The sequence below is a fragment of the Doryrhamphus excisus genome, linkage group LG6 (genome assembly GCF_037039965.1).
Source record: "Doryrhamphus excisus strain RoL-2023G ecotype Guam linkage group LG6, RoL_Dexc_Guam_v1.1, whole genome shotgun sequence".
Taxonomy (NCBI): domain Eukaryota; kingdom Metazoa; phylum Chordata; class Actinopteri; order Syngnathiformes; family Syngnathidae; genus Doryrhamphus; species Doryrhamphus excisus.
The window spans coordinates 10,839,116-11,127,473 of NC_136362.1; the positions used below are offsets into that span (position 1 = coordinate 10,839,116).

At 39.4% G+C, this 288,358-nt stretch overlaps 11 protein-coding genes and 2 long non-coding RNA genes across 21 annotated transcripts; 8 read left to right on the forward strand and 5 right to left on the reverse strand.

Moving 5' to 3' along the window:
* Window positions 1-3,502: 3,502 nt before the first annotated feature.
* gpr158b (G protein-coupled receptor 158b) lies at window positions 3,503-65,873 on the forward strand. Its single transcript, XM_058066781.2, has 13 exons — window positions 3,503-4,576; window positions 10,701-10,806; window positions 32,202-32,304; window positions 37,055-37,266; window positions 38,979-39,047; window positions 48,041-48,150; window positions 51,372-51,610; window positions 54,833-54,971; window positions 56,741-56,846; window positions 59,908-60,054; window positions 61,371-61,614; window positions 62,703-63,259; window positions 64,418-65,873. The coding sequence occupies exons 1-13, from the start codon at window positions 3,738-3,740 to the stop codon at window positions 65,366-65,368; spliced, it is 3,822 nt and encodes a 1,273-aa protein (XP_057922764.2). The 5' UTR covers window positions 3,503-3,737; the 3' UTR covers window positions 65,369-65,873.
* On the reverse strand, window positions 56,668-61,591 carry LOC144898618 (uncharacterized). The gene is made up of 3 exons (XR_013627521.1): window positions 61,443-61,591; window positions 59,995-60,040; window positions 56,668-56,860 (listed from the first exon to the last, which is right to left on the reverse strand). It is a non-coding gene; the product is annotated as an uncharacterized LOC144898618 (long non-coding RNA).
* A 3,907-nt stretch (window positions 65,874-69,780) lies between the features above and the next one.
* On the forward strand, window positions 69,781-78,917 carry LOC131125342 (annexin A13-like). 2 transcript variants are annotated; one of them, XM_058066797.2, is made up of 11 exons: window positions 69,781-69,927; window positions 71,966-72,041; window positions 73,070-73,164; window positions 73,239-73,409; window positions 74,612-74,645; window positions 74,795-74,874; window positions 75,205-75,273; window positions 76,327-76,428; window positions 76,518-76,593; window positions 76,721-76,833; window positions 78,016-78,917. In XM_058066797.2, the coding sequence occupies exons 1-11, from the start codon at window positions 69,913-69,915 to the stop codon at window positions 78,133-78,135; spliced, it is 951 nt and encodes a 316-aa protein (XP_057922780.2). In that variant the 5' UTR covers window positions 69,781-69,912; the 3' UTR covers window positions 78,136-78,917. The 2 variants fall into 2 exon arrangements, with proteins under 2 accessions (XP_057922780.2, XP_057922781.2); XM_058066798.2 differs by having other exon boundaries at window positions 73,242-73,409.
* Window positions 78,918-82,831: 3,914 nt separating this feature from the next.
* On the reverse strand, window positions 82,832-98,883 carry LOC131125340 (uncharacterized). Of its 2 annotated transcripts, XM_078791405.1 has the most exons (8): window positions 98,725-98,883; window positions 96,049-96,925; window positions 89,426-89,928; window positions 87,665-87,870; window positions 86,480-86,650; window positions 86,254-86,406; window positions 85,777-85,843; window positions 82,832-85,013 (listed from the first exon to the last, which is right to left on the reverse strand). In XM_078791405.1, exons 3-8 carry the CDS (start codon window positions 89,907-89,909, stop codon window positions 83,464-83,466), a joined length of 2,631 nt encoding a protein of 876 aa, XP_078647531.1. In that variant the 5' UTR covers window positions 89,910-89,928; window positions 96,049-96,925; window positions 98,725-98,883; the 3' UTR covers window positions 82,832-83,463. The 2 variants fall into 2 exon arrangements, with proteins under 2 accessions (XP_078647531.1, XP_057922767.2); XM_058066784.2 differs by lacking the exons at window positions 96,049-96,925; window positions 98,725-98,883 and having other exon boundaries at window positions 89,426-90,395.
* Window positions 98,884-99,504: 621 nt separating this feature from the next.
* On the forward strand, window positions 99,505-103,331 carry LOC131125204 (E3 SUMO-protein ligase ZBED1). Its single transcript, XM_058066505.2, has 2 exons — window positions 99,505-101,011; window positions 102,799-103,331. Exons 1-2 carry the CDS (start codon window positions 99,596-99,598, stop codon window positions 103,225-103,227), a joined length of 1,845 nt encoding a protein of 614 aa, XP_057922488.2. The 5' UTR covers window positions 99,505-99,595; the 3' UTR covers window positions 103,228-103,331.
* A 7,248-nt stretch (window positions 103,332-110,579) lies between these two features.
* Window positions 110,580-136,721, reverse strand: LOC131125205 (abl interactor 1-like). 3 transcript variants are annotated; one of them, XM_058066506.2, is made up of 11 exons: window positions 136,447-136,701; window positions 127,595-127,762; window positions 121,611-121,787; window positions 119,027-119,041; window positions 118,754-118,872; window positions 117,012-117,152; window positions 116,847-116,947; window positions 116,563-116,778; window positions 114,925-115,005; window positions 112,316-112,501; window positions 110,580-112,242 (listed from the first exon to the last, which is right to left on the reverse strand). In XM_058066506.2, the coding sequence occupies exons 1-11, from the start codon at window positions 136,561-136,563 to the stop codon at window positions 112,067-112,069; spliced, it is 1,497 nt and encodes a 498-aa protein (XP_057922489.2). In that variant the 5' UTR covers window positions 136,564-136,701; the 3' UTR covers window positions 110,580-112,066. The 3 variants fall into 3 exon arrangements, with proteins under 3 accessions (XP_057922489.2, XP_057922491.2, XP_078647533.1); XM_058066508.2 differs by lacking the exon at window positions 114,925-115,005 and having other exon boundaries at window positions 136,447-136,699; XM_078791407.1 differs by lacking the exons at window positions 110,580-112,242; window positions 112,316-112,501 and having other exon boundaries at window positions 113,591-115,005; window positions 136,447-136,721.
* Window positions 136,183-147,419, forward strand: LOC131125206 (acyl-CoA-binding domain-containing protein 5-like). Of its 4 annotated transcripts, none has more exons than XM_078791409.1 (11): window positions 136,183-136,426; window positions 137,949-138,057; window positions 138,327-138,450; window positions 140,477-140,549; window positions 140,661-140,796; window positions 140,875-140,908; window positions 140,983-141,161; window positions 143,971-144,177; window positions 144,948-145,036; window positions 146,633-146,792; window positions 146,887-147,414. In XM_078791409.1, exons 2-11 carry the CDS (start codon window positions 137,976-137,978, stop codon window positions 147,108-147,110), a joined length of 1,308 nt encoding a protein of 435 aa, XP_078647535.1. In that variant the 5' UTR covers window positions 136,183-136,426; window positions 137,949-137,975; the 3' UTR covers window positions 147,111-147,414. The 4 variants fall into 4 exon arrangements, with proteins under 4 accessions (XP_078647535.1, XP_078647537.1, XP_078647534.1 ...); XM_078791411.1 differs by lacking the exon at window positions 136,183-136,426 and adding an exon at window positions 137,704-137,824 and having other exon boundaries at window positions 140,983-141,143; window positions 146,887-147,419; XM_078791408.1 differs by lacking the exon at window positions 136,183-136,426 and adding an exon at window positions 137,704-137,824 and having other exon boundaries at window positions 146,887-147,413.
* Window positions 147,420-149,621: 2,202 nt separating this feature from the next.
* On the forward strand, window positions 149,622-158,841 carry LOC131125412 (ATP-dependent zinc metalloprotease YME1L1). The gene is made up of 18 exons (XM_058066952.2): window positions 149,622-149,775; window positions 150,256-150,387; window positions 150,464-150,647; window positions 150,877-150,966; window positions 151,918-152,027; window positions 152,152-152,302; window positions 152,390-152,473; window positions 153,406-153,579; window positions 153,652-153,804; window positions 153,883-154,015; window positions 154,086-154,148; window positions 154,268-154,380; window positions 155,724-155,879; window positions 155,959-156,110; window positions 156,849-156,975; window positions 157,070-157,143; window positions 157,212-157,298; window positions 157,371-158,841. Exons 1-18 carry the CDS (start codon window positions 149,743-149,745, stop codon window positions 157,512-157,514), a joined length of 2,160 nt encoding a protein of 719 aa, XP_057922935.2. The 5' UTR covers window positions 149,622-149,742; the 3' UTR covers window positions 157,515-158,841.
* Window positions 158,842-159,869: 1,028 nt separating this feature from the next.
* LOC131125424 (ras-related protein Rab-18-like) lies at window positions 159,870-165,123 on the forward strand. The gene is made up of 7 exons (XM_058066986.2): window positions 159,870-160,066; window positions 160,403-160,458; window positions 160,552-160,613; window positions 161,301-161,373; window positions 162,239-162,357; window positions 162,474-162,540; window positions 164,090-165,123. Exons 1-7 carry the CDS (start codon window positions 159,999-160,001, stop codon window positions 164,263-164,265), a joined length of 621 nt encoding a protein of 206 aa, XP_057922969.1. The 5' UTR covers window positions 159,870-159,998; the 3' UTR covers window positions 164,266-165,123.
* Window positions 165,124-171,371: 6,248 nt separating this feature from the next.
* Window positions 171,372-181,279, reverse strand: LOC131125707 (homeobox protein Mohawk-like). The gene is made up of 6 exons (XM_058067507.2): window positions 181,084-181,279; window positions 180,867-181,026; window positions 180,647-180,800; window positions 178,083-178,319; window positions 171,910-171,943; window positions 171,372-171,837 (listed from the first exon to the last, which is right to left on the reverse strand). Exons 1-6 carry the CDS (start codon window positions 181,242-181,244, stop codon window positions 171,504-171,506), a joined length of 1,080 nt encoding a protein of 359 aa, XP_057923490.2. The 5' UTR covers window positions 181,245-181,279; the 3' UTR covers window positions 171,372-171,503.
* Window positions 181,280-188,814: 7,535 nt separating this feature from the next.
* LOC131125705 (MAGUK p55 subfamily member 7-like) lies at window positions 188,815-224,885 on the reverse strand. Of its 2 annotated transcripts, XM_058067504.2 has the most exons (17): window positions 224,791-224,885; window positions 224,163-224,274; window positions 222,433-222,510; window positions 219,305-219,385; window positions 215,809-215,943; window positions 212,613-212,694; window positions 212,460-212,545; window positions 208,966-209,040; window positions 207,458-207,654; window positions 207,320-207,378; window positions 205,500-205,553; window positions 200,062-200,235; window positions 196,225-196,305; window positions 196,027-196,120; window positions 195,735-195,843; window positions 193,223-193,366; window positions 188,815-189,268 (listed from the first exon to the last, which is right to left on the reverse strand). In XM_058067504.2, the coding sequence occupies exons 1-17, from the start codon at window positions 224,820-224,822 to the stop codon at window positions 189,038-189,040; spliced, it is 1,824 nt and encodes a 607-aa protein (XP_057923487.2). In that variant the 5' UTR covers window positions 224,823-224,885; the 3' UTR covers window positions 188,815-189,037. The 2 variants fall into 2 exon arrangements, with proteins under 2 accessions (XP_057923487.2, XP_078647532.1); XM_078791406.1 differs by lacking the exon at window positions 219,305-219,385.
* On the forward strand, window positions 204,966-224,317 carry LOC144898619 (uncharacterized). The gene is made up of 4 exons (XR_013627522.1): window positions 204,966-204,994; window positions 205,076-205,190; window positions 222,378-222,522; window positions 224,170-224,317. It is a non-coding gene; the product is annotated as an uncharacterized LOC144898619 (long non-coding RNA).
* Window positions 224,886-226,669: 1,784 nt separating the features above from the next.
* LOC131125706 (WW domain-containing adapter protein with coiled-coil-like) lies at window positions 226,670-237,670 on the forward strand. Its single transcript, XM_058067505.2, has 13 exons — window positions 226,670-227,071; window positions 227,424-227,457; window positions 227,659-227,845; window positions 228,921-229,012; window positions 230,393-230,502; window positions 230,608-230,702; window positions 232,258-232,524; window positions 232,881-232,997; window positions 234,495-234,628; window positions 235,136-235,227; window positions 235,309-235,492; window positions 237,290-237,417; window positions 237,502-237,670. Exons 1-13 carry the CDS (start codon window positions 227,031-227,033, stop codon window positions 237,569-237,571), a joined length of 1,551 nt encoding a protein of 516 aa, XP_057923488.2. The 5' UTR covers window positions 226,670-227,030; the 3' UTR covers window positions 237,572-237,670.
* The last annotated feature ends 50,688 nt before the right edge of the window (window positions 237,671-288,358 follow it).

The following is a 288,358-nucleotide window of genomic DNA, read 5'->3' on the forward strand; positions in this document are numbered from 1 at the left end:
ATTGTCACTTATAACTGGATTAGTTCTTGAGAGACATTTTGCACATTTTTTGTTTGACTGCAGTTCATGGGAAGAAAATGAAACCCAGCATTTTTTCTGCTCTGGTTTCCTCTGATCAAACCCCAAACCTCTGAGCGAGCAAAGTGGTAAAGATGGCTGGTGCAGCAGTCTCGAACCCAAGTTGTAAAGCATGCAGATGAAGAAGCAAATGACTATGAAATATTCATTAGCTTAGAAGAGGCAGCGCAGCTTGTAAAAAAGGATGAAATAGAAGGGGTCAGGAGTACTCATCTAACGCAGTGTCATCTTTTTTTCCCCCCCTTCTAAGTCTTACGTCTGCACAGATGTGAGCGCTACAAGTGTAATTGCAGATGCTGCAGCGGCCATCATATCTCCAGTCATCACTTTCTACTGCCGTGGCAGTATCCCCTGAGTCACCTCGGCGACTGCAACTGCTATTTTCACTCTCAGATTGACTGCTGATCATCTCTGACAACAAACTAGATATGTCCGTACCACCATTGGTTCTTACCAGTGACAGCATGTCACAAAAGTACGAGGCAAAAAGTCATTTGCAGTCCATGACAGCCTGAAGTCAACACCAAATTGCATTGTTCTACCAGGACACTGCATCCATCTACACTATGGGTCACTTCCGTCAAGTTCCGTCATGTTGAGATCAGGCCACTGACTTGACCATGGAAGAAAATGGCAGCCAACGCTTTTCATTCGGCCTGCCAAATATCACCCAAGTAGTGTAAACCTTCAAATCTAATGAGTAACCATTGCTCGTTCATGCAGTATTTACTCCACTCTACAGGGGGCAATAGTGAGGCACTTGCGTTATAATGAAGCAGCATAAGAAGAAGATACTTCAAACAACATTGAAGTACAAAATACATATTTACCGATCATGCAGTGTTGACTTTGTAATGAGGTAAACGCTGTTTTGACAGAATGTAACCTGCGGAGGACCTCACAGCTAGGAGACCAGGGTTCAATTCCACCCTCGGCCATCTCTGTGTGGAGTTTGCATGTTCTCCTCGTGCATGCATGGGTTTTCTCCGGGTACTCCGGTTTCCTCTCACATTCCAAAAACATGCTAGGTTAATTAGCGACTCCAAATTGTCCATAGGTATGAATGTGAGTGTGAATGGTTGTTTGTCTATATGTGCCCTGTGATTGACTGGCCACCAGTCCAGGGTGTACCCCGCCTCTCGCCCGAAGACAGCTGGGATAGGCTCCAGCATCCCTGCGACCCTCATGAGGACAAGCGGTAGAAAATGAATGAATGAATGAATGGAATATTTTAATAGTAACACCATAGAAAACAACCATACCACCTTCTAAATACAATTTTAACACTATTAGAGTGCTCGAGACATGAAATAACACCCCTATAGTCACCAGAAAACCTTTTGGGGAATATACATACATTTTTGGAAGATGTGTGTCCCATTACATCTGGTGTAAAAATAGCACCGCATTTCAGAAAAAGAACATCATACCAACAGTAAAATATGGTGGTGGTAGTGTGATGGTCTGTCACTGTTTTGCTGCTTCAGGACCTGGAAGACTTGCTGTGATGAATGGAACCATTAATTCTGCTGTCTACCAAAAAAAAAAGATCCAAAACATCTTCCCATTCCATCTAATTATTGACAGGTGGGGTGGTTCTGGTTTTCCAAATTTGGACCCGTACAAGACTTTAGGAGCTTGCTGCAGTACAGATAATATATGAGTCTGTTAACACGGCCAAAAACAAAAAAATATATTAGGATTCTTAGAAATATTTTAATCCTTACACCATAGAAAACAACCATACCACCTTCTAAATACAATTTTTAACACTATTAGAGTGCTCTAGACATGAAACAACACCCCTATAGTCACCGGAAAACCTTTTGGGGAATATACTCTGTGGTCTGACGAGACAAAAGTTTAACTTTTTGGAAGGTGTGTGTGCCATTACATCTGGTATAAAAGCAGCACCGCATTTCAGAAAAAGAACATCATACCAACAGTAAAATATAGTGGTGGTAGTGTGATGGTCTGTCGCTGTTTTGCTGCTTCAGGACCTGGAAAACTTGCTGTCATAAATGGAAGCATGAATTCTGCTGTCTACCAAAAAAAAAAAAAAAATCAGGACAATGATCCAAAACACACCAAGTCCACTTCACAAACATGCAAATAAAACAAGAAATCACACTACTGTTTAGCACAGTAAACAAAAAAGCACCTCAGGGAGTGTCTTATTGGACACAGGAGGGCTTTAAGGCGAATAGCCAAAGAATTTGAATGGGAGCCAGTAGTAGTTTTTGAATTTGCTGCTATGATTCCTCCGGGCTATTAAATTTAGTCAATAGTAAACAAGCTTGAAAGCCATTTTTACCCCTAAATATAAATAATTGCAATGTTTCTAAACATTACATAAACCTGATGGTTTTATTGCTTTATCATATATAATCTACAAGATTAATGATGATATTCCCTTTGGGAAATATGAGCAATATCCTGGCACTAGGCGGCACGGCGGTCGAGTGGGTAGCGCGTAGACCTCACAGTTAGGAAACCAGGGTTCAATTCCACCAAACATGGACCCTACCAAAATAAAGATTAGATTCGACTAAAGTCTAATCTGTTTATTTTTTTTGTTTTGTTAATGTATTCTTTGGGGGGGGGGGGGTCCCCCAACAAAAGTGATGCTAAAAGTTGCCCATCGGTCATTTGTAATTAATTTTTGGGTGTCTGGAACAAATTAATTGGATTTACATTATTTTCAATGCGAGAATTTGCTTTGGTTAGAGTCCGTTTTGGTTTTAATGATTGATTGATGATGTTAACCAGGGCCGTGGGTTTTCTCCGGGTACTCCGGTTTTTCTCCCACATTCCAAAAACATGCTAGGTTAATTAGCGACTCCAAATTGTCCATAGGTATGAATGTGAGTGTGAATGGTTGTTTGTCTATATGTGCCCTGTGATTGGTCCAAATGTTCCAAAATGTTGATCATCATCTTTATGCATTAAAACCTCGGTCAACCTCGTTTTTTTTTCTTTAAAGGCTCTTTAAAATTTACAACAAAATTTGTAAATTGTTTGTATTAATTTTCCAGTTAGCATATGATATTTTAGCATACAATGTTAATACACCGCAACTCCAAATTGTCCATAGGTATGAATGTGAGTGTGAATGGTTGTTTGTCTATATGTGCCCTGTGTTTGGCTGGCGACCAGTCCAGGGTGTACCCCGCCCTCTCGCCCGCAGTCAGCTGGGATAGGCTCCAGCACCCCCTGCGACCGTCGTGAGGAAAAAGCGGTAGAAAATGAATGAATGAATGAATTCTGGCACTATTTACTTTCAGAACCGGACAGCTCCAGTCCTTTCCCACGCCCCGCCCACCTCCGGCAGACTGGCTGTGAGAAACGACCACACACTGTCGTGGGCGACACCTCCCGTGGCCTATTGGGATTTTTTTTTCTTTTTTTTTTTTTTTTAGTCGAGGGGAGGGAAATGAGAGAACTTGGGATAATTTACTTCTTCCTCCTTCCTCTTCTGGCATGGATGTGGTCGCTCCTGCTGAATGAATGGCGCATTGAGGATTAGAATCAGGATTGGTGGTGTGACTGAAAAGTGGATATTTGTGTTGGCTCTTTCTCTTGTGTGTGCTCCTGTGCTGGTTATATGCTCGCCACACATGTCCAAGCGCTTTTTTTCTCAGTGCCGCTGAAGAGGAAGGATGGCTCTACTGGTTTTGCTCCTGCAAACTGGGCTTGTTTTGGGTTCGAACTACGGATATGTGGAGTGGTCGGACATCGACCGAGACGAGAATGCAGTGTTCGGAACCCAAATCATCAACAGGGAGCCGCCCCATCACCCGACATATTACCACTCGCCGCCGGCCACGGAGCGCACCGTGGTAGCGCACAAGATCGAGGAGGACCTTCCGAAAGTGGTGACCGCTTTCCTCCACAGCGGCGACTCCTCCGCGCTGAGGCAGGTCAACTGCTCACGGAGGTACGAACTCAGCAGCCTCCGAGGCGGCCTGAACGCCGCATCCCATTACTCCCTGCACGGCATCCTGGAGACCATGACGCACGCCGCCAACTTCTTGAACATGATCCTGCAGGCCAACAGGTCCGGAGAGGAGACCTTTCACCGAGACCTGCATTGGTATCACGCGTTAGTTCGGAGCATCCTTGAGGGGGACCCCAAAATCCACAGAGCTGTGGTGACCTTCCACGGTGTAGCACCGACGCAGAACCCTCATGTCTTTCTGCAAGCAACCAGAATTGAGAAAGAAGTGGTGCTGCAGGACCTCTCCGGCTCAGCGCACCGGCTTCTCAGAAGCAGGAACCCCGAGTCCGAGTGGTTCAACGAGTTTAGGGATGGAAGGAGAGCACAAACGCACAGGAGAAGCTCTGATCCCAAGGCTGGAGTTTACCTGCTGGACAAGAACCAGATCAAGTGGTCTGCGCCTTACCTGGAGTGTGAACATGGAGCTTTTGTGCCCTATTGGCTTCTCACCTTGTCAGCTGGCTTCTATGGACTCAGGAGGGATTCTGGACCAGAGTTCAGGTGAGAGGAAGAAAAGAACATCAGAGACATCCATAAATCGTAGATATGTCATTAATACAAATAACTTCACAACTTTATTTAGTCTGCAGTACGGATTATTTATTCATTCATTCATTTTCTACCACTTATCCTCACGAGGGTCGCAGGGGTGCTGGAGCCTATCCCAGCTGTCTTCAAGTAAGAGGCGGGGTACACCCTGGACTGGTGGCCAGCCAATCACAGGGCACATATAGACAAACAACCATTCACACTCACATTCATACCTATGGACAATTTGGAGTCGCTAATTAACCTAGCATGTTTTTGGAATGTGGGAGGAAACCGGAGTACCCGGAGAAAACCCACGCATGCACGGGGAGAACATGCAAACTCCACACAGAGATGGCCGAGAGTGGAATTGAACTCGGGTCTTCTAGCTGTGAGGCCTGCAGCCCCCACTCAAATTCAGTTTGAAGTAAAAGTTTATGTTTTTGTTGACATAGTCTTGTTGTCAGTATTTCCTTGTCATCCTAGTGTCACGGGGTATGCTGGAACCTATCCCAGCTGTCTTTGAGCGAGAGGCGGGGTACACCCTGGACTGGTGGCCAGCCAATCACAGGGCACATATAGACAAACAACCATTCACACTCACATTCATACCTATGGACAATTTGGAGTCGATAATTAACCTAGCATGTTTTTGGAATGTGGGAAGAAACCGGAGTACCCGGAGAAAACCCACACATGAACATGCAAACTCCACACAGAGATGGCCAAGGGGGGAATTGAACTCGGGGGTCCTAGCTGTGAGGCCTGCAGCCCCCACTCAAATTCAGTTTGAATTAAAACTTGTTGTTTTTGTTGACATAGTCTTGTTGTCAGTATTTCCTTGTCCTCCTAGTGTCACGGGGTATGCTGGAGCCTATCCCAGCTGACTTCGGGCGAGCTGCAGGGTACACGTTGGACTTGTCGCCAGTCAATTGCAGGACACATATAGACAAGACACTCACATTCATACCTACGGACAATTTAGTTGTGTTGCTGCTGGATGTTCACAGTATCAGAGTGTAACATAGCATGTTTTTGGAATGTGGGAGGAAACCGGAGTACCCGGAAGAAAACCCACGCATGCACGGGGAGAACATGCAAACTCTACACAGAGATGGCCGAGGGTGGAATTGAACCCTGGTCTCCTAGCTGTGAGGTCTGCGCGCTAATCACTCGACCGCCGTGCCGCCCTACTCGAGTAATTACGTCTATTATTTGTCCTATGCTATGTTCTATTACCCAGTATTTCAATGAGAGTCCTATAAAGCAGTGATTCTCAACTGATAGGGTGGGGTTCTTTCGGTCAGTGAATGCACCTCGTGTTCTTTTCTGTGCTATTTGTTCTGGTGCAAATTTCAGTTAAAAAAAAAATCTGCTAAGGGTTCAAATTCACACACGACGACTCACATTGGACTTCCAAAAGCATTATTATTATACGTATGATCTAAATGCAAATGTGAAAGTAGCACTGAAATAAGAAAACAGATGGCGCATGAGGAACTTGTAGACCTTTTCTCATTTAAAATGCTCTCCTGTCACAACACAGCTGGGCATGTCTTCTTCATGCATACCATCTGAGCGGCACTGCTAGTGCCTTGCTGCTGAATGCATCTACACAGAGTGCAGTTTGCATGAGTGGGTTTGCAAATCTGCACGGTTAAACGCCCAGGGTTTTCATATGACAAGGAGAGGTGCAAGAATCAATAATACTATGTGTGTAAACAATAACGGATGTACAAGCGTAGAGCATATGGCTAATCGAGGCCAGTATGAATAGAGCTGTGACACATAGCATTTGCTGCAAACTTTTGATTACAACTGCTTAGTATAGTGCAGGGGTGTTCAAACCTTCTCCACCGAGGATGGATGAAAGGATGCAAGGGCCACTTAGATATTTTAAAAAAAGCTTTGTGATATGACCAAAATGCTACAGCTAACATGCTAACTGTTTGCCTGCTAACATTTAGAATGACAGCGCTAAATGTCTATGTATGGTACTAGCTGGCAAAATGGCTGAAATGCTAACATGCTAACATTTGCATGTTAACAATGCTAGCATGTTATTTGTTAGGTAACAGCTAGCAAACACAAAGTGTCTATATAAGTTTATGCCTCAACGTGGTTAATTTTTTTTTTAAATGCTAAAGTTAGCATGCTAACTGCTCACTGTTAACATGCTAAACCCCAAAATTACTGTAAGTTTATGTCTGAAAATAGCAAAAAAGCTAACATTCTGGCTATTAGCATACTAACTTTGAGCATAATATGACTTTGTCCTTATGTAAGTTTATACTTATGAAAATTGCTTTGATACCAACATGACAATATTAGTCAGGTAACAACTAGCAAACACAAAGTGTCTATATAAGTTTATACCTAAACGTGGTTAAAAATGTTAAAAATGCTAAAATTAGCATGCTAACTGCTCACTGTTAACATGCTAAACCTCAAAATTACTGTAAGTTTATGTCTGAAAATAGCAAAAAAGTGACCATTCTAGCTATTAGCATAGTAACTTTGTGTATAATATCACTTTGTCCTTATGTAAGTTTATACTTATGAAAATGGCTTAAATGCCAACATGCAATATTAGCATAGTAACAGAGCTGACATGTTATTTGTCAGGTAACAACTAGCAAACACAAAGTGTCTATAAAAGTTTATACCTAAACGTGGTTAAAAAATGTTAAAAATGCTAAAATTAGCATGCTAACTGCTCACTGTTAACATGCTAAACCCCAAAATTACTGTAAGTTTATGTCTGAAAATAGTAAAAAAGCTAACATTCTGGCTATTAGCATACTAACTTTGAGCATAATATGACTTTGTCCTTGTGTAAGTTTATACTTGTGAAAATGGCTTAAATGCCAACATGCAATATTAGCATAGTAACAGAGCTGACATGTTATTTGTCAGGTAACAACTAGCAAACACAAAGTGTCTATAAAAGTTTATACCTAAACGTGGTTAAAAAAATGTTAAAAATGCTAAAATTAGCATGCTAACTGCTCACTGTTAACATGCTAAACCCCAAAATTACTGTAAGTTTATGTCTGAAAATAGCAAAAAAGCTAACATTCTGGCTATTAGCATACTAACTTTGAGCATAATATGACTTTGTCCTTGTGTAAGTTTATACTTATGAAAATGGCTTAAATGCCAACATGCAATATTAGCATAGTAACAGAGCTGACATGTTATTTGTTAGGTAACAACTATCAAACACAAAGTGTCTATATAAGTTTATACCTAAACGTGCTTAAAAAAAAATTTAAATGCTAAAGTTAGCATGATAACTGCTCACTGTTAACATGCTAAACCTCAAAATTACTGTAAGTTTATATCTGAAAATAGCAAAAAAGCTAACATTCTAGCTATTAGCATACTAAGTTTGTGCATAATATCACTTTGTACTTATGTAAGTTTATACTGAAAATGGCTTAAATGTCAACATGCCAATATTAGCATAGGAACAGAGCTAACATGAGTCGTTAGTATGCTATCGCATTTTCCATAATTTTTTTTTATGTTTCTCACAATATTCCGACTTAAAAAAATAAACTGTGCTATTAAGATGATATGATTTTTCCTCATAATATTACAAGTTAATTCTCATCAATTTGTGACCTTTTTCTCATTAGAATAAAAAAAAAAATTCTCTGAATATTTTGACTTTATTCATGTTAAATTATGGAAGATTTTTTTCAATTTCTGCTGTTTGTTTTTTGTAATTTTCCAACTATTCCAACTTTTTAGTTAAATTAAATATAATATTATGACTTAATATGACATAGTATTTAGACATTATTCTTGTACTGTAACATTTCCCCCAAAATTAAAAACTTTATTTGTTGTTTTGTTTGTTTTTTGTAATATTACTGTAATATTGCAAAAAAAAAGTAAGGAATTTTAAAGTAATTAAAGTAATTTCAATATTTTTTTCCAACTTTTTTGTCTCGATAATTAAAGTAATTTCAATATTTTTTTCCAACTTTTTTGTCTCGATATTATGGCTTTATTTTGGTAAAATTACTGTTGATTTTTTTTTAATTTTTTCATTGTATTCGTGGGAAATTATATTTATGTCATGGGCAGGGGGACAATGAATCATTCTCGAGCCGCAAATGGCCCCTGTGCCGCACTTTACCATACAGTAATTTGCTCCAGCTTAGACAAATAGAATACATTAAAACATACACAAAACATACACATACATTAAAACATGGACAAAATCATACATTGATGATGCAGTGTGTCTCATAAAGATGCACTGCAGTATAATGATAAAGCATATATCTCGTATACGTTTCTTGTTCATGGAAGCTATGGACTCTTCATGTTTAACAGGCGTTCTCTGCTCATCTCAGTGCTGTGTTGATGTTTCTAAAAATAGCAAGTCTGGACGAAAAGGATTAAGCCTTTCTTCTCATTCTTGTGCAATTTGCTAATGTTTTATGTTGTTCCAACTCACGATATATGAAGATGTGCAATGTCGATGCAGTTGTCACGTCTCAGTGGTTTTAGTATTATCAAGCTTGGACTGTTCCGTGCACACACACACACACACACACACACACACACACACACACACACCCTTTTTCATTCTGTCTGGTTGTGTACTACAGAGGCTATGTGGCGGTGAAAGCCTCTTTCCATGGTTGTTTGTTCCGCTTCCCAGCAGGCAGATGGAGACGGCGGGTGTCAGACTCATCCACTGAAACACAAAAGAGAAAAGGAGGAAGAGGAAGGATTGCGGTGTGAAGTTGTACAGTATATAACTGTTAGGTTTTTATGTACAGTTGCACATCCACCTGTATTGACGATCAATCTCAATTTTACTGAGACTTATTCGGAAGACTTTTTGAGAGACGGTAAGGCCGTTGTTCAATGAACAAGACAGTTTAAAGGCTTCACTCTATCACGGTTTTTCACAATATATCAATTACGGAATTAAATCACATTGTTTTGTGGTTGAATGCAGCCATTTTATGCCTAATTTAAGTACTTTCGCACATTAAAAATGGCTCAGTGAACTAAATACAAATAGTATGTAGCATTCAGATGATGTGTTCAAAGACAATGTGATGTTATGTAGTATTGTTCACTCGTCACTAGGTGTCAGTAATGTTACACACTGCATTTGAACTTTTTTGGAAGGTGCGTGTCAAAGTCATTTTAATTTCAGAAAGAGAACATTATCCCATTTTTCCGGGTACTCCGGTTTTCTTCCCACATTCCAAAAACATGCTAGGTTAATTAGCGACTCCGAATTGTCCATAGGTATGAATGTGAGTGTGAATGGTTGTTTGTCTATATGTGCCCTGTGATTGGCTGGCCACCAGTCCAGGGTGTACCCCGCCTCTCGCACGAAAACAGCTGGGATAGGCTCCAGCAACCCCTGCAACCCTTGTGAGGATAAGCGGTAGAAAATGAATGAATGAATGACATGCTGTTCTGATGACGAGTGAGAAAAGGTTCTCTCTCATTCCGTGTGGAAGTGGTATGTTTTTGACTTTTTGTGATTAGTGTTAGAGTTCCACCCTCGGCCATCTCTGTGTGAAGTTTGCATGTTCTTGCATGTGCTTTGGTTACAGTCCGTTTTGGTTTTAATGCTTGATTGATGATGTTAACCAGGGCTGTCGAATGGTGAGTGTCCATAGGTATGAATGTGAGTGTGAATGGTTGTTTGTCTATATGTGTCCTGTGATTGGGTGGCCACCAGTCCAGGGTGGACCGCGCCTCTCACCTGAAGACAGCTGGGATAGGCTCCAGCACTCCCGCGACCCTCATGAGGATAAGCAGTAGAAAATGAATGAATGAAGATAATACCAACAGTAAAATATGGTGGTGGTAGTGTGATGGTCTGGGGCTGTTTTGCTGCTTCGGGATGTGGAAGACTAGCTATGATAAACACAGGACAATAAAACAACAAAATGAAGACTTTGTAGTGGCCTACTCAAAGTCCTGAATCCTATTGAGATGCGGTGGCATGTAGTGAACCACTACACTACAAATGACAAGAGGTATTATAATATGGAATATGTTTTTTTTTTACCTGCTTAAGTGTTTTTTACACTTTTTTTTCTCCACCTGGCAGAGGTGTTGTCCGCGTGGACGTGAACCTACAGGATGTGGATATTGACCAGTGCTCCACCAGCGGCTGGTTTGCGGGGACACATCGCTGTAACCTTACCAGCATGGAAGTAAGTTTCACATGTCACTATGAACTCATTTGTACCCCTAAATATCAACATGTTATGCAACAATAACAATTTTAAGTCACTGACCTGCTCTTTGTTGCTCGGATTGTGCTTGAACGCTTCAACTAATTGAACAAAAACCCAAACAAGTAGTAGTCCATTCAGTCATGAGTGGGGAATTCTGTGAATCAAACGGTAAGACAGAATCCTCTCCAAAATCTCCTAGCTAGCTTGACGTCAACCTGCTTCTCTGATTTTGAGTCAACATTTGCAATAAAACGTATAGGTACTCACTATTAATGAATGATAATGTAAGATGATCCATCGACAGGGTAGTGCTAGCTAGCCAAACAAACATCTGCGGTAAAAATATACCACTTCCACATGGATTGGGAGAACTTTGTTTGCATGGCTGACTCCAGACTAGAATACTACATATGACTTTTCTTTCAATGTTCTTACTAATAGGACATAGTCTACCATGAAACAACATTCATAAATTTTCTACCGCTTTTTCCCCACAAGGGTTGCAGGGGGTGCTGGAGCCTATCCCAGCTGTCTTCGGGCGAGAGGCGGGGCACACCCTGGACTGGTTGCTAGCCAAACAACATATAGGGCACATATAGACAAACAACCATTCACACTCACATTCATACCTATGGACAATTTGGAGTCGCTAATTAACCTAGCATGTTTTTGGAATGTGGGAGGAAACCGGAGTACCCGGAGAAAACCCACGCATGCACGGGGAGAACATGCAAACTCCACACAGAGATTGAAATCGGGTCTCCTAGCTGTGAGGTCTGCACGCTAACCACTCGACAGCCTTGGTTAACATCATCAATCAATCATTAAAACCAAAACGAACTCTAACCAAAGCAAGTTCTCATATTGGAAATAATGTAAATCTAATTAATTCATTTCAGACACCCAAAAATTAATTACAAATGACAGATGGGCAACTTTTAGCATCACTTTTGTTGGGGGGACCCCCCACACCCCTGAAAAAAGTACATTAACAAAACAACACAAAATACCGGAGGAAAACCGGAGTACCCGGAGAAAACCCACGCATGCACGGGGAGAACATGCAAACTCCACACAGAGATGGCCGAAGGTGGAATTGAACCCTGGTCTCCTAGCTGTGAGGCCTGCGCGCTAACCACTCGACCACCGTGCAGCCTCGCCTGTACATAAATTGATATAAAAAAGTGTTGCAATGGTACCTTAGTTAACCGAATGTGGGAGGAAACCGGAGTACCCGGAGAAAACTCACACATGCACAGGGTGGAATTGAACCCTGGTCTCCTAGCTGTGAGGTCTGCGCGCTAACCAATCATTAATTAATTTTTGAAAATCTATGATAGATCGAGGGAGCAAAAAGAAGAAAAAAATATCAGTACAGTCACACAAGTGTGAATATGTCATATTTCATTTGTATAACTGTGTTGCTGGGACGGACCACCCAGGGGCGGTCATAGCTATGCATCACGTTTGACACTTTCCCAGTTGATGGAGAGGCAGCGATCTGGCACCGTTAGACCGTCCATGTTCTGTCTGCATGTGTCAGCGTGTGTGTGGGCTACACTGAACGTGCGTGTTCGGTCTGTATGCGTCAGCTTGTGTGGGGGTCCTTCATCTCAGCTTCCACGCTCACGTCGGTGCCAATGAATTTCACGTGACGGATTGTGGGAAGTCTCTGTGACTCCACCAGGGAGGGAAAGACGGAAGGAGGGGCGCCGTGGATGGTCATGCGTGGATGGCATGTCGCTGGCCATACGATGTATAATAAATGCAGCGTAATGGATTGCATCAAGACGGGTTGAATAATTGACCATGCTCTTTGTCTGTGTGCAACCCCCCCGCCCCTCCCCATTTTCTTGGTCTGCACCGGTGGCGGTGCGGGGCTAAATGTAGGCTTTCATCTTCTGTGATACATGAGGTAAGAAACAGTAATGCCGGGCGAGAAGCAGTTTGAGTAATGAGAATAATACCGTATCCTATTTGCTCCAAGTTTTGTTGAGCATGGTGTGTTGCATAAAGACATGAAATAGTTGAAAACAAGCTTGTCTTCTGTGTAAGATAGCGCTTCTAAAATGTCTATTTGCATTCTTACACCAAGTCAGTCTGAATGAATACATTACGGTATGTGTCCTTCATCGTTTTGCTGTCTTTTTCCTGATAAAAAATGATAAAAATTCTCAAGTTAGCATGCTAACTGCTCACTGTTAACATGCTAAACCCCAAAATTACTGTAAGTTTATGTCTGAAAATAGCAATTAGCATTAGCATACTAACTTTGAGCATAATATCACTTTGTCCTTATGTAAGTTTATACTTATGAAAATGGCTTAAATGTCAACATGCTAATATTAGCATAGTAACAGAGCTAACATGTTATTTGTTAGGTAACAACTAGCAAACACAAAGTGTCTATATAAGTTTATACGTAAACGTGGTTAAAAAAAATGATAAAAATGCTAAAGTTAGTATGCTAACTGCTCACTGTTAACATGCTAAACCCCAAAATTACTGTAAGTTTTGTCTGAAAATAGCAAAAAAGCTACCATTCTGGCTATTAGCATACTAATTTTGAGCATAATATCACTTTGTCCTCGTGTAAGTTTATACTTATGAAAATGGCTTAAATGTCAACATGACAATATTAGCATAGTAACAAAGCTGACATGCTATTTGTTAGGTAACTAGCAAACGCAAAATGTCTATATAAGTTTATACCTAAACATGGTTAAAAAATGCTAAAAAGGCTAAAGTTAGCATGCTAACTGCTCACTGTTAACATGCTAAACCCCAAAATTACGGTAGGCTTATGTCTGAATATAGCAAAAAAGCTACCATTCTGGCTATTAGCATACTAATTTTGAGCATAATATCACTTTGTCCTTATGTAAGTTTATACTTATGAAAATGGCTTAAATGTCAACATGCCAATATTAGCATAGTAACAGAGCTAACATATGAGTCGTTAGCATGCTATCACTTTTTTCAAAAATTATGTTGAGAAGCAGTTTGAGTAATGAGAATAATACCGTATTCTCCAATTTTTGTTGGGCATGGTGTGTTGCATAAAGAATAAACATGAAATAGTTGAAAACAAGCTTGGCTTCCGTGTAAGACATAAAGATAGCGCTTCTAAAATGTCTATTTGCATTCTTACACCAAGTCAGTCTGAATGAATACATTACGGTATGCGTCCATCGTTTTGCTGTCTTTTTCCTGATAAAAAATGATAAAAATTCTCAAGTTAGCATGCTAACTGCTCACTGTTAACATGCTAAACCCCAAAATTACTGTAAGTTTATGTCTGAAAATAGCAAAAAAGCTACCATTCTGGCTATTAGCATACTAACTTAGAGCATAATACCCGGAGAAAACCCATGCATGCACAGGGAGAAAACGCAGAGATGGCCGAGAGTGCGCGCTAACCACTCGACCGCCGTGCAGCCAAGATTCATTCATTAATTTTCTACCGCTTATCCTCACAAGGGTCGCAGGGGGTGCTGCAGCCTATCCCAGCTGTCTTCGGGCAAGAGGCGGGGTACACCCTGGACTGGTCGCCAGCCAATCACAGGGCACATATAGACAAACAACCATTCACACTCACATTCATACCTATGGACAATTTGGAGTCGCCAATTAACCTAGCATGTTTTTGGAATGGGGAAACCGGAGTACCCGGAAGATGTCCGGAAGATGATGAGAAGAGATGACTGAACTCGGGTCCCCTCGCTATGAGATCTGTGTGCTAACCACTTGACTACCGTGCAACCGTGTAGATAGAAGAGTTTCATCTAAAATGAAAGGAAAGCTATACCAGCCATGTTGTTTGGTCTAGAGACAGTGCCACTGGAGGTAACAGAGATGAGGATGCTGAGGTTCACATTGAGAGTGACCAGGATGGATAGGATCAGGAAGGAGTACATCAGAGAGATATTACATGTTAGAGGCCTTGTAGATAAAGCCAGAGAGGTCAGACTGACATGGTTAATATATTGTTAGAAGGATGCTGCGTTTAAAGCCGCCAGCATGTGTGTGTGATGTTTTCGCTCTTACTTCATGTGACGTCGAGCTATATTTGAACCGGATGTGATCTTTTTAAAATATTCTACAATAAAAGCAGATTGGTTATTGGCTGGCTGGTTGCTTTGAGGTAGTGAGCTTTGAGGAGTGAGTAGAAAAATGCATAACAACAATCCACATTTTACCGCCTCTTGATGATTCTTCTAACACATGCCATATTTGGCACATTCACACCGTGATTCACTGGCAGCCTGAGTCATCCCTCTTGTTTATCTTTTTTCAGTACCAACGTAGGAGGTGAGATTCATGCCGCTCAGTACTTTTTTCCCAATATTATAAACAACTAAATATATTTTGTCAGATTACTATGATGCTTTCATAACGGTGTAATCCATTTTTACGTCACTGGCTGGATCATTAAATGATGTGATTGGGTTAATTAGGATGTATAACCGCATCTGGAGAGCCAGAAGAAGTTCGAGCCTTATATCATTCTAAACTTGCAAAGCCATTATAAACGAAAAGATCCACTGCAAAAGGGGTCACTTAAGGCAAAACTGTCTAAAAATAATTAATCCTCATTGTATAATCTCAGTACATGTTCATGCTTGCAGTGCTGTTTCTAATATGCGGATGAGCTCGTTATCTTGTCTTTTTTTCCAACTCTTCTTCCCTCAACTTGTTCCTACTTAATGCCACCAAAACACCAGCACCAGCAAATACAAATAGACGGTGTGGATATTGAAAGGGTGAACGAAAATACATTTCTGGGGTTCACAATAGATGAAAATATGAGCCGGAAACCTCATATTACAAATATACAACATAAGGTGGCCAGAAATATTTCAGTATTGAACAAAGCAAAAATTGCTCTCTGGTTCTACCATATCTTACTTATTGTGTGGAAATATGGGCTAATAACTATAAAAGCAATCTTCACTCGCTAAATGTACTGCAAAAAAGGTCAGTAAGGATAATTCATAATGCCGCCTACAGAGAACATACTAACTCCTTATTTCTAAAATCACAAATACTTCAACTTGCTGATATAGTTCATCTTCAAACAGCTAAAATAATGCATCAGGCTAAAAATAACCAATTAGCTAAAAATGTCATCCAATACTTCTCTACAAGAGAGGAGAAATATGATCTCAGGGAAGAAGTACATTTAAATAAAACACTTATATGCTAGGACTACGTTAAAAAGCCATAGCATTTCAGTATGTGGAATCAAACTATGGAATGGATTGAGTAAGACCCTCAAACAATGCACAACGATGAGCCAATTCAAGAAACAATACAAGCAGTTGATGTTTGCTAAATACAAGGATGAAGAGTCTTGAACCAGTCATGATGTGCTATACATATCACTATATTGACACTTACTATGGTACCCATTATCTCATTGGATGGTCATATCACCTCCTACTTTGGTACGTGACAAAACTAATTTAATTTAATTTAATTTAATTTAATTTAATTTAATTTAATTTAATTTAATTTAATTTAATTTAATTTAATTTAATTTAATTTAATTTAATTTAATTTAAAAAAAACTATATTAGGAAAGCAGGAAGTGAACAAATGTAGCAGTTACTGATTGCAAAAGTACCAGATAAAGGGGTAGGATTTAATAAGCTTTGCTTCTTCCTACTCCTTTTTGACATGTGGAACTGTGAACTGATTATGTGATGCATTCAATTGTAATCTGATGCATGTTCAAATGAAATTAAACCATTACCATTACCAAACGCTTTCTGTAGTTTTGTGGTGCTTCAGTGCTACTGTGATTCAGTGTCATTTTCTGTGAAGTGTTCACACTGTGATGATCTCATGATGGCAAAGGCAAACAAGCTTTCACTCTTAGAATGCTGCATAAACGAGGCTTCTTGCAAATGTGCCATTCATTGCTGGTTATGGAATGCAAGAGTTAAGTTGCAAGAGTTAAAGTTAAAATTGGTCCTGAACCCCGGTAGCAAGTCATAAAGGTCACATAAAGGTCACATCATCCCTCTAGTTCTTATAAAAGACAATGTTTGCCTCTGGAAAGTCTCCCAGAGAGAAGTAATAACATCTGAGTCTGTCTCAATTTGATGGGGCATCAACTTGCTCTGCAGAGTGTTCAGATCCTACGGTGTAGTCTATTTTTTGATGGCTGGCCAACATTAATAGATCTCGGATATGTTCCAATTCGGCTCCGTCCTTCGAACTTTACGTCTCATTGAACTGATAGCTGTGTGAATTGTTACGCTTGGCAACTTGAGGGCGACATAACAAGCCATAAACACACCATTCATGGTCTATGAAACTGTTTGGGCCAACAAGATCAAAACATTCACAACGATCAACACTCGGCAGCACAGCAGGGACATAACAGCGAAAGTGTGGAAGGAGAAAATTCATTCAGGTGCTGGAGCCTATCCCATCACAGGGCACATATAGACAAACAACCATTCACACTCACATTCATACCTATGGACAATTTGGAGTCGCTAATTAACCTAGCATGTTTTTGGAATGTGGGAGAAATGTCGGAGAAAACCCACGCATGCACAGGGAGAACATGCAAACTCCACACAGAGATAGCCGAGGGGGGAATTGAACTTGGGTCTCCTAGCTGTGAGGCCTGCAGCCCCCTACTCAAATTCAGTTTGAAGTAAAACTTGATGTTTTTGTTGACATAGTCTTGTTGTCAGTATTTCTTTGTCCTCCGAGTCTCACGGGGTATGCTGGAGCCTATCCCAGCTGACTTCAGGCAAGCTGCAGGGTACACACTGGACTGGTCGCCAGTCAATTGCAGGGCACATATAGACAAGATACTCACATTCATACCTATGGACAATTTAGTTGTGTTGCTGCTGGATGTTCACAGTATCAGAGTGTAACCTAGCATGTTTTTTGAAACCGGAGTACCCGGAGAAAACCCACGCATGCACGGGGAAAACTCCACACAGAGATGGCTGAGGGTGGGATTGAACTTGGGTCTTTTAGCTGTGAGGTCTGCGCGCTAACCACTCGGCCTTGGTGCTGAAGCCTATCCCAGCTGTCTTCGAGCAAGAGGCGGGGTACACCCTAGACTGGTGGCCAGCCAATCACAGGGCACATATAGACAAACAAACATTCACACTCACATTCATAACTGTGGACACTCACCATTCGACAGTCCTGTTTAACATCATCAATCAATCATTAAAACCAAAACGAACTGTAACCAAAGCACATGCAAGAACATGCAAACTTCACACAGAGATGGCCGAGGGTGGAACTCTAACTCTAATCACAAAAAAAGTCAAAAACGTACCACTTCCACAGGGAATGAGAGGAGAACCTTTTCTCACTCGTCATTCCAACAGCATGTCATTCATTCATTTATTTTCTACCGCTTATCCTCACAAGGGTCGCGGGGGTTGCTGGAGCCTATGCCAGCTGTCTTCGGGCGAGAAGCGGGGTACACCATGGACTGGTGGCCAGCCGATCACAAGGCACATATAGACAAACAACCATTCACACTCACATTCATACCTATGGACAATTTGGAGTTGTTAATTAACCTAGCATGTTTTTGGAATGTGGGAGGAAACCGGAGTACCCAAAGAAAACCGGGGAAACATGCAAACTCCACACAGAGAGGGTGGAATCAAACTCGGGTCTCCTAGCTGTGTGGCCTGCATGCTAACCACTCGTCAGTCCTGGTTAACATCATCAATCAATCATTAAAACCAAAACGGACTGTAACCAAAGCACATGCAAGAACATGCAAACTTCACAAAGAGTGGAATCGAACTCTAACACTAACCACAAAAAAAAAGTCAAAAACGTACCACTTCCACACGGAATGAGAGGAGAACCTCTTTTCACTCGTCATCACAACAGCATGTCTCATAACATTACTGATTGCAGTCACCACAATACTACATATAATACTACATATAACCTGTTTTTTTCCGGTTTCTTGGATTTTTCTCACAGTTCCAGCAAAGACTGTAGAGGAAGTGGGATTTGTCACGATGAACTAAACAGACGACCTCATGCATTATGGATGACGAGTCACAAGGGTCGTCTCTTACATGATTACTCCTGTAATTATACAAGAGTCTCAACATGATTTGTTCAGGTGATTTGTGACTGGATGCTTTACGAGAAGATGAGTATGGGATTTCAATAGCGTACGCTTTTAAAGTGTAGTACGCATCAAAGTGGGCTGAGTATGTTTGCATATGCATGTGTGTGTTTGTTTTTATCCATTCTGGGAAATGTGTCGCTGGAGATAAAAGCCTGCAAAGGCAGAGCTCCGCTAATGAGTATAAGCCACTATGACAGCCAAGAAGGGTTGCCCACTCGAAACCCCACGCTGCCTCTTTTTCCTGCTCTCTGCCTCCCGCTTCGGTTTTCATACCCGCTTGGATTTCTCTCACATCTTTTTGTCTCTAGTTATCACACCCTTCTTTCCATGTGGCCTTGTTGAACACCCCTACTCCATTTTCATAAGCCAATTAAATCCTCAGAAAGGAAGAAGATAGGCCACCGCCAGAAACCATTCCCATTCGCATCTGCCAGCATGTTATTCCCGTAAAAAAGCGCAGCTTTATTTTGTAAATTGGCATTTAAATCATCGTTTAAAGTTTGAAAGTCAGCGAGAAGTGACATATGTTCCCGCATAACATCTTCCTTCCCGGTATCGGATGACCTGCGCTGTTATCACACGCAGCTTCTTCCATTCTTTTTCTCCTAATTTGCAGCTCCATTCATCGGCAACATGATTCAAACAACAGACCTTCGGCGTTGCTGTAAAGAGCAATGCTATTAATTCTGGCAGCAGCACGGCGAGTGCGTATTTTTTTTAGTGATGCGAGTCGCTCGCATCTGAAAAATTTATCACCTGTACACACGTGGCTTCTCTCTGCGCTGCTGCAAGAAACCTGAATGGCCCCGCAGGACTTTGCTTTGGAATAGGAAAGTTGTTTTCATCGGGAATGGCTGTTTGTTTTGCTTTTTTTTTGGTTGTTGTTCCATAGTCCCTAAATAATACACAACAATGAACAGCCAGTGGTATGGGGTATCAAATGGGACAGAATTAAATGAGTCATTAATTCATTAAAATGACACTTGGTTCAATGCCACAACAACGGACCGATACACAGCCTGCATCACTGCAGACCTCTCTTCAAACCTCTCCACATAGAATCCCAGGTCAGATGTGTTGCATCTCAGCATTGCATTCATTGGAGCGCTGCAATGACGTCAGCCTCTCTCTGGGCTACTCTGGCTCCTTCTGGTGGACAGAGGCAGCATTGCAACATCATTGCTGCTTATCCACCAAATAAACTAAATGCATGATGCTTGGAATGGTACATGTATGTATATTCATTCGGTATACCGTTTAGTGTTAAGTTGCTGTGTGATGAGATGAGTGTTCTTCTTAAGATGAACACCATTTTATGACATGGACACATGTAGCTTAGTCCCTAAATAATACACAACAATGAACAGTCAGTCGTATGGGGTATCAAATGGGACAGAATTAAATGTGTCATTAATTTATTAAAATGACACTTAGTTCAATGCCAAAACATGCACGGACAACAACGGACCGATACACAGTCTGCATCACTGCAGACCTCTCTTCAAACCTCTCCACTTAGAGCAGAATCCGAAGTCAGATGTGTTGCATCTCAGCATTGCATTCATTGGAGCGCTGCAATGACGTCAGCCTCTCTCTGGGCTACTCTTGTGGACGGAGGCAGCATTGTAGCATCGTTGCTGCTTATCCACCAAATAAACGCTTTGCTCAAACAAAATGCATTATGCTTCTAATGGTATATGTTTGTATATTCATTTGGTATACCGTTTAGTGTTAAGTTGCTGTGTGATGAGATGAGTGTTCTTCTTAAGATGAACACCATTTTATGACATGGACACATGTAGCTTAGTACCTAAATAATACACAACAATGAACAGCCAGTAGTATGGGGTATCAAATTAATTCATTACTACTTAGCTTAATGTCAAAACATATATAATAACTGACTGATACAGGGTCTGCATCACTGCAGATGTCATGCCAATCCACCTGTCGATCTTGAGTAATCAAACCTCTCCACTTAGAGCAGGATCCCAGGTCAGATGTGTTGCATCTCAGCATTGCATTCATTGGAGCGCTGCAATGACGTCAGCCTCTCTCTGGGCTAATCTGGCTCCTTCTGGTGGATAGAGGCAGCATTGTAGCATTGTTGCTGCTTATCCACCAAATAAACGCTTTGCTCAAACTAAATGCATTATGCTTGGAATGGTACATGTTTTTATATTCATTCGGTATACCATTTAGTGTTAAGTTGCTGTGTGATGAGATGAATGTTCTTCTTAAAATATACTAATATATAATATAAATATAGTTCTGGATAGTTGTATCCATCCATCCATTTTCTATGCCACCTATCCCACTGGAGCCTATCCTACCTGTCTTTGGCGTACATCCAATCAGCCAATCGGAGGGCACATATAGACAAACGATGACATTAATGGAGTCGCCAATTAACCTAGCATGGTTTTGGAATGTGGGAGGAAACCGGAGAACCTGGAGAAAACCCACGCATGCACGGGGAGAACACGTGGAGAGTCGAACCCAGTTCCCACATGCTAACCACTTGCCCATTGTGTGTTCTTCTAGATAATTCCTTTGAACTTTAATCCAAAATAACCAAACAACGAACAACTTCTGCATATTTATTTAATGCAAAAATAATAAAATGCACTTTGAACAATGTGTGTCTATTGTCCTTTTTTGCCGTCTTCCAGTCTGGTTGCCATAAAGTACAGCAATGCGATTTCCCACTCCGTTTTGTATGCTTCCCGTACAGTCCCCCAGAGTATACCCGTTTATTAAGTACAGTGACTGTAAAGCTGCAGAGAAAGCTTCCAGCTGCTCACGGTTGAGCACCGTGCATGAAACGGAAGGCTTATCGACCTTGAATTGAACTGTTAATAAATGCAGCTTTCAGTGCATAATTAATGATTTCTTTGATGGCGAACCCACATAGCTGCTGGCAAGTATAGGGTGAAACCGCACGGTTAATGGTAATATACCGTATGACTTTTCCTTAAATTAGCATTTTCACATAAAGGCGCTTTTCTATGCTTTATAATATAACACCTCCCGTTGCGTGTGTCAGCGCTGTGAGTTCACCTGTTGTACCGCTGCTGGATGCTCCGTCAATCAAGAACACTTTGGTAATAAAAAAAATAAAAATAAATGCAAATAAAAATATAATAAAAATAAATAAATAATTAAAAAACTTAAACTATATTAGGAAAGCAGGAAGTGAACAAATGTAACAGTTACTGATTGTCACGGTCCGGCTTGTGAGTTTTACGGTTCGACCCCAGGATGCAGACATAACGACCCAATGCAGGTAAATAATATATATATTCATTTTCGCTATGCAGTAGAATAATGCACTCGCATCGTAAACTCAACCAAAGACAATGAACTGACAACAAAGGGAGAGCGCACCTGAACTAAATAGGTAACGCAAAATAGGAAACAGGTGCGGGAGATAATTGAAAGGAATGGAAAACGGAACAACAGAGGAAGGGAATACAAAATAAGGGCATGAACTAGGAAGGGAAAACTAGAGGCAAAAAAGGAACTAATGTAACAGTTACTGATTGTAAAAGTACCAGATGGAGGGGTAGGATTTAATAAGCTTTGTTTCTTCCTACTCCTTTTGGACATGTGGAACTGTGAACTGATTTTGTAAATGAAATAAAATAGAATAAAAAAATAAAATAAAATAAGAAAGCAGGAAGTGAACAAATGTAACAGTTACTGATTGTAAAAGTACCAGATGGAGGGGTAGGATTAGGATTTAATAAGCTTTGCTTCTTCCTACTTCTTTTGGACATGTGGAACTGTGAACTGATTTTGTAAATGAAATAAAATAAAATAAATTTGGAAAGCAGGAAGTGAACAAATGTAACAGTTACTGATTGTAAAAGTACCAGATGGAGGGGTAGGATTTAATAAGCTTTGCTTCTTCCTACTCCTTTTGGACATGTGGAACTGTGAACTGATTTTGTAAATTAAATAAAATAAAATAAATTTGGAAAGCAGGAAGTGAACAAATGTAACAGTTACTGATTGTAAAAGTACCAGATGGAGGGGTAGGATTTAATAAGCTTTGCTTCTTCCTACTCCTTTTGGACATGTGGAACTGTGAACTGATTATATGATGCATTCAATTGTAATCTGATGCATGTTCAAATGAAATGAAACCATTACCATTACCATCAATTATCCTGATGACTCATGCATTATAATATGAGGTAAGGAAGGAGAGTGCAAGTAAGGACAAGGATGTATAGACGACAAGGAGAGATAAGACGTGGCAGCAGAGAGGAGGATTCATTTTCCATAGGGAGACACCAATCACTCCCTAATCTGTTGCCTGCAGCTCAGTGGCGGATGCGACAAAATGTAGGCGAATACATCGGGATCATAATTGAGTGAGGCCCAACGCTCGAATCCACGTGGAGGTCTTGGGACCACCTACCCAATTCTCTGAATGAGAACAATTACTTTCTAAACCTCTAAAATGACAGGTTGATTGCACTTATGATGGATGTCCAAAGTCTTTGCCACCAACCAGAGGTTCCATTTGTCATACAGTCTGTTTTCGTCACAATGGCCGACTCAGTTTTGTTCTCTCAGCTCATAATAAAAAATATAACCTTGAAAAAGAGAGCTTTTACTTTCCCTTCCGATCTCTTTCATGCTATACTATGCTGGAACTACAATGGTACATTAACATTATTCATTCATTTTCTACCGCTTATCCTCACGAGGGTCACGTAGGGGTGCTGGAGCCTATCCCAGCTGTCTTCGGGCGAGAGGCGGGGTACACCCTGGACTGGTGGCCAGCCAATCACAGGGCACATATAGACAAACAACCATTCACACTCACATTCATACCTATGGACAATTTGGAGTCGCTAATTAACCTAGCATGTTTTTGGAATGTGGGAGGAAACCGGAGTACCCGGAGAAAACCCACGCATGCACGGGGAGAACATGCAAACTCCACACAGAGATGGCCGAGGGTGGGTCTGAAATCGGGTCTTCTAGCTGTGAGGTCTGCACGCTAACCACTCGACAGCCCTGGTTAACATCCTCAATCAATCATTAAAACCAAAACAAACTCTAACCAAAGCCAATTCTTGCATTGAAAATAATGTAAATCCAATTAATTTGTCCCAGACACCCAAAAATTAATTGCTCTCCTAGCTGTGAGATTTGCGCGCTAACCACTCGACAGCCCTGGTTAACATCCTCAATCAATCATTAAAACCAAAACAAACTCTAACCAAAGCCAATTCTTGCATTGAAAATAATGTAAATCCAATTAATTTGTCTCAGACACCCAAAAATTAATTGCTCTCCTAGCTGTGAGATCTGCGCGCTAACCACTCAACAGCCCTGGTTAACATCCTCAATCAATCATTAAAACCAAAACGAACTCTAACCAAAGCAAATTCTTGCATTGAAAATTATGTAAATCCAATTAATTCGTTCCAGACACCCAAAAATTAATTACAAATGACGGATGGGCAACTTTTAGCATCACTTTTGTTGGGGGTCCATCCCCTGACCCCAAAAAAAACATTAACAAAACAACACAAAATAAACACATTAGACTGGAGTCCATTTTGGTAGGGTCCATGTTTATATAGCCATATAACACAATATTCCGTGTTGCTTTGAAATATTTCATTCAAAATGACTACTGAAGGGCGTGTCTTTTGAGAAATGACTTGGATTACAAACAGCAGTTCATTTTTATATTCGGGTGTTGGGTTGTCTTGTGAAACAGCAGCAGGAAGAGTCTTTACTCGAGGGACAAACCAATTGTAATGCTTTTAGGTTTGAATGCTTTCAGTGTATTTATAGACCTCTGAGGGACAGTGAGTGCTTTCTCATTCTCATGCTTTTGCCAACTCCTATCTTGGCATCTTGTTCACAGCTTTTTATCACATTGCTGGGCTGGGTGAGGAAACCTAAACAGGTGTAACGCAAGCCAAGGAGAAGAAGGCACTTATGTGTTACATTTGAAGACAATTCCTTCTTAGGTGTCAAAATATTTAATGTGTGCATGTGTGTGATGTTGTACATCCTGATGACAGTGATATTGTAGTTTTCCTGTGGATTTGTCTCTGCCTAGGCCAGTTGAGAGACATGGTCTCGCCAACATGTCCTGAGTCTTCAAAAAAACGGGGAAAACTGATTTCGGTAAAATGTGTTTTTTGGGTGTCTGGAACGAATGAATTGGATTCTGGAACAAATAAATTGGATTTACATTATTTTCAATGGGGGAATTTTGTTTTGGTTAGAGTCCGTCTTGGTTTTAATGATTGATTGATGATGTTAACCAAGGTACCATTGCAACACTTTTTTTTACATCACTGTATGTGAGGCGGGGCTGCATGGTGGACAAGTGGTTAGCGTGCAGACGTGACAGCTAGGAGACCAGAGTTCAATTCCACCCTCGGAATTTGCATGTTCTCCCCGTGCATGCGTGGGTTTTCTCCGGGTACTCCGGTTTCCTCCCACATCCCAAGTACATGCTAGGTTAATTGGCGAAGCGGAATATTGTGTTACATGGCTATATAAACATGGATCCTACCAAAATAAAGATTAGATTAGACTCCAGTCTATGTGTTTATTTTGTGTTTTTTTGTTAATGTATTTTTTGGGGGGGTGGGGGGGTCCCCCAACAAAAGTGATGCTAAAAGTTGCCCAGTCGCCATTTGTAATTAATTTTTAGGTGTCTGGAACGAATTCATTAGATTTACATTATTTTCAATGCGAGAATTTGCTTTGGTTAGAGCCCGTTTTGGTTTTAATGATTGATTGATGATGTTAACCCAACGCTGTCGAGTGGTAAGCACGCAGGCCTCACAGCTAGGAGACCCAAGTTCAATTCCGCCCTCGGGCATCTCTGTGTGGAGTTTGCATGTTCTTGCATGTGCTTTGGTTAGAGTCCGTTTTGGTTTTAATAATTGATTGATGATGTTAACCCAACGCTGTTGAGTGGTAAGCGCGCAGGCCTCACAGCTAGGAGACCCGAGTTCAATTCCACCCTCGGGCATCTCTGTGTGGAGTTTGCATGTTCTCCCCGTGCATGCGTGGGTTTTCTCCGGGTACTCCGGTTTCCTCCCACATTCCAAAAATATGCTAGGTTAATTGGAGACTCCAAATTGTCCATAGGTATGAATGTGAGTGTGAATGGTTGTTTATCTATATGTGCCCTGTGATTGGCTGGCGACCAGTCCAGGGTGTACCCTGCCTCTCGCCCAAAGACAGCTGGGATAGGCTCCAGCACCCCCGCGACCCTCGTGAGGATAAGCGGTTAAAATGAATGAATTAATGTATGTGAAATAGACATTTTACGGGCGCATTAATGACTCATTTTTCGATATTACCAAGTATTCCTGGAACATAAGCTACTGTCTATTTTATGCAAATCTGTCACCATTTATTAAAGTGTGCTGTAAGTGACAACAAGCATCTGTTTTGGTTATTTTTTACATTTAGTCCCTGCAGGTTTCCCTTTTTAACAGACAGGTATTTCTTTGCACTAGCTGTGAATAACAACGCAGCCTGGCACTGTGAGAGCCAAGAGCTGAGGATTAAAAGCTGCTCTGCATCCAAAGTAACATGCAATTATTAAATAATGTCTCATTGTCAGCCTTTGGCCTGATTAAAGGGCTCATCAAATAGGAACCGCCTTTTATAGCTCCTTCATTGTGCCTGAAGAAAAATGAAGGGAGCTTTACTATCAGATGTATAGGTGCTTTGCTTCCAGGCTATAAAGGGATAAAGTGGCACCGCGTGGTGATAGACGACAAGCACTGACTGCTTTAAAAAGGCACTTTGGCGGTTGGGTAGTATTAATATTAGTTCTCATGCAGCATGTTATCCATCATATACTAAGTGTTTTTCACTTCTACTCCCATAAGACTTGTGCTTACTTATCCACGCAGTATTTGTTGTTTTACTCTCTACAAACATACTTCATGTTGATTTCCAGTCAGGCTCATTTTTGAAAACACTCTTTCATACAGTGTGAAACAGGGGTTGTCCTTGGGGTTGCCACATACTGAAAATGCAACTTTGATATTTTGTAGTGCAACACATGTAGATAGGCTAAGACGTTATAGTAACATTAGCCATGATATTCCTCTTTCCGAATGGAATCTTTCCGAATGACGTACCAGAAAACAGCGTATACACCACTACTATGGTACCCATTATGTCATTGTATGGTCATATCACCTCGAACTTTGGTACGTGACAAAAAATAAAAAAAATAAAAAAATAATAAAAAAAATTAAAATTAAAATATAATTATATAATAATATATTTATTTAATAAAATAATAATATAATTATAATACATAATTAATAATGAATGAAAACCATGATGAATTACACATAATGATTTCTTTTCCATTCCCATCCTGAGACAGGAAATAGCCAATTTGATTATGCGTTTCCCCTGGTATTACTCACTCGTATGCATCATAAATAAAAAGGCATACATATTCCTTTCAATATAAAATATTTATCAAAAATGAAAATACAACACATGAAATCTAAGTCATTATTTTTAGGAATATTGTGATTGTGTAATGAACAGTATGCATGCCGTATAAACCAGTATCCTTTAAGAAAGCAGGAAATTACAGGAAAGCAGGAAGTGAACAAATGTTACTTGATTGTAAAAGTACCAAATGGAGGGGTAGGATTTAATAAGCTTTGCTTCTTCCTACTCCTTTCGGACATGTGGAACTGTGAATTGATTATGTGATGCATTCAATTGTAATCTGATGCATGTTCAAATGAAACAAAAACAAACTTCCGAATGGAATCTTTCCGAATGACGTAGCAGAAAACAGTGTATACATGGAAAGGAATATTCCAATCTCCTGTCTACATGTGGAATAATCAAATGGAATAGTCAATGGGGCATGTGCAGTAAAACGTAAACAATATCACATGATTCATCGAAGATTACCACGATTGTTGGGACAGTTGAACTTGAAACCCATGCGATCCTGCGGAAATGACAACTTTCCGATTGAGCAGGTACAAGATACCTCAATTGGATTTTTTGGAATCGGAAAGGAATATTCCACCCCTGTAAATCCGATTATATATTCATTCGGATTGGCACTTTTCTTTCGGAATGAGGTGTATACAAAGGTTACATTCTTTCCATTTGAGCAAATAACCCGAATGGAATTAGAATATTTGGGTCCATATATACATGGCTACTACGTGGCTACTATTGTCACTATATACATTATACAGTATAATGACATATTAGTACTTCCCTCTAAAAGTGTTGAAACAACGACACCAAGTAAAATTCCGTGCTCTACCGGTTTAACGCCTGGAGATTGACTCCGCCAGTGTAAAACCTGCCACTTCCTACCCCTGATGAATTTCTCTGTTGTCACAGTCGCTTACCAGTTCGACCCCGCAGCAGACAGACAGTCAGTCGAAAAAAACATACAGCTCAACTAAAAGCGCAGCACGGCTGGAGCAACGAAGCAATCCAGGGCGACGAGGAGAAAAGCGGAGAAGCGACACAACTGAGGCATTTTTTGGAAAACGACTTTCAGTATTCACGGCCTGCAGGTTTTTCACACTTTTGGATTTCAGGGTATCAAACACATTTATACAAAATTACATATTAGTCAATGACAAAACAACATGCAGTTTTTAAATGAAACTCTTTGTTATTAAGGGAGAAAAAAAATCAAACCTTCATGGTCCTGTGTGAAAAAGTGATTGCAAGTTATCACAAACACTTGATTGCAGTTGTTGCTGCTAAGGGTAACCCAATGCTGGAAAAGCCTCCAATGTGGCTGAATGACAACAATTCTGCAAAGACGAGTGGGCCAAAATTCCTCTCCAGCGCTGTAAGAGACTCATTGCAAGTTATCACAGACACTTGATTGCAGTTGTTGCTGCTAAGGGTAACCCAATGCTGGAAAAGCCTCCAATGTGGCTGAATGACAACAATTCTGCAAAGACGAGTGGGCCAAAATTCCTCTCCAGCGCTGTAAGAGACTCATTGCAAGTTATCACAGACACTTGATTGCAGTTGTTGCTGCTAAGGGTAACCCAATGCTGGAAAAGCCTCCAATGTTGCTGAATGACAACAATTCTGCAAAGATGAGTGGGCCAAAATTCCTCCACAGCGCTGTAAGAGACTCATTGCAAGTTATCACAAACACTTGATTGCAGTTGTTGCTGCTAAGGGTAACCCAATGCTGGAAAAGCCTCCTGCTAAGGGCAACCCAATGCTGGAAAAGCCTCCAATGTGGCTGAATGACAACAATTCTGCAAAGACGAGTGGGCCAAAATTCCTCCGCAGCGCTTTAAGAGACTCATTGCAAGTTATCACAGACGCTTGATTGCAGTTGTTGCTGCTAAGGGTAACCCAATGCTGGAAAAGCCTCCAATGTGGCTGAATGACAACAATTCTGCAAAAATGAGTGGGCAAAAATTCCTCCACAGCGCTTTAAGAGACTCATTGCAAGTTATCACAAACACTTGATTGCAGTTGTTGCTGCTAAGGGTAACCCAATGCTGGAAAAGCCTCCAATGTTGCTGAATGACAACAATTCTGCAAAGATGAGTGGGCCAAAATTCCTCCGCAGTGCTGTAAGAGACTCATTGCAAGTTATCACATTTGATTGCAGTTGCTTCTAAGGGTGGCCCAACCAAGGGGACTCACTTTTTCACTCAGGGTCATGTCGGTTTTGATGTTTTTCTCTCTTAATAATAAAAGTTCCATTCAAAAATTGCACTTTGTGTACGGTTATGTTGTCATTGACTAATATTTTAATTTGATGATCTGAAACATTTAACATTTATTGTGATAATAAAATAAGAAATCAGGAAGAGTGTAAACACTTTTTTCACACCACTGAATGAATTTGTTCTGAAAGTCAGCAACTTTACACCAACGGTGGTAGCGTGACATAACACCATAAGAAATTTGATGACTCCGGTAAGTCAGGCGTATTTTGTGGCCAAGTATAAATTTAGCCGCCCCTATCATCCTCCCCGCAGAGAAGCGTTGCACTATTTATGAACATTCATGGCAAATTTATTACCGCTTTAATTTTAGTGGCTACCACGTGAGTCCAAAAGCGAGTGATTCAGGTCCAGATGGTACGTAAGCTTATGGAGGTAAAAACCAAACTGCAATTATGCAGAAGCTTGAATTCTGCAAGCAGCCCTTAATTCTTAATTTAGATATTAATTAGCGTCCCTGTTACTTGGCAAAGCTGCGTGATTTCCCCTGACATCAGCCGTGTTTATAACTCGGCCTGCTGCTGCCCCCCCTCCCGCTGAAGACTACCATGTGGATAATACCGAAGACACAAGAACTTCATTCTAGCGAGTTCATTAACCCGACCACAGCGGGAAAAGAAAGTGCAAAGTTCTATGCTGGAGAACAGGTTCTACTGTGCAGATTGATTAATGGTACAAATATAGAGTCCTCTCTGTTCTTGCTCCTGATGTGACTTGGACATGTGATATACATAAGAAGGGGGGGGGCAATGTGCGACCTCAAACTTGGTTTCGTTTCATGTCCATAGGACTTACTGTTCTTCTAACCCAAACCTTACCTAACCTTAACCTTAACCTTAACCTTAACCTTAACCTTAACCTTAACCTTAACCTTAACCTTAACCTTAACCTTAACCTTAACCAAACCCTAACCTAACCTTAGCCTTAGCCTTAGCTTTAGCCTTAGCCTAACCTAAACATTAACATTAACATTAACATTAACATTAACATTAACATTAACATTAACATAACCCTAACTTAACCTAACCTAACCCCAACTTAACTTAACCTAACCTAACCTAACCTTAGCCTTAGCCTTAGCCTTGGCCTTGGCCTTGGCCTTGGCCTTGGCCTTGGCCTTGGCCTTAGTTTTAGCCTTAGCCTTAGCCTTAGCCTTAGCCTTAGCCTTAGCCTAACCTTAACCTAACCCTAACCCTAACCCTAACCCTAACCTTAACCTAACCCTAACTTAACCTTAACCTTAACCTTAACCTTAACCTTAACCTTAACCGAACCGAACCGTACCCTAACCTAACCTAACCCTAACCTAACCCTAACCCTAACCCTAACCCTAACCCTAACCTAACCTAACCTAACCTAACCCTAACCTAACCTAACCTAACCCTAACCTAACCTAACCCTAACCTAACCCTAACCTAACCCTAACCTAACCTACCCCTAACCTAACCTAACCCTAACCTAACCCTAACCTAACCCTAACCTAACGTAACCCCAACTTAACTTAACCTAACCTAACCCTGACCTTAACCTAACCTAACCCTGACCTTAACCTAACCTTAACCTGACCTTAACCTTAACTTTAATCTAACCCTAACTTAACCTAACCAAAACCTAACCTAACCAAAACCTAACCTAACCCTAACTTAACCTTAACCTTAACCTTAACCTTAACCTTAACCTTAACCTAACCTGACCTAACCTAACCTAACCTAACCCTAACCTAACCTAACCTAACCTAACCCTTCCTCCTAAGCTACCCTAACCTAACCTAACCTAACCTAACCTAATCCCAACTTAACTTAACCTAACCCTAACCTAACCTAACCTAACATAACCCTTCCTCCTAAGCTACCCTAACCTAACCTAACCTAACCCTAACCTAATCCCAACTTAACTTAACCTAACCCTAACCTAACCTAACATAACCCTTCCTCCTAAGCTACCCTAACCTAACCTAACCTAACCTAACCCTTCCTCCTAACCTAACTTAACCCTGACCTAACCCAAAGCCAACCCTAACCCGAGTCCACAACTGCCTTCCATGAATCTTATCTTAAAAGTACTAAGAATGGTGTTAAACGTCCTCCCAACATGATTCTATGGGACACTTTTTGGGCTAATTTTGACTTTACTTTTGTCAATGGAATCTCAGTACTGGATCCTTCATCCTTAATGGTGGTCCAGCAGTTGGGATCTAAAGAACGAACCAATGTTGGTGTACATTTCTCTACGCCGTGGTGATGCCTTTCCTTTTCCTTGATGCACTGTTGCTTGGGAGGCTTAATGAAGTGCAAAAGGTGAACTACTCAAGCATGCTAAATTGAGCTTCCGAGGTTTGCACACAATAATGTGACATCTCACGTGTACGCTTCCTTCTGTTTGCACCCTTTTGTTGTGGTAATCACAGTTGGATTAGCATTATCCTCTAAAAGTCTATATATGTGTGTGTGTTTCTGTCTTTTCTCTTCTCTCAGTGTACACCCATCACCGGCCATGGATTTGTGTTGGACAAATACAAGTGCCAGTGCAGAAGAGGATTTTACCATCCAAGTCTGGTGGCGCTCAATGGCTTTAAAAGTAGGTTACAAATCCCTCTTTGCTGTTACGTGTTATGGTTGCAACTCCCTGTCACATCAAAAACTGGATCTTCTCATGCAAGCCTTTTAGGATTGAGGAAGAAGCAGTCCTTTAAGCCGGTTGACGGCAGTGCATTTTTCTTTGATATTCCTTTGAAAAGGGTATCCCGGGTTTGTGGAATTACAAAAACCTGCAGGATTTCCTAATGTTGTATAAGTGACAAGGTGTGCAGTGCTGGAGTCCCTCTTATACACAAATACGGGTTCATTGAAGAACTGACCAGGGCAATGCATTCATTCATTCATTCATGGTATCCCTATCCCAGCTGTCCTCAGGCGAGAGGCGGGGTACACCCTGGACTGGTCGCCATATAGACAAACAACCATTCACACTCACATTCATACCTATGGACAATTTGGAGTCGCTAATTAACCTAGCATGTTTTTGGAATGTGGGAGGAAAACCGGAGTACCCGGAGAAAACCCACGCATGCACTGGGAGAACATGCAAACTCCACACAGAGATGGCCGAGGGTGGAATTGAACCCGGGGTCTCCTAGCTGTGAGGTCTGCTCGCTAACCACATGAACTGAAAATCTGAATGAAAAGCAGGTTTGCCCTCTTCTGTTGGGTCCCTCCAGCCACATCCGCTGCCTTCTGAACCACAGATGCAGCCGACTCCCTCTTCTGAAGAGACAAAATGCCGGCACTCGTGCGTCAGAAGTGGTTGCAGAGGGTACACGCGTCACATGTCATCCGGACCCCGACGCAACCCTGCATACAAAAAAAATGATGCGCCCAAATCCTCATCTCCAAATTTTGTAAGTACAGATTGTTGGCACCAGGGTTCTACATCGCGGGGTGCAGAACTTATATCACTCTCACGAATATAGAGTTGTTCTGAATGCTAATATGCAAATATGAATTAATTTAATTAATTAACCACATCTTAATTCCTTCTAGTCCCCGGTTTGAACCATTTAACAGTTTATCATTACCGTTCCCGATTGTCGGCTTGATTCAAATTCCTGCATTGACGCCGACACCTTTGACTGAGAGCACTGCGGTGTCCTCAGGCAGGAAGCTTGGCTCTGATGAACGAAATAATCAAGCAGCTGCAGGGGTTCTCATCCCTGACTCCAGCAATACCGTGCCCCCCGGGGGGGGGGGGGGGGGGCATGATATGCTAAGCTGGAGCTTTATTGTAATGCAGCATGATGAGGCAAGAGGTCTGCAGGCTTATTCTGTGAAGAGACATTTAAAAAAATCACAGCGATTCGGGTTTGCTCACAGGAGCCGCTGACCCTGACAGCCTCTCTTGGAAAACTGCCTGCTGGTATTCTTTGTACGCACCTGAAGATCAGACAGACCGGACTCCAGGGCTGGAGAACGATTGTTCCCTAGCAACAGGCCAAAAGGACGCAAATGACAGGGGAGAACTGTGATATCGCATAAGTTCTGGAACTGCGGTTGTTGGTATCTCATGTCTCAATACACATAATTCATAATAATATCATTTAATTAATAAGGATTACACTGGGACTGGGATGGAGCAGCAAGATATGATAGATTGGTTACCAGTTTGTGGTAGCAAGTGCCAGCTTCTTCCATGGGGGCTTCAGTACCAGGATTAATTCACTCATTAAGAAGGTTGGTGACATCATGGGATTGATTCTTTGAGTCGTTTGAGTCAGCAAAGGACAATACATCACCCATTTTTTGAATCATCTGCTATTCATTTGTAAATAACAACTCTCCGCTGTTCAAGAGGTTACTGGATATTTGTTCATTCATTCATTTTTTCTGCTGGAGCCTATCCCAGTTGTCTTAGGGCAAGAGGCGGGTTACACCCTGGATTGGTCGCCAGCCAATCACAGGGCATATATAGACAAACAACCATAACACACTCACATTCATACCTAGCAGCAAAACAGTGACAGACCATCACACTACCACCACCATATTTTTACTGTCGGTATGATGTTCTTTTTCTGAAATGCGGTGCTACTTTTATACCAGTTATAATGGGACACACACATTACAAAAATGTATGTATATTCCCCAAAAGGTTTTCCGGTGACTATAGGGGTGTTATTACATGTCTCGGGCACTCTAATAGTGTTAAAAATTGTATTTAGAAGGTGGTATGGTTGTTTTCTATGGTGTTACTATTAAAATATTCCATTCATTCATTCAATCATTTGAATGAACGAGGGTCGCGGGAGGTGCTGGAGCCTATCCCAGCTGTCTTAGGGCAAGAGGCGGGTTACACCCTGGATTGGTCGCCAGCCAATCACAGGGCACATATAGACAAACAACCATAACACACTCACATTCATACCTAGCAGCAAAACAGTGACAGACCATCACACTACCACCACCATATTTTTACTGTCGGTATGATGTTCTTTTTCTGAAATGCGGTGCTACTTTTATACCAGTTATAATGGGACACACACATTACAAAAATGTATGTATATTCCCCAAAAGGTTTTCCGGTGACTATAGGGGTGTTATTACATGTCTCGGGCACTCTAATAGTGTTAAAAATTGTATTTAGAAGGTGGTATGGTTGTTTTCTATGGTGTTACTATTAAAATATTCCATTCATTCATTCAATCATTTGAATGAACGAGGGTCGCGGGAGGTGCTGGAGCCTATCCCAGCTGTCTTAGGGCAAGAGGCGGGTTACACCCTGGATTGGTCGCCAGCCAATCACAGGGCACATATAGACAAACAACCATAACACACTCACATTCATACCTAGCAGCAAAACAGTGACAGACCATCACACTACCACCACCATATTTTTACTGTTGGTATGATGTTCTTTTTCTGAAATGCGGTGCTACTTTTATACCAGATATAATGGGACACACACATTACAAAAATGTATGTATATTCCCCAAAAGGTTTTCCTGTGACTATAGGGGTGTTATTTCATGTCTCGAGCACTCTAATAGTGTTAAAAATTGTATTTAGAAGGTGGTATGGTTGTTTTCTATGGTGTTAATATTAAAATATTCCATTCATTCATTCAATCATTTTCTACCGCATGTCCTCACGAGGGTCGCGGGAGGTGCTGGAGCCTATCCCAGCTGTCTTCAGAGTGAGAGGCGGGGTACACCCTGGACTGGTGGCCAGCCAATCACAGGGCACATATAGACAAACAACCATTCACACTCACATTTGGAGTCACTAATTAACCTAGCATGTTTTTGGAATGTGGGAGGAAAGCAAAGTACCCGGAGAAAACCGACGCATACACAGGGAGAACAAGCAAACTCCATATAAAGATGGCCGAGGGTGGAATTGAACTTGGGTCTCCCAGCTGTGAGGCCTGCACGCTAACCACTGGGTCACTGTGCAGCCGAGATGTGTTCAGGGCACGTCCGACTGGTAAGAGGCTTCGGGGGAAAACCCAGTACATGTTAGAGAGACTATGCTTCTCAACTGACCTGGGAATGCCTCGGGATTCACTGGGAGGAAGACTGGACGAAGACTAATGGATATGAATGGATATCCATACAGTATGAGAACTAGCACTCACAAGGGTAATCAAGCATGGTTTTCAGAAGCAGAAGGTCATTGACTAAAGCGGAATGCGTGATGTCAGACCAGATTGACGTCTTTGAATGGACAGAACCCCAATGGACTACCCCGGAACCAACAGAACACTTGTAGAGTTAAGTTGTTTGAAAGGCAATCTGGGAGAAGACATGTTTGTGTACAACAATCCTGCAGACATGAGTAATTAAGAATGCAGTGTAACAATGCTTTGTTCTTTTTTTTTTCCCTTCATTGTTCCCTAATCTCACTAATTAAAGACTTTGTGTTGTTATCATTGCAGCCATATTTTGATTTATCGGACTGCTGAGTTCTTACCCATTGAAGCTAATTAATCTAAATTGATCTACTTAGCAGATAAAAGCGACACTCCAATCTAATTAGTCATTCATTTATTAATTTTCTACCAGTTATCCTAATGAGGGTCGCGGGGGGTGCTGGAGCCTATCCCAGCTGTCTTTGGGCGAGAGGCAGGGTACACCCTGGACTGGTGGCCAGCCAATCACAGGGCACATACGTATAGACATAAACATAAACAGATACACTTCGGTATGGGACAAAAAAATTAAAAAAATTTTTTTTTAAATGAAAACATTAAAAAATGTCAAAATGTCAAAATGTCAAAATTCAAAAATTTAAAAATTTAAAAATTTAAAAATTTAAAAATTTAAAAATTTAAAAATTTAAAAATTTAAAAATTTAAAAATTTAAAAATTTAAAAATTTAAAAATTTAAAAATTTATTCCTTAATTTTCTACCGCTTATCCTCACGAGGGTCGCGGGGGGTGGTGGAGCCTATCCCAGCTGTCTTTGGGTGAGAGGCGGGGTACACCCTGGACTGGTGGCCAGCCAATCACAGGGCACATATAGACAAACAACCATTCACACTCACATTCATACGTATGGACAATTTGAAGTTGCTAATTAACCTAGCATGTTTTTGGAAATGTGGGAGGAAAACCGGAATACCCGGAGAAAACCCACGCATGCACGGGGAGAACATGCAAACTCCACACAGAGATGGCCGAGGGTGGAATTGAACCCTGGTCTCCTAGCTGTGAGGTCTGCGCGCTAACCACACGACCGCCGTGCAGCCTCAATCTAATTAAATAAAAAAAACCTTGTATCGTTGTATGAACTCATTAATATTCCGACGTGTGATGACCCCCCCATCCTGTTCTCAGGTAAGGAGCGGGACTCTCACAGAGACGACACTTCCGATGTTTCCGTTAAGTGCCTTCCTTGCCGCGAGGGTTGTCCGGACTGCAGAGACAACACGCCCTGCCTCGCCCAGGAGGACGGCGGGCTGAGGCTGGCTGTGGCCTCCTTCCAGGGTCTGTGCATGGTGCTGGACTTGGCCAGTATGGTGGCGGTTTACCACTTCAGAAGAAATAAGGTAAGGAGATAAGGGCTGTTGCTCCATGTCACAGGATAACTGTTATAGTGTAGGTGGATGTCACCCTGCATTTGTATGTGAGAAACCTTATATAACATCCATAATTATTCCATTTATGGAAGAAAAAAACATCTCATTTGGCCTACGTTGGTCCCTCACTCACAGTGCAACAAAAAAAAACAAGTAAGACATGTGGAAGACACAAATTATGCACATCTAATAGATACGTATAAACTAACCACCATTTTGTACAAATGAAAACCTGCAAGACATCCTGGGAAGCCCATGCACACACTCCCCCAACAGGAAGTTACCCAGCATGCTCTGTGGGTTATAAATGAATATTGTAATTATGTGCAATAATATCATCCCTTTAATATCATCTGCTAATATTGCCAATCAAAATATGATATCTGTTCATATCTGTGTGGGCGCACTGCCCCAACAGGAAGTTACCCAGCATGCTCTGTGGGCTATAAATAAATATAGTATGGATGTCCAATAATATCATCCCTTTGGTATTATCTGCTAATATTGCCATTCAAAATATGATGTTGGTTCATATCTAGTATGTGGGCACGCTCCCCAAACAGGAAGTTACCTAGCATGCTCTGTGGGCTATAAATGAATATAGTAAGGATGTCTAATAATATCATCCCTTCACTATTATCTGCTAATATTGCCATTCAAAATATGATATTGGTTCATATCTAGTATGTGGGCACGCTCCCCAAACAGGAAGTTACCCAGCATGTTCTGTGGGCTACAAATGAATATAGTAAGGATGTCTAATAATATCATCCCTTCACTATTATCTGCTAATATTGCCATTCAAAATATGATATTGGTTCATATCTAGTATGTGGGCACGCTACCCAAACAGGAAGTTACCCAGCATGTTCTGTGGGCTACAAATGAATATAGTACGGATGTCTAATAATATCATCCCTTTGGTATTATCTGCAAATATTCCCATTCAAAATATGATATCCGTTCATATTTATGTGGGCGCACTCTCCTAACAGGAAGTTACCCAGCATGCTCTGTGGGTAATAAATGAATATAGTAAGGATGTCCAATAATATCATCCCTTTAATATTATCTGCTAATATTGCCATTCAAAATATGATTTCGGTTCATATCTATGTGTGCACACTCCCCCAACAGGAAGTTACCCAGCATGCTCTGTGGGTTATAAATAAATATAGTAAGGATGTCCAATAATATCATCCCTTTGGTATTATCTGCTAATATTGCCATTCAAAATATGATGTTGGTTCATATCTAGTATGTGGGCACGCTCCCCAAACAGGAAGTTACCCAGCATGTTCTGTGGGCTACAAATGAATATAGTAAGGATGTCCAATAACATCATCCCTTTGATATTATCTGCTAATATTGCCAGCATGCTCTGTGGGCTATAAATTAATATAGTAAGGATGTCCAATATCATCCCTTGGGCTTCTCAGCATGTCTTGCGGGTTACATATTTGTATAAAATTTCAGTGTTTTGTATTTACGTATATTCATGTGTAAGTCTCTAATTCAATACCCACACTGTGTGTTCCACATGAGTTAACTGTGTTATTTTTGGTTGCACCGTGAGCAAGGGAGGCATTTGGCTTACTGTAATATATGTCTTATATTGTAATATGATATTATTATGATACTACATTATTATGTAATATGATATTATCTTTCCTCATGTACAGAGCATCCGCACATCTGGATTCATTCTGCTGGAAGCAATGCTGTTTGGGGCGTTACTGCTGTACTTCCCTGTAAGTACATGATTCTCTATTTATTTATATAATAATTATTTATTTATTATATATATTTTATGTATTATATATTTTATTTCTCTTATTTTAAAGTGTCATACATTTTACATTTGACTTATGTATGGTGGCGGGGCCGTGTATGTATAGGTGGCATCAAACAGAATGACACACTTACTCACGGTGCAACAAAACAGAAACACAACACATCCACGGCAAGTTAACGCGTCACATAAATCAACAACTCAACGCTAAACATGACACAGGACCTAAAATTGTCATTTCTAAATGCCCGCAAGGCATGCTGGGTAATCCAGCTGCAACAATATGAACCGTGAATAGTAGATATCAAGATTATGTTAACTTCTCCTTGTGTACTTTGACTCCCTCAACATATTTTAATGGCGGAAAGAGTACCACAAGCTACCCAGCATGCCTTGCGGCGGCAATATATGGCTGTTGTTTTGGCAAGTTGTGAGTCATTCATTTATTTATTATTAATTAATTTATTATCATTTGCGAACAAGACACGTTTCCATATCTCACGAAAACACCTCTATGAATGTGAGTGTGAATGGTTGTTTGTCTATATGTGCCCTGTGATTGGCTGGCCACCAGTCCAGGGTGTACCCCGCCTCTCGCCCGAAGACAGCTGGGATTAGCTCCAGCCCCCCCCCACTCGTGACCCTCGTGATAAATTAAAATGATACAGGAAAAAGATAAAGAAAACAAAGCCAATCAAGAAAACACCAGCCAATCACAGGGCACATATAGACAAACAACCATTCACACTCACATTCATACCTATGGACAATTTGGAGTCGCTAATTAACCTAGCATGTTTTTGGAATGTGGGAGGAAACCAGAGTACCCGGAGAAAACCCTCACATGCACAGGGAGAACATGCAAACTCCACACAGAGATGATGGCATTGAACTTGGGTCTCCTAGCTGTGAGGTCTGCATGCTAACCACTCGACCGCCCTCATAAATAACCAAATTGATTAAAAAAAATAAGCTACTTAAACTATCAAAACGTTGCCTCAAACCATGATGCCAGGTTATATGTTAACTTTAATGAAATACTTTGGAAAGTACAGGCCGTATTTAAACACTTGGCGGGCCAGAAGTGGCCCCCGGGTTGTAGTTTACCCACCCCTGTTCTACAGCTACAGCTGTAATGACCCACATATCACACTACATATATTGAATAGTTGAAGCCTGATGGCGGCACGGCGGTCTAGTGGTTAGCGCGGAGACCTCACAGCTAGGAGACCAGGGTTCAATTCCACCCTCGGCCATCTCTGTGTGGAGTTTGCATGTTCTCCCCGTGCATGTGTGGGTTTTCTCCGGGTACTCCGGTTTCCTCCCACATTCCAAAAACATGCTAGGTTAATTAGCGACTCCAAATTGTCCATAGGTATGAATGTGAGTGTGAATGGTTGTTTGTCTATATGTGCCCTGTGATTGGCTGGCGACCCCGCCTCTCGCCCTGAAGACAGCTGGGATAGGCTCCAGCACCATACCGCGACCCTCGTGAGGATAAGCGGTAGAAAATGAATAATTGAATGAAGCCTGATGTTCATTAAAAAAATACTGTAGCAATGCAACCAGAGGAATAGACGGGAATAAAATCTATCCAGTGTTGAGCAAATAAGCATTCCGACCCCCCCCCACCCACCACCACCACCACCGTTGCGGGAGCGTTATCTTGTGAACGACACAAAGCACCTGGCATTTTAGTTCTTCTGAAGAAGTTTTTCCTTCACGTGACAGAGGATTGGAGTTTGCATTCATCCTCTCTGCTCCCCAGTTGCACCAAAAATAGCTCCTCTCGCATATCCATGTGCACACACAGGAGGGTGTCTCCCTCTCTTTTTTTTTTTTTATTATTTTTTTTTATTATTTTTTTTATTTTTACCGCACTTCCTTATTATCTTGCTACCTTTTTAAGTATGCCTCTTGTTCCCTGCAGGTTCTCTCCTCTTATTCTTCCCCTCTTCATGTCTGCCATTCCAAGTACCATACGGTCTAAGATACAGTTTACTTCCTTTCCGCCGCCACCAAACACGGTGCAGCTGCTCCGTCCTGGGCGCTGCATGCATTTTTAAACAGTCCATCTCGTTCTAGCACCGCTTGTTTTAAAAATACTGTACATCTGCTGATTAATTGATGGAGGAGGCTTGGATGAAAACCAAGGAAGGGGTCACCGTCCCCTTTTGGGTGATGTGTCTTTTTTATGGCATATATACGTAGTCCCCCTGTGACTTGGTAATTCGATGTAGCTAGCATCAGGGGGAGAGGCCCGTGCCGTGACACGTCTGCATGATAGGGAACATTTGCGGTTGTGGTTGCGTGGATGCTCGTGTTGGCGTACGTGGGTGTGAGAAACAGGCTGGCCTACTTACGCTTTTCCAATTGGTAAAGGTGATTTGTTGCTGGAGTGGGGTGTAGATAGGAAGTCTGGAAGAGTGGATGTGGTGTCTGTGGAGACAGAAAGAGATGAGAGATGTAAATATGGAGCTTTTATTGTTCTCATCTGGCTTTTATGATCCTCTTGGATCCGTATTGGTGTCTTTTTGGTCGTACGACATCGCGTGGGAACATTTGAAAAGGAGTAGGAAGAAGCAGAGCGGCCACTTTCTACATGTCTGTCACTAATAATTCATATTCAAGTCATAATTTTTACATGACACTCACATCCTGTGAGGGAAAATATAAAAAGAAATAAATGAGAATTACTGCGTAGATAAAATTACAACTTTTTACATTTTATTTTTTTGATATATTTTGACTTTATTCTTGTAAAATTACAGCTGTTTTATTTGATTTATGTAGATTTATTTAATTTTCTAACTATTTCAAATTTCTCCTTGTAAATGTTTTTCTCATAATTAGGACTTTATTTTCTCCATCGAATGAATGTATGGATATTGTATTTTAATGCATCTTTTACTCTATTATTATTTTTTTCTCTACTGTAAAGCATCTTTGAGTACTCTGAAAAGCGCTATACAAATAAAATGTAAATATTGAACTTTTATTGTTCTCATCTGGCTTTTATGCTCCTCTTGGATCCGTATTGGTGTCTTTTTGGTCGTACGACATCGCGTGGGAACATTTGAAAAGGAGTAGGAAGAAGCAGAGCGGCCACTTTCTACATGTCTGTCACTAATAATTCATATTCAAGTCATAATTTTTACATGACACTCACTTCCTGTGAGGGAAAATATAAAAAGAAGCAAATAGGGGTTGAAATAAATGTAGATTACTGTGTAGATAAAATTACAACTTTTTACATTTTTTTTTTTTGATATATTTTGACTTTATTCTTGTAAAATTACAGCTGTTTTATTTGATTTATGTAGATTTATTTAATTTTCTAACTATTTCAAATTTCTCCTTGTAAATGTTTTTCTCATAATTAGGACTTTATTTTCTCCATCGAATTAATGTATGGATATTGTATTTTAATGCATCTTTTACTCTATTATTATTTTTTTCTCTACTGTAAAGCATGTTTGAGTACTCTGAAAAGCGCTATACAAATAAAATGTAAATATTGAACTTTTATTGTTCTCATCTGGCTTTTATGCTCCTCTTGGATCCGTATTGGTGTCTTTTTGGTCGTACGACATCGCGTGGGAACATTTGAAAAGGAGTAGGAAGAAGCAGAGCGGCCACTTTCTACATGTCTGTCACTAATAATTCATATTCAAGTCATAATTTTTACATGACACTCACTTCCTGTGAGGGAAAATATAAAAAGAAATAAATGAGAATTACTGCGTAGATAAAATTACAACTTTTTACATTTTATTTTTTGGATATATTTTGACTTTATTCTTGTAAAATTACAGCTGTTTTATTTGATTTATGTAGATTTATTTAATTTTTCTAACCCTTCATTTGAAAAGGAGTAGGAAGAAGCAGAGCGGCCACTTTCTACATGTCTGTCACTAATAATTCATATTCAAGTCATAACTATTACATGACACTCACTTCCTGTGAGGGAAAATATAAAAAGAAATAAATGAGAATTACTGCGTAGATAAAATTACAACTTTTTACATTTTATTTTTTTGATATATTTTGACTTTATTCTTGTAAAATTACAGCTGTTTTATTTGATTTATGTAGATTTATTTAATTTTCTAACTATTTCAAATTTCTCCTTGTAAATGTTTTTCTCATAATTAGGACTTTATTTTCTCCATCGAACGAATGTATGGATATTGTATTTTAATGCATCTTTTACTCTATTATTATTTTTTTCTCTACTGTAAAGCATCTTTGAGTACTCTGAAAAGCGCTATACAAATAAAATGTAAATATTGAACTTTTATTGTTCTCATCTGGCTTTTATGCTCCTCTTGGACTCGTATTGGTGTCTTTTTGGTCGTACGACATCGCGTGGGAACATTTGAAAAGGAGTAGGAAGAAGCAGAGCGGCCACTTTCTACATGTCTGTCACTAATAATTCATATTCAAGTCATAATTTTTACATGACACTCACTTCCTGTGAGGGAAAATATAAAAAGAAATAAATGAGAATTACTGCGTAGATAAAATTACAACTTTTTACATTTTATTTTTTTGATATATTTTGACTTTATTCTTGTAAAATTACAGCTGTTTTATTTGATTTATGTAGATTTATTTAATTTTCTAACTATTTCAAATTTCTCCTTGTAAATGTTTTTCTCATAATTAGGACTTTATTTTCTCCATCGAATGAATGTATGAATATTGTATTTTAATGCATCTTTTACTCTATTATTATTTTTTTCTCTACTGTAAAGCATCTTTGAGTACTCTGAAAAGCGCTATACAAATAAAATGTAAATATTGAACTTTTATTGTTCTCATCTGGCTTTTATGCTCCTCTTGGATCCGTATTGGTGTCTTTTTGGTCGTACGACATCGCGTGGGAACATTTGCAAAGACTCGGCATGTCTGAAAAGGAGTAGGAAGAAGCAGAGCGGCCGCTTTCTACATGTCTGTCACTAATAATTCATATTCAAGTCATAATTTTTACATGACACTCACTTCCTGTGAGGGAAAATATAAAAAGAAGCAAATAGGGGTTGAAATAATAACACTGTGTGGATTACTGTGTAGATAAAATTACAACTTTTTAAATTTTATTATTTTTTTTATATTTTGACTTTATTCTTGTAAATTTACAGCTGTTTTTTTTTATTATGTAGATTTATTTAATTTTCCAACTATTTCAACTTTTCCTTGAAAATGTTTTTCTCATAATTAGGACTTTATTTTCTCCATCGAATGAATGTATGATTGTATGGATATTGTATTTTAATGTATCTTTTACACTTTTTTTTTCTTTACTGTAAAGCATCTTTGAGTACTCTGAAAAGCGCTATACAAATAAAATGTATTATTATTTTTTGTAATAATTTTTTGGTAATTTTTATTATTATTTCCATAATATTTTGACTTTATTCTCATGACATAACGTTTCCACAGCCTAATTTTTTTGTATTTTCTGGTAATATTACAACTTTTAAAAATTCTATTCTTGTAAAAATAACTTAGATTAGATTAGTTTTTTCAAATTATTGTAAAACGACTGCGGATTTTTCCACTTTTGCTGTTGTTTTTTGTTGTTATATTATATTTTGCTGGAGGCCTTTGTCTGCAAATAGCCTCTGTGCCACAGTTTGGACACACCTGTAATATGTGGCAAATGAAAGAGCGGCAAGTGGAGCATGTTTACAATCTGACATGACACACAGTATGTATGAAGGAGGGGATGACGGAGAAGCGAGGGAGCGCAAGAGGTGGGGAGTCCATTCTTCCTGTGATTGCCACTTACTGGAGACTTCCTGTTTGTGTCACAATCCTTTTGTGTGAATTGGATAGAAGCCAGACGGTAGAGGAAGTGTGAAAGAAAGTAAATAAAAATGTGAGCGCATCAGTCGGGGATCAAACCGGGGTTTGAATTATAACCTGAACCATAATAGGAACATCAACTTGAAAAAACAGAAAGGCCAATGACGTTCAAGTCCGCTATAACCTCTTTTCGATTATAAAAAACAAACTTTGTACTCTCCATTGACCAGAAGATTAATTTGGACAATCCTCAAATATCTTATGGCGGAAAGTGAGGTGCATTCACGGACGTCTGGTCATTACATTACGTCGTCCCTTGTTTATTGCAGTTAATTTGTTCCAGAACCGACCCTTGATAAGTGAATTTCTGTGAATTACGACATAGAAAACCTGGTTAAGATTTAAATTTTTTTTAAAGAATTATTAGAGCCCTCTAGACATGAAATAGCACCCCTATAGTCACTTTTAGACTTGTAATAACCAATATATTTGTTATTTGTACAAATTACTGTTTACGCTGTACATTGTTTTTCATATTTGATGTCATCTATTTATTGTCCACATTGTTATTATTATTATTTATTATAATATTATATCTATATTAATAACATCTTAAACATAAATAAGACATTACATAGACACATCGCTAACTATGCTAACTCTCAGCAACTCTACTACCAGACCTGGATTTCTTAACTGTTTTTGCAATTTTGAACACTTCTCAAATATCTTATGGCGGAAAGTGAGGTGCATTCACGGACCTCTGGTCATTACATTACAGTCATCCCTCGTTTATCGCAGTTAATTTGTTCCAGAACCGACCCTTGATAAGTGAATTTCTGTGAATTTCGACAACCTGGTTAAGATTTTAAAAATGTTTTTAAGAATTATTAGAGCCCTCTAGACATGAAATAGCACCCCTATAGTTACTTTTAGACCTGTTGATTCATTCATTTTCAACCGATTTTTCTCACAAGGGTCACGGGGGTTGCTGGAGCCTATCCCAGCTGTCTTCGGGCGAGAGGCGGGGTACACCCTGGACTGGTCGCCAGCCAATCCCAGGGCACATATAGACAAACAACCATTCACACTCACATTCATACCTATGGACAATTTGGAGTCGCTAATTAACCTAGCATGTTTTTGGAATGTGGGAGGAAACCGGAGTACCCGGAGAAAACCCACGCATGCACGGGGAGAACATGCAAACTCCACACAGGGTGGAATTGAACCCTGGTCTCCTAGCTGGGAGATCTACGCGCTAACCACTCGCCTTTTTAGACTTGTAATAACCAATATATTTGGCATATTAATAACATCTTAAACATAAATAAGACATTACATAGACACAACGCTAACTATGCTAACTCTCAGCAACTCTACTGGCAAAGCTAGCATTAGCCGGCAATCACTTAATAAGTAACACATCTTTGAAAAAAATTGTTGAAGAAGCCATGTTCGAACCCCAATGTAGCGAGGGATGATCGTATTTCTGTTTGTGACCCACTGAAAATGTTTCGGCGACCCACTTTTAGGTCACGAGATGCAGCTTTGGGACCCAAATGTCTCCAATACTATCTTATATTTAAAGGGGCTGTTTGCAACACAACATAAGCTGCAGCATTGAATGGCTACCTTTCTCTTTATGCCGTGTTCCTCTCCAGCAGATATCTGCAGCTGTGTGTTGCTACCTACTGAAAACATTGTAGACGATATAATAGTCTTTCTTTGTGTTGCCGTGTTTACATATTTTACCCAAAATCATCTGGGATAGGCTCCAGCTTGCAGCGCCGACCCTGAAGACAAACGGCACAGGAAAAAGAATGGATAATAAATATTCCCGATGTATTAAAGATGGCTTCCGTGTAACTCCAACCAGGCCAGTATAATAAGAATCATTGAGTGTGTTAGTAATACACTTGAAACCTTTATCTACGCTACTAAATTCCTACTTAATGGAGGGATTTTATCTGTTCCTCCATTAAAAAGCAATGAATACGACATCAAACAAGAATAATGACACTGCTTCTTCTTTTCACTTCAGTTCCAGAGAGATTTTGCTGCATAGGGATGAGCCGAGCAACGCATTAATTAGGTAGAATTCGGTGGCTTGTGTGGTTATGATTGATTAAACGGGCCTGAAGGTATTTTAGATAAAGGGCTGTTTATTAAGTCTTGACTCGTTTGTGCTTTAAATGAGTGTTGTTTTCATTATAAGTATTCATATTTAAGCCATGGAGTTGAATCCATAAGCTACGCAGGCGGTCCCATTATAATGTGTTTGTTAGGTCGGTAGGTATGGGGAAATGTAATTTTTTTTTATTTTTCTTGCAATTTAAAATTTGCCTGTTAGTGTGAACAGGAAGTGCCAGATTTATCTGTGGTGGTCCAAATATACTGTATTTGTGTCGGGACACATCAAATAAATAAACAGAGCTGCACGGTGGTTGAGTGATTAGCACGCAGACCTCACAGCTAAGAGACCCGAGTTCAATTCCACCCTCTGTGTGGAGTTTTCATGTTCTCCCGGGTTTTTTCCAAGTACTTCGGTTTCCTCCCACATTCCAAAAACACGCTAGGTTACACTCTGATACTGTGAACATCCAGCAGCAACACGACTAAATTGTCCATAGGTATGAATGTGAGTGTCTTGTCTATATGTGCCCCGCAATTGACAGGCGACTATCCATCGTGTACCCCGCAGCTCGCCCGAAGTCAGGTGGGATAGGCTCCGGCATACCCCGTGACACGAGGAGGACAAGGAAATACTGGCCCACATTCCAAAAACATGCTAGGTTAATTAGCGACTCCAAATTGTCCATAGGTATGAATGTGAGTGTGAATGGTTGTTTGTCTATATGTGCACTGTGATTGGCTGGGTGTACCCTGCCTCTCGTCCCAAGATAGATAGCTGGGATAGGCTCCAGCACCCCCGCGACCCTCATGAGGAAAAGCAGTAAAAAATGAATGAATGTGGGAAACAATGAAGTCATGTACAGTTGAGATAAATAGCATCCTTTCCTGTCAACAGGAAATAGGAGTTCAGAACATCCAGTGACAGATTCTCCCATGCCATTCAAATTATTTCTGTCTTGTTGATTTCAATTGGATGTAATATATAATATGTATCCCCCCTTGCAGGTGATGATACTGTACTTCCACCCCAGTGTGTTCCGCTGTATCCTGCTGCGATGGGTACGCCTGTTGGGTTTCGCCATCATGTACGGCACCATCATCCTTAAACTGTACAGGTAAGCCTGTTTTCCACCAAGGTGTTCCCCCAGCCAGCTGTGAGAAATAAACACTCCAGCTTGTCTTTGGTCTTAAACATATATAGTTTAAGTATTATATTTTATTTTATTACATTTTATTACATTTTATTACATTTTATTACATTTTATTACATTTTACTTTACTTTACTTTACTTAATTTCCTAATATAGTTTTAGTTTATAAGTAAGTATTATATATTTTTTATTTTATTTTATTTTATTATGTTTTATTTAATTGAATTGAATTTTACTTTACTTTACTTTAGTCAGTTCACAGTTCCACATGTCCAAAAATTACAAAAGTTACAATCAAGTAACTGTTACATTTGTTCACTTCCTGCTTTCCTAATATAGTTTAAGCATTTTACTTTACTTTACTTTCATAATCAGTTCCCAGTTCCACATGTCCAAAAGGAGTAGGAAGAAGCAAAGCTTATTAAATCCTACCCCTCCATCTGGTACTTTTACAATCAGTAACTGTTACATTTGTTCACTTCCTGCTTTCCTAATATAGTTTAAGCATTTTACTTTACTTTACTTTACTTTTATAAACAGTTCCCAGTTCCACATGTCCAAAAGGAGTAGGAAGAAGCAAAGCTTATTAAATCCTACCCCTTCATCTGATACTTTTACAATCAGTAACTGTTACATTTGTTCACTTCCTGCTTTCCTAATATAGTTTAAGCATTTTACTTTACTTTACTTTACTTTCATAATCAGTTCACAGTTCCACATGTCCAAAAGGAGTAGGAAGAAGCAAAGCTTATTAAATCCTACCCCTTCATCTGGTACTTTTACAATCAGTAACTGTTACATTTGTTCACTTCCTGCTTTCCTAATATAGTTTAAGCATTTTACTTTACTTTACTTTCATAATCAGTTCCCAGTTCCACATGTCCAAAAGGAGTAGGAAGAAGCAAAGCTTATTAAATCCTACCCCTCCATCTGGTACTTTTACAATCAGTAACTGTTACATTTGTTCACTTCCTGCATCTTGGTGGAATAAACCAGAACTAGATCCAGATTAGATCATCATAAGAGCCGTGTTTAAAATGTTGACTTCAAGCTCCCCCCAAAAGAGTAAACGTACTTAAGCGTACAAGTTTTTTTCCGTTTCACCAGTTCTCCTTGGTCTACACACACACACACTCACACACACACACACACACACACACACACACGCATCACCAAGCATCACATTTAAATTTCACATCATGTCTATCTGCTGCTGCCAGATGAAGCTGGTGCTCAGACACACACTTCCTGTGCATGCGTCTTGAAGACAGTCGAGGGAGGTCAAGGCGGTCAGAGTGTTCTCCTGGCAAATGTACCGATTTTATATTCTAGTGGGGGGGTGGGGGGTGGGGAGACTCTGACTGTCTGCATGGAGTATCTGATCATATCTCCAAGTCCATATGGCATTTCATCTCCGGTATTGGAAATATGGAATCCATTGTGACCCTTAGCCATCATTGACATTTAACTGATGCAGTCCTGTTTGTCACTGTTGTTGTCATGGGAATTCTTGTTGCTGCTGTTTTTGTCTCTCTCTCTCTCTCTACTGCCCCCCCCCACCCACACACCCACACCCTTTCTCTTCTTCTACTTGTCTGTGTTTCTTCTTGCTCCAGTCCGGCCGCTCCAAATTCACATAACAAAAACATAAAATAACGGCAAATAAAATTTCATAGTGGGCTGCACGGCAGTTGAGTGGTTAGCGCACAGGCCTCACAGCTAGGAGACCAGGGTTCAATTCTACCCTCGGCCATCTCTTTGTGGAGTTTGCATGTTCTCCCCGTGCATGCATGAGTTTCCTTCCACATTCCAAAAACAGGCTAGCACCAACAAAAATGATGCTAAAAGTTGCCCATCCGTCATTTGTAATTAATTTTTGGGTGTCTGGAACAAATTAATTGGATTTACATTATTTTCAATGCGAGAATTTGCTTTGGTTAGAGTCCGTTTTGGTTTTAATGATTGATTGATGATGTTAACCAGGGCTGTCGAGTGCTTAGCGCGCAGACTTCACAGCTAGGAGACCCGATTTCAATCCCACCCTCGGCCATCTCTGTGTGGAGTTTGCATGTTCTCCCCGTGCATGCGTGGGTTTTCTCCGGGTACTCCGGTTTCCTCCCACATTCCAAAAACATGCTAGGTTAATTAGCGACTCCAAATTGTCCATAGGTTTGAATGTGAGTGTGAATGGTTGTTTGTCTATATGTGCCTTGTGATTGGATGGTGACCAGTCCAGGGTGTACCTCGCCTCTCGCCCAAAGACAGCTGGGATAGGCTCCAGCACCCCCCTGCGATCCTCGTGAGGATAAGCAGTAGAAAATGAATGAATTAAAAAATTAAAAAATTAAAAAATTAAAAAATTAAAAAATTAAAAAATTAAAAAATTAAAAAATTAAAAAATTTAAAAATTAAAAAATTAAAAAATTAAAAAATTTAAAAATTAAAAAATTTAAAAATTTAAAAATTTAAAAATTTAAAAATACATTTATTTAACAACCCGTTACAATACACTCATATGTGACTTTATTCATCTGTATACACCAGTCATTATTTGCACTATGACCCATTTATCATTGCACTAAAATTAATATATCTGTTCCTGCATATGCTCCTTTGCAATACTATGTGTATATTTTGCATATATTGTATATATCTTGTTAAATTGTCTTTTTTACTCTACTTTTATATACTTTTTTTTTTGTTTAAACTTGACTACTGCACTGAAAGGAGAAGCTCTCCAATCTCGTTGTACATCTTGTATAATGACAATAAAGGCCATTCCATTCCATCAACAATACTATCTGCCCCAAAAAGCTGGACGGGACACACAAAAAAAAAAATCAATCAATTTTGGCTGATGTGTTTGAATTCTGTCTTTACAGATGCAACATTGTCTTGCGGAAGCAGTGAAAAGACGAAATTACACAGGAAATAAATTCCCTCTACCAGCTAAGCCCCATGAGGAAATTCCAATTAGCTAAATCCGTCTTGTTTGTAAAAAAAAAAAAAAAACACGTTCTCTTGTTAGTTAATTCCTCCTTAAAGCGGTAATCCAGTATTTGTCACTTCAACACTAAATATATGACGCTAATTCAAAAAAACATCCACCAAAAACAATAAAGGAGTCGTTCATCCCATTGTGTGAACACACGGACAAAAACATCTTCTCTTCTCTCTTCCTCCAGAGTGTTAAAGGTGTTCCTGTCCCGCACCGCCCAAAGAACGCCCTACATGACGAGCTGGCACGTCCTCAGGCTGCTGACAGTGATTCTTCTGGTGGTGCTGTGGTTCCTGGTGGCCTGGACGTCTGCGGTGTGCCAGAACCCTGAGCTAGGTCGGGCTTTAATCACGGCTGGCTTCTCATCAGAAGGACTGCAGTTTCGGATGTGTCTGTTAGACCGCTGGGACTACATGATGGCTGTTGGTGAGTCACTTCCTGTTCATGTTGCTTCGACTCGTCAGTTGGCGTTTTTATGTAACATTTCAGGGAAAGAGTGTCCAAACTATCAATTTAGATCTTAAAGAGGATCTAATTTTGTAAACTTCCCTTGCCATTTATCCACCAAAGTTCTCAATTGTAATGCATAAGTTCCCCCTGCAACGTCTTCATATAGCAGGCTACCGTTTGACACCCCTGCACAACCTCAAGCTCCATTGTTCCATTGAAGGAAGCCATCAGAGGTCCATCCATCCACCCATCACAAGGGTGGTGGTGATGCTGGAGCCTATCCCAGCTGTCTTCAGGCGAGAGGCGGGGTACACCCTGGACTGGTGGCCAGCCAATCACAGGGCACATATAGACAAACAACCATTCACACTCACATTCATACCTATGGACAATTTGGAGTCGCTAATTAACCTAGCATGTTTTTGGAATGTGGGAGGAAAGCGGAGTACCCGGAAAAAAGCTTTTTGTTTCTAACTTTTTCCATTCTTTATTAATCAGCAGTAGAACATTGGTAAGTTTCAGGAAAATATCAGTTCCCGACTAAAAAAAACTTTTTGTTTCTAACCGTTTCTGTTCTTTAGTAATCAGCAGTAGAACACTGGTAAGTTTCAGGAAAATATCAGTTCCCGACTAAAAAAAGCTTTTTGTTTCTAACTTTTTCCGTTCTTTAGTAATCAGCAGTAGAACATTGGTAAGTTTCAGGAAAATATCAGTTCCCGACTAAAAAAAGCTTTTTGTTTCTAACTTTTTCCGTTCTTTAGTAATCAGCAGTGGAACATTGGTAAGTTTCAGGAAAATATCAGTTCCCGACTAAAAAAAGCTTTTTGTTTCTAACTTTTTCCGTTCTTTATTAATCAGCAGTAGAACATTGGTAAGTTTCAGGAAAATATCAGTTCCCGACTACAAAAAGCTTTTTGTTTCTAACCGTTTCTGTTCTTTAGTAATCAGCAGTAGAACATTGGTAAGTTTCAGGAAAATATCAGTTCCCGACTAAAAAAAGCTTTTTGTTTCTAACCGTTTCTGTTCTTTAGTAATCAGCAGTAGAACACTGGTAAGTTTCAGGAAAATATCAGTTCCCGACTAAAAAAAGCTTTTTGTTTCTAACTTTTTCCGTTCTTTATTAATCAGCAGGAGAACATTGGTAAGTTTCAGGAAAATATCAGTTCCCGACTAAAAAAGCTTTTTGTTTCTAACTTTTTCCGTTCTTTATTAATCAGCAGTAGAACATTGGTAAGTTTCAGGAAAATATCAGTTCCCGACTAAAAAAGCTTTTTGTTTCTAACTTTTTCCGTTCTTTAGTAATCAGCAGTAGAACATTGATAAGTTTCAGGAAAATATCAGTTCCTGACTAAAAATTTTTTTGTGAAAAGATACATTTCACATGTTTTCTCCATTCATTCATTTTTTACTGCTTATCTTCACGAGAGTTGCGGGGGTGCTGGAGCCTATCCCAGCTGTCTTCGGGCGAGAGGCGGGGTACACCCTGGACTGGTGGCCAGCCAATCACAGGGCACTTATAGACAAACAACCATTCACACTCACATTCATACCTATGGACAATTTGGAGTCGCCAATTAACCTAGCATGTTTTTGGAATGTGGGAGGAAACCGGAGTACCCGGAGAAAACCCACGCATGCACGGGGAGAACATGCAAACTCCACACAGGGAGGGTGGAATTGAACCCTGGTCTGTGAGGTCTGCGCGGTAACCACTAGACTGCCGTTTGCAACCTAGCAAAACACGTCCTCCACATGCTTAACATCTGATTCAAATAACCTTGAGTGTCTCGGCATGTGAGTCTGCCTATCATCGCCTCGCATTACCCCCTTCCCTTTCAGATGTGGTTTTCCATTTTAGCATGAACAGTCGGGAATTTTCTCTAGAAGCCGTTGTGTTGATTCTCCTTGCATAAACGTTTTATTCAACTGTACCTCACTGAGAGTTTGTATCAGTGTCTGATGCCTACTCGTTCCATGTCTGTTTCCGAATGCTTATTGTTTGATGCAAGAGTTGTTAAAGAAACTTTTGATCATATATTTCTCATGTCACACCGAATTGCTTATCATGATTATCAGCCTCATGCCTCCAAAACAAGTCCTCCACATGCTTACCATCTGATTCAAATAACCTTGGGTATCTGGGCATGTGAGTCTGCCTATCATCGCCTCGCATTACAATTTCCCTTTCAGATGTGGTTTTTCCATTTTAGCTATTTGGTTTGCGTTGATTTGTCTCCTTACATAAACGTTTTATTCAACAGTACCTCAATAAGAGTTGTTTTAGGGTCTTTCTTTACATCTCTCACAGTGTCAGTGTCTGATGCTGACTCGTTCCATGTCTGTTATTTAGTGCATCAGTGGTTTCTTTTTTGTAACCGAGTTTCCGAATGCGTTGGGAATTTTCTCTAGAAGCCGTTGTGTTGATTCTCCTTGCTTAAATGTTATTCAACTGTACCTCACTAAGAGTTTGTATCAGTGTCTGATGCCTACTCGTTCCATGTCTGTTTCCGAATGCTTATTGTTTGATGCAAGAGTTGTTAAAGAAACTCTTGATTATATATTTCTAATGTCACACCGAATTGCTTATCACGATTATTAGCCTCATGCCTCCTCCACATGATTCAAATAACCTTGGGTATCTGGGCATGTGAGTCTGCCTATTATCGCCTCGCATTACCCTTTCCCTTTCAGATGTGGTTTTCCATTTTAGCATGAACAGTTGGGGATTTTCTCTTGAAGCCGTTGTGTCGATTCTCGTTGCATAAACGTTATTCAACTGTACCTCACTCAGAGTGTCAGTGTCTGATGCCTACTCGTTCTAGTCATTTTTCCAAGTATTACAATGGCATATAATACTGCTTCCTTGAATAACTACAGTAGAACATCTGTCAGGAGGGCTGAGGATGCTCGGCAGATGAAAGAAAGAGAGAATCACACACACACACACACACCAGGCACTGTCAACGGAATGACTGACGTTAAACACAACAATCCCTCCATATTTGCATGCATCCAGCGTGTGCAGGACCAGGAAATGAGGGAGCCTGCTGGTTGCTGTGACAACCGGGGAGAACACATTTGTACTGAGGCTACGCATCAAAAAGGAAGCACCCTGCGAAGCTTCTTGTGAACACTCCAGCAGCTCCACATGTCATACTGACGATGACAATAAACAATAAACATTTTTTTTCTCCCCAGCGGAGTTCCTGTTCCTGTTGTGGGGTGTCTACTTGTGCTATGCCGTCCGAACAATTCACTCGGCGTTCCACGAACCGCGATACATGGCGGTGGCCATCTACAATGAGCTCCTCCTATCGGCAGTCTTCCACATCATCAGGTAGGTGTGAAGACTGTTATGAAATGTATATATGTAGAAATTATTTTTAATGTACTGAGTTGCACAAAACCTTTCTGTCGTCGTTAAAAATGATCCTTCTCGACGATGGACTTGAATCCCAAATCATAAAATTGATACCGAGATGTTTTACATGAGCAGCATTTCCTAGGAGTCGGAATTTATTAAAATTACATTAAATTATTAAAAAACTGAAGAGTCCAGTGTACGCACATTTATCATTACCGTGGTTATAAATCAATCTGTGCTCACTTTCTTCGGGAAACTTTTTTTTTGATGTTCAACAACCCTTTTTTGTGTTGTTTATGTTGCTATTGTTTTTTTAGATATTGTTACACTTTTCAATTTTGTTGTTATAAAATTTATTCCCATAATATTTTGACTTTATTCTCGTAACAACTTTTTTTTGCAACCAAATTTTCCCCAAATTAGCTGTTTGGCTTTTTCTCATAACATTACAATAAAAAAAAAGAACACTTTTTTGTGAGTATTTTCAACTTTTCACTACTAAAATGATGTTATATTTCCTCATGATATTAATGTTATTCGTGTAAAATTCCAACAGTCCCTCACTAGATTTTTCTTTTAATATTTTGACTTTATTGTTATGAAATTATAACCATTTTCCCAACTTAATTTTCCAAACATGACAGCTTCATTTTGCTCTGCTCATTATTTCAACTTCAAAAAATTGCGGTAGGTTATTTTTGTATATTTTATGTCTATTGACATTATTTTTCCTCATCCTATTCTGACTTTATTCTTGTAATATTTATATATATTATTAATATGTATATATTATCTTGTAATACTTTTTTGCAAACATTTTTTTTTAAATTGCAGTTTGTTTTTTTTCCTCATAAAATTATTTAAAATATATTTTTCTTTCATATTTTCTACCTTACACTACTGAAATAATGTAAAATACAACTTTGGCACATTTTTTTCTCGTAATATTTTGACTTTATTCTCACAAAATTAGAACCTAAAACAACATTTTTTCTCTTGTAATTGTGACTTTACTACCATGATATTGCGACTTTATTCTCGTAATATTAACTTTGTTGCCAAAGGAATTTTGCTAATTTTTTCACATATTCTGATTATTTTTACTTATTTCTTTATGATTTTATGATGTTAAATATTCCCATGAAAAATTTTCTCATTCGATTACAACTTTTTTCTCTTAATATTATAACTGCACAGTTTTCAATTTTTGCATTTTTTTCCACTTTTCTTGTTAAATTATATTTTTTTAAAAAAATAGCCACATGCCACATCCCTGATGTTGTTTCGCACGTTAGGAAATCGGACTACCGGTTTCCGGAAAGCGGTAGATTCAATTAATGTTGGCTGAATGAAGGTCGGGAAGGACTAATATGACATTACTGATCATCACCCCTCTTATGATCACAGCCCCTAGCTTGTGTTTTCTTCTGGGTTGTCACCTTTAATGTACAACAATGCCCAGGACACGAAACAGCTCACCAAATGATGCAAATATGAGGACACCAAACCGTTCGCCTGATCCGGAAACATCAGTCAACAGCGTTTGCTCGCCTTTAAAAGGACGGCCAACGACGCACAACACTTGCATCACTCCCTGTTCTCCATCTCCCGGAATATTACAAAGACAACTTCCATATGTAAACATAGTAATTGCAATAAGTCCGACTTTATTTACAGCCGACGTAAACAGGAAGGAAGTGATTCACAAACTGGAAAAAGTTCAACTATCTCTGATCCGACAGGTTCTCGCTGGCACCCGGCCTTCACCCTGACTGGATGCTGATGCTGATCTTTGCCCACACACATCTAACCGTCACCGTGACTGTGGGTCTGCTTCTTGTCCCAAAGGTACGACTCCACATCTGTAGTAGTTGGAGGTAGTTTATCGCACCATAATGCATTGCATCCGAAGATAAGCGGCATAGAAAATGCATGGATTCCACTGCAATTGTTTTTTTTTTTAAACATGTGTTAAGTTGCTGTGTGATGACTTCAGCCGTCTTTGTTCGTGACACCGCAAGTCAGACTGTTATACAGAGTATTCCAGTGGGTTGACAAGAACTTGGCCACCAATTAACCGCACCGCTGTAAAAAGTGACGTGTGTTAAGTTACTGTGTGATGATTATAATCGTCTTTGTTCGGTGACACCGCAAGTCGGACTGTTATACAGAGTATTCCAGTGGGTTGACAAGAACTTGGCCATCAATTAACTGCACCGCTGTAAAAAGTGACGTGTGTTAAGTTGCTGTGTGATGATTATAGCCGTCTTTGTTCGTTGACGCCACGAGTCAGACTGTTATACAGAGTATTCCAGTGGGTTGACAAGAACTTCGCCACCAACTAACCGCACTGCTGTAAAAAGTGACATGCGTTAAGTTGCTGTGTGATGATTATAGCCATCTTTGTTCATTGACGCCGCGAGTCAGACTGTTATACAGAGTATTCCAGTGGGTTGACAAGAACTTGGCCACCAATTAACCACACCGCTGTAAAAAGTGACGTGTGTTAAGTTGCTGTGTGATGACTTTAACCGTCTTTGTTCGGTGACACCGCGAGTCAGACAGTTATACAGAGTATTCCAGTGGGTTGACAAGAACTTGGCCACCAATTAACCGCACCGCTGTAAAAAGTGAAATGTGTTAAGTTGCTGTGTGATGACTTTAGCCGTCTTGGTTTGTTGACACCGCGAGTCAGACTGTTATACATAGTATTCCAGTGGGTTGACAAGAACTTGGCCAACAATTAACCGCACCGCTGTAAAAAGTGAAAAGTAAAAAGTGTTAAGTTGCTGTGTGATGACTTTAGCCGTCTTTGTTTCATCGTGGATTTAGCGTCTTGTGACAGCTCTACATGTTACATATTTTTGGCCCAGTCGCAACAAAGTAGGAATGGTGCCAAATCGAAGCAAATGGAGAAGAATGCCGATTTTCCATAGCGCCCCACTGGGATTCATTATCCTTTTTTAAATGAGTCCTGTCATGAAAGCATCAAGAATCAATACAGAAATTGACGTTGTTGACGATGCCGTTCAATCACGACGCTTCATGAATCATCTTCAAATCATTTGACGTAAAATATATATTCACCGTGCCGTCGACCTTTTCAAAATGTCTTAGTCATTATTGTAATTTCGCTAAAGTCTCCCATGGGTGTCTTTATACGCAGTCTCTTATGTCTGATGGAAAACATTTAATTGTCCCGCTGCGAGAGAAAAGCGGCACGCCATCAACGTTTTCGCTTCTTTCATTCGGTCTTAATTAGGCTCTTCAGACGTTGGAGCACGCCGGGATAATGAAGCACAACGGGAGGCTGTTAAGCTCACACGGCGGCTGGTTCTCATTCTGGCCTAAATATTTGGTCACGCTTTATTCTGGCTTTCTTTGCTTATGCGGGACCGAGTCATTGTGTCATCATACAAGAGTCAAAATGACTACGACGCAAACTTTTTCCTATTTACAAAAAAATACTTTGTAAAGCAACACATGTCTGGGTAGTTCGAGAAAAAAATGCATCTCAGCTTTTTTTGTTACTTTATTTTCATAAAACAAAAACTGTTTTTTGCAACCAAATTTTCCAGAAAATTTATGTTGTTTTTTTTTACCAAATATTACTTTATTATTTTTTTCTTATTATATTTTATATTATATAATTATAGAATATTATTTATTAAATTTATTATATTATTTATTAAATTTATTATATTATTTATTAAATTTATTATATTATTTATTAAATTTATTATATTATATTATTATATTTTCACTTATACGCTACAAAAATTATGTTAAAAATTGCTACTTTTTTCTCTTCAAAGGCAACTTATTATTGTTATTATTGTGGACTCCTATAGAGCAGCTACACTCAATAACCCGCACATACAACTTTCTAGATCTTCTAGAATCTGCACCTATTCCAGCTGTTTTTCCTTGGCTTTTCCAAAAATGGTCTGTTTTAATTTATTGCACCCACAGCCGGCCTATGTTCACAAATTTGTTCTCATATTACAATCTTTTCCAAACTTAATGTACAAAAATGGCAACTTAATTTTCTTTGACCTGTTTCTCAACTTTTATTTTATTTTTTTAAATAATAAAATAATACATTTTACATAATTTTTTTCCAATTCTATGCTACTAAAATGACATTTTATTATGAGTTTATTTATGTAAAGTGCGCCTTTTTTTCTGTTGGAATACAATTTTTTTGTTTAATATTTTTACTTTCCTAACATAAAATTACAGCGTTTTTTTTTGTTTTTTATTTTTACATTTTTTTTATTTCTAAAAATATCTTATATTATAGCATATCTTCTATTATTACAACTTAATTTTCCAACTTTTTTAGCTTTCTAAAAATATCTTATATTGTAGCATATCTTATATTATTACAACTTAAACATATACAGTATATCTTAACACTTAATAATGAATATCACACAGTCAACAATCAACACAGAAAGTTTTTCATGGACATTATGACATTAAAAGTAAACATGGCACTTTTTCTCGAGCTTACCTTGCATATTGCAGTATTTGTCTTATTATTTTTATATGTACTGTAATTGTATATACTGCTGCCTTTTGTGCAGTATTTGCCTTTCAGTGCAAGACTGCAGCATCATAGCCTTGATTGAGTTAAGTCTATCATTGGAAGTTTGCAGAAGTACCAGCTTTTATGTAATCATCTCTTATTCTGTGCTTCATATTGGCAGGAATGACTCATTTGTCCAGCAAATTCAATTTCAGACAGGAAAGCAACTCATGTCATTTCAGAAATTCCATATCACTTACTTGTTTGCTGCAGGAAACCATTTCTTAGTTCTGTCACACCAAAGTATTATTTTGTCATATGATAAATATACATACAATATAAGTGAGTTTCTATTATGGTACTCTCTGTTTGTATCAGTTTCTGTCCAAAGGGACTCAGGCTCGGGATGATATTGCCACCGAGGCCTATGAGGAGGAGCTGGACATTGGGAGATCTGGTTCTTACCTCAACAACAGCATCACGTCGGCCTGGAGCGAGCACAGCTTGGACCCTGAGGACATACGGGTGAGGGATAATGAATGATTGGTGCCTTTAGAAGGGTAACAATATATTCAGATCCACTTTAAATACATTGTATACGGTGGTGTGAAAAAGGGTTTACCCCCCCCAGCCCCCCCTTCCTGATTTTTGTCACATTTAAATGTTTCAGATCATTAAAAGAAATTTAAGTGTTAGTCAATGACGACACAACTGAACACAAAGTGTTAAGTAATATAATAAGTGTGATTAATTAATCTATCCATCTGGAAAACGGTTGGTTGGGTTTGGTTCGGGTTTGTTGGGTTTGGTTGGGTTTGGTTGGGTTTGGTTGGGTTTGGTTGGTTTGGTTGGGTTTGTTGGGTTTGTTGGGTTTGTTGGGTTTGTTGGGTTTGTTGGGGTTGGTTGGGGTTGGTTGGGGTTGGTTGGGGTTGGTTGGGGTTGGTTGGGGTTGGGTTTGTTGGGTTTGTTGGGTTTGTTGGGTTTGTTGGGTTTGTTGGGTTTGTTGGGTTTGTTGGGTTGGTTGGGTTGGTTGGGTTGGTTGGGGTTGGTTGGGGTTGGTTGGGGTTGGTTGGGGTTGGTTGGGGTTGGTTGGGTTGGTTGGGTTGGTTGGGTTGGTTGGGTTTGTTGGGTTTGTTGACTACACTTCCTTTACTGCCATTGCCAATGAAATGTTGTTGCCTGGCTCCTGTGTAATAATAAATAATACCATAGTTATTATTAGTTAACGTACTAAAAAGATGATCGTGAAGATGAATAAACAGATGATAAAGCCATTTCTAAAGCTTTGGGACTTCAGCCAACCACAAACAGTAATGAACCTTCCCAGGAGGGTGCGGCCAACCATAATGACCCCAAGAGCGCAGTGACGACTCATCCAAGAGGTCACAAAAGACCCCACAAGAACATTCAAAGAATTGCAGGCCTTTCTTGCCTCAGTTCAGGTCAATGTTCATGACTCCACCGTAAGAAAGACACTGGGTTCCAAGACCAAAACCACTGCTGAACGAAACATCAAGGCTTGTCTCAATTTTACCAGAAAACATCTTGATGATCCCCAAAAACTTTGGGAAAATACTCAGTGGTCTGACAGGACAAAAATTCAACCTTTTGGGAGGTGTGTGTCCCATTATATCTGCAGTAAAAGTAACACCACATTTCAGAAAAAGAACATCATACCAACAGTAACATATGGTGGTGGTAGTATGATGGTCTAGAGCTGTTTTGCTGCTTCAGGACCTGGAAGACTTGCTGTGATAAATGGAAGCAAGAACCACTTTTTCACACCACTGCATATGCTTATTCTTACAACAACATAATCCAAGATCTCCTTCTTCTTGTAGGACGAGTTGAAAAAGCTGTACGCTCAGCTAGAAGTCTACAAACGTAAGAAGATGCTCGCCAACAACCCTCACCTCCAAAAGAAGCGCAATTCCAAAAAGGGCCTGGGTCGTACCCTGATGAAAAGAATCACGGAGATCCCGGAGACCATGCACTTACACCGCCAGTGCAGCCGTGAGGACGGCAGCGAACACGGCAGCAACCGCAGCACCTTGAGGAGAAACCACATGGAGATGAGTCATCAGGGTGAGAGTCCTGCAGACAACACATCTCACCCGCCATGATTATTTATCAAGTGTTGAGATTTCACACTAATGTAATTCATATATTATCATAAGTATTATTATATCTTATCATCAGAGAAACATATTCTCTGGCCTTATTATCATTCATTAGCGGTGAGTATGTGCACATTTCATACTTTAAATGTGTCTAATAAGTATGTGAAGCATATTTAGGGCTTGTGTCATAAGACACTACCAACGTATAATGCAGAATATTCATTCATTCATTCATTTTCTAGCGCTAAACATAAACAGACACACTTCGGTATGGGACAAAAATAAATAAAAAATTATAAAATTTAAAAAATTTAAAAAATAAAACATAAAAAAATTAAATAATTAAATATTTCAAAAATTGAAAAAATCAAAAATTTAAAAATGGAAAAATTTGATAATTAAATAATTAAAAATTTTAAAAGCTTAAAAATTTAAAAAATAATTTTATTCATTCATTTCCTACCGCTTATCCTCACGAGTGTAGCGGGCATGCTAGAGTTAAAAAATTAAAAAATTAAAAAAATTAAAAAATTAAAAAATAAAAAAATTAAAAAATTAAAAAATTAAACAATTAAAAAATTAAAAATTCATTTTTTAATTCATTATCTACCGCTTATTCTTACGAGTGTAGCGGGCACATATAGACAAACAACCATTCACACTCACATTCATTCATACCTATGGACAATTTGGAGTCGCTAATTAACCTAGCATGTTTTTGGAATGTGGGAGGAAACTGGAGTACCCGGAGAACATGCAAACTCCACACAGAGATTGCCGAGGGTGGAATTGAACCTGGGTCTCCAAGCTGTGAGACCACGCTAACCACTCACCCACCGTGCAGCCATATAATGCAGAATAATCTGTAGGCGGCATTATGAATTATCCTTACTGACCTTTTTTGCAGTACATTTAGCGAGTGAAGATTACTTTTTTTAAGTCTGGACTGAGAGCCACAAAATGTTTTGTTGCCAATATATCATCTAGAAATGATATATTATCTTCAAATGAGGGGGAGATTTTTCATAAATGTCCATTTTATTCTTCCTTTAGGAAAAAGCCGAGATGACTCTCTGAAGAACAAAGTGATAGGTTTGCCGAAGTCGTTGAGCTACGACCACGTTTGTGACCAAGATGAAGAAAATGGAAGCCAAAGTGGATCCACAGCAGGAGACAAAACAACCCCAGTGGGAGGAGTCGGTGAAGGCTCTCTTCTGGGTTCCCTCATTGGCCGCAAACATTCCAAGAAGCAGCTTGAACCAGCCGCCCCGCCGCCCAAACTGGAACCGGCAGACTCAACCGAGTCAGTCCCCCTCTTCTGGAAATCCGCCAGCGTTCATAATTTAACACACGAAAAGAAACCTGTGCACCTTCGCACCTCCATCATGCAGAAGTCTCTCAGTGTGATCGCCAGCGCCAAGGAGAAGATGCCGGGGCTCGCCAGCAAGACGCAAAGCGTGGAGGACGCCAGCAAAAAAGGTTTGAAGTGTCAGGAGGGCAGGATGCTGTCCGAGGTGGATGAGACTCCTGAGCATTATCCCAAAATGATCGTCAGCCAGTCGGTGGAATATTCCAAGACACCCTTGAAGATGGGCATCATGAAGCAGCAGGTACGGTTTCACAACTGGTTTACGTTGAAATCAAATACTGTGCTCAGTGAGAGTTAATTACAGTCATCAGATTGTTGCCAAATAGCCGATTAGATCAGCCTCCAAAGAACTGTATAGTATGCTGGCTTGTAATTAGTGGAGTGGCTTTTCTGGCATTGCCATAGCAACCATGCAATGTTATGCACATCCATGCGTTAGCTTAGCATCTTTCGCAAGCACAATATTCATCAAGGGAGGTGTAAACGGGAACACAAGGAGAATAAATCCAAAAGGAACCAATAGATGAAAATATCCATGGATCTGACAAAAACCGTTGATACAATCAATCATGACATCCTAATAACTAAATTAGAAAGGTACGGAATAAGTAGATTAGTTCTGAAGCTGAGTCAAAAGTTACTTTACGTAACAATAGCAATACGTAAAGCTAGGAGAATACACATCTGCAAGTTCACATATTACATGCGGCGTTCCCCAGGGGTCAATACTGGGACCAAAACTACTTCGGTACGTGACAAAAATAAATATATATATAAATAAAAATCTAAAATATAAAAGTTTATATAAAAATAAACATAAATTAAAAAAAAACTTCAGCTATATTAGGAAAGCAGGAAGTGAACAAATGGAACAGTTACTGATTGTGAAAGTACCAGATAGAGGGTCATTGTACTACATTGTATGTAATTGTATGGCCATATCACCTCGTACTTCGGTATGTGATAAAAAAATAATAAAATAAAATAAAATAAATTTGGAAAGCAGGAAGTGAACAAATGTAACAGTTACTGATTGTAAAAGTACCAGATGGAGGGGTAGGATTTAATAAGCTTTGCTTCTTCCTACTCCTTTTGGACATGTGGAACTGTGAACTGATTATGTGATGCATTCAATTGTAATCTGATGCATGTTCAAATGAAATAAAACCATTACCATATATCACTATATTGACAGTTACTATGGTACCCATTATGTCATTATATGGTCATATCACCTTGTACTTCAGTTTGTGATATAAAAAAAAACAATAAAATAAAAAAACTTAAACTATATTAGGAAAGCAGGAAGTGAACAAATGTAACAGTTACTGATTGTAAAAGTACTAATTGGACCTCATGAATCACATGATGTTTTTATTTCCTTGCTTAATTATAACAGGTGAGCGGCAGCCAGCCATCCATTTGCTCAGAGACGGGAAGAAACCTGTATGACGTTTCCGAAGTTTGTCCCTGGGAGATGGAAGAACCTCAGACGCCCTCCGAATCCAAGACCCAGAAACACGTCTCCATCGCCCCGGAGGAAGCCAATGCAGGCCGAAGAGGAAGTAGCAGCTCCGGCGTCAGTAAAAGTAACCGTTCTCAACAGAGACCGAAAACCGGACAATCCCCTTCCAATAGACGGCGTTCTAAAGACAGAGGAGGGGAAAGGGAGGAGATCAGGGAGACCAGGAAAACCCGCGTACCCAGGTCACCTCTGCCTCTCAAGCCGGATGTATCCGCATGGGAGTTTGACGAGCAGCCCATGCTGGAGGGGGTTTCAGAGTCCATTTCACCAGACAGAATCCGCCGTAAAAAAAGCGTCACCCCTACTGATGGTAAACCCAAGGCACTCCACTCGGACCACTCCAAATCCACCGGAAGCCTTTTGCAGCCTCCTTCGTTAATGGTAGAAATCTGCCCTTGGGATTACTCCAGTCCGCCTTCTCCCAAGCAGGAGAAGACCTGCAGCAGCCCTTCCACACACAAGAAGAAACGGAAAGGTTCCTGCTCATCCACTCATAAACCAGAAAAGGAGAAGAAACCCCGAGAAAGACGGAGCTCCTCCAGCAAGCCCGTGTCAGAAAGAAGGCGTATCAGTCAGTCAGAGTGCGGCGTTCCGGCCTCTGAGCGGCGGAGGAGCTCCAGCAGAGACCCAGAGGGGATGGAGGTCAGGAAAACAGAGATCCTCTCTAGAGAGATGGAAGCCTCGCATAGCAGCTTTGGTCAAACTAAAAGCTCCAGTGACAGGAAGAAAGAGAGGAGTTACAAACCTGCAGTTGTGAGCGTTCCAAAAACGGCTGACGTTTGTCCCTGGGACTTTGAGGACCAAGACCGTGGAGACAGGGCATGATGACTTGTTTTGTTTTGTGATTTGTATTCGCAGACTCGTGACCAATCAACAAAGGATTGAAATGTCGGATTGAAAAGACCCGGACATGCTTTCTTTTTTATGGTAATGGTAATGGTTTAATTTCATTTGAACATGCATCAGATTACAATTGAATGCATCACATAATCAGTTCACAGTTCCACATGTCCAAAAGGAGTAGGAAGAAGCAGAGCTTATTAAATCCTACCCCTCCATCTGGTACTTTTACAATCAGTAACTGTTACATTTGTTCACTTCCTGCTTTCCTAATATAGTTTAAGTATTTTATTTTATTTTATTATGTTTTATTTAATTAAATTACTTTACTCTACTCTACTTTACCAGTTCCACATGTCCAAAAGGAGTAGGAAGAAGCAAAGCTTATTAAATCCTACCCCTCCATCTGGTACTTTTACAATCAGTAACTGTTACATTTGTTCACTTCCTGCTTTCCTAATATAGTTTAAGTTTTTTATTTTATTTTATTTTTACATAATGAGTTCACAGTTCCACATGTCCAAAAGGAGTAGGAAGAAGCAAAGCTTATTAAATCCTACCCATCCATCTGGTACTTTTACAATCAGTAACTGTTACATTTGTTCACTTCCTGCTTTCCTAATATAGTTAAATATTTTATTTTATTTTGATTTATTTTATGATATATCATTTTATTTTGTTTTATTTACTTTAATTAGATGTAATTAAATTAATTAAATTTAATTAGGAAATTTTACTTTACTTTACTGTTCCACTTGTCCAAAAGTAGTAGGAAGAAGCAAAGCTTATTAAATCCTACCCCTCCATTTGGTAGTTTTACAATCAGTAACTTACATTTGTTCACTTCCTGCTTTCCTAATATAGTTTAAGTTTTTTATTTTATTTTATTTTTACATAATGAGTTCACAGTTCCACATGTCCAAAAGGAGTAGGAAGAAGCAAAGCTTATTAAATCCTACCCCTCCATCTGGTACTTTTACAATCAGTAGCTGTTACATTTGTTCACTTCCTGCTTTCCTAATATAGTTAAATATTTTATTTTGATTTATTTTATGATATATCATTTTATTTTGTTTTATTTACTTTAATTAGATTTAATTAAATTAATTAAATTTAATTAGGAAATTTTACTTTACTTTACTGTTCCACTTGTCCAAAAGTAGTAGGAAGAAGCAAAGCTTATTAAATCCTACCCCTCCATCTGGTAGTTTTACAATCAGTAACTTACATTTGTTCACTTCCTGCGTTCCTAATATAGTTTAAGTATTTTATTTTATATCATTTTATTTACTTTAATTAAATTAATTACATTTAGTTAATGAAATTTTACTTTACTTTACGTTACCAGTTCCACATGTTTAAAAGGAGTAGGAAGAAGCAAAGCTTATTAAATCCTACCCCTCCATCTGGTACTTTTACAATCAGTAACTGTTACATTTGTTCACTTCCTGCTTTCCTAATATAGTTTTTATTTTATGAGCATCCAATGACATAATGGGTACCATAGTAAGTGTCAATATAGTGATATGTATAGCACATCATGACTGGTTCAAGACTCTTCATCCTTGTATTTTTAAGTCTGACTTTGGCACTTTTGAGGAAGTATGTGGCAATCCTTTTTTACACTGACGGACATTCTTTTCTAATCATTCAAATCAGACGTCGGCTCACATGAGTGTTTGGACTATGAATAGGTCCATTAATGTAAAATTTGCGATTGTAACTTATGTTGCTACCAACGCAACCTTGAAGTCACTTTAATTGCTCGTCTGCACCTTTTAAACCACACTTGAATCTTAGTTGTATTTACCAGTAGATCTGTCTGCCACCAGTAGTGAATTATTCACCCAGTTATTGGAATATCGATGAGCTCGGGCAGGGATCGCACTGTTCGGATCACCATAGCCGAGGTGTCTTGAGGTCTCCGGAGAAACTCCTCAGTGGCGAAGCTCCACGGTTGGAGGAGTTTCATCCTGAATTTCTCAAATTTCTCTGGATTCTGAGGGACTGTCGGGAACAGAACCTCTGGATTAGCCGGGACGGGGTGGTGGTCCGTATTTCTAAGAAGTGGGACCAGAGTGTTCCACCTTTAGGGGGATCACACTCCTCAGCCTATCTGGGAAAGTCTACTCTGGAGTTCTGGAGAAAAGGGTAGGACTGTTAGTCGAACCTCGGCATTGCCAGGAATCAGTGAAACATGTTCCTGGTCAACGCTGGCTGGGTTCTGCTTGGTACCGATTCTGTTCAGAATAATGGACCAAATTTCTAGGGCGTCCAGTTTGAGGGCCTTAGGATCTTGTCTCTGTTCTTTGCAGACAATGTGGTCCTGATGGTCTCATCAGGGCTTTGACCTTCAACATTTACTGGAAAGGCTTACAGGTGAAACCCAGAACCTCCAAACCTCAAGTCGGAAAACGGTGGATTGTACCCCTGAGATCTTCCAGGTTCAGGTTCAAGTACTATGTTGGGTTTTTGTTTACAATTGAAGGTTGGAGCGTATGGTGGAATGGTGGCAAAACGGTGGCAAATAGACGTAGCGAGTGTCTGAAAGCAGACCAAATACGTAAAGTTCCGAAGACCACAAGGATAACAAAGTCTTATCATCCAACCTTCTTCAATTGTCCGTCAGCATCTTGGGAAAAACTATCGCATGCGGTATCTGTGGGGGCATCCTGGTGTTAATTTTGACTTGTTACAACAGTGGAACTATTAATGTTGTTACGGTGTTTGTCTCGTTTTAACCACCATTTGTGCAGATACCAACTTGCAGTACCCGGTCTGTTTTTGTGTCTTTACTAGGTGCTCTTTTTAAAAAAAAAAACAACACAGGTTTGAATATTATACACTTTAAAAAGTTGGACAGGAAGGCAAGAACAGTGAATAGTGAATATCACTTTTGGCACTTTTTTTCCCACATTTTAAACGCACTTTTTAAAAATATTGTTCAGATCCGCCCCCTTTCATGTACAATATTTGATGCTTGTTTCATGGTTTCACTCCCAAAAATGTTACAGACTGTTGTAGCGTCCATGTGGGAGTATTTATATATGGACATTCATATTGTGTTGCATGTATATACGATCCAAATTAAATATTTCTAACTCACTGGTCTGGCTTTTTTTGCACTTCATTATTATGGTTAGGATTACCATTAAAAATTGACTTTTATTATTTTTATTATTAGGGATGTCCGATAATTATTGGCTAGATGTCAGCATAAAAATTGCAATATTTGTTGATATCGGTTATAATTTTTTTCCTAATTATGAAAAGTGAGATTTAAAAAATGCTGCATACATCACATACATGTTCATTCCATCACAAGAGATAGCTTATGTTACAAATATCGGTATTGCCTGATATCGGAAAGTGAGAGTTGGATAATATCAGTTTTCTGTAAAAAAAAAAAAAATAATAATAATTTTATTGTATTGTATAATTCAAAATAAATTTCAAGTGAGTTAATTCCAGATTTAATTAATTGATTGATTAAAAAATAATCATGATTAATCAGCATTTGCTTGTAACTATGTATTAAATATGCCCATTTTACTGTACTTTATTGACAGTAAAAAACAAGATTTATTATGGTTTATTATTAACACACAATTATGAAAAAAAATAATAATTTTGTAATTATTTTTTGCGAGGAAAATCCCTACTTTCAGAGGAAATTTTTTTTTTAAACTTTCTGCACATTGCACATTGTTTCTGCAATATTTTTTTTCCTTTGAGGCTAACATGGTGACTACTAGACTGGACCATTATTATTATAGTAATTATTGCTATTATCTAAATATAAAAAAAACACTTGTCCTGAATGTAAATTACAGTACCTCCTTTAGATTTTTTTTACTCTGCACATGCAAAAAAATAAAATAAAAAGAACCACTTGCCTTGATTATGGCTCACATTCACTTTATGCAATATTAACGCTTGCTGTGTTCCATCCAGATTTGCATAATGCATTGAGAGTGCTGCATAAAGTATTATCCAAGGCTTCTGTCGGACCTTTATGCATTTGGCTGTCAGCTTCTAGCAAGGTTTATCTACCTACTTTCCCAGCTGCAGGTCATTATTAGCTTCACCTGTTGTCCTTTTCCTCCTGTGTCTGCCCTTCATCATCCCTCCTTTTTCCGCCCTCTTGGCTCATTTAGAAAAAAATCCCACATGTTGTACAACACCGCCACCCTGTGGAGAAATGGAATCATGACATCAGTAAATGAGGCTTGTCCAGCATAAATAACATTAAATGAAAATGAAATGTGATGTTCGTAGCATCCGTATATTGTTATCCAGTGTGACTAACTAAAAAAATCTCATATAAATATATTTTTTTATTATTATAATTATTTTTCACTACGCAGTCGTGACGTCACTTCTGCGGTACCGGACAGGGCTGAGTCTCTGCAGGATCATCCCGCCAGACCTGACACTCCTTTTCGTTTTCTCACACGCATCCGAACACACAACAAACCAGACAAATCAGACTTTCTTGTTGTGTTAATAATAACACAATCAGGAGCATCATGGGTAACGTGCAGGTAGGCCAACATCCAATTTCACCTTATATTGTATTTATTACTACTTTTTTTTTGTCATAAAAGTACCTGTCAAATGTCTTATTCACCGTTTGGGGACTAGTTTTGGTCTATTTTTTTGGGGAGTTTTCCCTTTAAAATGCACTTTTTACACCTGAGCTTATAAGCTTTTGTGAGGGTGTATTTATAAATACATCAAATTCAAATAAAAATCATAACAATAAATATAACAGTGGGTTTTATTCAGGGTTCAATTCTATTTTTGCATAATTCAAAAGCAGTAATAATGTGGAAATTGTAATCAATAATACTGCATTGTATGAATGGAGGAGGAGGAGGAGGAGGAAGGGGGGTGAGGGGGGGCTATCAGCCATGACACAGCAACATTCTGCATAACAACAAAATGGCCTGCATGTCACGCCCAGTAACTCAATTCCCGAACCTCGTCTTGTTTCAGTCATTAGGGATGATAAATTACTCATAAGGAACGTTTTGTAGCATCTTGTATTGCGATTAGGGATGACCGATAATTATCGGTCCAATATCAGCATAATAAAAATGCAATGGTTGATATCGGTATCAGATTTTTTTCACAATGATAACCGATATTTAAAAAAAAAACGCTACATACAACACATATGTGTTCATTCCACCATAGGAAATTAGTATGTATTAATATTATCATCGGTATTAGTATGGGCTGATATCGATATCGGAAATTGAAAGTTGGGAAAAATTGGCATGTGAGCTTTCGGCAAATATGATGAACAAATGTTGATTTAACCGCTTAGTGGAGCCTTAGCGGCATTTGCAAACTGAGGTTCTTTACTAGAAATTTATTAAACAAGGGAAAAAACAGAAAAAATTGGGGAAAATTTGAGTAAAAAGTCAAAATGTAAATAATAAACATAATTTTTTTTTATAGTTTTACAATTCTAAAATACAAAATGCGTATAAATGACAAATTAATATTTAAGGTTACTTTTACCGTCATTAAAAATATTAGTACTGCCAAAAATACAATGTGGGGACAGGATCAACACGGATACCACCTTCTTGTTTTGCCATGTTTTTGCCTGTTTTACAATTCTAAAATGCAAAATGCGTATAAATGACAAATGAATATTTAAGGTTACTTTTACCGTCATTGAAAATGTTAGAATTTGCCAAAAATACGATGTGGGAACAGGATCAACACGGATACCACCTTCCTGTTTTGCCATGTTTTTACCTGTTTTACAATTCTAAAATGCAAAATGCGTATAAATGACAAATGAATATTTAAGGTTACTTTTACCGTCATTGAAAATATTAGTATTGCCAAAAATACGATGTGGGAACACGGATCAACACGGATACCACCTTCTTGTTTTGCCATGAGTTTCTTATTTCTTCATTTCAATCGTGTTTATCACCACAAGTCTCTGCTTTCCTTGCTCCAAAATGGAACCACAGAAATTCGGGTGCCAAATTAGGTGCCAGAATTTTGATAAAGAAGATGAGAACCACAGTTGAAATCAAGAAATAACTCATGGCAAAACATGAAGGTGGTGTCTATGTATGTGGTGTCTACACGCCACACACGTCTCCAAGGAAAGTAAAAGTTAGCTCTGATACCCGATCCTCCAAGGAGATGAGATTACCTGTGCAGGTGAGCAAATCAAGCGCTCCTTTTTTTTTTACTCCCTGCCTGTAACGTTAATAGCCTTGCGTAACTTCCAGAGCTCACTTGTAAGCAAATATTCACTTTAAGAGACTTTCAGTGTCGTCACACCGGCTGCTCGGAGCATGTGCCCGAATACAGTACACCTTTCTGGGCCAGAGCAGGTAAAAATACAGTTGGAACCACGCAGTGTATTAATAATACTACAACATGTGCGCCATATTGTATGCTAACAGGAACATTTGGCAAAAAAATGTTGTCGCAAATTTTCCAATTTGTGGCGGTCCGACTTTACTTCTGCCCCCCCCCCCCCCCCCACAATAAATGAATATATGGGAAACACTGTGACTTCTCATGTCTTATGTTTTTACTCCCTAGCCCACAATAGTCCCATTTGAGGACTTTGATACGACAACCGACATCAAGGCTATTAGACAAGCGTGCAAAGGTTTAGGTGAGTATGTTCATCTTTTTGGAACATAAAGATAAACTTCATGCAGGTAAAGCTTGATAGATGTTTGCTCTTGTTACACACAACCAGTCATGTCCACACTGGAAATACTGGTTTTCTAGGGTGGAGGGGAGAACACACAGGTAGAACATTGAGGACATGACCAGTTTTTAACCACCGTTTTTGAAAGCAAGCCAGGAAACATCCTATAATATTTACATTGATGTAAATGCAAAACAGTGATACTGTAGATTTTGGAGGCAATGGGAATCATTATTACAGAAAAGTACCGTAATACCTGGTGTGTAAGCTGCTACATTTTTCAGTGCGAGATCTCCTTTACTTCAGAACTACTACACATTGTTTAAATACTTTGCAGACTGCAAATAAGTGAGGAAACAGTAACTCCTTCTTTGGCAGGAGCCAATCATGAGCTATCGGTCCACTCACGACGAGCTTGTAACCCACTGGGTTAATATATATAACAAATCTAACAAATAACACTAAACTCATCACACAGCGACTTAACACTCCAAAGATATACCTGAGAAATATACATATGCCAATACAAGTTTTTAAAGTTGTCCCATAATGCCTCGTAACTGAGCAAGACATTCATTGCTGCCTGCCCTAGAGGGGAGCTGCAATGACATCAGCTTCCCATAGGCAGCATTGCAGCACCATACATTAATTTTCTATGCTGCTTGCCCTTCAGATGAAATGAATTATGGGAAAACGTAAAAAAAAATCTATTTAAACTTACATTGGTACATGTTTGTATATTAAGTAGGTATACCTTTGAGTGTTTAGTTGCTGCGTGATGAGTTTAGTGTTCTTTGTAAGACTGTTATATCGAGTAATAATCTGAAATTTCCAATGGGTGGTTTTTCATCGCTCATGGACATATGTGGCTTATATGTGCACAAATCTGTTTATTCCTCTAAATTATGCTAGATTATCCTACATGTGATACCGCTAACTATAAATTTGATGACTTTAACTGACTGATTCTTGTTGCGTATATTCCCCAGGCACCGATGAGGAGGCCATTATTCAAATCTTGGCCAATCGCTCTGCGGCCCAACGTCTGGAGATCAAGCAAGCTTATTTTGAAAAGTACGACGATGTAAGTACCTCCCCGCCTTTTTTTTTAACTGGTTTTCTATCTGTCGACAATCTGGCTCGTGTCCCTTTTTTGAGGAGTTAGAGGAGGTCCTGAAAAAGGAGTTGACTGGTAACTTGGAGAACGCCATCATGGCCATGTTGGACCCTCCTCATGTGTACTTCGCCAAAGAACTGAGGAAGGCCATGAAGGGGGCGGGGACGGACGAAGCAGTGCTGGTTGAGATCCTGTGCACGGCTACTAATGAGGTCAGTATTCTTGTACTATGTTCCTGTTCTTGTTCCTTGTTCTTGTTTTACAATTTTAAAATGCAAAATGCGTTTTAAATTACAAATGAATATTTAAGGTTACTTTTACCGTCATTAAAAATATTAGTATTGCCAAAAATATGATGTGGGAACAGGATCGACACGGATACCACCTTCCTGTTTTGCCATGTTTTTGCCTGTTTTACAAATCTAAAATGCAAAATGCATATAAATGACAAATTAATATTTAAGGTTACTTTTACCGTCATTGAAAACGTTAGTATTGCGAAAAATACGATGTGGGAACAGGATCAACACAGATACCACCTTCTTGTTTTGCCATGTTTTTGCCTGTTTTACAATTCTAAAATGCAAAATGCATATAAATGACAAATTAATATTTAAGGTTACTTTTACCGTCATTGAAAACATTAGTATTGCGAAAAATACGATGTGGGAACAGGATCAACACGGATACCACCTTCCTGTTTTGCCATGTTTTTGCCTGTTTTACAATTGTAAAATGCAAAATGCATATAAATGACAAATTAATATTTAAGGTTACTTTTACCGTCATTGAAAACATTAGTATTGCGAAAAATATGATGTGGGAACAGGATCAACACGGATACCACCTTCCTGTTTTGCCATGTTTTTGCCTGTTTTACAATTGTAAAATGCAAAATGCATATAAATGACAAATTAATATTTAAGGTTACTTTTACCGTCATTGAAAACGTTAGTATTGCGAAAAATACAATGTGGGAACAGGATCAACACGGATACCACCTTCCTGTTTTGCCATGAGTTTCTTATTTCTTCAGTTCAGTCGCGTTTATTACCACAAGTCTCTGCTTTTCTTGCTCCAAAATGGAACCAAAGAAATTTGCAGGTGCCAGAATTTTAATAAAGAACATGAGAACCACTGTTGAAGTCAAGGAATAACTCATGGCAAAACATGAAGGTGGTGTCTACGTATGTGGTGTCTCCACGCCACACACATCTTCAAGGAGGGTAAAAGTTAGCTCTGATAACTGATCCTCCAAGGAGATGAGATTACCTGTGCGGGTGAGCAAATCAAGCGCTCCTTTTTTTTTTTAAATTTACTTTTTACTCCCTGCCTGTAACGTTAGCATTTTGTCAGTATTCTTGTATGTTCCTGTTCTTGTTCCTGTTCAAGCGATGTTTGTGTTTTCTACTAGGACATCATCGCCTACAGGGAGGCCTATGCCCAGGGTAGGTTTTTGTTTTGGGCTGAGTCATAAAAATACTAGTTAAATAAAATACACCTTGACTTACTACTTTATCGCTGGAACCAATTAACAGTGATAAACGAGGGATTACTGTATTACAGTGATACACTTTCAAATGTAACGATTTTGCAGTGCATGAACGTGACCTAGAGGCCGATATTGAGGATGACACCAGTGGAGATGTGAGGAACCTTCTCATCTCGCTGATGCAGGTAAGCTTTTCATTCACCTGATTGATGGAACATTCAGTAAAAGAGTTATTAATATGAATGGTGCATTTTTAGTCTGCGCTCGTGTTCGCCTACTGAGATGTTTAGCAACACACGGCGCCATTGTTATGCCTGCATACCGTCCCCCATCCCTCTCAACCCCCGTCCCCTTTTTTTTTCCCCTCTTGAAAGAAACCACAAACACAACAAAGCCTTGTGACTTCCTATCCTATGAATGTGTTGCAGATGATTATGATCCCATCGAATATGTGAGGATATTTGTGTAATCCGCTTGCGAAATCTCTTTGTCTTCATCACTGAACCTGTCTACAGGCCAGCAGAGACGAGGGCTACGAGGTGGATGAGGGTTTAGCCGAACAGGACGCCACGTCTTTGTTTGAGGTACTTTCTCAGATGTGGTGTGGAAAGCAGAACTTTTTCATCATCTGATTTTATGTCTGCCAAAGCAATATTTCAATGTTAATTGTTTGGGCATGAGGGCTGCACGGTGGTCGAGTGGTTAGCGCGCAGACCTCACAGCTAGGAGACAAGGGTTCAATTCCACCCTCGGCCAGCTCTATGTGGAGTTTGCATGTTCTCCCTGTGCATGCGTGCATCCGGTTTCCTCCCACATTCCAAAAACATGCTAGGTTAATTAGCGACTCCAAATTGTCCATAGGTATGAATGTGAGTGTGAGTGGTTGTTTGTCTATATGTGCCCTGTGATTGGCTGGCGACCAGTCCAGGGTGTACCCTGCCTCTCGCCTGAAGACAGCTGGGATAGGCTTCAGCACCCCCGTGGCCCTTGTGAGGTAAAGTGGTAAAAAATGAATGAATGAATGAATATTCTGCATTTTACGTTGGTAGTGTCTGAATGAATGTTTGGGCATGGGAGCCCAACTAGAACCTCCAGTGCTCCATAATTGCTGGTTGGGATATTAAGATTCCAATAGCAGCAAGGACTCACTCTCCTTGTGATTGGCTGGCGACCAGTCCAGGGTGTACCCCGTCCCTGGTCTGACTCTGATTGGTTCCGCTAGTGGCGCTACGCTAAAGGCCTTACTTATGCAGCTCAACAATATGCTCGCATTCTAAGAGAGAAAGCTTTTTTGCCTTTGTCATCAAGAGATGAATACAGTGTGAAAATGACATTGAATCCACATTTTTGAGAATATTTTGTCTTTTAAAGGCCGTGGTCTTAAACCTTTTGATCAGCTAATAAAGAGCCGTAATGCTTGTTTACTTTTTTTTGACTCACTCCCATTTCAAGCACGTTTTTTAGTACCTGAAAATGAGCGCATGATTGAGTCAGCCTGTGAAGCAGCTTCCTGTTTTGGATCTTATTTAGCTTCAAACAGTTTTTTTAGCCAAATGCTGTGTTTACATCTTTCCTGGAAATTGGAACCAGATTGTATACTGAAGGGTTTCCTGCTTTTATTTATTTGTAACCCACAGGCAGGAGAAGGCATGTTTGGCACGGACGAGTCCACCTTCAGCCACATCTTGGCACAGAGGAACTACATGCAGCTTCAGGCCACTTTTAAGGCTTATGAGGCGGTAAGTAGTGTTCATCCTGTAAGGAAGCACCACTTTTCATTTTGACTTTATGTCCGTGTTGATTCATTGCAACTTTTTTTGCCTTGAAGCTTTCAGGGACGGATATTTTGGACACAATTGACTCAGAGGCCACAGGAACTCTAAAGGACTGTTACATCACTCTCGGTATGCAACTTAAGGATTTCCCATAATAATTCCCTGGTGCCAAACCAGAATTCTTAGAGTTAATAATATTATATTTATAATAATAAATATTTGTGCCCTAAATTTAGTGAATGTGTGTGTTGTATAGTAAGGTGTGCCAAGAACCCGCAGCTGTACTTCGCCCGGCGTCTTAACGCTGCCATGAAAGGAATCGGTACTGATGAGGACACACTCATCCGCATCATTGTGGGTCGCTCTGAGGTGAGTGCGCCCGTGTGTGTGTGTGTGATATCTTTATACTGGTAGGCGTAGAAAATTTTTATTTCAAAAAAGATTAATCGAATAGCAAAAAAGTTGTTGATTAGTTGGGTAATGGATTAATTGTGGCAGCTTTAATCATTGATCAGGGATATGTTGTTATTGAAACCGAAACTAGTTACTGTGGTAGAATCCAGGTTAATCAAGCTATGCTTTTGTTTTGAAGCTTACTTTGCACTGAACAGGAAGTCACAGTATGAAAGTTCATAATACTGCAACACATGCCGGCATTTTTTAAAATTAAATTCAAATAAGGGCCTCACAGCTAGGTGACCGATTTGGGTTCAATTCCAACCTCAGCCATCTTTTTTTCATTTTTTTTCATTTTCTCCGGGCACTCCGGTTTCCTCCCACATTCCAAAAACATGCTAGGTTAATTGGCGACTCCAAATTGTCCATAGGTATGAATGTGAGTGTGAATGGTTGTTTGTCTATATGTGCCCTGTGATTCGCTGGCGACCAGTCCAGGGTGTACCCCGCCTCTTGCCCGAAGACAGCTGGGATAGGCTCCAGCATCCCCTGTGACCCTCGTGAGGATAAGCAGTAGAAAATGAATGCATGAATTAACTTTTATTATGTCTACCACATTGGGTAACACGAGTGTAAATGTTACTATAGGGGTGTTATTTCATGTCTAGAGGACTCTAATCATTTAAACATTTTTAGAAGGTCTAATTACAAAAATGTTCTATTTATAAATAAGGAATCTTACTTCATGGGTTGAATGGCGGACGAGTGGTTAACGCGTAAACCTCACAGCTAGGAGACCCGAGTTCAATTCCACCCTCGGCCATCTCTGTGTGGAGTTTGCATGTTCTCCCCGTGCATGCGTGGGTTTTTGTCCGGGTACTCCGGTTTCCTCCCACATTCCAAAAACATGCTAGGTTAATTAGCGACTCCAAATTGTCCATAGGTATGAATGTGAGTGTGAATGGTTGTTTGTCTTGTATGTGCCCTGTGATTGGCTGGCCACCAGTCCAGGGTGTACCCCGCCTCTCGCCTGAAGACAGCTGGGATAGGCTCCAGCACCCCTGTGACCCTTGTGAGGATAAGCGGTAGAAAATGAATGAAATTCAAATACAATTCTGTCATTGTTTCTGTGCTGACGGCAATTTTACCAAACAGATTGACCTTGAGACGGTGAAGGACATGTACCTGGAGAAGTACGACGTCACCCTAAAAGACGCCTTGGATTCGGAGTGCGGCGGCGACTTCAAGCGTCTCCTGCTGGAGATCTTGCATTAAAACACTTTTCTCCATCACTTGCCTTATTTATCCTCCTTTCTACCTCCTCCAAGCACTCCATCTATGTATTTCACTCCTCTCCTGTGTGTACTTACTCACTCTCCTCGCTGTCATGTACTCCGAATTAGCCGTGTGTCCACTGATACGTCTCTAATGTCTCTGCAGCATGGACCAAAAAGCAAAAATGTTAACTGCTGTTTAGAGTTTTTTCCAAGATGATTACATTCAGTGGAAACTTCCTTACTGCCGTAGTTCACTGGCTTTTAGCAACATGGAGGACAGGGACCATGCAAACTCACTCATACATGAATTACATTTCTCCAACACTTTCACATTTCATTGCTTGACTGCTTGACGTTTCATCCTTTCATTTTCTCTTTGCCTCAAAGATGCCTTTTCCTATAGTATGCAAATGATTTACAGCTGCAACGCTCAACACACAAGTGCCGAAAGACCATCATCATACTTGCCCTTGACATGACACTTACCCAATTGTATCCTTTTGTTATGAATTCACTGTACTGGACCCCCCCCCCCCTCATTAACATTCACTACACTCACGTAACAGTGGAGATCGTGTGTGCATTTAGGGCAATTTGCTTGTACAAGACTTGAATGTTGCTCACTGATGTGTTTAGCAATTGTGTGCTAATGTAAGGCAAAGATGATAGCGGCTGCTGTAATAGACTAATGCACTACTAGACTATATAAAGGGTGTTGGTGTAATCCATTGATGCAAGAAGCAGTATACACGTGCAAAGAAAATAAAAACTGATAGCTAATGAAGTTCGTTTTTTTGCACATGGTCTTATTTTAGCATTGTCACTTTAATAGAATCCAAACAAATACATTTTAGTATTATACATAGGATATATATATTTTTATTATGTTTATGCACGTTTTCCAGATAGGACCATTCTAATTCCTTACCTAAAACTAGACAAAAACTACATAGGACAGCTCTACTCCCCCATCTAGTCTCTTCAGACTATTAAAAGACTAGATAGGGCAGCTTAAGTGTCTTATCTAGTCCATTCAGACTTGCTTAAAGACTAGATAGGACAAAAAACTAGATAGGACAGCTCTACTCCCCCATCTAGTCTCTTCAGACTACTGAAAGACTAGATAGGGCAGCTTAAGTGTCTTATCTAATCCATTCAGACTTGCTTAAAGACTAGATAGGACAGCTGTTGTCTAAAGAGACTGGATTGGGGACTAAATTGGGGACTAGTCCCTTCACATGTGCTCAAAGACGAGATAAGATAGCTCTACTCACCTATCTAGTTCATTCAGACTTGCTTAAAGACTAGATAGGACAGCTGTAGTCTAAAGGGACGAGATTGTGAACTAGTCCCTTCAGACTTTCTCAAAAACTAGATAGGACAGCTCTACTCCCCCATCTCGTCTCTTCAGACTACTGAAAGACTAGATAGGGCAGCTCAAGTGTCCTATCTAGTCCATTCAGACTTGCTTAAAGACTAGATAGACCAGCTCTAGTCTTAAGGGATGAGATTGTGAACTAGTCCCTTCAGACTTTCGCAAAAACTAGATAGAATAGGTCTACTCCCACTACTCCCCCATCTAGTCTCTTCAGACTCACTGAAAGACTAGGTAGGGCAGCTCGAGTGTCTTATCTCGTCCATTCAGACTTGCTTAAAGACTAGATAGGACAGCTCTTGTCTAAAGGGATAGGATTGTGAACTAGTCCCTTCAGACTTTCTCAAAAACTAGATAGGACAGCTCTACTCCCCCATCTAGTCTCTTCAGACTACTGAAAGACGAGATAGGACAGCTCTACTCACCTATCTAGTCCATTCAGACTTGGTTAAAGACTAGATAGGACAGCTCCAATCTAATGGGACGGGATTAGGGCTAGTCCCTTCAAACTCACTTAAAAACTAGATAGGACAGCTCTACTCACCTACTATCTAGTCCATTCAGACTTGCTTAAAGACTAGATAGGACAGCTTTAATCTAGTAAAGGGAAGAGATTGGGGCTAGTCCTGTCAAACTCACTCAAAAGCTCTACTCCCCTATCTAGTCCATTCGGACATGCTTAAAGACTAGATAGGACAGCTCTTCTGAATGGACTATACTGGGGGTCCCTTCTGTCTCGCTCAAAGACTAGATAAGACAGCTCTACACCCCCTCCAGTCCTGTTTCATCTGGGAGTATACAGTTCTAGTCCACAATTTGGGGTGTTGTCATATCTTGTCTTATCTTTAAGCGGGTCTGAAGAGACTATCTGTCCTACCTGGTACTTACGTTAGTCTGAAGGAACTAAATCGGGGGTGACAACTACCCTACCTAGTGTTTGAGCATGGACTGCCCAGCGGGTTTGCCTGTTCTCTTATCCCATCAGACTAGGGCTGTCCTATCTAGTCTTTGAGCAGGCTACATCGGACAGCTGCCGTCCCCTATCTAGTCCCTTCCGACCAGCTAGGACCAGCCCTGGTCTGGACATCAAAATATACCCAGTATGTATTATTTTGGTTTATTCATTCATTCATTCATTTTCTACCGCTTTTCCTCATGAGGGTCGCGGGGGTGCTGGAGCCTATCCCAGCTGTCTTCGGACGAGAGGCGGGGTACACCCTGGACTGGTGGCCAGCCAATCACAGGGCACATATAGACAAACAACCATTCACACTCACATTCATACCTATGGACAATTTGGAGTGGCCAATTAACCTAGCATGTTTTTGGAATGTGGGAGGAAACCGGAGTACCCATGCATGCACGGGGAGAACATGCAAACTCCACACAGAGATGGCCGAGGGTGGAATTAAACCCTGGTCTCCGAGCTGTGAGGTCTGCGCGCTAACCACTCGACCGCCGTGCCGCCTATTTTGGTTTATGATTTAGCATAAAGTTTGATAATTAAAAGGGGAATAATATCCTCATAATATCTTAATATAAATACATACTTGACTTTCTAAACAAGTCCACAATCTGTTTGTTATGGTTTCTTTAAAAATCCATCGCCAACACACACCAATGTGAGGTAACAAGTACATCAACCGGTTTACTGGTTTTCATAAAAACCCACCTGGGAACTTTTGATCCCACGCCAAAGCAATTCAGCAGCGAGGGAATGAGGAGGTTGTCGGAGGGCCACTGGTGGCTGAATAATATCAGTTTGTCATTCGAAATTTATGGAAAAGCGCTTCATTGCTTTCTCGTGTAATCGGAACCACCTGGAAGGATCAAGCAGCCTCTACATGAAAATGGTCATACGTTATACTTTATTTGTTTCCGTGATTAGCGAACATAAACGTACAGCACTTGCTGCGGTATGTGATAACTACGTCTTATTATGGATATTGAGTATTAATATGAAGTTTGTGGAACATGTGGCGTCTGTTTTTTAAGATGCAGAACACAGCATATTAAACAAGGCACGCGGTTGAACGTTGAAAACATGAAACATGAAACACATGCTCATAACACGGGCTAACTTTTTCTTGGTGACAGCAGGAAACGTGGCTGGTCGTTTCCTTACATAAATACTGCAGCAAATCTAACCTATGCAGTATCACACAATGCTGCAGTATGATTTCTTAAACATATAGTGACGGGTGAATCATATATGTATATAAAGCTGCAGTGCAGTGAAATATGGGATGGATAACAGATGCAGAAAGGTGATCTGTCTTGCTGACTATAAAAAGGGCAGATACAAACATAAATGAACATATGTTCGTATTATGGTTACATACATAAATGTGGAAGAATGTGCAGTTGAGATTTTATGATATTTTATAGCCGCTCAATGGGGTTTGTGCAGTCATAAATTCCAAAAATACGACTGAAACTGTCCATCATTTTGTTTTGCATTTCATTAAAAAATTATTTTAAATTTGTCACTGATTCACCTTAAAGTGCTCAAGACACCAAAGAAAGTTTGAAAAGAAACAAAGTACTCACTTAGTAAAACATTTTTGTCATATTTTTGTCATAAATCACCCCCCCCCCCGGGGAGTGTTCGAAACCGACACCATCTTGACTGTGACATCACGATCATAACACATTCCGGGAACCAAACACATACAGCTGTGGCCTCACAGCAAATCCAAAAATATTGTTTGTGATAACTATGATATAACACACACAAAAATGGCCAAAAGTATGTTTTTTTGGATTGTCAATGTCATGAACTCTGCAAAAAAAAACAATACCAGCCCTCTCGCCCCTGTAATATTATCTTACTTTCCTAGAATAGATCTAGTTCAAAAAATATGGATTGCCAATAAGGTGACATATTCACAATAATAATAACATTCACTAACATTGTGCTGTGAAGACTATGATGTGTTTTACTGGCAGTGATAGCTACAAAAGCATTCAACACAACTAGCAACTAGCATTTGTTCATTTTTTACCGCTTATCCTCATTAGGGTTGCGGGTGGTGCTGGAGCCTATCCCAGCTGTCTTCAGTCGAGATGCGGGGTATACCCCTGGACTGGTCGCCAGCCAATCACAGAGCACATATAGACAAACAACCATTCACACTCACATTCATACCTATGGACAATTTGGAGTCGCTAATTAACCTAGCATGTTTTTGGAATGTGGGAGGAAACCGGAATACCCGAAGAAAACCCACACAAGCACGAGGAGAACATGCAAACTCCACACAGAGGGTGGGACTGAACTCGGGTCTCCTTGTGTCTTTCATTGTTATTTTTCACGCCGTTTTGGTGTCATGAGCACTTCAATTTCTGTAATCTAGTCCACAAAATTAAATATTGATGCTTTGGTTTGGTTTGATAGTTTGCGTGACAAGAACCAGTCGACTGGAAAACTGTCCAGCGCAGCTCTTAACGCTTCGGGGAGTGAGAACATAGTGCTTTGTACTGACTTGTGTTGCCAGCTATTTAGACTTATTTCAGAAGACAGATCATCCACTGTAGCTCAAACTGACTACTCAAGGTTAAACCCGAGATTTGTATCTGTAGCTTAAATGTGAGGGGTGTACTTTGTAAGATATATGAAGAATACAAATAAAGATATGAGCGAAGGTCTTCGGACTTACCCCCAAAAGTAAATCAGTCAATTCTTTGTACTTTGGGGGAAAAAATTTGGGGGATGGTCATCTTCTGTTATAGTGGACGAGTACGGCGTGGAAGAAGTTGAGACTGTGAGACAACAAGTCCTTTCTCAGGCTCACAAATGTTCTTCTGGATGAATGGACCAAAATTCCCCACAGTAGAAAGTCTTGGTGGAGTGGAAGTTGTGGAAGTTCTTCCATCTTTAACCTCCTATCAATTTTAATGGTCGCAGTATCTTTGCCAAAAATCTGTGTAACTCAGTAATGAGTGCTGATGTTATGCTGCCACCCAGAAGACCGACACTCCACTTCCTGTTTGGTGGCTGACTTGGTTGACTCGTCCTCGTACGCAGTCCAGTGTGAAGAACACTGTGGTGCCGTTTTGTACCTGGAATGATGCTCGCAGGCTCACGCTGGCCCATTGGCTACCGTCGGGCATCTGTCCACCCACTTGCTGGGAAAGGGGGACGGATCGTGATCCTCCGTTTGGGTCGTTACGCCGGAGCAGAGTCACCTTTACCTGGCTGCACGAGTGAATCAGTTTGAGGTCGAGAGCAACACTGGCGGTGCCGCTCTCCCTGAAGACAAAATCTCGACTGGGATCTGCGGACCCTTTTGCTTGCAGACCCATTTGATGAACCTGGGGACTATCCTGGCGAAAGAAAAGCGGCTTGTTTCGTACGGCTCCTGAGGGAAGTCCGGTTTGAGCCACAGAGGCGTGGATAGAAGAAGACATAGCATCAGGAACCCAAACCAAGCTGAGGAGACTGATACCTGTTCCGTCGCTAAAGAACCGTACGTTGCACTGAGCAGGGGACAGAATCTCAAACGCCAGCGTGTCTCCGGAACTAACTTCCGTCGCTCCAGAGAGAGATATCGATGTGTCGCGGTAGTGGACGCCTGGTTTGAAGCTCCGGCACAACTCCATGCCGGTACCGTTATGGTTGAGGTACGCCAACATTTGGAAACCTTCGCTCACGCACGCCTGACCCATGGAGTACAACGCCTGCTGGTATACAAAGCGCACGGTACCGCTTTCCGCAAAACGAATCCCACGTCCGTCGTGAGTCAAGCCAACTACGTAAGGATCCGAAGTGGAGGTGGTGCTAAAGATTGGTCGATGGTTTGTGTGGTAATGCGTGGACAGCATCGCCTGTGCCGTCATGGCGACAGCACCGGTGTCGTGAGAGAGCCACACGAGGCTCATCATCGAAGCAGCTGAGGTGTCATACAGCTGTAGACCTTCATTACTTTGGTTGCAGTGGTTGGCGCTCCAAAGAGAAGTGGAGATCACGTGACCGGGGGCGACCTCTGCTACCCCGCTCATGCTGACACCCTGTAGTGACCTTACTTCTTGTTGCTCGATTCTCATTCCGCTGAGGTGACGGCCTTCAGAGGCGTCTGTACCGTTCAGACGCAAAGAAACTTGCACAAAGCTGCGGCAGCCGTGGCTCACTGAGAGGTTCTCCTCCAGCCAGACCAGACCGTGCTTCCTCAGCAGCAGGCGTCCTTCCTCGGCTGACACCAGGCTCCCGTCGCTCGCTCCACGGATCTGAAGCGGCACTCCCGGCGAGACAAGATTCATCAAGCGGCCTTTAGCACCTGACAGACTCACATGTCCGGCCCAGGATAGGGATAGGACACCGTCACCGGCAGAAGGTCCAGCACAGATGGTGTCTGTTGTAAAAGTACACGGTGATGTCACAGCTTCTCCATCACACTCGGCACAGGCCTGACACTCATCCATGTCCGAGTTGTAGAAGTAGTCGTGTCCGCACATGCCGGCTCTGGCTTCTCGCTCTGTCATCCCTTGACACCTAAATCCGCCTGAGAAGAACATGGACACAGAATACGAATCATTCATTCATTCATTTTCTACCGCTTTTTCCTCACGAGGGTCGTGGGGGGTGCTGGCGCCTATTCCAGCTGTCTTTGGGCGTCACAGGGCACATATAGACAAACAACCATTCACACTCACATTCATACCTATGGACAATTGTCCATGCACGGGGAGAACATGCAAACTCCACACAGAGATGGCCGAGGGTGGAATTGAACCCTGGTCTCCTAGCTGTGAGGTCTGCGCGCTAACCACTCGTCCGCCGTGCCGCCCGAATACGAATGAAAACCTTTAAAAATATATGGGTTTATATACACCAGTACTGTATACTATACGAATACTCAGGTTAAGAACGAGTTCTGGCCACATAGCATGCAAATGAGGCAATTCCAATTTTCATCCATCCAATTTCTATAACGTTTATCGTCATTAGGGTCGCGGGGGTTATGCTGGAGCCTATCCCTGCTGACTTCAATCCAATCCAATTCAATTCAATCGCAGGGCACATATAGATAAACAATCATTCACATTCATACCATTTGGAGTACACAATTAAGCCAAAAACCTACCACTTCCACACTGAATAGAAGGAGAACCTATTTACTCTGTTATGTCAGACATACCATAACTTGACTACATGCAGTTTAACAGTAATGTCATGTCTCATCCATGTTTAGTAATTACTGTGGTCCATGAATTATAAGTATATTCTATTTTACTATCAATTTTGACAGAAGTTGTGAGTATTACCTGGTGTGTTTAGACATTTAAGTTGATCTTCACAAAGGTCACTTATTTCAAGGCATTCATCTCTGTCCTGCAACAACAAATGTACATTGAACATTAGCCACGTTTACATGGACCCAAATATTCCAATTCCATTCCATTGACTATTCTGGTTGATTATAGCGGCGCATGTAGACACACAAATGGAATATTCCTTTCCATTTATACCATTGCTTTCGGAAAGGTCATTCGGAAAGATTCAATTCAGAAATACAAAAACTCCTCATGTAAACGTGGCTATTGTGTCATTGAACACAAAAAGGTGTAATTTTCCATAAGACCATAAGCCACTTTTTTCATACGCTTTACTCTATATGTAGATATTTTTTTCTAAATTTGGTGGATGCGGTTTATATTCGAGTGAGATCAATATTGGAAATTATATTAATTAATTAATTTCTTTCTGTTGTGATAAATATGGCCAAAAACGACTCATCCAACCTGGCAGATTCTGTCTGCGTGAATGGAACACTGGGCAACCAGGAAGAAGCCAGCGGGACACACGGTACACTTCTCGCAATGAGGATGACCGCTGCTGAAGCCACAGTACTCTTCGGGTCCACAGCTTCCACAAGCCACATGGGAATGGCCCACCTGGGGAGGGGCGGGGGGGGCATCAGTCAGTGCAGTCATTTATCAATCATATTAGCACATATTTGATATTAACCTCCATGACACTGGCCTCCATGTCCACCTTGTGCAAAGAAAGGGCCTGCTGGGCTCGGTGAGGTCCGCTCGGCTCACTCAGCGCATCAAGGCGAGTGTCCAACTCCTCCTGGAGGTTCTGCATGGACATTTGCTTGATGGTGTCCAATAGTACATTATATTGTACTTTTACCTTGAAAAATAACATTAACAATATGTTAACATATTAAAACATATTAAACATTACAATATTCTAATACACATGATTAAACCATTTATCCAAACAACCGACAAGGTAAGTCTACCTCGGTTAAATTGCCAAGTGGATCACAACAAACTAGCACATTAAAAATCTATGTTACGACATTGTGATTAATTGAAATTAATCCCCAGTAACCCTGTGATTAATGTGGTTAATCTAACAGCACTAATACAAATATGAAAGTGGATCAATCGATTTTAATATTGGATCACAATTAATCACATTTGGTCCACATTTAACTCATATTTAATCACAATTAACCACAACTAGAAAGAGCTAGAAAGCTCTTTGTGGTAAACAATCTAGATACACAGGTTAAGATATGATTCAAAAACAATATCTTTTAAAAACAGAATAATTGAATACAATTTGATACAGTATACAAATTATACAATTATTCAATTTGCTTGATGGTGTCCAATAGTACGTTGTATTGTACTTTTACCTTGAAAAATAACATTAACAAATGAAACTCAAGTCCTCCGCTGTGACCATGACTATTCTAATACACATGATTAAACCATTTAGCCAAACAACCGACAAGTTAAGTCTACCTCGGACAAATTGCCAAGTGGATCACAACAATCAGCAACCCTGTGATTAATCTGGTTAATCTAACAGCACTAATACAAATATGAAAGTGGATCAATCGATTTGAATATTGGATCACAATGAATCACATTTGGTCCACATTTAACTCATATTTAATCACAATTAATCACAACTAGAAAGAGCTAGAAAGCTCTTAGTGGTAAACAATCTAGATACACAGGTTAAGATGTGATTATTATACAATTCAATTTGCTTGATGGTGTCCAATACTACATTGTATTGTACTTTTACCTTGAAAAATAACATTAACAAATGAAACTCAAGTCCTCCTCTGTGACCATGACTATTGTAATACATGATTAAACATCTCCATCACTTTCAGTGAACACTCACTTGCTCCATGTAGTCATGCATCTTCCTCTGTTGCTCCTGTATTTCTCTCTGCTGGTGGACCAGAGCCCCCTGTTGCTCGCTGAGCCGTCTGTGCAGCTCTTTGACTTCTTCCTGATGACCCTTCATCGCTTCCACAAGCTTCTCTTGGTCCTTGGATAGCTGCAGCTGCAAAACGACAGCATCCTCAGAAGGAACGTCATTTGTACCTGCAGCATCAAAGAGAAATCATTACGTCACACACTCATCAGTCACAACAAGCTAACGTGAATGTTTTTGGACTGTGTGGGGGGAAACCGGAGCACCTTAAGAAACCCCGTGCAGGCATGAAGAGAACATACAAAGTACACCCAGATGTCCGAGTGGAACATATTGTAGAACCTCACAGCTATGAGACAGATGTGTTAACCATCCATCATTCAAGTGCCAAGCAACATTGCTGATGTATTGGATAGCACTGCCAAACGAGTCAGGCTAACTAATGAAGATATACACACTGTAAACTTGGATAAGTAGCAGAACTCAAAAAAGTGAGGCAATTAGTTGCCACATTTTTTTCTAGTTTATAAACTCAAACATTTGAGTATATCAGAGCTTTAATATTTGGAGTTGATATTAGATATACTTTTTTAATTTTGAGGTGAAGAGAGAAATAGCTTTCGCATTCTCCTCTTTTTCACCATGAATCGACAATCTTTAATTTTCGTTCTCATTTCAACTCTTTCCATAGGAAGAAGGTGTGCATGTGTAACCTACACAGTACAAATCTATCTGATGCAATGGATTTATTCTTAATTAATTCTTGGTTTAATTTATTAATGTTTAATAGATACTTTATTTTATCGCGTAGAACCGTACTGCAGCATACCGAAAGGTGTTCCTAATCATTTGCTCACCTTGTAATGGTAATGGTTTTATTTCATTTGAACATGCATCAGATTACAATTGAATGCATCACATAATCAGTTCACAGTTCCACATGTCCAAAAGGAGTAGGAAGAAGCAAAGCTTATTAAATCCTACCCCTCCATCTGGTACTTTTACAATCAGTAACTGTTACATTTGTTCACTTCCTGCTTTCCTAATTAGTTTAAGTTTTTTTGTTTGTTTTATTTATTTTTTATTTTTAAAGTTTAATATAATTAAAAAATAATATTTAAAAAAAATGTTAAATTTTTTTATTTTTTGTCACGTACCGAAGTACAAGGTGATATGACCATACAATGACATTACATACAATGCATTAAAATGACCCTCCGTCTGGTACTTTTACAATCAGTAACTGTTACATTTGTTCACTTCCTGCTTTCCTAATATAGTTTAAGTTTTTTTTTAATTTATTTATTTTTTTGTCACGTACCGAAGTATGAGGTGATATGACCATACAATAAGATAATGGGTACCATAGTAAGTGTCAATATAGTGATATGTATAGCACATTGGGTCATCGTTGTGCATTGTTTGAGGGTCTTACTCAATCCATTCCATAGTTTGATTCCACATACTGAAATGCTATGGCTTTTTAACGTAGTCCTAGCATACAAGTGTTTTATTTAAATGTAGTTCTTCCCTGAGATCATATTTCTCCTCTCTTGTAGAGAAGTATTGGATGACATTTTTAGGTAATTGGTTATTTTTAGCCTTATGCATTATTTTAGCTGTTTGAAGATGAACTATATCAGCAAGTTGAAGTATTTGTGATTTGTTATTAGTCAGCTATTAGCTCTTACTTAACATCATAACAATGGACGATTGCATACATACCTGCTTTCATGTCACACGTCAACTGTATCCAGTGACCACGTTCTGATCTCTCCTCCATAAATTGTGCCGCTCTGTCTCTTATATGAATCGGTGAGGAGTTCCCATCAGGTTTAGCGTGACGCGGTTTACAGTCATTCCCTTTGCATGCGTCCCCATTGCCAGGCGTGGAGTGATGTGCGACAGTGGTCGGACAGGTCCCACCCGCACAGCCAGGATGAAACACCTCAGCGGTGATGGTTCTCGGGTTGGTCCTCCTGGTGCCGTCGCTGCTGGTTTGTTGCACAAAGCCTCCTTGCGGAGGTTGGATGTTGGTGTAAGGGGTCAAAGGTGCTGCCTTGGCTTGGTGGTGAGTGTAGCCGGGGTGCATTTGTCCGAGGTGAAACTGTCGTCTTGACGCTGCGGTGTCTGTGCGTCCCTGGCATTGCGCTCCCACGCATGGCTTGCTCCAATCCTGGTTATTGAGGCACCGAGAGCCCCGGCACATTTCGGAAGCACTCCCGGTCCTGCTCAGTAAAAAAACGAGACTGAATATAAAGATTACAGCAATACATGCCATGTTGAGATGCTGAAAAGATTCTTTTCTGTGTCTTAATCCTTCAGGTCTGTTTTATCTCGCTTCTCTTCAGGGTCCCTTGGGCTGTTAACTGTCCATCCATGTAAGGAGCAACTGACGTTATTGAGCTCCAATGCACTCACTGGTCTCTGCCCCCCTTTTGCTCCTTCTGCATAGCCCACATGTGGCGTTCACTGCTCCTAATTGGCAACAGCTTTTGCTTCCAGTCTTAAATTAACCCGTAGCTTTCCCGGACATGCCACTCTGCCAAGTCACACCACAAAACATACTAAACGCTTTTGGGCTGTTCTGTTCCAAATTAACTCACTACCAGATACCTATCAAGATAGTGACATGGAGGTTTTGTGCAAGGGCAAGAGATCTGCACATAACATCCCGGACTTTGAAGGAAAAAATAAGTCTTTGTGTGTTTTTTCTCATCACATAAAATGACACAAATAAAACAGCAACACATGGAAAAATAGAGCAAAGTTTCAAAAGAAAATGCTGAAATGTTCATTCATTCAGTAATTTTCTACCGCTTATCCTCACAAGGGTCGCGGGGGTGCTGGAGCCTATCCCAGCTGTCTTCGGGCGAGAGGCGGGGTACACCCTGGACTGGTGGCCAGCCAATCACAGGGCACATATAGACAAACAACCATTCACACTCACATCCATACCTATGGACAATTTGGAGTCGCCAATTAACCTAGCATGTTTTTGGAATGTGGGAGGAAACCCGGAGTACCCGGAGAAAACCCACGCATGCACGGGGAGAACATGCAAACTCCACACAGAGATAGCCGAGGGTGGGATTGAACTCGGGTCTCCTAGCTGTGAGGTCTGCACGCTAACCACTCGTCCGCCATGCAGCCCATGCTGAAATCTATATAATAATAATACATTTTATAGCCTTTTTACAAAATAAAAAAAAACAATAAATCGAGGAAGTTAAATTTGGCGCCTTAATGCAAATTAATCCATGATTATTATAACCCATGATTATTAATATGATTAAAAGATTAAAATCCATCTGCAGCGCAGAATGACTCAAAATTGTGCTAGTCGTGTCACTGTCACGTATGTGCAAATTTCTATCCCGCTTGTCACCACTAGGGTTGCAGGTATGCTGGAGCCTATCCCAGCTGTCTTCAGGTACACTCTGGGTGGGTCGCTAGCCAATTGCAGAGCACATTTAGCCAAACAACCGTGACATGACGGAACAGTCAACCAACAAGGTAAGTATACCTCGGACAAATTGCCAAGTGGATCACAACAAACAAACACATTCAAAAACTATGCTATGGCATTGTGATTAATCAAAATTAATCCCCAGCAACCACTGTGATTAATCTGGTTAATCTAACAGCACTAATACAAATATGAAAGTGGATCATTTTAATATTGATCACAATTAATCACCTTTGTTCCACATTTAACTCATATTTAATCACAATTAATCACAACTAGAAAGAGCTAGAAAGCTCTTTGTGGTAAACAATCTAGATACACAGGTTAAGAATGATTAAAAAAGCAATATATTTTAAAAACAGAACAATTTGATACAGTATACAAATGATACAATTCAATGTTTACATTTGGTGATTAAGAAATTAATTAATGGACAAGCCAAAAAGCCCAGTAAGGCAGGAAACATGCAGGCCCAATTATTTAAAAAAACAGAAACCTTGTGTAGTTATTACGATCAACATGTCAGCCTTTTCTTTTTATGTTGTGCCTTTCTGTTTGATTTTTCCCATCTTTACTGGGGTTTTTCCCTTTAACTTTATTAGTACAATGCGCCGCAGGCCAAACTTTGAACACCCCTGCTTTACACGCTAAGTCTTTGCATAAATGCACTCGCCCCACTATTAATAATCCAGCAGTTTCAGGTCTTCCCCTCAGTCTCTTTCACACACAGCAAAGGTCTGTGCCATGTAAACACTGCTCATATGTTGATGTTAAGCGGTAAAGATGTTTAAATCACAGCGAATACGTTACATAGCAGCTGCTGCCGACTTTGGCAACTGCTGAAAAACTGTAAGATGATCGCCAAGCACACAAATGCGGAAACATTTGGACTTTTTACTGTGTGCAGGAAACACATTTTGACTTCTTTCATGTATCTAAACTCCATAAAACACTCTTTTCCACGGCAGGATTTCTTGGTTTTGGCATATGTCTGTGTTCCGTCAGTTCTGTTTTGTTGATGTGTGAGACCACAGAGTGGGAGAGAGAGGCAGCAATCTACTTAATTAGAGCGTGGAATTTGGAAACACCGTGTGCTTTGATTAGCTGCTGCTGCTGGGAGCTGCAGATTGCGAGAGTACTACCGTGGATTTGGCAAGCGCAACCAGACGGGTGACAAATGACAAGAAAAACATAGTTAGCAGTGACTGTAATGTGAGGGTGAAAGGTAAGAGAATACTTCTGGAGTAAATAGACAGGTGATTCATAGAAATAACAGCATGGCTGATTGAAATGAATGTGCGGTTGAAAGGTGAGGATCTGTTGATGCAAATATGTCTTTTTCACGTGGAAACAGTCCCCTTCGTATAATTTAATGGACCATCTGTTTACAGTCTATGGAAACACAGTGTGCCCTAAAAGGGTAGGGGGCTTTTTGGGCTGGAGGTAGGGATAACCAAACTTTTTACACAGACTTTTAATCCATCAAATAAAACCAATATTTGATGTTATTTTGCTGTTGTGTCGTCACGTTATTTCACATAATTGCAGGAAATCACCCCATTTAGTAAACAGAAGCAGGTAACCCAACATTGCCATCAACAGGGCAACTTACGCGAAGAAGCACACAGCCCTGACACTTCAAATTATGTAATCCCTCGTTTATAGCGGTTAATGAGTTCCAGTGCCTTCAATTAATTTAATGCAATATAACATTTAATGTTACTAAATGGAATTATTCCATAGTTAAAGCATAAAAAGCCTGTTTATGACTTTCTAAATACAATTTTTAACATTGTAAGAGCCTTGTAGACATGAAATAACAACCCTACAGTCACCTTTACACGCCCATTGTTTATTGTTTACATCACATTGTGTTACTCCTATGCAGACGCGAGTTAGCAAGCTAACCACTTATCCTCAAATTTATCCCTATTCTTCTTTCAAGGCTCATTTCCAAACGTGCAAACATAATTATCTGAAACTTTGGCATTGTTTAACATGAGAATACAACATTCTAACTACATTCATAAGTCATAAAAGTGGATATAGCATAATAGGTACCCTTTAAATTGTGCCGTGGGCCCAAAAAAAAATAGTTGTAGGCTGTAAATAGACCCCGAACTGCACTTTGGACACCACTGTCGTACAGAAATGTAATCAAATTTTTTGTCTTTTTTTGGACTTGAGTTTTTTATATTTTTTCATTTTTTTATTTTTGATTAAACATTTATTATTATTATTATATTATTAGCATATGTTAGCATTATTTATTTGTAGTTAATATAAAAATATTTTTATTATTAATTTTTTTTTTTAGCTTTTGTAGTGGTGCACTTACTTGACAACATGATGACATTTATTTGAACATGTTATTAAATGTTGATCTCACCAGCAGTATGTGTGAAGCGTACAGATCTTTTTTCTTAACGGTGGTCTGTTAGCAATAAGGATTCCATTTAGGATTAAAAGAGGCAGAATCCCGCTTTTGCTCACGTGTAATTGGAGGTTACACTAAATACTTGATCCTATAGAAGCTGTTTTTCTGTATATGGCCAGGATATACACTGAGCTGCTTTAACATTTAGCTTACCTGGGAGAAAACAGTACTCTGAACAGCTCTCAGTATAATTCAGTGCAACCATACAGTCGCAATAATAAACATTGCGGAGTATGTTTGTAGTGGCTGTTGTATTAGTTGTATTTCAAGTATGTTTTGCTGATCCCAATGTACAATGCAGGATCAACATCAACAATGTTAACGCTGCTCTTCAAGTGTGATGAATGGGGGTATTTTTTTCTAGACTTGTTAACATAAGCAATGAGACAGGGTTTTGAAAGTCTTCAGTGAGACACTTAACAGCGGGTCTACAAAAAAAAAAAAAAAACTTTCCCAGAACAGCATGCAATGACACAAACTCAAATACGTCACAGTGTTTACTGGTAGCTCTTAAGAAAAAAAAAGGAGAATAAATAAAGATTTCAGCAGGCTCCACTCCACATCTGGGAGCTGACATCAGTCGCTTTCAAACTACATCTGGCAGGGGGCGTGGCTTATAAAACAAACTGAAGAATGAAGTCAACTCAGAATCCTTTCAACTCTTTGACACCTTTCCTATTTATAAACATCAGTCGGTAGCTTGGAAAATCACAGGAGCACACATAGTCCTATTAAATATATTAGCTTACAAGATAGTTATCGGGGTGTCCAAAGTGTGGCCCCGCATTTTTGTTTATTGGCTCGTGACATTTTCTACAGATAAATTTAAACACGACCTACCTGTGTGTCTCAAAAATCAGACAAAAATCAAAAATGTTAAAGGCCTTAAAAAGAATAATAATAATAGTAGTAAGACGGTATCAACAGTATCCCTTAATAAATTGTTGCTGTTTTGTGGTAGACTATGTTTTATTATTAGTCAAAGCATATCGAAATACAAGTGATATGTAGTATTCTGGTCACTACGTGGCAGTAATGACAAAACATTGATAAGATATTACCTTACATTACATACATTACCTTAACACTGCATGAAGTCTGCCATGACATGTCTATTAAGATAAAAGTTAAAACAAGTTATCCTCCTATTCTGTGTGGAAGTGGTAAGTTTTTGGCTGCTTCAATTTAGTATCAGAAAGCCACGTTTGCATGTTCTCCCCGTGCATGCGTGGGTTTTCTCCAGGTACTTCGGTTTCCTCCCACATTCCAAAGACATGCTAGGTTAATTAACGACTCCAAATTGTCCATAGGTATGAATGTGAGTGTGAATGGTTGTTTGTCTATATGTGCCCTGTGATTGGCTGGCGGGTGACCAGTCCAGGGTGTACCCCGCCTCTCGCCCGAAGACATTTGTGACGTTTGTGTAAAATTCCTAAAGACGCACAAGTGGTTGGAGTTCCTGATTCCCTACCAACAGAGAGAGACAAAAACAGCAGCAACAAGAAGTCCCATAACAACAACAGTGACAAACAAAACAGTTAAATGTCAATAATGGCTAAGGGTCACAATGGAGATGATATCAGTGAAATGAAACAGTCCAACTTGCCAGTAGCAATAGTAACAATGAAGACATGAACCGTGATAGTAAACACAATTACAGCCATACAGTTACAGCTTAATTAAAATCTCACTGCTTGACATAATTTTTTGTGTGATATTAGCATACCAATAGCATATAGACATCAGGGATAAGATGGTAGATTGTGTAGAGCAGTGATTTTCAACAACTGTGCCGCGGCACACAAGTGTGCCGTGAGGAATTATTCAATGTCACTTTTTAAATTAACATGTATTCATAATTTTCTGCAAATATTATGTCATTGTCGTGTGTCATTGGTGTAAAGACTGGCAGAGCAATGCAATATTCGTCCGTGTGGCAACACGTAGCTGATTGCCTCGTTCCTCTAATAGACTTAGTGATGCACATGAGAGGTAGTGGTGACATTTTGTAATATTGTTGTTTAAATTTGTATGCGGATCAAGGAAAAAGCAAATAATGTTGGTTGTTGGTGTGCCGCAAAATTTTTCCAACGTAAAAAACGTTCCGTGGCTCAAAAAAGGTTGAAAAACACTGGTGTAGAGAAGCACCCATTTGCTGTGAGTGTCCATATGGAGGTGTGTACTTCTGTGTATATATTCATATATGTGTGCGTAAGTGTGCTCGTGTATGTGAATGCGAGTGTGTGAATGTGTAATTGTCACTGAGAATGACAAAAGGAGAGAGACTGCCTTCTACACACATCGTCTCGGAGTGGTAACTGAATCCACTCTGTGAAGCCTCCACATCATCAATGTGATTGTCAGAAATGTCGGGAAGCATGACATGAATTAAGTTTAGTTACATTCTTCCCGAAAATATGAGCAGATGAGATGAGCTCTTACCACGTAGCCGCGTGAGCAATGCTTTTGAAGTTGGTACAGGGTTACAAGCGGTGACACGGGCAAATCACTTCTAGTGTACCTCACTAATCCGGGAATGATCCCGTTACCCCTGGCAGCCTTTCTAAAACTCAGCAAATGGCACAAAAAAAAAAAAAAAAAAATCCAAGGTGACACAGTGATGTGAGGTCATCGCATCTGGATTGGACCATGGGCCGTGGCTGCAGATTCCTTTTTAAAGCGTTTAAGCTGCTTATTGTATAACAGCGGCCGGCCAAGAAAAACATTACGTACGTCAGACCGATTGGTTATCGTGCGCACGAGTTGGATGAGAGCGCCGCTAAGAACGGGATCAGTCATCGCGGTGACATCAGACATAAATGTCATCCTGACATCCGGTCGCTTGGAACGCCATCACGACGACATCCTCCCTCCACGCCATGAGCGGTTAACTGCAGTTTGTTAGAAAGTAATTGTGATTGGCTTCTCCGAGTGGGAAGAAATGAAAGGGATTTAAACTAATCCCACTTGACCGGATTTGATCCATTCTCCTCTTCGCTGCCTGGGAGCCAAAAGAAAGTGTACACAGCTATAGTCTTCTTGGCAACTTATACACAGTATTATATTGCCCATGTCACATCATGCCTTTTTCTAGTATGACAGATTGTAATTGCAGGTCAGGGGTGTCCAAATTGCGGCCCCGACCAAAAGAAAGACACTCCCGTCTTTCATCAGAGTAAAAGTGTTTTCCTACCTTTTTCCGTTCTTTAGTAATCAGCAGTGGCTGCATGGCGGGCTAGCAGCGTTCTCTGTGGTTGGCTGAAGTCATTTTGTGTCCAGTTGTGTTGTCATTGACGAACATTTTCATTTGTTAGATGATCTGAGACAAATGTACATAAGAAATACATAAGAAATCAGGATGGGAATACTTTGAGGAGTGCATGATTGCTACATGAAAAAGGAATCAATCACAAATCAGGAAATAAAAGCCGAAAGAAACAAACAAATCTACATCCATTGTGTAACAGTAGCTCCTGTGTTGTTACGCATACATACTGGTACATCAGGGGTGGGCAAACTACGGCCCGGGGGCCACATCCGGCCCGCCAAGTGTTTGAATACGGCCCGCCCGTTCTTTCCAAAGTATTTCATTTAAGGTCAACATACAACCTGGCATCATGGCTTGAGCCGACATTTTCATGGTTTGGCGGTTTTATCAATTTTGTTATTTCATGCGGTCTGTTGTTTACAAAGTGAAAAAAGGGACACAAGCACATAATAATAATATCTCAAAGTGCACATATAGAAGATTGCATGACACTTTTACAGATTTAATAATTTTGTTATTTGATGTGGTCTGTTGTTTACAAAGTGCTCCTGAAAAAAGAGACACAAGCATATAATAATAATACAAATAATAATAATAACAAATAATAATAATAACAAATATAATCAATTTATTATAATACATTTATAACTTACTTTACATGAAATAAATGATCTCAAAGTGCCCATATAGCAGATTGCATGACACTTTTACAGATACAATAATTCCAGGTGGACTGTTTCGTGTAAAATATCGAGTGTGGCCCCCCCCGTCAATTTTGTTAAATCAATGCGGCCCGCCAGTCAAAAAGTTTGCCCACCCCTGTGGTACATTGTATGGTTCATATGGTTTCCATGTGTTGCACATAAACCCTAGACACTTACTGTACTTAGACTACAGACATCTAACCACCAAAACCATACCCCCCATGTATACTACAAAAACACTATCTTTTTTATTGCATGTATGCGCGAATGTCCTTTGTTGTCCCCCCACTAAACCCTGCGTGGATAGCAACGCGACACATTCCAAACAGCTGTGTTGTGGACATGGAAATAGCTCAAGTCAGCATGTGTATTCATACTTCCGATGCTCACATTGCAGCCGAGGTTTCACTGTGTCTCCCAGTTGACCATAAAATACGCTGATGAGTGATGGCAGCTTTAAAAACTTTGAAGAAATTAAAACCAGACAACTTGATAGGTTCTTCACAAGTCGTCTGAAAAGATTGATGTGACTGCGTGGAGTTCACAAACCCTGACAACTGTGCATCATCATCATCAAACTCATATAAAACAAGTAAGAACATTACGTAATGTACTGCAGTGAAACGTTAAGCACACAATTATTTATAATTCTTTTATCTATAAAACAATGCAACAGGAGCTCCAAAGCTTGATTTGGTTCACAACGCCCTCTGCTGGATTTACCGAATACTACACGCATTTCAGTGTAATGAAATCCAATGACTAATATAGTCCCTTACATTTTAGTGCCACTTTGCTTGTTAATGTTCTGTTTTTTATATAAATTAATAAATCACAATGGGGGAATCTGAAGAAGCTCAGTTCAACTCACCTGGACTTACTTTATACCCTGCAACAGCTACGTTTCTTCTTACAATGCTATAATAATAATGTACACATCAAGTTATTCGATGAAATGTAGTTTTTTTCATGTTCTGGTAAAGTGATATTTCTGTTTGACGTGAAGAATTACTGTTTGGAAAAGAAATAAGTACATTGTATGTTAAATTTGTGGTGAATTTAGGTGGCTAGCCAAGTCTCTCGTTAGCTAGCTTAAGTTTAGCGTCTTTCGGTTTAGCTCAAAAACAATGTCGAATAAATACTTACCCATGACTTACAGACGCACTACTAAATGGGGTAACTATACAAATAAGATTTGTAATTGAATAGTTATTTGTGTAGTGGCAAATTAACATCCTGACAATGAAATACAAATGTTAGTTAATGTTGAAGTAGTTGTCAAATTACCAGCTCCACGTAGATGTGTCGGTCGCAAACCAATCGGCTTTGAGAGTCGGCTCTTTGAAACAAACGACAGGGGGAGAGTCAATTTGGAACCGTTCAGTTTCTACGCCCCATATGTCTGGAATAAACTCCCACAAAGCCTTTAAACAGCTGTAACAATCAAGTCAATGTATATAATTGGATCAGAATATGGACAGCATCGATACTAAGAGAATTAAATTGAATATTCTCATATATAGAGTACTGTGCTGACTGTACTGTATATATTTGAGGTGTGAGAAGATTTCTCGTTTTTTTCTCGCGAGATAAGAGCCCCCTTGACAGTGAACCATCCACTGTAATTTCAATGTATGACCTGCGGTGGCAGTAATGTACCTTTGCTACGGTCAGCTGAAACAATCAAATCAATGTATATAATTCGATCAGAATATGGACAGCATCGATACTTAAAGAATTAAAATGAATATTCTCATATATAGAGTACTATGCTGACTGTAGTGTATATATTTGAGGTGTGAGAAGATTTCTCGTTTTTTTCTCGCGAGATAAGAGCCCCCTTTGACAGTGAATCAGCTACTGTAATTTCAATGTATGACCTGCGGTGGCAGTAATGTGCCTTTGCTATGTTTAGTTTCCCAGACACAGCGTCGAAGAAGTCATGGTTGAAACTGGCTGTCATTAAACCAAAACAAGAAGACCGGAAGAAGGAAAAAAAGGATCGAGAACGTTCAAAATGACTTCGGAATCAGACAACATTATAATTGAAGAGGCCCCTGCCAGTTTTAAATCGTTTGTATGGCAGTATTTTGGCTTTCCATTGGATATAATAGACGGCAACCGAGTGACGGACAAAACACGGACAATATGTAAGCTCTGCCAGAAAAGAATGCCTTACACCGCAGCTAACACCAGCACTATGCAAAGACACATCCAAAACCACCACAGCTGGATACTAAAATCACCTGTGAAGAAACCGGTTAAATGCCAAGCAACTCTAGCGGGCTCCAGATCCGAAACAATAACCAGAGACATCGGTGTTTTTATTGCAGCTGATATGAGGCCATTTTCTGTGGTGGAAAATAAAGGATTCCGACGACTACTCCACACCCTGGAACCCAAGTACACAATTCCACCACGCACGTATTTTACATCCACTGTGGTGCCGAACCTCTATAAAGAAACAAAGGCTAGCGTTGTGCAGACACTGAAAGAGGCAGAAAGCATCGCATTAACAACAGATAGTTGGATATTAAGAGGTACTCAGAGTTATGTAACAATAACAGCGCACATAATTAACAATGCATGGGAAATGAAAAGTGTTGCACTGCAAACCAAACCGCTATTCGAGTCCCATTTATGTGATTTTTTGCAAGAAGCCGTCACTGACTGGGACCTTCAGAGAACAAATCGCACCATTGCTGTTGTTACTGATAATACGCGTAACACAGAAGTAGCCGTGCGCGAGGCAGGGTTAGAACCGCACATTAAATGTTTTGCGCACACTATAAACCTTGCAACGCAAGCCGGCCTCGGCGTCCCACGTGTCACTCGCTTGCTCGGACGGGTGAGACGCGTGGCTGCCTTTTTTCACGGTAACTCCACAGCCACCGCTGTGTTTACGTCCAAACAGATGCAACTGCAACTTCCGTCACATGAGCTAATCACGGACGTGACGACGCGGTGGCTTAGCACTCTGGAGATGTTGTCTCGTTATCTGGAACAACAAGCCGCCATAGCGGCAGCTCTCGCCAGCCCTGAGATAAGACAAAACATTAGATATCTTGATACGCTCGACAGCTGCGATATCAGAGATGCCGAAGATCTGGTGAAGCTGCTGTATCCATTGAAGACGGCCACGACGGTTTTATGCGAGGAGAAACGTCCAACTGTGTCGCTCATCGCGCCGCTGAAGAGCATGATCGAACAGAGCATGACGCCGAATGACGGCGATTCCACCACCGTGGCCGACACCAAGATTGCTATTCTTAGGAATATTGCAGACGGATACAGCGGGGATTCGTACGACTATCTGCTGGAGTGCACGGCCTTGGATCCAAGATTCCGGACTCTACCTCAGCTAGATAGTGACCAGTGTGAGGCAGTCTTCCTGAGGGTACAGAACAAGGCCAAACAGTTGCAGCAATATCAGGTATCATTTCAATATTTTATTCATTCATTCATTTTCTACCACTTTTTCCTCACGAGGGTCGCGGGGGAGGGGTGCTGGAGCCTATCCCAGCTGTCTTCGGGCATGAGGCGGGGTACACCCTGGACTGGTCGCCAGCCAATCACAGGGCACATATAGACATAACCATAAACAGACACACTTCGGTATGGGGCAAAAAAAAAACAACATTATTCATTAATTCATTAATTTTCTACCGCTTTTCCTCACGAGGGTCGCGGGGGGGGGTGCTGGAGCCTATCCCAGCTGTCTTCAGGCATGAGGCGGGGTACACTCTGGACTGGTCGCCAGCCAATCACAGGGCACATATAGACATAAACATAAACAGACCCACTTCGGTATGGGGCAAAAAAAATAAAAAAATTAAACAATTTAAAAATGTCATACTTTAAATGTGTCTAATAAGTATGTGAAGCATATTTAGGGCTTGTGTCATAAGACACTACCAACGTATAATGCAGAATATTCATTCACGCGCTAAGCACTCGACAGCCCTGGTTAACATCATCAATCATTAAAACCAAAACAGACTCATTCATTCATTCATTCATTTTCTACCAATTATGCTCATGAGGGTCGCGGGGGGGGGTGCTGGAGCCTATCCCAGCTGTCTTCAGCCGTGAGGCGGGGTACACTCTGGACTGGTCGCCAGCCAATCACAGGGCACATATAGACATAAACATAAACAGACCCACTTCGGTATGGGGCAAAAAAAATTAAACAATTTAAAAATTCATACTTTAAATGTGTCTAATAAGTATGTGAAGCATATTTAGGGCTTGTGTCATAAGACACTACCAACGTATAATGCAGAATATTCATTCACACGCTAAGCACTCGACAGCCCTGGTTAACATCATCAATCAATCATTAAAACCAAAACGGACTCTAACCAAAGCAAATTGTCGCATTGAAAATAATGTAAATCCAATTAATTCATTCCAGACACCCAAAAAATTAATTACAAATGATGGATGGGCAACTTTTAGCATCACTTTTGTTGGTGCTAGCATGTTTTTGGAATGTGGGAGGAAACCGGAGAAAACCCACGCATGCACGGGGAGAACATGCAAACTCCACACAGAGATGGCCGAGGGTGGAATTGAACCCTGGTCTCCTAGCTGTGAGGTCTGCGCGCTAACCACTTGACTGCCGTGCCACTTTTTATTCATTTATTTGCGACATTCAATTTAGCGCGCAGACCTCACAGCTAGGGTTCAATTCCACCCTCGGCCATCCAAAAAAAAAAGTGTTTTTCTATCTTTTCCGTTCTTTAGTAATGAGCAGTGGCTGCATGGTGGGCAAGCGGCGTTCAATTCCACCCTCGGCCATCTCTGTGTTGAGTTTGCATGTCTATTATGATGGAAGTAAAAACAAGTTATCCTCCTATTCTGTGTGGAAGTGGTAATTTTTTGGCTTCTTCAATTTAGTAACAGAAAGACACGTTTGAATGTTCTCCCCGTGCATGCGTGGGTTTTCTCCGGGTACTCCGGTTTCCTCCCACATTCCAAAAACATGCTAGGTTAATTAGCGACTCCAAATTGTCCATAGGTATGAATGTGAGTGTGAATGGTTGTTTGTCTATATGTGCCCTGTGATTGGCTGGCCACCAGTCCAGGGTGTACCCCGCCTCTCGCCCAAAGACAGCTGGGATAGGCTCCAGCACCTCCGCGACCCTCATGAGGAAAAAGCGGTAGAAAATGAATGAATGAATATTCAATTTAATTTTTACTTCTTCTTCTGTTTAAAAGACCATGTCCTGGGAGAGAGAAGAAGACGCTGCTGGTGGAGTTCCATGTACCGCTGTGAAAACCGAGCCCGAAGTGACAGAACCCGCTCCCAAAAAGACAGCGCTCGAGGACCTGCTAGGAAACTCTTTCTACGCCGATCCGGAGCAGTACAACAGATTAGAACGAGCCGAGAGAGAAATGCAGAACTACAGGAAAGAGCCCTCCATCCCTCTCAGCAGCTGCCCTCTGAAGTGGTGGCGTGAAAACTGCGGACAGTACCCTTTGCTGTCTTACCTCGCCAAAGCATGCCTTTCTGTCCCCGCTACCTGTGTTCCAAGTGAACGCATCTTCTCAACTGCAGGAGACGTAGTGAGTGCCCAAAGGTCTCAACTGCTGCCAGAAAATGTCAATATGTTCATATTCTTGAAGAAGAACATGGCCATAGCTTAGCTTAGCTTAGGCTAGGCTGTGGAGTTGTAACATGTTGTTGCATGCTTGGAATAAAAAAAAAAAGCTTAGCTTCTATTTGCACTCTATGATGGAGTATAAGGCCACAAAAAGTCGTAAATTTACCTGAATAAAGTCCAGAACAAAAGTCGTACATTTACGAAAAAAATTGGAGCAAATTTGAGAAAAAAGACAAATTTTTTTTTTGAGAATAAAGTTGTACATTTACAAGGAAAAAAAAGTCGTAAATTTACATTAATAAATTTGGACATTTACTAGATTAGTTGTACATTCACGGGAAATAAAGTCGGAAATTGCCTTTGCACAAGGCTAAAGATCACATAATCCACCGTTTTTCATAGGCAATAGGGACACATTGGAAAAAAGCCTTCAGATTTCGAGAACAAAGTTGTAGATTTATGAGAATAAAGTCGTACATTTAAGCAAAAAAAAAAAAATCATAAATTTACGAGAAAAAAAGTATATTTATGAGCGGGGGGAAAAGGCATAAAATTATGTGTATAAAGTCAACATTTATGAGAAAGAACTGTAAATTAATTAAGAATTAATTAAGAATAAAGTTGTACATTTACTCAATAAAAGTTGTAAATTCACAGGAAAAAAAATTGTACATTGCTTTTGCCGAAGTACAAAGGTCACATAAACCACCGATCGACGTAGCTGTCCAAGGCAATATGTTATTTCGCAATTATTAAGCAATCGGGCCACATAAAAAAAAAAAATTCAGATTTCGAGAAGTCGTGTCTTTGCCCAATGAGAAAAAACAAAAATTAATTAATTAAGAATAAAAGTAAAATAATTAAGAATTAATTAAGAATAAAGTTGTACATTCACTCAATAAAAGTTGTCAATTTATGAGAATTTAGTTGTACATTTAAGCAAAAAAAAATTCATAAATTTACGAGAAAAAAGTTTTATATTTATGAGCGGGGAAAAAAGGCAAAAATTTACGTGTATAAAGTCAACATTTATGAGAAAAAACTAAAATGAATTAAGAATAAAAGTAAATTAATTAAGAATTAATTAAGAATAAAGTTGAACATTTACTCGATAAAAAAAACTTACATTGCTTTTGCCTAAGTACAAAGGTCACATAAACCGTAGCTGTAGCAATCGGGCCAAAAAAATAAATAAAAAATCTGATTTCGAGAAGTCGTGTTTTTGCCCAATGCCAAAGGTCACATAAGCCACCGTTTTTCATAGCTGTCTCAGGCAATGATTATTAAAATAATCAGAGATTTCAAGAAGTCGTAAGGTCTAGACATGCTAATCGCGTTATTTTCGTTAATTTATTCTTATAATATTTTCTCATAAATGTACGACTTTATTCTCACAAATTTACAACTTAATTTCTAGTAAATTTACGACTTACGAATTTTCTCATGGCCCAAATAATCCGTTATCGGACTTTGTGTCACACTGTTTTTAAGTTTGATCATTTTGTCGTTTCAGTTTCTATTTGTGTAAGGAAGTTGAATAGTTATAAATTAAAACAGTTCCAAATGTTGAAAATAATTTGCCTGGTTTTGTTACTTTTTTCACAATATTAATATATATTTTATTAAAACAGAATCAAGTTGATATCTCTTTTTGTGGGTGTTTTTTTAATGAAAAAGTGGACCCTCATCATTTGATTTTTGGACATTTGGACACCACTACACTAAATAATACTTATGATCATACTTATATTTAAATATTTCCCATGTAAACTTTTTAAAGCATTTGAAATGATTACCTTTTCTATGATTACCATGAAATCTACGACACATATCACACATTTGACTTTGTTTCAATGCATTTTCATGTGTTTATTACAAAACGACTGTACATTCATTTCAGTGAACACATGCTATGTACAAACTCAGAGAAGACAAATATCCATTCACTTCTCATGAACACTTAAGTTACCGCTCTTTTTTTTTTTTTTTTCACCCCGCGTCATACGTCATACGAAACCGCACATTAAATAACAAAATATTCATCTTGACCCCATGCGATGCCCTGAAATGCTCGACGTCACGTGACAAACATTACAAAGTTCTGCACATCAGTGGTTGTCCTCTTATGAAAAAGTATAAATAAATCCTTTACATACAAAGTGTGAGCAAACCTTTTGTGCGCTGCTCCAAACATACAGTAGATGTAAAAACAAGTAGAATGCAAAGCTAGAAATTCATTAGATAGAAAAGTTGTCACCTCATGATGGAAAAGTACAATCATAAATGGGATGTATGAACACAACATTGGCAGCATGTTTTTTTTTTTTAAAGTTGGAATACAACAAAAGCATTCCGTTTTTTCGTTTTTTCCTGAACAAAGCTTCACACTGAACATCCCTCGGGGACAAATGATTGTTCATGACGGAAGCTTGGATCATGGTGACAAAGAAAGAAACACATTTTTGTGCTCTATCGACAGTTTTATACGCACACTTTATGAATAAAAGTATTGCAAAACATACAGGAAATACTGTACTCGTGATGGGATACGCCATTCTTCGAACTCAGTGCTTATGAGTCGCTGACCGAAGTGAATCAGTTACTGGAGTAACTCCAGTCAACCGTCACAGCGCGCATGTGTGAGTTGCGTTCCCATGAATACCCATGAAATCTGCGGGCTGAGCGAGTGAATTGTCTGTGAGTCATGTGCACAAAGTTCGAGCACCCATGAGTCAGTAGAACTCGAGTCTCTGTCCAACATCTGTGAGTCAGTGATACTCGTGGGCCGAGCAGGTGAATTGAGCTTGTGAGTCATGTGCAAAATGACTATATATGCAGTGATACTCGAGTCTTCGTCGAACACCCGTAAGTCAGTGAAACATAAGTCTTCATCGAGTAGTCGTGAGTCAATGAAACTTGACCCTTCATCGAGTAGTCGTGAGTCAGTGAAACTCAAGGCATTGGTCAAGTAGTCGTGAGTCAGTGAAACTTGACTCTTCATTGAGTAGTCGTGAGTCAGTGAAACTTGACTCTTCATCGAGTAGTCGTGAGTCAGTGAAACTCGAGGCATTGGTGGAGTAGTCCTGAGTCAGTGAAACTCGAGCCTTTATCAAGTAGCCCTGAGTCAGTGAAACTTGACTCTTTATCGAGTAATCGTGAGTCAGTGAAACTTAACTCTTCATCGAGTACTTGTGAGTCAGTGAAACTTAACTCATCGAATAGTCGTGGATCAGTGAAACTTAAGTCATTGCGTAGTCGTGAGTCAGTGAAACTTAACTCATCGAATAGTCGTGGATCAGTGAAACTTAAGTCATTGCGTAGTCGTGAGTCAGTGAAACTTGACTCTTCATCGAGTAGTCATGAGTCAGTGAAACTTAACTCATCGAATAGTCGTGGGTCAGTGAAGCTTAAGTCTTCATCGAGCAGTCGTGAGTTAGTGAAACTTGACTCTTCCTCGAGTAGTTGTGAGTCAGTGAAACTTAACTCATTGAGTCGTCGTGGGTCAGTGAAGCTTAAGTCTTCATCGAGTAGTCGTGAGTTAGTGAAACTTGACTCTTCATCGAGTAGTCCTGAGTCAGTGAAACTCAAGGCATTGGTCGAGTAGTCATGAGTCAATGAAACTTGACTCTTCCTCGAGTAGTTGTGAGTCAGTGAAACTTAAGTCTTCATTGAGTAGTCGTGAGTCAGTGAAACTTTACTCTTCATCGAGTAGTTGTGAGTCAGTGAAACTTTACTCTTCATCGAGTAGTTGTGAGTCAGTGAAAGTTGACTCTTCCTCGAGTAGTTGTGAGTCAGTGAAACTTAACTCATTGAGTAGTCGTGGGTCAGTGAAGCTTAAGTCTTCATCGAGTAGTGGTGAGTTAGTGAAACTTGACTCTTCATGGAGTAGTCCTGAGTCAGTGAAACTCAAGGCTTTGGTCGAGTAGTCGTGAGTCAATGAATCTTGACTCTTCCTCGAGTAGTTGTTAGTCAGTGAAACTTAAGTCTTCATTGAGTAGTCATGAGTCAGTGAAACTTGACTCTTCATCGAGTAGGTGTGAGTCAGTGAAACTTAACTCATTGAGTAGTCGTGGGTCAGTGAAGCTTAAGTCTTCATCGAGTAGTGGTGAGTTAGTGAAACTTGACTCTTCATGGAGTAGTCCTGAGTCAGTGAAACTCAAGGCTTTGGTCGAGTAGTCGTGAGTCAATGAATCTTGACTCTTCCTCGAGTAGTTGTTAGTCAGTGAAACTTGACTCTTCATCGAGTAGGTGTGAGTCAGTGAAACTTGCGGGGCAGAGCCAAATTGTTCCATCTTGAGTTATGTGCAGAATGTTAGACTGTAGATCAGCCACTGATATCGGCCGACACTGTTCGGTGGTCGATTGATCGGAGCATCCTGACCTTATACTGATTCGATTTCTTTGGGGGATCACTCATTGAAGATTCACTCGAGTCACCCGTCACAGAAACTCACACATGCGCAAACAAGTTCGGCGACCGAGCTGGAGATGCTAGTCCAGCACCCCCTGAGTCTGTGAAACTCAAGGGTGAGTAAGTGAAAAATTACCGCAGAAGAGTACCCATGACTCCCCATTCAGTGAACGCTTGACTCGCACCCCTCAACCAAATACTCAATCAGTTGAGCTACACTGCAGCCCCCTCGTTCTTCCAGATTCGTTTAGAAAACATCCGGTTATTGTTTTCGTTTCGTACATTCGCTGCAATGTAGAGACAATCATGAAGAAGTGAGCGGATTTCTGTTCTGACAGTTTTTGATCTGAGGTTGTTTGGGGTCGATGGTTCCTGTTGTTAAGCACCAATGGGAAGCACCGCAACAGAAACCACTCAACTAGCAGGCAGCGATCACGTATAAGAATCAGGATTTAGTCTTCAGAGAAATGACCAATCAGTGCAGTTGTTCAAACACAAAGAACACACACACACACACACACACACACACACACACATACATGACTCTTTCATTCGCTTCAAGACAGGACTCAACTCTGCTACAGTGTCTGGACCGCACATTAATAAGTTGTGGTGACAATGATACTGGTAATATTCCCCGGTACAATTTGAACGGCACTGTGGTTGATGAAGAATATGAGTATTCAAGTGGAAATAAACATACTGTATAATCTACTATTGGCACCACCTCCACTGGAAACGGATGGGAAATCACACACGGGATGGGGGGGGGGGGTAAGGACACGGACCGACGAATGCACTTTACAGTACTGCTAGGTTCTCACGTTACACTTTATGTACAAGTCAGAGAGCGGAAAGAGGAGGGGTGTTTTTTTTGGAATGCATTCTACATACCTTTTCCTACCGATGTTCTTTCAGAAGCGCTGAAATTTAACATTAAATAATGCTTGTATTTCCTTTCCAAAACATGGAGCCGTGGAAGCGTGGGGGCGGGCAAACTTTTTGACTGGCGGGCCACATTGGGTTTAAAATATTTGGCGGCGGGCGCCATATAGGTGGTCGTCTAAAAGAATGACATACTTGCTCACGGTACAACGATGTGAAAACACAACACATTCACGGCAAGTTGACGCATCACGCATAATTGAGTAGTTGTGAGTCAGTGAAACTTAAGTCCTCATCGAGTAGTCATGAGTCAGTGAAACTTAACTCATCGAGTAGTCGTGGGTCAGTGAAGCTTAAGTCTTCATCGAGTAGTCGTGAATTAGTGAAACTTGACTCTTCATCCAGTAGTCGTGAGTCAGTGAAACTTGACTCTTCATCGAGTAGTCGTGAGTCAGTGAAACTTGACTCTTCATCGAGTAGTCGTGAGTCAGTGAAACTTGACTCTTCATCCAGTAGTCGTGAGTCAGTGAAACTTGACTCTTCATCGAGTAGTCGTGAGTCAGTGAAAGTTGACTCTTCATCGAGTAGTCGTGAGTCAGTGAAACTTGACTCTTCATCCAGTAGTCGTGAGTCAGTGAAACTTGACTCTTCATCGAGTAGTCGTGAGTCAGTGAAAGTTGACTCTTCATCGAGTAGTCGTGAGTCAGTGAAACTTGACTCTTCATCGAGTAGTCGTGAGTCAGTGAAACTTAAGTCTTCATCGAGTAGTCCTGAGTCAGTGAAACTCAAGGCATTGGTCGAGTAGTCGTGAGTCAGTGAAACATAACTCTTCATTCAGTAGTCATGTGTCAGTGAAACTTGACTCTTCATCGAGTAGTCGTGAGTCAGTGAAACATAACTCTTCATTCAGTAGTCATGTGTCAGTGAAACTTGACTCTTCATCGAGTACTCGTGAGTCAGTGAAACTTAACTCATCGAGTAGTCGTGGGTCAGTGAAGCTTAAGTCTTCATCGAGTAGTCGTGAATTAGTGAAACTTGACTCTTCATCCAGTAGTCGTGAGTCAGTGAAACTTGACTCTTCATCGAGTAGTCGTGAGTCAGTGAAACTTGACTCTTCATCGAGTAGTCGTGAGTCAGTGAAACTTGACTCTTCATCCAGTAGTCGTGAGTCAGTGAAACTTGACTCTTCATCGAGTAGTCGTGAGTCAGTGAAAGTTGACTCTTCATCGAGTAGTCGTGAGTCAGTGAAAGTTGACTCTTCATCGAGTAGTCGTGAGTCAGTGAAAGTTGACTCTTCATCGAGTAGTCGTGAGTCAGTGAAACTTGACTCTTCATCCAGTAGTCGTGAGTCAGTGAAACTTGACTCTTCATCGAGTAGTCGTGAGTCAGTGAAAGTTGACTCTTCATCGAGTAGTCGTGAGTCAGTGAAACTTGACTCTTCATCGAGTAGTCGTGAGTCAGTGAAACTTAAGTCTTCATCGAGTAGTCCTGAGTCAGTGAAACTCAAGGCATTGGTCGAGTAGTCGTGAGTCAGTGAAACATAACTCTTCATTCAGTAGTCATGTGTCAGTGAAACTTGACTCTTCATCGAGTAGTCGTGAGTCAGTGAAACATAACTCTTCATTCAGTAGTCATGTGTCAGTGAAACTTGACTCTTCATCGAGTACTCGTGAGTCAGTGAAACTTAACTCATCGAGTAGTCGTGGGTCAGTGAAGCTTAAGTCTTCATCGAGTAGTCGTGAATTAGTGAAACTTGACTCTTCATCCAGTAGTCGTGAGTCAGTGAAACTTGACTCTTCATCGAGTAGTCGTGAGTCAGTGAAACTTGACTCTTCATCGAGTAGTCGTGAGTCAGTGAAACTTGACTCTTCATCCAGTAGTCGTGAGTCAGTGAAACTTGACTCTTCATCGAGTAGTCGTGAGTCAGTGAAAGTTGACTCTTCATCGAGTAGTCGTGAGTCAGTGAAAGTTGACTCTTCATCCAGTAGTCGTGAGTCAGTGAAACTTGACTCTTCATCGAGTAGTCGTGAGTCAGTGAAAGTTGACTCTTCATCGAGTAGTCGTGAGTCAGTGAAACTTGACTCTTCATCGAGTAGTCGTGAGTCAGTGAAACTTAAGTCTTCATCGAGTAGTCCTGAGTCAGTGAAACTCAAGGCATTGGTCGAGTAGTCGTGAGTCAGTGAAACATAACTCTTCATTCAGTAGTCATGTGTCAGTGAAACTTGACTCTTCATCGAGTAGTCGTGAGTCAGTGAAACATAACTCTTCATTCAGTAGTCATGTGTCAGTGAAACTTGACTCTTCATCGAGTACTCGTGAGTCAGTGAAACTTAACTCATCGAGTAGTTGTGCGTCAGTGAAACTCGAGGCATTGGTCGAGTAGTCGTGAGTCAGGGAAACTCGAGCCTTTATCAAGTAGTCGTGAGTCAGTGAAACTCGAGCCTTTATCAAGTAGTCGTGAGTCAGTGAAACCTGACTCTTTATCGAGTAGTCGTGAGTCAGTGAAACTTAACTCTTCATCGAGTAGTCATGAGTCAGTGAAACTTAACTCATCGAGTAGTCGTGCGTCAGTGAAACTCGAGGCATTGGTCGAGTAGTCGTGAGTCAGTGAAACTTAACTCTTCATCGAGTAGTCATGAGTCAGTGAAACTTAACTCATCGAGTAGTCGTGCGTCAGTGAAACTCGAGGCATTGGTCGAGTAGTCGTGAGTCAGTGAAACTCGAGCCTTTATCGAGTAGTCGTGAGTCAGTGAAACTTAACTCTTCATCGAGTAGTCATGAGTCAGTGAAACTTAACTCATCGAATAGTCCTGAGTCAGTGAAACTCAAGGCATCACGTGAATCAAGTACGACAACTAAGCGCTAAACATAACACGTAACTTAAAAATGTCATTTCCAAATGGCCGCAAGGCATGCTGGGTAATCCTAGTATGAATATAAATTATGTTTATTTCTCTGACAACCTTGTCAACATAGTTTACAATCAAAAATGTGACAAATGAATACCATAAACTACCCAGCATGCCTTGCGGCTGACATACATGTTTTGTTTTTTTTGGGGTATGGGTATTGTATAATGCCCGGTGGGCCCGCAAGCCGCAGTTTGCCCACCCCCGATCTAGAGTAAGAATTTTTTAGTGTGTGATTTAGGCGATCGCTTCTTTCCTTAATGACACAATTCTGACATTCAACCGTGTGCTAATGCATTTGATGTTGTTTTCACTCATGATAAGGTAGAATGGCTTTTTTTTTCAGAAGAGAGAAGAGCTTTGGAAGCAGGTCGGTTTGCGAGTAAAGTTGATAAGATGCAGCGTCACGTGAAGAAAACGCTGCAAATTCAATGACAGGCTGTCGCACTAACGTATCAACACTAAACATTTACAAATATTCAGCCTGCTGTCGATCACGTGACAGCAATATGAAATGCTTTGATCTCCCCTTCTTCCAAAGCTTCAACACCCCCCATTTTTGTGCGCCTCAAAAAACAAAATGGAATATTCCAAGATGTCGCCATGGCACTTGACCGAAAAAAGGAGAGATATAAGAACTGCATCCATCTGTACACCTTCACCGTTTTTACCTTTTCCTAATCAGCGTAGTGCATGATGGACTCCACGTAGTTTCCCGGGAAGAGTCCCGTGACGCCGTTGCAGACGCCTTCAAACCATCCGTCGTCGTTTTTCTTGATGATATAAATGATGGCTCCTTCCATGAAGGACAGCTCATCCTCCTTGTCCTTGCTGTAGTCATAGATGGCCACAACTGTAAAAAAAAAAAACGGTGACATTAAGTGCAGGCTCCAAAATGAAGTGAAGCTTTTTAAAGTTGCATGTACCTTTCTCTAAATAGGCCTTAGGGGCCCAGTGGGGATCTCCATCAGCATAAGGGTCACTGTAATGGACCACTGCAGCCTCCTCCTCTTCGTAGTCGACAGGCGGTGGCGGAGGAGGAGGCGAGGGCTCCTCAAACACGGCCATGTCCTCTGGTGGAGGCGGGGGAGGCGGAGCTGGGCTGTCTGTTACTGAGGAGGACAAACATTGTACGGGAAAGGTGAATAAAAATAAAACATAGATTCAGCTTCAGAACCGTACTCTTCTCTCTTCAACTGCCGTTGTTCACTCATAACCCAATCCAGGTTTAAATTCACACACTTATTGAATACATTTTGAGGTAACAATGCATAGGTACCCCCCACTAATGAATCATAATTTAAGATGATCTATGATTTTCATTTTTGCGCCTCACATGGTGCATTCAAGGACCACCAACCAAAATGCAAAATCTCAACACTTTAAAAAAAAAAAATTATTTTAATTTTTAATAAAAATTATTTTAATTATTATTATTATTTATTTTAATTAATAGTGGTATGCTGTAGATTTTACCCGCCTTTTTCTAAATTGTTACCAAGGTAAGCTGAATGAGATTTTTTTTTAATGGGAAAAAATCTATGAGTTTCACTTTTGTGCCTCACATGGTGCATTCAAGGACCGCCAACCAAAATGCAAAATCTCAACACTTAAAAAAAACAAAATTGTGTTGTTATTTTAATTAATTTTTAATTAGAATTATTGCAATTATTTTTTTAATTTTAATTAATTGTGGTATGCTGTAGATTTTACCCGTCTTTTCTAAATTATTACCAAGGTAAGCTGAATGAGATTTATTTTTTTATGTGAAAAGTTTCACTTTTGCGCCTCACATGGTGCGTTCCAGGACCACCAACCAAAATGCAAAATCTCAACACTTGAAAAAAACAAAAATGGTGTCGTTATTTTAATTAATTTTAACTTTTTATTAATTTTTTTATTATTATTTTAATTAATAGTGGTATGCTGTAGATTTTACCTGCCTTTTTCTAAATTATTACCAAGGTAAGCTGAATGAGATTTATTTTTTAATGGGAAAAGTTTCACTTTTGCGCCTCACATGGTGCGTTCAAGGACCACCAACCAAAATGCAAAATCTCAACACTTGAAAAAAACAAAAATGGTGTCGTTATTTTAATTAATTTTAACTTTGTATTACTTTTTTTATTTTAATTAATAGTGGTATGCTGTGGATTTTATCTGCCTTTTTCCAAGTTATTACCAAGGTAGGCTGAATGAGATTTTTTTTTTTATGGGAAAATTTTTATTTCTTTATTTTTTGTTTCAATTTTTTCAAACATATTTTTGTTGGAACCAATACTTCACAAATTTGCTGAATCTATATTAACTTGAGAGGATCCACTGCCACTCAAGTGAAATGCTGTAATTTATCTGCCCACTAGAGGGCCACTCCATAATGGTATTAAAGTTGTCCATTCAGTGTTTTGGTTACTGTCATGTTCAATCAGACAGTTTGGTCCTTACGATGGCTGAAATGGGGTAGCGGTGTCAGGTCACATTTTTTCCCATCAGCGGAGACAGAACAGGACAAGAGAGGTCCATCGTCATGGCAACCTCTCAAGGAACCCCCCCCCCCCCGCACACGGTGCAACCAGAGGTATGTGTGTGTGAAAGCCACAAAGCGAGCAGAGTCAGTGTGTAGCGGCGTGTGGATGCTGAAGACACATTGCGGGCATGGAATCGATCGCAACCAAACGTTTCGGGTTGTCTTAGAAGGCGTTTCGTCTCTCATTTGAGCAGGTATCTTCAGTTCATGCTCAAGGGACTGGGCGGGACAAACACTAGTCAGACTAGATAGGACAGCTCGAGACTGAGAACTCGGTGCAAGATCCAGCCTATTTGTAAGACAGGAATGGTTTCGCTCTTTTGTGGTGTCAAATGACGGTCATTGGGATGCGATGGGGTGGGGCCTCTTATCGTTACATCCAATCAGATGTCTTTAAAAAATAAACAAGGCACAGCCATCTTGGCTTCAGTGGTTCAATGAATTATTCATTCATTCATTTTCTACCGCTTTTTCCTCACAAGGGTCGCGGGGGTGCTGGAGCCTATCCCAGCCTTCTTGGGGCCGGAGGCGGGGTACACCCTGGACTGGTGGCCAGCCAATCACAGGGCACATATAGACAAACAACCATTCACACTCACATTCATACCTATGGACAATTTGGAGTGGTCAATTAACCTAGCATGTTTTTGGAATGTGGGAGGAAACCGGAGTACCCGGAGAAAACCCACGCATGCACGGGGAGAACATGCAAACTCCACACAGAGATGGCCGAGGGTGGAATTGAACCCTGGTCTCCTAGCTGTGAGGTCTGCGTGCTAACCACTTGGTTGCCGTGCCGCCCCAGCTTATTTTTATAATATAAAATTGTCTCACGACCCATTAAAAACAAGCTGCGGACTGAAAATAACCCCCAGGCCACCCTTTGGTCGCTGCCGACGAGATAGATGTCATTGTCTACTATTGTGGCAAATAGTACATCTAAGTATGTGTATACTAGTGTAGTATAAAATGATGACCAGTACCAACATGACATCCAAGAGTACTTACTGCTCTCTTGCATTCTGGCCACAAAGCCGGTGAGAGGTATCTGTGGTGTCAGCTGGACCATCGGAGGAGGCGGAGGAGCCACTAGAGTGGAAAGCGACCAGGCGACATAAGGCCGCGGCAGAAAGAATGTTGATTGAATGGACAGAGAGAAGGACAGGTGAGGTGTGAAGCAGTGACGAAGCACAAAGAAGTGGACAGAAATATAAAGCTTGTGAGTGAGCGAAAAATAGGAGGCGCTGCTGAGCATGTCGAAATCGAGGCTTTAGTACGCCAATGTCGACGACGGCGGGAATTAAGCGCTGCAAAACTATGAGTAAGGTGTAAAAGGGGAGTAGTTCTGTAATTGGAAAGACGTACAACTACAGGCGGTGGATAATGTCATGATTATGTGGATTCGCACCTAAATTGAACTTCTTCATATTGATTAGTTTCAGACCCGACCGTATTCGTAGAAAAAGCAATAATCCTTATTTATACATTGAATATTTCTGTATTTAAAGCATCAAAAACCTCTTTATGGCCTTCAAAATACATTTTTAACATTATTAGAGCCCTCTCTACATGAAATAACACCCCTATAGTCATCTCTACACTCTTATTACTCAATAGAGTAGACATAATCAGACAAACTAAGACATAATACAGACTTACACACACACATCAGTGTTGCCAGGTCCACTTTCCATAAGTGACTTTGGGTTTGTTTACATGCTTACTATGCTTATATAATAATAACACATATGTACCTTCATTCATTCATTCATTTTCTACTGCTTTGTCCTCACGAGGGTTGCGGGTGGTGCTCGAGCCTATCCCAGCACACCCTGGACTATACTTGAAAGAACAGGCGGGCCGTATTCAAACACTTGGCGGGCCGGATGTGGCCCCCAGGCTGTAGTTTGCCCACCTGTACCTGTACTAAATTTTTCCACCCATCCATTTTCTTTATCGCTTATCCTCACATGGGTCGCGGGGGGAGGGTGCTGGAGCCTATCCCAGCTGTCTTTGGGCGAGAGGCAGGGGTACACCCTGGACTGGTGGCCAGCCAATCACAGGGCACATATAGACAAACAACCATTCACACTCACATTCATACCTATGGACAATTTGGAGTCGCCAATTAACCTAGCATGTTTTTGGAATGTGGGAGGAAACCGGAGTACCCGGAGAAAACCCGGAGAGAACATGCAAACTCCACTCAGATGGCAGAGGGTGGAATTGAACCCTGGTCTCTTAGCTGTGAGGTCTGCGCGCTAACCACTAATCCGCCGTGTCAAACATACAGTATGTACCTGTACATTATAATTACACACAGGCACTAACCTGTGAACTTGTTTGATGATAACAATGATAAATAGTGTTAGATATTATTATTATTACATCTTTAGATTCAGTCTAATAGCGCACTCACATAGCACAATTAAAGCCGGGCAACAGTTGATGGAAAAATAAAGAAATAGATGCATTGTTGTTACTCACACAACCTTAATTATCACTTCTACATAAGCTTAACTTTTACTTTACTTTAAACCTCCTCCCTGCCTGTTTTATATTGTCCTGTATATTGTATATATATATAATATATATTGTATTAAACATGAGAACTATTAAATACAAATGCATGAAACCTGAAGCTACCTGAGCTCTGTGGGAAGGCCGGACCCCCGTTGATGTGAGGCTGCTGAGAAGAAACAGACGGAGCGCGGCGGTATGTTCCCGTGGCCGACACCATGGAGGCCGAGGAAGTGGTGGAGGAGTTGTGACGGGAAATCTGTCGGGAGATGGTGCCGAACTGGGACATGGGAATCGGACCGAGTCCGGGACCTTGGGGCACTGATGCGGAGGAAGTCACCACTGTGAAAGAGGGAAGAGCTTTAAATGGAGTAGCAAGAAAAGTGGATCTCATTGCTGCAAGGACTCACCTTGGCCCAAACTGGGAGGGGAAGGTGTGGGGACCGCTAAGGGGACACCCACACCACTGCTCCCACTGTTCTCCCTGCCACCACTTCCGCCACTGCTGCCGCTGTGGAATCGTTACATGACATTATCGCTGGAGCCTTACTAGCGAATCACGTCGTCAACGCTACCTGTGTGTCCTGGGCCTCTGATTGAGCGAGGCTGTGCGTGCAGGGCTCTGTTGGTTGCCCAGTCGGGCCGGGCTTGTCATGTAGTCGTTGGGCACCACTGGAGGCTTCACAGGCTCCAGTGTCTTGTAGGGCGTGTTGCGTCTGTATGCAGGAACATAGCACTCAATAGGTAGCTAAGAAATATACAAACAAGTACCAATATGAGTTTATTCATTCATTCATTTTCTACCGTTTATCCTCACGAGGGTCGCGGGGTTGCTGGAGCCTATCCCAGCTGGACTGGTCGCCAGCCAATCACAGGGCACATATAGACAAACAACCATTCACACTCACATTCATACCTATGGACAATTTGGAGTAACCTAGCATGTTTTTGGAATGTGGGAGGAAACCAGAGTACCCGGAGAAAACCCACGCATGCACGGGGAGAACATGCAAACTCCACACAGAGATGTCAGAGGGTGGAATTGAACTCGGGTCTCCTAGCTGTGAGGCTTGTGCGCTAACCATTCATCCACCGTGCAGCCACCAATATGAGTTTAAATAAAAAAATTGTTTGTTTGTTTGATTGTTCACCTCCTAATTGTTGTTTTACCATACTGGTGATGTGTTGTAGACGATTAATTTTTTGGTCATTAAAAATGTTAACCAGATATTGTTTGGCGTCAACTTTCATTCATTCATTCATTCATTTTCTACCGCTTTTCCTCACGAGGGTTGCGGGGGTGCTGGAGCCTATCCCAGCTGTCTTCGGGCGAGAGGCGGGGTACACCGTGGACTGGTGGCCAGCCAATCACAGGACACATATAGACAAACAACCATTCACACTCACATTCATACCTATGGACAATTTGGAGTCGTCAATTAACCTAGCATGTTTTTGGAATGTGGGAGAAAGCCAGAGAAAACCCACGCATGCACGGGGAGAACATGCAAACTCCACACAGAGATGGCCGAGGGTGGAATTGAACTCGAGTCTCCTATCTGTGAGGCCTGTGCACTAACCACTCGACCGCCGTGCAGCCACCAATGAGTTTAAATTAAAAAATTGTTTGTTTGTTTGATTGTTCACCTCCTAATAGTTGTTTTACCTTACTTAGTACTTACGTAGCGTCAACTTGTGAGACAATAAACATTTCAAAACCAGCTGCATTGGTTCAATAAAAAAGTTGTGTTTGTCCTGTTTTATCTTTTCATTGTACTTTTCTTAAACTTAATATTAAAATCTTGTCTCATGCATCAAGTTTGGTGTCCTGTGGAATGCTAATATACATACAATAAAAGTTCACATTGCATTTGTAGCAGCGGTTTCCAAGTGGCATCACTTTGATAAAGAAGGTGTAATTCACCGCTAATCACCGTGCCCGCCACCCACACTAATTATTTCAGTCCCTTTTTAAATCATTGCCATGGTTGCCCCTATTTGTACATGTGTTCATGTGTTGTGCTTGAATTAAATTTTTAAATTTTCATATTATGTTAAAATCTGTACACCTGTTAAATGAATGTTATTGCCCTTCGACAGGTGATACTCAAAACATGTCGCCCCCTAAGTCCCCGGATTGGTTGCCTGCACCCATCGGGGACATACATATATGTGTGTAGGGCGGAGATGGGATCAAATATGTCTGATGAAGGTCAAACAGACTGAAACGTTACCTAAATAAACTAATGAATGAGAGCGACACAGTCATTCGTCATTCAGGCATGACTGTGCTATTTAATACAGGTTCAACTCTTACCCCAGGGTGCCGCGGCCAGCCATTGGAGGGCTCGGTGGTTTCTGTGTTGGCGGGTTGGTCCTGGACAGCGTACCTGTCCCTTGTCCTGCCCGTCCTGCAGCAGCATTGTTCCCATTTTGCTATAAGGGCAAAGAACAGGTAACGATAATAGTTATGGGTAACCACTTGATAGAAAATAACAATATTTTCTTTTATGGGTAATATAAAACGGCAAAAATATTTGAAAGGGAATGGAAAAAGAACATATGGATTAATACAGTGAGTATTTCTTACCTTGGCTTTGAGCCACTGAATGCAAGCGGACAAAGAGAGAAGAACGGGATATGCTCATTGGTTCAGAAATTATAAAACAAAATTATAAAACGTTTTGCAGCAGGCAACAGCAAAGTGACCTTTGGATCTGACAGATAAACAAATGGAAGAAAAGTCTCAGGAACTCAAGAGCAAACAACAAAAAAAAAAAAAAAAAAGAGCTTCTCTTTCTGGCAGGGAAATGCTGCCCCTCTCACAGATCCCTCCATCTTGCTCCCTCTTATTCTGTGTGCCAAGAACCCCGTGGTGACACTTGACAACCGACTGTCGTGTTCTGCCAACTAAGCTGTGACAACCTGCAGGTTCTGCACAAGTAACGTTTTGTTACTGCGGGTCGGTCGACGTCACCCCGGCAACCGTCATTAAAATGCTACAGGTCGGTAAAATATGGGAATGCCGAGTTCGAGTCAATTCACGTGCCAGCTCCTTTGGTTTTGTGAATGATGGAACATTACCAGTAAAAAATATGAAGTTAGATATTTTGTGGATTTTACTTAATGCGGGCTATTTTGGGAACCTGTCCCCCATGATAAACGAGGGAACAGTGTATAGGTGAAAAAGCAGCAATTAGTACGAACTTTTTACTTATTTAACAGATTTACCGTTTTTTTTTCAAAAGATTTCTTGAAAAATATTTATTTTTAAAACTTCCTTCTTAAATATTTTTTGTAAATGTTATTTTTGTAATATTGCCACTTTATTCCCATAATATTGTGGCTTTATCTCCATAATATAATACTTTTTTCCTCCAACATAATTTTCCATAAATGTAAAAAAAAAAAAACAAAAACATTTAAACATTTTTTTCTTTAATAATTCAACTGAATGGTACAAAATAAAAAAAATTCTCATAGTTTATTCTATATTCAAGTTTATTCTCCTAAAATTATAACTTTTTTCTTGTTCCTGTGTTCCTCGTAATATTTTGACTTTATTCTTGATATATTACAGCTGTTTTATTTCCATTTCTGCTGTGGTTGTTTTTTTAAACTTTCTTCTCGTAATTATGACTTTATGCATTTTTTATGCATTTATGCATTTTTCTCATAATATTACAAGTTTATCCAGCTAAACTTACAACTTTTTTCTTGTTCCTGTGTTCCTCGTAATATTTTGACTTTATTCTTGTTATATTACAGCAGTTTCTTTTCCATTTCTGCTGTGGTTGTTTTTTTAACGTTCTTCTCGTAATTATGACTTTGTGCATTTTTTATGCATTTATGCATTTTTTCTCAGAATATTACAAGTTTATCCTCCTAAAATTACAACTTTTTTCCTGTTCCTGTGTTCCTCGTAATATTTTGACTTTATTCTTGTTATATTACAGCTGATTTTTTTCCCATTTCTGCTGTGGTTGTTTTTTTAAACTTCCTTTTCGTAATTATGACTTTATGCATTTTTTTATGCATTTATGCATTTTTCTCATAACATTACAAGTTTATCCTGCTAAAATTACAACTTTTTCCAGTTCCTGTGTTCCTCATAATATTTTGACTTTATTGTTGTTATATTTCAGCAGTTTTTTTTTAATTTCTGCTGTGGTTGTTTTTTTTAAACTTTCTTCTCGTAATTATGACTTTATGCATTTTTTATGCATTAATGCATTTTTCCCATAATATTACAAGTTTATCCTCCTAAAATTACAACTTTTTTCCTGTTCCTGTGTTCCTCATGATATTTTGACTTTATTCTTGTTATATTACAGCGGTTTTTTTCCATTTCTGCTGTGGTTGTTTTTTTAATTTTCTTCTTGTAATTATGACTTTATTCCCATAATATTTTGACTTCATTCTTTAATTTTTTTAAAGTTACAAATTCATTTGTTGTTTTGTTTGTTTTCGTCATAATATAATGACTTTGAAAAAAAATTTCTTCAATATTTCAACTACTAAAATGACAATATTTAATATTACAATGTTATTTCCGTAAATTTACAACTTTTTCTGGTTAGTTGTCTTAATATTTTGACTTTATTATTGTAAAATTACTGCAGATTTTTCCTTTTTTTTTGGGTTTTCTTAAATGATATTAAAAGAATAGCCTCCAGGCTATTTGGACACCCCTTGGTTTAACTCGTGTGAAAATAGTGATAGCATTTTTGGGCCAACAATGATTCTCGTTGAGATTCATCATATGCAGCAATCCTGAATAAAGCCCATTTAAATAACGGGGGCAACCTCCCGAATGAGGAAATAAAAGACGCCCCTGACTTTGAATCATGGATGTTTGAAAACTAGCAGGCAGCCGCTATCTTGGCAGACGACGACACGGCGAGAGGGAAGAAGAGTCCGATCCAAACATGCTGCGGAAATCAATGACAGCAGCAATCAATGCACATAATTGTGTGGACACATTCACACAGGCGCAAACACACACACTGTTGTCAAAGAGGAAGCGACATGGGGGGGGTTGGAGCAGATGGGATCACATGGAGAGAGAGAGAGAGAGAATACACAAAACATTCCCCCTCTGAAAATAATGAGAATACATTTTTAGCGGTGGGGTGAACTATTCCGACTGTCGAAATCCCACAAATCGATCTTACTTTTACTCCGTGCCCCACATCATCCAGCAGGGTGTAATCGATGGGTTTTCGAATGTAGCGCACGGGCCGCTCCATGTTGCCCGGGGCAATGATCTTATGGGTGCGAGAGGTGTTCTTATTGGTGGTGAGGATGCCAATCTCACGCCGTGCCACCTTCTCCTTGTGGATGTCCACCGTCTGTGGGAGAAAAAAAAACAGGAAATTAAATAACGAGGTGAATAACAAGATGGTCGACGTTGCTTGACTACTTTATATCTTTGAAGAAGAGAACTCATTTGTTTCATTTTGTAATACTCACAGCTGCTCATTTTAGGAAACATGCTGCCCAGCATGCCTTGCGGGCACTTTGTAAATAATAGTTAAAGTGTTTGATGTTAACGTTTAATTGTTTACTCACACAGAACACATCATTGTCGCTTGTCGCTGGATGTTCATTTACCTGTTACGCTGTTTTGGTGTTTATGTTTTGGTTTGCAACACCAAAAGTGTCTCTGAGTATGTGGTTACAATGCCATCTACTGGATGGAGTTGTAACGACAAGCCAGATCAGAGGTGTCCAAAGTGTGGCCCGGGGGCCATTTGCGGTCTGGAGTTAATTAGCTTGCTATTACAATTATATAGTATACAGTACATATCGTAATTTTTTAATATATTATAATATATAATATTAATATTTAAATACATATTTCTATTAAAAAATGAAAATTCAGCAGTAATAAAAGAAAGTCAAAATATTACGCCCAAGGAGAAAAAGTCAAATAATAACAATAGAATATGATGGGGGGGGGGAAATAATGTAATTTTATGAGCATAAAGTTGAAATATTAGTCGTAATATGAAAAATAAACAAAACAACAACAATACAAATTTTGGGGGGGAAATTCGGTTCCGGAAAAAGTTACAATGTTGCATGAAGAAAGTCAAAATATTGTGTGAATAAAGTTTTTACAAGTAATTACAAGTAATTACAAGAAGAAACTTGTAGAAATAGCTGGTAAAAAAAAAAAAACAACAGCAAAAATTGAAAAAAACAGCTATAATTTTTACAAGAATAAAGTCAAACTATAAAGGAAAAAAGTCACAATTTCAATTTTAAGAATATTAAACCCATCAGGAAAAATAACATAATTTTAGTAGCATAAAGTTGAAATATAAAATTCATAATATTATGAGAAATTATCCAAACAAAATAAAGTTAATTTTTTTTAATTAGGTTGCAGAAAAAAAGTTAATATTACGAGAATAAAGTCAAAATATTATCGGAATTAAGTCATCAGGAAAAATAACGTCATTTTAGTAGCATAAAGTTGAAATATAAAATTCCTAATATTATGAGAAATTATCCAAACAAAATAAAGTTAATTTTTTTTTAATTAGGTTGCAGAAAAAAAGTTAATATTACGAGAATAAAGTCAAAATATTATCGGAATTAAGTCATCATATTTTAGGAAGAAAATTTACGATAATTCTTTATATATTTGAGAAATTAAAAAAAAACTAGCAGCAAAATGGGAAAAATTCTTGAAATATTTATATAACTTTTTAGCTTATCTCCATGTGGTGCTTTACAAATGAAAGTAACAAAAAGGCCCTTGTGGAAAAAGTTAGGACACCCCTGATCCATATCATGAATAATTTGGTCGTGAGTGAAGGTAAGCAGATGGCCCCAAATTGAAAAACAGAAATAAGTCAACATATGAGAAGCCCTGACATCCTTTCCCCGGCATACAGAGAGCGTGTAATAGCAGGAAATTGAGGCGACACTCCCAGCCTTCGCTGGGATGTTTCCTGTTGGTGATATGCAAGATGGAAGGAAGCTACTATGAGCTGCGGCGAGAGAGTCTCTGTCGTCTCAAAGTCAAACAACGGTCTGATTTAGACTCCCCCTTCAAGTATTGACAACAATGAAGCATGCGTGCTCCAGTTCTGCAAGCGAGGATGGGATTTTTTTCAGCATTTGGGGCTGCATTGCGGTTGAATTAAAATTTGAAACACACATCATGATTACCTAATCATTGACACCAGACCTGTGGTGTCCCCTCAGCACTCTCCTAATCTGGTTTTCTTTTATAATCTCCGCACTCTTAATTAACATCTGGCCGTCTGCTCAAGCTCTGCAGTCTGCGGAAACAGACGGTACAACGCAGCTGTCATGCCGCTATAACTCATACATCTGCCACAGAACATGAATATCATCTCCACTACAGTGGAACAACGTGGATGATGTTTCAGAAAACGACCTTGTCCCGAAAAGAGGGCGTGGCTCTCGTATAGTAGCAGTAGCTCTTCCTGTTGCTAATCTCCTCCGTCAGACACAACATTCATTCATTTTCTACCGCTTATCCTTACAAGTAGTCACCAATTAACCTAGCATGTTTTTGGAATGTGGGAGGAAACCGGAGTACCCGGAGAAAACCCACGCATGCACAGGGAGAACATGCAAACTTCACACAGAGATGGCTGAGGGTGGAATTGAACCCTGGTCTCCTAGCTGTGAGGTCTGCACGCTAACCACTCGACCGCCATGCAGCCAAGCACAACATTCATTCATTCATTTTCTACCGCTTATCCTCACGAGGGTCACGGGGGGTGTGCTGGAGCCTATCCCAGCTGTCTTAGGGCGAGAGGCGGGGTACACCCTGGACTGGTGGCCAGCCAATCACAGGGCACATATAGACAAACAACCATTCACACCTATGGACAATTTGGAGTCGCTAATTAACCTAGCATGTTTTTGGAATGTGGGAGGAAAGCGGAGTACCCGGAGAAAACCCACGCATGCACAGGGAGAACATGCAAACTCCACACAGAGATAGCCGAGGGTGGAATTGAATTCGAGTTTCCAATCTGTGAGGCCTGTGTGCTAACCACTTGACAGTCCTGGTTAACATCATCAATCAATCATTAAAACCAAAACCATATTTGTGCCTGTCCTGTGATTGGCTGGTGACCAGTCCAGGGTGTACTCAGCCTCTCGCCCAAAGACAGCTGGGATAGGCTCCAGCAACCCCCGCAACCCTTGTGAGGATAAGCGGTAGAAAACAAATGAATAAATTTGTCCAAATCCTCAGTAGGAGTAGCCTGCGATCTCTCTTTTGAGGCGTTAACCCTCAGAATGTCATGTCCGCAAATAATCTTTCTACAACGCTATAAAATAAATCATTAATGTATATTACAGGCCTGCTGACATGGCTCGGAACCTCAACCTCGTCATATTTCACTGCTGCCAATAAACACTTAAAGCATAGTGAAAGAAATACGCCAGCAGTAACTTTCATTGGGTGGAAGATGTATTTCACTATATAATGTTGTGTCTGGCTGCACGGCGGATGAGTGGTTAGCGCGCAGACCTCACAGCTAGGAGACCAGGGTTCAGTCCCACCCTCGGCCATCTCTGTGTGGAGTTTGCATGTTCTCCCTGTGCATGCCTTGGTTTCCTCCCACATTCCAAAAACATGCTAGGTTAATTGCCGACTCCAAATTGTCCATAGGTATGAATGTGAGTGTGAATGGTTGTTTGTCTATATATGTGCCCTGTGATTGGCTGGCCACCAGTCCAGGGTGTACCCCGCCTCTTGCACAAAGACAGCTGGGATAGGCTCCAGCACCCCCCTCCCCCATGTGAGGATAAGCGACAAAGAAAATGGATGGGTGGAAAAATAGGAACAATTTAGTACAGGTATAGGTGGGCAAACTACGACCTGGGCGCCACATCCGGCCAGCCAAGTGTTTGAATACGCAAGCCCGTTCTTTCAAGTATTGAATTTAAACTTAACATACAACCTGGCAGGGCTGCACGGTGATCGAGTGGTTAGCGCGCAGACCTCACAGCTAGGAGACCAGGGTTCAGTCCCACCCTCTGCCATCTCTGTGTGGAGTTTGCATGTTCTCCCCGTGCATGCGTGGGTTTTCTCCGGGTACTCCGGTTTCCTCCCACATTCCAAAAACATGCTAGGTTAATTGGCGACTCCAAATTGGTATGAATGTGAGTGTGAATGGTTGTTTGTCTATATGTGCCCTGTGATTGGCTGGCCACCAGTTCAGCTGGTGTACACTGCCTCTCGCCCAGCTCGTCTCAGCGACAGCTGGGATAGGCTCCAGCACCCCCGTGACCCATGTGAGGATGAGCGGTAGAAAATGAGCGAAAGAATACATTTTTAAATTTTTAAATTTTTAAATTTTTAAATTTTTAAATTTTTAAATTTTTAAATTTTTAAATTTTTAAATTTTTAAATTTTTAAATTTTTAAATTTTTAAATTTTTAAATTTTTAAATTTTTAAATTTTTAAATTTTTAAATTTTTAAATTTTTAAATTTTTAAATTTTTTAGTCCCGTACCGAAGTGTGTCTATTCATGTGTCTGCTTCCAGTTCTCTATTAAAGGTACATTGCAAATATCAGTAAAGGATATAGAGAAGGGTGAGGAGGAACATGTGACAATGCTTCATATTTCAGCACATCAAACCACCCTCCATCCTGAAGCTGGCGGAGTAAAGCGGGAGTTGAAAATGCTAAGCAGGCAAGAGTGCCCGTGTTGGGATTTCACTTCATCCCTGACAGGCTTAATGAAGCACACAGGGAGGGGACATTCACTGGTTGACAGGCAGGGTGCACAACCTCATGGAGCGGAGCCAGAGAGGGGAGAAAAAACAAAAAAGCCAAATAAAGGAGCGCTGATGAAGAAAGAGTGACCAAGGGGGCTTTGGCTGTTTGACAACCCTCGTATGATTGATGCCACTACTATATCTACAGCTTTATTCGTACAGACTCCATTTTGGTTGGACGGAAAGCTGGCTGATGTCTGTACATGGTTTTCATCACATATGAAGGACCTGAGGGGAGTACTATGTAAAATCACTTTGACTAATAAGTATTTGTATTACTTGTATTTCCAGACCAGATGTTTTTAACTGGAGCTCCAGCTACATAGATGTACAATTTCCTTAATAAGTCAAATTAGAAGTTGCACGGTGGTCGAGTGGTTAGCGCGCAGACCTCAATCCCACCCTCGGCCATCTCCAGATCCAGTATTATGTGTTTATTTTGTGTTGTTTTGTTAATGTATTTTTTGGGGGGGGGTGGGGTGGTCCCCCAACAAAAGTGATGCTAAAAGTTGGCCATCTGTCATTTATAATTAATTTTTGGGTGTCTGGAACGAATTAATTGGATTTACATTATTTTCAATGCAAGAATTTGCTTTGGAAAGAGTCCGTTTTGGTTTTAATGATTGATTGATGATGTTAACCAGGGCTAAGTAGTTAGCGCACAGGCCTCACAGATTGGAGACTCGAGTTCAATTCCACCCTCGGCCATCTCTGTGTGGAGTTTTCATGTTCTCACCGTGCATGGATTGGTTTTTTCCGGGTACTCCGGTTTCCTCCCACATTCCAAAAACATGCTAGGTTAATTGGCGACTCCAAATTGTCCATAGGTATGAATGTGAGTGTGAATGGTTGTTTGTCTATATGTGTCCTGTGATTGGCTGGCCACCAGTGCAGGGTGTACCCCGCCTCTCGCCCGAAGACAGCTGGGATAGGCTCTACCACCCCCCGCCCCCCACAACCCTCGTGAGGATAAGCAGTAGAAAGGAGTAGAAGGGAGCCACAACAACTCTGGAGCCGTGTGTTGCTGACCCCTGACATCGGCTCAGAAGCTCACTAACAGCAAAGACGTACTGCCTGATCTGAACAAACGGGGAAGACTAGCTGCTGGTGTCATGAAAAGTCTCTGGACCCCAGTATGGAGGTGGCATGGCATCTCCCGTTGCACCAAGCTCCCGGTCTACAACCCTGCCGGTGCTCCTTCATGGTGCAGAGACCTGGCCACTATGGCTTCCTGGATCCATGCCGTCAGGTCCCACGCCCTCAGAACCATTGAGGGTGTGTCGTGGTATGACCACCAAAGAACCAACCACATCCTCCATGACCTCGTGAAGAGAAAACTGTTTCTGCTAGTGTGGATCCTGATGGTGGTGTTTTATGTACCTGGGAGATGTGGTTGATGGAGGACTCCATGCGTCGTAGTTGCGAGGCCTGGATATCCAGCAGCTGTAGCACATTGTTGGCTAAGGCATTGATCTGATAAGCCACACTGGCCAGAGACTGGGTGGTGTAGGACTTGGTCTCCTCCAGGGCTTTCCTTTTATCTTGTGCCTGTACAAAGGAGAAGGCGGTAAGAGAAGAAAATGAGTGGGTGGAAGGGAGAAAACTAGATACTCTAACATGACAGTGGACAATGTTTGCATAGACAGTACAGTCTTTGTTTTACTTAGAAGTAAAGATTAGAGATTAGAAAAGGAATGAGTGGATGATTCTGAGTAGAAACAACGTGGTGTAACGTTTAAGGTCCCAGATGGACAGCACGGACAGGTGTGTGGTGGGAGTTGAGCCAAGTGAGTCGGAATGCCAAAACGTTTCATAGGCTCACAAACCTTCACCCGGCTGCTCAAACCATCTGTTTCCATGTGTCTTTAAATAGCCGGAGGAACTGAAAGGACATATTTATAGATTGGAGGCAAAAAAAAGGCTCACACATCTACAGTGGTCTTCTCTTTAAGGGGCACATTTTTTATTTTTCTCAGGAAACTGTCAGCAGGTTCGCAACATTGTTGGTTCACAAATCATTTCCGATATTTATCTACAGTATAATTTTAAAAATCTACTAAAATTTTATGGAATTCATTAGGACTGCAACAATTAATCTAAGTATTTTTGATTAATCAATTATCAGATTAATCTAAATTTACTTTGGTGTTTGATTATTTTTGTATTTTTCTCAGGAAACTGTTAGCAGGTGTGCAACATTGTTGGTTCACGAATCATTTCCTGTATTTATCTACAGTATAATGAAAAACTAATATTTTTTGGCATTCATTAGAACTGCAACAATTAATCTATGTATTTTTGATTAATGAATTATCAGATTAATCTAAATTTACTTTGGTGTTTGATTATGTTTTATTTTTCTCAGGAAAAATAAAACTGCAACAATGAATCTATGTATTTTTGATTAATCAATTATCAAATTAATCTAAATTTACTTTGGTGTTCGATTATTTTTAAATTTTTCTCAGGAAACTGTCAGCAGGTTTGCAACATGGTTGGTTCACGAATCATTTCCTACATTTATCTACAGTATAATAACAAAAACAAATATTCTATGGCATTCATTAGGACTGCAACAATGAATCTATGTATTTTTGATTAATCAATTATCAAATTAATCTAAATTTACTTTGGTGTTCGATTATTTTAAAATTTTTCTCAGGAAACTGTCAGCAGGTTTGCAACATGGTTGGTTCACAAATCATTTCCTATATTTATCTACAGTATAATAAAAAAAACAAATATTCTATGGCATTCATTAGGACTGCAACAATTGATCTATGTATTTTTGATTAATTAATTATCAAATTAATCTGAATTTACTTTGGTGTTTGATTATTTTTTAATTTTTCTCAGGTTACCGTCAGCAGGTTTGCAACATTGTTGGTTCACAAATCATTTCCTATATTTATCTACAGTATAATAAAAAAACTAATATTTTATGGCATTCATTTGGACTCCAACAATTAATCTAAGTAGTTTTGATTAATCAATTATCAGATTAATCTAAATTTACTTTGCTGTTTGATTATTTTTTCATTTTTCTCAGGAAAAATGAAACTGCAACAATTAATCTGAGTATTTTGGATTAATCAATTTTCAAATTAATCTAAATTTACTTTGGTGTTTGATTATTTTTTTATTTTTCTCAGGAAACTGTCAACATTGGTGGTTCACAGACCATTTCCTATATTTATCTACAGTATAATAAAAAAAACTACTACTAATTTATGACATTCATTAGGACTGCAACAATTAATCTATGTATTTTTGATTAATCATTTATCAAATTAATCAATAATTTTTGTGTTTTAGGCAAAACAAGATGTGTTCATATAGATTCGGTCCATGTAGGGCCTAACCGATTACTCGATTAATCGAAACCACAAGCTCCAGATTAATCGACTAAGAAAATAATCGTTGGTTGCAGCCCCTTGAACCCATTTATCTGTCCAAACAGCTTGCCAATGAATAAATGAGCATATTTCCCAAATTTCCTGCTGTTTTGCAAAAGGTTCCCATATTTGGATTTAACGTTATATCTTATTCTGTTCGGGCTCTGGGATTATCCTGCGGCTCATTTTAAATCTCTAATCTAAAATCCCATCAGTGTTGTTTAAATGCCGCAAAACCAGCAGCTATGATTCACCAGCTATACTGACATTTGAAATGCGTGTGTAAATGTATTAGTGCCAGAATAACAATGTTCTCTGGGCATTAAATTGGAGGTCGCCCTGGTGCCAAATTGACTTTTGTGTTAAATCCCGAGAGGCGGGCACTTTTGACACCTCCATTGTTGATAAATCCCATATTTAAAAGCACTGTGCTGGATTTACAGTGCTTGTTAAGAGGTTTTTATATTCCAGACTTTCTGGGGAGGCTTCAGTTGGGATGTCATGTTTTATAGAGTCAATTTTAACATTGTACTACAATGAAATAATACTGGAATATGGTGTGAGATGTCTGTGACTCATAAGGAAAACCACCCATGAGTCAGAAGGGGATCATGGGAGCCAAAGTAATGTTTCTGATTCCCACCAAATACCATATTTGGTATCGGAATCGGAAACATTACTTATTTCCTGTCATGAAAATTTATATGGATAATGAACTTTTCAGAAATATTCATTTGTGGTTGATTGTTCAGAAAGCGCTAGGAGACCCGAGTTCGATTCCACTCTCGGTCATCTCTGTGTGGAGTTTGCATGTTCTCCCCGTGCATGTGTTGGTTTTCTCCGGGTACTCCGGTTTCCTCCCACATTCCAAAAACATGCTAGGTTAATTGCCGACTCCAAATTGTCCATAGGTATGAATGTGAGTGTAAATGGTTGTTTGTCTATATGTGCCCTGTGATTGGCTGGCAACCAGTCCAGGGTGTACCCCGCCTCTCGCCTGAAGACAGCTGGGATAGGCTCCAGCATCCCCTGCGACCCTCGTGAGGATAAGCGGTAGAAAATGAATGAATGAATGTTCAGAAAGCGCCTGGAGACCTGAGTTCGATTCCACTCTCGGCCATCTCTGTGTGGAGTTTGCATGTTCTCCCTGTGCATGCGTGGGTTTTCTCCGGGTACGCCGGTTTCCTCCCAAATTCCAAAAACATGCTAGGTTAATTGCCGACACCAAATTGTCCATAGGTATGAATGTGAGTGTGAATGGTTGTTTGTATATATGTGAACTGTGATTGGCTGGCGACCAGTCCAGGATGTACCCCGCCTCTTGTCTAAAAACAGCTGTGATAGGCTCCAGCACCCCTGCGACCCTCGTGTGGAAAAGCATTAAAAAATGAATGAATGAATAAACTCATATTGGTACTTGTTTGTATATTTCTTATCTACCTATTGAGTGCTATGTTCCTATGTACAGGCGCAACACGCCCTACAAAACACATAGGAAAAAGTGTAATGTTTTTTTAACAAGAGAAATCATTATTCCCAAGAAATCCAAAGTTCCATATCTATAAATATATTTTTCTTCATCGAAGTTCTATTTTTGGATGCCGCAGTCTTTTGTAAAGTACAGACTTTGTCTATTGTCGCTACATGAGGACAGCCAGGTATTACATCACCATCCAGACAAAAAAAAAGGCAATTGAAATCACTTAGACGACTGGCATCAGAGTCACGTTCATTGTTTGAGTGCCTTTTGTTTCAGAGTCAGTTTATTTTAGCTCATGCACGTGTTTTGCGTTTGTGGTCGTGAGAGGAGGAGGGGGGGTGTTGAGTTTTCACATTTTCTCTTTCAACATCTGCTGCTGTTTTGTTTCTGGGTTCACCTGCTGTCCAACCCACATTACTGGATGAAACATTCAATTTTTCTGTAGGCTACGTGGTGGTGCAGTGGTTAGTATGGAGGCCACACATTCAGGAGACTGAGAAAAACCTTGGTTCGAATCTCCGCTTGGGTATCTCTGTGTAGAGTTTGCACATTCTTCCCGTGCATGCGTGGGTTTTCTGCGGGTATTCCGGTTTACCTCCCACATTCCAAAAACATGCTAGGTTAATTGGCGACTCCAAATTGTCCATAGGTATGAATGTGAGTGTGAATGGTTGTTTGTCTATATGTGCCCTGTGATTGGCTGGCGTCCAGTCCAGGGTGTACCCCGCCTGTCGCCTGAAGACAGCTGGGATAGGCTCCAGCACCCCCCCCCCGCAACCCTCATGAGGAAAAGCGGTAGAAAATGAATGAAAAATAATCATGTACAATAACTGTGCAATAAACCGTGCAATAAACACATAAACACATTCCAAAAACATGCTAGGTTAATTGGCGATTCCAAATTATCCATAGGTGTGAATGTGAGTGTGAATGGTTGTTTGTCTATATGTGCCATGTGATTGGCTGGCCACCAGTCCAGGGTGTACCCCGCCTGTTGCCTGAAGACAGCTGGGATAGGCTCCAGCACCCCCCGCAACCCTTGTGAGGAAAATGAATGAAAAATAATCCTGTAAAATAACTGTGCAATTAACCATGCAATAAACTGTGCAATAAACCTGTGACTTCATACAGTCAACATAGTATATACCACTGTGTATAGTGCATATTAACTTCTGATTTGTATTTCCCTGATTTTGCTTGATTATCTGCCCTTGTGTACTTTGTACTACTTTTGTGTACTCTTGTGCTTTGGCTGCTGTAAAATTTCCCCTTCTGGGACTAATAAATACATATATTATCTTTAATCATATTGTCTTTCATCACAAACTTTAACATCAATTTGAAGCTCTAAATCAGGGGTGCTCACACTTTTTCAGCATGCGAGCTACTTTTAAAATGACCGAGTCAAAATGATCTACCCACTACAAAAATGCAAAACATCTATTTATTTTCAAATGTATTGAGGATTATTTGTACGTACAATGTATGTTGATATACCTTACATAACCAAATGAGCCAATATTGCAAAACACACATAATTAACTATTAACATTTTTTGTAATTACCTGAGTTTACTTTGATGACTTGCACTGAATTGAATCAGCCAGGGATGCATAGTCCGGACAGTAGCTGCTGATAGCCAGGTTAGCCAGGCAAACGCACTTCGAAAAATTCCACCTCCCATTCCGTATGGAAGTGATATGTTTTTGCCTTTTTACTTGGTCCATCTACTTCACTCATTTTAGTGACCATAAACTTTCGCAATTCGCCGACTAGCTTAGCACTTTGCATCATAAAGGTCAAAATTCAGTTGTCATCTGACTGGTTGTCCTGTATGTCCATCAAGTAACGGGGATGGATGATAGGCTGACATCGTAAGTTCTGCTGCACTTAGAGACGTTGTTTGATTTGATTGGTCACCCGAAGGGCAACATTCAGTTGTCATCTGAATGGCTGCCCTGTATATCAATCAAGTGACGGCATTGATGCTAGGATGATATTTTTTTTAATGTCACGCCGCGATCGACCACCGATTGACCAGTACCACCTCCGCGATCGACCGGTAGATCGCGATCGACTTAATGAGCACCCCCGCTCTAAATGATTATCAATTGATATATCGAATTGATAGATCGATAAATAGTACTGTTTTTTACAATACTAGCTCATTCATCCTTGCTACTGTGCTTGACCCCAGCTCCAAGGCCCTCTTCCACATTTACTAAAAGCACTCCATGCAAGGGAGTGATCCGTACAGCATCTAGCGTTTCACAGTGCTAATCCCCAATCACATTTGCACACATTTGGCTGTCGAGCTCTCGCTTGTATGTGCGCGGAATTGCAATCATACGCACCAGTATTTCTATGGCATTCATAAATATGGTAATGGTTATTATTATTTCAAACATGCATACAAGGTTACAATGAAGTACATCTGCACACTTTCACATTTCAACGTGTCCGGACAGGAATAGGAAGATGCAACGTTTATTTAAATGACGTGGAATTTAACGAAGGAGCCTCATACAATACGTATATATATGCTTTTATAATCCAAAACAATCCTAACCACGTGATCTATATGTCTTTTATGTTGTTTTTTTTGAGCGAGAGGCAAATAAAAAAGGTGATGACACAACTCTCCACTAATGCATTTCAGTTTAGAACAATTTGAACCCATAAAAACGGCCACAAGGTGGCAGAATTGCATTTGATAATAGCTTAATAAGGCCAGGATCGTGAGAATAGAAGAATCATACATGACAGGAAAGAGGAAGTGAGAGAGAGCGTGGAGGAGTGTAGCGTGCAAAAGGTTACGCATTGTTCATAATTCCATTCTACATGTTAAAATTGTAAATAGTTCATGGTGTCATATTTGTTATCTTGATGTATTTGAGCTGAGACAAAAGCAAAAAAATTGCATAAAAACACTAGTTTTCTCCCTTTTTAGTCGGGAACTGATATTTTCCTGAAACTTACCTACAGTATGTTATACTGTTGATTACTAAAGAATAGAAAAAGGTAGAAACAAACTTTTTTTCCTGATGAAAGATGGGAGTGGGCGGCACGGCGGTCGAGTGGTTAGCACGGAGACCTCACAGATAGGAGACCAGGGTTCAATTCCACCCTCGGTCATCTCTGTGTGGAGTTTGCATGTTCTCCTCGTGTATGTGTGGGTTTTCTCCGGGTATTCCGGTTTCCTCCCACATTCCAAAAACATGCTAGGTTAATTGGTGAATCCAAATTGTTGGCCACCAGTCCAGGGTGTACCCCGCCTCTCACCCAAAAACAGCTGGGATAGGCTCCAGCACCCCCCGTGACCCTCGTGAGGAAAAAGCGGTAGAAAATGAATGAATGAATAAAAGATGGGAGTCTAATCTTGTTAATGTATCAATAGATCACAATATACTAAAAAATCAGTTAAGGGATTATCTTTTGAAAAATGGCTGTGATTGAATGACTTCATGCTGACTCACTCGCCTGCAACAAATGCCCGATTGTTACATTTTGCAGCATCTTAAGTAAGTAATGAACTTGAGGAACACGGCCTGACTCTTTTTTTAAACTGAGCAGGGCTCTTTCCACACCAACACTTCCTCATTATCCACCAATCACACTCACAGCAAGCAAGGTGCATTCATGAACACTGGAATTCTGTACATTACAACATAAACAGGTCATTATACTCATATAGGCGTGTAAGATAAACTATAAAGTGTATTAAAATCTTGCACATTATCAGTGTTCTGTATTGCTATGATAATTATGGCAATTTAATGTGGATTTTATTGCATATTGGTGAATTTATTACTTATTACTTCATTCATTCATTTTTTACCGCTTATCCTCACAAGGTCACGGGGGTGCTGGAGCCTATCCCAGCTGTCTTTGGGGTGAGAGGCGGGGTACACCCTGGACTGGTGTCACATGGCATATATAGACAAACAAGGATGGAATTGAACTTGGGTGTTTGGGGCTATGAAGCCTGCACACTAACGACTCCATACACCGTGCAGCCTACTGATAACTTTCATTCATTCATTCATTCATTCATTTTCTACCGCTTATCCTCACAAGGGTTGTGGGGGTGCTGGAGCCTATCCCAGCTGTCTTCGGAGTGAGAGGTGGGGTACACCCTGGACTGGTGGCCAGCCAATCACAGGGCACATATAGACAAACAACCATTCACACTCACATTCATACCTATGGACAATTTGGAGTCGCTAATTAACCTAGCATGTTTTTGGAATGTGGGAGGAAACCGGAGTACCCGGAGAAAACCCACGCATGCACAGGGAGAACATGCAAACTCCACACAGAGATGACCGAGGATGGAATTGAACTCGGGTCTCCTTGCTGTGAAGCCTGCACACTAACCACTCGTCCACCGTGCAGCCTACTTATTACTTATTCATTCATTCATTTTCTTCTGCTTATTCTCATGAGGGTCGCAGGGGGTGCTGGAGCCTATCCCAGCTGTCTTCAGGGCGAGAGGCGGGGTACACCCTGGACTGGTCGCCAGCCAATCACAGGGCACATATAGACAAACAACCATTCACAAATTAATTTGGAGTCGCCAATTAACCTAGCATGTTTTTGGAATGTGGGAGGAAACCGGAGTACCCGGAGAAAACCCACGCATGCACGGGGAGAACTCTATACAGAGATGGCCGAGGATGGAATTGAACTCGGGTATCCTAGCTGTGAAGCCTGCATGCTAACCACTATACCACCGTGCAGCCGACTTATTACTTATTTTATTGAGTAATTTCTGTTCAACTTCCAGGTGATAGAAAAATCAAAATACATTGTTTTTGGATAATATGCAAACCTAATGATTACTTTCTAAAATGTATACAGGTTTCCTGCAGTAACAATATTGTCATTTTGAATGATATACTATTTGTAGTCTTGTTAATTGTTGATAATGCTTGCATAATGCATTTTCAAACAGATGAGACCGCCGTAGCACGATGCAAGGACATATTAAATGCATTTTGGGGGAAAAATATATCCTTCCATGTTAATTTTATATGACATATAACACGTTTAGTGGCAGGATGCAGTCAGTTGGTCAGAACAACGACACACCCTCTACAACCACCGGCAAGCTTCCACGTCGAGGAAGGGCTCCGTGTGTCCACAACTAAAGTATTCAACGTACTGACGCCGCTTTAAGACGACCGAATCGTCATAATGACCCAAAACGCCATTTTTTTAATAGCGGTTTGAGGATGATTTCCTTCCAAGACGAGCATTTCCTGTCCCTGCGGTCTCACTCCACTTCTATCACCACACAGTACAGGCACGACGGAGATACTCATCAAACCATCGAATGTAACGTCATATTTTCTTACCTGAACATAGTTGTTTTCACAGTATTCCGCGACGCGGGAAAGATTTTGGTAGCTCTCCACAAGAGCTCGCTTGCCGGCAGGGATTTCCTCCTCTAGCAACATTTGTAGCTCTGCCATCTTACATCCCTTCGCATTTCTCTCCTCTCTCTCTCTCTCTCTGTCTTGTTCAATGAGGCGAGGCTGTGATGCTGCTAGTGTGTGTCCGAGAGAGGGGCTCCCTCCCCCGCCTGGAATTGTGCCGTCCGCTGGCTTGCGATTCACAAAGATCCGCAAAGAAGTCCGAGTTACGTATATAAAAAAATATATAGTAATGATACATTAATTACAAAAAATATATTTTATATAATTTTTACTATGAATGCGTTTAATTGTTTTTGTCATTTTGTGTATTAATTACACGTAAAAAATGAATCTGCCTGAACAGAATGACGTCACTAAACTACATTTCCCGTGAGCACGTTCGGTTTAAAACCCCTTTCCCGGTGCATTGTTGGAAATATGTTTAGCTAGCGGATTTTCTTTAAACTACATTTCCCAATCAGATTGTTTCACCGTTTCGATAGTAGTGATACATTAATTACAAAAATATATTTTATATAATTTTTACTATGAATGCGTTTAATTGTTTTTGTCATTTTATGTATTACACGTAAAAAGAAACCTGCCTGAACAGAATGATGTCACTGAACTACATTTCCCGTGAGCACTTACGGTTTAAAACCCCTTTCCCGGTGCATTGTTGGAAATTTGTTTAGCTAGCGGATTTTCTTTAAACTACATTTCCCAACCAGATTGGTTGACCGTTTCGACAGTAATGATGCATTATTTACAAAATAAATTATATTTTATATAATTCTTGCTATTAATGCGTTTGTTTTTGTCATTTTACATATTAATTACACGTTAAAAAGAAACCATTAAGTAACCTGAACAGAATGACGTCACTGAACTACATTTCCCGTGAGCACTTTCGGTTTAAAACCCTTTTTCCGGTGCATTGTTGGAAATATGTTTAGCTAACGGATTTTTTTAAACTACATTTCCCAACCAGATTGGTTGATCGTTTCGATAGTAATGATGCATTATTTACAAAAGAAATTATATTTTATATAATTTTTACTATGAATGCGTTTAATTTTGTCATTTTACGTATTAATTACACGTAAAAATGAACCATTAATCAGCCTGAACAGATGACGTCTCTGAACTACGTTTCCCGTGAGTACTTTCGGTTTAAAACCCCTTTCCCGGTGCATTGTTGGAAATATTTTTAGCTAGCGGATTTTCTTTTAAACTACATTTCCCAATCAGATTGGTTCACCGTTACGAGATTTATTTTTTACATTTTACATATGTACGCCAGGACACAGTATATTGAGTGAGTTAAAATGAAATTGTTACGTTTTTTTTGTTGCTAATAACTTCAACTCAATAGCTTGAAATAAGATGATTAGTAGTGTATTGATTGAGGACTTATTTTCTCATTTGTGTGATGTTGACAGGTGAGGACTATCGCGTTGACGGTCACCATGGCGCAGGAGGAGGACGAACACACCCTGCAGGATAAATTTGCTGCTGCAGTTAAAGTGATCAGAAGCTTGCCGAAAGAAGGTTCTGTATTTCATGGGGGAAGAGTGGACAATGGGAAATGGATTAGTTCATTTGTACGAGTGTTTGATGCCCATAATAATACAGTATAGTTTGTCCAGGAGTTGTCGGTAGCTCAAGCTGACCTACATTGCAGTTTTAAAGCTCACCTTCTGTTCATCAAGCTGATTAACTGACCTGCTCCTGTAGTTTATCTTTATATTTCTGATTCTTAATAATAATTCTTAATAATACCTGCACCCCCCCCCCCCCCCCCCTTGTTCCCCTGTCAGGTCCTTTCCAGCTGTCAGATGACATGAACCTGATGTTCCACAGTTATTACATGCAGGCCACCTCAGGGCCGTGCAGCACAGAAAGACCCTTTCGGATCTGGGAGAGACACCAGAAAGCTCAATGGTGAGTGTGTTACCTTCAGTAGGGGAGGAAGCGGGGGCGTTTGGTACCCGGGGCCTTCAGTGGGCGACTGGAATTTTTTTGCCACGGCCCGCATTTGGGAGCCCGTTTCCGCCACTGAAAAAAAATTGTGTGTATCTCATAATTTCAACGTTTTATTTCATCATTGTGACTTTTTATCTTATAATTATGACTTTTCATTTCATAATAGTGACTTCCATCTATCCATTTTGTGTCATAGTGTTGAATTTTTATGTCATAATCTCATAAATAGGACTTTTTAATCTAATAATTGTGATTTTGTATGTCATCATTTTGACTTGATCTCATAATTCTGACTTTTTATTTCATAATTGTGACTTCCCTCTATCCATTTTAAATGTCGCTTAGACTTTTTATTTCATAATTTTGATTTTATCTCATAATTTTGACTTTATCTCATAATTATGATTTTTCGTTTCATAATTGTGACTTCCATCTGTCCAATTTAACTGTCGCTTGGACCTTTTAGCTCATAATTATGTTTTTTGTTGTCATAGTTTTGACTTTTTATGTCATAATCTCATAAATAAGACTTTTTATCTAATAATTGTGATTTTGTATCTCATCATTTTGACTTGATCTCATAATTGTGACTTTTCATTTCATAATTGTGACTTCCATCTATCCAATTTAACTGTTGCTTGGGCTTTTTAGCTCATAATTATGTTTTTTTGTGTCATAATTTCATAACTAGGACTTTTTATCAAAAAAAATTGACTTTATCTCATAATTCAGACTTTTATTTCATAATTGTGACTTCCATTTGTCATTTTTAAATGTCACTTTGACTTTTTATTTCATAATTTTGATTTTTTTTGTCATAGTTTTGACTTTTTATGTCATAATCTCATAAATAGGACTTTTTAATCTAATAATTGTGATTTTGTATGTCATCATTTTGACTTGATCTCATAATTCTGACTTTTTATTTCATAATTGTGACTTTTCATTTCATAATTGTGACTTCCGTGTATCAATTTTAAATGTCGCTTGGACTTTTTAGCTCATAATTATGTTTTTTTTGTGTCATAATCTCATAACTAGGACTTTTTATCTCATAACTAGGACTTTTTATCTCATAATCTCATAATTAGGACTTTTTATTTAATAATTGTGACTTTTTATCTTTTAAGTTTGACTTTATCTCATAATTCAGACTTATTTCATAATTGTGACTTCCATCTATGAATTTTAAATGTCGCTTAGACTTTTTATTTCATAATTTGGATTGTTATCTCATAATTATGACTTTTTATCTGATAATTGTGACTTCCATATATCCATTGTTAATGTCACTTGGACTTTTTAGTTCATAATTTTAATTATAATAATTATTATATTAATTATAACTATTATTAATAATTGTGTATTAATTATTTATTATATATTATAATAATAATTATTATTATATTATATAATATTATTATAATTAATTTTTATCTCATAATTATCATTTTTATCTAATAATTTTGGCTGTTAATCTCATAATTTTGACTTTTTGTCTCATAATTTAAACTTTATCTCATAATACAATTTGGACTTTAGGTCATAATCAGGACTTTTTATCATAAATTGATCTCATTATGATTTTTTTAATCTTGTGATTTTGACTAATAAAAATAAATTTATCTCACAATTTCAAGTTTATCTCAAAGCTGTGACTTTTTATCTCATAATTGGGGCTTTTTTTAATCTCATTGGGATTTACCATAAGGCTATTTTTTTCTTTCTGTGTTCCATAAGTATTGCTAAAAAAAACGGCTCATGTTCCAGCAACTCCTGTTCAAAAGTGTGAAACTTGTGTAAAACCTGTGTAGTAATATCTAATAGTAATAGTAATAGTATTCTGTCTAGTGTTCTGTCCTTTGTTTTGCACCGAAATGCAAATATGCTTGAAACCAAGTAGAGCTGAAATGGCTGAGATTTAACACCACTTAATATGATTATGATATTCAAAGTGTGTATTCGTCCTTGACTTTGTTGCCAGGGATAAATGGAACTCTTTAGGAAATATGACAAAGGCGGAAGCCATGACGAAGTATGTTGAAAACATCCAACTGGTACGTTCAACTTTGTAAATGTTTTACATCGCTTGAAATGAAGAATTCAGGAATGTCATCAACAAGTGTTTGTACTTGTACTTGTACTTGTACTTGTCTCTTATATGTCAGATTTTGGAGACCATGCCCGTATCAAACGAAGTTTCTGACCTGGTTCAGCAGCTTGGAAATTTCTACACGGAAGTTGAAGGTGACGATAATGAGGTGGACAGGAGACCTTTCACAAGGCCTTTTGCTAAACAAGCAGGTATGCAGTTTCATTAGGAGATACAATGCTTTTAAAAGTGCACTTATTTTCTTTCTAAATATGTATTTCTGTCTTGAGGAGAGCTGGTGTTTCCGAAGAAACCTGTACTGGAAGGAAAGTACTTGATTCAGAATATTTACTATATTTCGAATGACTTCATTGAATGAGTTTTTCCTGTCCCATTCCAGGCTATGGAGGTCTGTGGAATGATATCCAAGACGTTGGAGAAAAGGAGAGTGCTCATAGCAGGAGTTCCAATGAGGATGAGGCGGAGGGATGCAAGGGGAGTAGTGATGATCTGGGAAAAGAAGACAAAAGTGATGACAGTGAGAGTGACAGTGATGAAGGCAAGATGGAAAGAAAAGGTATCGGGTGTCAAATAGGCCCCTCTACCTGCACACACGCACACACGCATATTTATTCTACATATTATTTATCTTTTGTCTCTGGTATCTATTTATCTCTCACTCTCTCTTTTTCTCTCTCTCTCCCTCCCTCTCTCCGTCTCTCCCTGCCTCCATCCCTCCCTCCCTTCCTCTCTCTCTCGCTCCCTCTCTCTCTCTCTTTCTCTCTCTCTTTCTCTCTCTCTCTCCCTCCCTTCCACTCCCTCTCTCTCTCCCTCTCCCCCCTCTTTCTCTCTCGCCCTCTCTTTCCCTCTCTCTCCCCCTCTCTCTCTCCCTCCCCCTCCGTCTCTCCCTCTCTCTCTCTCCCTTTCTCTTTCTCTCCCTCCCTTTCTCTCTCCCTTTCCCTCTCTCTCTCCCTCTCCCCCCTCTCTCTCTCTCTCTCGCCCTCTCTTTCACTCTCTTTTTCACTCTCTCTCCCCCTCTCTCTCTCGCTCTCCCTCCCTCTCTCTCCCTTTCTCTTTCTCTCCCTCCCTCTCTCTCTCCCTTTCCCTCTCTCTCTCTCTCTCCCTCCCACTCCCTCTCTCTCCCCCCTCTCTCTCTCTCCCCCTCTCTCTCTCCCCTCCCACTGCCTCTCTCTCTCTCCCTCCCCCTCTCTCTCTCGCTCCCTCTTTCTCTCTCTCTCCTTCCTCTTTCTCTCACTCTCCCTCTCTCTCTTTCTCTCTCTCGCTCCCTCTTTCTCGCTCTCCTTCCTCTTTCTCTCTCTTTCCCTCTCTCTCTCTTTCTGTCTCTCTCGCGCCCTCTTTCTTTCTCTCTCCTTCCTCTTTCTCTCTCTCTCCCCCTCTCTCTCTCTCTCCCTTTCCTATCCTTCTTTCTCTATCTCTCTCCCTCCCTCTCTCTCCCTTTCTCTTTCTCTCCCTCTCTCTCTCCCTTTCCCTCTCTCTCTCTCCCTACCTCCCACTCCCTCTCTCTCTCCCTCTCCCCCCTCTCTCTCTCTCTCTCGCCCTCTCTTTCACTCTCTCTCCCCCTCTCTCTCTCCCTCCCCCTCCGTCTCTCTCCTTCTCTCCCTTTCTCTTTCTCTCCCTCCCTCTCTGTCTCCCTTTCCCTCTCTCTCTCCCTCCCACTCCCTCTCTCTCCCTCCCCCTCCCTCTCTCTCTCCCTCTTTCTCTCTCTCTCCTTCCTCTTTCTCTCACTCTCCCTCTCTCTCTTTCTTTCTCTCGCTCCCTCTTTCTCTCTCTCCTTCCTCTTTCTCTCTCTTTCCCTCTCTCTCTCTTTCTGTCTCTCTCTCTCGCTCCCTCTTTCTCTCTCTCTCTCCTTCCTCTTTCTCTCTCTCTCCCTTTCCTATCCCTCTTTCTCTATCTCTCTCCCTCCCTCTCTCTCTCTCTCCCTCTCCCTCTCTCTCTCCCTCCCTCTCTCTCTCTCTCTCCCTCCCTCTCTCTCCCTTTCTCTTTCTCTCCCTCCCTCTCTCGCTCCTTTCCCCCCTCTCTCTCTCTCCCTCCCTTCCACTCCCTCTCTCTCTCCCTCTCCCCCCTCTCTCTCTCTCCCTTTCTCTTTCTCTCCCTCCCTCTCTGTCTCCCTTTCCCTCTCTGTCTCCCTTTCCCTCTCTGTCTCCCTTTCCCTTTCTCTCTCCCTCCCACTCCCTCTCTCTCCCTCCCACTGCCTCTCTCTCTCTCCCTCCCCCCCTCTCTCTTCCTCCCCCTCCCTCTTTCTCTCTCTCTCTCTCTCTCTCTCCCTCCCCCCTCTCTCTCTTCCTCCCCCTCCCTCTTTCTCTCTCTCTCTCTCTCTCTCTCTCTCTCCTTCCTCTTTCTCTCCCTCTCCCTCTCTCTCTTTCTTTCTCTCGCTCCCTCTTTCTCTCTCTCCTTCCTCTTTCTCTCTCTTTCCCTCTCTCGCGCCCTCTTTCTCTCTCTCTCTCCTTCCTCTTTCTCTCTCTCTACCCCCCCCCTCTCTCTCTCCCTTTCCTATCCCTCTTTCTCTATCTCTCTCCCTCCCTCTCTCTCTCTCTCCTACCTCTCTCTCACTCTCCCTCTTTCTCTCTCTCTCCCTCCCTTTCCCTCTCTCTCGCTCTCACCCTTTCCCTCTCTCTCTCTCTCCCTCCCACTCCCCCTCTCTCTCCCTCTTTCTCTCTCACTTTATATACATTTTTCACATTTTTCTCATCAAAAAAGTTTAAACCTTCATTCGTCAATTTTAATCACCAACCTACGGGTCAGACACAAGAAATTATTAAGTCACTCACGCATATTTAACTCCTGGGACCGTGCGTTTTTGTCCTGGTGCTGTTCCGCTGTACTGTAGTCTTTTAAAGGGGATCTATTATGCTAATTTTTGGCCCTTTGTATTGACTTGTGAACTCGTAGAGCAGCTACACACAATAACCGGCACAGAAAGCTTTCTAGATCTTTCAGAATCTGCACCTATTCCAGCTGTATTTCATTGGATTGGACACTGTGATTGGTCCCACTCAGCTTGTACAGATAACAGCTTGTACAGCTTATACACAGGCACGCCCATATAAGGACTTGCCACAAGGCTCAATGTGAAGTCAGAGTCAGGAAAAAATCCTCATTATCTGAAACTTTGGCATCGTTTAACACGAGAATACAACATGCTAACCACATTCATAGGTCAGAAAAATGGAAAAAGCATAAGAGGTCCCCTTTAATTGATGAATTTTTAGGGTGAGGGAGCCAAGTCCATTGCATGAGAAGGGCCCTCAGTGGAAAAAGTTTGGACGCCCCTGATTCATACAACAAGAGCTCCAGTGAACGACTCTTATTTAGTGAACCGCTGCATCTTTCCTGATTCCTATCCTTCCATTCCACTCTTAACCCAGATTGGACCCCCCCGCTGGAGGACGAGGGGTGGTGGTGTGACACCAGGACATCCAGCTGCAGCAGCATGGAGCCGAGCGTGTCCTCCTTGACGAACGCCACCCACAGCTCCCTAAACAGTGAGATAGAGGAGGAGGAGCTGCCCTGCTCTGTTGAGCCCAGCCTACGCGGCAGCCCCGTCGACATGTGCTTGAACGGACACTTGAGCGGTAGGAACGTACTTTTCGAGAGGCGGGGTACACCCTGGACTGGTGGCCAGCCAATCACAGGGCACATATAGACAAACAACCATTCACACTCACATTCATACCTATGGACAATTTGGCGTTGCTAATTAACCTAGCATGTTTTTGGAATGTGGGAGGAACATGTATACTCCACACAGAGATGGCCGAGAGTGGAATTGAACTTGGGTCTTCTAGCTGTGAGGCCTGTGCGCTAACCACCTGTGCACCGTGCAGCCAGGTGAAAATCAAACATCAAACTTTGGTCTCAGACCTTTTTACGCCCATCTGTGTATTTTTTTGGCACATTCAACAACAAAAGTTCCCCCCCTGCATAGTGTCTGCATGCTCCCAAATCCCCAAATTCTGCCCACACTTGCTGCCTGACGGATGATGATATCGCAAGCCTCAAACTCACCACACCCTGCCAATTGTTTGGCTCCAAATGCAGCACAAGGCGAAAGCTTTTCAAAGATTTTCAAGTTATTGGACGAGACATTGATACTTCCTTTTTCACTCATATCGGCCGATACCGATTGGTGGCTGATCGATCGGAACATCCCTAGTTCAAACAAAAGATGTGTTGTAAATACCTGGAAATTAATAACCCAAATGTTTTCAGAATGGAATGGGCCTCGCTCTGGCGGGGAAATGCATTGATGTCTAACCTTTCTAAGTTCTAAGTTTCTTAGCAAATTTACAATATATTATATATATTTTATAAACAGTCCATATGTATGTTTGTGTATTTCCAGATTACAAAGATATTGAAGAAAACGATCATCACGCAGATTCAGATAATGAGGAATTCTGTGATTCAATGGAAGATGTGACCATGGAGAAGGTTAGTTCTATGTCCTATGAACAAATAAACCACTGGCACATCTGTCCATAGTGTCCTATGAACAAATAAACCACTGGCACATCTGTCCTATGAACAAATAAACCACAGGCACATCTGACCATAGTGTCCTATGAACAAATAAACCACTGGCACATCTGTCCATAGTGTCCTATGAGCAAATAAACCACAGGCACATCTGTCTATAGTGTCCTATGAGCAAATAAACCACTGTCACATCTGTCCATAGTGTCTGATGAGCAAATAAACCACTGACACATCTGTCCATAGTGTCCTATGAACAAATAAACCACTGGCACATCTGTCCATAGTGCCCAATGAACAAATAAACCAAAGACACATCTGTTCATAGTGTCATATGAACAAATAAACCACAGACACATCTGTCCATAGTGTCCTATGAACAAACTACTGGCACATCTGTCCATAGTGTCCTATGAACAAATAAACCATTGGCACATATGTCTATAGTGTCCTATGAGCAAATAAACCTCTGGCACATCTGTTCATAGTGTCCTATGAGCAAATAAATGACTGCCACATCTGTCCATAGTGTCCTATGAGCAAATAAACCACTGGCACATCTGTCCATAGTGTCCTATGAGCAAATAAACCACCGGCACATCTGTCCATAGTGTCCTATGAACAAATAAACCACCGGCACATCTGTCCATAGTGTCCTATGAGCAAATAAACCACTGGCACATCTGTCCATAGTGTCCTATGAACAAATAAACCACTGGCACATCTGTCCTATGAACAAATAAACCACAGGCACATCTGACTATAGTGTCCTATGAACAAATAAACCACTGGCACATCTGTCCATAGTGTCCTATGAGCAAATAAACCACAGGCACATCTGTCTATAGTGTCCTATGAGCAAATAAACCACTGTCACATCTGTCCATAGTGTCTGATGAGCAAATAAACCACTGACACATCTGTCCATAGTGTCCTATGAACAAATAAACCACTGGCACATCTGTCCATAGTGCCCAATGAACAAATAAACCAAAGACACATCTGTTCATAGTGTCATATGAACAAATAAACCACAGACACATCTGTCCATAGTGTCCTATGAACAAACTACTGGCACATCTGTCCATAGTGTCCTATGAACAAATAAACCACTGGCACATATGTATGTCTATAGTGTCCTATGAGCAAATAAACCTCTGGCACATCTGTTCATAGTGTCCTATGAGCAAATAAATGACTGCCACATCTGTCCATAGTGTCCTATGAGCAAATAAACCACTGGCACATCTGTCCATAGTGTCCTATGAGCAAATAAACCACCGGCACATCTGTCCATAGTGTCCTATGAACAAATAAACCACCGGCACATCTGTCCATAGTGTCCTATGAGCAAATAAACCACTGGCACATCTGTCCATAGTGTCCTATGAGCAAATAAACCACTGGCACATATGTCCATAGTGTACTATGAACAAATAAACCACTGGCACATATGTCCATAGTGTCCTATGAACAAATAAGCCACTTGCACACATTTTGGACTGATGTACTTTTGGTATTGTAATGATAATGAATTCCTATTTCTCCATTAAGATGCTGTCTAACTCCAAAATTGAGTCAATTGGATCACCGGCTGCCTCAGTGAGGGAGCAAGATCTTTGGTTTGAGAGCTCCTCCACTCTTAAAGCAGAAGATAGCTCACTCAGAGGAGAGTCATACCTTCGAGAACCTCACAGCGCTACCTCCATCAGAGGTAAACGTGTTCCGAGTTTGTTTAAAGGCATCAAAGCAAATCCACGCATGGTGGTGGCTTTAAGCGGTCTTTTTCTGTCTGGCTTCTGTCTCAGAATCACCGAAGACCGCTTCCAACTCTCAGCCGTGTTTGACGTCCTGCAACAGCGCATCCCTGTGCACACACCCCAGCGGTGCTTCCTGGGGAAATGTCGACGAGCAAGTCGCTGTGGCTCTGTTGAGGCTGCAGGACGACATGGCCCACGTGCTGCATCGGCTACGAACTCTGGAGGAGCTCAGTGTGACACAGGGACAGGAGGTTTGTTGCACAGTTGTGTAGAAATGTCACTAATTTGGTCAAAATCTGACTTTTTTAAAAAATATGGATATTTTATATCCGTATTTATATTAAGATACCATATAATTATGTTAGCATGCTACCATTAGGATGCTAACACCTATCATTATAGTACTAAGTTTTCATTTAAGTGTCTACCCATGAAAATGGATAAAAATGCTACTATGCTCATGTTTGCATGCTAGCAAAGCCAAACTGTTAACGCTAGCTAGTATAATAATGTCTCCCTGTGAAAATGGCAAATGTTAGAATGCTAGTAATGCTAACATGCTAATGTTTACATGCTAACACCTAGCATAATAGTGTTACGTCTTCATATACAGTAAATCTCTACCCATGAAAATGACTAAAAATGCTACTATGCTCATGTTAGCATGCTAGCAATGCTAGCCTACTAATGTTTACATGCTAACACCTAGCATGATATTGCTAAGTCTTCATATATAGTAAATGTCTACCCATGAAAACGGCTAAAAATGCTACTATGCTAATGTTAGCATGCTAGCAATGCTAACCTGCTAATGTTAGCAGGCTAACACCTAGTATAATAATGTCTACCTATAAAGATGGCTAAAAATGCTACTATGCTAATGTTAGAATGCCAACACCTAGTATAATGTATACCTATGAAAACGGCTAAAAATGCTAACCTGCTAATGTTAGCATGCTAGCAATGCTAACCTGCTAATATTAGCATGCTAACATGTTGTTGTTAGCATATTTCAGGAAAATCCCTTGAATGAGTCCTGGTGCATGGAGAAGGTGATCCCTGCTGCCGTATTGTTTCTTCTAAGACAGATCGGAAGCATCGTGGTGGGAAAAAATGCCGACAAATCAAATGCTCGAGAATATAGATATGGAAGTTTTGAGTGTTACCTGTCGACATTATTTTCAATAGCATCGTGTAACTGCTGATAAAACAGTCATTGTATATTCAATTGAGGGACACCTCATTTTTAAGTCACTGGTTATTTATTATTTTCATTCAACATTTAAGGGAACAATATATACATTTACACTGAGTGTTTGAAGTACATTTTAGACTGCACAATAGAGTAGAAAAACATGGACATGTGGTATTTTATGAGGTATTTATTTGACTGTCAAGAGACTACTGTGTAATGGTTAGGTTTGCTGGTTTTCACTCAGGTTGCCAGATTGAGTCTGTACTCCTAAATGTGGACCAGGACTGTTTTTCACGAAATGGAAAGATTCTAAAAAAAAAAAATAAACGTTTTAGATTTAACAAGGGCTGCTTTCTATTCAAATGGTAAAACACGTACGCAGTACTTTAGATAGTGGGTCAGAATCTTGGATTTTGCAAGTGGATTAATGTTTTTAGGAATATGTTTAATAATAGTAAATAATTTTAATAAAAAAAAAAATTGTAATTAGAAATATATAAACACAAAATTTGATTTTTATTATTATTATAATCATTATTATTATAAGACTTTATAGCCCAAAGTGACAGTGAAAAAATACATACATCTGAGATTTTAAGACTTTATCTTTGCCCCTAAATTTATGTGGAAACATGAAAAACAGTACAAATATTACTACAGTAAAGTCGGAAATGTGAGTATTATGTTACAGGCATTGAAGGGCCAAAAATGTATGACTTTATTTGGATAATAAATAATAATAATGACATTCTTGTAAATTTACAACCGTATTCTTGTGTTCAATATTACAACTTTATTCTCGTAAATTTACAAATTCTTTTCATTCTTGTAAATGTATTATTTTATTATTTTCAAATGAATTCATAACTTTTTTGTAAATGTACAGCTTTTTTTTAATTAATGACTCCATTCTTGTAAATTTACTACTTTATTGTAATATTAGACTTTCAATGTATATTTCTCCAAAAATTTATATTACAACATTATTCTCATAAATGTACAACTTTATTCTTGTAATATTACAACTTTTTTAGTTACATTTCTGACTTTTTTCTCTTAAAAATTTTATTTTCGTAAATCCATGATCTTTTTTGCAAATGCACGACATTTTTCTTGTAAATTTAGGACTTTTTTCCTCATAAATTTACAAGATTATTTTCATAAATGTCCAACTTTTTTTTTTTTTTTACTTTATTCTCCTAAATTTCCAACTTTTTTTTTGTAAACGTACAATTTTATTCTCCTAATATTAGGACTTAATTCTTGTAAATGTATGAATATTTTTGGAATATCATGACTTCATTCTCATACATGTGTGATTTTATTGTTGTAGTATTATTTTTTTCAAATTAATGTTTTCATTTTTTCTTGTACGTAAATGTGTGATTTTGTGTACGACTTTATTCTCGTATAGGATTGACTTTATTAGAAAATATACAAAAATATAATAATAAATAATAAAACACGTTAATGTTCATAGTGCTTTAATACATACAATTGTCTTAGCGAGACAGTTTTTTTCCCTGCGAAACTACTAGTGTGTACCACTCCAGTCCGATAGGTGGCGGTAATGCATTTTATCAAGTTATATGCCCGGTCGCCGGTCAATCCTGTCGGGGAGGTAAAAGAAAGTTAAAGAGACAGTCACGACCATTACGTCTATAAATTTAGACAATTTGTATGTATTTACTGTCCCTGTAAGCTTAAAAATGCTTTCTCTCTCAACGAACATTCAACCACAGGTAAGAATATATATAACATTTGATTGTTTTGTCAAGCTAATGCTACCGCTGTCGTATTTGTCACTAGTATAACCCTTACATCATAGCTAGCTAGCTAGCTAGCTAACCTTCACATTTGCTTTTGTACTCATTGGAGTATTTGGAGTTCTTTTTTTAAATTCATCAAACCTCGTATATACCTGCATGCCAAAGAGCACTAGGGCTAGGTGAGAATTTTCTGGTATTTTGGCGTCAGTGTTTCTAAAAGAGACGTGACGGGCTTGCGTGTCGTTAGCTGACAGCCGGCTAACATTGCGTGAGCACATTTGACAACTGACTGTTAGCTAATAAGGAACCCTTATATTTCAATTATTTTTGTTAATCTTATTTAATGATAAGTACAAACAGTATTACAATAAATGTATGACGTCAAACATAACCGTAGCCATATACGTGTTGTCTTGAATGGTGACAAAATGGTACTCACCCTTTACATTGCAGGTGACAGTTCCCCTGAGTCACCTCCTTAATGTGCTCCATACTCTGAAGAACTCTGTTGGAAGCAGCAGTACCATCAGCAAATCAAGACTACCCAGCGAGCACGCCTCTCAGTCGGAGCTACATAACCCAGAGGTAATTATTCTGATTCTGTATCTGCATCATCATCTCATTTATTTCTGCTAATTTGTCATTAAAAAAACACGTACAGCTCCTGTGGAATCTACGGGAGCTGGGCCTGTCAGACTTGGGTGTCCATCAGCTGAAGGAGCTAGAGTCGAACCTGTTACCACGTTTGAATTCACAAGAACCACCACCCCCGATAGCGACTGGTAGTCAGACGATCTGGAGAACGTCCCACCTTTCCACACACTCCTTTTTCCTAAACAAGCATGGTGAGCGAAATCTTGTCTGTGGTGGGTCTAAATTGCATAAATGGTCCTGATGCAAGAGAATGGCAAAAAAGAAAAAAAAACAGGAAAGGGCAAACATAGTTTTCCAAGTACAATTCTATTTGAGTGCAGTCCACCACACCCCTTTTCTCGTACTATTTTAGTTTTATTGTTAAAAAAACATTGTTTTAACGTTGACCGTCTTTGTAACAAGCACCCACTCTGTTGCCAGGCTTCTCCAGTCAAGTGTCAGCCCCCGTTTTTTCCAGGCAGAACCCGTCTCCTCTTCGTTCTATCTGCACGGAGCTGCACCACTGTTCAGGTGACTGAAATGAGCTCATGTTACGTTACATCACATGACATTTTTTTTCTGAGATGAACAGAAATCTGTGGGATGCGTTTTCAAACCTTTTACTGCAAAATAAAAGGATGAAAGGGCGCCTTTTGATATTTTAGATATGCTAAGATGTCGATTTGGAGAAAAATATTGCTGATGCAGGTGAAAAAGCGTGTTCTTTTGCTCTGTCTTTCCTGTTTGTGTTGGCTTTTTTAAAGCTTTCTTCTTAAATAATCTTCATACTTTTTCATTTTTTTTTAATCCCTAAACCTCAACCTATATTTCCATAAATTACAGCTTTTTGTTTTGTTTTTGTAAAATTAAATTAAATATATAAATATATATTTATAATAAATCTATATAATAATCTATTTTTTCTTTACTATTTCAACTCTATGCTACTAAAATGGCACTAAGTTTTGTTATTAATATATATATACATATATATTATTAATATATATGTGTATATATCAAATAGCAGAAACAATTGCATTTTTTTTCGTCATTAGAATCCAACTTTTATTTCTTAATGTTTTTACTTTATTCTCTTAAAATTGAAGGATTTTTTTTCAATGTGTGCTGTTTTTTTTCTCCAACTATTAATACAGCTACCATTTCAACTTTTTTCTTGTAAATTTTCTTATAATTTTGACTTTATTCTTCTTCCACAATCTCTTTATTTGTTGTTTTGTGTGTGTCAGGACTTGATTTAAAAAATGTGTTTTTTTCTTTAATATTACCACTTTATGCTATTGTTTTTTCCTAATATTATATTTAACAAAAAAATTTCTTGTTAGATTACAACTGTTTTTTGAGGGGGGTGTTTTCTTGTTTAAATATTTTTAGAAAGTGCTGCTGGCCACACTTTGGACACCCCTGGTTTAGTACATGTCAAGAAACGTCTTAACGTACTTTATGCATGTATTACTTCTATAGTGTGGATCCAGCGCAGAGGTTTTAAAACCTTGAGGAGCAGAACCAAAAGACAGCAGTCGGCCTACGAGCGCCCGGCAGAATATGAAGGTTTTACTCCATCTTTCATGAAGGTAACATGTCCTTCAGTGTGAGTGACTTTGGGAATAATATTTGTTGCCCTATACCATAAATTCCCATGAAGATCCAGTTAATGTGAATATGTATTTGGGCTGTGTGATTCCTCTCTTTTCATAGGGCTTTCTGGCACGTGACAAGGGCATGGATATGGAAGGTCTTGACACTCGAACGAAAAGCGGGAGCATCCCCGATGGGCTGCATGATGCTTTTAACAGAGGCTTCGCTGAGGGTTTTCTTAAAGCCCAGACTCTGACGCAACGAACGCAAGGCAAGCCGCAGCCGATGCGTTCGCTTCCTTTACAGGCAGGCAGAAATCGTCATTGACGCTGACCTCTTTTTGCATGCAACTGTGCAGACTCCCAGAGAAGGAATCGTCTCATTCTGCTGGTGTTGCTACTTGTGGGGCTCTACGGCATCTCTAAGACACCCTTCTTATCGGGTAAAGCAGGGGTCTCAAACTCAATTTACTTGGACCACTGGAGCTAGGGTCTGGGTGAGACTGGGCCGCATCAGGTTTTCCAAAAAAAAAAACAAAAAATGCATTTATTTAAAACAGAAAAATGAATAAACTTTGCTTTGGTTCCGATTTTCTACAAGAAAATCTCAAACATTCCAAAACATTCCACTGTTCTCAAATATCTTACTTTTGATTTCTCTACACAAAACAAGATGAAAAATAAATCAAGAATAAAGAAAATCAATCAATCAGTAATAAATAAATAAATATAATAATAATAAAAATAAAACGGCAAATAATAAAAACTTAAGAAACCACATATAGTTGGTGGGTAGACAAATTATTTTTTTCAGATTAAAATGAACAAAGCATTATTAGAGCCCTGTAGACATGACAAAACACGACTATAGTCACATTTATACTTTTTTTATTTACAACATATTGTGCAACTGCAGGGTCTTGAGACACATGCTAACTCGCAAACTAGAGAGCGAGCGACCTAACAGTAGCCTTCAAGTTATTTCCTTTAAACTTAAATAGCCAAAAACTACCACTTCCACACGGATAGGGAGGATAACTATGAACAGTTACTTAACCTTTAACATGAACATTAATCAAACGTAATCATTTTTTCTTGGTACATGATACCATACAGCATCCATATCAAACTTGCGCGGGCCGCACTAACATTAAACTTTCATATCAAGGCGGGGGCCTCAAACTAGTGTCCTGCGGGCCACATTTGGCCCGCGGGCTGCAGGTTTGAGACCCCTGGGGTAAAGACTTCTCATGTCTTTTAAACCCACGTACCCATAATAAATGTTAACTTAAGCTAGTCCTACATGTACCGTACTGTTCTGTCACAACATATCATGCGGAGTGATTTCGAACTTTAATCTTACCATTTTTGACAGTGCGGTTCCGAACCACAACAGGCCTGGACTCCTCCGTGGATCCCGTCCACTTGAAAAATGTGACATTTGAGCACGTCAAGGGCGTGGAGGAAGCAAAGAATGAGCTTCAGGATGTGGTGGAGTTCCTGAAAAACCCCCAGAAGTTCACGGCCCTCGGAGGGAAACTGCCGAAAGGTTGGGTCTTTTGCTCATCCTGTTTCCATTGACTTTTTAGAATGGTGACTATATGTTTGATCATTGGTCTAGGTGTGCTTCTGGTGGGCCCTCCAGGGACCGGTAAGACCCTGTTGGCCAGAGCGGTGGCAGGAGAAGCCGACGTCCCGTTTTACTACGCATCCGGCTCGGAGTTTGATGAGATGTTTGTCGGAGTCGGAGCCAGCCGCATCAGGAACCTTTTTAGTATGTCTGCTTCCAACGTTCCCCCAAGATGCTTCTTTAAAATATTACTCCGTTGTGATTGTTGTCGTTTTGTTCCAGGGGAAGCTAAGGCTAATGCTCCTTGTGTGATCTTCATCGATGAACTGGACAGCGTGGGTGGGAAAAGGATCGAGTCCCCCATGCATCCCTATTCCAGACAGACCATCAATCAACTGCTTGCTGAGATGGACGGGTATTGTACTTCACATTTGCATATATTTGCTATAAATAATAATAATAATCATTTCCCTTTTATGTAATAGGTTCAAAACAAATGAAGGGGTCATCATTATTGGAGCCACTAACTTCCCAGAGGCTTTAGATAAGTATGTTTACATTCAGTACATAACAAAAAAACCATAAAGAGCAGACCGGCTCTGCTTTAATGAACTAAATCATCAACCACTCTTGCACAGCTTCTAAGCTAACTTCTTATTTCATTCAGCGCCCTGATCCGCCCAGGACGATTTGACATGCAGGTGACCGTCCCCAAGCCAGACGTAAAGGGACGCACAGAAATCCTCAACTGGTACCTGAAGAAGATTAAGGTGGACCCAGGTGTGAAATAATCATCAGCAAATATAGCTCACAATTTTATGTAGCTTACAGTAGATCCAGTACATTTGCGGTACCACGAGCGAATGGCAGTAAAACGCGATTAATTGATACATAATAGTAAAAATGTCCCGATTTTTTTTTTTGACCCATGGCTATGTGGGACTCGCCACGAGTGAATGATATCGTCAGAATCAGAATGCCCTTTATTGTCATTTTACATATAGTAGACTGAAATTGCAGCAGCTTCATTTTCAAGACAGTATGACAGTACAAAATATAGAAGTATAAATAAAGAATAAATAGTAGTGGTGGGCAAAACTGTTCATTTCAGTGAATTTCATTCAGTAAAAAGATCCGTTCATTTTGGTCATTTTCCCCCTGTGCATAGACCTGTGCATAGACCCGGTCAGCCATGTCTAAATCTGAAGTATTATGACAGCCCTCCGGATCCGAGCGTCTCAGCTCTCCAGTCCGGCGTTATGACCGTTATGACTGCACTCTTTGTAATATAAAATTATAGTAGGAATAACACAATATATAAGGTTTTTAATGGTTTTTGCCATACAAACAATAATAACACAAACATAAATAATAATAAAAAGTACAAATTGCCGAGTGGTTAGCGTGCAGACCTCACAGCTAGGAGACCAGGGTTCAATTCCACCCTCGGCCACCTCTGTGTGGAGTTTGCATGTTCTCCCCCGTGCATGCGTGGGTTTTCTCCGGGTACTCCGGTTTCCTCCCACATTCCAAAAACATGCTAGGTTAATTAGCGACTCCAAATTGTCCATAGGTACGAATGTGAGTGTGAATGGTTGTTTGTCTATATGTGCCCTGTGATTGGCTGGCCACCAGTCCAGGGTGTACCCCGCCTCTCGCCCAAAGACAGCTGGGATAGGCTCCAGCACTCCCCGCGACCCTCGTGAGGAAAAAGCAGTAGAAAATGAATGAATTAATAATAAATAACAAAGGGTCTACATTGTAGAGGACGATTGGTTGCCTTGATTACATGGTTATATCTTCTTGAGGGTATCGGAGTCGCGATTTAGACAGTCACAGCACACAATTGTGATGCCTTCAAGGTCCGCCCAACCGAGTGTGGAGTTTTAATGCTTGAAGACAAAACTTTATCAGTGACGCATAATGACACAAACGTGTAAAAAAAAAAAAAATGTTTTAATTGTGGTAATTGTTTTTAATTCTGTAAAGCACTTTGTGTTGCATGTCTACAAATAAAGTTGATTTGAATTGATCAGGGCCTGCAAAGCCTTCTCTGCTGGCCAATCAGAAGCACTGACTTACATTTGCAACGCCGATTCCAATCATGATTACTTCTTTCGCAGCCATTGAAGCCAAGATTATTGCACGGGGAACGGTGGGCTTCTCTGGGGCAGATCTGGAGAATCTGGTGAACCAGGCTGCCCTGAAGGCAGCAGTAGATGGCAAAGACATGGTCACCATGAAGGAGCTGGAGTTTGCCAAAGACAAAATCCTCATGGGTGAGACCAATTTCACATATTTTATTAATAGCATCTTACTATATGAGATAATGTGCCAAGTTTGTTTTTTGCCTTTAAGGCCCAGAGAGGCGGAGTGCTGAAATTGACAAGAAGAACAAGATCATCACGGCATACCACGAATCGGGCCACGCCATCGTGGCTTATTACACCAAAGACGCCATGCCTATCAACAAGGCCACTATCATGCCACGGGGGCCGAGTCTGGGACATGCAAGTTTACCTTCTATATTTTAATTCCCATATTCTTCATTGAAGGGCTGCATGGTGGTCGAGTGGTTAGCGCGCAGACCTCACAGCTAGGAGACCAGGGTTCAATTCCACCCTCGGCCATCTCTGTGTGGAGTTTGCATGTTCGCCCCATACATTCCAAAAACATGCTAGGTTAATTGGCGACTCCAAATTGTCCATAGGTATGAATGTGAGTGTGAATGGTTGTTTGTCTATATGTGCCCTGTGATTGGCTGGCCACCAGTCCAGGGTGTACCACGCCTCTCGCCCAAAGACAGCTGGGATAGGCTCCAGCACCCCCTGCAACCCTTTTGAGGATAAGCGGTAGAAAATGAGTGAATGAACGAATGAAAATAAGTTGTAAGTCGGCTGCACAGTGACTCAGTGGTTAGCGTGCAGGCTTCACAGCAAGGAGACCCAAGTTCAATTCCATCCTTGGCCATCTCTGTATGGAGTTTGCATGTTCTCCCCGTGCATGCGTGGGTTTTCTCCGGGTACTCCGGTTTCCTCCCACATTCCAAAAACATGCTAGATTAATTGGCGACTCCAAATTGTCCATAGGTATGAATGTGAGTGTGAATGGTTGTTTGTCTATATGTGCCCTGTGATTGGCTGAAGACAGCTGGGATAGGCTCCAGAACCCCTGCGACCCTCGTGAGGAAAAGCGGTAGAAAATGAATGAATGAATATTCTTCATTGAGCTATACAACATCTCATCAGGTGTCCATGCTGCCGGAGAATGATCGCTGGAGCGAGACGCGCGCTCAGCTGCTGGCTCAGATGGACGTCAGCATGGGCGGGCGTGTTGCGGAGGAGATCATATTCGGCAACGAGTACATCACGACAGGTCAGAAGATGAAATGAAACCCATCGCATAAAATGCAATAATGATGCATTTGCTCGACCGTGAAGATTGCATCTGAATTGGCGGTGTTCTCTAGGAGCATCGAGCGACTTTGACAGCGCCACCAAGATCGCTAAGATGATGGTGACTCGGTTTGGAATGTGCGAAAAGGTGACCTTGTGAAAAAGCTGATCTTCATATTTGCGGTAGTGTTTCATTTTTTTCGCATTTGACCGCAGTTGGGTGTGATGACCTACACTGATATGACGGAGCAGAGCCCAGAAACCCAAGCCGCCGTGGAGCAGGAAGTCAGGGTGTTATTAAGGGTCTGTGCTTCAAACATCAGTTTTGACAATGTCCTGCTACATTTTGCCTAAATTGCCTTTTGTCTTCCTCAGGAGTCTTACGAGCGAGCAAGAGCCCTGCTGAAGTCTCACGCCAAAGAGCACAAGAACCTCGCCGATGCGCTTCTCTCGTACGAGACACTGGATGCCAAAGAGATCCAGCTGGTCTTGGAGGGAAAGACCTTAGAGACCAGATGAAAGACAAGGCAACACACAGTTGAAAAAAAAAACAAACAAGGTGTCTGTTTTTAGTCGTATTATTTTCAAAGAGACTCAGGGCTTGTATAAAAACCTCTGAACCAGTGCATTAGAACATTTTAGCGTGGTTGTCAGACTTGACATTATCCCCACAACAGCGCTTGTGTACTGAAAGGCTTTTTCCCATCGTGAATTATGGCTGAAATCATCGATTAATGCTGGCACAAGTACCTACATCTTGTGAACGTTTGCTCAGGAGGAAGTCCTCGCATGTGAATGTAAATATGCACCACAACCAGAAAAAGCAGCTGCTATAATTAACTTTCTATTCAGCTGCATGTGGGTTTAATGTCAACGTCAAGCTGATCCCAATCCACTACTCATAGTTGTCTGTTGTCCTCATGAACTGTAGTTACTTTTTTTTTTTTTTTTTTTTTTTTAAAAGTAAGGTTGCCTTTTTGGGGAATGTACTGCATATACAATTTGTTTTCCCAGTAATTTTTTTTTTTTTAAGTGTCATTTCATCACAGCTTTTTTTTTGCTGTGTGTCAGAAACTGCTGCTGTGTACCGGTGGTCCTGGCATTCTGGTTACGTAATACATAGGCGCTCCCTATCTTTTGGTCCGTGAAACTGACTTAAGAGTTAGTTACAGCGCAGTGTACTGAAGAAGAATATATTGTGTGAGCCGCTCTAGATGCAAAAAAAAAATAATAATAATATGCGTTTGATGCGCTGATTTTCAAGCACACTTTGTATGTCCAATGTGTGTCTTTTATGTTTTTTTGACGTATTTGGGCAAAATGTTGTCACAATGTGTGTTGTCCACCACATGTGCACCTCACATACATACTGTAATTAGTATAGCCAACACACATATTTTATATTTACTAATATACAATTTATTCCCTTCCCATACCATACCAATATAAGAAACAGGCAGGCCCATTCAACATTTCTGTTGAATGGAACTCATAAGGAACCTCCAGGGCCACATGTACATGGTATTGGTATTTCTACCTAGTACTTACGCATAGCTCCAAATGTACTGCAGGAATGAGGGAAGGTTTTGTTTATTATGATTATTGCTGTGCCCACTTTTAGCTTTTAAAAAAAATTTTTTTTTTTAGAATACCTCCCCACTCTACCCCCATTCACCCATCAATTGTCTTTTGGCCTTTTTACCCATCTGTAGCTGTATATAAGAGTGGAATGTAATGGGAGAATTGTAAATAGATGTACATTAAAGTGTCTTGTGTGCATTGAAAATATACATTTTGCTTTTTGATTGAACTGTTAAAGAAATAGAATTATATGTAGAGGCAATAAATAGTTTTTTATTTGTATTTTTTATTGTATAAAATTAGCGTGGTAACATTTTTCATGAGTTTTCATGAGTAAAAACTTGAAAACCATAAACATGAAGCGCTATTGTGTTAGGTGTTGGTGCTAGCATGCTAACATTAGCATAGCATTTTTAAAAACCATTTTTATGAGAATATACTTAGCGTTATCATGCTAGTTGTTGTGGGCAAATGTTAACATAGGTGTACTTTAGCCATTTTCATTAACAGAACTCATAAAAACACTTAGTTTTATCATGTTAAGTGTAAACATGCTAACATTAGCATGTTACCCTCATCAACCCCAAGCTCATATTAATATATTAAAGATATCACAAAATACAGTTTTTAAATGACACTTTTTATTAAAGGAGAAAAATTCCCAGAGCTAAAAAAAATAGATCTATATGTGTGGAACAATGTTATAAAAACATTTCTAAAGCATAGGGACTCCAGCAAACCACAGTGAGAGCCATCAACCACAAATGGCAAAAACATGGAACAGTGGTGAACCTTCCCATGGGAGTGGCTGGCCAACCAAAATGACCCCAAGAGCGCAGCGACGACTCATCCAAGAGGTCACAAAAGACCCCACAACAACATCGAAAGAACTGGAGGCCTCGCTTGCCTCAGTTAAGGTCAGTGTTCGTGACTCCACCATAAGAAAGACACGAGGCAAAAACAGCCTGAACGGCAGAGTTCCAAGACCAATGACCACTGATGAACAAAAAACATTAAGGTTCATCTCAATTTTGCCAGAAAACAACAGTAAAATGTGGTGGTGGTGGTAGTGTGATAGTTATATATATTTTACGATAACATTTGTGGTTTATTTGCTACAATTGAATAAGCAAATGCCCATCAGGCACAAAAAAGGTAATTTTGCTGAGTTGTCACTGACATACTGCGGTATTGGGCAAAACCTTGGTCTGTCTGTGTATTTCGAATTCTGGTGAAAAGCAATAATATACGTGTGCGTTCAAAGATTATTTGTGACGTCATAGGTGGCGGAAGTTGCGCAGAGCGGTCAGTGCGCAGAGCTGTCACGGCTACGGACGGGAGTCACCAGGCGTCTGTTGTTGTAAAAAGAACAGCATAAATTGTGTTTTAAGACAAGTTGACAAACGAACATCACATCGGAATATGGATGACGACGTGCTGACGACTCTGAAACTGTTGATAATAGGCGAAAGCGGAGTGGGGAAGTCCAGGTTTGTTGTTGTGTCTTGAGCTAGCTAGCGTGTCTGCTAGCTTTAGCATGTTAAGTCTGTTAACACTCGAGTAAAGTTTTATTAGCGCTGTTTTGCGCAGCAGCTGTTTCGACAAACATTGACTTTTTTTTCTTTTCCAGTTCATATTAATCAAATATGGTTGCCAATATATTATTTTTAATTCCTATTTATTTTTCTACGGTTTTTAGCGGATGCCCCCCCTCCATTTTTTTAAAGTCTGCCAATGTTTTGAAGGTCTCCTGTTACAATAAGAAGCTAAAGGTGTATGACGTCATCTCACGAAAGCTGTTTTCTCACAATTTATTTTATTAACAGTCTTCTCCTGAGATTCACAGAGGATACATTTGATCCAGAACAGTCAGCGACAATAGGTTTACTTTACACACACGCACATATACAAGTTAAAGACTGTATAACTTAAAAAAAAATCGTCTAAATGTGTTCCATATTTCTCTTTGGGTAAGGTGTGGATTTCAAGGTGAAGACTCTATCTATAGATGGAAACAAAGCAAAACTCGCCATATGGGTAAGACAGATCACCACCTTATTGTCATTTGTTTATCCAGAAGTGGTATCAGGAAAAACACTATGCAGTGTAACGTCTGTCCACTAGATGGCGACATTTCACAGCTTTGTGCTTTAGTATTGCATTGTTTTTGTACCTGAGGTTGAACGTTTTTCTTGAAAACGACCAGATTCAAGATTATTAGATTACTATATAGCCATACTATAAAGTACAATATAAAGCCATAGCATTTCAGTATGTGGAATCAAACCATAGAATGGATTGAGTAAGACCCTCAAACAATGCACAACGATGAGCCAATTCAAGAAACAATACAAGCAGTTGATGTTTGCTAAATACAAGGATGAAGAGTCTTGAACCAGTTATGATGTGCTATATATATCACTATATTGATGGGCACTATATGGTCATATCACCTCGTACTTCGGTACAAGGTACATTATTAAAAAAAACAAAAAAAACTTAAACTGTCTTATGGAAAGCAGGAAGTGAACAAATGTAACAGTTACTGATTGTAAAAGTACCAGATGGAGGGGTAGGATTTAATAAGCTTTGCTTCTTCCTACTCCTTTTGGACATGTGGAACTGTGAACTGATTATGTGATGCATTCAATTGTAATCTGATGCATGTTCAAATGAAATAAAACCATTACCATTACTTTCTCATCTTGCATGTTTTTCCCCCAGGACACAGCCGGTCAGGAAAGGTTTCGGACACTAACACCCAGTTACTACCGTGGCGCACAGGGTGTCATACTTGGTAAGAAATGTTACTTATATACTCACTCTTACCCAAACACATAATGTACTTTTGTTTTATACAAATCACACTTTTTTATTACCGTTGTTGGACTTCTCATTGTCTTGTTCTGCTTTAATAAAATAATTACAATAATCTCCTATAGGAGACATGATGATTTGCAGTGTCACTGTCTATGCAATATTTTTCCTTATTTCTAAAATCACAAATACTTCAACTTGCTGATATAGTTAATTTTCAAACTGCTAAAATAATGCATAAGGCTAAAAATAACCAATTAGCTAAAAATGTCATCCAATACTTCTCTACAAGAGAGGAGAAATATGATCTCAGGGAAGAACTACATTTAAATAAAACACTTATATGCTAGGACTACGTTAAAAAGCCATAGCATTTCAGTATGTGGAATCAAACTATGGAATGGATTGAGTACGACCCTCAAACAATGCACAACGATGAGCCAATTCAAGAAACAATACAAGCAGTTGATGTTTGCTAAATACAAGGATGAAGAGTCTTGAACCAGTCATGATGTGCTATACATATCACTATATTGACACTTACTATGGTACCCATTATGTCATTGGATGGTCATATCACCTGGTACTTCGGTACGAGGTACATTAATAAAAAAAAACAAAAAAAAAAACCTTAAACTATATTTTGGAAAGCAGGAAGTGAACAAATGTAACAGTTACTGATTGTAAAAGTACCAGATGGAGGGGTAGGATTTAATAAGCTTTGCTTCTTCCTACTCCTTTTGGACATGTGGAACTGTGAACTGATTATGTGATGCATTCAATTGTAATCTGATGCATGTTCAAATGAAATTAAACCATTACCATTATTTCTTTTGGTGTTGCAGTATACGACGTGACAAAGCGAGACACCTTCACCAAGCTTGAAAACTGGCTGAACGAACTGGAAACCTACACAACTCGCAATGATATCGTGAAAATGCTCGTCGGGAACAAGATTGATAGGGTGAGTCGCGTCTTTATAGGCGACTTGCATGGTTGTTATGGATTCTATGCTCCATATATAGACACAGGTGTGTATACATTAAAAGTGCATCATATGGTGTTATATTCGCTTTGCAGGAAGACCATGAAGTAGACCGGAGCGAAGGCCTGAAGTTTGCAAGGAAACACGCAATGCTTTTTATCGGTGAGTGGCGGCCTTTTAGATGATTTGGACTTCTCCGTCAAGGCACACAGAATATTGTGTTCTATGGCTATATAAAGATGGGACCTACTAAAAGAAAGATTAGACTCCTGTCTTTCTGCTCTTTTCCATTCTTTAGTAATCAGCAATGGAACATAGGTAAGTTTCAGGAAAATAGTAGTTCCCAACTAAAAAAGGGAAAAAAACAGATTTTTGGGAAAAGCATAGCTTTCAGTATTTTTAGCTTTTGTGAGCTCAAATATCAAAACATCTATACCATACTATAACATTCATTCAGGCGAGAGGAGGGGTACACCCTGGACTGGTGGCCAGCCAATCACAGGGCACATATAGACAAACAACCATTCACACTCACATTCATACCTATGGACAATTTGGAGTCGCTAATTAACCTAGCATGTTTTTGGAATGTGGGAGGAAACCTGTAGAAAACCCGGAGAGAACATGCATAACAGATATTGCCAAGGGTGGAATTGAACTCGGGTCTCCTAGCTGTGAGGCCTGTGCGCTAACCGCTTGACTACCATGCAGAATAAATACATGATACATGAGTCGGCAATTAACTGAGCATGTTTTTGGGAATGTGGGAGGAAACCGGAGTACCCAGAACATGCAAACTCCACACAGAGAGGCCTGAGGGCGGAATTGAACTCGGGTCTCCTAGCTGTGAGGCCTGCACGCTAACCACTTGGCCGCCGTGCAACATTGTAAGATAATGAGGAAAAATTATTTTTTTCTGACTAATGAATAAAGTTGTAATATTGGAAAAATTAGGTTGTGGAAAAAGTTATCTTATGTGAATTTAGTACAAATATTATTATATAAATTAATATTAATTTATAATTTATAATTAATATTAATATTATTATATAAAAAACACCAAAAGAAATGTATAAAACAGCTGTAAATTTACAAGAATAAAGTCAAAATATAGAGATAAAAACATTCTAATGAGAAAAAACACTGAAATTTTATAAGAATAAACCCATAGTTTTATGAGAAAAAAATAATGTAATTTTTGAAGCATAGATTTTAAATATTAAAGAAAAAATATTGTATTTTTTAAGTGATGATATGGAAAACAAAACAAAATAAAACCGTCTTTTTTGGGGGGGAAATTTGATCAATGACAAAACATTTAAGGTGAAAGCCGCTTTGGCCTTTTTTTGATTGGATGGCCTTTTTTGCGTTATGATTAGCATCTCTCGAGGATTTGACTTGTTTTTCAACTTCAAATCCGTGTCTGCACGCTTCCCCCGGATTCCTCGTGTCTAATCTTGCATCTTGCCCTCTCTGTGAAATGAGGTTAACTTTTCTTTGGAGTTTCCATTTTAGTGACTTAGTACTTGGCCTGGAAAGAACGTTGTGTCCATTTGAATATCTCTTGCTTCCTAAATCGAGTTAATTCATCATGTCATTTTTTTTTTACCATTACAAGATTTCCTTAAATCTCATTATCATGTTTGTCACGGGAACTGTTTTCATAGATTTTTATAGTTTCCTGGTAACCCTCGTTTTTTTTTCTTTTTAGAGGCAAGCGCAAAAACCAAAGACGGTGTCCAGTGTGCCTTTGAGGAGCTTGTGGAGAAGATCCTCCAGACTCCTGGTCTTTGGGAGAGTGAATCCCAGGGACAGAAGCTGCACCTGGGTAGCCAGGAGCAAGGCGGCGTGGGCAGGGCGTGTGGAGGGTACTGCTCCGTTCCTTGAAAAAGCGGACAAAAACGAAAAAAAAATGACAGACCAGAACCAATTAAGGAGATAAATACTGCGGAGTGGTTTACGAGTGAAGATGGGGGAATGGACTCCTTGCACACGACACTTCTTTCCGTTTAGCTGTTTTAGACATTGGAATGAACGTAAGCGATGCCGGCGTGGAACTACTATGAGATGATCTCACTCTTACGGCAACATCTCGGCAACGGCTTCCTCTGCCTTCGTCATATGTTGCTGATTACCTAATCGTGGTTTCTGCTGGCTCCATGTAGACTCCCAGCATGCACCAAAACACTGTGCATCGTCCTAAATGAGACATTTCATTCTTTCGTTCTCACTTAATATTCATGTTACCACCTTATTCATGAAATTCATGTTACCCCTCCGCACTTCTATACATAAATAAATATGCAAAACAGGTCATATAGACTTGACGGACTTGTCTACAATATGGACCTTAACAACACGCCGTATTTAGCGCTCTAAATGTGCTTTCGAACACACTCGAACTTCGCTTAAATGAGCTCCGGCACACGTCTTATATGATACACGTACCCTGGTTAATTATGGACCGGTTCTAACTTTATTTGTAGTAAATCAATCATTCTCCGTGATGACGTCCATATTTATTATTCAGTATTCTACTGACCTATAAGAGCATTCCCAAGAACTTTATGTTCTGTTATTTCCTTTTCATTAAATTTTGCTTTGTTCGATCATATTTAGCAATATCATGTCGCCATGATAACCTGCCTTAACCGTAAATGATGTTTGCTGTAGTTGCAGTGTGGAAAAGTTTGTACTGTTTGAAAGAGAAATAAATGACAACCTGAAGGTGCGGCCGCTTTAAAATATCTGTCGTGTACTTTCAATGCAAGAATACAGTTCTCAACTAAAGAGGCCAAAAGTTGTATTAAGACCACATCCACAAAAAAATGAAGTTTTGAGTTTAAAAAGAAAAGGTTTTGAGAATAATGTTGCAAATTACTAGAAAAAAGTAGGCAATTTATGAGAGAAAAAAATTATGAAAATAAGAAAAAAAAATTGTTGGCAATTTATGATTAAAAAATGTACAATAAAGTTGTACATTTCAGAGAAAAAAACTTAAATTTATGAGGGAAAAGGGCGTAAATTTACGAGAATAAAGTTGTACGTTTATGAGAAAAAAAACTTAAATTTATGAGAATAAAGTCATAAATTACAGGAGAAAAGTGACAAAAAAATGTTGAAATTCACAAGAAAAAAGTTGTGAATTATGAAAATAAGTCGGCACAAGAAAAAAAGTGTAAATTTATGAGAATAAAGTTGTAAGTGTAGGAGAAAAAGTTATACATTTATGAGAAAAAAAACAATATTAAAAGAATAAAGTTGTACATTTCAGAGAAAAAAATTTATGGGGAAAAGAGTGCAATTTTATGAGAATAAAGTTGTACGTTTTTTAGAAAAAAAAATCTTAAACTTATGAGAATAAAGTCGTAAATTACAAGAGAAAAGTGTCAAAAAACTGTAAATAATAAATAAATAAGTCAGCAATTTACAAGAATTTTTTTAACAATTTATGTGGAAAAAAATGCGTAAATTTATGAGACTAAAGTTGTAAGTTTAGGAGAAAAAAAATCATAAATTTACAAGAAAACAGGTCGTAATATTAAACAAAGTCGTACATTTACAAGAAAAAAGTGTGCACTTTCTGAGGAAAAAGTGGTAAATTTATGAGAAAACAGATTGTAATATTTCAAGAATAAAATTCTAAACTTAATGAGACAGAAAGATAATGAAGTTTGGAGTTTAACAAGAAAACGTTTTGAGAATAAAGTCGTAAATTTACGAGAAAAAAACCCATTTAGGACACGTAGAAAAAAATCTGAGGTTTCAAGGATAGTTTAGGAGAAAAAGTTATACATTTATGAGAAAAAAATTAATATTAAAAGAATAAAGTTGTACATTTCAGAAAAAAAATATTAATTTATGGGGGAAAAGTGTGTAATTTTACGAGAATAAAGTTGTACATTTATGAGGAAAAAAATCCTAAATGTATGAGAAAAAAGTCATAAATTACAAGAGAAAAGTGACAAAAAATTGTAAATTCACAAGAAAAAAGTTGTGAATTATGAAAATAAGTCGGCAATTTACGAGAAAAGAATTGTCAGCAATTTATGAGGAAAAAATGCGGAAAGTTCTGAGAATAAAGTCGTACATTTACGAGAAAAAAGTCTGCACTTTCTGAGGAAAAAGTGGTAAATTTATGAGAAAACAGATTGTAATATTTCAAGAATAAAATTCTAAACTTAATGAGACAAAAAGATAATGAAGTTTGGAGTTTCAAAAGAAAACATTTTGAGAATAAAGTCGTAAATTTACGAGAAAAAAAACCATTTAGGACACGTAGAAAAAAATCAGAGGTTTCAAGGATAGTTTAGGAGAAAAAGTCATACATTTATGAGAAAAAAAATAATATTAAAAGAATAAAGTTGTACATTTCAGAAAAAAAAAATTAATTTATGGGGAAAAGAGTGTAATTTTACGAGAATAAAGTTGTACATTTATGAGGAAAAAAATCCTAAATGTATGAGAAAAAAGTCATAAATTACAAGAGAAAAGTGACAAAAAATTGTAAATTCACAAGAAAAAAGTTGTGAATTATGAAAATAAGTCGGCAATTTACGAGAAAAGAATTGTCAGCAATTTATGAGGAAAAAATGCGGAAAGTTCTGAGAATAAAGTCGTACATTTACGAGAAAAAAGTCTGCACTTTCTGAGGAAAAAGTGGTAAATTTATGAGAAAAAAAACATTAAGGACACATTTTAAAAAATCTACGGTTTCAGGGATAAAGTCGTAAAATGTACGATAATAATGTCATACATTCATACAATAAAATCGACACACACACGCCACCACATGCTTTCACCACTCATACAGACTCGTTCAATTGATGGAGTCGGCTCGGGGAGCCGTTTCGTTCGCGACTAACGCATCACTACCAGATTAGATTAATCAAGTTGGACTGCCAGCGAGGTTTCCATTGCCGTTCAACATTCTCCGTACACACAAGCCCGGCCACAAGTGGAAAGATCCTGTTAATAATATTCGGTGAAACGTCTGCCGAGGTTGCCGTGTGATTACAAGCTTATGTTTGGTGTCAGGTTTGTGCTCCAGGCTCGTCAGAAGTACGCAACGTTCCAGACATTTTTCTCCGAATTATCTTCCGTCTGTCCTTTTCCAGCGGTGACTGTAAGTGGGGGATGATTCTTATCTTGGCACATTGGCGGCTGTATTTTCACCAAAATATTACCACAACTATACATTCTATACAATTTAGGTCTGAACAAACCCAAGATGGTGGGTGGGCGCGGATATAAACATCTTGAACTATCTTCAAAATTCAGTTGTCTACGTCAGAGCCAGATGTCTGTCGATATTAAACAATCTTTGACCACAGATAAGCGGATGTAGCCAAGGTCTGAGATCAGCTTGACGCTCCATTTAGTCACTGTCATTGTCTGTGGTTGGAATCCATTAACTGTAACCCCAAACAATGAACCGGGACGTCATATGGACTGGTGCATGTCTACAATGACATCATCCATCCCTTGGGTATGTAAGGATGATTTCCACTGCCATGTCACTGACCCTTTTATAAAGAAAATACTCTTACCTCCACCATAAAGAACACAAATATAATAGTTTTAATTTAATTTAAGTTAATCATGATTAACCCTTAGATGCATGAGTGACTGGACCCTACACTCTTCCATAAGTGGGTCAAAAATGACCCATACTAGAATCAATGCGTTTTTATGCCAATTTTGCCAATTTGGTTAGGAATAATCACTTGTATGATATTTAGTATTATATTTAGGATCAAATGATCAAAAGTTCCTATTGGATTCCATAGAAAATGCATGCAGGTTTTTTTGACCCACTTATGGAAGGTTGGGGTAGTAACACAAAAACAAAAATTTCTTAAAATGTTAAAAGTTAAAAATGTGAATGGCATGATATTAAAAACATGTTTTTTGAGGAATACCTGGAATATGAAATGATAAAAAAAAAAATCATTACAAAGATATTTCAAGAAAACAACCTGACCGGGTCATTTTTGACCCACTTATGGAAGGTTGGGGTAGTAACACAAAAACAAAAAATTCTTAAAATGTATAAAAGGTAAGTGAAAAATGTGAATGGCATGATATCAAAAACATGTTTTTTGAGGAATACATGGAATATGAAATAACAATTTTTCATTACAAAGATATTTCAAGAAAACAACCTGACCGGGTCATTTTTGACCCACTTATAGGAGGCTGGGGTAGTAACACAAAAACAAAAAATTCTTAAAATATATAAAAAGTAAGTTAAAAATGTGAATGGCATGATATCAAAAACATGTTTTTTGAGGAATACCTGGAATATGAAATGATTTAAAAAAAATCATTACGAAGATATTTCAAGAAAACAACCTCACCGGGTCATTTTTGACCCACTTATGGAAGGTTGGGGTAGTAACACAAAAACAAAAAATTCTTAAAATATATAAAAAGTAAGTTAAAAATGTGAATGGCATGATATCAAAAACATGTTTTTTGAAGAATACCTGGATTATGAAATGATAAAAAATATATATATTGTAAAGATATTTCAAGAAAACAACCTGACCGGGTCATTTTTGACCCACTTATGGAAGGTTGGGGTAGTAACACAAAAACAAAAAATTCTTAAAATGTATAAAAGGTAAGTTAAAAATGTGAATGGCATGATATTAAAAACATGTTTTTTGAAAAATACCTGAAATATGAAATGATACAAAATTTTTCATTACAAAGATATTTCAAGAGAACAACCAGATCGTGTCATTTTTGACCCACTTATGCATCTAAGGGTTAATATTAGTTGTACTAATGAATGAAGTAGCCAGAAGTAATTATTACTACTGTTGAATATATCAGCTTTAGCTGTGAACTGGAGATAAATCTGCAGATATAGAACATTTCTTCTCTTTCCTGTAAATCCTACATTTTAAAAAAACCGAATAACTTTACTTCAGTAATGTTGTTTGTTCGCCTTTACTTTCACTACTTTCTTCACTAGCGATTGATTGCAGATGTTCTGCCATGTAAACATGAGACCACGTGACAAAAGCAGGAAGTGTGAGTACCCGGAGAAAACCCGCGCATACACGCACCACGTGACAAAACCAGGAAGTGCAGTCTCAATTCACAAGGCTGGTTCGCGGCTGGAGGAGGAGCCTCCGAACGTCTGGCCTTCGGAGACCGGGTAGGTTACTGTGCTTGTAGGATGCAGACCCCACTTCGGTGCACTTTATTTGTGTCTGTAATGTGCTGAGATTTAGTATAGTTTATGTCATTACGGTCTTAGTTTGTTAAAATTTGTCTTCCTGGTTCATGTAATATTAGACTCAAAACAATCAAAGCTAAAGCTAAAGCCGTAGCACACTCTTCACATAGTCATGGTGTAACATGAATGCGTTTTGTTTGTGATTATTATTATTATTAATGATAACCTGATGACACAATTAAGTTAAAGAAAATGGCTTCAAAGAGTCCAACAAGTAAGAAAAGTTGGCAGGAATAAAGTTTTGGACTACAAATTGATGGCACGTGCTCAAGTTTTTTTTTTTTTTGGTAGTGCAGTGTGAGTGCGATCCAGCAGGGGGCAGTGAAGCGAAGGGTAATCGATCTGGTGATTTACCAATATTTAATAGCTATTTTTAAATTATTTCTAGTTTTTTATTCTTGTCAGATGTTTAAAACCAATTAGAAGTTGTCTCTAGCAAAATCAAGCACTTAATGTGACACAGACTATAACAGAATACCTCATACTAAGAAATATTTGGCATGATTTAGTGTTGTCCATTACGGCCTTCACGCTAGATATTGGACCTAGTCCAGTCATTTTTGTCCCTGTCAAGTAGCAGACAGAAAAGGGTTGGAAATTGAGGTCCAGACGGCAGTCATTTGGGAACCAGTTGCAGACCAAATATTTTCCAACCGAATAAAGAAGCTGAGACTGGTTGCTGGTCAGATAGGAGCAACGCACTTCGGAGCGATTCATGGAAATTTATAGCAGCAAACATCAAGCTGGCGAACTCTGTTCTGGTTGCTCAGTACAATATGGCCAAAAGACTCAACAGGTGGTTACTAACGCATTGCCATAAATCATTAATACTGCACAGAAATAGAACTATACAGTTGAAATATTTAGCACAAGTCTACGTATTTAGATTCCTAATGTTAGCATGCTAACACATAGCATAATAGTGATAAGTGTTTTTATGTGTCGAGGTATGAATGTTAAAGTTAGCATGCTAACAACTAGCATGATAATGCTAAGGCTTTATATAAGTGTCTACCTATGAAAATAACTAAAAAAGCTACACTGCTAATGTTAGCATGTTAGCAATGCTAAAGTGCCGATGTTGGCATGCTCTGTACAATGTGGCTAAAAGACTCAACAGGTGGTTACGAGCGCATTGCCATAAATAATTAATTATTATTAATAATTAATTACCTAACCTAGCATAATAGTGCTAAGTGTTGTGTCTAGGTATGAAAATTGCTAAAAATGCTACTATGCTAATGTTAGCATGCTAACAACAAGCATGATAATGCTAAGGCTTTATATAAGTGTAACTAAAAAAGCTACAATGCTAATGTTAGCATGTTAGCAATGCTAAAGTGCTAATGTTGGCATGCTAACACCTAGCATGATAATGCTAAGTGTTCATATATGTGTCTCCCCATGAAAATCGGTAAAAATGATAGTATGCTAAAATTAGCATGCTAGCATTGCTAGAATACAAATTTTTGCATACTATCATTTAGCATACTATCATTTGAGTGTTTATATATGTGTCTACCCATGAAAATCAGTAAAAATGATAGTATGCTAAAATTAGCATGCTAGCAATCCTTCCTTTTCTCAACTTGTGGCCCTTGGTGGAAAAACGTTGGACACTCCTGTATGAAAGCAAAACTAAAAAGTGGCGGAATCAAACAAAGAATTTGTGAAGAAGTCTCACATTGACTTTATTGTGAAGTTGCTGTCAAATGAAGGCATTGGATGATGATCCAGTCTCATGGAAGTTAACTTAAAACAACAGAACACAATAGAAACATATTAAAAAAACATATTAAAAACAAAACAATAATATTTTTTTCTATTTTACAGTTTCCTGATTGCAAATAAACAGTCCCTGGTTTTGACCAAATGGCTACATTCCATTAACCACGCCCACTTTGATGGTCTGCACCTCAGAGATGTGAGACGACTTCTGGATGATGCGACTGGTGAGCGTGGACCGCTCGGCGCTGCAGCTCTGTGTCAGAGCCGAGGCGGGCGCCGTCGCGACATGCATCCGGTGAGTGGCGCTCGTCCTCGTGACGGACAGGGGCTGCGGGGCGTAGCCGAGTCCGGCGGCGGTGCCGGGCACCGTTCTGATGTTCTTGTCCTCTATGCAGCTTTGCCCCTGGGCCAAACTGGTCAGGGCCACGGCGGCATTGATCTCTCGCCAGTCTTGGTTCTTTTGATTCTGCTGATGCTGACCACTGGAACGAAACGTGAGTGAAGTCGGTCACATGTCGGAGAATTTATACACAAATGAAAGTAGTCATAATTACCTGTTACATTTGGGTGATGTGTAGTCCAGAGTCTCTGCAAGAGATAAAAATATTAATATTTACCATTATTTCAATCAGCAGGACCATAATGTGAGATATATGTAATTATTCCAAATAAAGGTACCTCAAAGTATCCTCATCTTGACTCTTTTAAGCTGGACAGGAGCCAAAATAAAATCATTTTTTTCTATATTTATGTGAATATATATATATATAAGTATATATATATATATATATTGGCTACTGAACATCCCTAAGCACTTCTTTTTTTAAAGCCATAACATCCTTTTCCAAGAAACTATTTCGGAACATCTTATTTTATACCCAGAGAAAACATTGTTTTACCTCCTGCCAGTTTGAAATTTACTGCATGGAGAAGTTTTAGAAAGGGTAATGAAAGGGCTCGCTGCTTTTTTTTTTGTTTATAATAAATGGCGCAAGTAGTGCAGAGGTACTTCATGGCCTCAGTTCCAGTATATTTCTGTATAGGGTCATTTACGCAACACAATGTGTTGTTTTTGTGTCACTTTTAAAGCAATTCAACAGCTCAGAGTGTTCAAAAATTAATATATACTGTTGTACCAGCAATTTGAGGATTTTTGGTAAATTTTTTTTTATAGTTTTTCTCCAAAAATGTCAACATATGAATGTGTGATAATGCAGCTAAAATTAGCATACATGTACTACTGTTGCATTATGTTCACTGTTTACACTGTTTACCATAGTTGCGTGCTGTGACTCCCGATTCCATAACACAGGGCTAACGTCAAATCTGCACTCACTGATATCACTTCCTGTCCGCCCGTCACTCACAGTAACACATTTACAGTAACGCCTACATCGTATTTTTCAGGCTTAGTCGCTCCGGAGTGTAAATTGCACCATCCAACAATGCAAAATGAAGAAGAAAAAAATCATATATAAGTCGCACTGGACACGGTGGAAAAATGTTGAGCGCACAGGCCACACAGCTAGGAGACCCAAGTTCGATCCACCCTCAGCCAGGGTCGCGGGGGGTGCTGGAGCCTATCCCAATTGTCTTCGGGCGAGAGGCGGGGTACACCCTGGACTGGTGGCCCAGCCAATCACAGGGCACATATAGACAAACAACCATTCACACTCACATTCATACCTATGGACAATTTGGAGTCGCTAATTAACCTAGCATGTTTTTGGAATGTGGGAGGAAACCCACGCATGCACGGGGGAGAACATGCAAACTCCACATAGAAATGGCCGTGGGTGGAATTGAACTCTGGTCTTCTAGCTGTGCGGCCTGCTCGTTAACCACTTGGTCCGCCGTGCAACATTGAAATATAATGATGAAAAATAATTTTTACAGACTAATGAATGAAGTTGTAATTTTGGGAAAATTAGGTTGTGGAAAAAGTTGTGTTATAAGAATTAAGTACAAATATTATGTAAAAAAAAAAACACCAAAAGAAATGGAAAAAACAGCTGTAAATTTGAAATAATAAAGTCAAAATATAAAGAGAAAAAGGCATATTCTAACAAGAAAAAAAGTTTAAATTTGGATGGAATCAAACTCCGGTCTCCTAGCTGTGAGGCCTGCGTGCTAACCACTCGTTACATGAACTTTTTTTTCATATTTTGACTTTATTCTTGTAAAATTTCAGCTGATTTTTGTTTTTTTTTTAGTCTTTGGATTGTTTTTCATATTTCCTTGTCAAATTATATTATATTATGTATTATATTTTATATATATATACTGTTTTCATGCCCCATGGAGCCTTTTTACGGGGGTGTTTTGAACATGATGCAACCGCCACATCATGCATAGTCAAAAGAAAAGTGATCTCACATGTTTGTTTCCAACCTGTGAAATGGAGGCAGATATGTTTCGTGTGTCCTTGTGAGCGGTGATGACATCACTTCAAAGTCCATGGCTCCATGTTTTAGTGCCTGCTCTTTAAAGCCTTGTGGAGCTGCACTACACGTGTTGTTAATGCTCTGCCATCATTCTGGCAGCCTGACTTTTCCACTTCAGCTCCGCAAAGGAGCAAAAAGTCACATTACGAGCAGCAGGGATACATTAGAAGTGTTCACAAACATTTCAACAGCTGCTAATGAGTTCCAAGAAAGCGCTTTTGGGAGAAATGTTTAGATACGGTATTACCCTCGATATATAGGAAGATGCCCCTGCTAGCTAGCTTAGCATTGTCACAATGCTACCTCTCCATCTTTTTTTTTCTTACAAAGAGTCTAAAGTGTTATATGTCTAAAGTGGGTATACAAAGGTTTTCATTTGAATTGTAGCCAGCTTTATATTTGTTCTGTTCATGGACGGCCATGAAAGTCACGTTTTAGCGTAAGTCGGAACTTGTACCTAAACTAGAAAAGCCAAGTATAGTTCCTCCCATATTGTGATTCACGTCCTGCATTTATTTTATCTATACAGTTAGACTAATTGACCAATGAAAACATACTATTAACAATTGGATTCATAATGATACCAATCTTAGTTCATCAGTTTGCATTTCTCGTAATGGCGGTTTTCTTTTAGATCTAGCGCCACAGCTTTCTGACACCCGTTTGCATACTCCAGATCCAGACTCCAGATTTTTTTTTTGCATGTTTATAGCTTATTTGTTGTTTTCCTATGATGAAAATTCCAAATGCCCACAATTTTTTTGTAGTCCGGATCATGGTATCCGGAACTACTACATTATTTGTATCAGTTTTTGATCTGACTCTGACCATTTTTTTGTGGAGTTATTTGCACAAATGCTGATAAAGGTCCTATCTCACAATGTTAAAGAATCCTTTAAAAAATTATCCTGATCAACCCCAAAATTATATGTATATATATATATATATATACCATTTTTTATAATTCCTGAAAATTTAATCCAAATCCATTCAGAAGTTTTGAAGTTATTTGCAACACAAACAAACAAACAGATACTACGCTTGCACTTAATCGACTCACACTGCACACAGAAGACATAAAAAGCGTCTTCATTTATATGTCTACCCTCTTAAAATGTTGTCTCAGGCTAGCCTGTGTCCAAGTAACAGCGCACTGAATCCATGACCCCTGTAACCTTCATTCGCATTCAATCATCTTTAAAGTTGGTCACGACAGTTGAACCCTCAATAAAGCGGGCTTTCTTTAATATTTAACTTAATATGAGCTCTGTTACTAAAAGTACTATTTTATTCTCATAAAAATCTCATAAAATTGTGAGTTTCTTCTCGTTAGAATCAGACTCTTTTCACAATTTTTGCTCTTATTTTTTTAGTTTTCCAACTATTTTTTTCTCATAATATCATGACTTTATTCCCATAATAATCTCATATTACAACTTTTCCCCCAACCTAATTTTTCCCAAATTACAACTGTAGTTTTTGTTTGTCATAATATTACGATGTAAAAAACCCTACCCATGATTAAAGTACATGTGCTGTGATTTCATCCTTTTAAATGTGAATATTTTTCAACGTCCTTTGTCATGCATGAACATCATGAAAGCATAAAATCTATGCGTTTTAGGCAACACAATCAGCTTGGAAAACAGCAGTTTAACTTTTTGCCTTTTTTCTGATATGTTGCCGATCACACCAATAAATATTTGTGTTTAATTCATATGAATTTGGTTCGTCGAGTGCCTAACCGATTACTTGATTAATCAAAACAACAACCTTCATCTTAATCGACTAAGAAAATAATGATTACTTACAAGCTAAGGCTCAGACTGCAACTGCTCTCGTTACCCTTAATGAAGCTTTCATGCGTTATCACCATTTATTTGTGCCAATCTGAGGTTAAACACGAGGTTCCTGAAGATGAAGTGTTTTCACAGATCATAACAACATTAAATAACAGTCGGCAGACTGGAACGATTTATTTGTTTTCTGGGAAGCTGATCCTTAGAGTCATAAAAATATATAAAATAAAGCAACTTAACACATGATTTGTAAGCAATGAATAGTTCTTGAAATATAACTTTACAATAACAGCTAACAGGAAAAGAAGCATTCCGAGGAACAACAGACAGCCAAAAAGCGTACATGATTTAAGAAGAAAAACTCCAATGAGAGGAAGCCAAATGGATATTAAAGCTCTGGAGCATTTCTTTCACAGTTGAGTTGCCGTTCTGAGAGACGTCTTGTGTGCCCTGGTGACCAAGCGCTATTTCTGAGTTTTGGCTCAGTTGTCAACTTCTCACCCTGGGAATAATAAAATCTTAGACATTCTGTAATTGTACTTGAAGCCCTACTGGACATTTCCACCATGGCAAGAAGCTGAAGCGGAACAAATGGCACATTCTGGTGTATGGAAATGAGATTTGTGGCGTGCAGAAGCAGCGCAAGCCAGAATCAACTCCGTCCAATCTTTAAAATGAAGGATTTGTGCGTCCACTTGGCTTTTTATTACTAATGTTCATGAAAAAAAATGTTGGCTCTTGTGCTTTGTTGAATTGCAGGTTTGTTCTAAAGGGCACCCAGGTGTCAGAGTCGTTGAAAGAAAATAATGAAATGTTGCAGAGCTACCGACTTCTAGTGGAATACCAGGCAGGGAACCCTGAAGAGTCATGTTCTATTTTGGTTTTACTAGTGACCTCTCACTTTGCTTCATGTGAAAAATAAATCTTTAACGACAATGGCACAGTACAAAGAAATGATTCATTGTCAGTGATAAAAAAAACAAGTAATAAGGAGCAATATGTACACCCAGGACCGGTACAAAGTTTCATCTCACTCAAGAACCCAATGACGACAAACCGTAGAGAAAATGGATGGATGAACTTACTAGTGGTGTGTCGTTCATGAACGAACTGGTCAAAATAACTTTTTTTTTGTGAACGGAATGAACGAGGTCACCGCCCCTAAAATTAAATCTGTTCAGTTGCAAATGTTTTTTTATTTTGATTGACTGGAGAGTCAGTTCACCGTTCCTTTTGCAGGGCGGGGACTATCTGCGTGCTTGCCTGTCTTATCCTATCGTCGCGCCTCGCTCTGTGGGTGGGCGGGGTTAGCTGACTGAAAGACCGACAGATTGACCGACACTCGTTAGTCGTTCATTCGTGACCGACAGTCGGTCATGAATTGAACTACTTCTTTTGACTCGTTCGTTCATGACCGACACAGATCACAGGCTAACGACCGAAATGGCCGAAATGAATGAAATGAACAGATCTTTTTGCTGAATGAACCTTTTGACCCGTTCGTTCATGACCGACATAGATCTCAGGCTAACGACCAATTGACCAAAATGAACGAAATGAACGAAATGAACGAAATGAACGAAATGAACGAAATGAACAGATCTTTTTACTGAATGAACCTTTTGAGCTGTTCGTTCATGACCGACACAGATCACAGGCTAACGACCAATTGACCAAAATGACCAAAATGTCTGAAATGACTGAAATGAATGAAATGAACAGATCTTTTTACTGAATGAACCTTTTGACCCGTTCGTTCATGACCGACACAGATCACAGCCTAACGACCGAAATGAACGAAATGAACGAAATGAACGAAATGAACGGATCTTTTTACTGAACAAACCTTTTGACCCGTTTGTTCATGACCGACACAGATCACAGGCTAACGACCAATTGACAGAAATGACTGAAATTAACGAAATGAACAGATCTTTTTACTGAATGAACCTTTTGACCCATTCGTTCATGACCGACACAGATCACAGGCTAACGACCAATTGACCGAAATGAACGTAATGAATGAAATGAACAAAATAAACAGATCATTTTACTGAAGGAACCAGAATGATGAACCTCGCGTTTTTTTCGGTTAGTTTACACAAAAATTTGGCCTCGGTTTACATGTCTTATCGGTCCAGCTTACACTGTATATGCACAAATATGTTTTTTTTTGTATAACTTTAGTGGGTGTGGCTTAGACACCAGAAATCATGGTACTTTTTGGTACATTGACAGCATTGTTGTTGTTTATTCAACCATCTTGGTCCACACACCCAACACTAGATGTCGCTATACTTAGTTTTCACTATACTACGGTATCCTATTTGCCTTGTACTGTGTCATTCCGCAGATTGTCCCTAAAGCTTCAGAGACACCCGCTTTGCATATTTTTTGGATTCGTTCGGATAAATGACGTCTTGAAATGTTACTTGAAAATAGACCTTAGGGTTATCCATCAATGCGTGACGCCGTGTCTCTCACCCATGCGGTAGATGAAGTTGGTCTCCGTCTCATAGGAGGATGCCGGCGACGCCACGTCTCGATCGCACTCGTTTGAACTGAACGACTCAGAGTGGTTCCTCCTCATGAGTGCCACGCCGTCCGCCTTGCCCGCCATCATGTGTCTCAGGGTGTCGTTCAAATAGCGATTCAGCAAGCTACTCTTGTACTTGGATGGAGGAGAGGTGCCGTCATCGCCGGTTGTTTTTTTCACCGTGTCTGATGATGAGCAGATAGGTGTTTGTAAGGGACAGTCATTGTCTGCACGTAGATGAAAACAAACAAAAAAAAAAAACATGAGGGAAGATGTAATGGATCAATGAGTACACTTGTAGACATGAGCACCGTCAAGACCTGGATCAAAAACTGACCATGCTTACTTTTAAGAGAGGTACAGTGGATTACATTTTTAGTCAAATGTTACCCCCTACCCTGAAAATAGGCTTTTTTCTGCAGAAAACATGTCATTCATAATTGATAACTATGCGATAATACAGATCAAATGCACAGCATACATTTATCGCTGTTAGAAAGTCCAAATTTTCCACATGTTTATATATTTCCACGGTCCTTGAATGCACCATAGTGGTGTGCCGTGAGACCAAAAGTTTGTACCTTATACTAAGGCTAAGGCTAGACTACCAGGCTAAAGGCTACACCATGTTTCCGATTCTGTTCGTCGATCATCTTCGATTATCATAATTTAAGGCTCAAAACTGGATTGTGTCGCGAGTGAACAACGGCAATTGAAGAGAGAAGGGGAATGTTCTGCTACTAATTATGTCAACGGGTTGTAGTTTGATTACTGTAAGGTTAGTGTGGTCGTTATGAGGATTGTAAAGGGGGATATTAACATTAACATTACTGATTGCAGTAAAAATAAGTATCTTTAAGTAAGACTTTTACATATAGGATATTTACAGAATTTTTACAGATCACAGGAAGCCATTGAATAAATATATGTACATACAGTAAGGTGCAACAGATTCAGTCGTAGTGTACATAATCATAGCAGCATCACCTTGATCGTATTCAGGGCAAAAAAACTAGCAACGAATCTTTGAGGGTTTTTCTAATGATGTCCAAATCCTAAATAGCGGCTAAAGGTGCGCCATTTTCTGCAAGATGATGAAAGATACCTCAGTCACAAGAATGAGTGTTGTGTATGATAGCGCTACACCGGTTTAGGATAAAACGTTCAGTTTTTGCTATTGCTGTCCGGTCACATGAGGTCCATGTGATGTACCAGTGACGTGTATACATTCAACAAGTGCAAGAACATTTGTGTGTAAGAAATATATATCAAAATGTAATTACATCAGCATGTTAGCATGTCAAATGTTAGCATGTCAACTGTACTTAACATTAACGTGACAACTTTGACACATATTTTGTAAAGCAATACATGTCGATATGCTAAGAAGTTATATATTCTTTAAAAAAGCCTACTTTTAACTTTGAACAAATTTTGCATTAAAAAATACAAATATTTCAAATTAAATATGTCATTTTTTTTGTAATATTATGACTTCATTACCGTAATATTTTGACTTTTTTGTTTGACCAAATATTTCAACACATACTCAATGCTACTAAAATTTTTCCTCATAATATTACTATTTTATTCTGGGAAAATTGCTGCTAGTTTGTCCATATTTGTTATTATTTTCTTGTTCTTTTTTTTAGTTTTCTTGTTAATTAATTATTATTATTATTATTTTTTTTATGTCTAACTTTTTATACCTGACTGCTGTGCCCCGCCCTGCTTTTAGCCTTGTTTTTAGCTCTGAATTAATGTAAGGATGTTGTATTTTAATGCATCTTTTACTCAGTTTTTTACTCAACTTCATTTTTATTTATTTTGTCTACACTGTAAAGCATCTTTGAGTACTCTGAAAAGCACTATACAAATAAAATGTATTATTATTATATTTTTAGAATGATAGAAAAGTCAATAGAAAAAGAGCTGTGGGCCACACTTTGGATACCCCTGAAATGAAGATTGAATTATTATTATTCATAATATTATAATGTTATTCTTGTAAAATTATGACTTTTTCTCATGAGACGACAACTTCTTTTTGGTAATATTTGTACTTGAATCGTGTGAAATGACTGCAGATTTTTCAATTTTTGCCGTATTTGTATTATTATTATTATTATTGTTATATTTTTAGAATGATATAAAAGTCAATAGAAAAAGAGTTGTGGGCCACACTTTGGATACCCCTGAAATGAAGATTGAATTATTATTATTCATAATATTATGTTATTCTTGTAAAATTATGGCTTTTTCTCATTAGACAACTTTTTTGTTGTAATATTTTTACTTGAATCTTATGAAATTACTGCAGATTTTTCAATTTTTGCTGTTTTTTTTTCCTAGTTGTATTGTTAAATGATATCATGACAATGTGCCACGGGCCAACATATTAATCTTTGGACAGAATGATTTGCACAGTTCTCGCTCCTGCAAGTGTAGCTAATGCCATCCAGTGATTACAGACTCTAGTCAAACATCAGAAAGGGTTAAAAAGCGTCCTCACCATCTGAGTCGGTGTCATCACTGCATACACTCAGTCTCTCCGCATTCCCTTGGATGTACTTATTATACAGTTTGATCCGTAAAGCCCAGCTCAAGTCTGGCTGTCTCACCGTGTTCTTCAACCTCCGTCGGGCATTCGCAAACCAGTTTGACACCTAAACAGAAGATGGTACAGTGTCCAAATTGCACTGTGCTCTTTATCATCCTCTTTGCGGTCTCACCTGTACCAACGTCATATGGGACCCCAGAGCCAATAGAACTTTTTCGGTTTTGGTGGGGTACGGGTTGTCTCTGTGTTTGTACAGCCAATGCTTGAGCGGACGGGCCATGTCCTGCAGCACCTGTCTCTTGTGGCGAACTTTCACCCCACCCAAGCGAGACCTGTCAGGGTTGGGATAATAACTAACATTGAAGAAGAAACATAATGTATAAGCATACCCGTATTTTCTGTATTTCATCGGGGAGCTGTTTTCGGTGGTCTCACGGTATTGCAGCAAGTCCACATTTTGGACGTTTTGGGATAGACAAGCCAGGCGACTCCTTTGTTCGTCTTTTCTATTGTCCTCCAAATGAAGAAAAGTATCTGCCACTGTGTTCATTGTCAAAATTGTCCAAAAATCAACAGGTGCATCAGTAGTTCTCCAGGAGTAAATGCATACAGTCAACTCCCATCTTACATAAATTGCCGTAAAAGTAACTAAAAGTTGGCAAAAAGTTCAATAGTCCTTAAAGTGGAGGATGATCACGGCTCTTCTAGTCACTCTTCCAGTAAAAAGAGCGACAAATGTTTGAAAACTAAGAAGACGCTGTCTGGTTTTTGTTTTTTGGAGTTCAAATAACCTGCTTCCCTTCCTCCCATTGGCCCCTCCCACCCGTTCCAATCACCCCTTCGAGGAGCTCTTGTGAGGGGAACCCTCGCATGAGCGGAGGGAGCAGCCCCAAGCTATGCAAACTATTGCGCGGCAAACGTGGTTATTAGATTTTTTTTTGTCTGGTGAACATGATCTCATATTTTCTACATGAGGCATACAAAGCTTGCGGTTTTATATCCAAAAAAATCGTGTCAGCAAATAACACTGCATGTTTTACCAAGGGGGATTCGGGAGCTGGACGGGTGTAATTACAAGTTTCCTAATAACCAGCAAAAAAAAAAAAAAAAAAACACCAATCCTGGATTTCAGAACAAATTGGGGCCATAATAATGTCAACACCAGCACTGGAAAATAACACTGATTGGCATTCTTCTCGTACTCTGCAAGTGCTGCTTGTTTTGTGTACGAGTGTGCGGAGTTGGGTTTAGCAACTGTGGATTTTTTTTTGCACCCGTCTGTGTGGGTTTATGTGGGTAACATTTGAGTCATTTCCATCAAGTGGCACATACGGTATTATTTCAGTACGGTTTGGAATACTAAACCCTTGGCATGGCTCACGTTATTGCTGTGTCAGCGATGTAAATAGGCTATGTAAGCTGTCAATCAATTGAACAAATAAGAACAAAGAACGTCTTGGGATATGGCTGTTTATTATATGACGGAGACTTTTGGGGAAAAGGTGTTTTGTGTGATGGAATTCTGTAATAGTGACCTTTTTGTTGACCATTTAAGTGCAATGGGCACAGATAAGGAACATGACCATGTTGCTCATATAGTAAATTAAAGAACTCGTAATTTAAGGAGAAAAAGTTGTAATTTTGGGAGAATAACTTTGTAATATTCATTCATTTTCTACCGCTTGAGGGTCGCGGGGGGTTGCTGGGGTCTATCCCAGCTGTCTCCGGGCGACAGGCGGGGTACACCCTGGACTGGTGGCCAGCCAATCACAGGGCACATACAGTGCATATAATGTCCAACATAATAGAGTGAAAAAAGGTTCGCCTCCCATTCTGTGTGGAAGTGGTAAATTTGTGGCTAAATTAGACGCTAACTGTTGGGGTGTTATTTCATGTCTACAGTGCTCTAATAACATTTAAAATGTACTTAGAAAGTCATAAACAGATTTTTTATGTGTTATCTATGAAAATATTAATTTTAACATTGAATCCTGTATCATTAATTCCTTTTCTACCGCTTACCCTCACAAGAGTCGCGGGGGATGCTGGAGCCTATCCCAGCTGTCTTTGGGCGAGAGGCGGGGTACACCCTGGACTGGTGGCCAGCCAATCACAGGGCACATATAGACAAACAACCATTCACACTCACATTCATACCTATGGAAAATTTGGAGTCGCTAATTAACCTAGTATGTTTTTGAAATGTGGGAGGAAACCGGAGTACCCGGAGAAAACCCACGCATGCACAGGGAGAACATGCAAACTCCACACAGAGATGGCCGAGGGTGGAATCGAACTCAGGTCTTCTACCTGTGAGGCCTGCATGCTAACCACTCGACCACTCGAGATGGCCGAGGCTGGAATCGAACTCGGATCTTCTAGCTGTGAAGCCTGTGCGCTAACCCCTCGAGATGGCCGAGGGTGGAATCGAACTCAGGTCTTCTAGCTGTGAGGATTGCGCACTAACCACTCAACCACTCGAGATGGCCGAGGATGGAATCGAACTCGGGTTTTCTTGTTGTGAGGCCTGCGAGTTAAGGTAGAGTGGCCGAGAGTGGAATCGAACTCAGGTCTTCTAGCTGTGAGGCCTGCACGCTAACCACTCGATCACTCGAGATGGCCGAGAGTGGAATCGAACTCAGGTGGGCTAGCTGTGAGGACTGCACGCTAACCACTGGTTCACCGTGCAACATTGTAATATAATGAAGATTTTTTTTTCAGTCTAATAAATAAAGTTGTAATATTGGGAAAATTGTAAAATTAGGTTGTGGAAAAAGTTGTGTTATGAGAATTAAGTACAAATATGATGGTAAAAAAAACACCTAAAGAAATGGAAAAAACAGCTGTAAATTTACAAGAATAAAGTCAAAATATGAAGAGAACAAAGCATATTTTAACGAGAAAAAAAGTTTCAATTTTACAAAAATAAACCCATAGTATTATGAGGAAAAAATAATGTAATTTTTGTAGCTTAGATTTGAAATATTAAATAAAAAATATTGTATTTTTAAAGTGATGATATGGAAAACAAACAAAACAAAATAAAGCTGTCTTTTTTTGGGGGGGGGGAAATTTGATCAGTGACAAAGTATTTAAGGTGAAAATTAAAATATTTGGAGCAGTTTTAAAAAATACCAGCAAAAACGGCATAGACAGTAGTCAATACTTATTAATACACCTTTTCACTACATCACAAAGGTTTTTACTTTACAAAATCTCAAAGTGACCCTTGCATCCTTTCATTTTTCACTATGTGGCCCTTGCTGGAAAAATCATGTTAGGTATGTTTTTTCTCTTAGAATAGCAAATCAAGCTCGAGGATAGAGCTAGATAAATACACTTTATTAATCCTGTGAGGGAAATTTAGTATTATGAAAACATTCTTATGTAAGACTGAATGGATATAGCATTATGACTTTGCCACGCCACATCATAAATTGATCTCCTACAAGCCAATATTCAAGGTGATAAAACTTAACTTCTGGAATCAGCTTTGACAAGTAAGCACCTGTTTATTAGTCGGACCCGCTTTACATTGTCTGTACTCGCGTTGTGGTTCGCAGTTCAGCTGTATTAAAAAAAGTCGTTTGACTGCAGCTTAAACCCAAGCTGAAAAACACATGGACGAGACGCATCCCTGTTCTTTTCGCAGTCAAATTCCTCCGCTCACATTCCTGAGCAGAATGCTACATGCGACTGCGCACCATTTACTCTTGTCCCTCTGTGACATGTTCACCAGCGTATGTGTTGATATTAGCAGGGAACACACCCACGTTCAATAGCACCGAGACCTTTCACAAACAAGGAAGTACGTATATCTCTTCTATAGTGGGATAGTGGGATAGTGGGATTCCTGTGCTAGTGTGTGTTCGTGTAATTACAGTAGCTCTACAAATTATTTAACCATAGTTTGATGTACTTTATATATATATATGGGTGGTGATGTAGTGAAAAAGGTGTATTACTAGTATCCACTACTGTGTATGCCATTTTTGCTGGTATTTTTTTTAAACTGTTCCAAATATTTCAACTTTCACCTTAAATGTTTTGTCATCGATCAAATTTCCCTCCCAAAAAAGACAGGCTTATTTATTTATTTTTTTTCCATATCATCACTTAAAAAATACAATATTTTTCTTTAATATTTCAAATCTACGCCACAAAAATTGTATTATTTTTTCCTCATAATACTATGGGATTATTCTTGTAAAATTTAAACTTTTTTTCTCGTTAAAATATGCCTTTTTCTCATTATATTTTGACTTTATTCTTGTAAATTTACAGCAGTTTTTTCCATTTCTTTTGTTTTTTTTTAACATAATATTTGTACTTCTCATAACACAACTTTTTCCACGACCTAATTTTCCCAAAATTACAACTTTTTTTCATTAGTTTGAAAAAAATTTTTTTCCTCATTATCTTGTAATGTTGAACGGCGTACCAACTAGTTAGCGCGCAGGCCTCACAGCTAGGACACCAGGGTTCAATTCCACCCTCGTCCATCTCTGTGTGGAGTTTGCATGTTCTCCCCGTGCATGCGTGGGTTTTCTCCGGGTACTCCGGTTTCCTCCCACATTCCAAAAAACATGCTAGGTTAATTGGCGACTCCAAATTGTCCATAGGTATGAATGTGAGTGTGAATGGTTGTTTGTCTATATGTGCCCTGTGATTGGCTGGCCACCAGTCCAGGGTGTACCCCGCCTCTCGCCCGAAGACAGCTGGGATAGGCTCCAGCACCCCTGCGACTCTCGTGAGGGTAAGCGGTAGAAAATGAATGAATGATACAGGATTCAATGTTAAAATTAATATTTTCATAGATAACATATATATAAAACAATTTATGACTTTCTAAATAAATTTTAAACGTTATTAGAGCACTGTAGACATGAAATAACACCCCGACAGTTAGCATCTAATTTTGCCACAAATTTACCACTTCCACACAGAATGGGAGGCGAACCTTTTTTTCACTCTATTATGTTGGACATTGGTCGAGTGGTTAGCGTGCAGACCTCACAGCTAGAAGACCAGGGTTCAATTCCACCCTCGGCCATCTCTGTGTGGAGTTTGCATGTTCTCCCCGTGCATGCGTGGGTTTTCTCCGGGTACTCCGGTTTCCTACCCACATTCCAAAAACATGCTAGGTTAATTAGCGACTCCAAATTGTCCATAGGTATGAATGTGAGTGTGAATGGTTGTTTGTCTATATGTGCCCTGTGATTGGCTGGCGACCCCGCCTCTCGCCCAAAGACAGCTGGGATAGGCTCCAGCACCCCTAGCGACCCTCGTGAGGAAAAACAGTAGAAAATGAATGAATGAATGAATGTTAACGTGTTTATCACTGCCTTTTACACTTTTTGGCCCCATTTTCAGCAAGCGGTGTTTATTATCATTCAGTGAAGAACATATTGTTTAACATCAATCTTGTTTATTTTTTCATACTCTGAACAGGCATTTACATGATTGAGCCAAATTATCCGAAACCAACTGACATCATCGTTTTCTGCGTAATGTTTGAAGTTGGAGCGGTTTTGGTTGGATCGGGTCGGTGTCTTAATGGCACTGTTATGATCTCACAGGGTGCCTGTAGATTCTCAGTGTTGTGATGAAATTATGCTGCCCCGTTCCGTTGAGCTCGAACCCCACGTCTGGCAGCGGGGAGACACTTCTGATAGATGTTTGGAGTGTTTTTTTTTTGTTTTTTTGGGGGGAGGGGGGGATCAGACATGTTGCACAACTATTGCAGCCCATCACAACTAACAAGCCATCAATGGTCTTGACCCCTAAAGTTCTAATCCGCCATTGCGGGCCTCACTGTGTGGTTTTAACCTTTTTGTGAAGGCCCAAACCCCAAGAAAGCAATTACTGTCTCGCTCTTTCTTCCGTCCAAACACATTAACACTCTTTTGCACTCCAACCATCCAAACGGAGGAAAGAAACCCTGTGAAGGAATCCAGCTACTCACGAAGAGTTCAGTGAGGCAGCTTCTGTCACATTGACGCATGACAGTTTGGACTTTTGGTTGGCTTTTTTTCTCTTTCTGACATTATTTTTAGTTCTGTGCTTTTATTGTGTTGTTTCTGTTTCCTGTCTGGCACTGGGGGGCGTGACCTTTAGTATTGTTGGAGGGGGCTGGGAGCGCACCTGTTTGACGTGGAAGTACACTTCTATTTAGTTCAGCCAGGGCTTCTGTTTAATGTGAAAATGCTGAAATTGTACATCATTTTTCTATGGAAAAATGGATCGGGAAGCGTTCAGAAACCGGGTCAGTCTGCTCTACGTCCATTCGGTCACTGTCGTTGTGTCCCAACGACACAAACCCCAGAGCGCTTGTGCCTACAGATGTAGTTTACCACCACCAGAGTGTGTCTGAGGAGTGAATGAATAGTAGCCGAAAGCTTTGGCACTGTTAGCACATTTAGCTACTGATGACGTAGCATCAGCGGGGTTCAGTGTCTTGCCCAAGGGTACTTTGACATAATCACAGGAGAACCAGCAACCTTAACTCCACCTATTTTTGTACATTTTCCAAATATTTCGACTTCTTAAGTAATCTTTGTGAATTTTCTTTTCTGAATATTTTGACATTATTTCTCTAATATTATAATTATTAACGTTTTCCCCTCACACTTAATTTTCTCAAAAATGTATAGTTTTTTTCTCATAATATTATGACTTTAAAAAATACTGAAATATTTCTTAAATATTTCTACTCTATAGTGCATTGATGTTGTTTTCCTCATAATATGACCAGTTTATTTTGGTAATATTGCAACTGTTCCTATTAGAATACAGCTTTTTTTGGCTTGGAATTTGTTTCCCATTTTCCTGTGTTTTTCAACTTTTTTTTTCTGACTCTCTCTTTTTTTCTCCAAAATTTATATATATATTTTTTCTCATATTATCATGACTAAAAAAATACTGACATTTTTCTTATATATTTCTACTCTATAGTAAATTGATGTTGTTTTACTCATAATATGACCAGTTTATTTTGGTAGTATTGCAAATGTTTTTCCTGTTACAATAGGGCTTTTTTTGGCTTGGATTTTTTTCCCCATTTTCCCGTGTTTTTCAACTTTCTATCTTGTAATATTTTGACTTAATGTGCAATGTATTTTGATTTTTATTCTCATTATAGTATAACTTTTTCTGCAACTTTTTTGTTTCAAAAAATACAACTTTATTTCATTTTTATTAATTTATTATTTATTATATTATTATTTGGTTATTTATTAATTTATTCTAATATATTTTTATTATTTATTTTATTAGTTTCCCATAATATTACAAACAAACCTTTTCTTCTTTAATATTTCAACTGTATGCTACGGACATTGTATAAACAATTTTCAGATTTATTCTCGTAAAATTACGACGTTTTTTTCTTCATATTTTCACTTTGTTTTTGCAACAGTTTTTTTTTATTCTTGCAGTTTTTCCCCCTCAAGTAGTTCAAGTATTTTTGTAAATTTTCATCTCATATTTTAAGATTCACAAAATATTAAAAACAAATTTGCAATCGACTTTTCCAAAAACTTTATTTTGCTTTTTTTCATAATATTACAGCTTAAAAAAATATAAAATTTTTGCTTTAATATTTCAACTCTATGGTACTTGTTTTGTATGTTTCTCATTATATGACAACTAAAAAAAAATCTTTAAAAAATATTGTCCTCATAATATTACATTTACATTTACTCATAAATTACAACTTTTTCTCATTCGACTTTTTTATCTTAATATTTTGACTTCATTCTTGTATGATTACTACTGATTTTTCTATTTTTGCTGTTAAATTTTGTCTTTACAGTGTGCCGCGGGCCACTAAAAAAGCAGCCACGATCTGCAATTGGCTCCCGGGGCCACAGTTTGGACACCCCCTGATCTAACCGAAGCGTCTGCACAACATGTTTTCTTGTTGATACCCCTAAATTGTACAGTTCCCCCGCCTGCTACTAATAATATTCCTCTGGTGTGCATTACAGTTAATTGAAGTGCAGCAGCTGTCAGAATAATTCCATGCTGATGTTTGCGACTTGGCAGGGAAGGATAACGCTCAGTCGCAAGCTCTGCTGAGCAGAAAGCCCGCCACCCCCACCCCCCACCCCCATTTGTTATTTTAGCCAAAATGCCAATAGAAAAACTGGCTCTGCGACAAAGAAAGGAAGAGTCTGGTTCCCTAATTAGCTGCATGTTAAGGGACAACTTTATGGAAAAGTCATACTGTAGTAATCACAGCCATTGTTTATAAATGGAAAAACATTTCAAATATGGGACAAATGAAGCTATGCACTACCTACTAATCCATATAAAATTCCGCCTACATCTACGTTAAAAAGTTCAAATCCAGCCAGCCAAAAGGCCGCAACTCCTCCTCGCCATTGTTGGCGAGAAACGAAGCCACTCCGCAGGAATCCAGCAGACCTCCGCCTCCTCCATTCGCCGAAGGTCCGCCTTGAGCTCTCTGAAGGCCGTGGCAATGTCTCCATTAACGAGCACCTTGTCAAACATGTAACCATGCTGGGCTTCCATGGTTTCAGCCAAGTGAATCATGTCTTCAAAATCTTCCTCCTGCAGAAAGAAAACACTTGGCCGTGTTTGTTTTAGCCTTGAAAATGATAGATCTGGTTGTCAGTAGCGCCGTTTACGTCTGCGCGGGACGTGATTTGTGAGTTGAATAACGACAAGAAGAAAGGAATCAGAAGGCATTCAGGTTGGGTTTTAACTGTGCGGTCAAGGTACCATGAAAGGCCCCGCTGGGGGAATAATAATGGAGGGACCCAACATCCTACAGGAAGTTGTTTTTAGAAAACGGAGCACATACTGCAAGAGACTGTTTCAGCATGTGGAAGAGAACCTCATCTGTAACTGCTTTAAATGTATGTGCCTTAGCTCCTCGGTAACTGCTACAGTAACTACTAATCGTTAGTTCCTCTGTAACTACTCTATGTGCCTTAGTTCCTTAGTAACTACTCCACTTATCAGTTCCTGTGTAACTACTCTAATAATTAGTTCCTCATTAGTTCCTCAGTAACTACTCTATGTGCCTTAGTTCCTTAGTAACAACTCTAATCATTAGTTCCTCAGTAATTACCCCATGTGCTTTAGTTCCTCAGTAACTACTCTATGTGCCTTAGTTCCTTAGTAACAGCTCTAATCATTATTGCCTCATTAGTTCCTCAGTAACTACCCTATGGGCTTTAGTTCCTCAGTAACTACTCCATGTATTTGTTCCTTAGTAACCACTCTAATCATTATTTCCTCATGAGTTCCTCAGTAACTACTCCATGTGCTTTAGTTCCTTAGTAACAACTCTAATCATTAGTTCCTCATTAATTCCTCAGTAACTACCATATGTGCCTTAGTTCCTCAGTAACTACTCCACTTATTAGTTCCTCAGTAACCACTCTAATCATTATTTCCTCATTAGTTCATCAGTAACTACTCTATGTGCCTTAGTTCCTTAGTAACAACTCAAATCGTTATTTCCTCATTCGTTCCTCAGTAACTACCCTATGTGCCTTAGCTCCTCAGTAACTACTGTATGTGCCTTAGTTCCTTAGTAACAACTCTAATCATTATTTCCTCATTAGTTCCTCAGTAACTACACTATGTGCCTTAGTTCCTCAGTAACTGCTCCACTTATTAGTTCCTTAGTAACTACTCTAATAACTATTTACTCATTAGCTCCTCAGTAACCACTCCACTTATTAGTTCCTTAGTAACTACTCTAATTATTACTTCCTCACTAGTTCCTCAGTAACTACTCTATGTGCCTTACTTCCTCAGTAACTACTCTATGTGCCTTAGTTCCTTAGTAACAACTCTAATCATTATTTCCTCATTAGTTTCTCAGTAACTATCCTATGTGCCTTAGTTCCTTAGTAACAACTCTAATCATTATTTCCTCATTCGTTCCTCAGTAACTACCCTATGTGCCTTAGTTCCTCAGTAACTACTCTGTGCCTTAGTTCCTTAGTAACAACTCTAATCATTAGTTCCTCATTAATTCCTCAGTAACTACCATATGTGCCTTAGTTCCTCAGTAACTACTCCACTTATTAGTTCCTCAGTAACCACTCTAATCATTATTTCCTCATTAGTTCATCAGTAACTACTCTATGTGCCTTAGTTCCTTAGTAACAACTCAAATCGTTATTTCCTCATTCGTTCCTCAGTAACTACCCTATGTGCCTTAGCTCCTCAGTAACTACTGTATGGGCCTTAGTTCCTTAGTAACAACTCTAATCATTATTTCCTCATTAGTTCCTCAGTAACTACACTATGTGCCTTAGTTCCTCAGTAACTGCTCCACTTATTAGTTCCTTAGTAACTACTCTAATAACTATTTACTCATTAGCTCCTCAGTAACCACTCCACTTATTAGTTCCTTAGTAACTACTCTAATTATTACTTCCTCACTAGTTCCTCAGTAACTACTCTATGTGCCTTACTTCCTCAGTAACTACTCTATGTGCCTTAGTTCCTTAGTAACAACTCTAATCATTATTTCCTCATTAGTTTCTCAGTAACTATCCTATGTGCCTTAGTTCCTTAGTAACAACTCTAATCATTATTTCCTCATTCGTTCCTCAGTAACTACCCTATGTGCCTTAGTTCCTCAGTAACTACTCTGTGCCTTAGTTCCTTAGTAACAACTCTAATCATTAGTTCCTCATTAATTCCTCAGTAACTACCATATGTGCCTTAGTTCCTCAGTAACTACTTCACTTATTAGTTCCTCAGTAACCACTCTAATCATTATTTCCTCATTAGTTCATCAGTAACTACTCTATGTGCCTTAGTTCCTTAGTAACAACTCAAATCGTTATTTCCTCATTCGTTCCTCAGTAACTACCCTATGTGCCTTAGCTCCTCAGTAACTACTGTATGTGCCTTAGTTCCTTAGTAACAACTCTAATCATTATTTCCTCATTAGTTCCTCAGTAACTACACTATGTGCCTTAGTTCCTCAGTAACTGCTGCACTTATTAGTTCCTTAGTAACTACTCTAATAACTATTTACTCATTAGCTCCTCAGTAACCACTCCACTTATTAGTTCCTCAGTAACTACTCTAATTATTACTTCCTCACTAGTTCCTCAGTAACTACTCTATGTGCCTTACTTCCTCAGTAACTACTCTATGTGCCTTAGTTCCTTAGTAACAACTCTAATCATTATTCCTCATTAGTTCCTCAGTAACTATCCTATGTGCCTTAGTTCCTTAGTAACAACTCTAATCATTATTTCCTCATTCGTTCCTCAGTAACTACCCTATGTGCCTTAGTTCCTCAGTAACTACTCTGTGCCTTAGTTCCTTAGTAACAACTCTAATCATTATTTCCTCATTAGTTCCTCAGTAACTACCGTATGTGCCTTAGTTCCTCAGTAACTACTCCACTTATTAGTTTTTTAGTAACTAATCATTATTTCCTCAGTAACTACCCTATGTGCCTTAGTTCCTCAGTAAGTACTCCACTTATTAGTTCCTTAGTAACTACTCTAATCATTATTCCCTCATTAGTTCCTCAGTAACTACCCTATGTGCCTTAGTTCCTCAGTAACTACTCCACTTATTAGTTTTTTAGTAACTACTCTAATCATTATTTCCTCAGTTCCTCAGTAACCACGCCACTTATTAGTTCCTTGATAACCACTCTAATCATTAGTTCTTCATTAGTTCCTCAGTAACTACTGCCTAGCAATGCTTTGTGGGCATTTCGTAAATGACAGAGTTGCAGCCATCCCTCGTTTATCGACCGTGAAAAGTGAATTTCTGCTAGTGACGTGCGGATCGATACTGAAACATTGATTCCGATTGCAATATTTAACATTGTTTTAACAGAATATTAAATCAACAACAACATTTTCGTGTATACAGTACACATAAATAAATAGATATCACTTTCTCAATAATAAAAAACATTTGGTGGAAAATCACGGAGAACCGCTGATTTAAATCAGTGTTGGAACAGCTGGTCCAGACCAACTGAACTGTACAATCTGTCACGTTAGATTTATTTATTATTGTTCTCTTGACGCTTGCGTGATTTACGTACACTTTGGGCCTATGCCCGTGGTGTTTAGTCAAATCCAAATTGCAGCAAACGCAGGTGTGGGACCTCATGGATTTAACAAGGCTAACTTGGGCAGCCAAGGTCAAACACTGAGAGGCCAGATGGATGTTAAGTGACCTTGAAAAACATATGCAGAGTCGAACATATGCGCTTGTTTGGAGGAACATGTTATTCACTGATATACGTACATAAGCATGTGTTTATCACAAGCACGCACTTGTGATATCACGCTATAATGTATGGATATCAAATGTGGAGCAACAAGCCACCCACAGCGCAACCGAATCACCGCCCTTTTCCCTTAAATGTCAATCATGTGCAGGGTGTGTGCAGTTCAAGTATCGGGGAAAGGGGGTCAGAGTTTGTGACCTCACACCGCCCTTGCATGTTCCGAGGCGGTATACTACATACGTATCTTGTGTGTTTTGTGATCTACTTGCGCTTACTGAGAACATCCTGGCTTGGTTTGAGTCCTCTTCATCACAGATGAATTTGACTCTTCTTCTGGTGAGGCGTAACTCCTCGATACGTGGTGGCTTCACAAAAACCACAAACGGTTTAAATTCAAACGTGTAGACACGCTTGAGTTTCTGGAGGGGGAAAAAGACAAAATGTCAGGTGCAAGGAAAATGAACCTTCCCAGGAGTGGCCGGCCAACCAAAATGACCCCTAGTGCACAACGACGACTCAACCAAGAGGTCACAAAAGACCCCACAACAAGGTTCATGACTCCACCATAAGAAAGACACTGGGCAAAAACGGCCTGCATGGCAGAATTCTAAGACCAAAACCACTGCTGAACAAAATTAAAATTAAGGCTTGTCTCAACTTTGCCAACATCAACATCTTGATGATCTCCAAGACCTTTGGGAAAATACTTTGTGGTCTGAGGAGACAAAAGTTGAAATTCCATTACAAGAACATCATACCAACAGTAAAATATGGTGGTGGTAGTATGATGGTTTGGGACAGTTTTGCTGCTTCAGGACCTGGAAGACTTGCTGTGATAAATGGAACCATGAATTCTGTTGTCTATCAAAAAATCTTGACGGAGAATATCCGTCCATCTGTTGGTGACCTCAAGCTGAAACCAACTTGGGTTCTTCAGCAGGACAATGATCCAAAACACACCAGCAAGTCCACCAAACCAAAAACTTGAGACTTTGGAGTGGCCTAGTCAAAGTCCTGACTTGAATCCTATTGAGATGCTATGGCATGACCTGAAAAGTAAAATATGGTGGTGGTAGTGTGATGGTCTGGGGCTGTTTTGCTGCTTCAGGACCTGGAAGACTTGCTGTGATAAATGGAAGCATAAATTCTGCTAAAGAAGAATGTCCGGCCATCTGTTGGTGACCTCAAGCTGAAACCAACTCGGGTTCTTCAGCAGGACAATGATCCAAAACACACCAGCTAGTCCACCAAACCAAAAACTTGAGACTTTGGAGTGGCCTAGTCAAAGTCCTGACTTGAATCCTATTGAGATGCTATGGCATGACCTGAAAAGTAAAATATGGTGGTGGTAGTGTGATGGTCTGGGGCTGTTTTGCTGCTTCAGGACCTGGAAGACTTGCTGTGATAAATGGAAGCATAAATTCTGCTAAAGAAGAATGTCCGGCCATCTGTTGGTGACCTCAAGCTGAAACCAACTCGGGTTCTTCAGCAGGACAATGATCCAAAACACACCAGCTAGTCCACCAAACCAAAAACTTGAGACTTTGGAGTGGCCCAGTCAAAGTCCTGACTTGAATCCTATTGAGATGCTATGGCATGACCTGAAAAGTAAAATATGGTGGTGGTAGTGTGATGGTCTGGGGCTGTTTTGCTGCTTCAGGACCTGGAAGACTTGCTGTGATAAATGGAAGCATAAATTCTGCTAAAGAAGAATGTCCGGCCATCTGTTGGTGACCTCAAGCTGAAACCAATTTGGGTCCTTCAGCAGGACAATGATCCCAAACACACCAGCAAGTCCACCTCTGAATGGTTAAAGAAAAACCAAAACCTTCAGACTTTGGAGTGGCCTAGTCAAAGTCCTGACCTGAATCCTATTGAGATGCTATGGCATGACCTGAAAAGTAAAATATGGTGGTGGTAGTGTGATGGTCTGGGGCTGTTTTGCTGCTTCAGGACCTGGAAGACTTTCTGTGATAAATGGAACCATGAATTCTGATAAAGGAGAAGGTCCGGCCATCTGTTGATGACCTCAAGCTGAAACCAACTTGGGTTCTTCCAAAACACACCAGCAAGTCCACCTCTGAATGGTTGAAGAAAAACCAAAAACTTCAGACTTTGGAGTGGAAAAAGCTGGAAAAAGCCTCCTGGAAAAATGTACTCAAACCAGGACAAAATTTTGGTGTCAATTTTTAACATCCACTGTGTTTCAAATCATTTTCTGTATGTAAATATAATTGCAAAACTATTTGTTTCAACATTTTTGGCTTTCTGGAACAGATTAATTGAATTTACATTATTTCTTATGGGAAAAAATGTATTTGGTTAGAGTACAGTTTTGGTTTGAGTCGGACCTTTTGTGAGCGGATTAATGATGCTAACCAAGGTTCCACTCTATAATCAAACAGCCCCAGTTTTCGAGCTTTGTTTTAAAGTGCACCCCCTTATAACGGTCTTTTATTATCTGGATTCTTTTGTCTTTTATTCTTTCCGAACATAAAATGATGGACTATTCCTATCATGTCCAACACCGATTTTTCCCCACTGAAATGAAAAACAGTATTTGAGCTTCACTTTTTTCCTCTTAGCTTGCAGAGCTTTCCAAAAAATGTCAAATGCGGAATTAAAAAATGTCATGATAAAAGACATATTTACTTCATTAAGACAGAGAAATATCATCCTTGTGCGCCTGTTTCTTCAACGGCATAACGTTCCAACGTTCCAATGATTTTCCACACAGATTGTTTTGAGTAAACATTCCGTAAACTTTCCTGATAGCCCATTACTCACACTAGGGTGCATGTCCAGTAGGCACACTTTGCCCTCAGCCATGACACGGTAAACCGAGTCCAGACTTGTTCCATAGTAGTGGCCTCTGTATCTCCCATAGTCTATAAACCTGCAGGCAGACATTAACGGGGGCAGACAAGGACATAAAAGCCAGTTGCTTGAAAAAAAAAAAAAAAACGAACGTCAGAAAGGGTGGACTTTCCTTTCAAAACAGACTTGAATGGTATAGAATGACCAGAACACATGTCAAACTACATTTTAACGACACGGGAGAGGAAACCCGCACATGTACCTGTGGTTGAGAATGTCCTCCTCGAATTTGAGAACCGACACAAAATGATAATCCATTCCTTGTGTCTCTTGGCTTCTCTTGTCACGCGTGGTGTCTGAAAAGAGCAAGAAGTTTGGCAAAAAAGTTGACGACAACCACCCTTAATAATAAACGGGCGTACAGGAAGGAAAAAGTGACAAGGTTGTCTTACGGCCTTACATGGTACAGTTACACCGTAGAGGTCAGGGTCCGAGATCAGGAGACGCCTCTTCAGTTCGTTCACGCCAACACCGCTGGGGCCTCAAAGAACAAAGAACAAAACGCTGACTTGTTTTGGTCGAAGGAATTCAATAATGCTTACAACAATTAGCCGTAGTAGTCATTCGGTATAATTGCACTTCCTGTTCTGAAGCTACAATACAGAATTAGCTTTACACTGAGAAGAAAAAATATGAAAATAAAATTGGAATATTAAATGGCAAGTGAAAAAAAAGTGAAAAAATGAAAAATAACTACTCTATGGGCGCCCGTTTCTTCCGCTAAACAAAAAAACAACAACATCCTTATAGTAAGTTACAATAAGGAGATAAAAAGTCAAAATTATAAATTATGAGATACAAACTGTGCAGGCTCCGCCTTCTTTGCTGTTTTTTTTTACTTTTTATCTCTTAAATATGACTTTTTAATCGAATAATTATGACTGTTGAACTTGTAATTTTGACTAGCCCACAATTATGACTTTCCTATTTCCTAATTATGACTTTTTATCTCATAATTTTGATTTTTTTCAATCTTATAATTATGACCTTCTGCATAATTTTAACTTGACCTACCAATTTTTTTTTTTACCAATTTTTTCAGTGTTTTTTTCTGTCAGGTTTCATAGTATTATGAGAAAAATATTTCTTAAAAAAATACTTTTTATATCATAAGTTTTTATCTCTTAGTTATGACATCATCTCATAACTTTGACTTTTTGTCAAATTTCTACTTTTTAGCTCATAATTGTGATTATTTTATCTTCTAATTGATTTTTTTAGCTAATAATTATGACTTTTTATGTCATAATTTACTTTCCAACCTTATAATTATGACTTGTGATTATGACTTTTTATCTCATAATTTCAAACACATCATTTTCAATTTTATCTCATAATTGTGACTTTACACATACATGTAATTATGACTTTCCTATCTCATAATTTAATTTACTTTTTATCAAAATACAAGTGGAATGTACAAGCAGAAAGTTTAAATATTTTCAAAAATGAAAAAAGGTATAATTTAAGGAGAAAAAGTTAATACTAATAACATGCTTGGTCACCGATAAAACAAAGCGGAAATTTTTTTTTCTTTTAAATATAAAAAACATCTTTGCGTATCTACGTGGGTTGGTTTAAAAAATGTGAAAGTGGCCCCAGCATCCTTTGAGTTTTCAGTATGAGGTATGAGTATTTTTGAACAGATGCTATTGTATTCATATATACTGTTGAGTTGACGTTTGCGTGGTGCAGTCGTCCCTTGCGGTATTGCATTTTTTCCCCCAAAAAATTACGTTTTGTGGTTGACTATAGTGTAAAAGTGACTATAGGGGTGTTATTTAATGTCGAGAGGGCTCTAATAATGTAAAAAACCTGTATTTAGAAAGATACACTGGCTTTGGTTTAACTACTAAAATATTTAGTTGTTAATATGGAATGGTCTTTTGTGGAAATTCACTTATCACTGTCAAATCTGGAACCAATTAAGTGTGATAAACGAGGGATTCCAACTATCTCTGTATAATATGCTCCATATCAGTGTGCACTAATGATTTCATGCACCGAGTGACTTGAGTGGTACATCTGTGTTTGCCATTGGGGTTAAAATTATTATTATTTTTTTTAAAGGCCCAAAAATGAGTAAGACAGTCAGGCAGACAGAGCTCTGATTTCATGCTGTTTTCGGTCTGATTCTCCAACCAATCAGACTGTTTTTTTGCTGGCTGTGCCGCCATTAAATGCTGTATACCCTCTGGAAAATCCATAGCCGCACATAAAAATATAACATCTGCAAAGTCACATAGTATCAGTGTCATTACAGTGTAGGATGTAGGATGAACACACACACACACACACACACACACACACACACACATTTTGCAGTAGCATCTGGGATATTCTTCTAAACTAGGTTTGTCCGGCCTTAGATTGCATCAGACTCTGAAAGTAGGATTCCTGACATACCTGCCTTTTCCATCACAGTGTTGGACGGACACAGTACATTACAAAATATCAAGTTTTTAGGACTCTCTGCTCTTACACTGCTAATGGCTTTCACAGTGGCTTTTAAGACTCGGGAGAAAAAAAAAATCCACATCGGGCCATGTGGATACTGTCCACTTCACCTTCCTCGTGAGTTGCATGATGCTACGTAGTGCCAGCAGTCATTTACACCAACTTTTCTAGGGCACAATGGAATATTGTTTGATTTGATTCAATCTGCTCCACTTTATGTATCCGGGGTCTGGTTTTTCTTGTCTAGGATTCCGAATGCCAAAGTATCTTAATGATGACCCGTGGCCTTCTTTCTCTGCAGACAGTGAAATCCAATCCAGACTCAGGTAAAATCAAACCTAATTATTCATTCATTCATTTTCTACCGCTTATCCTCACGAGGGTCACGGGGGAAGGGGGGTGCTGGAGCCTATCCCAGCTGTCTTCGCAGTGAGAGGCGGGGTACACCCTGGATTGGTCGCCAGCCAATCACAGGGCACATATAGACAAACAACCATTCACACTCACATTCATACCTATGGACAATTTGGAATTAGCCAATTAACCTAGCATTTTTTTGGGATGTGGGAGAAAACCGGAGTACCCGGAGAAAACCCACGCATCCACGGCGGAGAACATGCAAACTCCACACAGAGATGGCCGAAGGTGGAATTGAACCCTGGTCTCCTAGCTGTGAGGTCTGCACGCTAACCACTCGACCAATGTCCAACATAATAGAGTGGAAAAAAAAGGTTCGCCTCCCATTCTGTGTGGAAGTGGTAAATTTGTGGCTAAATTAGACGCTAACTGTGGGGGTGTTATTTCATGTCTACAGTGCTCTAATACGTAACTTTTAAAATGTATTTAGTCATAAACAGGTTTTTTAAGTGTTATCTATGAAAATATTAATTTTAACATTTAATCCTGTATCATTCATTCATTTTCTACCGCTTACCCTCACGAGAGTCGTGGGGGATGCCGGAGCCTATCCCAGCTGTCTTCGGGCGAGAAGTGGGGTACACCCTGGACTGGTGGCCAGCCAATCACAGGGCACATATAGACAAACAACCATTCACACTCACATTCATACCTATGGACAATTTGGAATTAGCCATTTAACCTAGCATGTTTTTGGAATGTGGGAGGAAACCGGAGTACCCGGAGAAAAAAACCCACGCATGCACGGGGGAGAACATGCAAACTCCACACATAGATTGGCCGAGGGTGGAATTGAACCCTGGTCTCCTAGCTGTGAGGTCTGCGCGCTAACCACTCGACCACCGTGCCGCCCCCCGCAACCTAATTAAACCATGTAAATACCAAGCTGTAGCTTAACTATTCCAGTTTGACAATGAAGCCCTTTGGCTGACATTTTCAGAGCTTTTCTTCCCAATACCATTTATGTGTTTTCTTTCTGGACATCTACTCATCGTTGTTCCAATTTGTTGCATATATATGACCCACAGTCACATGACGTTAAAAAGACCTTCAACGGGGCTCAGCGTAAGCTCCCCCCCTGGGAGAGACGGAGCTCCGAAATACAAAGAGCAGGCCTGCGGGATTTGGCAGAGAAGAAGAATCTGGGGTGGGCCACTGAAGTAAGTTAAAAGAATACAAACGATTCTGACTGTGTTTACGTAGTTCTGATGGGAAAGGCTCGTTCTGTCAATCAAAAGCAGGAACATAAATCTTCATCAATGCCTCGAATTTTCGCTTTTGATCAACTGCAGCTAAGTGCAGCGCTCTGAAAGGATGTGGGAATATAGTCACCTCAACTAAAGTATTATTAGTTCATACGTACCGACCAATACCACCAGACGGTGTCTGTCTTTAGGATCTTTATGGTAAGGCATGACCTCGACGTACGTAGGTGGACAAATGGAGTCATGAACTCCGGAGCTCCACCTTCTGGAACGAGCTGCTTCTTTCACCCAATTACTCTTCTTGCCCAGTCGGAAACTCTTTCTTAAGCCGGCTGAGAAGGAAAGAAAAGGTAGGCGTTGATTTTGGTAGGTCGGTTCTGTAGGTAGTTTGGTTCTACGTTGGCATACCGACATAAGAACACAATATTCAGAAGAGTTCCAGCTAAAATGAAAGGAAAACTCAGTCATGTTGTTTGGTGTAGAGACAGTGCCACCGAGGAACTGGAGGTAGCAGAGATGAGGATGCTGAGGTTCTCATTGGTAGTGACCAGGATGGATAGGATCAGGAACAAGTATATTACATGTTAGAGGCCTTGGAGATACATATGTCCGAGAGGCCAGACTGAGATGGTTGGGACATGTCCAGAGGAGAGATAGTGAATACTATATTGGTAGAATAATACTACATGCAATACTACATGCTAACGATGCTAACCACTCGAACACCGTGCAGCCTAGTTATTACTTATTCATTCATTAATTTAATTCACTTTTCTCAAATATATTTTTCTGCACAAATTAAGATGAAAAATAAATAAACAAATCAAGAATAAAGAAAATCAATCAGTAATAAATAAATATAATAATAATAATAATAATAATAAAACGGCAAATAAAAACTTAAGAAACCACATATAGTTGGTGGGTAGACAAATTATTTTTTTCAGATTAAAATGAACAAAGCATTATTAGAGCCCTGTAGACATGACAAAACACGACTATAGTCACATTTATACTTTTTTTATTTACAACTGCAGGGTCTTCAGACACATGCTAACTCGCAAACTAGAGAGCTAGCGACCTAAACGGTAGCCTTCAAGTTATTTCCTTTAAACTTACTAAATAGCCAAAAACTTACCACTTCCACACGGATAGGGAGGATAACTATTAACAGTTATTTAACCTTTAACCTAGTCACATTTATACTCTTTTTTTTTTATTTACAACATATTGCGCAACTGCAGGGTCTTGAGACACATGCTAACTCGCAAACTAGAGAGCTAGCGACCTAAACAGTAGCCTTCAAGTTATTTCCTTTAAACTTAAATACCAAAAAAACTTACCACTTCCACACGGATAGGGAGGATAACTATTAACAGTTATTTAACCTTTAACCTAGTCACATTTATACTCTTTTTTTTATTTACAACATATTGCGCAACTGCAGGGTCTTGAGACACATGCTAACTCGCAAACTAGAGAGCTAGCGACCTAAACGGTAGCCTTCAAGTTATTTCCTTTAAACTTAAATAGCCCAAAACTTACCACTTCCACACGGATAGGGAGGATAACTATTAACAGTTATTTAACCTTTAACCAAGTCACATTTATACTCTTTTTATTTACAACATATTACGCAACTGCAGGGTCATGAGACACATGCTAACTCGCAAACTAGAGAGCTAGCGACCTAAACAGTAGCCTTCAAGTTATTTCCTTTAAACTTAAATACCAAAAAAACTTACCACTTCCACACGGATAGGGAGGATAACTATTAACAGTTATTTAACCAAGTCACATTTATACTCTTTTTATTTACAACATATTACGCAACTGCAGGGTCATGAGACACATGCTAACTCGCAAACTAGAGAGCTAGCGACCTAAACGGTAGCCTTCAAGTTATTTCCTTTAAACTTAAATAGCCCAAAACTTACCACTTCCACACGGATAGGGAGGATAACTATTAACAGTTATTTAACCAAGTCACATTTATACTCTTTTTATTTACAAATATTGCGCAACTGCAGGGTCTTGAGACACATGCTAACTCGCAAACTAGAGAGCTAGCGACCTAAACGGTAGCCTTCAAGTTATTTCCTTTAAACTCAAATAGCCAAAAACTTACCACTTCCACACGGATAGAGAGGATAACTATTAACACTTATTTAACCTTTAACATGAACATTAATCAAACGTAATAATTTTTTCTGGGTACATGATACCATACAGCATCCATATCAAACTTGCGCGGGCCGCACTAACATTAAACTTTCGTATCAAGGCGGGGGCCCCCGCGGGCCGCGTGTTTGAAACCCCTGGCTTAGAGGAAGACCAAAGAGTTTTATGGATGTAGTGAAGGAGGACATGAGGGTAGTTTGTGTGAGAGAGACCGATGTAGACGCAGACACGGTTGATTTGCTGTGGGGACCCCTGAAGGGAAAAATAGAAAGAAGAAGATTCTGTGTGCCTTAAAAATCAGTCAAAATAGTCTAAAATCGCTGATTCTGAAAAATGGATGGGATCGAACGAATTCAGTAGCAGCTAACCTACATTTAGTTTATGGACGGTAGAGAAAGTTGGATCGGTGATATGTCAGAAACCAAAATCAGTTGTTAATCAGCATGTTGATTCAGCACTGTTAGCGACATAAAACCGCAGTGAAGAAACGACAACACAGGGAATCGGGGCCCCCCCCCATAGCAGTGTGCCAAGGGTGATTTGTACGCATTCTGACAGCCAGCGTCTGCCATTTGCGCCTGCGGTTTGGCTTTTGTCTTTGTCGGCACGCTGTCTTTCATGAAGTTAACTACTACCGAACAGCGATGCCAGGCGTTCTTCGACATAGACTGTAATTTGACTTGGTAAGCATATCTGTCTGTTTCCTCCCCCCGGTGCAAGCGTGACACAGTGAGCAAGTGTTTGTTTACATGGCACCGAACTTAAAAAAGTCCGACAGAGTTACCCGATTTCTTGAAGTAAAACAAATTTAAGAAGAAAACATCTTGTCGTTTTCAGTCGTAAGTCATTGTGGCAGCGAAATTACCATCTGTTACAGAAACGCCGTGAACCGTAAACCGCTTTAGTAATTACTGCAAAGTTATTTCTACTTTGTAGGATGATGGGAATTAAGAGTTTAGATCTGCGCAGAGCGGTAGTGGACATGCTGCAGGAGGATGTTTGATCACCAATGATGACTTTAACCAGGAGATTGCGATTTTACAAGGTTAAGGCCTTAATAAGGAGTAATCCTGTACATAAAACTAAAAGTCAGGATGCATGGTTGTAGACTGAAACCTCGGGCAAGAGGCGGGGTACACCCTGGACTGGTGGCCAGCCAATCACAGGGCACATATAGACAAACAACCATTCACACTCACATTCATACCTATGGACAATTTGGAGTCGTTAATTAACCTAGCATGTTTTTGGAATGTGGGAGGAACCCGCAGAAAACCCACACGTGCACGGGGAGAACATGCAAACTCCACACAGAGATGGCCGAGGGTGGAATTGAACTCAGGTCTCCGAGCTGTGAGGTCTGCATGCAAACAACTCGACCGCCGTGCAGCCAGTGTGAATGGTTGTTTGTCTATATAGTAATCCCGTGCATAAAACTAAAAGTCAGGATGCAGGGTTGTAGACTATGACAACGTACCCCACTGGGTAGAGCACACTAATGATTCAGCATTCCGAATCTGCAAATTCTTAGATTTTCAGTCCCAAAAAATTCCGCAAAAAACACATATCTAATACAGGCAAAGCCAGCATATGTCTTTATGCTTCACTGATAATGTTGAAGCTGCACGGTGAATTAGTGGTTGGCGTACAGGCCCCACAACTAGGAAACCTGTGTTCAATTCCACCCTCTGTCATCTCTGTGTGGAGTTTGCATGTTCTCCATGTGCATGTGTGGGTTTTCTCCGGGTACTCCGGTGTCCTCCCACATTCCAAAAACATGCTAGGTTAATTGGCGACTCCAAATTGTCCATAGGTATGAATGTGAGTGTGAATGGTTGTTTGTCTATATGTGCCCTGTGATTGGCTGGGCCACCAGTCCAGGGTGTACCCCGCCTCTCGCCAGAGGTTTCATTCATTTATGGCACATATTTCCAAAATTTATATCCCTTTAGATAAAATGTAGTTGTGTATCGAATCGTTTACCACAAAAAAATTCCCCTACTTACTGTAGATAACTTATTTTTATATGCGATTAAATGTGATGAATTCCAAGTTAAAAGCAAAAAATTGATTAATCACAATTAAATAGTTTAGTTACTAGTGTCAACATTAGTGTTAGTGTTACTTGTGTTTTTGCTCCATTATTATTATTTTTTTTGTTTGTTTAATTTTATGCCCACAATGTGCCACCGGCAAATAACAAGCTGCAGGCCGCACATGGCCCCCAGACCACACTTTGGATACCCCTAGACTAAAGGAATGTATGCTATCCTGAAGGAGAATGTCCGGTCATCTGTTGGTGACCTCAAGCTGAAACCAACTTGGGTTCTTCAGCAGGACAATGATCCAAAACACACCAGCAAGTCCACCAAAAACCAAATGAAGACTTTGGAGTGGCCTAGTGTTTTAAAGCCAGTATCGTCCAATATTGATACCGTCCGTTTTCCACTGATATTGATCGGTGGCTGATTGATTGACGCATCCCTACTACTTATGTATGTTATCTGTGTTATAAGAGAGGGAAGTCAACATTCATTCATTCATTCATTTTCTACCGCTTTTTCCTCACGAGGGTCGCAGGGGTTGCTGGAGCCTATCCCAGCTGTCTTTGGGCGAGAGGCGGGGTACACCCTGGACTGGTCGCCAGCCAATCACAGGGCACATATAGACAAACAACCATTCACACTCACATTCATACCTATGGACAATTTGGAGTCTCCAATTAACCTAGCATGTTTTTGGAATGTGGGAGGAAACCGGAGTACCCGGAGAAAACCCACGCATGCACGGGGAGAACATGCAAACTCCACACAGAGATGGCTGAGGGTGGAATTGAACCCTGGTCTCCTAGCTGTGAGGTCTGCGCGCTAACCACTAGACCGCCGGGAAGTCAACAATTAATGAAAATTTGTAAGACCAGTGGAATAATTGCAAGAATTTACATTTTGAACTGGTGGATTTCGAGTGGGTAAAATATGACATCTGTTTCAGACAGTGGATCCCATCCGTGAAGCCATCTCCACCACCTGGACCAACATTCCCACTAGCTTCCCGGGAACGCTGGCATCAAGCATACCCAAAGCCATTTGGAAAAGCCCTATTCCAGGTACAAATGTCGTGTTTGAGAGAAACATCTTCCCCTGCTCACGTGCACTCAGGACTACGTACATGCTCATCATTTCAAATCCACGATTAAGACAGATCGGAAAACGGGAATGTTCAAACCACATTTGCTGTTCAAGTCCTTTCCTTTAAATCGTTAAACCTCCAAAATGCTTCATCAGATACAGCGGTCCCGTGTATTTTTCTTGGTGGCGGCTGTTGTTGAGTCGTCCTGTTCCCATTTTTTTTTTTTAACACTGTGTACTCTTTCCAGTATCAGCGGGATTTATGTGGAACAAGTCAAACATCTCACCAATGTGGATTCCAGTTATCGCGCCGTAGTCGACATCCTCCTCGACTGGAAAAACTAGGAGAGGGAAAACCATGAACACAAAGATCTGAAATTTCATGCTTAAAGTATTAGCACATGGTCTAAATCAAATGTAGCGCTATTTTGCTTTGGAAATTCAAATGATAGTTGGATTTGGGAATGATATCCAGAATGAAAAAAAAAAAAGATTAATAACTGGCTTACAAAGTGGTTGAAACAGTCAATGGAATGTTCTACATTTTGGAAAATGTAGAACGACTTTGGCGAGTACAGACATTCAAATCATCAAAAAAAAAAACTATATACTATACTATACTATAATTATGTATGTTATAGTATGAAGGCCACACTAAAAAGAAATACATTATTATATTATATTATTAAATTATTACATTATAACATTATTGGGAAAGTAATTATTACGTTACTTTTTGCAGAAATCGGAATTCCAGTGGCGTTCAGAGATGTTTTGTGGGAGTCAGCCTGAGTGATGACTTGCAACCAAAACACTAGGGGGCAGCAACCACAACTCTTGTTGACTAGCTATTTAATTCCCTGTTTACTAGTAATCAACAACAGCAACTGAAGTGATATGCAAATTGTTGATAATACTACACCACATTTCATTGTCGGTAATGTCGTTGTAACCTTTCAAATAAGGGGCTGCACGGTGGTCGTGCGGTTAGCGCGCAGACCTCACAGCTAGGAGACCCATGTTCAATTCCACCATCGGTCATCTCTGTGTGGAATTTCCATGTTCTCCCCGTGCATGCGTGGGTTTTCTCCGGGTACTCCGGTTTCCTCCCACATTCCAAAAACATGCTAGGTTAATTGGCGACTCCAAATTGTCCATAGGTATGAATGTGAGTGTGAATGGTTGTTTGTCTATATGTGCCCTGTGATTGGCTGGCGACATTGGCTGTTTCATTCATATATGGCACATATTTCCAAAATTGATATCCCTTTAGATAAAATGTAGTTATCATTGTAGTTGTGTATCGAATCGTTTACCACAAAAAAAATCATTAAATGTGATTAATTCTAAATTAAAATTCCCCAACTTATTGTAGATAAACTTATTTTTATATGCGATTAAATGTGATTAATTCCAAGTTAACAGCAACAAAATGTGATTAATCACAAATAAATTAAGCAATTAAGCAGTAGAAAATGAATGAATGAATTTATTTATTAATTCATTCATTCATTCATTCATTTATTTATTTATATATAACAGGGGTGTCGAAAGGCCCCGCATCTGCATTTTTTAAATGGCCCACAATACATTCATTCATTTTCTACCGCTGGGTGCTGGAGACTATCCCAGCTGTCTTCGGACGAGAGGCGGGGTACACCCTGGACCGGTCGCCAGCCAATCACAGGGCACATATAGACAAACAACCATTCACACTCACATTCATACCTATGGACAATTTGGAGTGGCCAATTAACCTAGCATGTTTTTGGAATGTGGGAGGAAACTGGAAATCTACACAAAAAAAAAAACGCAGTTTTATTGACTATTTTTATTGTTTTTCCTTTTCGCTGTGACCCTAATACTCCTTGTAAGTTTCATAAAATAATAACCCGTAAATGTACAATATGTTTGCCATCATCTGTAGTGCATATGGAACAAAAACACAACACTTGGTAACAACAGCAATGGTACGACCCATCACCTTCTGACCTGAACTCTCCCTCATAAGTCAGGCTTAAGTATGTTTATAGGTGGCCTTTTAAAAAAAGGTGTTTGGCTCTTTTAAGCGGTGCTTTTGTGGAAAAAGAAAAAGTCAGCTCATCACCTGCTGGTTTGACTTGCTGCGGTTGGAACATGGCTTTGGGTCGTTGTAGTGCAACTCTCCTGCAGGACGTTAAATCAAATCAGTGTTTTTTTTGTTTTTTTTAATGGGGGCCAAGACACAGAAAAAAAAAAGCATCACCTCTCGTGGAGCTGCTGTGAAGGGATGAGTCCCGCTCGGGTGTTGTTATTAGTGACCAGACAGGCCTGCCACCAGGCGTCATCCTCCATGGTGACGATCTGCAGGATGTCACCTCTTTTAAACGTAATTGCTGCATCCTTGCACGGGACCGCCGGATCCTCGTTTGGGTTGTAGTCAAATAGCGCTCTCACAAATAACTAGGAAGAAGAAAATCATATAAAATTAAAACTGCAAGCAGTGATGAGCGGGCTTGAGCACCTTGGGGGTACGCGCACGAGCGGATGGGCGCGCGGACACGTTGTACAAAAAAAACGGGGAGATCGAATAAGTCGTAAGGGAGTTACGGGACTTACAATTTTCTACCAGGAGGGGGCGACACCGGTGACAAGGCGGGTATGCGGTCACGTCCCGTCTGACGCCCCAAACCTCCATAAAAAAAAAATTGCGACGATCTGACTGTGCGGAAGGTACTTGTGGCGCCTACTTCTGGCCCGAAAATCGCCGGCGGCATCAAAAATGGCCGACTTCCTGTTGGTTTTGCAATATGGGTTCTTGAGACTTTTTGGTGCGTCCTGTCATGATAAACGTCTCCACCAAGTTTTGTGACGATCGGTAAAACTGGTGGCTGGGGCTAATTTTTTTTTATATTTCAAGGTGGCGCTAGAGAGTCAATTTTGGAACATTATATTTGAAACCTATAAAATATCAAATTTTTTGCCAGACCTGATGCGCTCGCCAAATTTGGTGAGTTTTCGGGCAATGTTAAGGCCCTCAAAATCGCGATCATTTTGGGAGAATAATAATAATAATAACAATAAACATTACGATTACAATACTTGTGGCGCCTACTTCTGGCCCGAAAATCGCCGACGGCATCAAAAATGGCCGACTTCCTGTTGGTTTTGCAATATGGGTTCTTGAGACTTTTTGGTGCGTCTTGTCATGATAGACGTCTCCACCAAGTTTCGTGACGATCGGTGAAACTGGTGGCGGGGGCTAATTTTTTTTATAATTTCAGAGAGTCAATTTTGGAACATTATATTTGAAACCCATAAAATATAAAATTTGTGGAGTTTTCGGGCATGTTAAGGCCCCAAATCGCGATCATTTTGGGAGAATAATAATAATAATAATAAACATTACGATTACAATAGGGCTTTCGCACTGTCAGTGCTCGAGCCCTAAATATGTTCTGACTATGAGAAATATCATAATACATATATACAGATGTTTACTCACTTGGAAAAGTAGTGCATTTCTTGAAAAATGATCACCGTCATAGATAATAATTAGTCTTAATCCAATACAATAAAAGCGTTTCTGTAACAATTTTCCATGATTTGGATCCAACTTAATTCTTAAAGGCATCGTAGCCAAGCCCAAACACAGCCAACAAATGGCAAAACTAGCTTTTTACTGTTCCCAGATGGGCGGCCGTTCACATAAAGCCACAATGCAAAACTCAAGTCAAAAGAAATACCACAAGGGAATATGTCATCCCATTGTACCTTTTTATTGGATGGCACGTCTTGTTTGGAGGAGGCAGGAACGATTGTGAATGTGACGTCACCTCGAGAGCGTGCCTGCACACCATTAATGACACATTCAATGTTAGGGAAATATGAGTGTTTGCTTTTTCTTTTGTTACATGAGGTGATTGATTGCTCCTTCTGTGTTTGTTTGCAGAATATGAAGCTGCAGCTGGGAGACGTTAGCTTAACATAAAGAAATAGAACGGTTAATTTGCATATGACTTACCGTATGGTGTTTATGTTAGGAAGACACGTAAAGGTATAAAGTACATGCAGTGTTTCATTTTTTTTCCAGGAAAGGTTGTGATACTTTGTTGTAAAGGTTGTGTCGCCTTCTGGTGAGCTTGGATATACATATAGTCCTCCATCTTGGCAGTCAGATTCATTCATTCATTTAGAAAACCGGAGAAAACCCACACATGCACGGGGAGAACATGCAAACTCCACACAGAGATGGCCGAGGTGTGGAATTGAACTCGGGTCTCCTAGCTGTCTATCTATCCCTTTCAATAAAATGTAGTTGTCATTGTAGTTGTGTATTGAATCGTTTACCACATAAAATTTCCTCTACTTCTTGTAGATAAACTTATTTCTATATGCAATTAAATGTGATTAATTCCAAGTTAACAGCAACAAAATGTGATTAATCACAATTAAATATTTTAGTTTAGTTACTAAACATAGTAGAATGTAGGAGGAAACCGGAGAAAACCCACGCATGCACGGGGAGAACATGCAAACTCCACACAGAGATGGCCGAGGGTGGAATTGAACTCGGGTCTCCTCGCTGTCTGTCTATCCCTTTCGATAAAATGTAGTTATTGTAGTTGTGTATTGAATCGTTTACCACATAAAATTTCCGCTACTTCTTGTCGATAAACTTATTTTTATATATGATTAAATGTGATTAATTCCAAGTTAACAGCAACAAAATGTGATTAATCACAATTAAATACTTTAGTTTAGTTACTAAACGTAGTAGAATGTGGGAGGAAACTGGAGAAAACCCACACATGCACGGGGAGAACATGCAAACTCCACACAGAGATGGCCGAGGGTGGAATTGAACCCTGGTCTCCTAGCTGTCTGTCTATCCCTTTCGATAAAATGTATTGAATTGTTTACCACATAAAATTTCCCCTACTTATCGTAGATAAACTTATTTTTATAAGTGATTTAATGTGATTAATTCCAAGTTAACAGCAACAAAATGTGATTAATCACAATTAATTATTTGAGTTTAGTTACTAAACATAGTAGAATGTGGGAGGAAACTGGAGAAAACCCATACATGCATGTGGAGAACATGCAAACTTCTCACAGAGATGGCAGAGGGTGGAATTGAACTCGGGTCTCTTAGCTGTGAGGTCTGCGTACTAACCACTAGGCCACCGTGCAGCCCGCTGTATGTTTATTTATTTTTTTGTTAGTTTTTTTTTGACAGCAGCACCAGCTATATCCACTACTATACTATATCCAAGCTCACCAAGGTGATTTTACAACAAAGTATCAGAACCTTTTCCTGGAGAATGAATGAATAAAGACGAATAAAGACATATTCTAAAACATGAAGGAGTTCATAAAATATGAAATAGTATCAATAAGTACCTCCTGTCTCTTGTCTACTAAGGGGTTAACATTTTTCCCCTCGACAACATACGACCTGGATCTGTCAGAAGTGCACCCCCACACCCCCCAAAAAAACCTCATCAAGTCTAAAAGTACCCACAGAAGACGGGGGTGGGGGTGGGGGGGGGGGGTGAAGGAAAAAGCTATTTAAAGTGTCTTTGTAAAGTGTTTGGCTAGCATCTATGTACCTTGGCATCGTTGACACAAGCCTACTGGTGAGATGAACAACATTCTTCCAAAAGATATTGCCATATTTATGGTTATGCAGAGTGCGGTATAATTCTAATAATTTTAATAGCTATACGATATTTGTCATCCATCTACACGTCTGCATTTACCAACCTCAGTAATTAACATAAGGCATATTTCATGCAAATTATAAGCAGAGACAATTTCTTGGCATATCTTTTTTAGTGTCGGAATTCACTGAGCTAACCATTTTTTGGCTGTATTGCTTCAAATTGTTCATGTTTCATATATTTTTTTTTTTGTTATTGGCAACAAATATTTTGTAAGGGACCAAAACTAACATGAAATTAATCTTACTGACAAGTTTTGTTTGTGGAGCCAAAAGAGGAAATGCTTGATTGGTCTGTCTCGTGTTGTCCAGAAATATAAAAACTCAATGAGACATTTGCTTTCATTACACAACTACAGTATAGTTCTGTCATAAACACTCGCTTGTGTGAAAAAAGGTGGATTAATGCACCGTAAGAAGCTAGCCTTTACAAATGGCTGGCGTACCAATGCAAGCATGTGGGGACGTGCACTTCATTTCATAATAATGTATAGCTCACTATACATTTAGGTTATACAGTCTTAGGTTTACCAAGTTCCGGGTTATGACAATTAATGATTACTTTATAAAAAAAAAATAATATTAATATTTATTCATTGAAATGTAATATTAATGTTATTTTTTAATTATTTGTTATTATTTATATATTTTTTATTAAAAAAAAATACAAATTTTATTAAAACATTTTAAAATAACACTGTGTTATTTTTGTACTTTTTCATTTCTATTTATAATATATATAGATTATTACATAGATACATACATTTATTTTCATTAATTATATTTTAGATTATAAAAATATTTACAAATGTTTAAAATATTGTAATTTGAAAGTCCTAAAAACACTGAACAATGAATGTACCTGTTCATTTTATTTTATTTTATTTTACTATAATTATTTATATTTCATACATACAGGAGTTTCGTTAAATATAAAATATTTAGAAAAATGTTAAATATTTTCATTTACAATTCCAAAAATAACACTGCATATGAATGTATAATTTGTATTTTGTTTTATTTCATTATATTTTATTCATATGTTATGCTTTAAATAGTGTGTATTATTTTTATTTTATTTTTTATTATTTATATTGTTTTATTTTTTATTTATTTTTAACATTTAAAACATTTATAAAATATGTTAAATATTTTCATTCACAATTCTATAAATAACAGGCGTATAATTTATTGCATAATTTATTATTATGATAAATTAAATTAAATAAAATTAATTAAAATAAATTAAATAAATTAAATAAATTAAATAACAATAAATAATATAATATAATAATAATAAATAATAAATAAATTATTACATAATTTTATTTATATATGATTATTTAGTTATAAATTATTATGATTATTTATATTTAAAAAAATAAAATAATTACAACAAAATTACAACTCTTGTTGCAAATGTTGATCCAAAATCAGAGAATGTCAAATAGACATTTTCCCAAGCGCCACAGTGACCATTCTCAAATGAATTTGCAACGTAACCCCCGTGAAAGGCGGGACTCAAACATGACTCAGGACTCACCAGGAGTGGAAGAACCTCTTTGGGCTTCCTGCGCTCCAGAGAGACACCGTTCACCTCTTTTAGCTGGTCTCCTTCATGGATCAGACCTGCAACAACCATTTGGTGTTGGCCTGCTTGGCACCGTGCGTTCACACAATCGATACTTCATCTTACCACTCTTGTCGGCCGCCCCTCCTCGCATGACTCTCGCCACAACAATGGCCCCGGTGGATTCGTCCCTTTTAATTGTGGCTCCCTAAACGCATAGTAAAAAAACATGTTGTTTGTATTATGATCCAGACAGGCCTCTTATTAGGAGTCACTTTATTCCAGTTGAAGGTTATTTGTATCAAGATGGGAGCATTTAGGCAGCTGCTGTCATGTAACACACAAAAAAAAGCATATTGGATAAGGTTATACAAACTTGCGTTATTTTCAACAGATGTTGTTGCTTTGGAGCAAAAAATGGCAGTGGAAACAGCACCCTTATGTCGTTCATAGGGTGTAGTCGGTCCTGTATGGAAAAACTGGAACACGTCGGGTCGATGAAAAAAAAAAAAAAAAAAAAAAAAAAAAGCACATGTTCCAATTAAGTTTTGGGATCAATACAAGCGGCTGTTTTCCATTATTGTTTTCAAGCAAAAACACTACTCATTAAGTCCATTATTCTCATATTATGCTAATCATGCTACTTTGTCGTGATGAGAACCGTGTTTGTTGTTTTCCAGTTGCGCTGTCAATAATATTAAATTAGAAGTAAAGATTACACGATGAGACAGATAATACTTTGATGATAAGCCAGAAGGATTAAATGGATTGTTGCTATTTACTAATCAACTACTGGACCTGCTAACGGAATAAAATCTGGTCCATGTTACTCCTTAGCAGACAATCACCATATATTCTTTATATATATATATATAGACCTCGATCCACGCTCAAATCCCTTCAACTTTTTCTTCAAGGAAAAAATAACAACCTCAAGAAGCCTTTGTGGCCTTGGTGGAAAATATGTGAACTTTGAATCCTTATTTCAGTCCGGTACCACCTGATCCAAGAAATTTCCAAGTGACAATAACTTGGAACAAAGCAGAATAAGATGTTCTGGTAGGACTAAGAAAATTAGTCATGATTAAAGACCAGCCTTGGAAGGTAATTTAGTTCAGGCGCAGCAGAGGAATGATCTCAGTCTATGATAATGCTCAACAATGACTGAAGGGCATCAATGAAGAAATGTCACTTTTTTTTTTAGCTTGCTCGCTAAATTTATTATATATGTGATATATATATGTGAGTGTGAATGGTTGTTTGTCTATATGTGCCCTGTGATTGGCTGGCCGCAGACCTCACAGCCTCCTTCATGTTTTAGAATATGTCTTTATTTGTCTTTATTCATTCATTCTCCAGGAAAGGTTCTGATACTTTGTTGTAAAACAAATCTCCGGTTTCCTCCCACATTCTACTATGTTTAGTAACTAAACTAAAATATTTAATTGTGATTAATCACATTTAGTTGCTGTTAACTTGGAATTAATCCCATTTAATCGCTTATAAAAATAAGTTTATCTACAAGAAGTAGGGGAAATTTTATGTGGTAAACAATTCAATACAAAACTACAATAACTACATTTTATCGAAAGGGATAGACAGACAGCTAGGAGGCCTGAGTTCAATTCCACACCTCGGCCATCTCTGTGTGGAGTTTGCATGTTCTCCCCGTGCATGTATGGGTTTTCTGCGGTTTCCTCCCACATTCTACTATGTTTAGTAACTAAACTAAAATAGTTAATTGTGATTAATCACATTTAGTTGCTGTTAACTCGGAATTAATCACATTTAATCGCTTATAAAAATAAGTTTATCTACAAGAAGTAGGGGAAATTTTATGTGGTAAACGATTCAATACAAAACTACAATAACTACATTTTATCGAAAGGGATAGACAGACAGCTAGGAGGCCTGAGTTCAATTCCACACCTCGGCCATCTCTGTGTGGAGTTTGCATGTTCTCCCCGTGCATGTATGGGTTTTCTCCGGTTTCCTCCCACATTCTACTATGTTTAGTAACTAAACTAAAATATTTAATTGTGATTAATCACATTTAGTTGCTGTTAACTTGGAATTAATCACATTTAATCGCTTATAAAAATAAATTTATCTACAAGAAGTAGTCGAAATTTTATGTGGTAAACGATTCAATACACAACTACAATGTTAACTACATTTTATCGAAAGGGATAGACAGACAGCTTGGAGACCCGAGTTCAATTCCACACCTCGGCCATCTCTGTGTGGAGTTTGCATGTTGAACTTTTTTAACAATGAACTTTTATCATGTCTACTATATTGGGTAAAACGAGTGTAAATGTTAATATAGGGGTCTTATTTAATGTCTAGAGGACTCTAATAATTTTAATCACCGTTTTTAGAAGGTCCTAAAACTGTTTTCTGTGCTCTAACTAGGAAAATATTCTATTTGTAAGTAAGGAATATTACTTCATAGGCTGCATGGCAGATTAATGAATGATGAATGAATGATTTTAGCGTTTTGCTTGTTATGAGTGAACAATGGCAATTGAAGAGAGAAGGAAAGGGTCCAACAGTCTCTTTATTGCAAATGTTGATCTGAAATTGGAGGAGACGTCAATGTCAAGCTAGCTGAAGGGTGAATGAGCCAATGAGTGAATGGCTCGTGGGGGTGCTGGAGCCTATCCCAGCCTATTATGAATTTATATTTTCAACAATATTGTCAATAATTCCAAAATTCATATCCCATCCATTTTTTATGCCGCTTATTCTCATGACGGTCATGGGGATGCTGGAGCCTATCCCAGCTGTCTTCAGGCGAGAGGCGGGGTACACCCTGGACTGGTGGCCAGCCAATCACAGGGCACATATAGACAAACAACCATTCACACTCACATTCATACCTATGGACAATTTGGAGTCGCCAATTAACCTAGCATGTTTTTGGAATGTGGGAGGAAAGCTGGAGAAAACCCACGCAAAACTCCACACAGAGATGGCAGAGGGTGGAATTGAACCCTGGACTCCTAGCTGTGAGGTCTGCGCGCTAACCACTCAAATTCAGTTTGAAGTAAAACTTGATGTTTTTGTTGACACCGTGCCGCCCCCATGATAACATGTCGTACTTTTTAAAAAAGTATTTTAAGACTTGAATCCAAACAGCTTCTTTCAAGTTTTTCTAGTAAGACTAGGTGTGCGCCCCCGCCCGGCCCCCACCAGGAGGGGACCGGGGTGCCTGCCTTTTGGTGACCATTCATCTCAATCTACTCACAATATATGGGTAAAGTTGAATGATGGCACAAAAGGGGACACAAAATGATGAATCAAAAGCAAAGTTACTGACCAGGGGCTCTTTGGTTTTGACAAGACTGACGATCTTGACTGAGTCGTCTTCATCGTCCGTTATGTTGTCAGGTATCGGTGGCAGCGTGGGCTCGTAGTCCCTCCGAGCCACTGCGTCATGGACATACAAAAGACTCTGTACAAGAAAACACAGTTATTATTACTTCTTATTTTAATTTATTTAACATGCTAGGTTAATTGGCGACTCCAAATTGTCCATAGGTATGAATGTGAGTGTGAATGGTTGTTTGTCTATATGTGCCCTGTGATTGGCTGGCCACCAGTCCAGGGTGTACCCCGCCTCTCGCCGGAGGTTTCATTCATTTATGGCACATATTTCCAAAATTGATATCCCTTTAGATGAAATGTAGTTGTCATTGTAGTTGTGTATTGAATCGTTAACCACATAAAATTTCCCCTACTTCTTGTAGTACTATTGTAGATTAATTTTTTTATATGCGATTAAATGTACCCAAGTTAATAGCAACAAAATGTGATTAATCACAATTAAATATTTTAGTTTAGTTACTAGTTATGCTGGAGCCTATCCCAGCTATCTTTCGGGTGAGAGGCGGGGTACACCCTGGACTGGTGGCCAGCCAATCACAGGGCACATATAGACAAACAACCATTCACACTCACATTCATACCTATGGGAAATTTGGAGTCGCCAATTAACCTAGCATGTTTTTGGAATGTGGGAGGAAACCGGAGTACCCGGAGAAAACCCATGCATGCACGGGGAGAACATGCAAACTCCACACAGAGATGGCCGAGGATGGAATTGAACTCGGGTCTCCTAGCTGTCTATCTATCCTTTTTGATAAAACGTAGTTATCATTATAGTTGTGTATTGAATCGTTTACCACATAAAATTTCCCCTACTTCTTGTGGATAAACTTATTTTTTATATGCGATTAAATGTGATTAATTCCAAGTTAACAGCAAAAATGTAATTAATCACAATTAAATATTTGTTTAGTTATCATTGTAGTTGTGTATTGAATCGTTTACCACATAAAATTTCCCCTACTTCTTGTAGATAAACGTATTTTTATATGCGATTAAATGTGATTAATTCCAAGTTAACTGCAACAAAATGAGATTAATCACAATTAAATATTTTAGTTTAGTTACTAGTGTCAACATTTCTGCTCTTTTTGTGTTTTTGCTCTATTATCCACATTTTTGCTGTTTTTTTGGGTTTAATTTTAAGACAACACAGTTATTATTACTTTTAATTTAATGTATAGGCCACAGTTTCTTACACTTCTTCTTTTCCTGTGCATTTCTACCACCCCCGCCAGTCACGGACCATTTACGGCACCCCTTTGGAAGCCGCAGGTGCAACTCCAGTGCGCCTTATTGACTGATCAAAGGTGATCGGGAGGGTGAATGAGTGCAAACATTTCCACATTTCCTAGAGGCCCGCCTGATGCATTCGAGCGCATTAAGCACTTTCAGTTAGCGGCATGCCAAATGCGGTGATGTTTGGGAATGCACACCGCGCCGTTGGGCCACCTGCAAGAACTCATTCCACCAACCAACCACCAAGTGTCTTCGCTCAAATGTCGTGTCACGTCGTAGGTCGTGTTTTCAGAGAAATTATGACTACGTGGTCTTTATTTCTTCCAATGCCCAGACAGGTATTCATTTGGCGTGAACTTTTACCTTGTCAAAAATCATATGTTTATTACTAGGAAAAACATTATTTTGTTGGAGGAAATGACCATGTGGAGTTACAGCTGCCATAAGGCCTATTTAGGTGCAAGAAATGTCTGCATATTGTCCTGAACTGTCACTTTGCGGAGCCGTCATTTAGTGTACTTGTTATCCTAGTGTCCATCAACAGTTGCTCTGCTTAGACGCCGACGTCGTGTGCTTTTGGCTGCAATCAGGTTCTCATGAAAACAAACGTTTATTCACGCTATATTAAACCGCCGCCGCGTCGCTCCTATACGTGCCTACCTAAGCTTAAGCCAAAAAACAAGCAGGGTCATTAGGTACTGTTCAAACAAATCTGCTAGTTCTCAGTTCACTCACTGGACCGGTTGTGTAAGTCTCGACATCGGTGAATACTAATAAACATAACTTAGTAGTTATGAATGATAGAAGGCAGTACCTTTTATTTGGAGAAGGAAAAGGGGCAATCAATTTCAAACTAATTTGCCACTTCGCATGACCCAAATAGGAGGGAAGTGCCAGAAAGCATTGACCAGAAGCCTTAAAATGTGTGCGTTTTAAATCCGAGGGACTCACTTCTAAATAGGCTTTTCTACTCACGATTATTTAGAATTTAAAACCAGTATCATAAATAAACAAATCTTTAAAAAAAAAAGAGGTCTCACTCGCTCACATTTTGTATTTGCTGAACATTTGTGGGCGGGTTTGGGAGCTAATATGCTAACAATAAAGAAAAATAATAATTTTTAAAAAAAGTATGCGTTCTAACTGTATATTATTATTAATTTATATTTTCAACAATATTTTCAATAATTACAAAATTCATATCCCATTCATCCATTTTATATGCCGCTTATTCTCACAGTGACAGTCGTGGGTATGCTGGAGCCTATCCCAGCTGTCTTCATACGAGAGGCGGGGTACACCCTGGAATGGTGGTCAGCCAATCACAGGGCACATATAGACAAACAACCATTCACACTCACATTCATACCTATGGACAATTTGGAGTCGCTAATTAACCTAGCATGTTTGTGGAATGTGGGAAACATGCAAACTCCACACAGAGATGTAATTGAAATTTATATTTTCAACAATATTTTCAATAATAGCACATATTTTAAAAGTTGATATCCCTTTAGATAAAATGTAGTTATCATTGTAGTTGTGTATCGAATTGTTTACCACAAAAAAATCCCCTACTTATTGTAGATAACCTTATTTTTGTATGTGATTAAATGTGATTAATTCGACATTAACCGCAAAAAATGTGATTAATCACAATTAAATATTTTAGTTCAATTACTAGTGTCAACATTTCTGCTCTTCTCTTTCTGTGTTTTTGCTCTATTATTTTTGCTTTTTTTCGGTTTAATTTTATGCCCACAATGTGCCGCTGGCTAATAACAAGCTGCAGGTCGCAAATGGCCCCCAGGCCACACTTTGGATACACCTGGACTAAAGGAATCTATGCTGTCCTGAAGGAGAATGTCCGGTCATCTGTTGGTGACCTCAAGCTGAAACCAACTTGGGTTCTTCAGCAGGACAATGATCCAAAACACACCAGCAAGTCCACCAAAAACCAAATGAAGACTTTGGAGTGGCCTAGTCCAAGTCCTGACCTGAATCCTACTGAGATGCTGTGGCATTTTGTGTTGACATTGACAAATATTCACATTTGTTTATAATGTGAACCATTTAAGGGGGCAAACACTTTTTCCCACCACTGTATGTGTTCATGTATGAAATAAGAATTGTCAAAGATGTGCAGTTTTCCTTCAAAGAACAATCGGGACAACTTCAGAAATCCGTACCTTAAAGTGAGGATTAGAAAATAGGGCCAACAGTTCTTTAACTTCCTCTCTCCAGTCATGCTGGGTCAGGTCTTCCAAAAACTGAAAATCGAGAAACCAAAGACAGATTGTTATATGATCACGTTAATATGAATCTTTGTGCAATGCAACACATTCATTCATTCATTTTCTACCGCTTTTTCCTCACGAGGGTTGCGGGGGGTGCTGGAGTCTATCCCAGCTGTCTTTGGGCGAGAGGCGGGGTACACCCTGGACTGGTGGCCAGCCAATCACAGGGCACATATAGACAAACAACCATTCACACTCACATTCATACCTATGGACAATTTGGAGTCGCCAATTAACCTAGCATGTTTTTGGAATGTGGGAGGAAACCGGAGTACCCGGAGAAAACCCACGCATGCACGGGGAGAACATGCAAACTCCACACAGAGATGGACGAGGGTGGAATTGAACTCAGGTCTCCTAGTTGTGAGGTCTAGGTGGCAAATGTGTAAATGTGCAAATATACAAGTGTACAGTGACAGTTGTGATGTCGTCACTACCAACAGCACTAAATTCATCACATAGCAACTTAACACCCAAAAGGTGTACCTAATACCAGACTGGTAGCCAGCCAATCACAGGGCACATATAGACAAACAACCATTCACACTCACGGAAAATTTGGTGTCGCCAATTAACCTAGCATGTTTTTGGAATGTGGGAGGAAACCGGGATACCCATAGAAAACCCACACATGCACGGGGAGAACATGCAAACTCTACACAGAGATGGCCGAGGGTGGAATTGAACCCTGGTCTCCTAGCTGTGAGGTCTGCGCGCTAACCACTAGACCACCGTGCCACCCCAATGAAAACACAAGGAAGGAAATTCATCCCGATAACGGTGACACATCATCAGTGTCAGTGTTTCATACCGGGGGAACCGTTCAACTTATTGCGACTCATTTTGGGAAAAAAAAAAAAGCACCAGCTCCGGCGTCCTCAAGGCTAACACGACAGCTGTGGCGACAAATAAAATAGAGCAGTCGGGCCGTCGGGCCGGCCAGCGACCGTGTGCAGTCGCCCACTTGTCAAGAATATTACTGTAATGACTTCTACTGCTTCAAGATGTCGAGGCACACTCCCGAGACACAAAGCATGAAGGTCATTAGTTTCCACTGTGAGCAAACAGAAGCGTCTCTGAGGGGAAACAGGCTCGCGGTTTTTGGCCATTCCAGCAGGTTCTGATGATTTAAGCCAGGCGGAGAAGGGCTGTCGGACCAAATCAGAAGCGACGAGAGTGAGAGAAGGATGGGAGTTTGATGGTCAAGTATGGAAAAATGGCACAAAGAGTTGCTGTTAGCATGATGACAAGATAACACACGGGTGTTTCATTTTGGGCTTGATGGTAAGCGAGGATGGATGTGTTCATTATGAAACATGATGCACATCGCAGATGTTGTGTGCCACTTTGGGTAAACGCTGTTTGTAGTGTGTGTACGCGCTGTCACTTCCTCCGACATTCCAAAAACATGCTAGGTTAATTGCTGGAAAAGCCTCCAATGTGGCTGAATGACAACAATTCTGCAAAGATGAGTGGGCCAAAATTCCTCATTGAGACGGGGAGAACATGCAAACTCCACACATAGAAAGCCGAAGATGGAATTGAACTCGGGTCTCTTAGCTGTGAGGCTTGCGCTAACCACACGACCGACATGCAGCCCATGAAGTAATATTCCTTACCTATAAATAGAATATTTTCATAGTTTGCGCAAAGAAAACAGTTTTAGGACCTTCTAAAAACGGTGATTAAAATGATTAGAGTCCTCTAGACATGAAATAACACCCCTATAGTAACATTTACACTTGTGTTACCCAATATAATAGACATAATAAAAGTTCATTCATTAATTCATTTTCTACCACTTATCCTCACAAGGGTCGCAGGGGGTGCTGGAGCCTATCCCAGCTGTCTTCGGGCAACAGGTGGGGTACACCCTGGACTGGTGGCCAGCCAATCACAGGGCACATATAGACAAACAACCATTCACACTCACATTCATACCTATGGACAATTTGGAGTCGCTAATTAACCTAGGATGTTTTTGGGTCTGCTAGCTGTGGGGCCTGCGTGCTAACCAATTTAATTGTGATTAATCACATTTAGTTGCTGTTAACTTGGAATTAATCACATTTAATCGCTTATAAAAATAAGTTTATCTACAAGAAGTAGGGGAAATTTTATGTGGTAAACGATTCAATACACAACTACAATGATAACTACATTTTATCGAAAGGGATAGACAGACAGCTAGGAGACCCGAGTTCAATTCCACCCTCGGCCATCTCTGTGTGGAGTTTGTATGTTCTCCCCGTGCATGCGTGGGTTTTCTCCGGGTACTCCGGTTTCCTCCCACATTCCAAAAACATGCTAGGTTAATTAGCGACTCCAAATTGTCCATAGGTATGAATGTGAGTGTGAATGGTTGTTTGTCTATATGTGCCCTGTGATTGGCTGGCGACCAGTCCAGGGTGTACCCCGCCTCTCGCCCAAAGACAGCTGGCATAGGCTCCAGCACTCCCGTGACCCTCGTGAGGAAAAAGCGGTAGAAAATGAATGAATTAATTGTGAATAGCCACATTTACATGGACCTAAATATTCCAATCAAGACAAGATAACACACGGGTGTTTCATTTGGGGCTTGATGGTAAGCGAGGATGGATGTGTTCATTTTGAAACATGATGCACATCGCAGATGTTGTGTGCCACTTTGGGTAAACGCTGTTTGTAGTGTGTGTGGGCGCTGTCACTTTGTCTTAAATGTGAAATTAATTGTATTCCTCCAAAGTGAAACGTTACACCAAATGAGTTTAGCAGCTCGTGAACTGTCCTCAGTGACCAAACTCTCCGCATCCAGATTAAAAAAAAAAAAATCTCGCTGTATCTTGTTTCAGGCCCGGTCGGCAGACTTGAAAGATACTTAAGTGTTCCTATAGAGTCCTGCGCCTTGTTTATTGTTTCCGTGTGACAGTGAAGTGACAGGAAACAATTTAAAAACCTGACAAATCCTTTCCCTTTGCATCTGCAGTCATCCTGTCATCCGTACGCCATGTGTTTGTCTGATGTTCGAAGTAGGGGCTTACATGCGAGGCCAGACTGGTTGCACGCTCTTCAACGGGAACGGGACCTCGCTTCACAAAGCGCCGCAGTCGCTCGTAGATCTGTGGAGTCAGGTAAGTTATGACAATAAAGTGTTGTTTTCCAGTGTGCTGATCCCTCCTTTATCGCGGTTAATTGGTCCCCAGACCTGACCGTGATAAGTGAATTTTTTTTCTGTATGTATTAGGGGTGTCACAAGATCTCGCGAGATTAAAATGTGACAAGATTTCTCATTCTGTAAAAAAAAAATCGGAATTTTTTGCCAGACCTCCTGCCTCCAAAGAGTCTGTGAATTGGTTTCCACACCTTGGCGCGTTTCTTCCATAGAACAACTGCATGAACAGAGCGAGCCCTTGTGTCAATTATACAGTCTCTATGTCTCTGTGGGTGGAGGCGGGGCCAGTAGTATATACACACAGAGTGTAGCCGTAGAGTGTAACGCAGTTGAAATAAAATGAGTGAATATTGTTGTATTTTTTCATTGTACTTAAAAGTAATGGTAATGATTTTATTTCATTTGAACATGCATCAGATTACAATTGAATGCATCACATAATCAGTTCCCAGTTCCACATGTCCAAAAGGAGTAGGAAGAAGCAAAGCTTATTAAATCCTACCCCTCCATCTGGTACTTTTACAATCAGTAACTGTTACATTTGTTCACTTCCTGCTTTCCTCATATAGTTTAAATTTTTTATTTTTTATTTTTTATTTTTTATTTTTTATTTTTTATTTTTTATTTTTTATTTTTTATTTTTTATTTTTTATTTTTTATTTTTTATTTTTTATTTTATTTTATTTTTTCAATTCTTTTTAATTTATTTTTTTTTTGTCCCGTACCGAAGTACGAGGTGAAAAGTAATGTTAATATCTCGTCTTGTCTCATTCTCATAGACTCAATCTTGTCTATTATCTCATTTTGTGACACCCTTTGTATTTATAAATTGAACATTTTTGTACTAACTTCATAGAAAAGCTATGTACGACCTTCTAAATGTGTTTTTTAATCATTATTAGAGACCTCTAGACATGAAATAACACCCCTATGGTCACCTTTACACTCATATTACCCAATATAGTAGACGTAATAAGAGAAATAAGACGTATACGATTTAGTATAAACTCACATATTAGCATTGAGAGAGTTTGTTATTATTTTTTTTTTACTTCTGGTTTCTGTACAGTACTTCCTGTTGTGGTTAGTATAGACTCACATATTAGCATTGAGAGAGTTTGTTATTATTTTTTTTAACTTCTGGTTTCTGTACAGTACTTCCTGTTGTAGTTAATATAGACTCACATATTAGCATTGAAAGAGTTTGTTATTATTTTTTTTAACTTCTTGTTTCTGTACAGTACTTCCTGTTGTGGCTCATTAATGTAACATTACTGACACCTAGTGACCAGTGTTGAATACTATGCATCATCTCAGAATGCCTTATGTTTGTATTTCAGTTCATGTAGCCATTTTTCTGCTTGGTTATTGGTTATTTTTCATATTAGGTTATTGTGAGCTAGCTGTGGTGAATCTAAAACCTGACTGGTTAACAGCCCTATTGCTAATAGTTGTTTACGTCATGGCAACACATGAAAGCTGATATGTGATTGGACAAGAAAATGCTAGAAGAAGTGCAGCCAAGAGACTCAAAGGGCTATTTGTTTACACGTGAATGGAGGAAAAATTAGAATGAAATTAACACAAAGCAATCCTTGCCTTAAAGAGCAGGTGGAGCTTCTTCTCCATCAACATGCTGTGGAGGAAGCGGTAGTGAGCTTCTTGATCGGCTTGGGACGCCGGCCCAGATATTGGCGCTGACGGCAACATACTGGAAAGGTGAAAGGTTAAACAAACATGGTAAAACTGTGAGGTTTATTTTATTTTATTTTATTTTATTTTATTTTATTTTATTTTATTTTATTTTATTTTATTTTATTTTATTTTATTTTATTTTATTTTATTTTATTTGTGTTGTACAACCACTGTATTTTTCTTTCAAAAGTAGTTCATGTGTACAGTCCATAGGGAAAATAGACTGAGAAGGCTGAATTCATCATACTGTAACCCATCTTCCAAGATATTACTGCCCTCTATTGTTTAAAAGAGGTATTGCAACATGAAAACACTATGCTTACTGTATGTAGAATTACTACAAAAAATATGAGGCCAATCTGCAATATTGAGTTGTGATTGTTTTCTTTCATATACAAGTTCCATCAGATAAAACATCATTCATTTATTCATCTATTTTATCTATCAGATAACAAACAATACAGTACAATTATCCACAAGTGGCCATTAAGTTGCAGTGTTTCCTTGCAGAATGTTGCAGAATCCCACTTACCCGTCACGATGCTTAAAGGTCGCAGGTCGCATATTTTCTGCCACCGCAGAGGAGTGAGAGCTTTCAGCACTCACTTGCACAGAGAAGTTGTAAAGTGTTGTGGTCGGATTGTAAAAGAGACTCTCTTGTTCGGTCAATACATGCCAGCTCTGACCTAAATCAAAGCAGCAGATGATCAATAGAGCAATTATGGGGTGGTGAACATAATAGCCTTCACTTGTTCAGTTCAGGAAAATATATAGAAATGGGTCTGAAATGTTATTTGGTGGACACCTATTGAAATATGTAAATTAAATTGGATTCATAGGTCAATATGGAATTTTCCATAAGTATGAATGTGAGTGTGAATGGTTGTTTGTCTATAAGTGCCCTGTGATTGGCTGGCCGTGACCCTCGTGAGGATAAGCGGCCAAGAAGATGGATGGATGTGGAAGTGATCATTCCCAACGGTCATACTGATGTTAAGAGTTTAGGTCAGGGGTGTAATTTTTTTTTTTTTTAACAAAGGGCCACATTGATATTTTTTATTTTGTAAACAGGCTATAAAAACATATACAAATATGTACCAATACAGGTTTAAATGAAATTGGGGCACTGCAATGACATCAGCCTCCCTCTGGGCTCCTATGGCACCCTCTGGTGGACAGAGGCAGCATTGCAGTGCCAGCCATCCATTTTCTGTGCTGCTTGTCCTTCAATGAAATACATTATTATTTTATTTAAAACGTGTTTTTTTTATTTTAAACTTGTATTGGTACATGTTATATGTATTCATTTGATACCTTGTGAGTGTTAAGTTGCTGTGTGATGAGTTTTATATTATTTGTGCCAAATTGATGTTTTTTTCCCCCACTCATTTAGAGTGTTTTGTTGGTTTTCATGTTTAATTGTGTTTTTAGAATGTGCCGCAGGCCTGTGAACAAAAATGGCCCCTGGTCCGCACTTTGGACACTCCTGGTTTAGGTGATTAGTGTGAGGTGATGGAAATGGCTTAATTTCTTTATAACATTAAATCCTGTCTGTTTACTCCCTTTGTTTAACATATACCACAGAAAAAAATGCAGAATGCTTGATAGTATATTGTAGATATTTTCCAAATAAATAAGTATGGGACATATGATAATTAATGTATTTAATAAAATGAAAATCTGAGCTAAAACAGACAGAAGCATTGTATTATGATTAGATAAATACTGAAAATATTATAGATAAAACTAACATGGATTCATTTACCTTGCAAACACCTTACATTAGTCCATTATTTTTTTATTTTCTCATTGTTATATTTATTTTTCTTTCATTTATTCAAAAATATGTTTATCATTGTGAGTATATCTGGTCAAAGATGGTATTCCCTGCTGCAAAACATTTGTCATTATGGGAAACTTCATTCATCACAAATGAAAAATTATCTAAACATATTCATGTGCATAAAAGGATGGCATATTCGGAAATATGTGCTTATAATTAGCATACCGTGTCCACTGATGGACAGGATAGAACAGACGTGGGTGTGTCCCATACTGTAGAATAAACACAGAGGCATCATACAAGCGTCCTTTTCAGACACGTCATTCCGTCCACTGACAGCGACACAAATACCGGAAATACTTTGTCCTTTTTCAAAATAAAAACAATGTTAACTGTTGCGCTGTAGCATATTTCTTAACGTCATAATAGAAAACGTGTCATCTTAAAGAACGAAATGTTATATCGTCATCACATACGCTTTGTGATACTTATGTGGCTTATTCTCGCGGTAATGGCAACATTGCCGCTTTATTGAATGTGTATTTTTGGCAGTTTTTTTAGTTAAACTTTTCGACGGTGTGCTATATAAATAACGACTTTACCTGACAGACTTTTGCCTTACGTGTGAGCGGTTTAGTGTTTTATACTGACAGGCACAAAACGGAACCCGTCTTAGCCAAACACTGTTGAGGTTGTCTTGTTGGTTTCCTCCCGTCACTGCTGCTTTCTTGCTTAGCGACGTCGGCCGAGCCTAGCTTACCGTATCTACGTGCCAAATGATGCTCACAGGGGGGGTATTAACTCAACACCACCCGTAATGTTGCGCTGGTTGTCGCTGCGCACCTTGTAGGTCGTTGTTTGGTTCGAGAAAAAAAGAGTCCAGGAAGCTTGGAGAGAGAAAAAAAAGAGAACCAAGAGCAGAGCAAGTCAGGAGGCCACGGTCCCCCTTCTCGCTAACACACACACACGCACACATCACCACGGCCTTGATGGTGATGCATGCAAGGAAACCAGCAAGAGTCAGTGATGGGTAAATTAAACACTGGCTTTAACATTTGAACACATTTCGATTTAAATATATCTCATTTTAATGTAAGCCCGCGGATCGGTAGCCCTGCTATGTTTCCTGTTAGCGATTAGCTGCTAGCGCTAGATGCTAACAATTTACAATCGGTCTATATTAGCTTATATTTACGGTTAGCTAAACATTGATATTGATATTTTATTTACAAAACATTTGTTAGCAGAAGTGGTAATAACTAAACAGTGTAGCGTGTCTTAATTTGAGAAATAAGACTATTAAAATTGTTTGCATATCAAGCTAAGCTAATTTTTTAAATCACGTACTACTTGGTAATCTTTGATGTGTTTTGTCTGCATAGGTGCACCGACAGAAGGGATTCACAATCCTATCAGGTATAGTTAATATATTATTTTCCACTCTTAACATGTTGACACCAGCCCACCTCACAGTGACTAATTGCTAATTTCCCAATTAATATTCTATTTACATGGTTATCTGGTTAGTGAGGAATGCATTGCCAATCACACTCAACAATATTTGTATGTAAACATAAAATTTTCTATGCATTTCTGTTTTCTGTTTACACTTTCCAGACCCATAAATCTCAGCCAAAGAGCCAGTCCGGCAGCCTTCACCGTTACGACAAGGTTCGGGATGGCTCGTCAGAATCCACGCCCCCTTATAAGATGCGGCGCTCGGATGAAAGTCCTGTCAGCAGACATGTTGACAGCGCAGGACACGGCAAGGCAAAGATCTCGCACACCGTTCGGGCGAAAAACGGTAAGACACAACCTTGGGAGTGGAGCACATACACACAAATGCGGTGTATTTTTCCCGCAGACAAAAATTGGGCGTCTGGCTGCTGCAGGAAAACAAATGGCTGGTGATTGTGAGTGGTATTGTTGCACAGCGGGATTCTCAAATGTTGTTTTTCAATGTTAATTTTCCCTGATGATGATGATTTCTATTTAGAAGAATTTCATACAAACTCATGACATGGTAACAATGGTAATGGTTTTATTTCATTTGAACTTGCATCAGATTACAATTGAATGCATCACTTAATCAGTTCACAGTTCCACATGTCCAAAAGGAGTATGAAGAAACAAAGCTTATTAAATCCTACCCCTCCCATCTGGTACTTTTACAATCAGTGACTGTTGCATTTGTTCTCATAGTCTCACAATACAGCAGGTACACAATAATGCATATATTCTGCAAAGCATGATGTCAGTATAACTTTCCAGGAAAAAAAAAAGAAATTACAGTAACCACTTTGCGCATCATATTTTGCTTCTTCGCTTTATCATGGTCTTTAACAAATATATATTAAATAATCATGCTTTTTCAAGGTTGCATGTGGCCTGTTAGTAGCAAATTTCATTTATTTTTTTAACTAAATTAAGCATATTCCGACATAAGAATGGCTATATGAACTAAATACAAATATAATGCTTATGAATTGATGTTATTATGTCTACTATATTGAGAAGTATGAGTGTAAAGGTGACTATAGGGGTGTTATTTCATATCTAGAGGGCTCTAATCATGTTAAAACACTTTGCTGCTTGTTGAGAAGCAGCTTGACTTCACTAGATTTGTCGCCAGTCTTTTTTGTTTGAAGAGTTGCTAGAGGGTGCTCTGATTACTCGCTAAATATAGCGAAAAAGTTGCAAAGATGTCACCACTGTTTCATTCTCTGGTACATTTTGTGCTTTATAAAATCTTTTTGAGCGAAGGTGTCGGTCCAATTATATGCATGAATGTGTAGGAAACGCTGTTTTGTTGAAATGGCTACCTTGTAGTGCTTTTTGTTCTTCTAAGATGACGTGATGATAACATGGCTTTGTTTTAGGGACCAGCGACTCTCCCCATGAGAACTCTCAAAACAACAGCTCCCACCATGTTGCCGATTCGCATTCAGCTCAGAGCAAGCCTGCAGAACGAGTAAGAGGGTGTCCAGCATGTATTGAAAGCCTTCTTTTATAACTACACATAAGCAAAACATGCAGGCTCCCAATGTAATGTTACTGTCCATATCACAGTCTCCATTTTGCCCTACAGTGAGCATTAGGGGTGTGTATTGGCAAAAATGTGGCGATACGATACGTATCACGATACTAGGCTCATGATACGATATATCACGATACTGTTAACAAGGCGATATTTTTTTGTTTTTCTTGTAGTTAAAGATTATTTCCTGGAAAAAAAACAGAATTACACCAGCAATATGCACTTACTAAACACATTTTTATTCGATTAGAACAGTATGTTATGCTGATAAGCATGTTAACAAGGCAATTATTTTTTTTGTTTTTCTTGTAGTTAAAGATTATTTCCTGGAAAAACTGAATTCCACCAGCAATATGCACTTACTAAACACATTTTTATTCGATTAGAACAGTATGTTATGCTGATAAGCATGTTAACAAGGCAATTATTTTTTTTGTTTTTCTTGTAGTTAAAGATTATTTCCTGGAAAAACTGAATTCCACCAGCAATATGCACTGACTAAACACATTTTTATTTGATTAGAACCGTATGTTATGCTGTATCACAAACGTTCCTCTGTAAAAACCTTTAGTGTAGCATTTGCATAAAGTAAGCTTTAACATCCAGCTTTAATTTTACCAAAAAAAAAAAAACAAATTAAAATATGTCTCAAGATCCTGCTCAAATGTTCATTCTATTAGCTGTGAAAAAATGCAGAGTACACAGTCCCTGACTTATCCACCATCAGAAGAGTATTTTTGTGGGAAAAGTCCTTTTAGGATGCATGAAATAACCATTATTTAACAAAATAGTGATATCAATTTGAAAAACAAAATACCTGCAATATCACAGTACTACTTTTGTCGTATACAAAAGGACCTTCGCATTGCTTGCTAGCGGCACGTCCTCATGGTCTCTCGCTAAGTGGACTCGCAGATTTGTTGTGTTTCTGAATAATTTTGTCAATTTCTGCACACCCTACTTTGTGTAGAAATCCAAAAAATGTCCGCACTTGTTATATGGCCAGTGTTACGTGCTCGTATTCTGCCATGTTGAACCGTGTTTAACCGCCTAATTGACTACGTAAGTGCTGCCACGTAACGATCAGAGGTTTAAATTAAAATTAGAAATGAACCTTTGCCGTGTCTGCACTTGCATAAATACCATATACAGTCTATGATAAATGCCTAAAAATATCGATATCATACTTTTTAATATCGATACAGTATCGTGGAACAAAGTATCGCGATATATTGATATTTTCTTATATTCCGAGTGAGCATATTGTGGTTTGTATTAGTGAAATACAAATACAAGTACGTCTGTCATGACCAGGATCCAGCAGATGACTGGACAGAACACATCAGCTCTTCTGGGAAGAAGTACTACTACAACTGTAGAACCGAGGTCTCCCAGTGGGAGAAGCCCAAGGACCTGTTGGAGAGGCAAGCCGCCACGGACTATTTGCTCATAGCGTCACAACACATTGTTATTTTGCTTGTTGAAATGTTGTTATTGTTGTTGTCATTACTGCTTTGCATCTCCACCAGAGAGCAACGACAGAAGGACTCAGTCAAGTTGCCGGCGAACAGTTTCCCTCGAGACATGGACTACAGACAAGAGGCCTTACAGGACAAAGCTACTAGTAAGTCAGTGGTTGACTTAAGCTGCGCACACGCTGTATGATTTTAGTAGTGTGGTTTTTAAAACGTAGATTTACTATAAAAATAAACCGCAACCGAAAGTTGACTATTGAGGAGGTCAATGCTGGGAATGTCAGGGTACATCACGATACATGGATAACGATAATATCTCGATATGATACGATATGACAATCTCTCAATATCCCTCTGTCATTAGCCGTTATGGTCATACATGGAGAGAAATTCATGGATTGCCCCCCTTTTTTTTCCTCCTGACCTCAACCCAATTGAGAACCTATGGAGCATTGGCAAGAAAAAACAATCTAAGGGTGGGAGGCCTATCACAACAAAACCATATCTGTGGGGGGGCGCTATTCTGACATTCATTCATTCATTCATTTTCTACCGCTTGTCCTTGTGAGGGTCACAGGGGTGCTGGAGCCTATCCCAGCTGTCTTTGGGCGAGAGGCGGGGCACACCCTGGACTGGTCGCCAGCCAATCACAGGGCACATATAGACAAACAACCATATAGACAATATCGACAATACATATAGACAACAACTGGCTGCACGGTGGATGTGTGGTTAGCGCAGGCCTCACAGCTTGGAGACCTGAGTTCAATTCCACCCTCGCTGTTGAGTTTGCATGTACTCCCCATGCATGTGTGGGTTTTCTCCGGGTACTCCGGTTTCCTCCCACATTCCAAAAACATGCTTGGTTAATTGGCGACTCACATGGCACATATAGACAAACAACCATTCACACTCACATTCATACCTATGGACAATTTGGAGTCGCCAATTAAGCGAGCATGTTTTTGGAATGTGGGAGGAAATCGGAGTACTCGGAGAACATGCAAACTTTACACAGAGATGGCCGAGGGTGGATTTGAACTCGGGTCTCTTAGCTGTGAGGCCTATTCTGACATCTTGCAAAGGAATTCATTCATTTTCTACCACTTTTCCTCACAAGGGTTGCGGGGGGTGCTGGAGCCTATCCCAGCTGTTTTCAGGCGAGAAGCGGGGTACACCCTGGACTGGTCGCCAGCCAATCACAGGGCACATATAGACAAACAACCATTCACACTCACATTCATACCTATGGACAATTTGGAGTCGCCAATTAACCTATGTGGGAGGAAATCGGAGTACAGAGGGTGGAATTGAACTCGGGTCTCCTAGCTGTGAGGCCTATTCTGACATCTTGCAAAGAAAGTTCAATGTAATCATTGCAAAGGTTGTGTCAAAGAACATGTTAATATGTAACTAGGCCTGTTAAAATGTTAGTGATTTAAGTAGTTTTTGCTCTCCCTATGACCATTTTTGGTTCTTAACAACCATTGAAATTCTATGAAACTCTGTTGTGCATAATAATATGGAAGAGTTTTTATTTTTCTTTAGCAAAATCAGACACAAATACAATTTCACTGCTTCTCTGATAGTTGGTGTCATGTGAATGCACAGAACCTTCACAAATATTACACTTCCAGTACATTCCTATGGGAAAAGACGCGGTATTGTATTTATTAAGCCCCCCCCCCCCTCTTGTCTTTTCAGAAAACGCATCAGGGGACCAATCCAGTGCGTCCAACTCCGGCCATGTGTGCTCTTCCTCTCAGAGCCTAAACTCAACGTCCGCCCCGACTACCACCTCCTCAACCTCCTCCTCCTCTTCCTCCTCCGCGGGCCAGTTAACTCAAACTGTCCAGTCCCAGTCTCCGGCACTGCTTCAGGACCCGGCTCTCCTGCGGCAGCTCCTGCCTGCACTTCAAGCGACTCTGCAGATGAACAATGGAGGGATGGACATGGCCAAGCTCAATGAAGGTGAGGGCATCTCAAAGGGTTGTCTGTGTTAGGTTCTTCGACACCGAATGTTGTATAGACAGGTTTCAGGTTCCTGTTTTGTTCTTTCCATGTAAGTGTTTGTTTTTGAACCAGTTTTAAGTGGGTTACCGCACACAGCTGTTGCTAACCAACAGCTGGTTAGCAACAGTGCAGGCACACATATGCTTGTTAAGTGGAATTTATAATAAGATGGCTGTTATCGGTGATGGGTATCTCTTGATTTTTTTTTTTCCTCACTGTGTTTTCTATGCTATACTTTTGCGCTGAACTCACTTGTCACTCACCCGTATGCGCGTGTGTGTGTGTGTGTTTGCATTTCTTCTTCCTCCCTCCAGTCTTGGCAGCCGCTGTCACCCAAGCTTCCTTGCGGTCTGTGCTTCATAAGCTCCTCACTGCTGGACCCGCTTTCAACATCACTGCTCTGCTCTCAGCTGCTCAGCACGCCAACCAAGGTACGACCTCCACGCCGTTTTTCAACCATCTGCCCTTGCCCAGGCGGTACTTTTTCCAAAGGTCCCGCTGTCCTTTTTATGCACTTAACTCGGTTTGCTGAGCGCAGCTTCAAACCTACTGTAGTCGCTGACCTTCAGACAGGGAAGTTCCACGTTTCCTGAAAGTTAACTATGTGTCGACAGCACAGTGCAAAAGTCTGAGGCCATCCTGATATGTTTAGGTTAAATATCGATATACGATAAACTGTATATCCAATCCTTTTTTTTTCTCCACAAATTGAGTTTAGACTATGCGTGCTGCACTCACGGTAGTCTCTCTGCGGCCGTATTAGCACCGTTAGCGCTTCCATCTCATATTCCCTATGACGACAGGTAACAAACAGGGTTGATAGCGTCTTTATGCAGCGACTTTTATACCGTTGCTCTTTACTCCCGCTATGCAGCCTCTCCTCCGCATCTCAGCTGTAAACGATGGAGCAAGAGGCAAGATAAGCATCCATAGCCCTAACTAGCTTGCACTCGGGCAGCGCCATCTTGAAACATGAGAACCCCACATCAGATCCAGTCTATATACTGTATCAAAATGATACACAGTACAACATTCCCTCGTTTATTGTGGTTAATTGGTTCCTCTAAGTAGGGTTTCTTTTTCCTTGTTGTTGTAGTTGGGGGTGTAGAAAACCTAAATATGGTTTTTAACATCATTAGAGCCCTCTAGACATGAAATAACAACCCTATAGTTACCTTTACAGTCGTAAAATACCCAATTGACTAGATATAATCAGAGAAATTAATCAATTTAAGACATAAATATGATTTGTGCTCATTTGTGTCTTTATTGTGGTTAATTGGTTCTTCTAAGTAGGGTTTCTTTTTTCTTGTTGTTGTAGTTGGGGGTGTAGAAAACCTAAATACGGTTTTTAACATCATTAGAGCCCTCTAGACATGAAATAACAACCCTATAGTTACCTTTACACTCGTAAAATACCCAATTGACTAGGTATAATCAGAGAAATTAATCAATTTAAGACATAAATCTGATTTTTGCTCATCTGTGTCTTTATTGTGGTTAATTGGTTCTTCTAAGTAGGGTTTCTTTTTTCTTGTTGTTGTAGTTGGGGCGTAGAAAACATAAATACAGTTATTAACACCATTAGAGCATTGTAGACATGATAAAACAACCCTATAGTTACCTTTACACTCGTAAAATACCCAATTGACTAGATATAATCAGAGAAATTAATCAATATAAGACATAAATAAGATTTGTGCTCATCTGTGTTGCAATACATGTCTTCCGGTTGTGTGAGTAGGAAGTGGCATTGAGCGTTTAGAGTGCATATTCATAATTCTTGAGTGTTTATGGATTAAAATAACGTTTTTAATTTATGAAAGCGTCTTAAACAGGGATCACCCATACATTCATCACATGGATGACTATATGGATGACACGCTTACTCCTCTATATTGACCTGACGTTCGTTCTATCCTCTTCAGCCCAGCACTCCAGCCAGTCGCCTGCATCTCTGACATCAGACACATCGTCACCTCGACCGTACGTTTCACCACGGAATGGCACACAGCAGGGCAACCAGAAAAACCCCAGCAGCGTCGCATCTTCACAGGCTCGGGTGAGAAATATTATCAAATATTTGACACTGTCACTCTTTTTAATAACTCCCGATAGTTTGGCAGCCATCATCCACTCAATATCTTTAATATCAATATCGGTCTCGACAGTCAACGCCTTACTGATGCGTTTCGTTGGCAAAGCAAATATAACAAAACAGTGCAAAATGGTGCGCGCTCACATACGGTGTCGCTCGCTACATTGTAAGAAATGCAATCAATTAATATGGTTATATGCTATAAATAAGTTTCTGTGAAACATTAAGAACAACGTTATTGATTTCCGCCGTCTTTTACTGTCAACAACATACATATAGGTAACTTTTGTGTCAAGCTAATGTGGCTCACACTGGTACACTATACTTGAGTACCATCTAGTGGTTCAAATGTGAATTATACCTTTTATGACAGTTAATTTAAAAGGGTCTTCAAAAATAATATCGACGATAATTTCTAGCACAATTATCAAACTGCATAATTTGTTATCGAGAAATGTCCTCTTGTTGTAGGGCGGTACATCTTCAGCTAAGCAGGGCTCGACTCCCGTGGCTCAGACCTCTGAGAAGCGCCCAGAGGACCCCAGGACCCTGCAACAAAGAAGGTAGTAAGAATCCTGACATCCTGAGCCGTTAGCCCCAACATTGAAACAGGTTTTCTTACATCATTTTATCTCTCCCTACAGCCAAGAAATTCTCTCAATGGGATCAAACACAGCTGGTGCTGCGCTGTCCCACACCGCTTCCAGCAGCACCGGTCAAAGTCAGTCTGACGCCCCCAGTTCCTTCACCCCCTCCCTGGCAGCTCACTTTGATGAGAATCTCATTAAACATATCCAAGGATGGCCTTCAGAGAACACTGAGAAACAGGTACAGTGAGAGAACATACCGTCTTTAAGATTTCCTAGACACGGGTTGTTTGGATCTAAAGCTACTAACTGTAGCTTTAATGCTAATTAGCCAAAATCAGTATGCGGACTCCAAAATCAAAGCCGTTTTAGTGTGTTTCCGAGAATGAGCTGTGCGGTTTATCACACTGTTTACATAACACATGATTATGTATTAGTTCTCAGCCAAGACTCGAGTTTCACTGACTCGCTGGTTCTCGACACGACCAACATTCAAGTTTGACTGACTCACAAGCGCTTGATAGAGACTTGGGTTTCACTTACTCACAAGTTATAGATGAAGACTCGGGTTTCATTGTGTTCACGTCGACCAAGACTCAAATTTCACTGACTCACGGGTTCTCGACACGATGAACATTTAAGTTTGACTGACTCGTGAGTTCTTGATGAAGACTCGAGTTTTATTTGACCAAGACTGACTCACGGGTGCTTGATGAAGCCTTCATGTTCACCGACTCCACACTGACAAAGACTCGAGTTTCACTGACTCACTGGTTCTCGACAGACTCGAGTTTCAAAGACTTGGCATTGACCAAGACTCCAGTTTCACTGTTGTCGGCGAAGACTCGAGTTCACGTTGACCAAGACTGAAATTTCACTGACTCACAAGTTGTTGATGAAAAGTCAAGTGTCACTGACTAGCAGTTTCTTGAAAAAGACTCAAGTTTTACTGTCTCATGGGTGCTAGATGTTTGTTCACTGACTTCTTGCTGGTGAAAACTCGAGTTTCACTGATTCAAGTTTTCGACAAATACTCAAGTTTTACTCTCAGGTTTTTCGACAAATACTTGAGTTTCACTGACTCTCAGGTTTTTGACAAATACTCGAGTTTTAATGACTTTGCATTGACCAGGACTCAAATTTCACTGACTCGCAAGTTGCTGATGAAAACTCGAGTTTCAATGACTCTCAGGTTTTCGACAAATACTCGAGTTTCAATGACTCACAGATGCTCGGCAAAGACTCGAGTTTCAATAACTTTGCATTGACCAAGACTCAAGTTTCACTGACTCACAGGTTCTTGAAGAAGGCTCAAGTTTCACTGACTCACAGGTTCTTGAAGAAGGCTCAAGTTTCACTGACTCACAGGTTCTTGAAGAAGACTTGATTAAAACTCGAGTTTCACTGACTCGGGTTTTCCACAGATACTCAAGTTTTACTGACTCACGGATGCTTGACAAAGACTCGAGTTTCAATGACTTTACATTGACCAAGACTCAAATTTCACTGCCTCACAAGTTGTTGATGAAAACTCAGGTTTCACTGACTCACGTCTTCTTGAAGAAGACTCAAGTTTCACTGTCTCATGGGTGCTCGATGAAGGGTCAGTGACTTTCTACAGACCAAAACTCGAGTTTCACAGACTCTCAGGTTTTCGACAAACACTGCAGTTTTATTTGACTCACGGGTGCTCGGCAAAAACTTGATTTTCACTGTCTTCATGTTGACCAAGACTCGCGTTTCAATGACTCACAGGTTCTTGACTCGGACTCGAGTTTGGTTGAATAAGACTCTTTATTTTCACATTTTGGTGCTCATAAACAGGTTTTGTAGACCTGCATTACTATTATCATTAAAAAGTACATTTTACATTTCCCCTTTTAAATAGAAAATATAAAATAAATCCCAACATGTATAACAAGCACCCATTGGTGCTTTCAGTTCCTCTGTGTTTACACATCTTGTGCTTATTATTAGACTCGTGTTGTGTGTAGCGATCGTGTCGTCCTACAATAACACTGTCCCGTCTCTGTGTCAGGCGGCCCGGCTCCGCGAGGACATCCACAACATGGGCAGCCTCTACATGTCGGAGCTGTGCACGGAGATGAAAAACCTTCGCTCCCTGGTCCGAGTCAGTGAAATTCAGGCCACGTTGAGGGAACAGAGGTGAGGCAAATTGACCGAAATTGTCTGAGAATTTACTCCTGAAAACGGGACTCATTACTCCCATGATTTTTTTTTTTTTTGCAGAATCCTGTTTCTGAGGCAGCAGAGCAAAGAGCTGGACAAGCTGAAGAACCAGAACTCTTACATGGTCTGAGCAAGGACAGACTTGGGACGAGATGGTTTCAAGGATGTCTGTGAACAGCCGACCAGACGTGGACAGCTGCTCCTTGCCTGCCTGTTTACCCCCCCCCCCATCTTTCCCTCATCCCACAAGAGCAACTAAGAGGCTGTTAGACGGCAGCAGCTTTTCCAAGGGTGAGATCCATCACCCTGAACACGTCTGCCATGTTTTTGTTTTTTTTTTTTTTCTTCTTCTCCAACCTCCACTGCAAGTCGCTCTCATTGATAAGATAACGGCTCACCAAGCTGGACACCAGAGGACCTCAGGCTCTTTTCAAAAAAACGGCACCTTCTCGGATTGTGTGTATTGTACTGAGTTTGTTTTCAGGTGTGTTTTTAGATGTTGTGGTCAGAAAAAAGATTAGTTCATTATCTTAAAAAAATAATAATAAAAATACAAAAAAAAAAAAACTGTCGGAACATCATTAATGATGATTGGTCGGTGGCCAACATGTGGACTTGATGAATCAGATATTTCACGTGATGTTACACATTTCCATACACTAGAATGAGCACCATTCCGGTTCCACTTGCTCCAGTAATAATGCTTGCAGAAAACACAGTAAGTTGTCTCCAGAAATCCTGTATTTGAAAGACATTTTGGAAAAAAAAAAACAAAACACATTATCGGACCTAGGTCAGCTGCTAGTACATATGAGGTCATGTGATCTCTTCATCAGTTCTGCTTTATAATGTTTTTTTTTTTTTTGGACTGTTTCCTCCCAAATCCGAATTGAAGGGAACTTTCATTCCTTTTGTGCGGTGATTGTGTAAAAATGACTGAAATGACAGTCATGTAAATTATTGTTCAACATATTTTTTTTGTGCTTGTAGTCCATTAGGCAACACTATTTTTTTTTTTACCTTTTTTTTTTTTTAAGTAAAATTGATTTTTTTCTTTGTTCAGCTGCTGTGGCTGAACGCCTTCAACATTCAAATTTGTAACCTGAAGGTTTACTGTTATTTTAATATATATATAAACAACCGAGAGATCACATTGAACTACATTTGTACACCCAGAAAAGCAATTTATTTTCTCTCTCAGCTGTTTAGTTTTTCTTTTTTGAGTCCAGGAGATGATGTGCACACTTGTTTTTTTTTTTTTTTGACAGGGCAGGGTGGGTTGGGGAGGGGTGCGTGGGCTTTGTATTTCGTAAAAATATGAGATTAAAATATAATACCCCACCTACTTACACTATTCGACGGTGTCATTATGTTATTGTATGAATGAATTGATGTTCGCTTCTTAGGCGCGTTCTCATATTGACCACAAGATGGCGACATTGAGTAATTACTGCGTTTAGGTAGCCAATAACCCAAACAAAAGGTGTCCAATGTTATGACATTGGACTTGAATGTCCGACGTGGAATGAATGATCACAAAGCTGTAGAAGAAACACGCGTGTATAAGGTGACATTGACCGTGATCTTTTAAGTCTGAACACCCCAGCAGTTTTTTTTTCTGCTTCCACAGCGGAACAGGCGCCAAAACACACACTTTAACCTTCCTCTTGTGTTAGCTTACTGGTATCATCTCTATGTTAACGGGTTGGTTTTGACCCGTGTATTAAATCAGCTATAAATACACTAAAAACAATAATTTACCATCAAATTTGCTTCTCATCTCTTGGTTACCTTCTTAGGCTTCCTCATCCATGAAAATGTTGGTTTTAATACTTTTGTTTTGGGCATGTAGGCCTTTTTTGTGTGACTATACCCTCCTAACAATAAAGTGGTCATAATTTCAACCAGACCATTTTAAAATGTAGTAAAAAATTTTTTTTTGGTTTTATTTTTTTTTTAAATGGAGTTTCCTGACAAAGTCAAAAAGCCTTGATGCAATAAACAAATGTTATGTGATTCTTTTTATGCATTGAAATAGTAAAACGGTTCGATGCCGACGCTAACACAAGAGGAAGGTTAAGCTAACAGTTTTCCAGTGCACAGCTGACGTGTTTTTGCAGTAATAATTAAGAGTGTAAACGCGAATCACACTCGTATCACATCGTTTAGAGCACCTGGATTAGTACCGCGCCTCCTGGAATAAGTACTGGGTACTGGTCGTTTAAAGACAAGGTAAAAACCAATCCTGGATATGCCCTTTGGGTGTCTACATATAAGGTAGGATGTCTGAAATACGGACACATTACAAAGTGCCTGTTCCTGTAAATTTGCATTATAAAATGATGGAAATTTTGCAAGAAAATGAGGGGAAAATATTACATTTTGTAGGAATGAAACCAAAATTGTCAAAAGACACACAAGATGTGTCTTGTTTCTTATAACATATTTGTTAAAAAATGTTTATATTCCTTGAAAATATAACATGGTAGTGTTGACTCAAAGAATAATATGCTAATTTTGGTATGCTAACACCTAGCATAATAGCGCTAATTGCTTAAATTAGCTATGTGCCGAAATGTAAGTGTTTATTATCATGCTAACATTCTAAATTTAGTACTTGGTTAGATAGCTAGCTAGTTAGCTAGTCAGCTAGCCAGCTAGATAGATAGATAAATAGATAATTCATCTCCAATAGAAATTCAGAGTTCAATAGCGCTGTCTGCTTAAGTTCACATTACACAGCATGCTAACAATTAGCATAGTAGCACTAAGAAGCTCACTTTCATGAAAATCACAAGTGCTAGTATACTCATGTTAGCATGACAACACTTAGCATAATAGCGCTAAGTGTTTGTATAAGTGGCAGCCTCTGACAATGCTAAAAATGTCAGTACAATTATGTTAGCATGGTAACACCTAGTAGCATGATGGCAATCAATGAAAATCGCAAGAAATGCTAGCATTTTCATGTTAGCATGCTAGCTATGTTAACATGCTAACACTGAGCATGATAGTGTCTACTTACAAAAATGGTTTAAAATGCTCTCATTCATTTTCTACCGATTGTCCTCACAAGTCTCATGGTGGTGCTGGAGTCTATCCCAGCTGTCTTCGGGCGAAAGGCGGGGTACACCCTGGACTGGTGGCCAGCCAATCACAGGGCACATATAGACAAACAACCATTCACACTCACATTCATACCTATGGACAATTTGGAGTCGCCAATTAACCTAGCATGTTTTTGGAATGTGGGAGGAAACCGGAGTACCCAGAGAAAAACCACGCAAAACTCCACACAGAGATGGCCGAACCCTGGTCTTCCGAGCTGTGAGGTCTGCGCGCTAACCACTCGACCACCGTGCCGCCCCAATGATAACATGTTATACTTTTTAAAAAAGTTTTTTAAGACTTTTCCAAGTTTATCTAAGATATTTTACAAAAGGTGAGCTGCGATGTCAGCAAGAATTCCAGATTGTGTCGGAGACCCCCTTGGATATAAGATATTGCCGTCTTTTGCTCCTGAGGAACGTTGTGGCATTCCCGCCAACCCCCCCCAGGCTCGCTCACTGTCACCTTTTATAACAACCAATATTTCTCCAGGCCGGGTGATTGATAGATCCCATCGCTGCAGCCTTCGATCCTCCGCTGCCGCCTTCGATCCGTCACTGTTTGTCTTGTTTGTCCAGCTGGGGTTAAAGGTCATCCGCATTTCTGCTCCTCCGAGGGAATGTCTCTTCAGCACACAGAGTTTCAATCAGGCGTCAATCACATGCAGGACGGTCCCGTTCGGCTAAACGCCGTCCTTGGGAGACGTTCTTTAACCGCGCTTGATGACCTATCATGGCATATTTATGGCCGTGAAAACGCATGTGAGTGTTATTTTTCCAACTTCCTGTCCCTCCTATCTGCACACCAATTAGTCTTTCCGCAACTTCCTGTTCCTCTTGACTCGGCTCATCTTGCACATGTATGCTAACTACATCATATGGGACTCACTTTGCTTGACTTAAGGGATGGAAACTTTTGATAAATGACAGCTGATAGTCATTGTCTCTTAGTGATGACATCATTATGCAGCCTCCCGAACCCGCGTATGCCGATGCTGTAAAGATTTCAGCCCCCGACTGAAGCTTTGATGGTCGATGGTTGCGTTTAAGCGTTTGTCACGTAACTGGACCATTCTCGACACAAACTGTATTGTGGTGTGCATACTTTTTTTTTTTTTTTTTTAACAATCAGCAAATTGATCAGTCATTGTGACCAATCCTGAGAGAATTAGCCATCGACTTAGCGCTTTATTTATTTCTCAGATCGCTACGACTTTAGTCTTCAGGCTAAGCTCTCACAGGCTTTATTAGGCTTGCAGTCGCAACACTAAATTGGATAAGGGAACTGGGGAAAAAAAATGGGAGATTTTTTTTGGTAAAGTTGTAAATTTACAAGAATCAAGTCGGACATTTACGAGAAAAAGTAATAAATTTAGGAGAAAAAAGTTGTACATTTAGGAGTGAAAACATAAAGTTGTACATCTAGGAGAGAAACAGTTGTAAAGTAAAGAATAAAGTTTACGAGACAAACAATTTACGAAAATTAAGTCATAAATTAGGGCAAATTTAGGCGAATAAAGTAATACATTTAAAAGAGAAAAAGAATAAAGTCGTAAATTTAGAAAAAAAATAGTTATATATTTCAGATCATCAAATCAGAAATTTACGAGAATTAAGTCATAAATTTATTAGAAAAAAGTCAATAAATTTAGGAGAATAAAGTTGTAAATTTACAAGAATAAAGTCGGTCATTTACGAGAAAAAGTAATAAATTTATGAGAATAAAGTCGTACATTTAGGAGAGAAGCCGTTGTAAAGTTACGAGAATAAAATTTACGAAACAAACAATTTACAAAAATTAAATCTTAAATTTATGAGAAAAAAGTTGTAAATTGACAAGAAAAAAGTTGTATATTTCCAATAATCAAATCATAAATTTATGACTTAATTCTCGTAAATTTATGATTTGATTATTGGAAATATACAACTTTTTTCTTGTCAATTTACGACTTTATTCTTGTACATTTATGACTTTTTCTCTTTTAAATGTATTACTTTATTCGCCTAAATTTACGACTTTTTTCTCATAAATTTATGACTTAACTTTTGGAAATTGTTTGTCTTGTAAAAGTACAATTTTATTCTCGTAAATGTATTACTCTTTCTCATAAATGACCAACTTGTGAATGTACAACTTTATTCTCCTAAATGTATTGACTTTTTTCTTTTTTCATAAATTTATGAGAATTAAGTCATAAATTTACAAGCGAAAAAATCGTAGATATACGACAATAAAGTTGTACATTTTCCGCCACTGAAAGTAAAGAAACATCACGATGGTAATTATGACATAAGACGGTGAAATGATGTCATCATTATGACATAAAGTCACAATTATGAGATGAAAAGTCTAAATTCTGATAAAAAGCGTTCTAATTATGAAATAAGAAAATCATAATCATACCATGTGGCAAAGGCTGAAGTTTTACTTGTGGCGTTGATGCTGACCAGAGGGGATTTGAACCAAGAGTGTCCACTCCGTGGTCAGGAATGCTAACCACTACACTACAGTAGCTCAAAGTTGACCAACTTTGTTTCATAATCTTTAAAGATAATTTTTAAGAGACTATGCATATTTACAAATAGTGTGTAATATACAAGGAAAGACAAAAGAGTGTGTGTCTACTAAAATCCCAACGAGTATGATCCAGAAACAAAATATGACGAGATATATATTTGCAGGTCCCCTACAGAGGAGATGCTGTGCAATTTCAAGCAGGGTGGATTTACCATCCTGTCAGTTTAGGCCGACTTGAGACATAAACCTGCTTATTTATACACCAAACCTAGGCCTGATTTTCCCACATAATCCGAAGAGAACACGTGGAATATATCCATAGCGAAATGAATGGCGATAAGGCGACAATTTGGCCAGCATAGCCGTCAATATCAGCACATCATTACAAAGGGGATGTAGTACTACAAAGTCACCACAGGGTAGTGCTGTTTATCAGTGCGTCAACATTGGATTTTAAACGGCGGCACAATTATGTCTAACAAGACCATCTTGATTTGAGTTCCACCTGCTGTATGATCACCAACGTCCCAGTTCACGGCTGTTCCCAATCTATTATTTTAATGACAGCAGCTGCAGCAATTAAGTCTTTTTTTTTAAAGTCCCCCTCTTTTGAATCCACAGAAACGTTGAACCAAATCAAACGTTCACGTCAATAATGGAGGCAGAATGAAATGGTTTGATTGTCTAATTTGAGACTTGAGGAATGGAATAAAGTAAAGTAAACTAAGCATGAAGCCACATGTAAGATATTAAATAAATGTGTATATGAAACAGCATAAAACCAATGCTGGTATTTTTAACTGATTTTTCAAGGTACGCATGATATTGTTCTAACCCAGGGGTGGGCAAACTACGGCCCGGGGGCCACATCCGGCCCGCCAAGTGTTTGAATACGGCCCGCTCAATCTTTCCAAAGTATTTCATTTAAACTCAACATACAACCTGGCATCATGGCCTGAGCCAACCTTTTGATGGTTTTATCAATTTCGTTTTTTGACATGGTCTGTTGTTTACAAAGTGCTCCTGAAAAAAGGGACACAAGCACATAATAATAATAATAATAATACTAATTATTATTATTATTAGATTATTATAATTATTATATTAATGCTAATTATTAGTACTTATATATAATATTATTGTTATATTTGCATATTTTACATAATAATATAATAATTATTATAGTAATTTTATTGTAATTATTATAATATTTTATTATTTTTTAATTAAAATAATTAATTTAAATTAATTAATTTAAATATAAATATAAAATAATAAATAATAATAGCAGATTGCATGACAATTTTACAGATACAATAATACCAGGTGGACTGTTACGTGTAAAATATATAGTCTGCCCCCCCCCGTAAATTTTGTCATATCAATGCGGCCCGCGAGTCAAAAAGTTTGCCCACCCCTGTTCTAACCTATTGTGTTCAAACCTACCAAAAGAAAGATTAAACCCTCGTGTTTCATCAGAAAATTAGTTTCTACACTTATTAATTATCAGTAGAACATAGTTAAGTTTCAGGAAAATATCAGTTCCCAACATAAAAAAGGGAAAAAACAGCATTTTGTGAAAAGATACACTTAATAATTTTCACTTTGACAGACATGTTTTGCTAAATTTGCAAAAATTCTGACATAAAAAGGTGAAATTATGAGATTAAAAAATAATTATGAGAATGTGATGTCTATGAGAGTGATTATGCAATAAAATGCCCTAATTATGAGATAAAAGTCATAATTATGAAATAGTCATGGCTACGTGATAACAATGATGACATCAAAAGTCATCATTCTGAGATAAAAAGTCAAAATCATGAGATAAAATGTTGAAATTATTAGATAAACTAACTAAAAAGTCTAAATTATGACATAAAGTCATAATTTTGAAATAAAATGTTGCATTAAAATAAAATAAAACGATGCATTAAAAAATAACAATTATTAGCTAAAAAAGTTGTAATTATGAGGTAAAGATATGATTATAAGATAAAATGTCATAATTATGAGATGAAGTCAAAATTATGAGATCAACATATCCAAATCATAATTATGAGAGTAATTAGGTGATAAAAAGTCAAAATTTTGATCTTAAAGTTATCATTCTGAGATAAAATGTTGAAATTATGCGTTAAAAAGTAATAATTATGGGATAAGTTAAAATCATGAGATAAAAAGTTGCAATGACGACATAAAAAGTTGCAATTATGAGTCAAAATTATGAAATAAAGTGGTGATTATAAGCTAAAATGTCATAACTATGAGAAAAAGTCAAAATTATGAGATTAACAAATTAAAGTCCTAATTATGAGCGTCATGATTAGGTGATAAAAAGTCAAAAATGATGACATTAAAAGTCATAATTCCGAGATAAAACTTTGACTACACTACTAAAAAGTCATAATTATGTAATAAAAAAATTGCAATTATGAGTCATAATATTTTATGAAGTGATGATTATGAGATAAAATGTCATAATTATGACATACACATTATGACAGAAACAGATCCAAATCATAATTATGAGAGTCATGATTATGTGATCAAAGTCAAAATTAAGTCATGATTTAGAGATAAAAAGTTAACAGAAATATTAACACTCCAGTTGAAATTACACAATGTATTAAAATAAAAAATAAAATAAAATAAAATAAAATAAAATAAAATAAAATAAAATAAAATAAAATAAAATAAAATAAAATAAAATAAAATAAAATAAAATAAAATAGAAAAGCACACAAAACAGGACTTAGAGGGCTGTACGTGGAAATGCTTCAAAACAAATGCGCTAGCCCGATGCTAATTTACATTGGATATCCCATATACACGCTAGCAATTAGCATGGTGATTTCATATATTTTAAATGTACATTTCACTAAAAGTGATGCTCCATAATAAGCCTTCAGGCCAATGTTGGAACCCTATTATTGTCCAAGCTTTGTTGCAAAAGTTTGTTCACCTCCTGGTGAGCTTGTGTATAAGTACTGTATTACCCTGCATTTTGGCAGTTAAAATTAATCCCCGTGTTTTTGTATGTGGATTATACGACGCATGTGTTGCTCCCTTTAATGCACTTCAGCTAAAACATGGATTCAAGTGCCTCCCTAAGCATTTACCCACCCGATACCCACTGAAAGGAAATGACTGCAATCCACCTGAGTGTGCAACGGGGCAATTAAAAATAAGCCCCGAGCTGACAATATTCAACCGAGGTACATACGTTGATGGCGCAGCAGGGGTGTGCCCGAAAAATGTGACTCTTCAAGATTAATAGCCGTGCTTTGCATGGACATTTTAAGACAGCTTGGAGCATCGTTAGAGCGGGCCAATTAGTGTGCTGAGGACAATAGCCAATCAGGACTAATTACACAGCAAAACTGTTATTGTTTCAAGCTGAAAGCTGCTTTGTGGTATTAAGAAAGATTTTACTCTGCTAGATGTCTTGCAAAATAACGATTTAGTGTATGGACAGCGACCCAAAATCTCGATGCTAACCACTAGCCCCCCCCCCCCCCATTTGACCCTCTTTGTAAATTTTGCCCATCATTCCCAATCCTTATTTTTCCATGAACACATATTTATTTCCCTTTTCTATGCATTATAACACCAAAAAATGAGTTAATATGAGCTAGCTAACAATGGACAGCAATGGACTTATACTCTGGAGCGACTTATAGCCCAGAAAATTCTCCATAGGGAAGCTCACTATGCCACACTTTGAAAATCCCTGATGTAGAACATTCAAATCAATATTTTCAACATCAAATATGAGACTGGGCCGCATCAGGTTTTCCAAAAAAACAAAACAAAAAAACAAAACAAAAAAATTTAAAAAACTTTGCTTTGGTTCCAATTTTCTACAAGAAAAGCTCTGATAAAACATTCCACTGTTCTCAAATATTTTACTTTTTATTTTTCTTCACAAAATAAGATGACAAATAAATAAACAAATCAAGAATAAAGAAAATCAATCAATCAGTAATAAATAAATAAATATAATAATAATAATAATAATAAAACGGCAAATAATAAAAACTCAAGAAACCACATATAGTTGGTGGGTAGACAAATTATTTTTTTCAGATTAAAATGAACAAAGCATTATTAGAGCCCTGTAGACATGACAAAACACGACTATAGTCACATTTATACTCTTTTTATTTACAACATATTGCGCAACTGCAGGGTCTTGAGACACATGCTAACTCGCAAACTAGAGCGCTAGCAACCTAAACGGTAGCCTTCAAGTTATTTCCTTTAAACTTAAATAACCAAAAACTTACCACTTCCACACGGATAGGGAGGATAACTATTAACAGTTATTTAACCTTTAACCTAGTCACATTTATACTCTTTTTATTTACAACATATTGCACAACTGCAGGGTCTTGAGACACATGCTAACTCGCAAACTCGAGCGCTAGCAAAAAATTTGACTTATACTCCAGTGCGACTTACGTATGTTTTTTACGACCTAATTATAAATTTTTGGGCTTGTGAGACTTATACTCTGGAGCAACTTATAGTCCAGAAAATTCTCCGTAGGGAAGCTCACTATGTGTTTAACTAGTGCGTTTAACAGCGTTAGCGTTGTTTAAGTCTACCATACTTGTATTGTATCATTCTAGTCAGCTCTAACGCCATTTTCCAACAGTTCCACAGGCCGTAAATTATGGGCCTGCAAGCAAAGCACAGTTTTGGCTATGTAATTTACGATAACCGTATTTTCCGGACTATAAGTCGCACTTTTTTTTCGTAGGTTGGCTGTTCCTGCCACTTATACTCCAGAGCGACTTACATAAACACTGGACACCTTTTTCTGTTCATGTTTATTTTTTGTTAGCCGAATAACCATTGTGTTAGCATATCTTACACCTATTCAACCTGTTAGCTATTATTTTATTAATGTTAGAACTTGCCTTGCAAGAGGACGTAATGTCTGTTTTGGTCAAGTAGTTCAAATAAATGACCTACAAAAAATTTGACTTATACTCCAGTGCGACTTATGTATGTTTTTTTCGACCTAATTATACATTTTTGGGCTTGTGCAACTTATATTCTGGAGTGACTTTATAGTCCAGAAAATTCTCCGTAGGGAAGCTCACTATGTGTTTAACTAGTGCGTTTAACAGCGTTAGCGTTGTCTAAGTCTACCGTACTTGTATTGTATCATTCTAGTCAACTCTAACAGTTCTGTGTAGACCATGACAGTTTACACAATAAATGTTATGATGTATGAAAAAAATATTGTCTGATGTTACCCAAAATAATACAGAATGGAGTACGAATTGCATGCGGTTTCATCGACGCGCGAGCCATCCCAAAGAGTTTGTCCTCCTAAAGATGTCGGGATGTTCAACTTAAATGAACTATCGATCCTCCTTAAGCCGCGAACCCTGTTGAGAAACAAAAGCGCTCGTGAGAACACGCGTTTCGGCGACCGTTTATTGCATTTAGACAGCTTTTCTTTCCCATTCGCCTTGCTCAATGCGATCCCTCTCTGATGTCCACTACATCACCCCCCCCCTCCGTGAAGAACGCCGAGCTGAAGGTGTGGAGGTCAGCTACCTTGGAAAGAGCTGAATAGGAAATTCCCCTCCACTGTAATGTCCTCGCTCTAATCTTTGATGTGCTGAATGAAAACATCAATGTCCCCGTCCGTTTCCAGTAGCAGTAAATCTGGCAACCAAAGGCGGGTTTTTAATCCGGTATTCATTTCATATGAGGAAAAGAACACAGTCCATACTGTGTATGTATATATATATATATATATATATATGTGTGTATAAATCTCTTCTTGTGAGTGCTCAAGGTACGCCTTGAAGGGATGCTTTACTAAATCTACTGAAAGGCATCAGAACGTCCGCACAGATAACAAATCGCCTGCTTGCTCAATTGCAGCAGTTAGTCAAGATCCCATCATCTGCTGCCATGCTCTTGCGGGATGAAAGGACTAATAACAACAACCGAGTCGCCGTGACAACATATATATTTTTCAATGTATAGACACCAGTGTGTAGAAAAATGAAAACAGTATATCCTTCCTTATATCTCTGTGTAATGTACTGCACAAACACCGAGAATAGAAAATCGGTGGCTCCTTTTCGACGACGGCGTTTTTTTTTTTTTACTCCTCCCAAACCTGGGGCCCGAACACACCCTCGACAATACGCCCCCAAATGACTGTGGTGCTGAATAAATAAAAAGGCCATTACTTTGAGGAATGAATAGTTTGTCCATCTCGCTAACGCCTCCCTATAGGTCCTCATTATAGCTAACCCTGTCAGTTAGCGCCTTTTGGAAGAGTTGTGCTCCGACTTAATTGCACTTCTTTGTCTTTCAAGCAAACCCGCGTCAATACTGGTAACAGAACTACACGTCTGCAAGATCAATTTATTGGGAGAGGTATGTCTAACAAGGAGTCGCAATGTATATTCATTCATTCATTTTCTATTGATTATCCTCGCAAGGGTCACGGGGGGGTGGGGTGGGGTGCTGGAGCCTATCCCAGCTGTCTTCGGGCGAGAGGCGGGGTACACCCTGGACTGGTCGCCACATATAGACAAACAACCATTGAATAGGAGTGCATAGGAGTGAATAGTATTCAACTGCCAGATGAATAGGAGGACCGAGGAAAGAGAGACACAGAGGCCGACAACATGTGTGACAAAGGAATTACTCATTCATTCATTTTCTACCGCTTATCCTCACGAGGGTCACGGGGGTGCTGGAGCCTATCCCAGCTGTCTTCAGGCGAGAGGCGGGGTACACCCTGGACTGGTCGCCACATATAGACAAACAACCATTGAATAGGAGTGCATAGGAGTGAATAGTATTCAACTGCCAGATGAATAGGAGGACCGAGGAAAGAGAGACAGAGAGGCCGACAACATGTGTGACAAAGGAATTACTCATTCATTCATTCATTTTCTACCGCTTATCCTCACGAGGGTCGCGGGGGTGCTGGAGCCTATCCCAGCTGTCTTCGGGCGAGAGGCGGGGTACACCCTGGACTGGTCGCCACATATAGACAAACAACCATTGAATAGGAGTGAATAGTATTCGCTGCCAGATGAATAGGAGGACAGAGGAAAGAGAGACAGAGAGGCCGACAACATGTGTGACAAAGGAATTACTCATTCATTCATTAATTTTCTACCGCTTATCCTCACAAGGGTCACGGGGGGTGCTGGAGCCTATCCCAGCTGTCTTCGGGCGAGAGGCGGGGTACACCCTGGACTGGTCGCCACATATAGACAAACAACAATTGAATAGGAGTGCATAGGAGTGAATAGTATTCAACTGCCAGATGAATAGGAGGACAGAGGAAAGAGAGACAGAGAGGCCGACAACATGTGTGACAAAGGAATTACTCATTCATTCATTAATTTTCTACCGCTTATCCTCACGAGGGTCGCGGGGGTGCTGGAGCCTATCCCAGCTGTCTTCGGGCGAGAGGCGGGGTACACCCTGGACTGGTCGCCACATATAGACAAACAACAATTGAATAGGAGTGCATAGGAGTGAATAGTATTCAACTGCCAGATGAATCGGAGGACCGAGGAAAGAGAGACAGAGAGGCCGACAACATGTGTGACAAAGGAATTACTCATTCATTCATTCATTTTCTACCGCTTATCCTCACAAGGGTCACGGGAGGTGCTGGAGCCTATCCCAGCTGTCTTCGGGCGAGAGGCGGGGTACACCCTGGACTGCCATGCTGGTTGTTTTTGCCCAATGTCTTTATTATGGTTGTTTTGGATATGCAAAAGAATAAGAAATTAAGAAGGGGGCAAAGACTTTTCCACGTCAATGTGTGTAGAAGGAACGTAAGATCCATAGCATAACATATCGTGTGTCAAACTATGGCAGAGGTAAGGGAGGGGCACTTCTAATCTGTTCAACCTCCGAGTTCAACTCAGGACATTTTATGTCACTCAAAATCATTTGACCTGATTACGTTACTGACTAAACTAATTATATGACATTTTTGTCATTGGGATTCATTATGTTCAGAATCCATACATTGTCTCTATACAACGGCGCTATTCCTAAAATAACGACGCAATAAAATAGTTGAGTTTATTTGCATTTCTCAGGTCGGCTCTGTATCGGATGAATATGCACGCAGGTCTGGTGGCGATAATGGGATACTGAAAGGATCGTTTAACCGTAAATTATATCACAAGTGATTACATTTTATTGCACATGCGCCACTTGTTTTACGGCAACGCATGAATAAATCTAAACCATCACACGCACACGTTGCTTTCTCCATTGGGCTGAATTCTTTTAAGGATTTATTAACAGTGCTGCGTCACAACATTCAGTGCACAATCTAATTAAAAATGTACTGTATCATGATGAAAGGTGCTTTTCATATTCTGGTTGGCTACAAGAAGTATTAGATTAAGCTTAATAGGAGGATCAAGTTGTACGCCAATGAAGATAATACTACTAAATGAACTCTAAAAAGCTAAAAAAAAAAAACCCTCAAAATGTCCAGTTTGTGAGCTAAATCGGACATAACCATAACAGAGGGGCCCATCCCACTATTTGAGAAATAGTGCAATAAAGTGATGTTTGATCGACGATCTCTTCATCGTTTCCGAATGGAATCTTTCCCAATGACCTTTCCGAAAAAACATTGGTATACATGGAAAGGAATATTCCAATCTCTGGTCTACATGCGGCGCTATAATCAACCAGAATAGTCAATGGGGCATGCGCAGTAAAACGTAAACACCAACATCACGTGATACCGACTTCCTAGAGTTTTTCTTTCCTTGTTGGAATAACTCCGTATTGCCAGTTTTTCCGTTCGTTCCAGTCTTGAAATTTAGTTTGAATCAAAAACAAACTTTCCGCAGCAGTCCAGTGCCGATTGCTCGCCTCCATTTTTAAAACCGAAGAACGTCTCGAGCTGTGTGTTAAAAGATCAAATTCAATCTTGCTAATATTTTATAATTAAACTCGGGACATGTTTTATATAGATATATATATTTTCTTTTTTAATAAAAACTGGATTTGTGAATGAAGTATAGAAGGGTTTAGATCAGGGGTCTCAAACTCAATTTACCTGGGGGCCACTGGAGCTCGGATCTGGGTGAGACTGGGCCACATCAGGTTTTCAAAAAAAACAAAAAACAAAAACGCATTTATTAAAAACAGAAAAATTGGTTCCGATTTTCTACAAGAAAAGCTCTGATAAAACATTCCACTGTTCTCAAATATCTTACTTTTTATTTTTCTACACAAAATAAGATGAAAAATAAATAAACAAATCAAGAATAAAGAAAATCAATCAATCAGTAATAAATAAAATAAATATAATAATAATAAAACAGCAAATAATAAAAACTTAAGAAACCACATATAGTTGGTGGGTAGACAAATTATTTTTTCAGATTAAAATGAACAAAGCATTATTAGAGCCCTAAACAAAACACGACTATAGTCACATTTATACTCTTTTTATTTACAACATATTGCGCAACTGCAGGGTCTTGAGACACATGCTAACTCGCAAACTAGAGAGCTAGCGACCTAAACGGTAGCCTTCAAGTTATTTCCTTTAAACTTAAATAGCCAAAAACTTACCACTTCCACACGGATAGGGAGGATAACTATTAACAGTTATTTAACCTTTAACCTTTAACATAGTCCCATTTATACTCTTTATATTTACAACATATTGCGCAACTGCAGGGTCTTGAGACACATGCTAACTCGCAAAACTAGAGAGCTAGCGACCTAAACGGTAGCCTTCAAGTTATTTCCTTTAAACTTAAATAGCCAAAAACTTACCACTTCCACATGGATAGGGAGGATAACTATTAACTATTATTAACAGTTATTTAACAGTTATGTAACAGTTATTTAACCTTCTGGGTACATGATACCATACAGCATCCATATCAAACCTGCGGCACGGCGGTCGAGTGGTTAGCACGCAGACCTCACAGCTAGGAGACCAGGGTTCAATTCCACTCTCGGCCATCTCTGTATGGAGTTTGCATGTTCTCCCCGTGCATGCGTGGGTTTTCTCCGGGTACTCCGGTTTCCTCCCACATTCCAAAAACATGCTAGGTTAATTGTTAATTGGCGACTCCAAATTGTCCGTAGGTATGAATGTGAGTGTGAATGGTTGTTTGTCTATATGTGCCCTGTGATTGGCTGGCCACCAGTCCACGGTGTACCCCGCCTCTCGCCCAAAGACAGCTGGGATAGGCTCCAAATGCATGAATGAATCAAGGCCGGGGGCCTCAAACTAGTGTCCTGCGGGCCACATTTGGTGTTTGAGACCCCTGGTTTAGACGATCCCACGGTTGAGTACCTGAGCTGAGTTTAGTCCTCCAACTTTTTGGCTGTGATAATCCCGGAACCACAGCATGTATACACGGCACCATTCATCACTGCCAGGCTAAAGGCCACAAGCTATTAGTTAGGAAGCACTCTCCCCCTTCCATACCAATACTCACCAATGAGAACACAAGCTGTGTGGACCTTTTTAGTGCATGTCGTCGTACAAAAGCCTTCCTTTTTTTATCCGTGCGGGTCAAAGTTTCATATAAGTAAAAAATGCATGTCTTTAACCCATTAGAAGAATAACCTTCTCACCATTTGAGCTTGCCCATGCATTCATGTGTAATTAAATATCCAGCATAATTGGTTAAGAGATAGATTAAAGCCAATTAATCATCTTGTCTGGTATTTGTATATTTCCTACAAAGAGACCTTTGTGTTTCAGCTTATTGGGGCAGCCAAGCAAATGATATCTTTCTTCCTGCAAGCTCCTCTATCGTTGTTCCTGTCAACGTGGAAAAAACAACCAATGGAGATATACGGCCGGTATTAGATTTTGCGATGTGAAGCCATACATCAAAATAAAGTATGACACTTTGAATAAAGAGAGGTGAAAGGTGATATTGTATAATTACAGCGATCAGTAAAATGAGGTGGAAGTGGTAATTCTTGTGAGCGGTGAACCGGCAGTCACCCTGAAAAGGAAAAGTGGGGGTAGAAACCTGCAGCTCCTTCTTGCCTCGCTTATTATCTATTCAGGTCTGTTTCTTACCCCCCCCCCCCCCCCCGTATTATTAATTATCTTCAGTAAATTGGCTAGAAGCGGCTGCCTGCGGCAGAGGCGGAGATGGAGACATGCGAGGTGAAAGCGGGGATCTTTCTGTGTCCCGTCAACTCAAAAGCTGAGTGTGAAGGTCTGTTGGCTGTAACTGCGTTGATTGATACCAATTAGGGTGGACATGCGACACAAATGAGGTGATTTAACTGACAACCCTGCTCTATCAATCTTTGTCACGTCGCTAAAACACAGGATTTGAACCCTGAGACGAGTGACCAATAAGGCTTGAAACAGAGAAATGAGTGACGGCTATAGAAAGAGTGGATAGGCAATTACCGTATTTTCTGGATTATAAGTCGCTCCGGAGTATAAGTCGCACATGCTAGGATAAGATCACATGCTAAGATTTCAGTCAATTGAAATGCTAACAACAAATTGACTGAAATGAACAAAATGAACGGATCTTTTTACTGAAATGAATGGTTTTGCCCACCATTATCCTGCACGCTACACTCCTCCATGTTCTTTTTGAGCTTGTGGCCGTTTTTCGGACTTAAAAATGTTCTAAAAGTGGCTTTAAAAATGACATTGATTAGTGTGCAGTTGGCGCAGACCTCACAGCTAGGAGAGCAGGGTTCAATTCCACCCTCGGCCATCTCTGTGTGGAGTTTGCATGTTCTCCCCGTGCATGCGTGGGTTTTCTCCGGGTACTCCGGTTTCCTCCCACATTCCAAAAACATGCTAGGTTAATTGGCGACTCCAAATTGTCCATAGGTATGAATGTGAGTGTGAATGGTTGTTTGTCTATATGTGCTCTGTGATTGGCTGGCCACCAGTCCAGGGTGAACCTGGTGGGATAGGCTCCAGCACCCCCGTGACCCTCGTGAGGAAAAGCGGTAGAAAATGAATGAATGAATGAGTGTGCAATTGTGTCATCACTTCTTTTTGCCTCTTGTGCAAAAAAATTATAAATACATCTTTTGGGAGTGGACATTCAGATTTATAAACACTTATGAATATGTCTTATATAGATATTGACTGAGTTAACTGCACATTTTGGAGTGGCCTTTTATTGTGGCCAGTCAACGGCACACCAGCCTAATCAGCATCTTGACATGCCGCATGAATGATGAATATTTATATAGATTTTTGAACAATATTTGAGACTGAACAGGCCTTTTTTTGTGTATAGAAATATTTTTCACATCTTTGAATTCAGCTCAATAAAACTGAGAGCAAAAACAAAGATGTTGCATTTATATTTTTATTGAGTTTATTTTCCGTAATATCTCAGAAACTGCTTTTAAAGTCTTTGTCGGATTCCTTGAAATGTTGCAGTCCCATAAAAAAATAACGGCTGAACGGAACCCACAGCATATAAAAATGCCACCGATGCTACATATCAGAATTTTAATGCGGCTGTTGTCACAATCCTTGGACAAAATATAACAAAGTTTCAGCAAGAAACAAAAAGGTGTAATCAGACTCCCGGTGACTCCCAGCTCGAGCTGAACTGAACATAAGCAAGAAGGAGAAAGAGCCTGCTCTTCTCTGCATTTATAGTCTGCAGGTGTTCACGTTCAGCCAATGGCACTTGAGCTCCTGTGACTGTAATCAGGCAGCAGAAACCAGAAGGTAGCAAGCCCTGCTGAGGCCAAGATGGAGAGCATAGACATGAATAGTGTAGAAGCATTTGCAACATATTTTTTTTCAAAGCAAATCAGACGGCTCGAATAAATACCGTATTTTCTGGACTATAAGTCGCTCCGGAGTATAAGTCGCATAAGGCCAAAAATGCATAATTAGGTAGAAAAAAACATACATAAGTCACACTGGAGCATTAGTCGCACTAGGCCAAAAATGCATAATTAGGTATAAAAAAAACCATACATAAGTCACACTGGAGCATAAGTCGCATAAGGCCAAAAATGCATAATTAGGTAGAAAAAAACATACATAAGTCACACTGGAGCATTAGTCGCACTAGGCCAAAAATGCATAATTAGGTATAAAAAAAACATACATAAGTCACACTGGAGCATAAGTCGCACTAGGCCAAAAATGCATAATTAGGTAGAAAAAAACATACATAAGTCACACTGGAGCATAAGTCGCACTAGGCCAAAAATGCATAATTAGGTAGAAAAAAAACATACATAAGTCACACTGGAGCATTAGTCGCACTAGGCCAAAAATGCATAATTAGGTAGAAAAAAACATACATAAGTCACACTGGAGCATAAGTCGCACTAGGCCAAAAATGCATAATTAGGTAGAAAAAACATACATAAGTCACACTGGAGCATAAGTCGCACTAGGCCAAAAATGCATAATTAGGTAGAAAAAAACATACATAAGTCACACTGGAGCATAAGTCGCACTAGGCCAAAACTGCATAATTAGGTAGAAAAAACATACATAAGTCACACTGGAGCATAAGTCGCACAAGGCCAAAAATGCATAATTAGGTAGAAAAAAACATACATAAGTCACACTGGAGCATAAGTCGCACTAGGCCAAAAATGCATAATTAGGTAGAAAAAAACATACATAAGTCACAATGGAGCATAAGTCGCACTAGGCCAAAAATGCATAATTAGGTAGAAAAAAACATACATAAGTCACACTGGAGCATTAGTCGCACTAGGCCAAAAATGCATAATTAGGTATAAAAAAAACCATACATAAGTCACACTGGAGCATAAGTCGCATAAGGCCAAAAATGCATAATTAGGTAGAAAAAAACATACATAAGTCACACTGGAGCATTAGTCGCACTAGGCCAAAAATGCATAATTAGGTATAAAAAAAACATACATAAGTCACACTGGAGCATAAGTCGCACTAGGCCAAAAATGCATAATTAGGTAGAAAAAAACATACATAAGTCACACTGGAGCATAAGTCGCACTAGGCCAAAAATGCATAATTAGGTAGAAAAAAAACATACATAAGTCACACTGGAGCATTAGTCGCACTAGGCCAAAAATGCATAATTAGGTAGAAAAAAACATACATAAGTCACACTGGAGCATAAGTCGCACTAGGCCAAAAATGCATAATTAGGTAGAAAAAACATACATAAGTCACACTGGAGCATAAGTCGCACTAGGCCAAAAATGCATAATTAGGTAGAAAAAAACATACATAAGTCACACTGGAGCATAAGTCGCACTAGGCCAAAACTGCATAATTAGGTAGAAAAAACATACATAAGTCACACTGGAGCATAAGTCGCACAAGGCCAAAAATGCATAATTAGGTAGAAAAAAACATACATAAGTCACACTGGAGCATAAGTCGCACTAGGCCAAAAATGCATAATTAGGTAGAAAAAAACATACATAAGTCACAATGGAGCATAAGTCGCACTAGGCCAAAAATGCATAATTAGGTAGAAAAAAACATACATAAGTCACACTGGAGCATTAGTCGCACTAGGCCAAAAATGCATAATTAGGTAGAAAAAAACATACATAAGTCACACTGGAGCGTAAGTCGCACTAGGCCAAAAATGCATAATTAGGTAGAAAAAAACATACATAAGTCACACTGGAGCGTAAGTCGCACTAGGCCAAAAATGCATAATTAGGTAGAAAAAAACATACATAAGTCACACTGGAGCATAAGTCGCACAAGGCCAAAAATGCATAATTAGGTAGAAAAAAACATACATAAGTCACACTGGAGCGTAAGTCGCACTAGGCCAAAAATGCATAATTAGGTAGAAAAAAACATACATAAGTCACACTAGGCCAAAAATGCATAATTAGGTAGAAAAAACATACATAAGTCACACTGGAGCATAAGTCGCACAAGGCCAAAAATGCATAATTAGGTATAAAAAAACATACATAAGTCACACTGGAGCATAAGTCGCACTAGGCCAAAAATGCATAATTAGGTATAAAAAAACATACATAAGTCACACTGGAGCATAAGTCGCACAAGGCCAAAAATGCATAATTAGGTAGAAAAAAACATACATAAGTCACACTGGAGCGTAAGTCGCACTAGGCCAAAAATGCATAATTAGGTAGAAAAAAACATACATAAGTCACACTAGGCCAAAAATGCATAATTAGGTAGAAAAAACATACATAAGTCACACTGGAGCATAAGTCGCACAAGGCCAAAAATGCATAATTAGGTATAAAAAAACATACATAAGTCACACTGGAGCGTAAGTCGCACTAGGCCAAAAATGCATAATTAGGTAGAAAAAAACATACATAAGTCACACTAGGCCAAAAATGCATAATTAGGTAGAAAAAACATACATAAGTCACACTGGAGCATAAGTCGCACAAGGCCAAAAATGCATAATTAGGTATAAAAAAACATACATAAGTCACACTGGAGCATAAGTCGCACTAGGCCAAAAATGCATAATTAGGTATAAAAAAACATACATAAGTCACACTGGAGCATAAGTCGCACTAGGCCAAAAATGCATAATTAGGTATAAAAAAACATACATAAGTCACACTGGAGCATAAGTCGCACTAGGCCAAAAATGCATAATTAGGTTTTTGGAATGTGGGAGGAAACCGGAGTACCCGGAGAAAACCCACGCATGCACGGGGAGAACATGCAAACTCCACACAGAGATGGCAGAGGGTGGAATTGAACCCTGGTCTCCTAGCTGTGAGACTTGCGTGCTAACCACTCGACCACCGTGCAGCCCAACTCGATGTTCTTAATCATTAAAACAAACAGTGGTCAGCATCTCAGCCACACAGACAGGAAATCAAGGGTTTGAATCTCTTTAGCACCTTGCTCAAGTTTGCTTTTTTTTTGTTTTTTTGTCCGGAACCTTCCACTCCAAAAGATTCGCGAATGACAGGATCGTATCCAACATTGACCTTCTGAATTAATTTAAGCTGTAATTTGAAAGTAAAGCCGAGAGATCATGTTGCTTTAAGCGTATTAAGTGAGTCTCGATAAAATTAGAATCAAAGTCAAAAGTTTAAGATCCCTTTTCCTTCCTGCAGCAGAAACCTTTCGTCCAATGCCAAAGAGTTGCAAATGTTTCTCTCACATTTCAGCTAATTATCCTGACGCAGGCTGGCACGGAATTTAGTCACCTTGAGCAAGAATCAAGTGAAGACTTTTCAAACCTTGACAATCAGGTTTTTTTCCTTAAGGATACCAAGACAGGAACACATTTTTCCAGAACTAGTTGCATGGTCTTGTCAGACGATCCAGGGTTGCTGTGCCTTCCGAGTACTTTATATTGCTTTGGCACTTTGCTGCTACTTTCTATGTAGTATATTGGACCAAGGGAATAGTATCATAGGAACTTAACACATGCACCTTGTTCCTCTGCTGGGAAAAGTTGGTGGACAAAACTAGCATCCCAATGAGGATGCTGGACTTTCATGGCATTTTCACTCAAAACTGGTTCCACTTGCCAGGGATCCTGAAATTCAGGGTATAATAGTAATCGCCAACAAGTTATTTAAAATTATTGATGTTATTGATTTAATTTGTATAATTACTATTTTTTACATTGTATTATTTTTTATGATCGTAGTCATGGCACTATTTATGGTCTGGGTAGAGATAGAGTTTTATTGATGAGATTATGAGTTCTAATTCAAAACATTGCATCGTATTTTATTAGATTTATAGCCTACCTAATTGCAAATTGCAGGGTGTACGTGGAAACATTTGAATAAATAATTTCCACGGTCCTAAAGAAATATTATCTGTCATTTCATATTAGGACAGACAATACAATCTGTGCTTCCCCACAGAGACAATAAACTGTTGTGTTGCATTATGATGAAAACGTTCTGGAGTATGGGAAACACTGTACAAAGCCATAGCAGTATATAGTAGTTGAACATATATCAAGACAGTACTCCCCCACTATAACACTCACTATATTGTGTTTTTTCAAATAATAATTACTGTATTTTCCGGACTCACTTTTTTTCATGGTTTGGGTAGTCCTGGGACTTATACTCTGAAGTGACTTGTTCTGGAGTACGGGAACCACTGTACGAAGCCATAGTAGTATATAGTTGAACATATATCAAGACAGTACTCCCCCACTATATCACTCACTATATTTTGTTTTTTTAAATAATAATTACTGTATTTTCCGGACTCACTTTTTTCATGGTTTGGCTAGTCCTGGGACTTATACTCTGAAGTGACTTGTTCTGGAGTACGGGAACCACTGTACGAAGCCATAGTAGTATATAGTTGAACATATATCAAGACAGTACTCCCCCACTATATCGCTCACTATATTGTGTTTTTTCCAAATAATAATTACAGTATTTTCCGGACTCACTTTTGTTCATGGTTTGGCTAGTCCTGGGACTTATACTCCGAAGTGACTTGTTCTGGAGTACGGGAACCACTGTACGAAGCCATAGTAGTATATAGTTGAACATATATCAAGACAGTACTCCCCCACTATAATGCTCACTATATTGTGTTTTTTCAAATAATAATTACAGTATTTTCCGGACTCACTTTTTTTCATTGTTTGGCTCGTCGTGGGAGTTATACTCCGAAGAGACTTGTTCTGGAGTATGGGAACCACTGTACAAAGCCATAGTAGTATAGAGTTGAACATATATCAAGACAGTACTCCCCCACTATATCACTCACTATATTGTGTTTTTTCCAAATAATAATTACTGTATTTTCTGGACTCACTTTTTTTCATGGTTTGGCTAGTCCTGGGACTTATACTCCGAAGCAACTTATGTGTTTTTTTTCACACTGATAGCCAGAAGAGGGCGCTCTAGGGTTGTGCGCTAGTATCTGCAACTCCTATCACCCCTGCATCACTGAAACTTGACATAGTTAACATCAACATATAACAACAACTCAGAAGGATGGAACACAAACTCCACCAAAAGGTTAATCACATTCTGAAGCTAAAAGTCAACTAGTTATGTTCTCCATTTCATTGTTATTAAATAAATGCCCCTCCCCAAAAAATGCGACTTAGACTCCAGTACGACTTATATATGGTTTGTTTGTCATTGTGCATTTTGGCTAGTCCGAAGCGACATATAATCAGGTAAATAATAAATGATGCTGTTTCCTGGATGACTATGGTCTATTATTAGTCCAAAAATATTGAAGAGCCATGTTTTGTTTCATTTGTCCTCCTTAACCTTTATTAAGTTTAGAATAAAAACATTGGAGAGGCTAAAGCTCACTAGCTTGCTAAGCTAGCGCCGGCTTTGCTAGCATAGAATAACAGGAGTGTAAAAGTGACTATTGGGGTGTTATTTAATGACTGCAGGGTTGTAATAATGTTAAAACCTGTTTTTACAAAGTCATAAACAGGTTATTTATGCTCTAACTATGAGAATATTTGATTAGGTTTGTCTCATTTGTCTTCCTTAACCTTTATTAAGTTTAGAATAAATACATTGGGGAGGCTAACTGGTTAGCTAACTAGCTTGCTGTGCTAGCTCCGGCCTTGCTAGCATAGAATATCACTCATAAACAGGTGTTTTATGCTCTAACTACTAATATTTGATTAACTAGGTTTTGTCTCATTTGTCCTTCTTAACCTTTATTAAGTTTAGAATAAATACACTGGAGAGGCTTACCGGTTAGCTAACTGCTTGCTGTGCTAGCACCGGCCTTGCTAGCATAGATTAACAGGAGTGTAAAAATGACAATTGGGGTGTTATTTCACCACAACAGGGCAGTAATAATGTTAAAACCTGTTTTTAGAAAGTCATAAACAGTTTTTTTGTGCTCTAATATGAGAATATTTGATTTACTAGGTTTTGTCTCATTTGTCCTCCTTAACCTTTATTAAGTTTAGAACAAAAACACTAGAGAGGCTAACTGGTTAGCTAACTACTTTGCTGTGCTAGCGCCAGCCTTGCTAGCATAGATTAACAGGAGTGTAAAAGTGAATATTGGGGTGTTATTTCATGACTGCAGGGCTGTAATAATGTTAAAACCTGTATATAGAAAGATTTACTAGGTGTTGTCTCATTTGTCCTCCTTAACCTTTATTATGTTTAGAATAAATACACTGGAGAGGCTAACTGTTAGCGAACTAGCTTGCTGTGCTAGCTAGCACAGAATAACATGAGTGTAAAAGTGACGATTGGGGTGTTATTCCACAACAACAGGGCTGTAATAATGTTAAAATCTGTTTTTATAAGTCATAAACAGGCTTTCTATGCTCTAACTATGAGAATATTTGATTAACTTTGACTCATTGAACCAATTAACCCTGATAAAAGAGGGATTACTGTATGGTGTTAATGATAAGTTAATCATAGAAGAAAAACAAAAACAAAAAAATCCAGTGGTTACATAAGTTATAATATTTTAGTAACATCATGCATTTTAAATCACTTTGCACTTTTTTTTTATTTCTTTTTTAACAAAGCTTAATCTTCTAGCCCCCCAAAATTAGACACCTTATTCATTTGCCAGTCATATGTAATATATATTCAAATGCAATGCTACACTGCATCTGACTCCGGTTTGCAATTTTGCTGTGCGGCACGCAACAAATCACATTACAGGGGAAATTCATTTGGAGCTGTTTTTAATTTGCACCACTTCCCTAACAAATGCATTGCTTTCCCTTTTGTGATGAAGCTGTTGTTTAGCCAGGATACGGCGGTTGAGTGCTGTGCCGCTTTTTCAAATCCATCGCTGATGCAATACGTCTCCAACCGGGGCAGTATTAACATTTTCTCATAACGAAGTATTGACTTTAAGGAAACGATTCATAAATGTGATTTTGAAATATGCTCGCCTTTTAATGACCTTCCAATAACCATCAGGCCCGATTCGTGGATAGCCAAACCTAATATACCGCATCATTACCCTCATTATTGATTTGTGATGTTGCCCTTGAATTGATTTGTAGAAAAGGATGTAATTGTCTTTTCTCTTCTTATACATTTCCTATGTCTGCCTTTTTAAAAAGCGCCAGTGATTTATTAACCAACGACGATATCGAGATGAAGTTGTCGGACAGTAGCGCGCATCACCATGTAGGACAAAACTGTATAAATATTACCTTATCTCTGACACAGGAGGTGACAATGAAGCCCATAGGTTCCATTCACCTGCCCACGTGCCTTAAAGCCATCGCCATCCCTGCAATGGAGCTGATGTCGCGATACGGAGGATGAAGACTTTCATGAGATGACCTCTGAGGGGGACACAAACTGGTCAGCAAAGTTAAGATCTTTTTTTTTTTTCTCTCTCTCTGTGATTTGATATCCAGCTGTCTGATGTGGTGATTCAGTTCAGTGTCCAGAAATAAGAGAGTCCGACTGGTTGTGGAGGACCTGCGGGGTCTCTCTGACATGTTTTGTAAGTAGCCAAGGTCTTTGATGGATGGGTCTTATTTTCTTGTCAACCTGTGACTGCTTTAATGTTCATCTTGATCTCTTCTTGATGGGCTTTCATTATCCACAACAGAACCGGACAGGTCGGAACAGGAAAAAAAAAAAAAAAAAAATGGAAGCGAGTGAGTGGCAACACAAATGAGGGGACCTAATGTAATGCAGGTGATGGAACAACGGAGAGGAAAGAAACCGTCATTCACAATCCTTATGGGCATTCTAAAGAATGAAGAACAGCTAGCATGAGGCAGCTAACAATGCATTTAATGGGGCACATTTATTCCACTTATAAAGCCCTCTACAAATAACGGCTAATGCTCCGTTTACATCACGTGACATGCATATAAAAATACAAATAGACAGTGTAGACATTGAAAGGGGGAAGGAAAATAAATTAAATTTCTGGGGATCACAATAGATGGAAAATATGAGCTGGAAACCTCATATTACAAATATATAAAACATAAGGTGGCCAGAAATATTTCAATATTGAACAAAGCAAAAATTGTTCTCAATCAGAAATCACTCCACACTCTTTATTGCTCTCTGGTTCTACCATATCTTACTTATTGTGTGGAAATATGGGGTAATAACTATAAAAGCAATCTTCACTCGCTAAATGTACTGCAAAAAAGGTCAGTAAGGATAATTCATAATGCCGCCTACAGAGAACATACTAACTCCTTATTTCTAAAATCACAAATACTTCAACTTGCTGATATAGTTCATCTTCAAACAGCTAAAATAATGCATAAGGCTAAAAATAACCAATTAGCTAAAAATGTCATCCAATACTTCTCTACAAGAGAGGAGAAATATGATCTCAGGGAAGAACTACATTTAAATAAAACACTTATATGCTAGGACTACGTTAAAAAGCCATAGCATTTCAGTATGTGGAATCAAACTATGGAACGGATTGAGTAAGACCCTCAAACAATGCACAACGATGAGCCAATTCAAGAAACAATACAAGCAGTTGATGTTTGCTAAATACAAGGATGAAGAGTCTTGAACCAGTCATGATGTGCTATACATATCACTATATTGACACTTACTATGGTACCCATTATGTCATTGGATGGTCATGTCACCTCGTACTTCGGTACGTGATAAAAATAATATATATAAAACAAACAAAACTTAAACTATATTAGGAAAGCAGGAAGTGAACAAATGTAACAGTTACTGATTGTAAAAGTACCAGATGGAGGGGTAGGATTTAATAAGTTTTGCTTCTTCCTACTCCTTTTGGATATGTGGAACTGTGAACTGATTATATGATGCATTCAACTGTAATCTGATGCATGTTCAAATGATATAAAACCATTACCATTACCATATTAACCAAGCTACTGTTATTGTAAGGGCTAACATAGAAGAACTACTTTTCTGGCGTAGTGACACAACGCCTCACTCACATTACCTCATGCCACTGCTTAGTAGTGATGTGCGATACCACTGATTTCTTTTTCCTTTGATACAGAGTACAATTTACATCGATACCAGTCCGATACCGATACTTTGTGCAAATAAAAACAGGATTTGTTTTGTAAAAGTGTTGTATTTCAAATAATAATCAACTTAACATTAATAATGTGTATATACACATGTACAAATACCGTATGTCCCAATATAGCATAAATATATATAATATAGCATAAAGATGAGAGTCTAATCTTACTTTTAGTATATACCTTGTCCATGGTAAAACCCTTATTTAGAAAGTCATAAACAGGTGCTTTTTCTGCGCTCTAGCTACAAAACTATTAAATCTATTACCTTCGCCAACCACAATGTGTACAACATAACAGTCAGACTCACTGTGTCGTCTTTCAGACTTTACTAACAATTAAATTCATCACGCATCAACTCAACACTAATAATGTGTATATACACATGTACAAATACTGTATGTCCCAATATAGCATAAATATATATAATATAGCATAAAGATGAGAGTCTAATTTTACTTTTGGTATATACCATGTCCATATAGCCCAGGAACACAATATTCCGTCAAAATAATCAAAAATGGGCGGTGCCAATAGGGACGGCTTTTGAAGAAATGGCTGTTGTAATTTTACAAGAATAACCTGACATTCTGAGTAAAAATAATCATTAGAAACATAAATCATAACGATTAAATCATAACAAAAATCCTCATTGAAGAACAAGAGTCTACTGTTCCAATATAAAAAAATAATAATGCTGATATGATGTATCAAAAATTGTAGCCACAAGCAAATAAGCAGAAAAACCTTAACCTCCATAGTAAAGGTAATAAAAGTATTAGCATTGGTTTAGCTTTTTTCCCCCTGTCTTCATCACATACGATAACAAGTGAACTGGCTTTCCTGAATGGGCCATGGACACCATTTACCATAATGTTTCCAATTTGGTAAGAGATGGTGACTTTACAGAACTTTAATGGAAATCTACTCGACTATAACGTCCACTAACGGTGGCCATCCATTTTGGCTGTGTTTGCACTTGACACTTGCCTTCTTACTATCAAGTGTTATTCTGAGTAATGTTGTTTACTCCGGTGTGAGCACACAACTGGCAAAGTAAAAGCTACTGCACTGTGAGCTCAGCGTGATGCTAAACTTGGACTATTGTCACTAGTTTTCAGGGTGTGAAATGTGAAAATCCCATCTGTCTTTTAGCCAATTATATAGTACTTTTTTACCACTGAACACAGTGTATGGACGTGTTAGATATTATCCAATATAATAGCTCAGTGAATTGTCTGTCTAACAGGGGAACACACTCACATAGCACAATCAGAGTTGTTGAACTGTTGAAAATAATTTCCATGAACTAGTTGTGTTTGTAACATTCATTCTTATTTCATATCTACAGGGCTGTAATTTTGGCAAAACCCTTATTTAGAACATCATAAACAGGTGCTCTTTCTGTGCTTTAGCTACAAAAATATTAAATCTATTACCTTCACCAACCATGATGTATACAACATAACAGTCAGACTCACTGTATTGTCTTTCAGACTTTACTAACAATTAAATTCATCACACATCAACTTAACACTAATAATGTGTATATACACATGTACAAATACTGTATGTCCCAATATAGCATAAATATATATAATATAGCATAAAGATGAGAGTCTAATCTTACTTTTGGTATATACCATGTCCATATAGTCCAGGAGTGCATTGTCTTTCGGACTTTACCTACAATTAAATTCATCACACATCAACTTAACACTAATGTACACATGTACAAATACTGTATATCCCAATAGGAATAAAATATAATATATAAGTAGTTTTCCCATTAGGCATTGTGTCTGCAATGACGTCAGCTTCCCTCTGGGCTTTGGGCTCCGGGTCTTCTGTCTCCCTCCAGTGGACAGAAGCAGCATTGCAGCGCAGTGCTTTTGTAGTTAATATTGAATCTTAATACTGAAAATAGGGCGGCACGGCGGTCTAGTGGGTAGCGCGCAGACCTCACAGCTAGGAGACCATCGGCCATCTCTGTGTGGAGTTTGCATGTTCTCCCCGTGCATGCGTGGGTTTTCTCCAGGTACTCCGGTTTCCTCCCACATTCCAAAAACATGCTAGGTTAATTGGCTGACCCTCGTGAGGAAAAAGAATGTAGAAAATGAATGAATGAATGAATACTGAAAATTCCCTTAGTGTGGTTGGGTCTGGAAACCAATTAACTGCAATTTATGAGGAATGACTATTGCGCTGTTTAAAAATATATTTTGAAATCCTTTGAAATTGTATGATCATTGATTACCTCTCTGAAAGGAACTGGGAATAAAGGCTAAAGAGAAGAAATAGCCTTTACCCAAGTGTAAGCTTCAAACTGAATTTGAAAAATGAACGCTTACTGGGATATTTATTGCAAATAAAACATCAGGTCCTTGGTCCTGAAATTAAAATTTCATACCTGCTATTTAGCTGCAAGAAAACATCAATCTGCAAATTAGGTCTTAGTAGCCCAACCCTTTGCACATGAAAAAAATATTAGTATTTAGAAAGTCATAAACAGGTGCTCTTTCTGTGCTCTAGCTACAAAAATATTAAATTTATTACCTTCACCAACCACGATGTATACAACACTGTGTCGTTTTTCAGACTTTACTAACAATTAAATTCATCACACATCAACTTAACACTAAATGTGTATATACACATGTACAAATACTGTATGTCCAAATATGAATAAAAAGTATATATATGTAGTTTTCCCATAAGGCAATGTGTCTGCAATGACGTCAGCTTCCCTCTGGGCCTTGGGCTCCGGGTCCTCTGTCTCCCTCCAGTGGACAGAAGCAGCATTGCAGCGCAGTGCTTTTGTAGTTAATATTGAATCTTAATACTGAAAATTCCCTTATTGTGGTTGGGTATGGAAACCAATTAACTGTAATAATTGAGGGATGACTGTATTGCGCTTTTTAAAAATACATTTTGAAATTGTATGATCATTGATTACCTCTCTTAAAGGAACCGGGAATAAAGGCTAAAGAGAAGAAATAGCCTTTACCCAAGTGTAAGCTTCAAACTGAATTTGAAAATGAACGCTTACTTGGATATTTATTGCAAATAAAACATCAGGTCCTTGGTCCTGAAATTAAAATTTTATACCTGCTATTTAGCTGCAAGAAAACATCAATCTGCAAATTAGGTCTTACTAGCGCTACCCCTTGCACATGAAAAAAATATTAGTATTGCTTTAAACCTCATCTGATATGCAACATTTGTGTGCTGCCTATTAGGAGGCCGGTGTTAGATTCTGTTATTCAGGACATGCGGCTCCGCCTCCGTCATGATTGCTTTGTTTCGTCTTTCCCGGAGAGTTGGGTCTTCGATGACATTAATGACACAGCAATAATGTGAGACGCAACAGAGGATGAAACAATGCTAGGTAAATTATTGGACCTGATTTTACTCAATATGCCTATGGCTCTTTAATATCAATTATACATGAATAAAATTGCTTTTACCGGTCGGAATGACGTTTGAAACATTTTATTTTTACTCTAGACTGAAATCTGAAATCATATGGGTTTGACATGAAATTGCATTTTTTTTTATTGTAAGGTTCAAGCAGATGGTGCTCTTTAAAGAGTTGTGTCATATCCATTTGTAAATTATAGAAATGAAAGCTGAAATGATCTCTTGTCTTAATATTTACCTTGTGATGCTTTTCAGCCTGCGGGAAAAATAGGCTTTCTCAGACAATTATGATAAAGCGTTGATGCGTATCAGATTTTTTTTTTTTTTTGTGGTCCCTTATGGGTACATATTGAGGATGACGTTACAATTGTCAAAAAGTTTAAAAATCTCTTTTTTATTTGAATATTTGAAGCTTGTTTCTGTATTTTTGTGCAAATTTCAGCCTGGTGCTCATAGGTTTTTTTGGTGGAGTCATTAGACTTTAGCTAATGAAGTCAGATACGCCCTTTGCGGGTTGTTGCGGAAGTCACTAACAGTTGATGGATGGTCTTTTTTTGTACAGCTCTCACAATGTTTCCGTCATCAGCTGCTGAAGGTTCAGTCAGAAGTCAGGAGTGCAGGGTACAGGAAGGGAATTGGATACACTAAGTGAGGAGGAAGCTAGTGGAGGTTCTGAAGGACAGGGAGATGTGGTCTTGTGAACGGATACGGGTGAGGAGGCGGGCTGGCAGAGTTTTGAATGTATTGGAGTTTGTTAAGGAGATTGATGGGTGTGGTATAAAGAATGCTAATATTAAGCAGATTTACATTAATGTAATGTCTTTTACAAAAATGTATTTGGTTAGCATCCGTTTTGGTTAGAGTCTGACTTTCTCCAACAGATTAATTACACTAACCAAAGCTCCACTTTAGGTCAGGCAAAATGATCTGATACATTTGTAGGTTAAATAAAAGGCAAATAAAGTAAAGAAACAAAGTTTTTTATTTTATATTTATAATGCCATTTTGCTTTATATCGTTATAACGCCATTATTTTTCATTTCTTTTTCAGTTACTGCCATGAATTGGACTTGTGAGCATCGCGCTTTCATTGTGGAAACGTTTATCAAAACAAACAAATCTGTAACTGCAACACAACGAGCGTTCCGTTTACACTTCAATCTTGATAGACATGATCCCGTACCTGATCGAAATCCGATCTTGTTATTGGGATACCGACTTCAGAGCTACTGGATATGCATTGAAACGAAAATCAACCGACTGACCTTGCACCGCTAGATCTGAATTAATTTTTAAAACATCATGAAACAGAACAGCATTATATGTACTTTTTTTGTTACTTTACTTTATTTGTGTTTTATTTAACCTAGAAATGTGTCCGATTTTGATGGACCCTGTATAATCCTGTCCTGTAATTTATCCTTCTGTTGATAAAATATAGTGAAAATGAGCACATTGTTGACTTATGATTAATCATGATCAATCAATTTGTCAATTATAATTAATCTAACTAAAAATGTAAACCATTTCACGGCCCTACTTAATATGATTGTAAATGGTTACTGGAATTCCCCACAATTAAAACATAATGAAACAGAATGGCATTATATGTACTTTTAGAAAATGAAAACACTTTTTTTGTTACTCTACTTTATTTGTGTTTTATTTAATCTAGAAATGTGTCCGATTTTGACGGACCCTGTATAATCTTGTCTTGTAATTTATCCTTCTGTTGATAAAATATAGGGAAAATGAGCACATTGCTGACTTGTGATTAATCATGATTAATCAATTTTTCCAATTATAATTAATCTAATTCAAAATGTAAACCATTTCACGGCCCTACTTAATATGATTGTAAATTGTTACTGGAATTCCCCACAATAGGCTTTAGTAGTGGCCCGATGACCAGGCTGGAGGCTATTTTTAGTTATTTTTAGTTATTATTTTATAGTTATCTGACCAGCTGCAGAAACTGCCTCCTTCTGACACCCATGATGTCATCAGTTGTAGGATCTATGAACGTTCACACCTCCGCAGGGGCATTTACTAATTGCCGAAGCACACAGCCATTATTCCCCAGGCTTGTTCTGTCTGGGCGGATCCATGTGAGTCAGTCCAATGTTGGACTGACTCCAACTGTCTCACGATTTATGCAGTAGGAACCTTGAAGGAAAGTCCATTTGCTCTAAAGGAAATAGAAATGAATTGAAAAGAGTCTTCAGAAAATATGCAGATAGTCTTTGGATGTTTTTTCTGCTGTCCATTTCACAAAGTGCAGAGAAATATACAAGGACGTTACCATGCATGATGCGTACGCATATATAACATACACAAAGACTCCTGTATAGATAATAAAACAGCCTCACACGGCCCGACCAGCCTTCCTGCATTCAGAATCCTCATTATGATCTACTTCTCTGATCCTTTTCCGAGTGTATGCATTTTCACAAACAATATCTTCAGGTTGACCCATCCATCCATCTCTTGGAGATGACTAAAGTATTCATGTGTCTATCTCATCTCTTCCTGCCGTGCTCTGAACATCTTCCCATCAGACATCGATCCTGATGTCTGAGGCACCTCATCTGTCTTCTCTCAATATTTAAAAGCAGTGGATTTACTTCTCGCTTACTTTCTAAGGGACAGTCCAATCACTCTACGGAGGAAATTCATTTTGACCGCTTGTATCCGTTCTTTCGGTCAAGCTCATGACCTTAGTTGAGGATAGGAACGGAGATCAACCATTCATTGAGAGCTTTGGCTCCTTCTGTACAATGGTGGATAGATGCAGAGTCCACGTCACTGTGGGCGCCGCACCAATCAGTCAATCTTACAGCAAGACCCCAACGTACTTGGGGCAGGATCTTCTCTGTGACCCAAAGTTGGAACTTCAATCTTTTTCGTACAAGAACCATGGACTCTGACTTGGAGGTGCTGATTCTCTTCACTTGGCTGCAAAGTCAGATCCAGTCAGAGTTGAAGATCAGCAGAATGACATGACCCAATCCTTCAGCCACCAAACCAGATCCACTCAAGGTTCTGGCTGCAACTCGAAATTCTGTCCGTAAAAGTAAATTGAAAACTTTGGGTTTTGGTTCAGCTCCATTTTTACCACAACGGAGTGATGCAGAGTCCTCATCACTGGAGGTACCGCATCAGTTCTCCTGTCATTCTCATGATCCATCCTTCTCTCACTTGGTAACAAGACCCCAAGGTACTTTAACTTCCCCGACTGGAAGATGGCTCTCCACTGTTTTACAGGTGAAAACCATGGAGTTGGCAGACATGACTATGAAATACGACGGTCCGCCGCAGGCGAGCCCCTGCCTCTTGGCGCCCCCCTGCCTCTTGGCGCCCCCTGGATGAGTGTCCCGCGGGGCCTCGAAGCAGTTACTTTGAAAAAATCGCTTGAATACCGCAGCTAGGAATGATAGAATAGGACTCTGGTTCTGTTTTGTGGGTGTTGCTCTCCCTGAACTGGGGCCATGATTAAGACGGACGGCCGGGGGCATTTGTATTGCGCCGCTAGAGGTGAAATTCTTGGACCGGCGCAAGACGGACGAAAGAGAAAGCATTTGGCAAGAATGTTTTCATTAATCACGAACGAAAGTCAGAGGTTCGAAGACGATCAGATACCGTCGTAGTTCAGACCATAAACGATGCCAACTGGCGATCCGGGAAAGCGTCCGGGAAACCAAAGTCTTGGGGTTCCGGGGGGAGTATGGTTGCAAACCTGAAACTTAAAGGAATTGACGGAAGGGCACCACCAGGAGTGGAGCCTGTGGCTTAATTTGACTCGACACGGGGAACCTCGCCCAGTCCGGACACGGAAAGCATTGACAGATTGATAGCTCTTTCTCGATTCTGTGGGTGGTGGTTCATGGCCGTTCTTAGTTGGTGGAGCGATTTGTCAGGTTAATTCCAAAATACATTGATAAGGAAACATACTCATACAAGGCCATTCATACCATGTTGGACTTGGTTCCCTAGTCCCTGCACCTACATTGAGCGTTTATGACCCATCCATTATGTTTTACTACTACGACTTTTATGTTATTTTGATGATTTCTTTGTGCAAGTTGGCCACTGTCATGAATTACTTGCGAATAGGGCACTAATTAAATGACACAGGTGAATGTTTGCGTGCTGTGCTTTTGACTTTTGGATCATTTTGAGGCTTTTTGGGGCACAATCTATTATCAGGACCCCAGGATGAAGAGACTTTGGCAATGTGCGGTAAAAGCTTCTTTAATGAAGCTCACACTGAGCAAAACAAGATGCAAAAAGGCTAAGTACAAAATAACGACGGAGGAAATGAGGTTCCGCTACAGCTAACAGATTAACTCGCCCTGGGAGGCAGCGAATACAGGATACCACCAGGAAACAGCTAAATATTTACACACATATAACAATCACAAAAGCTAAGCAGTTAACCGTTTTTTTACTTCATAAAAACAATTTGACGTTTTTACAGAAAATACATTTACAGTAATCGCTCGTTTATCGCGGTTAATGGGTTCCAAACTCGACTAGTGATAAGTGAATTTCCGTGAAGTAGGATTCAAGGTTAATAAACAGATTATTTTCATAGATTGATTTCATAGTGCAGGACCGCACGGCGGTCGAGTGGTTAGCACGCAGACCTCACAGCTAGGAGACCAGGGTTCCATTCCACCCTCAGTTTTCTCCGGGTACTCCGGTTTCCTCCCACATTCCAAAAACATGCTAGGTTAATTAGCGATTCCAAATTGTCCATAGGTATGAATGTGAGTGTGAATGGTTGTTTGTCTATATGTGATTGGCTGTCGACCAATCCATGGTGTACCCCGCCTCTCGTCTGAAGACAGCTGGGATAGGCTCCAGCACCTCCCCACCGAGACCCTCGTGAGGAAAAAGCGGTAGAAAATAAATGAATGAATTTCAGAGTGTAGCCATGAATTGACTTTTACACTCCTATTATACTACAAAATCACTGCAGGGACATAAGAGATGGCCGCTACTAGCTTAAGAAGCTAACTAGTTAGCCTCTCCAATTTACTTATTCTAAACTTAAAGCTTTTCAAACAGAGTGCGAAAGACCAAAAAAAAAAAAATCCCCAAATGTACCACTTCCACACTGAATGAGAGGAGAACCTTATTTTTACTCGTTTTCCGCAATGGCATGTCGGCTCTGCTGCATCAGTAGCCACACTCCATGCAGTAAGAAAGGTAATGAGATAAATCTGTGCACCAAAAGTGGGCATCTAACAGCCAAAGTGGGAGTGTAGGAAACTTTCCTTCAGGATGCGAGCCTTTTTATTTATCACTAAGATAAGAAACTCAATTGGTCATCAGGCTCTTAAGGGAGTGTAAATGAATTCACCTTGAAAACTCATTGAGAAGTGATGCGCATTTACAGTATTAACACCCGCCATAGCGAGCAAAACAATTGATTTTCTCGTATCGTACCTCGGCCCTTATCTCACCTTTTGAAATGTACGAGACTTAATTTTCTCTGCCAATCCCCAATCATCCGCACTGACTTTGTTGGAGAGTTAAAAGGCACCATTAATCACGGCTCACCTGTCACACTCACAGAGGCGTGTTTGTGATTCACCCTCCGTGACAAACATGTTCACCCCGTCTCAAGGTCGCGGGACGGCTCTGACTTTCCCCCCACAGCACCAGGGAACGGGCTTTCATATCAGGCACAGTTCTTTAAAATAATCTAATAATTACACCCACGCTGGTAGCAGGATTTAAAACTTTTAAAAAGAACTACTTTTTGAACAACTAAAGTTTTATTATGGTGAAAGTAGTATTAATTATTAAATGTTATACAGTTGCAGGTGCCACAGGTCCTCCAGGGTAACAGAAATTAAACGACAATCCCGATTATGTTCAATACTACCCACACTAACGTGGGAATGGACTGAGTGCGTATAAATGACTTTTGGATACCCTCACATTCATTCATTCATTTTCTGCGACTTATCCTCATGAGGGTCACGGGGGTGCTGGAGCCTATCCCAGCTGTCTTTGGGACAGATTCGGGGTACACCCTGGACTGGTCGCCAGCCAATCACAGAGCACATATAGACAAACAACCATTAACACTCACATTCATAGAAGAGAAGAGGGAGTCGGATGCATCTGCACTTCAGAAGGCAGCGGATTCAGCTGAGGGGACCCAGCAGAGGTGGACAAACCCGCTTCACTCATGGCTTATCGGGATCAGTGTTGGCTGCATAAAATGTATATATTTAGCAACAATGACAAAATATGAATTCATTCATTTTCTACCGCTTATCCTCACGAGGGTCGCGAGGGGTGCTGGAGCCTATCCCAGATGTCTTCAGGTAAGAGGCGGGGTACACCCTGGACTGGTGGCCAGCCAATCACAGGGCACATATAGACAAACAACCATTCACACTCACATTCATACCTATGGACAATTTGGAGTCTCCAATTAACCTAGCATGTTTTTGGAATGTGGGAGGAAACCGGAGTACCCGGAGAAAACCCACGCATGCATGGGGAGAACATGCAAACTCCACACAGAGATGGCCGAGGGTGGAATTGAACTCGGGTCTCCTTGCTGTGAGGCTTGCGCGCTAACCACTCGTCCGCCTTGCAGCCCATGAAGTAAGATTCCTTATTTATAAATAGAATATTTTCGTAGTTAGAGCAAAGAAAACAGTTTTAGGACCATCTAAAAACGGTGATTAAAATGATTAGAGTCCTCTAGACATGAAATAACACCCCTATAGTAACATTTACACTCGTGTTAACCACTCGACCTCCGTGCCGCCTAATACAAATATATAAATAGCTAATTTACATCAGCGTTTGACCGGGTAAGTCCCAAAGGTCGATTGGTCGATCGTGATCAACTGATTGGCGACCCCCCGCTTTAGAAACTTAGCTTCACACAAAATAATGCCAGTCTGTTTCTCTCTCAGTCCAAAGGCAAAACGTAATTAACCTGCCGTGAGGCGAGTGTGTACTTGTCCGTGATCGTGTGCATTCCCAATGCACCGGGAATTGAAGGAGCATCCGGGTCAACAGGGGGTTCATAGTTCATTTTTGCCCTTGGGCTCCCTTGTGGGTTTATCCACAATAAAAAAAAAGTGATGAGAAGCTCTCAATCCTCATTCTCGCTCTGTGTGCACACTCTCCGTGGCCTCAGTGATGACCAGAATAGATTCTTAAAGCAAAGAAATGCCCCCATAGATGTGGCCTTTAAGAAATCTGGCAGATAATTGAGTAGGCAAAACAAATAATGAGCTCCCCATTCCACTCGTCCCCTCCGTGTGTGCCTTATTCAAAGTCAGTTTGACAGTCCAAGGCCTGTCCATCAAAACTAGCATGGGAATACCAACAGATGTAAAGTTAACAATCTATGGGCTTCAAGTTAAAACACATCAAAATTCTTCACATGAAAGACAAGGAAATAATTTCGGCCATTTTTTTTGTTGTTGTTGGGAATAAGGATCTCTGCTTACCTCTTCATTTTAAGTCTCAAGCCCAACCACACTTGGGTTGTGAACCCTCAACATTACTTTCTGTCCGCCTCTCATTCTTTTCCCCGAAGGAAAAAAAGTCTAATTTCTGTCTTATTCACTTTTATTATGTCTACTATATTGGGTAACACGAGTGTAAATGTTACTATAGGGGTGTTATTTCATGTCTAGAGGACTCTAATCATTTTAATCACCGTTTTAAGAAGGTCCCAAAACTGTTTTCTTTGCTCTAACTATGAAAATATTCTATTTATAAATAAGGAATCTTACTTTATGGCTAAGTTTCAGGAAAATATCAGTTCCCAACAAAAAAAATTGGGGAGAAAAACAGCTTTTGGTGAAAGCATACATTAAAAAAAGGTTTGTTTTGCAATTAAATTAATTTACAAATATAACACTATTCAGGGCTGCACGGTGGGGAGTGTTTAGCGCGCAAGCTTCACAGCAAGAAGACCCGAGTTCAATCCCCCCTCGGACATCTCTGTGTGGAGTTTGCATGTTCTCCGGGTACTCCGGTTTCCTCCCACATTCCAAAAACATGCTAGGTTAATTGGCGACTCCAAATTGTCCATAGGTATGAATGTGAGTGTGAATGGTTGTTTGTCTATATGTGCCCTGTGATTGGCTGGTGTACCCCGCCTCTCGCCCGAAGACAGCTGGGATAGGCTCCAGCACCCCATGCGACCCTCGTGATGATAAGTGGTTGAAAATGAATGAATTAACTTTTATTTTGTCTTCTATATTGGGTAACACAAGTGTAAATGTTACTATAGGGGTGTTATTTCATGTCTAGAGGACTCTAATATTTTTATTCACCGTTTTTAGAAGGTTTTCTTTGCTCTAATTACAAAAATATTCTATTTATAAAAAAGGAATCTTAATTCATGGGCTGCACGACGGACAAGTGGTTAGAGCGCAAGCCTCACAGCAAGGAGACCGGAGTTCAAGGTTTGGAGGGGCCTCGGTGAGCTGACGCACTGCAAATCTGTGAGCGAAAAGCCAAACCACTCGAGAAAAACACTCAGCTTAAATAGAGCAGCGCAGCTTCCCGAGATTTAGTTTGCCCCCCAACTACCACTTCATCAGTGGCGGTCAATCCAATGTAGTGTAGAGGAAGTGAAAGTGTTTACGTTTTGCTTGTTTGTGTGTGTGCATTCATGGTTTCCATTTTGGGTGGGCAAGTCGAGATGTCGAGGAGAAAAAGCGTCAGCTTGACGGATGGCACGGTGCCATGTGTCAATCTGGCAGAAATGGCCGCCAGTTAGTCGTTTCATCTGTTTCATTTGCACTGAAGGAAGGAAGTCGACAAAGAATAAGAATCATATAAAATATTGCAGTATATTGGCAAATATAATGCTATGCTATAATGCTATGTATATTTCCATATATGGGATCTTATGTTTATATTTTCCAATATATTGCAATATATGCATAGATCATATATGTGTATATATTGATACATTCATTCATTCATTCATTTTCTACCGCTTTTTCCTCACGAGGGTCGCGGGGGATGCTGGAGCCTATCCCAGCTGTCTTTGGGCGAGAGGCAGGGTACACCCTGGACTGGTGGCCAGCCAATCACAGGGCACATATAGACAAACAACCATTCACACTCACATTCATACCTATGGACAAATTGGAGTCGTTAATTAACCTAGCATGTTTTTGGAATGGTAGTGGGAGGAAACCGGATTACCCGGAGAAAACCCACGCATGCACGGGGAGAACATTGATAAATACATTTTCTTTTCGTAAGGGTCCTCATTGTGTTGTTCATCATTAATATCGGGGGTTGAATCAATGGCTTTGAGATTTGACCGGAGCACACGGGTATAAATATATAATATCATGGCATCATATCAAAGGTGAGGGTCGGTCTATTAACATCAATTCCATGCGGATGTGATGACATCAACAGAAAATAGTCATGAATGCTTCCATTGCACCTTCACCATTGATGTCATGAATGCAAAAGGTCGTGTTTGGAGTCACGTCTCCACATCTCACGGAGATATACGACTGTGAAAGGGAAGGCAGCGTCTAACTGACACTTGAAAGGTGACATTTTCAAAAATGGATGCGATTTCACTTTATGTCTTGTCTGTAGCCACGTTTACATGAGGAGTTTTTATCTTTCCGAATGGAATCTTTCCGAATGACCTTTTCCGAAAGCAATGGTATACATGGAAAAGGAATATTCCAATCGCGCGTCTACATGCGCCGCTATAATCAGCAGTAAAGCGTAAACACCAACATCACGTGATACCGACTTCCTCCAGTTTTTCTTTCACTTGTTGGAATAACTCCGTATTGCCAGTTTTTCTGTTCGTTCCAGTCTTGAAATTTAGTTTGAATCAAAAACAAACTTTCCGCAGCAGTCCAGTGCCGATTGCTCGCCTCCATTTTTAAAACTGAAGAACGTCCTGAGCTGCGTGTTACGTCATATCTCAGCATTCGCTGAAAGAACGCACCCGGGAACAGTCAAAGATAAAGTTCAATCTTGCTAATATTTTATAATTAAGCTCGGCACATGTTTTATATAGATATGTATTTTCTTTTTTAATAAAACTGGACTTGTGAATGGCGTATAGAAGGGTTTAGATTCTGTTCCACAGATGGCGCTAATGCACACGAAAGCTGCTTGCCAACCGCCAATAAACAACAGAAGAAGAAAAACACCACGAAGAAGAACTTTCCGTTTGAGCGGGTACAAGATACCTCAATCGGATTGGGAAAAGGAATATTCCACCCCTGGGAATCCGATTATATATTCATTCGGATTGGTACTTTTCTTTCGGAATGAGGTGTATACAAAGGTTACATTAACCCAAATGGAATTGGATTATTTGGGTCCATGTATACGTGGTTTGTGACACTAATATTTCTTTGCTGTCAGTTTTCTGGATTTCTTTCCGCCGATTTTTTGTGTTTTTCTATCTCTAGTAAAGCAGTAGAACATAGGTAAGTTTCAGCAAAATATCAGTTCTTCCAAAAAAAAAATGGAGAAAAACAGCTTTTATGATGTCCGGCCCCTAAGGTCCTGTTGAGAGTGCTTTGTGCTGATAGGGCGAATTGGATCCCCTGTGGCGGTGGGGAGGTCAGAGGTGATTTAAGTCCCAACTGCCAAATAATCACTCTTTCTCCTCCTCCTTCAGACTGGAGAACATGCGGATCATCCTTCTACCTTTTGGTTTGGTTTTTTGATAGTTTATATTCTTCAACATACATTCACACACATTCAATGATCGCTAACGATGAAGCTATCATTCATCAGCTAGCGGGAGAAGCGATTAATTAATCTGCATCAATTGCCTTGTTGTGCGTACATGACTACGTTGTCATGTAATGATAATGGTAATGGTTTTATTTCATTTGAACATGCATCAGATTACAATTGAATGCATCACATAATCAGTTCACAGTTCCACATGTCCGAAAAGGAGTAGGAAGAAGCAAAGCTTATTAAATCCTACCCCTCCATCTGGTACTTTTACAATCAGTAACTGTTACATTTGTTCACTTCCTGCTTTCCATAATACAAGTTTTTTAATGTATTTTTTATTAAATAGGGTTAGGGTTAACCATATTTTTTTGGTACGTGATAAAAATCAACTAAACTAAAATAAACTAAAATAAACTAAAATAAACTAAAATAAACTAAAATGAACTAAACTAAAATAAAATAAAATAATTTTTTTAATTTAATTTAATTTAATTTAAATTATTATCACTTCCCAAAGTAGGAGGTGATATGACCATCCAATGACATAATGGGTACCATAGTAAGTGTCAATATAGTGATATGTATAGCACATCATGACTGGTTCAAGACTCTTCATCCTTGTATTTAGCAAACATCAACTGCTTGTATTGTTTCTTGAATTGGCTCATCGTTGTGCATTGTTTGAGGGTCTTACTCAATCCATTCCATAGTTTGATTCCACATACTGAAATGCTATGGCTTTTTAACGTAGTCCTAGCATATAAGTGTTTTATTTAAATGTAGTTCTTCCCTGAGATCATATTTCTCCTCTCTTGTAGAGAAGTATTGGATGACATTTTTAGGTAATTGATTATTTTTTAACTATATCAGCAAGTTGAAGTATTTGTGATTTTAGAAATAAGTTAGTATGTTCTCCTTAGACGGCATTATGAATTATCCTTACCCTAATTCATGAACTAATTTAATCCACGTATTGAACCACTGGGGTTTCCGACCTGGTTGAGGGGGGTCGATGGTGACTGTGTGGGCATGCATGCATGTATGTGTACTGTAGTTGCAAAACAGCACGATAGAGTCTAAACATCCTCATACTTGGCTTAGGCCAGCAGCCAGTTGTCATGAAAAGCAGCGCAGGACGTTAAATTCAAGGGGTCAGAATCAGCAAAGAGCAGGTGGACTGAATGGCGAATGAGTAATGTGTGTGCATGTGAACAGTGCAAGATTGTGCTGTGTGAAATGTGTATAGATACACGCTGTGCATGTGTGAGAGGAGGCGGCGGCGGTAGAGCGTGGGGGGGGGGCCCGTTGTGGTGATGCGATAACAGCAATGAATGGCCCCGCCAAGTACCTAATGAAGCATTAGCGACTGACTGAGGGAGGGAGGACAGTCGTTGCCCGCTCCGCTGCCGATGCTCCCTCGCCCATTTTTCATCTTCCGAGAAGAGGAACCAGGATTCAAGATAAAAGGATAAATAAGAGGCGTTAGTGAGCGGCACCGAGGAGATGCTTATGACGGGGCTCTTACCTTAAGGCGCCGGAACGTCAGCTCAGCAAAAGCATTGAGAAAGCGGCAAAAATGTGGCATCTCATTTATTACGTTTGTTAGCAGGCCGCGTTTGCCGAGTATGCAGAATCCGGGATGACTCTATCCTTCAACGGTAGCGTTCGTAGGTGTCAGACGTATGTAAGAATGGAGGTTAAGGTGGATTCCGCTATATTAATGAACGTAGGGTCTTTTCATGGGAGTAAGTGGCACAGAAGGTGAAGAAAATGAAATTTTCTGTTTGCTTGCAATATTTGTAGTTGGACTCTTGCATATTTTTTTTCATCTTTCCTTTTCTGCCATTTCGAATTTAAGGTAAAAATATAGAAAAGTCCAATAAAATTACCCTCAATTCTGAAGTACACTGAGATTTTCACACAAGAATTTGGAGTTTGAACCCATGTTCCTCAAAATGTATGACTCAAGAGCTCACTCAGCTCATCAAGAATCAAAGAGTTAATGGGGTTAACTTCTCCAATGGATATTCGAACCTTAAATCCCGTGACTGTGTGCATGCAAGCCACTAAGCCATCTTGCAACATTTTCAATGGTGAATATATTCATGGCCTTAAAAAAGCATTTCCATAGCTTTTCATTGAAGTAGTTCAAATAAAAAAAAAAGATCTACAACGTCAATCATGGCATAGCTGTGCAATTTGAGCTTGTGTGGGTTTTCCCAATTTTCTCCCACGTTCTTTTTTTTTTTTTTAAAGAAAATCATACTGTTTATCACCTTGTACTTTAGTACGAAAAACAAACAAAAAACAAACAAAAAAAACTTAAACTATATTAGGAAAGCAGGAAGTGAGCAAGTGTAACAGTTACTGAAAAGTACCAGATGGAGGGGTAGGATTTAATAAGCTTTGCTTCTTCCTACTCCTTTTGGACATGTGGAACTGTGAACTGATTATTAAAGTGAAGTGAAGTGAAGTGAAGTGAAGTGAAGTGACGTGAAGTAAAGTAAAGTAAACAATAAAATAAAACAAAATACTTAAACTATATTATGAAAGCAGGAAGTGAACAAATGTAACAGTTACTGATTGTACAAGTACCAGATGGAGGGGTAGGATTTAATAAGCTTTGCTTCTTCCTACTCCTTTTGGACATGTGGTAAAGTAAAGTAAAGTAAAGTAAAGTAAAGTAAAGTAAAGTAAAGTAAAGTAAAGTAAAGTAAAGTAAAGTAAAGTAAAGTAAAGTAAAGTAAAGTAAAGTAAAGTAAAGTAAAGTAAAGTAAAGTAAAGTAAAGTAAAGTAAAGTAAACATAATCAAATCAAATAAAATACTTTAACTATATTATGAAAGCAGGAAGTGAACAAATGTAACAGTTACTGATTGTAAAAGTACCAGATGGAGGGGTAGGATTTAATAAGCTCTGCTTCTTCCTACTCCTTTTGGAAGTAAAGTAAAGTAAAGTAAAGTAAAGTAAAGTAAAGTAAAGTAAAGTAAAGTAAAGTAAAGTAAAGTAAAGTAAAGTAAAGTAAAGTAAAGTAAAGTAAAGTAAAGTAAAGTAAAGTAAAGTAAAGTAAACATAATCAAATCAAATAAAATACTTAAACTATATTATGAAAGCAGGAAGTGAACAAATGTAACAGTTACTGATTGTAAAAGTACCAGATGGAGGGGTAGGATTTAATAAGCTCTGCTTCTTCCTACTCCTTTTGGACATGTGGTAAAGTAAAGTAAAGTAAAGTAAAGTAAAGTAAAGTAAAGTAAAGTAAAGTAAAGTAAAGTAAAGTAAAGTAAAGTAAAGTAAAGTAAAGTAAAGTAAAGTAAAGTAAAGTAAAGTAAAGTAAAGTAAAGTAAAGTAAAGTAAACATAATCAAATCAAATAAAATACTTAAACTATATTATGAAAGCAGGAAGTGAACAAATGTAACAGTTACTGATTGTAAAAGTACCAGATGGAGGGGTAGGATTTAATAAGCTCTGCTTCTTCCTACTCCTTTTGGACATGTGGAACTGATAAAGTCAAATCAAGTCAAGTCAACAAAAATAAAACATAATAAAATAAAATATAATAAAGTAAAATAAAATACTTAAACTATATTAGGAAAGCAGGAAGTGATCAAATGTAACAGTTACTGATTGTAAAAGTACCAGATGGAGGGGTAGGATTTAATAAGCTCTGCTTCTTCCTACTCCTTTTGGACATGTGGAACTGTGAACTGATTATGTGATGCATTCAATTGTAATCTGATGCATGTTCAAATGAAATTAAACCATTACCATTACAATTAAGCACACCTCGTACTTTAATTTAAAAGCCTTCCAGGGCATTGGTGTGTGAAATGTACTACTTAAACATTAGCATCAATACTTTTTAATGATGGTTCTGTGGAGGAAATGTAACTGTCCTTCCAAAATAAAGCCATCCATGTACATCCATGTTTGCTTTAGGTCAATCTGTATTGTTTGTCGGCGACAGGCCTCTCGACATTTGGACTGTTTATTCAAGGACATTCACTCCTACATGTGAAAGCATTGTTAAAATTACCATTGCATAACCGCACTTCTCTGCCATTGAGTGTGTGTAAATAGGAACTAAGCTGGTAAGATTAAATGGGCATGGAGCCTAATTACATTGGAAATCTATTTTCTCATTTCTCCAAGTACCATCAGAGATTATCAATAGTGCTGTCTTTAATTAATTTAGTCCAATGGTGTGTGTAACGCAAGGTTTCAGTCGCTATTAAGAGTGCAACACAAGATCGAAAACATTTTTAGTATCTACACACAATGTCAATTTCTTTTAAAAAAATGCTCAGAAAGTGGTTTGAATCTGTGTTACTGATAGAAAAAAAGTGGCCTTCTATTGTGGCCAGCCTTAGGCACACCTGTGAATAATCATGTTGTCTAACCAGCATCTTGATGTGCCTCACCTTTTTGAGTCGGATGGATTATCTTGGTACAGGAGGTACAGATTTAGACAGTTTTATTTTGTGTGTTTTGCTTGTCTTTCAGTAGCTTGAGGCATTTGTTCTTTTTTTTTTGTAGGAAACCAAATCCCCTTCTTCCATATCCCACAGTAAATCCCTCCCAAGCTGGATCTCCACATTAATGTTATCCACTTGAAAATAATGGAACAAAATGTACTATTCTTTTGGGATCTGCAATATATACGAAGGAGTATGAAGGCTGTGGGAAATTCTAAGAAAAAAGATACAAAGTTATGAGAAAGTTTTCAACAGTGGTAGCACCTCCACTACGAAAAAATAAATAGCTAGGCTGTGAGATGAATATGCTAAAGTATACTTCACAAGACCCTCAACCGTCCTTATCTTAAAACAGATACTGTGGTGTGAAAAAGTTTTTGACCACTTCCTGATTTCTTGTTTTTTCAAATGATCAGACAAATGTAAATATTAGTCTATGACAACACACATGAATGCAAAATATAGTTTTTGAATGAAACTTTTAATTATTAAGTGAGAAAAAAAAAACTAATAACTGGTTGGGCCACCCTAAGCAGGAACAACTGCAATCAATAATAACTTGCAATGAGTCTCTTACAGTGCTGTGGAGGAATTCTGGATTGTCATTCAGCCACATTAGAGGCTTTTCCAGCACGAAGTACCGAAATGTTTCTGTACCCTAAACCTAATAACTGCTTGAGCCACTAACTTGCAATGAGTCTCTTACAGCTCTGTGGAGGAATTCTGGATTGTCATTCATCCACATTAGAGGCTTTTTTAGCACGAAGTACCGAAATGTTTCTGAACCCTAAACCTAATAACTGCTTGGGCCACTAACTTGCAATGAGTCTCGTACAGCTCTGTGGAGGAATTCTGGATTGTCATTCAGCCACATTAGAGGCTTTTCCAGCACAAAGTACCAAAATGTTTCTGTACCCTAAACCTAATAACTGCTTGAGCCACTAACTTGCAATGAGTCTCTTACAGCTCTGTGGAGGAATTCTGGATTGTCATTCAGCCACATTGGAGGCTTTTCCAGCATGAAGTACCGAAATGTTTCTGTACCCTAAACCTAATAACTGCTTGGGCCACTAACTTGCAATGAGTCTCTTACAGCTCTGTGGAGGAATTCTGGATTGTCATTCAGCCACATTGGAGGCTCTTCCAGCACAAAGTACCAAAATGTTTCTGTACCCTAAACCTAATAACTGCTTGGGCCACTAACTTGCAATGAGTCTCTTACAGCTCTGTGGAGGAATTCTGGATTGTCATTCAGCCACATTAGAGGCTTTTTTAGCACGAAGTACCGAAATGTTTCTGAACCCTAAACCTAATAACTGCTTGGGCCACTAACTTGCAATGAGTCTCTTACAGCACTGTGGAGGAATTCTGGATTGTCATTCAGCCACTTTGGAGACTTTTCCAGCACAAAGTACCGAAATGTTTCTGAACCCTAAACCTAATAACTGCTTGGGCCACTAACTTGCAATGAGTCTCTTACAGCACTGTGGAGGAATTCTGGATTGTCATTCAGCCACTTTGGAGACTTTTCCAGCACAAAGTACCGAAATGTTTCTGAACCCTAAACCTAATAACTGCTTGAGCCACTAACTTGCAATGAGTCTCTTACAGCGCTGTGGCGGAATTTTGGCCCACTCGTCTTTGCAGAATTGTTGTCATTCAGCCACATTGGAGGCTTTTCCAGCATGAAGTACCTTTTTAAGGTCATGCCACAGCATCTCAATAGGATTCAGGTCAGGATTTTGACTAGACCACTCAAAAGTCTTCATTTGGTTTTTGGTGGACTTGCTGGTATGTTTTGGATCATTGTACTGCTGAAGAACCTAAGTTGGTTTCAGCTTGAGGTCACCAACGGATGTCCTTCAGGATTGTTTGGTAGACAGCAGAATTCAGTTTTCAGTTTTCCAGGTCCCACTCCCACCACCATATTTTACTCTTGGTATGATTACTTTTACGCCGGATGTAATGGGACTTTAAGTGTAAAGTACTTTCCCAAAATTTTGAGGATCATCAAGCTGTTGAATGTGAAATGAGCGTTAATGTTCTTTTTGTTCAGTGGTTGTTTTGGTTTTGGAACTCTGACCTTAACCAAGGCAAATGAGGCCTGCAGTTGTGTGTTGGGTGATGTTGATCCCAGAATGTTGTTGTGGGATCTTTTGTGACCTCTTGACTGAGTGATTGCTGTGCTGTTAGGGCAGGGGTGGGCAAACTACGGCCCGGGGGCCACATCCGGCCCGCCAAGTGTTTGAATACGGCCCGCCCAATCTTTCCAAAGTATTTCATTTAAACTCAACATACAACCTGGCATCATGGCCTGAGCCAACCTTTTGATGGTTTTATCAATTTCGTTTTTTGACATGGTCTGTTGTTACAAAGTGCTCCTGAAAAAAGGGACACAAGCACATAATAATAATAATAATTATTCTTATTATTATTAGATTATTAGATTATTATAATTATTATTAGAACTGTTATGATTATTATAATTATTATATTAATGCTAATTATTATATTAATTATATATAATATTATTGTTATATTTGCATATTTTCCATAATAATAATATAACAATTATTATTTTATTTTTATTGTAATTATTATAATATTTTATTATTTTTTAAATATTTAAATATAAATATAAAATAATAAATAATAATAGCAGATTGCATGACAATTTTACAGATACAATAATACCAGGTGGACTGTTACGTGTAAAATATATAGTCTGCCCCCCCGTAAATTTTGTCATATCAATGCGGCCCGCGAGTCAAAAAGTTTGCCCACCCCTGTGTTAGGGTCATTTTGGTTATGTGGACACTCCTGGGAAGGTTCACCACTGTTCCATGTTTTGACCATTTGTCGATGATGGCTCTCACTGTGGTTCGCTGGAGTCCCAGAGCTTTAGAAATACTGACCTTTTCCAGACTCATTCATTCATTCATTTTCCACCGCTTTTTCTCACGAGAGTGGCGGGGTTGCTGGAGCCTATCCCAGCTTAGACCCTGCACTGGTGGCGAGCCAATCACAGGGCACATATTGACAAACAACCATTCACACTCACATTCATACTTATGGACAATTTGAAGTCGCCAATTAACCTAGCATGTTTTTGGAATGTGGGAGGAAACCGGAGTCTTTTCCAGACTCGTAGATCTAAATGAATTGTAATTAAGGTTTTAACAGGAGCAATTACTTTTTCACAACTACTGGATACGTGGAAGAAGATGGATGCAAGGACATATTATCTTTGCAACTAATTGCATGCATACAATACATTGTCCATATGTATTTTTGCTACCAATAGTACACTTCCGAGGCCTAAACAAGATCCGGTCGATCCGGTTTTGCCAACTTCTGTGGGTGATTTATCCCGACGGGTAGTAGAATCGCGGAAGGTCACAGCTTGCTCAGTCTATATCTGTAAAAAGATGTCTCACTGTCCTCCTTCAGGTCTCCTGGTGAGCCCATCTACTCTTAAGATTGCTTACCTCCTGATCTCCCTCTGACATTGCTTCCATCCGAGGTTTGGTCCGGAGTGCTTTCGGAATGGTCTCTGGAGCTTTGTTGTTTCGTCAGATTGAGGCTCCTGGATTCCCTCAAGAGCCACCCGGTTTTCTTAATCACTGACTAGCATACATTGACAAAGCTATTGTCGTCATTAGGAAAGGAGTTTGGGTTTTCCAGTTGACAGATCTAAAGGAATGTTCCTGGATTTTTTTTCAAACGCTCGTCTTGACCACTGCCTCAAGATCCACCTGGCTTTCCATATCTTCCAGCTCATCTATCTACAGCATATATCTTATCTTAGCTTTTGACCGTGTACCTAATGAAGTATGAAGTACACCAACCCCACCACGCTTTCCGCCCCGAGGTCACAGTGTCCTTCTCAATGCTGCTATGTGCCTCGATGTGACAGCTCCATATTTCAGTGCGATGGGCATACAACCTCTACTCCGCGGGATTACGGTGCAGAGGTATGGCATTTACACAGCTTTTATTTACCTCCAATTTCACACACCGTTCATAACACTCTCCCAGGGGAGAGTAACGTTCCGCAAAAAGCTGCGTTTGATGGGCAGTGCATTGTAAAATGGGGCTATATTCCTAAGAACATACACAGAAATGCTGTATATGTACTGTATGGGGGTGGTGGTGGGGGTGTGGAGGGGGGGGGGGTAAGTGTTCACCTTGTAGAAGGAGATATATGGTCATGTTTATTGCTATACATTGATCTATCCGCTGTATATGTAAATGGCTTATTGATCCCCATCAGCATGATGTGGCTTAGTTTGAGTTGTTACCTGACCTTTATTAGTTATGTCTTATGAAACACAATAAGATGATACATCGTTATTATGTTGTAAATGTGCTTATTTATCATTCTGAAGGATAACCATGGTGGTTTCGTTTATCGGTGTACAGCAGGGACTGAAAAAAACTGTTTAATAATGGTGTCCAAAGTCCAGCCCACGGAGATTTTCTAATTCTACCCGGGTTTCAATATTTCAATCCAATTCCAACTTTATTTATACAGCACATTTTATAAACAGAGTTTCCAAAGTGCTGCACAGACTAGTAAAATAAAAAGTAAAAATAAAATACAATAAATAAAGGTACAAATTGAATTTAATCCAAAACTAAAAGATCAAATGAGAAATAAAATAGTAAAATAAAAAATATTAAATTATATAATATTATATATA

What these genes read in the sequence shown, in the direction of transcription:
- gpr158b (XM_058066781.2), top strand. Translation starts at nt 3,738, where the DNA reads ATGGCTCTACTGGTTTTGCTCCTGCAAACTGGGCTTGTTTTGGGTTCG. An exon ending in GGCGCTCAATGGCTTTAAAA is followed by an intron (nt 32,305 to 37,054) that starts GTAGGTTACAAA and finishes TCCTGTTCTCAG; the next exon opens with GTAAGGAGCGGGACTCTCAC. An exon ending in GGACTACATGATGGCTGTTG is followed by an intron (nt 51,611 to 54,832) that starts GTGAGTCACTTC and finishes TTTTCTCCCCAG; the next exon opens with CGGAGTTCCTGTTCCTGTTG.
- LOC131125342 (XM_058066797.2), top strand. An exon ending in ACAAGCGTGCAAAGGTTTAG is followed by an intron (nt 72,042 to 73,069) that starts GTGAGTATGTTC and finishes TATATTCCCCAG; the next exon opens with GCACCGATGAGGAGGCCATT. An exon ending in TGTGCACGGCTACTAATGAG is followed by an intron (nt 73,410 to 74,611) that starts GTCAGTATTCTT and finishes GTTTTCTACTAG; the next exon opens with GACATCATCGCCTACAGGGA.
- LOC131125340 (XM_058066784.2), bottom strand. Translation starts at nt 89,981, where the DNA reads ATGGCATGTATTGCTGTAATCTTTATATTCAGTCTCGTTTTTTTACTG. An exon ending in TGCATGACTACATGGAGCAA is followed by an intron (nt 86,651 to 87,664) that starts GTGAGTGTTCAC and finishes TTATTTTTCAAG; the next exon opens with GTAAAAGTACAATATAATGT. An exon ending in TAAATGTCTAAACACACCAG is followed by an intron (nt 85,014 to 85,776) that starts GTAATACTCACA and finishes TGTTCTTCTCAG; the next exon opens with GCGGATTTAGGTGTCAAGGG.
- LOC131125204 (XM_058066505.2), top strand. Translation starts at nt 99,596, where the DNA reads ATGACTTCGGAATCAGACAACATTATAATTGAAGAGGCCCCTGCCAGT. An exon ending in AACAGTTGCAGCAATATCAG is followed by an intron (nt 101,012 to 102,798) that starts GTATCATTTCAA and finishes TCTGTTTAAAAG; the next exon opens with ACCATGTCCTGGGAGAGAGA.
- LOC131125205 (XM_078791407.1), bottom strand. Translation starts at nt 136,563, where the DNA reads ATGGCAGAGCTACAAATGTTGCTAGAGGAGGAAATCCCTGCCGGCAAG. An exon ending in CCATCAACCACATCTCCCAG is followed by an intron (nt 121,788 to 127,594) that starts GTACATAAAACA and finishes TTTCTCCCACAG; the next exon opens with ACGGTGGACATCCACAAGGA. An exon ending in GCTGGCCGCGGCACCCTGGG is followed by an intron (nt 117,153 to 118,753) that starts GTAAGAGTTGAA and finishes TCCTGCATACAG; the next exon opens with ACGCAACACGCCCTACAAGA.
- LOC131125206 (XM_078791409.1), top strand. Translation starts at nt 137,976, where the DNA reads ATGGCGCAGGAGGAGGACGAACACACCCTGCAGGATAAATTTGCTGCT. An exon ending in GCCTTTTGCTAAACAAGCAG is followed by an intron (nt 140,797 to 140,874) that starts GTATGCAGTTTC and finishes TTCTGTCTTGAG; the next exon opens with GAGAGCTGGTGTTTCCGAAG. An exon ending in AAGATGTGACCATGGAGAAG is followed by an intron (nt 145,037 to 146,632) that starts GTTAGTTCTATG and finishes TTCTCCATTAAG; the next exon opens with ATGCTGTCTAACTCCAAAAT.
- LOC131125412 (XM_058066952.2), top strand. Translation starts at nt 149,743, where the DNA reads ATGCTTTCTCTCTCAACGAACATTCAACCACAG. An exon ending in CGGAGCTACATAACCCAGAG is followed by an intron (nt 150,388 to 150,463) that starts GTAATTATTCTG and finishes AAACACGTACAG; the next exon opens with CTCCTGTGGAATCTACGGGA. An exon ending in CAACGAGTACATCACGACAG is followed by an intron (nt 156,976 to 157,069) that starts GTCAGAAGATGA and finishes GGTGTTCTCTAG; the next exon opens with GAGCATCGAGCGACTTTGAC.
- LOC131125424 (XM_058066986.2), top strand. Translation starts at nt 159,999, where the DNA reads ATGGATGACGACGTGCTGACGACTCTGAAACTGTTGATAATAGGCGAA. An exon ending in AGCGGAGTGGGGAAGTCCAG is followed by an intron (nt 160,067 to 160,402) that starts GTTTGTTGTTGT and finishes TTTTATTAACAG; the next exon opens with TCTTCTCCTGAGATTCACAG. An exon ending in CGCACAGGGTGTCATACTTG is followed by an intron (nt 161,374 to 162,238) that starts GTAAGAAATGTT and finishes TTGGTGTTGCAG; the next exon opens with TATACGACGTGACAAAGCGA.
- LOC131125707 (XM_058067507.2), bottom strand. Translation starts at nt 181,244, where the DNA reads ATGAACACAGTGGCAGATACTTTTCTTCATTTGGAGGACAATAGAAAA. An exon ending in CCCATATGACGTTGGTACAG is followed by an intron (nt 180,801 to 180,866) that starts GTGAGACCGCAA and finishes TCTTCTGTTTAG; the next exon opens with GTGTCAAACTGGTTTGCGAA. An exon ending in ACATCACCCAAATGTAACAG is followed by an intron (nt 171,838 to 171,909) that starts GTAATTATGACT and finishes GTTTCGTTCCAG; the next exon opens with TGGTCAGCATCAGCAGAATC.
- LOC131125705 (XM_058067504.2), bottom strand. Translation starts at nt 224,822, where the DNA reads ATGCGACCTGCGACCTTTAAGCATCGTGACGG. An exon ending in TCAAAACCAAAGAGCCCCTG is followed by an intron (nt 212,695 to 215,808) that starts GTCAGTAACTTT and finishes CTATGCGTTTAG; the next exon opens with GGAGCCACAATTAAAAGGGA. An exon ending in GCAGCAAGTCAAACCAGCAG is followed by an intron (nt 205,554 to 207,319) that starts GTGATGAGCTGA and finishes TCCCTCTCCTAG; the next exon opens with TTTTTCCAGTCGAGGAGGAT.
- LOC131125706 (XM_058067505.2), top strand. Translation starts at nt 227,031, where the DNA reads ATGGTGATGCATGCAAGGAAACCAGCAAGAGTCAGTGATGG. An exon ending in CACCGTTCGGGCGAAAAACG is followed by an intron (nt 227,846 to 228,920) that starts GTAAGACACAAC and finishes GCTTTGTTTTAG; the next exon opens with GGACCAGCGACTCTCCCCAT. An exon ending in CCCAAGGACCTGTTGGAGAG is followed by an intron (nt 230,503 to 230,607) that starts GCAAGCCGCCAC and finishes CATCTCCACCAG; the next exon opens with AGAGCAACGACAGAAGGACT.